This window comes from Scyliorhinus torazame, chromosome 14 (genome assembly GCF_047496885.1).
Source record: "Scyliorhinus torazame isolate Kashiwa2021f chromosome 14, sScyTor2.1, whole genome shotgun sequence".
Classification (NCBI taxonomy): domain Eukaryota; kingdom Metazoa; phylum Chordata; class Chondrichthyes; order Carcharhiniformes; family Scyliorhinidae; genus Scyliorhinus; species Scyliorhinus torazame.
The window spans coordinates 60,267,519-60,555,876 of record NC_092720.1 but is presented as its reverse complement, the minus strand read 5'-3'; the positions used below and the strand labels follow the sequence as shown (position 1 = coordinate 60,555,876).

At 47.7% G+C, this 288,358-nt stretch overlaps 1 protein-coding gene across 5 annotated transcripts; it reads left to right on the top strand.

Annotated features, from left to right (window-relative positions):
- The first annotated feature begins 64,651 nt into the window (after window positions 1–64,651).
- armc9 (armadillo repeat containing 9) lies at window positions 64,652–275,967 on the top strand. Of its 5 annotated transcripts, none has more exons than XM_072474271.1 (26): window positions 64,652–64,792; window positions 96,063–96,151; window positions 98,114–98,239; window positions 127,906–128,094; window positions 149,149–149,304; window positions 153,192–153,284; window positions 155,872–155,896; window positions 165,149–165,306; window positions 170,108–170,206; window positions 179,194–179,226; window positions 181,365–181,402; window positions 182,989–183,100; window positions 202,477–202,566; window positions 205,779–205,869; window positions 206,169–206,292; window positions 219,591–219,730; window positions 222,709–222,785; window positions 227,529–227,603; window positions 227,716–227,806; window positions 228,033–228,088; window positions 229,034–229,138; window positions 239,695–239,810; window positions 241,438–241,574; window positions 245,119–245,239; window positions 250,072–250,247; window positions 275,525–275,967. In XM_072474271.1, exons 2-26 carry the CDS (start codon window positions 96,101–96,103, stop codon window positions 275,545–275,547), a joined length of 2,502 nt encoding a protein of 833 aa, XP_072330372.1. In that variant the 5' UTR covers window positions 64,652–64,792; window positions 96,063–96,100; the 3' UTR covers window positions 275,548–275,967. The 5 variants fall into 5 exon arrangements, with proteins under 5 accessions (XP_072330372.1, XP_072330370.1, XP_072330374.1 ...); XM_072474269.1 differs by lacking the exon at window positions 275,525–275,967 and adding an exon at window positions 252,995–253,273; XM_072474273.1 differs by lacking the exon at window positions 250,072–250,247.
- Window positions 275,968–288,358: the final 12,391 nt, after the last annotated feature.

Sequence of the window (288,358 nt, the reverse complement as noted above, 5' to 3'; positions counted from 1 at the left end):
AGGGTATCTTGGGACGGCCGAAAACACACCCACCGGAGAGCAGAAACTACAAGTCCTGCACTCAAGGGTGAGCCCGGAGATTTACACCCTCATTGAGGAAGCAGAAGACTTTGATGCAGCAATAGAGCTGCTAAAAGGGCATTATATTCACCCGGTAAACCAGGTCTACGCCCGGCACCTGCTTGCAACAAGGTGACAAACCCCTTGGGAATCGCAGGAAGAATTCTACCGTGCACTCCTCGTGTTGGGGAGGAACTGCAGCTGCCCGCAAGTTTGGGTGAGCGAACACACTGAACTCTTAGTCCGGGACGCTTTCGTGGCAGGTATGCTATCCTCACAAATTCGCCAGCCACTGCTAGAGAAAGACACTCTGGGTCTCAAGGAGGCACGGGCCCTTTGCCGGCTCCCTGGACATGGCCTCCAGGAACGCCTGCGCTTACACTCCCGACCGTGCGGCAGCCCCCTGGGCAGCGTGGAACCCCTCCGCAGCCGACCCCGAGACATCCCCCATCCCCCCACAACCTGCGTTGCAAGGCGGCCTGGCAACCCCAGGGGGCCCCCGCTGCTACTTTTGCGGGCAGGCCAAGCACCCCCGCCAGCGCTGCCCAGCTCGCGCATCCACCTGCAGGGATGCGTCAAAAAGGGCCATTTTGTCGGGGTATGACAGGCCCGTGCGGTTGCCGCGGTCTGCAGCGGTGAATGCGGTCCGCCACCACAAACCTCTCCCCGGTCCCCGTGCAGCTAGCGGTCGCCGCCATCTTCTTATTCCAGGGCCACGTGCGAACCCCGGGCGCCGCCACCTTGTCCCGCGGACGCCACGTTAGAGGGATGGGTGCCGCCATTTTGTGCACCCCAGCCATGTGCAACCAATGGGAGCTGCCATCTTGGATGAACCCCCAGGACCCCAGCTCGGCTGACCACGCACTGCCCGAAGAGAACTCTCAACTGCTGCGATTAGCCTCGGTGACCCTGGATCAGTCCCGGCCTCGAACACTCTCAACTGCTACAACGACTATATTCATCAACGGGCACGAGACGTCCTGCATAATCGACTCTGGGAGCACGGAGAGCTTCATACACCCTGACACGGTAAGGCGCTGTTCTCTCTCCCATCCACCCCGTTAATCAAAAAATCTCCCTGGCCTCCTCACAGTTCAGGGAAGGGAGTTCAAAAATTTCCGTCTCTACGTCCTTCCCCACCTCTGTGCGGCTACACTCCTGGGTTTAGACTTCCAGTGTAACCTCCAAAGTCTAACCTTCAAATTCGCAGCCCTATACCCCCTTTACTGTCTGCGGCCTCGTGACCTTTAAGGTCGACCCACCTTCGCTGTTTGCGAACCTCACCCCGGATTGCATACCCATCGCCACCAGGAGCAGACAGTACAGTGCCCAGGATCGGATCTTTATCAGGTCAGAGGTCCAAAGGCTACTGAGGGAAGGGGTCATTGAAGCCAGTAACAGCCCCTGGAGAGCTTAAGTAGTGGTGGTAAAGACCGGGGAGAAGCATAGGATGGTAATCGACTACAGTCAGACCATCAACAGGTTTACGCAGCTGGACGCCTACCCTCTCCCCCGCATATCCGACCTGGAAAACAGGATCGCGCATTTTAAGGTCTTCTCCACGGTGGATCTCAAGTCCGCCTACCACCAGCTCCCCATCCGCACTAGTGATCGCAAATACACTGCCTTCGAGGCACTTCTTAAGGGTTCCCTTCGGTGTCACCAACAGGGTCTCGGTCTTCCAGCACGAGATGGACCGAATGGTTGACCGGTACGGTTTACGGGCAACATTCCCGTATCTCGATAATGTCACCATCTGCGACCACGACCAGCAGGACCATGACACCAACCTCCGAAAATTCCTCCAGACCGCAGAAATCCTTAACCTTACATCCAACAAGGATAAATGTGTGTTTAGCACCGACCGCCGAGCCATCCTCGGCTACGTAGTGCGAAATGGAGTTCTAGGCCCCGGCCCTGAACGCATGCGCCCCCTTATGGCGTTACCCCTCCCTCACAGCTCCAAGGCCCTGAAGCGCTGCCTAGGGTTTTTCAGTTACTGCGCCCAGTGGGTCCCCAACTATGCGGACAAGGCACATCCCCTGATCCAATACACAGCTTTTCCCCTGTCGCATGAGGCCCGCCAGGTCTTCAGCTGCATCAAAGCAGACATTCCAAAGGCCTCGATGCATGCCATCGAAGAGTCCCTCCCCTTCCAGGTCGAGAGCGATGCGTCTGACGTAGCTCTGGCGGCCACCCTCAACCAAGCGGGCAGACCAGTGGCCTTCTTCTCATGTACCCTCCATGCTCCCGAAAACCGCCACTCCTCAGTCGAAGAGGAGGCCCAGGCCATAGTAGAAGCTGTGCGACATTGGGGGCATTACCTGGCCGGCAGGAGATTCACTCTCCTCACTGACCAACGGTCAGTTGCTTTCATGTTTGATAATACACAATGGGGCAAGATAAAAAACGACAAGATCTTGCGGTGGAGGATCAAACTCTCCACCTACAACTACGAGATCTTGTACCGTCCCGGGAAGCTAAATGAGCCTCCTGACGCCCTGTCCCGCGGCACATGTGCCACCGCACAAGTGGACCGCCTCCGAACCCTCCACGAGGACCTCTGCCACCCGGGGGGCACTCGGTTTTTCCATTTCGTCAAGACCCGCAATCTGCCCTACTCCATCGAGGAGGTCAGGCCAGCCACTAGGGACTGCCAAATCTGCGCAGAGTGCAAACCGCACTTCTACCGGCCAGAGAAAGCGCACCTGATAAAGGCTTCCCGTCTCTTTGAACGCCTCAGCATGAACTTCAAAGGCCCCCTCCCCTCCACCGACCGCAACACGTACTTCCTGAACGTGATTGATGAGTACTCCCGGTTTCCATTCGCCATCCCCTGCCCCGACATGACCGCAACCACCGTCGTCAAGGCCCTCCATAGCATCTTTGCACTGTTCGGGTTCCCCGCTTACATACATAGTGATAGGGGGTCCTCCTTTATGAGCGACGAACTGCGTCAATTCCTGCTCAGCAAAGGCATCGCCTTGAGCAGGATGACCAGTTACAACCCCCGGGGTAATGGACATGTAGAGAGGGAGAACGGAACGGTCTGGAAGACCATCCTACTGGCCCTACGGTCCAGGAACCTCCCAGTCTCCCGCTGGCAGGAAGTACTCCCGGATGCCTTCCACTCCATCCGGTCACTGCTTTGTACCACCACCAACCAGACACCTCATGAACGTCTCCTTGTCTTCCCTAGGAAGTCCTCCTCAGGAACCCCGCTCCCGACCTGGCTGGCAGCACCCGGACCCATCCTGCTCCGAAAACACATGTGGGCGCACAAGTTGGACCCGTTGGTCAAGAGGGTCCATCTGCTCCATGCTAACCCCCAGTACGCCTCGTACCCTGACGGCCGACAAGATACCATCTCCCTATGAGACCTAACGCCCGCTGGAGCCCCACGTGGGGTATAAGAGCCCGTGCCGCCCCAGCAGCCTTCTTTCTGTACCTGAGCTGCTGGGGGAAACATCGAGCTTATTAAAGCCTTCAGTTGGACTACAACCTCGCTTTAGTGGTCATTGATCGTGCATCACAGCATAATCTAAGACCCCTCCCACCCGGCTTACTCACTCTTCCAACTTCTTCCATCGGGCAGGAGATACAGAAGTCTGAGAACACGCACAAAGAGATTCAGGGGATCCTGCACTGGGGGGGTACCTCAAATGTGGGATGGCCCGCGATCGGTGCCCACCTATCGTCGGGCCGTCCTCTCTGACGGAGGACCTCCTTCCTTCCGCGGCCCCGCAAGATCCGCCCGCAATCTTCTTGTGGGGCAGACTCGTTTTCGGCCTCTCACACGATCAAACGGCCTCATCACGCTCTCGTTTAAGCACACCGCAGCCATTAAATCACGGCCTAAGTGTGTTTAGATAGCGATGGGGAACTTGCCGAAAGAGCCAGCGGGAAACTCCCAGCAAAACCCGCCACAAACGATACTTACAAACATTTCCGCTGGATCGCACCCTAAACACTTGTTGAGTGTTGTTGAGCGGCACTCATCCAGATAAGTGGAGAGAATTTCATCACACTCATGACTTGTGCCCAGTAGTCTATGGATAGGGTTTGACTGGGGAGTCAGAAGGTGAGTTACTTGCTGCAGAATACCCAGTCTCTGATCTGCTCTTGTAGTTGTAGTATTTACATGGCTGGTCCATTTAATTTTTTAATCAGTTCTGACCGCTAGGATATCGATGGTGAGTTATTCAAAGGTGATAATACCAATGCATGTCAAGGGGAAGTGGTTAGACTGTCCCTTATCAAAGAAAGTGTAGAAATTTAGGGGGGAAAGGCCATTCACCCATTTAGATTGCGTGGCACAACAAAGAGCTGTTTTAACCGAGTCCCACTTTCCAGGCATTGCTCCAAATCCCCGAAGGTTAGGTCAACTCAATAGAATTTCCAAATAATTTTTAAGCACACTGAACATTTCTGCCTCTATCGCCTTTTTATGCCGTGAGTTCGAGCCCCCTCCTCACCTCTACAATAGTCCTTCCACCAGTTGCTTTAAATCTCTGCTGCATGGTATTTGAGCTGTTGGTTAAAGGAAAGGTTCTTCCTTACTATTCTAGGTCCATCACAGACATTGTTGTCAGCAAATGCTACAACTAATTTGTATCCCATGGCCTTAACTTCCAAGCTCTTCAGCATCGGACTGAGGGAGTAGTCCAAAGGTGTGCTGGGGAATCACAGGTAAGCATTTTGACGGCAATTTCCTGGAAGTCCTGCATTGTAAACCATCCACAAATATGATTTGAATCGTTAACTTCGGATGGTTCCATTAGGGTAACACCAACATCTACTGTGGACCCCACACGCCACAGTCGTGAAATGATCCCCCCACCCAGCCCGGTGCAGTCTCACTTCTCAGACTGAAAGAACGACACTCAAAGTCACAGATTTAACTGCAAAGACAACATAAAATAAGAATGTGTGACGATATTTCCTTTTAGTGTTGAGTGCTCTGAAAATAGAGTTTCACACCGCCAGCCATTCAGGAGATTTTTCTTTTAAACTTTTCTTTTAACCCAGTGTCTTTTCTGTAAAATTTTTGAACAGCAGCAATTTGTTTTCTTTACTGGAAATATTTACTTTTCCCAACTGAAAAGAAGTTTCTTTTCTCTTAATCTCTACAGTCCAGGCTTCTGCCAGCTTTTCTTCTGTGGGGTTTCCTCTTTCCCTGACATTTTTTAAAAAACTGTTGTTTTTTTAACTGAAGCTGTTTTTCAGCGATTGGGTGGCACAGTGGTTAGCACTGCTGCCTCACAGTGCCAGGGACCGGATTCAATTCGGACCTTGGGTCACTGTCAGTGTGGAGTTTGTATGTTCTCCCCGTGCGCGCGTGGGTTTCCTCCGGGTGCTCCGTTTTCTTTCCCAGTCCAATGATGTGTGGGTTCGGTGGATTGGTCATGATAAATTTCCCCTTAAATATCCAGGGATGTGCATATGGGGTTATGGGGATAGGGCAGAATGGGCATGGGCAAAGTGCCTTTTGAAGGGTCGGTGCAGACTCGATGGGCCGAATGGCCTCCTGCTGCACTGTAGGGATTCTACGATAATATAATCTACAATACTGGCTAACTTTCAGACCTTGAGCCCTCCCCCCCCCCCCCCCCCCCTCAGGTCTGGGACCCCTAATGTAGTACAGAGTGTACCTCACAGTATCATATCCGAGAACCCTATAGTATCTAATACTCAAATCCACACACACAATTGGCTATCATCATGACATCACTCTCTGATTAGACCATAAACATGTTCATGGTTTTTCTGCTTGGTTTAGGTATCTTAGATTCCATCCTTTACTAGACATACTGCAATATATGTTGCAAATAAACTTAACAAATCATTATTTCCTTAACTCACTGATTAAATTAATTTATTTAATTATGAATACCAATAAGTTCAGTGCATCACAGTCTACTTCAGTCATTTTCTCAGTATTTCATTTTCTGAATTGTTAATTCTCTTTCGCTATTTAACTGTTGCATCTCTTGTGATAATAGTGTGTATTTCAGTGCTCTTCAGTGATCCAATCCAATTGATTTCTCGCATACATAATAATAAATAATAATAATAATCTTTATTGTCACAAGTAGGCTTACACTGCAATGAAGTTACTGTGAAAATCCCCTAGTCGCCACACTCCGGCGCCTGTTCGGGTACACGGAGGGAGAATTCAGGATGTCCAAATTACTTAACAGCACGTCTTTTGGGATTTGTGGGAGGAAACCGGAGCACCCGGAGGAAACCCACGCAGACACTGGGAGAACCTGCAGACTCCGCACAGACAGTGACCCGAGCCGGGAATCGAACCTAGAACTCTGGCGCTGTGAAGCAACAGTGCTACCCACTGTGCTACCATGTTGCCCGACTTGCTATTGTGAAGGACACAAGGAATCGACAATAGACCTCCCTGTGGGCTTCGTGGAATGCGAATTCCCCTATTGAGCGGGCGGAATCTCGCCAGATAGGAGATGCATGTACAACCCAGACCGGCATCTCCATATGTCTCTGGGCTGGGACTCAAGTGTTGTACGCCGTGCTATTGGCCCTTTTCATTACTTTAATAAAGGGAGGTATTGATAAAAGACTGGCGTTGGCGGTCATTACACTTGCAGACATCACAATATAACTTGAGCAGTGTTCGGCATACAACCTCTTTGTTTTGAACAGAATCACAATATAGAAAACTACACATTTAGGTGAGTGCTTTGTGTCATGATTTGCCGTTTATAATGTAAAATCAAATTCTTTTCATCACAAATCATTGTTCCAAACTGATTTCTAATGTCAGGTTCTGTCGCTGAATCACACCAATCTTCATATTGCTCTGGTGGTCCCCTTTCGCACAGTGGTCTGCCTGCTGTGCCAGATACTCTGATCACGGGTGGGATTCTCCGTCCTGCTGGCACCAGGGGCGGGATTCTGTGATCCTGAGGCCAAGTGTTGACGCCGTCGAAAACGGCGTCGAGTTTCCCAACGGCGTCAACATGGCCTCAGGATCAGCAATTCTCGCCCCAACAGGGGGTCAGCATGGCACTGGAGCGACCCACGCCGCTCCAGCTGCTGATCCCGGCGTCAACTGGGTGCCGCGGGGTCCGCGCATGCGCAGTGGCTCCCTTCTCCACGCCGGCCCCGACGCCAAATGGTGAAGGGCTAAAGGAGCCGGCGCGGAAGAAAGGAGGCCCCCAGCCCGAGAGGCCGGCCCACTGATCAGTGGGCCTCGATCGCGGGCCACGCCACAACTGAAACCCCCCCCCCCACAGGCTGCCTCCGGACCCTTCCACGCCGAGGTCCCGCCGGCTGAGAGCAGGTTAGAACGGCGCCGGTGGGACTCGGGTTTTTTTCTACGGCCGCTCGGCCCATCCCGGGCTGAGAACCGGCTGGGGGCCGCTCTACTGGCGCTGCGCTGTGCACGCTGGCCGCCATTGGGGCGGCATGGCGCAATTCGCGCGGGTCACGCCGATTCTCCGGCCCGGCCCCGGGCTGAGAGAATCCCGCCCCAGTTTTCTGGTGCGATGCGCCCCCGCCGGCAGCAGGATTATCTGTCCCGCCAGCCGGCCAATGGGATTTCCCCTTGTGGGCAGCCCCACTCCGTCGGGAAATCCTCGGACGTGGGTGCGCTGCTGGCGTAACGGAGAATCCCGACAGCGGAGAATCCAGCCCCACATGTCAGGATTAGGAAGCATCTTTCCCCCTCCCCCCTCTGGAACTGATGTTTTTCCCTGGAGATAGCAAGATGTCTGTCTAGCGTGAACTGTCAAGAAACACAAAGATTCTTCTTCTTCTTTCACTAATGAGGTTATGTGTGGCTGATCCTCCCTCAGTAGTTATGCCAGTGGGTCAGCGATGTTCACCTTTCCGGCAATGTGAACCACCTTGTACTTGTTCTGCTGGGGCATCCAAATCCATCTTTCGATTCTGGCACATGATCTGGATCTTGGAGAATAAATAATCACTCGTGGCTTCTGATGTTTCTAATTCAAACTTAATGCTGAACAAGTATGCATGGAATCTTTCACATGCCCACAGCAATCCGTCTGAGGATATTTCGGCCCGTAACTTCCGTTCATTTTTTTAATTTGCAGAGATTCTCCACCACACATTTGTGTTGGGACAATGCGGAAGTACTGACGCACGGACATGTGAGCTGGAAGCACGCCATGTTTAACCTATCAGTCTGGTTTTTTTCATCTGCTTTCCTTCCGCGGCTGCACTGAGCCGCCTGCATTAAAAATCCAATGTCACGGGCCAGGGTTTAGAGAACCCCAAAGTGTATCATGGAGTTCACCTGACCCACAACTTTTAATAGATTGTGGTTATGGCGAGCACACGGGCCTACTTGACAGGTATGGTGCAACAGAGAGTTAAAGTACTTTTAAATTAAAACAATGTTTATTGATGAAACAAGTTAGCACTTTATAAACCCACAGTAAACATCTTAACTATCAACACCAATCATCCCACAGATACAATATTCTATAAGTAATCCTTAATCTTTCCTTGCAACATCCATAAGACAAAAGACCCTTTTTAAACACTGAGATCAGGTTTGAATTCTCTACTGAGAGCAGTTATCACTTTGAAATCACCCAAATGATCTGGAGACAGTCTTTAGATTGCAGAGAAATCCTTGTACAGCTGCTTGCTTTTCCTGCAGCTATCCAGCTCTCAAAACTAAACTAAAAACCCACAGACACACACCAGCTTTTGTTCAAAGCGAAAGTGAAAGACAGCCAGCCCAACTCCACCCACACTCTGACATCACTGCAGCTATTCGATAAATACCCATTTCTTAAAGGTACATCCACTACAGCAATTTAATAAACACCCAGTCCTTAAAGGTACACCCACTACAGCCATTTCACAAATACCCATTTCTTAAAAGGTACTCTCACATGACACCAGAGACAGCGCTGACTTGTCCGGCTTGCCTGATGTTATGTAAGTTTTTACACTTTTTTTATTTGCACTTTTTTAAAAATCGGTCCAGAATCATCAAGCAGAGGCAGGAGAGATCGGGGGCCATGTTTTTGGCGGGTTACTGTTTTATAATAATAGTGGTTAATGTTTATAAATATATATACTTTTTAATAAATTTAGAGTACCCAATTCATTTTTTCCAATTAAGGGACAATTTAGCGTGGCCAATCCACCTACCCTGCACATATTTGGGTTGTGGGGGTGAAACCTACGCAAACACAGGGAGAATGTGCAAACTCCACATGGACAGTGACCCAGAGCTGGGATTGAACCTGGGACCTTGGCGCCATGAGGCAGCAATGCTAACCACTGGGCAACCGTGCTGCCTTTTATAAATATATTTAAAATGCAAATTGTGATGATTGGAAGATGTTAGGAAAATTGGATTATAAATGTAGTGGGCAATTTAAGGCTTTTAAAGCGATTTAAGCCTGGAGTTCAAATGTGTTTGTTTAAAAAGAATTCTGTTCTGCAGTGGTCACGGGTTTAAGAAGGATTTTGCTTTACTTCTAGGAAACAGCAGGTGAAATTGACAAGGAATGTGTTTTTCAGTCTAGTCTAATGGACTGTAGTTTGACTGGGGAGGTCCCTGTGGAGTTAATGTGCTTTTACAGGGATCAATTGTTTTTTAGCTTGGGGAGTTTAGGTCATTGCTGGGTGGAGCTCCAAAAGGTAGAGAGGCAGCAAGTCTGGAGAAGCTTTGCGAGAGAGAGTTGAGTTCTGAACTGCCTGACTCTGCGTCCACAAGTCTTTCCAAGTAGGATAGATTCTTTAAAAAAGTAATAATATTTTAAAGCAGAGCAGTCTTGTCTAAAGTCAAGGAAGAGCAGGAAAAAACAAGGTTGAAGATATTCTGCCAGAGTCTGAAGGAGTTCCAACTGTAGCCAAATCTATTTTATAGAGCAAGTATTAGTCTATGCCCCGCTAATTTTAAACTAGATTAAGGGATGTATGTATCTTTTCTTGTTGTTTAATGGGAAATTGTACTAGATCTATTCATAGACGAGATTTTCCCAGTCTGAAGGCGCTGGAGGACAAGTTCAATTTGCTGCCGGGGAATAGTTTCAGATATCTGCAAGTACGGGACATTCTGAGGAAACAGGTGTTGGCTTTCCCGCTGTTGCCGCCACGGGGGATACAGGTCAGAGTAGTGTCCGGTACCTGGGTGGGGGAGGAGAGGTGTCAGATATCTATCAGGAGTTGTTGGAGGTGGAGGAAACCCCGGTGGAGGAACTGAAGGGCAAGTGGGAGGAGGTGCTAGGTGGGGAGTTAGAGGCGGGTCTGTGGGCGGACGCCCTAAGCAGGGCTAATTCCTCCTCATCATGTGCCAGGCTCAGTCTAATACAGTTTAAAGTGGTACACCGGGCACACATGGCGGCGAGGATGAGCAAGTTTTTCGGGGTAGAAGATAGATGTGCAAGATGTGCGGAAGCCCAGCAAACCATGTCCACATGTTTTGGGCATGCCCGAAGCTTGGAGGATTCTGGCAGGGGTTTGCCAAGGCAATGTCTAAGGTGCTAGGTACGTGGGTGTTTCCGAGTCCAGAGATGGCGATCTTTGGAGTGTCAGAAGACCCGGGAGTTCAGGGAGTGAAAGAGGCCGACGTTTTGACCTTTGCCTCCCTGGTAGCCCGGAGACGGATCCTGTTGATGTGGAGGGACTCGAAGCTCCCGAGCGTGGAGACTTGGGTCAGTGACATGGCTGGGTTTCTCAGTCTTGAGAAAATAAAGTTTGCCTTGAGGGGGTCAATGCTGGGATTCTCCCGGAGGTGGCAGCCGTTCGTCGACTTTCTCGGGGAAAATTAAAATGTCAGCAGAAGCAGTATTCTGAAGGGGGGGGGGGGGGGGGGGCGGGTAGGTGCAATATAGTTAAGGGATGTACAGAAGGGGTTGGGTGGGAAATGCCTAGCTTACCATGTTGATATTTATGTTATTATTATTTTGTTTGTTACTGTTATTGTTATAAAAATTTTGCAAATAATTCAATAAAAATATATATATCTTTTAAAAGGGTAGTTGTAAGCTGTTCTTTTTGGTGTGAAGTTAAAAGTTTAATATTGTATTCATAATAATGTTTTGTTTCAGAAATACCAAAGCCCTATTTTTTCATGCAATCACTTCTGGAGCGAATCATTCTTTCTGCACAGTTTTAAAATTAATTAAAATATTGGGGTTTCGGTCCAGCATCCTAGCCACTGTTGGATATGGTCTGGGATTGTAATAAAATAAAGTGAAAGAAAGATATATATATATTTTTTTTTAAACTTTGGTTTGTCATGAAGCTGTTAATTCCATTAAAAGGTATTTTACTGTATAAAGTGAGTTTGGAGTCACAAAGAGAAAAAGATTATTTTTAAATGTTGGTTTGTCATGAGGAAATTAATTCCATTAAAGAAAAGGCAGCATGGAAGTGCAGTGTTATTAGCACAATCAGGAGGTTCATCCAAGTAGGTCTCTCCTGAGCAAGGGGCTCTCAGGTGTTGATGTGCTTTTGCAGGGATCATTTGTTTTTTAGCTTGGGGAGATTAGGTCATTGCAGGATAGAGCTCCGAAAGTCAGAGGCAGCGAGGTTGCATTTCTTCAGGTAAACCTTCAGGGTGCCTTTGAAGAACTTCCTTTATCCTCCTCTTGTTCGGGAGACTTCCTTGAGCTTTAGTAGTCAGGACACTGACATCCTAAATATATGGCCGGCCCAGTGGAGTTGGTTTTGGATGATCATGGCCTCGATGCTGGCTCCTTCAAGGACACTAATGTTACAATGCCTGCAGAATCCAGTGTCGATTCAAAATCTGGAGTCATAAGAACATAAAAACATAATAATTAGGAGCAGGAGTAGGCCATCTGGCCCCTTGAGCCTGCTCCGCCATTCAATGAGATCATGATGTGGAGATGCCGGCGTTGGACTGGGGTGAGCACAGTACGAAGTCTTACAACACCAGGTTAAAGTCCAACAGGTTTGTTTCGATGTCACTAGCTTTCGGAGCGCTGCTCCTTCCTCAGGTGAATAACAATGAGATCATGGCTGATCTTTTATGGGCTCAGTTCCACCTTCCGGCCCGAACACCATAACCCTTAATCCCTTTATTCTTCAAAAAACTATCTATCGTTATCTTAAAAACATTTAATGAAGGAGCCTCAACTGCTTCACTGGGCAAGGAATTCCATAGATTCACAATCCTTTGGGTGAAGAAGTTCCTCCAAAAGTCAGTCCTAAATCTACTTCCCCTTATTTTGAGGCTATGCCGCCTAGTTCTGCTTTCACCTGCCAGTGGAAACAACCTGCCTGCATCTATCCTATCTATTCCCTTCATCATTTTATATGTTTCTATAAGATCCCCCCTCATCCTTCTAAATTCCAACGAGTACAGTCCCAGTCTACTCAACCTCTCCTCGTAATCCAACCCCTTCAGCTCTGGGATTAACCTAGTGAATCTCCTCTGCACACTCTCCAGTGCCAGTGCGTCCTTTCTCAGGTAAGGAGACCAAAACTGAACACAATACTCCAGGTATGGCCTCACTAACACCTTATACAATTGCAGCACAACCTCCCTAGTCTTAAACTTCATCCCTCTTGCAATGAAGGACAAAATTCCATTCGCCTTCTTAATCACCTGTTGCACCTGTAAACCAACTTTTTGCGACTCATCCACTAGCACACCCAGGTCTCTCTGCACAGCAGCATGTTTTAATATTTTATCATTTAAATAATAATCCCTTTTGCTGTTATTCCTACAAAAATGGATAACCTCACATTTGTCAACATTGCATTACATCCGGCAGACCCTAGCCCATTCACTTAGCCTATCCAAATCCCTCTGCAGACTTCCGGTATCCTCTGCACTTTTTGCTTGACCACTCATCATAGTGTGGGCTGCAAACGTGGACACATTGCACTTGGTTCCCAACTCCAAATCATCTATGTAAATTGTGAACAATTGTGGGCCCAACACTGATCCCTGAGGGACACCACTAGCTACTGATTGCTAACCAGAGAAACACCCATTAAACCCCACTCTTTGCTTTCTATTAATTAACCAATCCTCTATCCATGCTACTACTTTACCCTTAATGCCATGCATCTTTATCTCATGCAGCAACCTTTTGTGTGGCACCTTGTCAAAGGCTTTCTGGAAATCCAGATATACCACATCCATTGGCTCCCCATTATCTACCACACTGGTAATGCCCTCAAAAAGTTCCACTAAATTAGTTAGGCACGACCTGCCCTTTATGAACCCATGCTGCGTCTGCCCAATGGGACAATTTCCATCCAGATGCCTCGCTATTTCTTCCTTGATGATAGATTCCAGCATCTTCCCTACTTCCAAAGTTAAGCTAACTGGCCTATAATTACCCGTTTTCTGCCTACCTCCTTTTTTAAACAGTGGTGTCACGTTTGCTCATTTCCAATCCGCTGGGACCACCCCAGAGTCTAGTGAATTTGGGTAAATTATCACTAGTGCATTTGCAATTTCCCTCGCCATCTCTTTTAGCACTCTGGGAGACTTGTCTACCTATAGCCCCATTAGCTTGCCCATCACTACCTTCTTAGTGATAACAATCATCTCAAGGTCCTCACCTGTCATTGCCTCATTTCCATCAGTCACTGGCACGTTATTTGTGTCTTCCACTGTGAAGACCGACCCAAAAAACCTGTTCAGTTCCTCAGCCATTTCCTCATCTCCCATTATTAAATCTCCCTTCTCATCCTCTAAAGGACCAATATTTACCTTAGCCACTCTTTTTTGTTTTATATATTTGTAGAAACTTTTACTATATCTTTTTAGATTCTGAGCAATCTTACTCTCATAATCTATCTTACTCTTCTTTATAGCTTTTTTAGTAGCTTTCTGTTGCTCCCTAAAGATTTCCCAGTCCTCTAGTCTCCCACTAATCTTTGTCACTTTGTATGCTTTTTCCTTCAAATTGATACTCTCCCTTATTTCCTTAGATATCCACGGTAGATTTTCCCTCTTTCTACCGTCCTTCCTTTTTGTTGGTATAAACCTTTGCTGAGCACTGTGAAAAATCGCTTGGAAGGTTCTCCACTGTTCCTCAACTGTTTCACCATAAAGTCTTTGCTCCCAGTCTACCTTAGCTAGCTCTTCTCTCATCCTATTGTAATCCCCTTCAGAGTCAAGCTCTGTCTGCCTGGTGAGGACGAGAATCCACCCCTGAGAGTGTACTGGCAAAGGACATCATATGAAATGATGTCAGAGGCGATGTCTGCCAGAAGACTGTGCTTCAGCAAGGAATCAATGGGTCACCTTTGTGAAATGTTGAAGGAAGACCTGAAGGTGAACTCAAACTGCTGCACTGCCTTGAGAGTGAAGATGAAACTCGTGACAGTTGTAGTGTGTTGTGCAGGGCACAACTTTCTTTTAAACATGGACTAAACACTCACCCAGAAGGTGACTTGCCACTAGAAGTGGCGGACAGCAATATGGAGCCTGAGGCAGACAGCCCTCCTGGTCCAGGTGTACAAGCCCAGTTTCCAGGTGATGCAAGGGTGATGTGGGAGTTAGCAGTTTGACTAGTTATGATACAGAAGCATAGAATGTACATGCACTTTTGTATGAGATTTAAATTCTGTTAGTGGATCATTTTTGTTGGAACTATCCAATCCATTTGACATAAAATCACTGTGACTGTACCAACAATAACGGAATTTGTAAGATGTTTTACCCAGCCCCCCCTTTTAAATGTTCATGATTGTCATCCACTTACGTTACACACACTTTGTGTCGATTTTTAAGTGTTACCCACTGCGTAATCCTGTGTATTATGTTGATATTGGTTTGTTTAAAATTACAATTGGCTTTGCAATCTGTCCAAAAGTAAAATAGCTGCTCTAAACACGACAGCCTCAGTAAAATATATCACCCAGTTGGAGACCGTCCAAAAAGCAGACAGACATTTAAAAACTGATCTGAGCAACAACACTTGCAGACAATATAAGTGTCTGATTAAATTGGGAATTCACACTAAATATGCAAAGTCTGAGACAATGAGCTAATCATGCTTCCCCTTCTGGAAAAGTTGTCATCCGGAGATGACCATGCACTGTACATGCCTCACCTGAACAACCAGAAACTAATCGTGTACTACATGGACCAATCATAGTTCAGGGATACCACTGGTCAGGCTGTGGCTGTGATTTGGACCTGATGGTTTTACATCTGTATAGTACGTTACATGAATATGTAGTGACATCGCCAGAGGCCCTTGGGGGATTTCCTATCACGCCCTTGGGGGATTTCCTATCACTTCCATCTTAGATTGTGGGCAAGTAACATCTCTGCAATAAACTCCGACAACTGGTTAAGTAACATACGATGTGGCAACCTGGTTATCCTTCATTTATACCAAGATTATCATAGAATTTACAGTGCAGAAGGAGGCCATTCGGCCCATCGAGTCTGCACCGGCTCTTGGAAAGAGCACCCTACCCAAGGTCAACACCTCCACCCTATCCCCATAACTCAGTAACCCCACCCAACACTAAGGGCAATTTTGGACACTAAGGGCAATTTATCATGGCCAATCCATCTAACCTGCACATCTTTGGACTGTGGGAGGAAACCGGAGCACCCAGAGAAGAAAATTTTAAAGCAATAACAAAATAATTAATACAAATTAAATTGGAAGAGAAAGAAATTAGAGGGGAGGAAAAGTTAAAGCAAGTGCTACAACTTAAGAACTGGTGACTGCAAGGGGGGGGGAAAGGTGGTGCTGTGGAAACTTTTGATGAGAATGTGGAATCACGGAGTTCCTAAGAAGAGGGAATCCAGTATTAGCTTGCTGCAAACAGGATACCAGATGAAAACAAAGCAACTTTCTTGAGTATAATAGGATGAAAAACCTTCACACTATCTTGTCCACCCTGCAAAACCTGGTACAATAACTTACAATGAATTAATGAAGACCCTTGAAGGACACTTGTTGCCCACAGCAGAAGAGATTCAGATTTCATCGATGTAGTCAAGAAGAGGGTGAAAATATTCCACCATTTGTAGCAGTACGATGGAACACTACGACCATTTTAGAGTGACAACAACAAAACCAAGTTACTCGCCATGAACAGACATCTAAACCAAGAGGTTTTGAGCAAGAAGAAAGAGTTTTAACAATTGACGAGTGGTTATCTGCCGCAATTGTCTGGGAAATCTCAGATTTTTTTATTTCTGAGCCCACTGATTGTGCAAATTGGCTGGGACTGGGCCACGTCACTCAGGGACAGTGCAGGCCCCTCTGTGTCTGTCTCAGGTCAGCTAGTGCCAGGCCAATGCTCTTGATGCCCGCAGCCATGGCCCGTTGTGACTGGGCCACACTCTGGAGTGCCGCAGCAACATCCATGTGGCCCGGTTACATGGCTGCCTGTGACATGGCCGCCCTCTCCTGTGCCTCAGCAACCGCCTGCACAGAGTGCGCCAGGCCTTGGGCATCCTGACCCATGGCTGATACCTTTGCACCCATGGTCTCCACCGCGGACACCACCTGTGCGGTGTTGTCCTCCAACTGCACCTGCAGGCATTGGATGGTATCGGACACCCACTCATGTAGTCCTCGGCTCTGCGCCTGCATCTTCAACATTGGTGGAGCCGCCCTTTCCAGAAATGCGGGACCTGTCTAGACAGCAGCTAGCCCCTGGGATTGGGTCACGCTCTGACCGTCCGCCTTCTTGCCCCCCCCCCACCTCCCCCAACATACCACCGCATATGTGTGGTGCACACCATACAGTGACCCAGGAGCCTCCTCACGAAAGTGCCCAATCGGGCTGAGTGTCTCTGTAATGGTTGAGGGTGCCGGTGACAATAGTGACAAGAAGTCAGTTTCATCCCCGGACATGTGCTCCGGTGTGTTGCAGGGTTGCGGCTGTGGACATGCGAGCCTGGACGGGCCTGCCTCGCCGCCCGGTGAGTCGTGGGGCTGCGGCTGGGGGCAGGGGGACACCAGTCTGTTCACATTGTCTGTTGGTGACCCTGCAAGACAAAAGACCAGACGCATGGTGAGATGGCAGGTAGGCGTGGTGTGGGGGGGGGAGGGTGATTCCCGTGCCTTTGTGACACCACAACACATTGGGGGCTCACTTGTTTGTCCCATGCTGACCTCCACCTCTGTGGCTGCCCGCTCTTCCCACCCCGCTGACCTGCTGTAACACCCTCTGCTCCGCGACAATGAGGGACCGCAGGTCTGGCAGCCATCCTCCGGTCTTTTCTCTCTACCTGCAGTTATGTGCCACTTTCTCCTGGGGGGATAAATAATGTGAGACACTCGGACATGGGAAGCGCAGGGAGTCTGCAACTGGTGGCCTGTGTGTGCGGGGCACCAGCCCATGGCGGGCAGTACGTGGGCTGGCATGATGTGGCTGCCAGCAGAGGGTTTCAGTCGCCCTCTGTGGTGTGGCGGAGGTTGGGGGGGGGGGGGTTTAGGTTGCTGGCTATCTCCCTTCAATGCCTGCTAATGCCACTCACACCCCCCATTGACACCCCCCATGGGCGGCACGGTAGCATAGTGGGTAGCACTGTCGCTTCACAGCTCCAGGGTCCCAGGTTCAATTCTTGGCTTGGGTAACTGTCTGTGCAGAGTCTGTACGTTCTTGTCGTGTCAACGTGAGTTTCCTCTGGGTGCTCCGGTTTCCTCCCACAGTCAAAAGATGTGCAGGTTAGGTGGATTAGCAACATAAAATTGCCCTTAGTGTCCGAAGGGGTTGCTAGGTTATGGGATAGGGTGGAGGTGTGAGCTTAAGTGGAGTGCTCTTTCCAAGGGCCGGTGCAGACTCGATGGGCCGAATGGTATGTCTATCCCAGTAAGATGACACCATATTTAATTATTTAGTACAGAGTGTACCTTCCAATGCATTATCTAAATACAGTATAATATCTAATACTCAAGTTCACACACAACATCAGCTATCATAATGCCAAGCAGCTTTTCCATCCTTGCCCCTGCAGGTCCACTGAAAATTACAAATTGTCCTGGGGACTGTGGGATCCAATACAGCCCTCTGGCAACGCAATTTTAAAATTACATCCATACTCATTCCTGCCCTCATTGGCGTTTGAAATGCCAGCCCAATTTGTTGATTGGAGGAGAATGTTGGCCTAGGGCAAGAGAATTTTCCAAAGGCAGCAAAAAAGGACTTGTTACTTTAGTTGGCATATATTATAGGCATCTCAATGGTGGGAAGGGAATTAAAGAGAAAATCTTCGGGAAATTTGAGAGATGAGCAGAAACAACAAATATATTCTTCTGAAAGGTTTTAATTATGCATTTAATGATTCAGACTGAAAGGGAGTTAATGGAAAATAATATGAGATTTCTAGAATGTGTACGGGATTTCTTTCCTGGCAAGCGATAGGGAATTAGGAGAAGGCTAGCAAACTAGATTAAATATTGAGTTTAAGGGGGGAAAAAACACTAAGCGTAAGAATTAAGGATAATTCTTTAGAGTGGTTGTTAGCTATTCATGCTCTCCTACAGTGTTCAGTACTTATGTTCACAGTGTATATAAATGATTTGGAAGTTATCCTGGAGAGAGTGCATTTTGTTGAAATAAATAATAGTGATGTCTGTATTTTGCATAGAGGCAGACTCTGTGCTGTGAAAAAGAAGAGGGCTTTGGGATACATGTTCACAGAACATAAAAGGCAGCACCTCTGGTTGATACAGCTGTTAAAAAAAAGTTAATGGATTTCTAGGTTTTATCACAAGTGAAATAGAATGTAAAAACCACAAGGTAATAATAAGTCTGTATAAAACTTTAACAAGATTTCAGTTAGAGGACTGAGTGCAGTTTGGGAAGGATATTGCGTGCAATTTGGCTGCTGCGATTGCTTTCAAAAAGAGCAGTGACCATACTCCAAAAGTAATTCACAGTTATAAGGTTCCAAAGAACGTCCGAAGGATGTTAAAGGCACTATCTAAATGCAAATTCTTCCACACCTGCATCGAATGGAAATGGACATACCTAACTGCTGCTCCAATATCTACATATGTGAACATGATCTGAGATCCTGCAGATCAATTCAGAAACAGTAGCAACCTTAGAGATGCAGAGCACCCAGAGCTACACGTGGGGAAGTGGGCCGACGCCCGAGCTTTCACTTCTCTAATTGCACACCGGAGAATCCTGCTCGGCTGGGATCAGCAGCACCACCCACAGCTGCAGACTGTCTAGCCGACCTTTCGGAATTTCTCCACCTGGAGAAGATAAAATACGCCATCCGAGGATCGGAGGGAGGTTTCCTTACTGCTTGGGGGCAATTTGTCGGTCTGTTTCAAAACCTGCTTAAGGCCAGCAACAACCAATAGAGGGAGAACTGGAAGGAGTAGAGAGGGAAATAAAAAGACAAGGAACAATGCCAGGTATGCACAACCCAGGGGGGAGGGCGGGGGTGGTGGAGGGGGCCGAGAGTCTGAGACGGACAAAGAGGGACAACATGGGGGGAGGGGGGGAACCCAGCAAACCCCCCCCCCACTCATCCACCAAAAAAAAAGGGGGGAACCCCCCGTATCGACCAAGGAGGATAGCAAGAGGGTGGGAGGGGGAGACGGGAAGGGGGTAGGGAAAGTGGGGCTGGAGGGGGTGCAGTCGGGGGGGGGGGCGGGTGCAGAGGGGGGAGGACACACTGAACTAGATGTTTCCTCATGGCCAGGGGGAGTCTAGAACCAACGAACACAGTTTCAAAATAAGAGACTTTTTAGAACTGAAATGGGGAGGAATTTCTTCACTTAGAGGTTAGAGGATCTTTGGAATTCTCAACTCCAGGGGGCTGGGAGAGGACGGTCATTTTATGTTCAAGACTGTGGTCGATAGATTTCTCGATATTAAAGCTTGTAAGCTCGGGAGGCTAAATTGCCCACTCCTGCTCCTAGGTCATGTGTTCTGGGGAGGAGATGCTCTGGCTGATTTCGCAATCCAGCTCTTGGTCTGTAGCATTGTAGGTAACAGATGAGGAAAATATCAGCTATGGTAGAATGGCGGAGTAGACTCAATGGGCCGATTGGCCCAATTCTGCTCCTTTATCTTATGAACTTATATCAAGGGATACGGAAATAGTGTGGGAAAATGGCATTGAGGTCGATGATTAGCCATGGTCTGGTCAAATGGAGGAGCAGGCTCAAGAGGTCGAATGGCCTACTGCTCCTATATTGCTAAGCTTTTAAGAAAAGCCACACTGAGGCCTAACATCCTGATTCTGCATCCCGCACGCTGTGGGCAAGAAACAGCACCTCGAGCAGAACATTGTGGAATCAGTTTTAGAGTGACGTGAAGCACAAGTCAAAAGAGGCAGTTAGACATGCATATCAAGGTATCATCGAGGAGAAATTAGCAAAAAAATTGAAACAGATTACACTCAATCTCACTAAGCAATAATAATTTCCTTTATTTTAACAGTGGGAGAAGTTAATAGCATTTTGATATGGTGACATTTCAATGGAGGCACTGAAGTGCAGCTGCAGTAAATGTGGATAGAAAGCAAACATCAGCAAGTCAGAGCTTTCACAATTGAAAAAGACTGATGATTCATCCATTTGATTTGACAGTTAAACAATGACAGCAGCCTATCAAACATAGCCAAAACAAAACTTGCCTGTTAATTGCAAACTGAGCAATTACTTCAGTTAAGAGAAACGGTTTATTCTTATTGGGCTTGTTTAGGAAAAATAAAATGTATTTAAACTGTTGATGTTAATAACACTTGTTCAGTATGTTCAGTTTACCTGACCCGAGGCAGTGAAAAATGCGAGGAAACAATAACTTTTATTTATATGATGCTTTGAACATGCCAGAAATTTTCAAGGTGCTTCTAAACAAAAACAAATAAAAAGACAACAAAATAAAAATCATGGAATTTACAGCAGGCATTGTCAAACTTGGGGGCGCGACCCCGCGGGTGGGTCGCGGGCGGGTGTCGGACGAGTCGGGGAGCCATCTGTCGCGGCACTCCCGATCGTGCAAATCTGCGCACAACAGCCGGCTGTTAAGAACGCCGGCTGCAAACAGCCTTCAAAATGGGCGAGAACATGTAAAGAAAATGCGGCCGCACTGCGCATGCGTGCCAGATCATCCGAGCGCATGCACAAAACTATGCGCATGCGCACTGATGATCGGGCACGCATGTGCAGTGCGGCCACTTTTTTAAAAAACGGTCGCAGCTTTTTGCTTTACAAGTTTGGGGGGTTTCAATTTAATTTTTATTTTTTTCATTTATTTTATTCCTTTTATTTTTATTTTTTTTTAGAAGTTTTATTTGATCAAATTTTACAGGAAAAAAATGCAGAACTTTGGACAGATGGAGACACCATACTTTACAACTGATGTGACCATCAATTCACTCAAGGACTCATGTCGGAGTAAAACATTGGTTTTAATTAACTATCAACTTTGCCTGCCGGCGACTGGTACATACTGAGGACAGTCCCACAGGCCAGCTACTCTTATACTCCTTCAAAGGGGAGGAGCCATGGGCGGAACCCGTACATCCTCCAACATCTCCCCCCTGTGGGTGAAGCCATAAAATGGCCCACAGATAAAACCCACAGGGTTAATAATATAGGACATAACTGGTGAATTAACTGTATTTACATTCACCACATTTACCCCCTGTAAAAAACATAAAGTCTGACGGGGGTGATGGGTCACAAGTTCAGCCGGTCCGGTGCCCGGATCGTACGCTGCGACCGCCGAAGCACTGGTGTTGCAGCCGCTTCAGGTGGCTGGGGAAGTGGGTCCGGTGCAGCCCCAGGGGTGGACTCCGGGAGCGGCTCTTCCTGCTTCATTCCTGCAGACTGGTGTGCCAGGTGGAAGGGAGCACGGGAGCCAAATGGGTGCGGGGGTGCTGGGCATGGGTGAAAGAGGGGGGTACAGCGCGGGGGGTACTGCGGACGTAGTGGTGGCAGAGCCTGTGGGCGCAAGGTCTCGGAGGGAGACGGTATCCTGTCGACCATCGGGGTGCTCAACATATGCATAGTGCGGGTTTGAGTGCAGGAGCTGGACCCTCTCTACCAGGGGGATTGTCTTATGGGTCCGAAGCTGTTTCCGGAGGAGAACCGGACCCGGTGTCATCAGCCAGGGTGGGAACATGGCCCCTGAGGTAGTCCCCCTAGGGAAAATAAACAAGCGGTCATGAGGAGTCTGGTTTGTGGCCGTGCAAAGGAGGGACTTAATAGCATGGAGCGCATCGGGGAGGACTTTCTGCCAGTGGGAAACCGGGGGATTCCTGGACCGTAAGGTCAGTAGGACGGTCTTCCAGACCGTCGCGTTCTCCCTTTCCACCTGTCCGTTTCCCCGGGGGTTGTAACTGGTAGTCCTGCTCGAGGCGATCCCTTTACTGAGCAGGTACTGACGCAGTTCGTCGCTCATGAACGACGAGCCCCTGTCGCTGTGGACGTAGTTGGGGAAACCAAACAGGGTGAAGACACTGTGCAGGGCTCTGATAACAGTGGGGGTGGTCATATCGGGGCACGGGATGGCAAACAGGAGAACTCATCAATAATATTGAGAAAGTAGGTATTGCGATTATTCGAGGGGAGGGGCCCTTTGAAATCGATACTAAGGCGTTCAAAGGGCCGGGACGCCTTCACCATGTGGGCCTTATCTGGTCGATAGAAGTGCGGTTTACACTCCGCACAGATTTGGCAGTCCCTGGTTACAGCTTTGACCTCCTCGGTGGAGTAGGGCAGGTTGCGGGCCTTGATATAATGGGCGAGCCAGGTGACCCCCCAGGTGGCAGAGGTCGTCGTGGATAGCCCATAGTCGGTCCTCTTGCGCACTGGCGCATGTGCCGCGGGACAGGGCATCTGGGGACTCGTTGAGCTTCCCAGGACGATATACTATATCGTAATTATAGGTGGAGAGTTCGATTCTCCACCTCAAGATCTTATTGTTCTTGATTTTGCCCCGCTGCGTATTGTCGAACATGAAGGCTGCCGATCGTTGGTCGGTGACGAGGGTAAACCTCCTACCAGCGAGGTAGTGCCTCCAGTGCCGCACGACTTCCACGATGGCTTGAGCATCTTTTTCGACTGAGGAGTGTCGAAGTTCAGAGGCGGTGAGGGTGCGTGAAAAAAACGCAACCGGTCTGCCTGCTTGATGGAGAGTGGCGGCGAGAGCGACCTCTGATGCGTCGCTCTCCACCTGAAAGGGGACGGACTCGTCCACCGCGCGCATCGCGGCTTTGGCGATGTCCGCCTTGATGCAGTTGAAGGCCTGGCGGGCCTCGGCTGCCAGTGGGAAAACGGTGGCCTTAAATAGTGGGCGGGCTTTGTCCGCATACTGGGGACCCACTGGGCGTAGTAGGTAAAAAATCCAAGGCGCCTCTTGAGGGCCTTGGGACAGTGAGGGAGAGGGAGTTGCAGGAGGGGGCACAGACGGGCAGGGTCGGGCCCTAGGACCCCGTTTTCAACGACGTAGCCGAGGATGGCTAGCCTGGTTGTGCGGAAAACGCATTTCTCCTTATTATAGGTGAGATTAAGTTTTTGGGCGGTTTGGAGAAATCGGTGGAGGTTGGCGTCGTGGTCCTGCTGATCATGGCCGCAGATGGTGACGTTGTCCAAGTACGAAAACGTGTCCCACAGTCCGTACTGGTCCACCATTCGGTCCATTGCTTGTTGGAACACCGAAACCCCGTTCGTGACGCCAAAAGTGACCCGGAGGAAATGAAAAAGGCGGCCGTCTGCCTCAAACGCCGTGTAGTGGCGATCCTCCGGGCGGATTGGGAGCTGGTGGTATGCAGACTTCAGATCCACCTTGGAGAACACGCGGTAGTGAGCGATCTGATTGACCATGTCTGCAATCCGGGGAAGGGGATACGCATCAAGTTGCGTAAACCGGTTAATGGTCTGGCTGTAATCAACCACCATCCGGAGCTTCTCCCCGGTCTTGACGACCACCACCTGAGCTCGCCAGGGGCTATTGCTGGCCTCTATGACTCCTTCCCGCAAGAGACGCAGGACCTCAGACCTAATAAATATTCTGTCCTGCATGCTATATCGCCTGCTGCGAGTGGCTACTGGCTTTCAATCAGCGGTGAGATTAGCGAAGAGGGAAAGAGGGTCGACTTTCAGAGTGGCTAGGCTGCACACAGTGAGTGGGGGCAGGGGTCCGCCAAAGCTAAGCGTTCGGCTCTTGAGATTACATTGAAAATCGAGCCCGAAAAGGAGGGGGGCGCAGAGATCTGGGAGCACGTACAGCTGGAAATTTGTGTACTCAGTGCCCTGTACCGCTACGGTTACCATAGTGCACCCTCGGATTTGTACCGAGTGCGTCCCGGAGGCGAGGGAAATTGTTTGTTGCGCCGGGAATATCGGGAGCGAGCAGCGGCTTACCAGATCTGGGTGGATGAAACTCTCGGTGCTCCCGGAGTCGAACAGGTAAGGTGTCTCGTACCTGTTAAGCCGGACGGCCATCATTGGGCTCTTGAGGTGCTTGGGTGGCGACTGGTCCAAGGTGACTGCACTGAGTTGAGGGTAACCGGCGGTGTGGTCGGCTGTGCTGGGGCGGCCCCCTGGTGACTGTCCGAGCAGGACGTACGCGTCACGTGGCGCAACAGATGGCATTCAAGATGGCGGCCCCCGTTGATCAAGCGTGGCGGGCGTCGAGGAAGATGGTGTCCAAGATGCCCTTGGATCGCACGTGGCCGACCGCGTGGGGGAGGATGGTCAAAATGGCGGCCCCCGTGAGTCGCACGTGCTGTGCGGAGTCGGAGTAGGTAGGCACGCTGCCACATTGCGAGGTCTGCGGGCCTGGGAGTCGGTAGTCCGGGTCTGAGAGTTTGCGTGCTTAGGCCTGGCGAGGCAGACCTTGGCGAAGTGCACTTTTCGGCCGCAACTGTTGCAGTGCGCATAACGGGCAGGGCAGTGCTGTTGAGGGTGTTGAGGCTGGCCACAAAAATAACAAGGCAACCCCCCATGATGAGAGGGTGGGCGCGCAGCACAGGCCTGGGGTAGTCTCTGGTCGTGAGCCCACGAGGGGGTCGAATGTTCGGCCGGAAATGCAGTGAAGCTCTGGAAAGCGACCCCCAGTGAAGTTGCCAGTTTCACCGTCTCGTCCAGGTCCTGGGCCCCTTTCCCGAGCAGTCACTGCCGCACGTAATTTTATCTGACCCCCGCAACGTAGGCGTCTCGGACGGCGAGCATCATGTGCTGAGTGGCCGTAACGGCCTGATAGTTGCAGTTGCGCGCGAGGGTTTGAGGCCGCGCAGATAGTCGTCGAGTGACTCCCCGGGGCGCTGGCGTCGTGTAGTGAGAATATGTCACGCATAGACCTCATTCACAGGCTGCACGTAGATTCGCTGGAGGATTGCGAGAGAGGCGGTATATGAGGTGGCCTCTTCGAGTTGCACAGAAATGCGGTGACTCACCCGTGCGTGGAGGAGACTCAATTTTTGTTCGTCCGTGAAGGTTGGCGTCGACGACGCGGCAAGGTAGGCCTTGAAACACCGCAGCCAGTGTGAAAAAATTTCCTTCGCCTCCGGGGCCTGTGGATCGAGCTCCAGTCTGTCAGGTTTGAGGGCTGACTCCATAATCGTTTTTGTTCAGATAGTTAATTAAATTGATGTGACCATCAATTCACTCAAGGACTCGTGTCGGAGTAAAACAGTGGGTTTTAATTAACCATCAACTTTGCCTGCCTGCAACTGGAACATACTGAGGACAGTCCCACAGACCTGCTACTCTTACACTCCTTCAAAGGGGCGGAGCCATGGGCGGAGCCCGTACATGCTCCAACATCCTCCAACATCTCCCCCTGTGGGTGAAGCCATACAATGGCCCACAGATAAAACCCACAGGGTTAATAATATAGAACGTAACTGGTGAATTAACTGTATTTACATTCACCACAACGACAAGGAAGGGTTCACCTTCATCCAACAGCTCCATTGGAGGAGCGTGTACGAGGGCCAAAGGGACCCAAAACCATTTCCTCCATTTTTGTCTGCAGCAAACAAGGTAAGAGAAAATGGTGGGTCGCGCAGGTCGGCTGGCGTGGGTCGCGAAGGTCGGCCGTGTTGGGTCCCAAAGGTTGGCCGGTTGATAAAAATGGGTCCTTGGAAAAAAAGTTTGAAGAACACTGATCTACAGTGCAGAAGGAGGCCATCGGCCCATCGAGTCTGCACTGGCCCGTGGAACATAGAACATAGAACATTACAGCGCAGTACAGGCCCTTCGGCCCTCGATGTTGCGCCGACCTGTGAAACCACTCTAAAGCCCATCTACACTATTCCCTTATCGTCCATATGTCTATCCAATGACCATTTGAATGCCCTTAGTGTTGGCGAGTCCACTACTGTTGCAGGCAGGGCATTCCATGCCCATACTACTCTCTGAGTAAAGAACCTACCTCTGACATCTGTCTTATATTTATCTCCCCTCAATTTAAAGGTATGTCCCCTTGTGCTAGACATCACCATCCGAGGAAAAAGGCTCTCACTGTCCACCCTATCCAATCCTCTGATCATCTTGTCTGCCTCAATTAAGTCACCTCTTAACCTTCTTCCCTCTAACGAAAACAGCCTCAAGTCTCTCAGCCTTTCCTCTAAAGATCTTCCCTCCATACCAGGCAACATTCTGGTAAATCTCCTCTGCACCCTTTCCAATGCTTCCACATCCTTCCTATAATGCAGCGACCAGAATTGCACGCAATACTCCAAATGCGGCCGCACCAGAGTTCTGTACAGCTGCAACATGACCTCATGGCACCGAAACCCAATCTCTCTACCAATAAAAGCTAACACACCGTACGCCTTCTTAACAACCCTCTCAACCTGGGTGGCAACGTTCAGGGATCTATGTACATGGACACTGAGATCTCTCTGCTCATCCACACTGCCAAGAATCTTACCATTAGCCCAGTACTCTGTCTTCCTGTTATTCCTTCCAAAATGAATCACCTCACACTTTTCTGCATTTAACTCCATTTGCCACCTCCCAGCCCAGCGCTGCAGCTTATCTATGTCCCTCTGTAACTTGTAACATCCTTCCGCACTGTCCACAACTCCACCGACTTTAGTGTCATCTGCAAATTTACTCACCCATCCATCCTTCTACGCCCTCCTCCAGGTCATTTATAAAAATGACAAACAGCAGTGGCCCCAAAACAGATCCTTGTGGTACACCACTAGTAACTGGACTCCAGTCTGAACATTTCCCATCAACCACCACCCTTTGTCTTCTTCCAGCTAGCCAATTTCTGATCCAAACTGCTAAATGACCCTGAATCCCATTCCTCTGTATTTTCTGCAGAAGCCTACCATGGGGAACCCTGCAGTTTTCCTCTCCATCCGATGCATCCTAAGTCTTGCCTCATCGCATCATAATTGCCTTTCCCCCAGATATAACTCTAACACCTGTCCTGGTTCATTACCCAGTACCAAGTCCAATATGGCCTCGCCTCTCGTTGGCCTATCTACATACTGTGTCAGGAAACCCTCCTGCACAAATTGGACAAAAACAGACCCATCTAAAGTACTCGAACTATAGCGTTTATACCTCCCTAAGCCACTTCCCTAAGCCAACACCTCCACCCTATCCCCACTTAAACCTTTTGGTCACTAAGGGCAATTTAGCATGGTCAATCTGCCTAACATGCATATCTTTGGACTGTGGGAGGAAACCGGAGCACCCGGAGGAAACCCACGCAGACACGGGGAGAAAGTGCAAACTCTGCACAAATCAAGAACATAAGAAATAGGCGCATGAGTAAGCTATAAAGTTACTTGACACAGCTCAGCCATTCAACAACACCGTAGATCTTCGATTTCACCCCATCTTCATCCTGATCTATATATCACTTGATTCCCTTAGAATTCAAATATTCACTGATCTCATCCTTGCATCCTCCCAAACACTCAGCACCTGCAGCCATATTCGGGCAGAGAATTTGAAAGATCCACAACCTGCTGAATGAAGAGGTTTCTCCTCAACTTCGTTGAGTAAATGGCCGACCCCATATGTTGAAACTATGCTCCCTGGTTTTGGACTCTCCATGCTGGGAACAAGGCTCTCAGCATCCACTCTGTCTAGCCCTCTGGGAATGTTAAATTTCCTCTCATTTTTCTAAACTCCAGCAAGTATAGGCCCATTCTCCTCAAAGGACAGCTGTATAATTCCAGGAATCAATCAGGTGAACCTTCACTGCACCCGATCGAAGACATGGATGTCCTTCCTTAGATATGGAAACCAAAATAGTACAAAGTACTCCACGTGTGGTAATACTAAAGCCCTTTACAATTGTAGCAAAGTTTCCATACTGCTGAACTGTAACATCTTGTCGTGTTGAGTGCTCTGCTACACAGACGAACCAACACGGTTGCGGAAAGTACAACTCAGTTTTATTACTAATGGTATTAACATATGTAAACTGGATACTATGGTTCATTCATTACCCTCTAACCTGTGGACCCAGCCCTAACACTATCTTGGAGAGGCACTCAGCACATGGTGAATGTCTGAGTGGCTTGCTGTGAGCTCTGTGCCCTGAGCTGTCTCCTGCTGGAATGAATCGGACGTGTCGTGTTCCCCGTTTTATAGTGAGACTGCTCTTGCTTGTGATTGGCTGTGATGTTGCGTATGTATTGATTGGTCCGTTGATCTGTCCATCAGTGTGTATGTGTGTTTGCACCATGATTTTTATCTGAATATCATGACATCCCCCCTTTTTTTACAAGAATATTTGCCTATGTGGTAATAAATATGGATGTGTACTGAGTGCAGCTGAATGTGTGTGTGTGCAATATCTACAACATGTACATGAGGCTAAACTATATACATAGGAAGGTGTCAGGTGCAACATAGCAACGAGGTTGTACCATTAACAAAGCAAGTGTAAACATCAGGCATCAAAACGAACTCCTGTAACGACAAAAGAGAAACTTATTAACATAGTGGCATAAAACTTTTAGTGAGTCCAATGTTCAAACAGGCTCATAAGTCCAGCCTAGTAGGTGGGCGATGAATTCGGGTTGACCACCTCAATGGTGGGTCAGGAACCACCGGCTGAGGAATGGACCTGGCCACAGGCAGCAAAGGAATGGGCATGGTGACAGGAAGCTCCACAAATTCGACATCAGGGACAACAAGAGGGCGTGGCACCGGCGCATGATCACGTAGCGAGCGTGGAAGCAGGCGAAGAGCCCGGCGATTGCGCCGGCGAATGGAGCCATCAGGCATGCGAACCAGGAACGAACGGGGAGCCACGCGTCGGAGAACTTCGGCAGTTGGTGACCAGCTACCCTCCGGCAGGTGGATGCGGACGTTGTCTCCAGGCACCAAGGCAGGAAGATCAGTTGCCCGAGTGTTGTGTGCCACCTTCTGCTGAGCACGCTGCTGTCGCATCCTTTGCAGTACTGGAATGTGGTCGAGTGTAGGAGCCGCTTGACGAGATGAACGCCCTTTTCCGCCTTGTCATTTGACTGGGGATGCAGAGGGCTGGACGTCACGTGTGTGAAGCCATACGAAGCAGCAAAAGAAGACCATTCTTGGCATGCAAAACAGGGCCCATTGTCCGACATGACAGTAATCGGAATGCCATGTCGAGCGAAGGTGTCTTTGCAGGCCCTTATGACAGCGGACGATGTTAAATCGTGCAGGCATACGACCTCTGGATAATTTGAAAAATAATCAAGTATGATGACGTAGTCCCTGCCGAGCGCATGAAAGAAGTCCACACCCACCTTCGCCCAGGGGGACGTCACTAACTCATGGGGCTGAAGCGTTTCGAGGGGCTGCGCCGGCTGAAACCTTTGGTAGGTGGGGCAGTTGAGCACCATGTTGGCAATGTCATCGCTGTTGCCCGGCCAGTATACAGCAGATTGGCTGATGTGAAGGCCACATGCGCATCGACTTGACAGACGAAACCCTCCAAATCGGGCGGTGTGCTTACTACTCTGGATAGGGCATCCGCAATGATGAGGTCCTTACCTGGGGTGTAGACCAGTTGGAACTCGTACCTCCGGAGCTTGAGTAGGATGCGCTGGAGGCAAGGGGTCATCTCGTTCAGGTCTTTATGTATGATGCTGACCAGGGGGCGATGGTCAGTTTCCACGGTAAACTGGGGGAGACCATACACGTAATCGTGGAACTTGTCTATTCCGGTCAACAAGCCCAGGCACTCCTTCTCGATCTGCGCATAGTGCTGTTCTGTGGGGGTCATGGCCTGCGAGGCATAGGCGACCGGGGCCCATGATGCAGTGTTGTCCCGTTGCAGGAGTACCGCCCCAATGCCGGACTGGCTGACATCAGTCGAGATCTTCATATCCCGAGAGGTGTCGAAGAACGCCAATACCGGGGCTGTGGTGAGCTTAATTTTGAGCTCCTCCCATTCCTTCTGGTGTGCGGGCAGCCACTGGAACTCCGTGGACTTCTTAACTAGGTGGCGAAGAGCTGTTGTGTGAGAGGCAAGGTTGGGAATGAACTTCCCCAGGAAGTTGACCATGCCTAAAAAGCGTAGCACTGCTTTCTTGTCTGCCGGCTGTGGCATGGCTGTAATGGCGCTCACTTTGTCTGCATCCAGACGCACTCCCTACCGGGATATGTGGTCCCCCAGAAACTTTAGCTCAGTTTTGGCCAAAGGAGCACTTTGCTCGGTTGAGGCGCAGGCCGTGTTCCCGTATCCGCGCGAAGACACGCTGGAGACGACTGATGTGCTCCTGTGGTGTGGTGGACCAGATGATGACGTCGTCAACATAGACGCACACCCCTTCGATGCCCTCCATCATCTGCTCCATGATTCTATGGACGACCTCGGATGCTGAGATGATGCCAAACGGCATTCTGTTATAGCAGAACCTGCCGAAAGGAGTGTTGAAGGTGCACAGCTTTCGGCTGGACTGATCCAGTTGGATCTGCCAAAAAACCCTTTGAGGCATCAAGCTTTGTGAAAATTTTAGCCCGGGCCATTTCGTTTGGGTATGGGGTAGTGTTCCCTCATGATGTTATTGTTCAGGTCTTTCGGGTCGATGCAGATCCGAAGTTCGCCAGAGGGCTTTTTAACGCACACCATGGAGCTGACCCATGGCATTGGCTCCGTGACCCGGGATAGCACTCCTTGGTCCTGGAGATCCTGCAGCTGCTGCTTGAGGCGGTCTTTGAGTGGTGCTGGGACTCTACGAGGTGCGTGAATGACCGGGGTGGCATCCGGTTTGAGCTGTATTCTGTAGGTATAGGGCAGTGTGCCCATGCCTTCGAATGCCCCCTGGTTGTGGGCGAGGAACGAGTGGAGCTCTGCCCTAAATTCAGCATCCGGGAAGTCTGATGTGCCTTCTGGAGACAGAGCGTGTACCCGCTGAACGAGGCGGAGAACCTTGCATGCCTGTGCGCCTAGCAGGGAGTCCTTTGATGAACCAACAATCTCGAAGGACAGCGTGGCCTTATACGCATTGTGCGTTACCTGAAGCTGGCAGGATCCCATGGCCGGGATAACGTTTCCGTTATAGTCGACCATCTTATAACGGGATGGCCGAATTGGTGGTCTGACCTTCAAGGCGTAGAAGGCTGACCATGCTATCAGGTTGGCGGAGGCACCAGTGTCCAGACGGAATGTGATTGGTGATCGGTTGACCGTTAGGGTAGCACACCATTCATCACCCTGATTAACACTGTTCACTGGCATCGGCTGGTGGGTCCTGCTTGGAGACATCCGGTTCCTGTCGATGACCGCAACGCGGAAGGCTTCCCGGTCGTCTGTATCGCCGGCCTGTATATCATCCGGGTATGATTCGCAGTATGGAGGCTGAATGGTCCGAACGTCCCTGCGAGGCTGTCGGAATTGGGGAGCGTTGGCAGGTTGAGCTGCTCAGCAGCAGGCAGTGTAGTGACCCAACTTGCCACAGCGGAGGCATTGTCGGTTCTTTGCTGGACATTGCCGCTTTAAATGTGCGGATCCACAGTTGCCGCACGTCGTGACGTCATGGCGTTCGTTGCGCCATCGGCATGCGCAGTTCGGTCCTGCGTAGAGCACGCCTGTGTGTCACGTTCCTCTGCATCGACGTCTCTTTTGGCGCGTACAAGCACGGGAAGCCGCGTAAAGCGTACAAAATGGCCTCCCCCGTCTGGGCCGTGGGCCGGGAGGAACTCGATGGACTGGACCCGCTCGGCCTCGTAGGACCCCTGCCGTGCCGATTCGGCCACATAGGACCCCTGCCGTGCCGATTCGGCCGCTTGGAATTGGGAGTAGCGGTTGGTCCCGTTTTCATGGAGGACGCAGGCTTCGATGGCGGTGGCTAGGGTGAGACTTTTTATCTTGAGGAGCTGCTGGCATAGGGCGCCCGAGGTGACCCCAAAAACTATCTGGTCTCGAATCATTGAATCGGAGGTGGGCTCATAACTGCAGTACTCCGCAAGGATACGGAGGTGTGTAAGGAAAGATTGAAAAGGCTCATCCTTACCCTGCAGGCGCTGCTGGAAGAGGTACCTCTCGAAACTCTCGTTCACCTCGACGCTGAAGTGTTGCTCTAGTTTGAGAAGGACCGTCTTGTACTTCGTCTTGTCCTCACCTTCCGTGAACACCAGAGAGTTGTAGATGTGGATGGCGTGTTGCCCTGCCGTGGAGAGGAGGAGGGCGATTTTCTTGGTGTCCGAAGCATTCTCCCTTTCTGTGGCTTCTAGGAAGAACTGGAAGCGCTGTTTGAAGAACTTCCAGTTGACGCCGAGGTTTCCAGCGATTTGGAGCAGCTGCCGCGGGCTGATGGTGTCCATGGCACAGGATGGCGGATTCTTGAGGATGCGTAGATAGGTCTTACAGGTACTGGGTTCCAATCCTGGTACTATGTCGTTTTGGGTGCTCTGCTACACAGGCGAACCAACACGGTTGCGGAAGGTACAACTCAGTTTTATTATTAACAGTATTAACATTTGTAAACTGGTTACTGTGGTTCGTTCCTTACCCTCTAACCTGTGGACCCAGCCCTAAGACAATCTTGGAGAGGCACTCAGCACATGGTGAATGTCTGAGTGGCTTGCTGTGAGCTCGGTGCCCTGAGCTGTCTCCTGCTGGAATGAATCGGAAGTGTCGTGTTCCCCATTTTATAGTGTGTCTGCTCTTGCTTGTGATTGGCTGTGATGTTGCGTGTGTATTGATTGGTCCGTTGATCTGTCCATCAGTGTGTATGCGTGTTTGCACCATGATGTTTATCTGAATATCATGACACATCTTACAATAATGACCTTTCCAATCAGCCTCTTTAATTGGCCTTAATATACCCTTAATTTTTTACCCTCAAGTGGACGCAGTCCCATCCCACCTCCACAAAGATTTTCCCAAAGGTAGGTTGGAGAGGGGGAACCTGATTGTTGTTTTTTAATATATTTTTTTATTAGAGTTTTTCCATAGTAACAAATAATGCAAAAAATACTCAAAACTGGTACAGTACAGTGTAAATGTTTCAGCCTACATGAAGAAGACCATAAGACATAGGAGTAGAATTAGGCCATTCAGCCCATTGAGTCTGCTCCGCCATTCAATCATGGCTGATATGTTTCTCATCCCCATTCTCCCCATAACCCCTGATCCCCCTAGAGAATGAGGGAGATAAGGATAAAGCCATGAAAACATGGTAAAGTGACACACCTTCACGAGTAGCGATTGTTCATAAAGCCAATGGATAAGATTTTCGCTTGGGTGTACAGCGAAACATACCTTCCCCAACAGCAATTATACCAGAGGCACCGATGACACATTATAACATATTTATTTCGGAAATGAAGCCTGCCTGTACCTTTGCAGGAGCCAGTCAAGGATCCTTTAAACCCAAAATAAAGAAAAGAAGTACAGTAAACATCTGCAAAATAATTCTAAGGGGGCATTTTTATTTTTTTAAATTTTAGAATACCCAATTCATTTTTTCCAATTAAGGGGCAATTTAGCGTGGCCAACCATCCACCCTGCACATTTTGGGTTGTGGGGGCGAAATCCACGCAAGTACGGGGAGAATGTGCAAATTCCACACGGACAGTGACCCAGAGCCGGGATCGAACCTGGGACCTCGGTGCCGTGAAACATACAAAATTATAATCCATCTGTTAAGAATCATCAGTTAATATAAAATGTAAGGGTTCTTCCTGTTTATTCCCTGTTTATTCATTTATTTCCCCTTTCTTTTCTTTCTGCTGTTACATTTTTGATCCATGGATGTTTTATTGACCTGTGACTTTAAGGCAAAGCAGCCTGCACCTTTAATTTGAATAGAAAGATTCAGGGGGCTGTTTTAGACTGTCATCCGTGATGACCTGGATTGATTGATGTGGTTGGTGGCCAATGAATGGGCCTAAAAGGCAGTGCTCTGCCCAGTAACCAGTGGTTCTGTTCTCACTGACATGGTTCAGAGACCTAAAGAGGTTTCAGTTTTGCTTTTAGCAACTAAGGGAGAAAAGCTCTATTTTTCTCAGAGTGTTTTCTCCTGAGATAACCAGCAAATTCTCACCAAAATATCACTGTAGGAACCAACTCTCTATCTGCAGAAAAGGCTGATGCAAACAGAGACCTGGGGTGGGATTCTCCCGTACCCGGCGGGGTGGGGGTTTCCGGCATAATGGAGTGGCAGGAACCACTCTGGCGTCGGGCCGCCCCAAAGGTGTGGAGGTCTCCGCACCTTTAGGGGCCAAGCCCTCACCTTGAGGGGCTAGGCCCGCGCCGGAGCGGTTTCCGCTCCACTGGCTGGCGGGAAAGGCCTTTGGCAACACGCCAGCCAGGGCCGAAAGGTCTTCGCTGGGCGACGCGGGTCCGCGCATGCGCGGGAGCATCAGCGGCTGCTGATGTCATCCCCGCACATGCGCAGGGGAGGGGGTCTCTTCCGCCTCTGCCATGGCGAAGGCGAAAGTGATTTTAATGCATCCCTCGTAAGTAGTCCTGGAACTTGGAATATGCCAGTTTGTAACACTACAACTAGGGCAATTCTTCACACTGCAAGGCCAACAAATCTTGGGCAAACCAAAGAGTGTCTTTCACTGAGTTGATGATCCTCCAGCAGCAGTTCATCTTGTTGACTCTGGGACAGCCCAGACGGAGGGCACAGAGTCCTTACAGCTCCTCAATATGAATCTCAACAAGAACCACGGCATCTCTGTCCAGACTTTCTTTGCAAAGACACGTTCCAGAAGTATGTGGACAATGGTCTCTACCCAATCACAGTCACCTCGAGGGCAAAGTCCAGAGGGGGTGAGATGCCAGGCGTGTAGGAAGTATTTGATGTGAAGAGCCTTTCTCACCATCACACAACCTTCATCTTAACACCTGTTTGAAAGATCTGGTGGTGAGGTGTCCTGTCAAATGACGTCTGCTCAGGGAACCATCTGATATTATCCACCATCTCCTTTTCTAATGGCCTTGAGGACATTACATGTAGAACACCGCAAGATGGACTTGGGGTCATATATGCTTTTCTGCATAAAGCGTTCCATGAGGGATAGGCAGCACACATGATGCAATTCCCTATAACATTCTGCTGCAACTTAGCCCCATTTCACACTACCTCTGACAGAAAGAACCTCAGCACATGGTGACACTTGGTGTTTTTGCTTTGAGGATCCATGCACAATTTTATGCAGCCACATACAAAGGTTGCCATTGGGACGATGGTGATGCTGGGTGTGTTTTTCTTCCCCCTTTATGCAGAGGTTTTTGCATCGTGTCCCTGTTAACATGGTCTATTTATGATGTCCAGATAAAGCAGAAGGTGGCTAGAGTGATCGCCACAGCACAGGAGTGATGCATGGGCCAGGCCTGCACCACATACAGCAACATAGAGTGCACCTCACATCAGGTTCTTACCTGCAAAGGGGAGGGAATGTTGTTCCCGCATGCCCAGTTTTTGTTTTACCATAGCTACTTGCTCCTTACAGATTTTAGCGTTTGCCCTTGCCGCTTTGAACCATATCGCCAATACCTTCAGGTTGTCTGACCTGATGGGAACAGGGACAAAGGATTGGTTCGCCTAGTTCCCAAAGTTCCCTGGCAGTGCCAATGTGCCCAGCTGCCAGATTGCCTATGACAGGGATCGGGCCCGGAGGTGCCTGCCCTTATGAGGTGGGGTGAGTAGCTGCTTTGAGGACCCCCTAAAAAGTAGGTTAGGGTGGGTCCGGTGTGGATGCCAAGGAGGGTCAAGAGATTGGGGTGGTATTTAAAAATGGCCCAATCTCTTCCTGCACTGGCAAGCTCAGCTCGTCAGTGCCAGAAATTAGATAAGTGCATTCCCGACCGAGGCCGAAAAAAAGAGCCAGTCTCCCAAACGGAGAATCCTGCCCAGTATTCCAAAGTTCTAAACAAATTTTGTATAATTTCTCAATTTTTCATTTCCATCACTCTAAAACCCTTGTGCTTAGTAAACTTTTTTGTATGCCTTTGTTAACCTGTGTTACTAATAAATTTTGTATTTGTATTCCCAGATCCCTATTCTCCATTTACATAAGAACATAAGAACTAGGAGCAGGAGTAGGCCATCTGGCCCCTCGAGCCTGCTCCACCATTCAATGAGATCATGGCTGATCTTTTGTGAACTCAGCTCCACTTTGCGGCCCGAACACCATAACCCTTAATCCCTTTATTCTTCAAAAATCTATCTATCTTTATCTTAAAAACATTGAATGAAGGAGCCTCTACTGCTTCACTGGGCAAGGAATTCCATAGATTCACAACCCTTTGGGTGAAGAAGTTCCTCCTAAACCTAAATTTAAATTCTTATTTTCCAATATGTGTCCTCTTTATTTTCCTTATTGTTATAACCTGCCTGCTTATTCGTGATTCAACAGGCCCCCGCCCCGACTGACACTTCGCATCTTCGTTCTTTTCTCGGCCTCGAAAACTATTATGGGAAGTTCCTCCCCAATCTGGCAAATACGCTGGCCCCGTTGCAGCTTCTGCTAAAGAAAAATCACACCTGGGTTTGGGGTCAGCCGCAAGAAACCGATTTCCGGTGAGTAAAGCAACAATTGTCGTCGTCTGGATTACTAACCCACTATGATCCTGGAAAGCCTTTGCTCGTCACATGTGATGCATCCCCGTATGGTATTGGGGCAGTCCTGTCCCACAAGATGGAGAACGGGGCCGAGCGGCCGATAGCTTTCGCCTCCCGCACATTGACTGCAGCAGAGAAAAAGTACGCGCAGATCGAGAAGGAGGGCCTGGCAGTGGTTTTTGCGGTGAAACGCTTCCACCAGTACGTGTATGGCTGCCATTTCACTATTGTGACAGATCATAAACCTCTGCTGGGGCTGTTCAAAGAGGATAAGCCAGTACCGCCCATTGCTTCCGCACGGATCCAGTGCTGGGCTTTGTTGCTTGCTGCATACGAGTATTCTCTGGAGCACAAACCAGGAACGCTGATAGCGAATGCCGACGCACTGAGCCGATTGCCTTTATCGACCGGCCCCATGTCAACCCCCACAACCGGTGAGGTGGTTGCAACCCTAAATTTTATGGACACCTTGCCTGTCACGGCATCACAGATCCGTGAGTGGACCCAGACGGAGCCAGTCCTGTCAAAGGTTCGGCACATAGTCCTGTATGGTGGGCAGCATAGACAGCTCCCAGGCGAGTTGCGGGCATTTTCCTCCAAGCTTTCAGAATTCAGCGTGGAAGACGGCATCCTCTTGTGGGGGACGCGTGTGATTGTCCCGGAAAAAGGACAGGAGCTGATACTAAGAGACTTGCACAATGGGCATCCAGGTGTGACCAAAATGAAAATGTTGGCCCGGAGTTATGTCTGGTGGCCAGGCCTCGACACCGACATTGGGAAGGTGGCCCAAAACTGCTCCATTTGCCAGGAGCATCAGAAGCTTCCGCCGGCCGCGGCCCTACATCACTGGGAATGGCCAGGGCGGCCTTGGGCATGCTTGCATGCAGATTTCGCAGGCCCTTTTCAAGGATCCATGTTCCTTCTATTAATCGACGCCCAGTCTAAATGGCTAGAGGTGCATAAGATGCTGGGCACAACATCCTGCGCAACAATTGAGAAGATGCTTTTGCCATTTAGTACGCATGGCCTCCCCGAGGCGCTGGTCACGGATAACGGCACTCCATTCACGAGTGAGGAGTATGCGAGGTTCATGAAGATGAACGGCATACACAGTATCCGCACTGCCCCTTACCACCCGGCTTCAAATGGGTTGGCAGAGCGCGCAGTGCAGACATTCAAAGAGGCCTAAAGAAGCAGTCTTCCGGGTCCAGACATTCAAACGAGGCCTAAAGAAGCAGTCTTCCGGATCAATGGACACGAGACTGGCTCGCTTTTTGTTTTCGTATAGGACCACCCCCCATGTGGTGACTGGGGTAGCTCCCGCAGAACTCCTAATGGGCCGGAGACTTCGCACCCGCCTTAGTATGGTTTTCCCGGACATTGGCGCAAAAGTACACCACACACAAGAACGGCAGGACATGTTTTTTCTCGGCATCGGCCGATTTGGCAGTTTGTGCCCGGTGATCCAGTGTTCGTTCGCAATTTTGCTGGTGGTGCCCAGTGGGTTCCTGGCGTAATCTTTCGCCAAACGGGCCCTACATCTTACCCGGTGCAAGCCCAGGGTCGTCTCCAGCGCCACATTCAGTCCAGAAGACTATCCCTTCCAAAGATTCCCCGCCCCCGGAGCTCATTGCTACAGCCACAGAGACCAGAGACAATGGAAGGTAGTCCTCACAATCTTCCTCTGGTGCCTCACTCAAAGCCTGCACAGGTCGTTACAGAACCGCGCGGAGATAGAGACGCCGAGATGACAGAGGCAGCAGACTCTGACTCCGAGATGGAGACACAGGACGCATCAGAGGGGTAATCCTCGGGCCCACGGGCCGTGGATGTACAACCGTTACGCCGTTCATCACGGAAGTGCCGGTCTCCGTCTCTTTACACGCCGCCTGATCCAGCGCTGCGTGCAAATGGTGTCCGGCCTGCGGCAAAACGAGTCCGACGCCCTCCTTCGCCAGGGTCTTTGGTGGATTCCTTGGACTTTGGGGGGGGGGGAGGGATGTTATAACCTGCTTGCTTACCATTGGCTGGGGACTAATGACAATCCCACAATCCTGTGGGAGTATGAGCTTCCCCAATGAGGGGGGCGGAGAAACCATTAGTAAACTCCAAGTATAAATAAAGCTGGCCAGTTTGGAACCAGCAGGAAGGAGTGTGCAGCAAGGGAAGTTGCTGCTGCTGTTTTATATATATATGTTATTGTAAATCAATGTTATTACTTTGTATCCTTAAAACTCGTGCTGGATTCTTCGTGGCCCTCACAAAACTTATCAAATGTAATATCTCACACTTCGCTGCGTTTAAATCATTTATTAATTCTGCAAGTTTATTGATGTCTTATAACTTGTTACAGCCTTGTCAGTATTGAATGACCCACCAATTCACTGTTGCCTGAAAACTTAGAAATTGCGTTTTTTGATTCCAAAGTATAAAGCGTTAATATAAATTGTGGACAGAAATAGTCTGAGCACTGATCCGAGTAGAATTCCACTTCTCATTTCTGCCACTCTGAATAGCTGTGCTTTACCCATCTTCACTACTTTCTATATTACAGACAGCTTGCTGTACATTCTGCTATTTGCCCAATAACTCCACATGTTCTGAGCAAATTCCTGGTCAGTCAAACTGCACGTTCCTGCCATGGTGAAGTATGAGCTCTGCTAATGCAGGCTCTTGACGCTTAGAAAGCAAAAAGAAAAAACATTTGCTCAGCAACAAAATGGCACTTGTTCCAGGTCCGAGGCTCCTTCGGTTAAGGACCTGAAACCAGCATCTTTAATGATTACTGCAATCTTTGCTACTCTGCCTCTATTCTTTGAAGCTCTTAACAAGTCGGTGATGTTCAGGCAGCTCTACTAACCCGCCCTTCGGTTACAAAAATAGAACAAAACTTACTTGACCTAATTTCTAAACCACCTTTCTGTTGCAGCCACATGTGCTAGCTTCCTCCCCACCATGCCTTTATTTTGAGAATGCCATCTTTCTGCCAGTAATACTACCATCTTACATTCACAAATAATTTATCAAAAATCTCAGATCAGACTCTGGTCTTTTCACATGTACAGATACACATTTGAATGAGGGTAAACATTAACTCCGGTTTGGGTGCTGGTTTATCCCACCCGATTGTCACAGAATCACACAGTGCAGAAGAGGCCCTTCAACCCAGCAAGTCTGAAGAAAACACTTGACCTACCTACCTAATTCCATTTGCCAACACTTGGACCATGGCCTTGAATGTTGTGACATACCAAGTACTCATCCAGGTACTTTTTAAAGGATGTGAGTCAACTCACCTCTACCGCCCTCCCAGGCAATGCATTCCAGACCATTACCACCCACTGAGTGAAAAGGTTTTTCCTCACATCCCCCCAAACTTCCTGCCCCTCACTCTAACTTGTATCCCCATATGACTGATCCTTCAACTAAAGGGAACAGCTGTTCCTTATCCACCCTGTCCATGCCCCTCATAATCTTGTACTCCTCGATCAGGTCGCCCCTCAGTCTTGTCTGCTCCAATGAAAACAACCCAAGCCTATCCGAACTTAACTGTTCCATCCCAGGGAACAAAGACAGTTGGTCTTTTTCCGTAGATCTCATTTGCCTTTTCCACCACCGTATTAACCTGCCCTTCCGTCTTCAGAGATCTACGGAAAAACACCAACGTCTCTTTGTTCCTCAGAACTTCCTCGTGTCATACCGTTCATTCAATACTTCCTTGTCAAGTTACTCCTTCCAAAATGTATCACCTCACACTTTTCAGAGTTGAATATCATCTGCCCATTTGACCATCCCGTCAATATATTCCTGCAACCCAAGACACTCAAGCTTACAGCGTCATCTGCAAATTTACTGATTCTAACCCTCACATAGTCATCTGTGTTGTTTATCATAGAATTTACAGTGCAGAAGGAGGCCACCCGGCCCATCGAGTCTGCACCGGCTCCTGGAAAGAGCACCCTACCCAAGCCCACACCTCCACCCTATCCCCACAACCCAGCAACCCCACCCAACACTAAGGGCAATTTTGGACACTAAGGGCAATTTATCATGGCCAATCCACCTAACCTGCACATCTTTGGACTGTGGGAGGAAACCGGAGCACCCGGAGGAAACCCACGCAGACACGGGGAGAACGTGCAGACTCCTCACAGACAGTGACCCAAGCCGGAATCGAACCTGGGACCCTGGAGCTGTGAAGCAATTGTGCTATCCACAATGCTACCGTGCTGCCTAAATGTTTAGAAAGTGATAATTAATAGAGGACACAGCACGGATCCCTGAGGTACACCACTAGACACTGGCTTCCAGTCGCTAAAGCAGCCTTCTGACATCACCCTCTGTCTCTAACAACTAAGCCTATTTTAAATCCATCTTATCAAATGTATCAAATACATTTGGTATATTATCAAATACACCTGTATCCCATGTGTATTTGCCTTCTTTCTAAGTCTCCCATGTGGGACCTTGTCAAAGGCTTTGCTGAAATCCACTTAAACTACATCAATTGCACTACCCTTATCAACAAAGCCATTGGCAAAAACACAAAAGAAGAAATTGAGCAACAGAAACTTCATAAACAACTGTACAACAGGTTGTCACTTTTGCTGTGATTCAGGTTCCCGTGCTCGCAATATCTTGTTGACATTTGTATTTACAATCAATGCCAGAAACCTTTACTTTCTTTATATTTACACTCATTTTTATGGGGAGGGGGGAGTCCTGTTCCCCCATTGAGTTTTCGAGGGAGGTTAGGATGGTCTGCCTCCTCAGTTTTCCATGTGTGGGAGGGGTCTGTGTCTCCTCCAGCGAATGGCATTCCTCCTCATCTCACATCTACTCATCTTCTGTGCGCGAGCTCCATTTTATCCCAACAATACTCCCTGCCTCCCAGTACCCTTTCTCCCCCTCTTTCTACTCCCCACCTTACAACCCCCCGCCCTCCCCAGTTAGTTGCTGATTGCAAACAGGTCCTCAAAGTGGTTTATGAACTTCTTCCATGTGTCGCGGAATCTCTCCTCGGACCCTCTGATCAAGAATTTTATCTTTTCTAGTTTCAGGAACTCGGCCAGATCAGAGAACCACTCTGAGGCCCTGGGTGGCGCTGTCAACTTCCAACCGGGTAGATGTCTCCACCTGGCGATCAGTGAGGCCGCTGCCGAAGCGACCTGTAGGGCTTGTTGAAGCACTCCTTTCCTACCAGCTTCCCGAGTATCGCTGCAAAGTATCCTGTGGGGTTTCTCCCCTCCGTTCCCTTTGGCAGCCACACGATTCTCAAGTTTTGCTGACATGCTCGGTTTTCTTGGGCGTCGCCTTTATCTTTCAACCCTTTCTGGCTCTTGACCAGCCTCGCCACCTCGGCCTCGAGTGCCGCTTGGTCCGTGGAGGCTTTTCCGAGGTCCCATGTCATTGTCTCCTGGGCCTCTAGCCTCCGCTCCATCTTGTCCATTCCGTCTCTCATGGGGGCCGTCGCAGCCTCCACTGCTGCCTTGACAGCCGCCAAGAGATCTTTTTTCATCTCCCCCCTATGTTTCTGGAACTCATAGGTGATGAACCACATTATTCTCTCCATCAGCAACTGGCTCTGCACTGGGAACTCTGCGGGGTCGACCCTCACCGGTTCTGTGCATCACGCGTGTTTCCCTGTTGCAAGGTTGAAGAATCCCTCTCCTCGTGTCCATTGGCTTTTCAGCTGGCTGGCTGATTCTTTCCCACCTTGATGGGCAGTGTGGTCGATGGGGTGTTAGTTTGGGGGATGGGAGGTTTCCTGTACTTCTGGTGCCCGTTTGTTGAGGTTAAAGGGCCTTCGTCGATGTTCCTAGACAAGAGTCACTTTTGGTGCGACTGCTCAGCTCATGGCCACCACCGGAAATCCCTCATGTTGGGAAAGTTGAAATCACCTAATCTCATTACCCTATTGTTATTATATTTACACACCTCTGCAAATTGTGCACATATTTGCTGCTCAATTTCCCGCTGACTATCTGGGGGTCTATAATAAAGACTTGTCCTTTCATTTACTTTAATTAAAGTGGCAAGTCTTCATACCACTTGTTTCGTACTCTGCCAAAGTTGTACTTTTTTCCCATTAAGGACAAAACAGGTCGGGTGTCCCACAGGTAGTTCGTGCTTTATAGCTTGTAAGGACTATATTCTGTAGCAGCAAGTACAAAGGGAGAAGGGTCCTAGAAAGCTCAATTTGATCTGATATTAAGCATCTTCCCAAGGTTTAACTTAAATGGGTAAGTCATGGCAGGTGAGTGCCAAGCTGTGGTGTGATCCTTGTGCTCTATGTGGGAAGCCAGGAACATTTCTAGTGCCCGAAGCCAGCATGTGTGCAGGAAATGTCTGTAGCTGCAGCTCCTGGAATCCTGGGTTTTCGAAGCTGGAAAGGCGACTCGGGACACCGTGGAGCATTTTTAAGGTGGAGAGCATCGTGGATAGCACACATAGAAAGGTGGTCACATCGCAGTTTAAGAGTCCACAAGCAGGAAAGGAATGGATGACCACCAGGCAGAGTATGTGGGCTAGGCAGGTAGTGCAATAATCTCCTGTGGCTATTCCCCTGCAAAACAGATCTACCACTTTGGATACTGTTGAGGGGAATGGCCTTTCCAGGGAAAGAAGCATCAGCCAATTTCATTGCACCACAGTTGGCTCTGCTGCACAAGGGAGGAGTAAAAATGGGGGAATGCAATAGTTGTAGTAAATTCAATTGTAAGGTAATAGATAGGTATTTCTGTTGCCGCAAGCGAGACTCGAGGATGTGTTATGGGCCAGGGTTTAGAGAACCCCAAAGTGTATCATGGAATTCACGTGACCCACAACTTTTAATAGATTGTGGTCTGGGGAGCACACGACCCACTCTACAGGTGTGGTACAGCAGAAATGGAAAAGCATTTTTTAAAACAAAACAATATTTATTCTATGAACTCAAGGTAACCTTTTTAAAACATACAGTAAACATCTTAGCAGCCATTAATTCAAATACAACCCTCAAAGAATACAACACTAAGTAATGCTTAATAACTTCCCAAACAACATCCAGAAGACAGAAGAAATACCTTTTAACAGAAGCACATCAGGTTTAAATTCACTACTGAAAACATTTATAATTCTGAATTCACCAAATGATCAAGAAATAGTCTTTTCATGGCAGAGAGATCAACAGCACACCGGCTCTGTCTGGCTTCAGCTCCAACACTGAAAACGAAACCAAACATCACAGACACACCCAAGCTTTTCTGAAAGTGAAACTAAAAGCAGACAGACAGCCCAGCTCCACCCACTCTCTGACATCACTGCAGTAAAAAACACCCATTTCTTAAAGGTACTCTCACTATAGATACTTATATGCACACCCATTTATAAACACCCATTTCTTAAAGGTACTCTCACATGACAGATGGTATGTTGCCGCCCTGGTGCTCGGGTCAAGGATGTCTCAGAATGGCTACAGGACATTCTGGAGGGGGAGGGTGAACAGCCAGTGGTCGTTGGACACATCGATACCAATGACATAGGTAATAAAATGAGATGAGGTCCTAAAAGCCAGATATAGGGAGTTAGGAAGTAAGTTGAAAAGTAAGACCTCAAAGGTAGTGATCTCAGGATTTTTACCAGTGCCACTTACTAGTCAGAGTAGAGATAGTAGAATATATCAGATCAATACATGACTGGAAAGATGGTGCAAGGAGGAGGGTTTCAGATTTCTGGGACATTGAGACTGGTTCTGGGGAAGGTGGGATCGGTACAAACTGGACGGGTTACACCTGGGCAGGACTGGGACTGATGTCCTCATAAAATGTACAGCGCAGAAGGAGCCATTCGGCCCATTGAGTGTGCACCGGCCCTTGGAAAGAGCACCCAACTTAAGCCCAAGCTTCCACCTTATCCCTGTAATCCAGTAACCCGACCTATGTAAGGGGTAATTTAGCGTGGCCAATCCACTTAACCTGCAAGTTTTTGGACTGTGGGAGGAAACCAGAACACCTGGAAGAAACCCATGCAGACACAGGGAGAAAGTGCAAACTCCACACAGACATCACCGAAGGCCAGAATTGAACCTGGGACCCTGAAGCTGTGAGGCAGCAGTGCTAACCACTGTGCCACTGAAAAGCATCCCTCTCTACATTTTCAGTATCTCCGTGTCCGGTGTTTATTGAAACTTTTTTTTCCAACTAAGGGGCAATTTAGTGTGGCCAATCTACCTACCCTGCACATCTTTGGGTTGTGGGGTGAGACCCAAGCAAACACGGGGAGAATGTACAAACTCCACACAGACAGTGACCCGGGGCCGGGATCGAACCCGGATCCTTAGCGCCCTGAGGCAGCAGTGCTGACCACTGCGTCACCGTGCCGGGGGAGTCTTTACGAGTGTGATTGGGTAGGGTTTAATCTAGAATGGCAGGGGGGTGGGAACCTAATCTAGAATGGCAGGAGGGCGGGAATCTAAACAGGTTGACAAGGAAAAAAGAAACAAGGATAGTAAGAAATGAAATAAACAAACAGTAAAATGTAAAAATGGTAAACAGGGTGAGATGCAAATAAGGCCACAGTTCAAAGAAAGGTTAGGATGATTAGAAATGGCCACAAGCCAAGGCTAGAAGCTTTGAATCTTAATGCACGAAGCAATTGGAATAAAATGGACAAACTGACAGTGCAAATCACGGTAAATGGGTATGATCTCACAGCCATCACAGAGACATGGGGCGGGATTCTCCCATACCCGGCGGGGCGGGGGTCCCGGCGGGAGGGAGTGGCGTGAACCACTCCGGCGTCGGGCCACCCCAAAGGTGCGGAATCCTCTGTACCTTCAGGGGCTAGGCCCGCCCCGGAGTGGTTGGCGCCCCACCGGCCGGCAGGATAGGGGCCTGGCGCCACGCCAACCGACGCCGAAGGGCCTCCGCCAGCCGTGGCGAGTCGGCGGATGCGCGGGAGCGCCAGCGTGTGCTGGCGTCATCCCCACCACTTCCACACCGGGAATGGCAGATGACCACGGCCTCCGATGCGGAAGGAATAGGGTGCCCCCACGGCACAGGCCCGCCCGCGGATTGGTGGGCCCGACCACAGGCCACCGTGGGGGCACCTCCCGGGGCCTGATGTCCCCGCAACCCCCCAAGAAACCCGGAGCCCGCCCGTGCCGCCAAGTCCCGCTGGTAAGGGACCAACTCTAATTTACGCCGGCGGGACCAGCATAGAACGGGCGGGACTTCGGCCCATTGCGGGCCGGAGAATCTGGACAGCCCCGGGGCCCATTGAGTCGCCCGGACCCTGCCATTCTCCGAGGTGGGCGACGCGACTCACGCCACGTCGGTATTTGGGGGGCGGGAGAATTGGGAGGATGGCGGGGGTGGGATTCACGCCAATCCCCAGCGATTCTCCCGCCTGGCGGGGGGTCGGAGAATCCCGCCTATGGTTACAAGGAGATCAAAACTGGGAATTGAACATTCAGGGATATTTGACCTTTCAGAAGGCTAGAAGGGAAGGAAAAGGTGGTGGGGTAGCACTGTTAATTAGAGATTAAATGAGGACAGTTGTGATAGATGATCTAGACTCAGGGCAGCACAGTAGCACAGTGGGTAGCACTGTTGCTTCACAGCTCCAGGGCCCCAGGTTCGATTCCCGGCTTGGGTCACTGTTTGTGCGGAGTCTGCACGTTCTCCCCGTGTCTGCGTGGGTTTCCTCCGGGTGCTCCGGCTTCTATCCACAAGTCCCGAAAGACGTGCTGTTAGGTGAATTGGACATTCTGAATTCTCCCTCTGTGTACCCGAACAGATGCCGGAATGTAGCTACTGGGGGCTTTTCACAGTAACATAATTGCAGTGTTAATGTAAGCCTACTTGTGACACTAATTAAGATTATCATTATTATGATGATTTAGAGCTTTTTTGGGTGGAGATAAAGGCAGCAACGGAAAGAAGACATTGGTAGGGGTAGTGCATCGATCCTCAAACAGTTGCCACATGGTAGGAAAGGGTATAAATCAACAAACAACAGGAGGAGGGAAAAAAGAGCAATAATTATGGATGATTGTAATCTTCATGTTGATTGGGTTAATCAAGTAGGTAAGGGTTGCTACAAAAACGAATTCATAGAGTGCATTAGGGATAGTTTCCTCGAGCAATATGTCATGGAGCCAAACAGGGAACAGGCTGTCTTGGTCTGGTAATAGGTAATGAGGCAGGTTTAATCAATTACCTTAGAGTAAAAGATCCCCTAGGATGCAGTGATTATAACATAATAAAATTTAATGTTCAGTTTGAGAGTGAGAAACTTGGGTGAGAAACAATGTGTTTAACTTAAATAAAGGGAATTACAATGAAATAAGGACTGAATTAGCTAAAGTAGACTGGGCGGATAGATTAGCAGAAGACAGTAAACAAGCAGTGGCAGATATTTAAGGAGGTAATTTGTGACTCTCAGCAAAAATAACTCCCAGTAAGGAGGAGAGACTCTAAGAGAGGGATAAACAACTATGACTTACCTTGAATTGGATTGGATTGGATTTGTTTATTGTCACGTGTACCGAGGTACAGTGAAAATTATTTTTCTGCGAGCAGCTCAACAGATCATTAAGTACATGGGAAGAAAAGGGAAGAAAAGAAAATACATAATAGGGCAACACAACATATACAATGTGTTATAACCTGCCTGCTTACCATTGGCTGGGGACTAATGACAATCCCACAATCCTGTGGGAGTATGAGCTTCCCCAATGAGGGGGGCGGAGAAATCATTGGTAAACTCCAAGTATAAATAAAGCTGGCCAGTTTGGAACCAGAAGGAAGGAGTGTGCAGCAAGGGAAGTTGCTGCTGCTGTTATATATATATATATAATATATATATACGTTATTGTAAATAAATGTTATTACTTTGTATCCTTAAAACCCGTGCTGGATTCTTCGTGGCCCTCACAAAACTGGCGATGAGGGTTAAAGTGAATAGCTGTCTACACTGCTGAAGCCACCTCCCTGGATTTTTGTTGGATACAGGTTGGAATTTGTTTTCTATTCTACCATGCCTCTGTACGGACGTTTGGATGTTTTTGATGCTGCGCTGGAAAGCTGGAACCAGTACGCACAACGGATGCGTTACTATTTCCGGGCAAACAATATCACCGAAAACGAGCGCCAGGTGGTCATATTGCTCACCGCCTGCGGCCCGCATACGTTTGGGGTGATTAGGAGCCTTACGTAACCAGCTGCGCCGGACACCAAAATGTTTGATGAACTTGTGAATATAGTGGGGCAACATTTTAACCCAACCCCGTCCACGATAGTCCAGCGTTACCGGTTTAATACCACTGAGAGGACCCCTGGAGAATCCCTTGCCGATTTTCTATCCAGGCTACGCAGGATTGCAGAGTACTGTGACTATGGTGAGACCTTGTCAGAAATGTTACGCGACCGTTTGGTTTGCGGTATTAACAATGCGGCCACCCAGAGAAAGTTGTTAGCTGAGCCAACATTGACTTTTCAAACGGCCATTCAAATAGTATTGTCCTGAGAGAGCGCAGAACGAGGAGTGCAGGAGCTATAGGGAATGGAAGTGCATGCCTTGGGGCGCAACTCCTTCTGTCCGAAAACGTCCCCCCGCACTCCTGCGGTACCTTGGGCGAGGCGACATCCGGACCGACGCCAGTGGCCGTCGGACATTCCTCCCCGAAGGGAGCCTTCTCCAGAACCAATGGATGAGGAGCCATGTCCGTGTCAGACTTGTAGGCGCCGACCCCGTCGCGGACGCCGGTCCTGGGGGCACCAGAGGCGCCGTCGTTCCGACCAAAACTGGGACCAGCCCAGGGGCCATACCTTCCATGTGGATGAACCTGCGGCGACTACTCCTGAGAACGTGGAGACGGAGGACTGCCTGCAGCTGCATTGTGTGGCAGCTCCCCGTGTGGCCCCCATTAAGGTGACAGTACGGGTCAATGGTCACCCGCTTGAGATGGAGTTGGACACTGGCGCAGCGGTCTCTGTGGTCACCCTGAGGACATTCGATCGCATCAAGCAGGGTATACAGACCCTTATATTAACCGACTCACAGGCCAGGTTGGCCACCTACACGGGGGAACCACTGGACATTGCAGGAACTACAATGACCCCTGTTGTTTATGGATGCCAGGAGGGGTGTTTCCCACTTATCGTGGTGCGCGGCCATGGGCCCAGCCTGTTGGGTCGGGACTGGTTGCGCCATTTGCGGTTGCAATGGCAGCACATCCTCCAAACAGTTTCTGAAGGGTTGACTGAGGTGCTAGGACGATACCCAGATGTATTCCAGCCTGGTTTGGGGAAAATAAAAGGGGCCATAGCCCGTATCCAAGTCGAACCAGGAGCTACGCCGCGCTATTTCCGAGCGCGCCCGGTGCCTTACACCTTGCTCGAGAAGGTAGACGGGGAGCTCACTCGTTTGGAGAGTTTGGGTATTATCAGGCCCGTCCGTTTTGAAGACTGGGCAGCACCAATTGTACCTGTCATGAAGCCAGATGCCACAGTTCGCTTGTGTGGCGACTATAAACTTACAGTGAATACGGCTTCCCGACTCGACCGATATCCAATGCCTCGCATAGAGGATCTCTATGCGAAGCTTGCAGGTGGACTCTCGTTCACAAAATTAGATATGCTTCACGCCTACCTGTAGTTGGAGCTGGACCCTGCCTCCCGACCATATGTAACAATTAATTCACACCGGGGCCTGTATGAATATACACGGTTGCCCTTTGGAGTATCCTCTGCCTGCGCTATTTTTCAACGTGTTATGGAGGGCATTTTGAGAGGTTTACCACGTGTGCTGTCTACTTAGATGACGTTTTGATTACAGGGACGTCGGAGCAGGAACATTTGGAAAATCTGGAGGCTGTCCTTAGACGCTTTTCGGAGGCTGGAGTCCGTTTACGTCGCACAAAGTGCGTATTTCAGGCTAAGGAAGTAGTCTACCTAGGTTATCGGGTGGACCGTGAAGGTTTGCACCTCGTCGCAGAGAAGGTGCGTGCGATTCAACAGGCCCCCGCCCCGACTGACACTTTGCATCTTCGTTCTTTTATCGGTCTCGTAAACTATTATGAGAAGTTCCTCCCCAATCTGGCAACTACGCTGGCCCCGTTGCACCTTCTGCGAAAGAAAAATCACACCTGGGTTTGGGGTCAGCCGCAAGAAACCGCTTTCTGGCGGGTAAAGCAACAATTGTCGTCGTCTGGGTTACTAACCCACTATGATCCTGGAAAGCCTTTGCTCGTCACATGTGATGCATCCCCGTATTGTATTGGGGCCGTCCTGCCCCACAAGATGGAGAACGGGGCCGAGCGGCCGATAGCTTTCGCCTCCCGCACATTGACTGCAGCGGAGAAAAAGTACGCGCAGATCGAGAAGGAGGGCCTGGCAGTGGTTTTTGCGGTGAAACGCTTCCACCAGTACGTGTATGGCCGCCATTTCACTATCGTGACTGATCATAAGCCTCTGCTGGGACTTTTCAGAGAGGATAAGCCAATACCGCCCATTGCTTCCGCACGGATCCAACGCTGGGCTTTGTTGCTTGCTGCATACGAGTATTCTCTGGAGCACAAACCAGGAACACAGATAGCAAATGCCGACGCACTGAGCCGATTGCCTTTATCGACCGGCCCCATGTCGACCCCCACGACTGGTGAGGTGGTTGCAACCCTAAATTTTATGGACACCTTGCCTGTCACGGCATCACAGATCCGTGAGTGGACCCAGACGGAGCCAATCCTGTCAAAGGTTCGGCACATAGTCCTGTATGGTGGGCAGCATAGACAGCTCCCAGGCGAGTTGCGGGCATTTTCCTCCAAGCTGTCAGAATTCAGCGTGGAAGACGGCATCCTCTTGTGGGGGACGCGTGTGATTGTCCCGGAAAAAGGCCAGGAGCTGATACTAACAGCCTTGCACAATGGGCATCCAGCTGTGACCAAAATGAAAATGTTGGCCCGGAGTTATGTCTGGTGGCCAGGCCTCGACACCGACATTGAGAAGGTGGCCCAAAACTGCTCCATTTGCCAGGAGCATCAGAAGCTTCCGCCGGCCGCGCCCCTACATCACTGGGAATGGCCAGGGCGGCCTTGGGCACGTTTGCATGCAGATTTCGCAGGCCCTTTTCAAGGATCCATGTTCCTTCTATTAATCGACGCCCAGTCTAAATGGCTAGAGGTGCATAAGATGCAGGGGACAACGTCCTGCGCAACAATTGAAAAGATGCGTTTGTCTTTTAGTACGCATGGCCTCCCCAAGGTGCTGGTCACGGATAATGGCACTCCATTCACGAGTGAGGAGTTTGCTCGGTTTACAAAGATGAACGGCATACGCCATATCCGCACTGCCCCTTACCACCCGGCTTCAAATGGGTTGGCAGAGCGCGCAGTGCAGACATTCAAAAGAGGCCTAAAGAAGCAGTCTTCCGGATCAATGGACACGAGACTGGCTCGCTTTTTGTTTACGTATAGAACCACCCCCCATGCGGTGACTGGGGTAGCTCCCACAGAACTCCTAATGGGCCGGAGACTTCGCAGCCACCTAAGTATGGTTTTCCCGGACATTGGCGCAAAAGTACGCCGCACACAAGAACGGCAGGGACAGGGATCTTCTCGGCATCGGCCGATTCGTCAGTTTACGCCCGGTGACCCAGTGTTCGTTCGCAATTTTGCTGGTGGTGCCCAGTGGGTTCCTGGCGTAACCTTTCGCCAAACGAACCCTATAGCTCCTCCCCCGAGATCTCCTCCTCTTCCTGCATCTCCTGATAGACCGCCGAGACCTTGCCTTCTCCAACCCACACCCCCGAGAGCACTCTATCTTGAATCCTAGGTGCTGGAAGCAGCGGAAATTCCCTCACCTGCCATCTCACAAACGCCCTCACCTGCGTGTACCTGAAGGCGTTTCCGGGGGGCAGTCAAATTTCTTCTCCAGCGCCCCAAGGCTCGCAAGCGTCCCATCTATAAACAGGTCCCCCATTCTTTTCATTCCTGCCCGATGCCAGCTCAGAAACCCCCCCATTCATTCTCCCCGGGACAAACCGATGGTTCTCTCGGATCGGGGACCAAACCGAGGCCTCTACCTCACCCCTGTGGCGCCTCCACTGCCCCCAAATTTTCAGAGTTGCCGTCTGTGGTGGTATATATTAGGGGTAGTACGGTACCCATCACTGGGTACCGGACATGCTTTCGGAGCAAGATGGGTCCTGGGGCTGCCAGCCAGGTCAGAAGTGACGTTCCGGAGGAGGACTTCCGTATACGGTACCCAGTGATGCCGAGAGGCTATTGGTGGACAGACACTGGGTCCTGATTGGATCTGCTGGCAGCTGGCTCCACCCAGTAAGGCGGAGTATAAGAACCCGGGTTCTCCCAGCAGCCGCATTCTGTAACTGAGCTGCTGGGGAACAAGTCTGCGTAATAAAGCCATCGATTGACTTCATCTCTTCTCACCTCGGGAGTGATTGATTGTGCTACAATTTATTACGCAGACTTGTTCCCCAGCAGCTCGGTTACAGAATGCGGCTGCTGAGAGAACCCGGGTTCTTATACTCCGCCTTACTGGGTGGAGCCAGCAGGTGGCAGATCCAATCAGGACCCAGTGTCTGTCCACCAATAGCCTCTCGGCATCACTGGGTACCGTATACGGAAGTCCTCCTCCGGAACGTCACTTCCGACCTGGCTGGCAGCCCCAGGACCCATCTTGCTCCGAAAGCATGTGCGGGCGCACAAATCGGACCCGTTGGTCGAGAGGGTTCATCTCCTCCATGCGAACCCTCAGTACGCCTACGTGGCGTACCCCACGGCCGTCAGGACACAGTCTCCCTGCGGGACCTGGCGCCGGCCCGAGCTCCCCACAGCCCCCCCAACACCAATCACCCCGTCCCTCCCGCCGGCGCACCCCACAGCCACTCCCTTCCCGGGTGGATCGGTCCTCCTCCGGTGCCCGCCCAGGAGTAGTGAAACAGGAACAAACATCGCGACGCTCCCAGAGACGAGAGTGCCCGAGCCAGCGCCTGCACCACCACCGGAGCTGAGATGATCAGCAAGGACGACCAGGGCACCCTCTCGACTCATTGAATCTGCGTGACAAAGCAAGATCTGTAAATAATTCAGTAGCCCAGTAAAAGCGGCATTGTAAATAGTTAACCATTGATATCGATGCATAGCCACTGTGTTAATGGAATCCCAGTACCAACCTTGTAAACCCCTACCACCATGCGACCCACCACCCCGCCGGGTTCTTTTTTAACAAGTGGTGAATGTGGTGGTATGTATTAGGGGTAGTATGGTACCCAGTGATGCCGAGAGGCTATTGGTGGACAGACACTGGGTCCTGATTGGATCTGCCGCCTGCTGGCTCCACCCAGTAAGGCGGAGTATAAGTACCCGGGTTCTCCAAGCAGCCGCATTCTGTAACCGAGCTGCTGGGGAACAAGTCTGCGTAATAAAGCCATCGATTGACTTCATCTCTTCTCGCCTCGTGAGTGATTGATTGTGCTACACCGCCACCACCGGACTCGTGGCGTACCTTGTTGGCGGAAGTGGCAGCTGTGCCATCACCAGCACTCTCAGACTCGTGCCCACACAGGACGCCATCTCCAGCCTCTTCCACGCCCCCCCCCCCCTCCATTATCCACTTACGGATCATCGCCACATTGACAGCCCAGTATTACCCATATAGATTGGGCAGCACTAGCACTCCTCTGTCCCTGCTACACTCCAGAAACACCCTTTTTACCCTCGGAGCCTTATTCGCCCACACGAATCCCATGATGCTCCTGCTGACCCGTTTGCAAAAGGCCTTAGGGATCAGGATGGGAAGGCACTGGAACACAAAGAGGAATCTTGGAAGGACCGTCATTTTCACCGACTGCACCCTACCCGCCAACGACAGTGGCAACATATCCCACCTTTTAAACTCCTCCTCCATCTGCTCCACCAGCCGCGTCAAATTGAACTTGTGCAGGGCCCCCCAACTCTTAGCCACCTGGATTCCCAGGTACCGAAAGGTCCTTTCCGCCCCCTTCAGCGGAAGCTCGACTATCTCCCTTCCCTGGTTCCCTGGGTGTATCACAAAGAGGTCACTCTTCCCTACATTAAGCTTATATCCGGAAAAGTCCCCGAACTCCCTGAGGATCCGCATAACCTCCAGCATCCACTCCACTGGATCCGCCACATACAATAACAGGTCATCGGCACACAACGAAACCCGATGTTTCTCTCCCCCCCGAACCAGTCCCCTCCAGTTCCTGGACTCCCTCAGTGCCATGGCCAAAGGCTCAATTGCCAATGCGAACAACAAGGGGGATAGGGAACACCCCTGCCTCGTCCCCCGGTACAGCCAAAAGTATTCCGACCTCCACCGGTTTGTGGCCACACTCGCCACCGGGGCTTCATAACGTAGCCTAACCCAATTGATGAACCCCTCCCCGAACCCAAACCTCCTCAGCACTTCCCAAAGATACTCCCACTCCACCCTATCGAAGGCCTTCTCTGCGTCCATAGCCGCCACTACCTCTGCTTCCCCCTCCACTGAGGCATCATAATTACGTTGAGGAGCCTCCGCACATTGGTGTTCAACTGCCTACCCTTCACAAATCCCGTTTGGTCCTCGTGGATCACCCCCGGGACACAGTCCTCAATTCTGGTAGCCAGCACCTTTGCCAACAACTTTGCGTCGACATTGAGGAGCGAGATCGGCCTGTACGACCCACACTGTAATGGGTCCTTGTCCCGCTTCAGGATCAGCGAGATCAGCGCCCTGGACATTGTTGGGGGCAGGGCCCCCCTCCCTAGTAGTGGGCCCAACAGGTCCATGTATTTCAGGTAGAATTCCACCGAAAACCCATCCGGCCTCGGGACCTTCCCTGCCTGCATGCTCCCCAACCCCTTAACCAGCTCCTCCAGCCAAATCGGTGCCCCTAGCCCAACCATCTGCTCCTCCTCCACCCTCGGGAACCTCAGCCGATCCAAAAATCAGCGCATCCCCCCCCTCCCCGTCGGGGGCTCAGACCTACACAGCTCCTCATAAAAGTCCCTGAATACCCCATTTATTCCCACCGCACTCCGCACCGTGTTCCCCCCTCTATCCCTAACTCCCCCAATCTCCCTCACTGCCTCCCGCTTCCGAAGCTGATGTGCCAACATCCGGCTCGCCTTCTCCCCATATTCGTACACCGCCCCTTGCGCTTTCCTCCACTGCACCTCTGCCTTCCTGGTAGTCACCAGGTCGAATTCGGCCTGGAGGCTTTGTCGCTCCTTGAGTAATCCCTGCTCGGGGACTTCTGCATACATCCTATCCACCCTTAATATCTCCCCCACCAATCTCCCATTCTTTCCTCTCCTTCCTCTCCTTATGGGCCCTCGTGGAGATTAGCTCTCCCCTGACCACCGCCTTCAGCGCCACCCACACCACCCCCACCTGCACCTCCCCATTGTCGTTAGCCTCTAAATATCTTTCAATGCAGCCCCGGATCCGCCCGCTCACCTCCTCAGCCGCCAACAGTCCCACATCGAAGCGCCACAGCGGGCGCTGGTCCCTCTCCACCCAATGCGGGGCATGATCTGAGATAGCTATGGCCGAATATTCCGTGCCCTCCACTCTCGGGATTAGTGCCCTACTCATAATAAAGAAATCTATCCGGGAGTAGGCTTTATGGACGTGGGAAAAAAAGGAAAATTCCCTGGACCCCTGCCTGGCAAACCTCCATGGGTCCACTCCCCCCATCTGGTCCATAAACCCCCTAAGCACCGTGGCCGCCGCCGGCCTTTTACCTGTCCTGGACCTTGAGCAGCCCAATGCTGGGTCCAACACCATGTTGAAATCCCCCCACCCCCCCATTATCAAGCTCCCTGTCTCCAGGTCCGGAATCTGACCCAACATGTGCCTCATGAATCCGGCATCGTCCCAATTCGGGGCGTATACATTCACTAGTACCACCCGCACCCCTTGCAGCTTACCATTCACCATCACGTACCGACCTCCATTATCTGCCACGATGTTCAGCACCTCAAACTACAACCGCTTCCCCACCAAGATCGCCACCCCTCGATTCTTCGCGTCCAGCCCCGAATGGAAAACCTGCCCTACCCACCCCTTTCTCAGCCTAACCTGATCTGCCACCTTCAAATGCGTCTCCTGGAGCATAACCACATCTGCCTTCAGTCCCTTCAGGTGCGCAAACACCCGGGCCCTCTTGACCGGCCCGTTCAGGCCTCTCACATTCTAAGTTATCAGCCGGATCAGGGGGCTTCCCGCCCCCTCCCCTGCCGACTAGCCATCTCCCTTTCTAGGCCAGCCACATCCCCGCGCCTCCCGCACCCTCCATTCCCCCAAGCGGCAGACCCCCACCCTGACTCCCTCTCCGAACTCCAGCTCCCCTTTGGCCAATGCAGGAGCAACCCAGCTCCCCCCGCCCCCCAGCTAGGTCCCCCCCTAGCTGTTTTGCTCCCCCCATGGGCTCCATGTTTAATTTTTAAACAAATTATTTTAATTCAAATGTTCAACTTTTTAACATTTTTACAACAAATAAACACAACCCCAACGCCAACCCGGCCCCTGAACTACCCCTCTCCCCACCCATTTACGGCAACCAGATCCCCAGAGTGGTAGATAAACAAACCCCTTCTCTTGTGGAATCCCTCATCTGCCCCTCTTAGAGCAAATTTCACCTTTTCCAAATACAGGTTCTCCGTTAGATCCCCCAGACACACTGAGGCACAGGGGGAAGGAGCTGACGTCCACTCCAACAGGACCCACCTGCGAGTGATTAATGAGGCGAAGGCTAAGACATCTGCCCCGTCTGCAACTCCGGCAGGTCTGACACCCCGATATGGCCTCCAGGGGACCAGGCTCCAAATCCACGTGTAGAACCTCAGACATGGTGCCGATAAACCCCCCCCCAGAATTTCTCCAACTTCGGGCAGGACGAGAACATATGAACATGAGCCCTTTACAGCACCTCGCACCATAATCCCTTCTCCAACACCTCACCCAACTCTTCCTCCCCTTTGGCCTTAATCCCTTCCATGGACACCTTTTCTCCTCCATGATTCTACCATAAATCTCCGAAACGACCCCATCCCCCAACCCCACCATCGACAGCACCTCCTCCAGCATCGAGGAGGACGGTGCCACCGGAAAGTTCGGAAAGGCCTTTCATGCGAAGTTCCGCACCTGCATAGGCCTGAAGCCTTCCTCACGCTGGAACCCATACTTCACCAACTCCTCCAAGCTTGTGAACCTCCCCTCCAAAAACAGATCCTTCATCTCCTTCACCCCTCTCTCCTCCCATCCCGGAACCTCGCATCCACCCTCCCTGGTTCAAACCCATGGTTCCCTCTGATCACCCTCGCGCCTACCCACAATTTTTAAAGTGCTGTCGAAATTGCCTCCAAATCTTCAGCGTGGCCACCACCAAATGACTACCGAGTACATCTCTGGGGCAAAGGATAGCCGTGCCATCGCCTTTACAAGAACCCGCCTCCATCCCCACCCATAAAGCCTCCACACCTTCTCCACAATCGTCGCCTGGTAATAGTATTTTTTTAAATAAATTTAGAGTGCCCAATTTATATTTCAAATTAAGGGGCAATTTAGCATGGCCAATTCACCTACCCTGCACCTCTTTGGGTTGTGGGGGCGAAACCCATGCAAACATGGGGAGAATGTGCAACCTCCACTCGGACAATGACCCAGAGCTGGGATCGAACCTGGGACCTCGGCGCCGTGAGACAGCTGTGACCCAGTAATAGTATAACAAGTTTGAAGGGGCCAACCCCCCTGATTATCTCTCCCTCTGGAGTACCGCTTTCCTTATCCTAGTCACCTTTCCTGCCCATACAAACGAGGAGACAAGCCTGTCCACCCCTCTAAATAATTATTTTGGCAAAAAGAACGGAGACGCTGGAACAGAAACAAGAACAGTGGCAAAATGTTCATCTTTACTGCCTGCACCTGGCCTGCCATCGACAAGGGGAGACCATCCCTTCGCACCAAGTCCTCCTTCACCCTCCCCACCAAGCTCACAAAATTAAGCGTACAAAGTCGTGCCCAGTCCCGCACCGCCTGCTCCCCGAAATAACTAAAATGAGTTGCTGCTACTCAGAATGGCAACCCTCCCACTCGTCTGGAGAAGACACCACAAAATATTTGCTTTTCCCTAAATTTAACTTATATCCTGAAAATGCCCCAGATTTCCTTAGCAACCCCATTATATTCCGCAATAACTAGCTCGGGTCCGATATGTACAACAGTAGATTGTACAGAGACACCCTATGCTCCATTATCCCATTCCATAAGTACAAACCCCTCAGCACAATGGCCAAGGGCTCAATGCCAGAGCAAACAGAAGGGGGGACAGAGTGCATTCCTGCCTCGTTCCCCAAAATAATGGAAAGTATCCCAAATTCATATCGTTTGCCCGTACACATGCTGTCGGATCCTTGTATAACAATTTCCCCTGTGATGAACGGTTACTGTAACACTGTACCCTTGTCATCATGTAAGGTGATGTCACCTTTATGACCGGGCTTGGAACCTGGGGAACTCCACCTCCGGCTCCACCCATCTGGGAGCCGTATGTAAGGGGCTGCCTTGTGGGCAGTGCAGCAGTTAGCACACGTCTCGGCACTAGTCTAGTTCTTAGTTTATTAAAGCCTTCTTTACTGTTTACACTCTAAGCGTCGTTATTGAGGGTACCACAATTTAATAAACTAAACTACATCAGGATGGACGCAGGCCTAAAACCAGGGATGCTCAACCTGGAAGCACGGACACCGGAGGCAAAAGAAAGTTTTAAATACTGGCTCCGATGCTTACCTGGACTCCTCAGAGACTCCCATCCTGGGGCCACGCAAGCTGCGCCGACGCCCGGGTGAGTCACAGAAACTCCGCCACGCTCGAAAAGGCGACGACTTATGAAGAGGCGGTCGAGCTACTCCGCAAGCGGTTCGTTAAGCCTATCAATGAGGTTCACACCAGGCATCTGCTCTCTACCCGCCGGCAGCGCTCGGGGGGAATCGCTAGACGAATTTGTCGAGAAGCTCACCGCGCTTGACAGGGACTGTGACCACCAGGATGTGACAGGGGAAGTCCATATGAACCTGCACATCAGAGACGCTTTCGTGTCCGGCATCCGCTCGACCTACATCCGGCAGCGGCTGCTCGAAAACGGGGCAAAAGACCTCCAGGACACGCTAACGCTCACCTCCTTGCTGGAGGTGGCCCGACATAACTTGGGTACATACCCCGCGGACTCTGCGAGCCCCCCCCGGACTTGCTCAGACTCAGCCATATTACAGGCCTGCGCCACGCAGCGACCTGCTCATCATGGGGGCACACCGTGCTATTACAGGCCAGCAGCCACGCCCACGCTGCCCAGCCCGTTCCGCGATCTGCAGCGACTGCGGGAAGAAGGGGCATTTTGCAAGGGTCTGCCTGGCCAGACCCAGGGGCCAGAAGGACAAAGAACAGCCGGCCCGAAAATCAGGCTCTCAGGCCCGCCGACCTCGCAATGCGGCTGCACACCGACCCGACACGCACCTTCTGATGCATCATCAGCCTCGTGCGAATCATGGGGGTGGCCATCTTGCCGGCAGCCATCTTCTCGACCCGACACGCGCAGCCGGCGGCGGCCATTTTACGAGTCTGACTCGGCTGAGGACTCCGACTACCCCCTGCGAGTGGGAGCGATCAGCCTTGACCAAACTCAGCCAAAACACCTGCAGAACTCTATGATGCAGGTCCAGGTCAACGGGCGCGATACTGCATGCCTCGTCGACTCCGGGAGCATGGAGAGCTTTATCCATCCTGAAACGGTAAGGTGCTGCTCCCTGCGCACCCATCCCGCATCCAAAACCATAGCCCTCGCATCCGGGTCCCACTCGGTACAAATCACGGGGTACTGCATAGCGGATCTCTCGATCCAGGGCGCCAAGTACACCCGTTTCAAATTTTATTTCCTTCCCCACCTCTGTGCCCCCCTGCTGGTTGGACTGGATTTCCAGTGCAGCCACCGAAGCCTGACACTGAAGTTCGACGGACCCTTGCCCCCCCTCACGGTATGCTGCTTTGTGACACTGAAAGTCGCACCCCCCTCGCTATTTGTGAACCTCACTTCCGACTGTAAGCCAGTCGCCACCAGGAGCCGTAGGTACAGTGCCCGAGATATGACTTTTATCAGAGGTCCAGCGTTTACTGTGAGAGGGGGTCATCGAGGCTAGCAACAGCCCTTGGAGAGCACAAGTGGTGGTAATCCGGTCCGGGGATAAGAAACGGATGGTCGTGGATTATAGCCAGACTATAAACCGATTCACGCAGCTTGATGCGTACCCCCTTCCTCGCATCGCGGAAATGGTAAATCGGATCGCCCAATACCGAGTATTTTCCACGGTCGACCTCAAATCCGCCTACTACCAGCTCCCCATCCGACCAAAAGACCGCCCCTATACTGCCTTTGAAGCAGCCGGCCGGCTCTTCCACTTCCTCAGGGTCCCCTTCGGCATCACAAATGGAGTCTCTGTCTTTCAAAGGGCGATGGATCAAATGGTGGACCAGTACGGTTTGCGGGCTACATACCCGTACTTGGACAATGTCACCATCTGCGGCCATGACCAGCAGGACCATGACGCTAACTTCAAAAAGTTCCTCCAGACCGCCCAAGCCTTTAACCTGACCTATAATGAGGAAAAATGCGTTTTCCACACAACCCGGCTAGCCATCCTCGGCTATGTCGTGGAAGATGGGGTCCTAGGTCCCGACCCCGACCGCATGCGCCCCCTTAAGGAACTCCCCGTCCCCTGCAGCCTCAAGGCCCTCAAACGGTGCTTGGGGCTCTTCTCCTACTACGCCCAGTGGGTCCCCAAGTATGCGGACAAAGCCCGCCCTCTCATAAAGGCCACCACTTTTCCCCTCTCGGCTGAGGCTCAATTGGCCTTCAACCGCATCAAGGCCGATATCGTCAAGGCCACTATGCACGCAGTGGATTAAACTATCCCCTTCCAGGTAGAGAGCGATGCATCAGACATCGCCCTGGCTGCTACCCTCAATCAGGCAGGCAGACCAGTAGCGTTCTTCTCCCGGACCCTCACCGCCTCCGAGGTTCGACACTCTGCAGTCGAGAAGGAGGCACAAGCCATTGTGGAGGCTGTGCGGCGCTGGAGGCACTACCTAGCTGGTAGGAGGTTTACCCTCGTCACTGACCAACGGTCAGTCGCCTATATGTTCGATAACACGCAACGGGGCAAAATAAAAAATGATAAAATTTTGAGGTGGAGGTTCGAACTCTCCACCTACACATACGATATCAAGTATCGTCCAGGGGAGCTCAACGAGCCCCAAGATGCCCTGTCCCGCAGCACATACGCCAACGCGCAGGACGACCGCCTGCAAGCCATCCACAATGACCTCTGCCACCCGGGGGTTACCCGGCTAGTCCATTTTATCAAGTCCCGCAACCTACCTTACTCAACCAAGGAGGTCAAGGCCATGATCAGGGCCTGCTAGATCTGTGCGGAGTTCAAACCGCACTTCTACCCGCCGGACAAGGTTCGGCTCATGAAGGCCTCGGGACCCTTTGAGCGACTGAGCTTGGACTTCAAGGGGCCCCTCCTGTTCACCAATCGTAATGCCTATTTCCTCACCGTTATCGATGAGTTCTCCCGTTTCCCATTCGCCATTCCCTGCCCCGACATGACCTCAGCCACCCTGATTAAGGCACTGCACAGCATCTTCACTCTGTTCGGTTTCCCTGCTTATATACACAGCGAACATCGTTCATGAGCGATGAACTGCGTCAGTATCTGCTCAGCAAAGGCATCGCCTCGAGCAGAACGACCAGTTATAACCCGTGGGGAAACGGGCAAGTGGAGAGGGAGAACGCGACAGTGTGGAAGGCTGTCCTTCTGGCCCTATGGTCGAGAAGTCTCCCAACTACCCGCTGGCAGATGGTCCTGCCCGATGCCCTACACTCCATTAGGTTGCTCCTCTGCACGGCCACGAATGAGACCCTGCACAACCGATTGTTTGTCTTCCCCAGGAAGTCTACCTCCGGGGTCTTGCTTCCATCTTGGCTCACGGCTCTGGGACCTGCTCTTCTCTGGAAGCACGTGAGGAGCCATAAAACGGACCCCCTGGTCGAAAAGGTCCGATTACTCCACGCCAACCCCAGTTATGCCTACGCCGAGTACCCTGATGGCAGGCAAGATACGGTTTCCCTCCGGGATCTGGCACCCGCTGGATCCCCCACTACAGGCGCCCCCTCCCGCGCCGCTCCCCTGCAGGACCCGGCACCCCCTACAACACACCCCCTTCCGGCCCCGCCTATTCTCCCTGCTCCCCTGGAGCTCCGACCGCCGTGCTCCCAGACGTACCCTCAACCAGGATGTCCCTGTCCGCCACACCACCGGCAGCCGCATCACCGCCCGAACTGAGGAGGTCGATGAGGACGATCCGGCCACTGAGACGGATGGACTTATGATGGCACTTCACCCCCGCCGGACTCTTTTTTAAACAGGGGGTGAATGTGATGAACGGTTACTGTAACACTGTACCCTTGGCATCATGTAAGGTGATGTCCCGTTTAAGACCGGGCTTGGAACCATGGGGAACTCCGCCTCCGGCTCCGCCCATCTGGGAGCCGTTTATAAGGGGCCGCCTTGTGGGCAGTGCAGCAGTTAGCACACGTCTCGGCACTAGTCTAGTTCTTAGTTTATTGAAGCCTTCTTTACTGTTTACACTCTAAGCGTCGTTATTGAGGGTACCACATCCCCCATGCCACAAACTTAGGCCCAATCTCCAGCACCACAAACAAATAACTCCACCCCACTTTGTCAAATGCCTTCTCCGCATCTAATGCCACCACCACCTCCAGTTCCCTCCTCCTTCCAGAGAAAGCACCACGTTCAGCAGCCGTCACACATTTGGCGACAGCTGCCTGCCCTTAACGAACCCCATCTGATCCTCACCCACCGCCTTCGGAAGACACTCCTCCAACTTCACCGCCAGCACCATCGCCATATCTTAGCATACACGTTCATTAACGAAATGAGCCTGTACTACCCACACTCTACTAGATCCTTTTCCTTTTGAAATAATAGTGTGATGGATGTCTGCCACATCGTCTCCGGCAATACTCCCCTAACCATTGCGTCCTCAATCATTTCGACCATCAGCGGTGCCAACCTATCATTGAATTTTTAAAAAAAATTCACCGGGAACTCATCCAGTCCGGCGCCTTACCCGACTCCATTTTCCCTATCGCTGCCTGCACTTTTTCCACCCCATTGGTTCCTCCAATCCCGCGCTCTCCTCCACCTTCAGACATTCCAGTTGCTCCAGAAATTACCTCATCTCTGATTCATCCTCCAGTTGTGAATCAATTATTAAGGAAGTAACATCAGCACATTTGGAAAATCATAATCTAATCAAGCAGGGTCAGCAGGGTTTCGTGAAAGGGAAATTGTGTCTTGACTAATTTATTAGAACTTTTTGAGGATGTCTCAACCAGAGTGGAGGGGAACCAGTAGATACGTTGTATTTGGACTTCCAGAAGTGTTTGACAAGGTACCTCACAAAACTTCAAGTCATAAGAGCCCATGAGTAGTATATTGGCATGTATACAGAATTGCTAATTGGCAGGAAGCAGCGAGTGAGGATAAGGTTTTTTTCAAGTTGGCGACCTGTAACTTGTCAGGTTAAAACCACAGAAAGCACAAAGTAGCTTGCGGGTACTTGTGCACAAAACACAGAAAGCTAGCACACAGGTGCAGCAGGTAACCAGAGCGGCTAATGGAATCTTGGTCCTTATTTCAAGGGGGTTGGAGTGGAAGAGTGGGGAAGTTTTGCTGCAACTGTACGAGGTACTGGTGAGACCATATCTGGAGTATTATGCGCAGTTTTGGTCTCCTTATTTGAGGGAAGATATTATTTCATTGGAGGTGGTTCAGAGAAGATTTACTAAGATGATTTCTGGCGTGGAGGGATTGGCTTAGGAGCAAAGATTAAACAGGCTGGAACTCTTCTCACTGGAATTTAGAAGAATGAGAGGTGATCTCATTGTAACATACAGGATTCTCAAGGGGCCTGACAGAGTAAATGGTGAGGGATGTTTCCCCCTCATGGGAGTGTCTAGGATCAGAGGGCATAGTCTCAGAATAAAGGGCTGCCAATTTAAGACTGAGATGAGGTGGAATTTCTTCTGAGGGTTGTGAATCTTTCAAACTCCTTGCCTTGTGTATACTTAAGGCTGAAATTTATAAGATTCTTGATCAGTAAGTGAATCAAGGGTTACTTGGAAAGGGCAGGAAAGTGAAGGTGTGTAATGTCGCGCAACCATGATCCTATTGAATGGTGGAGCAGGCTCGAGGGTCCGAACGGCCTACTCCTGTTCCTATTTCTTCTGGTCTTATTCCCCTCCCTCTATTGTGCGACTGGCATTCGGAATTTAGCTGAAGGTGGACCTGGCGAATATTTCTCGACGCCCACCAGTCAAAACTGAGCTGAAGTCATAAAATTCATTCAAACATTATAAAAACCACGGGAGTGAGGAGGCTTGGCAGCATGTCGGTTTGTGCCGAGCTTATTGGATTGACAGCTTCCCTCCTCCCTGCTGCGTTGACGATCCGGCAGCTTTTGCCCAGGGAGGGCGGGGCCGAGGACCAGCCACTTTGCGACACCTTACGACCGGGCTTGGCGGAGGTTCGCTGTTGTTTGCCGTCGGGGGCCCAGGTTGTCAAGGAGCCACTTCCGGTCACTGGCTGGCCGTTGATTGCCATGAATGGGATTTAGTGGAGTGGCTGATCGGAGCGGAGAGTTCAAGGTATTAACAATACATTATTGTATATTCATAGCTGTGGAAAACTGAGGGCCAGCTCCATTGACAGGGCTCACGTTGCCATTTACTGTTCAGGCTCCAGTCACCAGCAGCTTTACCTTTAAACAGGCGCCTCATGATTCTAATAGGTTTGCCCTTTCTGATGACACCAGGTTCCACCTTAAGTGGTGCGGACCCAAGTAGCAGTGCCTCCTCTTTAAAAGGGCACAACTACAATAACAACAAACACAATGGGCTGGATTCTCCAAAAATGGGGCTATGTCGGGGGGACATAGGCAGGCAGAAAAAGGTTGGCGTTTCACGCTAGACTTTACTTAAAAAAATTAAGACCTACCTGCAGGGGGCTGGCAGAGCCCCGGAGTGCTTCTCGCAGAGGTCCCGTGCATGCGCACGGAGGTAGCCACCAGCAGCGGCGCCGAATGCGATGGCAGACTCAGCCGGCGGACCTGGACCAACAAAGAAGGTCCCAACCATCTGCCCTGGGCCGCTCCATCAAACCCACCCGATGAGTCGCCCCGGCTGCCCATAAGGCCCCCCCCCCCCGTACTTGATTCCCCCCGCCACCTCACCAGGGCGACTGCGGACTGAGTCCAGACCGGCCAGATGTGGTTAGAACCACGGCATTGGGAATTCGGCCTGTCGGGACCGGAGTATCGATGGGAGGGCGTCTGTCAATTCGCGCGCGAGCGATTCTCCGGGGATCGGAAAATCGCGGGAGTGGCGCCGGGGGCGATTCTCGCGTAAAGGTTGGTTCTCCACCCCCGCGCCAAATGTGATTTCAGCGTGGGCCTGCGGAGAATCTAGCCCAACATGCATTTGTATAGAGGCAGGTTAGCATAGTGGTTAGCACTGTTGCTTCACTATTGCTTCACAGCGCCAGGGTCCCGCATTTGTTTCCCGGCTTGGGTCACTGTGTAGAGTCTGCGTGAATTTCCTCCGGGCGCTCCGGTTTCCGCCCACAGTCCATAGATGTGGATTAACCATGATCAATTTCCCCTTAGTGTCCAAAAGGTTAGGTTAGGTGTGGTTGGGCAGCATGGTGACACAGTGGGTTATCCCTGCTGCCTCACAGCGCTGATGTTCCAGGTTCGATCCTGGCTCTGGGTCGCTGTCCGTGTGGAGTTTGCATATTCTCCCCGTGTTTGCGTGGGTTTCGCCCCCACAACCCAAAAGATGTGCAGATTAGGTGGATTGGTCACGCTAAATTGCCCCTTAATTGGAAAAAAAAAGGTTAGGTGTGGTTACTGGGTTAAGACGATATGGTGGTGGCTTGACCTTAGGTAGCATACCCTTTCGGAGGGTCTGTTTAGACTCGATGGACCAAACGGCCTCATTCTGCACTGTAGTGATTTTAACGAGCCACATAAGGCGATTTTAGACCAGATGACTAAAAGCTTGCTCAAAGAGTTTTCTATGAACAAGTGTCTTAAAGGAGGATCAGGTTAAAGTCCAAAAGCTTTGTTTTGAATCATTAGCTTTCAGAGCGTAGGTGGTTGAAGATGCATGAACAGGTGGGTTCCACAAACACATGTATAGACAAAATCAATGATCCAAGATGATACTTTGAATATGAGTTTTTGCAGGTAATTAAGTCTTTACAGGTCCAGACGGTTCGACTGGAGACGGGTAAACACAGGTTTAAGACAAGTGAATTGTCTCAAGCCAGGACAGTTGGTAGGATTTCGCAAGTCCAGGCCAGATGGTTGGGGGGGGGGGGGGGGGGGGGTGAATGTAATGAGACATGAATCCGAGGTCCTGGTTCCTGCATGCGGAACTTGGCTATCAGTTTCTGCTTGGCGATTCTGACGCGTGTCCTGAGGCCGCCTTGGAGAACGCTTATCCGAAGGTCAGAGGTTGAATGTCCTTGACTGCTGAAGTGTTCCCCGACTAGAAGGGAACGTTCTTGCCTGTCAATTGTCGTGCGATGTCTGTTCATCTGTTGTCGCAGCGCCTGCATGGTTTCGCCAGTATACCACGCCTTGGGACATCCTTTCCTGCAGCGTATGAGGTAGACAACGTTGGTCGAGTCGCACAAGTATGTACCACCTACCTGGTGGGTGGTGTTCTCACGGGTATTGGTGGTACCCATATCAATGAGTTGGAAGGTCTTGCAGAAGTTGCCATGGCAGGGTTGTGTGATGTCGTGGTCGCTGTTCTCCTGAAGGCTGGGTAGTTTGCTGCAAACAATGGTCTGTTTGAGGTTGTGCGGTTGTTTGAAGGCAAGTAGTGGGGCTGTGGAGATGGCCTTGGCAAGATATTTGTCTTCATCAATAACGTGTTGAAGGCTGCAAAGAAGATGTCGTTGTTTCTCCGCTCCGGGAAAAACTGGACGACGAAGGGTACTCTGTCGGTTGATCCCGTGTTTGTCTTCTGAGGAGGTCGGTGTGGTTTTTTCCTGTGGCGCGTTGGAACTGTCGATCAATGAATTGCGCGCCATATTCCATTCTTACGAGGGCGTCTTTCAGCATCTGTAGATGTCTATTACGTTCCTCCTCGTCTGAGCAGATCCTGTGTATACGGAGGGCTTGTCCATGGGGGAATGGCTTCTTTCATGTGTTTAGGGTGGAAGCTTGAGAAGTGGAGCATCGTGAGGTTATCCGTGGGCTTGCGGTAAAGCAAAGTGCTGAGATGACCGTCCTTGATAGAGATGCGTGTGTCCAAGAATGCAACCGATTCTGGAGAATCCAGATGGCTACACTCCCTCCTTGTGATCCTCCACGCGAAGCGTGAAGGACCACATTACCGCGTCGTCTTTGTTCTCCTCCCAAGTCGGGCACCCATAAGCACTGACAGGCTCTACACTGCTCTGTCCTATGAATTTTACCTAAATTATTTTATGTACATACATCATTATAAAATTCTACGGGGCGCTATGACATTCAGGCATGCATTACAAAATAAAAAACTGGAACCTCTAACTAAACTATCCTTAATCAAAATAATTTACAACATTTTAAACTGTACAATAGCAGCAACACAGGTCTCTCTGGCTTGGCAGTCAAGCACAGAGTTTTACATGTCTTTATTAGAACAAAACGAACACACACAAAAACGGATGTACTTTAATTCACTTAAAGGGGTTGGGGGGGTCTGTTGAAGTCTGAAAATAGGGGATCTGAAGGTGTATACCGGGGTGCGGGAGGCTTTCCTTCGCCGTTTCCTGAGTCTAAGGGTCTGAACGACACTGCAGAGTATCGCCAGTACTAACAGTGCTTCTACAACGTAGGACAGGGAATACCAGGTGATGAACTTGTCACAACAAGTCGGTGTATCGGTCACTACCTCGGGTACATTGTATGGCAGGAGTGGGAAACATTCACGGCCTTGTGTGGTAGCGGTCGGGGGGGGGGGGGGGGTAGCGTCTGCGTGCAACTGGAGGGATCCCGCTATGATCCAACTGTAGAGCATGATGGTTGGCTTCATCTTTCCTTCTTTCTTTCTTCTTTTCTTCTTTTCTTCTTCTTGAGGCTTCTGGAGTTCTATAGACATAAGCATAATTTCTGTTATTATCTTGTTCAAGATCTTGTGTGTCTATCTGGCTGCCTTTTATTGCCAATTACCCATTATAATTGGTCACTATCTGTGACTCCCTCATTTAAAAAAAAACAAATATTTGGGACAAGACAGTGCCGTATGTGCTCTACTCGAGTGTAGCTGACCAGAGGGGGGTCCTCAGGCAGGACGGGGACCAGTGCCATTTCTCCACTGCCCTGAGCAGTGGAGAACAGTAAGAATATGTGGTCGTCGTGGGCGTTGCATTTGTTGCTAACTTCTACCTTCAAAGCAGAAGAGCAGTTATGATTGGTTGTCTGCCGACAAACTTGTTCCATTAACTGCCAGTGGGCGTTAAAAGAGTGGTGGCGTGGGGCCATGAAAACTTCAAATTGACAAACAACATTTAACCTTCACAGTAACAAACAAACATACATTACAAACATGGTGCAGGTTCCATCAGAAAGGACACTGTAAATCTCACATCGGTTCCTTTTTACCATCATCTGGACACCTCATTGCTCTAAAGCGAACAGAGTCGCAAAGGGATTCGTTTGGTGGGTGTCAGACTCTATGTCATCATCTTCTCCCGGCTGCCATACTCTTTTTTTTAAGAATATTTTATTGAAAATTTTTGGTCAACCATCACAGTACATTGTGTATCCTTTACACAATAATATAACAGTATAAATAACAATGACCTGTTTTATAAACAAAGAATAAATAATATATAACAAAAACAAAAACTAAAACTAAATGGCAACTGCCTTGTCTCAGATAAACACTCTCCAAAAATATGGTTTAACAATCCAATATACAATTATTTATAGCAACGACCTATACATATTATACATATATATTAATAACCCTGAGACTCCTTCTGGTTCCTCCCCCCCCCCCCCTCCCCCCTGGGCTGCTGCTGCTGCCTTCTTCTTTTCCATTCCCTCTATCTTTCTGTGAGGTATTCGACGAACGGTTGCCACCGCCTGGTGAACCCTTGAGCCGATCCCCTTAGGACGAACTTAATCCGTTCCAGCTTTATAAACCCTGCCATGTCATTTATCCAGGTCTCCACCCCCGGGGGCTTGGCTTCCTTCCACATCAACAGTATCCTGCGCCGGGCTACTAGGGACGCAAAGGCCAAAACATCGGCCTCTCTCGCCTCCTGCACTCCCGGCTCTTGTGCAACCCCAAATATAGCCAACCCCCAGCTTGGTTCGACCTGGACCCCCACTACTTTCGAAAGCACCTTTGTCACCCCACCCAGAACCCCTGTAGTGCCGGACATGACCAGAACATGTGGGTGTGATTCGCTGGGCTTCTCGAGCATCTCGCACACCTATCCTCTACCCCAAAAAATTTACTGAGCCGTGCTCCAGTCATATGCGCCCTGTGTAACACCTTAAATTGAATCAGGCTTAGCCTGGCACACGAGGACGATGAGTTTACCCTACTTAGGGCATCCGCCCACAGCCCCTCCTCAATCTCCTCCCCCAGCTCTTCTTCCCATTTTCGGCTGCCATACTCTTGACTGGAGTAGGTGCGCTAAAGCTGCTCGGGGCGAATTGGGGTCCATCTCATCATTCCGGATGAGCCTGAATGAATTGTCTCGGTGCCAAAATTTTGTATCGAGGTTGGAGCTGCTAGGGTTTAATCCGTAATCATCAGGCGGTGGGTCTGGATCAGGGGCTTTAATGTACGTTATCTCGAAGGGGTCGCTGGAATCATGTTCGGAATCGCTGGGAGTGGGGCCTGGTGCAGGGGTATAATCGTAGCGTGGTGTGCTGGGGCTATCGCTATCGCTGTCGCTGCTGGTTGAAGGAAGAGAGAGGCGGAGTGGTGCCTCTGGGGGTGGAGTCAAAGTTGTGCCTGAGGATGGGCTGGACAGGTTGGGGGAGGATAGGAATACGTCGTTCATAGGCGGGGCGTGCTCATCGGCTGCTGCAAGCGAGATGTGGTGTGCATGGTTATTCTGCAAGCCATAAGCCTTAAGCTGGTTTATGTGGAACCACGCAGACTTGCCATTCGGATAGGTGATCTTATACAGAGGGGCTGACTTTGTCAGAGATGGAGTGCGGTCCGGAAAATTTGGGGGAACGGAATGAACTGGGGTTGTATAGGGATAGCATCACTTGCCCTACTGCAAACTCGGTGGCGTATACCGTTTTATCAAAGCAAGCTTTGCTTTGTTTCTTCCGTGTGCCAAGCCTGACGGCTGCTGCAAGCTGGGCGGCCTTCACATTTTCAATAACCTGTTGTACTGCTTTCTCATGTGTGAGGGCGGTGACTGTGGGGCTGGCCAAATCCAGTCCTAATACATATTCTGTACCTTTCATGGGGCGTCCGGTCATGAGGGTGTGGGGGGTGTATCCTGTGGACATGGATACTGTGTTTCGAATTAACATTAATGCAAATGGGCGAGCTGTGTCCCAGGTGCTGTTGTGTTGTTGCACCATTTTTCTGAGGGTCGCTTTTAAAGTTCTGTTCATCCTTTCTACTATGCCGCTCGATTGGGGGTGGTATGCAATATGGAACTTTTGCTTTATTCTGAAAATTGTGAGGACGTTTTTCATCACTCGTCCTGTAAAATGGGAGCCTTGATCGGACTTGTAAAGATGTGCTGTGTTCGGATTTTAGCTGTCGTTTTGGCAGTGTTTGTTCTGGATGGAAAGGCTTCCACCCATTTTGTGAAGGTGTCGATGACCACCAACACATACTTAAAACCAAAGATGTGCAGGGGAGGTGGATTGGCCATGATAAATTAACCTTAGTGTCCAAAATTGCCCTTCGTGTTGGGCATGATATTTTCTATGATATTTCTGCAGGGGGTTAGGGGTTCTATATAGTCGATTTGCAAATTCGTCCAGAGGCCATTAACTGGGCGGGTGTGACTTAGCTGAGCTTTTCTTGCATTTCTGTCCGGATTGTTCTGGGCACAGATTAAGCAATTCTCGATGTAATGTGTAACATTGGCTTTTAAATCAGGCCACCAGCAGAGAGGTCTGAGGTGGGCTAGGGTGGGTTCAATGCCCTGGTGTCCATGATTTTCATGGAATTGACAAATAATTTGATTCCTGTCCTGGCTGGGGACTACATAAATGCCGTATTTTACAATCACACCGTCATGTGTGGTTATCACGTTTTTAAACTTATCATAAGGGGCTGGGAAGTTGCCTTTTAAAACTTCCCTGAGCTGCTCATCTTCCTTTTGAGCCTTTGCCAAATCTTGAATGTTGGTCTGTGAGACCTGAACCGCGTGGACTGGGGCGCTTTTGGGGGGGTTCCAAAAGTGACCATGTCTGGAACCTGCTTTCCCTAGGGTGTCTGCTTTAACGTTACCAGGGGGCGAAGAACGATGATGACTTCGAACTTTGATGATTCCATATTTACGGTCTTTGGCCGTTTTTAGGATATGCTGGAGTAATGGGGCTGAGGGTAGGGGCTTTCCGTCTGCGGAAACGAATCCTCTAGTTTCCCACAGGGGTAGGAATTCGGTTAAACTGTTGCAGACATATAAACTGCCCGAATATATGTCGGCTGGGGTCGGAAACGAGTCGGGGTGATCTACAATGTACGCTATGGCTGCCAGTTCTGCTGCCTGCAAGCCTAAGTGCCAATTTTAACGAAATCTCTTCGAGGGCGCGTCCCTGCGTGTCCTCTACATAAATACCGCAACCGGTAATTCTTTTCCCATATAGAACTGTGGAGGAACCATCCACATAGATTCTCAGGGGTGCGCACGTGTCTGTGGGCTGGGGTCTCTGGGGTGAAGTACCTGGTTTCGGGGGAGCTGACTTTGGTACAAATGGTCCTGTATTATGCTTAGTGGAGATGATCTCATACTCATGTGGGGTACCAGCATATTGTAAATTGTCGGCTAGGAAAGTGTGGGTCTTGGTTCTCTTAACTGTTATGTCCTGTCCCTATAAGAGAAGGGTCCAACGGGCTGCGGGGATCTGGCTGACTGTGCCATACTTAAGTCGACCATCTAGTAGTCGTTGTGTTGGGGTGTGTTCAGTGAGAATGGTGATGGGGTTGAGTCCTGTAATGTAGGCGAAGTATTGTACTGCCCAAAAGACTGCGAGCAGGTGCCTTTCGCAGGCAGAAAATCCTTGCTTGACTGGATCTAATATGTGTGAGGCGTATGCCACGGAGCCTAATCGATCATGTCGTTCTTGGAGGAGCACGGCCGAAAGGGTTTGGTCGGTAGTTGCAACCTCAATTGCGTACGGGGAAAGTGGATCTGGGACCTGTAATGCGGGGGCTGTGCTGAGGGCTCTTTTTAAAGCATCCACGGCATCCATGTGCTGTGGAAGCCATTTCCAAGGTGCTTGTTTCTTGAGAAGTTTGGATAGGGGCGCTGCTTTTGTGGCGAAATCATCGATATGGTTTCGGCAGTAGCCAACCAGTCCTACAAATGACCGGAGGGCTGAGACATTATGGGGCAGGGGTAATTTGACGATCGAGTCGATTCTTTTCTGCTCAATCTTGCATTTGCCATGTGTGATTACTGTACCTAAGTAAATCACTTTTTCCTGTAAATTCTGGGCCTTCTTGGGGTTCACATTACAGCCAATTTGTTGTAGGAGTCCTAAAAGTTCGGCGAGAAGCGAAATGTGGTCTCCCTTTGTGTCCGTCTGTAGTAGCAGATCATCTACATATTGGACCAGACAATATGTAGATATTGTCGGGTCGGGAAAATTTTGCTAATCCATTTGCCAACATGTCGGTGTAAAATGGAGGGGGAGTTGTGGAAGCCTTGTGGAAGGCACGTCCACGTATATTGCTGTCCCTGGAATGCAAATTTGTATTGGCACGCTTTGTCCAATGGAATCGACCAAAAGCCGTTGCTAATGTCTAAAACTCAATTTTGTTTGACTGTGGTCCCTGTTTGAGCATGGTCCTTGGACTCGTGGCTACGGTGGGGGCTGCTACTGGGGTTACTTTGTTCAGTTCCCGGTAATCAATGGTCAGTCGTCATGATCCATCGGGTTTCCTGACGGGCCACATTGGTGCGTTATTTTGTGGAGGCTACTGATCGGAGTACGCCTTGATCAAGCAGACTCTGTATCACTTTTGAGATTTCTCCCTCTGCTTCTTGGGGAAAACCGTACTGCTTTTGGGGTCTGAGGTCAGGACCTGTAATATTCACTGAGCCAGTGATCTTGCCACAGTCGTGCTTGTGCTGTGCAAATGCTGCTTTGTGTTGCTACAGGACTTCCCTAACTTGTTTGTTCTGACTAATGGCTCGAGGGTCGAACCAGAAGTCTCCTACTGCGGTGATCCGATTTTCATACTCTCCAACTGTGAGCGTGGCGGGGGCTCGTGCTGCCCTTGCCATTCTCCACACACATTTATTTACCGGGTCAAGTGAGAGGTTATGGGAGCTCATGAAGTCAATTCCTAAGATGTGTTCGGCTGTCTGGGTAGATCGACCAGAACTACGGGGTGTTTAGTTTTAATGTTCCCTATCTGGATTGCTACAGGGGCTGGGATGTGTCTCTGCTGTAAATGCCCTGTAAAACCGCTGAGTGTAATGGTGTCTGTTGTGGGCCACGTGTCTCGCTGAAACATCGTGGAGGAATTGAGCGTGGTGCGGAACCCTCCTGTGTCCCAAAGGAATTCTACGGGGTGTCCCCGGACTGTGCCTGCCACGACCGATCTACCGGACTTGTCCCAAAGGGTGTCGCAGACCCAAGTTGGGGAGCCCCAACACCGTCAGTTGTTGCCGTTCATATCTGTGTTCTCAGAATGGGCGCTAACACTGTGAATTGGCTTTGCCCTATTCTTATTTAGGGTGCCTGTCTGTTGGTTTCTCTGCTGCTTCTGGGGCGCATTGCACTCTCGTGCATAGTGTCCTAATTGTCCACAATTCTAACACTCCTGGGATTTGGGTTGCTGTGGGCTGTTCCTGCCCTCATTTACCCATGTGGGGTTCTGGTGCGTCCTAACTGGATGCATGTCTGCCTGTTCTTCCTCTGTTTTAACAAATGCGGTTTTGCCTTGGTTGGACTGTTCCCAAGTGCGGGACAATCTTTTCAAAAGCCATTTCTCGTTGTTGTCTTAGGTGTCGTAATTTGCGCAAGCTCTCTGTCCTGCATCTGTCGCATGAGAGACTAGGATGCAAGTCCATTTGGCCATATTACCTGGCGACAAATGGGCGCAGGCTAACTCTCCAAACACCGCTATAAAATGTATCCACAAGTGTCCAGCAAACGCTGTGGGGTGCTATGTCTTCTTTTGCCTACACTTGTTTAGGCCTTCTACGGGGTCTCCTTTGTTATAGCCGATCGCATCTAGGATCGCTGTGTGCATTTCTTGTAGGGTGCTTCCTCCTACATTCTGTGGGTCGGGAAGGGATGCCACGACTGAAGGGTCGAGGCTTAAAACTGAGCTACACTTGCTCCTTTTCATCCAGGCCATACATGTCGCCTGCTGTTTTACTCTAGCAAAGAACTGGTGGGGGTCCGATGTGGGTAGGAACGGTGTTATTTTATCACACGCGTCTCTTAATTGAGTGACGGTTAACGGGGTAGTGTATAGGAAATCTGAGTTTCCTGCTGCTGCGGCCCTGCGATGTGTGGTTATAGGGTTCATAGGGATGTGTTCTGCTTATGCAGTCGGGGGTTGGGGTGCTTTTCGTTTCTGGGGGTTTTCCTGTGTACATGTCTATCTGTGGGCAGTCTCATTTAACTCCTGCCAATCGGGGCCATTTTCCTGATCTAACTGGGGTCCAAACGTGCTCTGAAACCCATTCTGAGCAGAAAGCAGAGATTGCAATTCTGCAATTTGCTTCCGGCACTTTGCGTGATCTACCGAGTTCTGCCTTCGTTCCGTCGTAGAAGTGTGGAGTGCTCGGAAGGCTGCTTTTAAGTCGTTGCACTGTTTCTACAACTGCTCAACTTGTTGTTCGGTTTCCTGTCTTACCAACACCGCGCATTGCGTGTCCTGGTAGGCTTTGTCATATTGGGACTGAAAGATGCTCAAATGGGCGATACAAGATTGGTGTGCCCGCTTGGCATCCTCCACCTCCTTGTCCTTCACCGCTAACTGCTCTCTCAGTTCCTTGTTCTCTCTCTCATATCCACTCACATCTCCTTCACTACTCTTGTCTCTCTCCTCAATCTCTCTACGGAGCGTCCTCACAACCTCCTCTGGGCCTCGCAATTGTGCCAAGCAGGACATGATTGCCATCGGCTTGCAAGCTTTCCCTAAGCTCTTCTTCTGGATCTCTGTCAGGTTCTCCCACCAAGTATGCCCAATACTTCCGGGACCTGTTTCATTATTCGCACAAAAGGGCCATCCTTTCTCTTTGAGGTACTTTCTAATCTCCTCTTCCCATACGGGACACTATCCTACTCTACTGGTCGCGGCGACCTCTAATTCCTGGGGGTTCATAAGCCTTCATTGCCATTTTTCTCTATTCCTGTGGTCACTACCGAATTTGGAACAGGGGGTGATAAAGTGGTGATGTAAACATGGGTACGGCTTACGCTAATTTCCGGCCTACAAAACTCCCGACAGTTTTACGCAACAAAATCTCCTCAGGTTTACCTTATATCCCTGTTAAACAAACAAAGAACAAAGAAATGTACAGCACAGGAACAGGCCCTTCGGCCCTCCAAGCCCGTACCGACCATACTGCCCGACTAAACTACAATCTTCTACACTTCCTGGGTCCGTATCCTTCTATTCCCATCCTATTCATATATTTGTCAAGATGCCCCTTAAATGTCCCTATCGTCCCTGCTTCCACTACCTCCTCCGGTAGTGAGTTCCAGACACCCACTACCCTCTGCGTAAAAAACTTGCCTCGTACATCTACTCTAAACCTTGCCCCTCTCTCCTTAAACCTATGCCCCCTAGTAATTGACCCCTCTACCCTGGGGAAAAGCCTCTGACTATCCACTCTGTCTATGCCCCTCATAATTTTGTATACCTCTATCAGGTCGCCCCTCAACCTCCTTCGTTCCAGTGAGAACAAACCGAGTTTATTCAATCGCTCCTCATAGCTTATGCCCTCCATACCAGGCAACATTCTGGTAAATCTCTTCTGCACCCTCTCTAAAGCCTCCACATCCTTCTGGTAGTGTGGCGACCAGAATTGAACACTATACTCCAAGTGTGGCCTAACTAAGGTTCTATACAGCTGCAACATGACTTGCCAATTCTTATACTCAATGCCCCGGCCAATGAAGGCAAGCATGCCGTATGCCTTCTTGACTACCTTCTCCACCTGTGTTGCCCCTTTCAATGACCTGTGGACCTGTACTCCTAGATCTCTTTGACTTTCAATACTCTTGAGGGTTCTACCATTCACTGTATATTCCCTACCTGCATTAGCCCTTCCAAAATGCATTACCTCACATTTGTCCGGATTAAACTCCATCTGCCATCTCTCCGCCCAAGTCTCCAGACAATCTAAATCCTGCTGTATCCTCAGACAGTCCTCATCGCTATCCGCAATTCCACCAACCTTTGTGTCGTCTGCAAACTGACTAATCAGACCAGTTACATTTTCCTCCAAATCATTTATATATACTACAAAGAGCAAAGGTCCCAGCACTGATCCCTGTGGAACACCACTGGTCACAGCCCTCCAATTAGAAAAGCATCCCTCCATTGCTACCCTCTGCCTTCTCTGGCCTAGCCAGTTCTGTATCCACCTTGCCAGTTCACCCCTGATCCCGTGTGACTTCACCTTTTGTACTAGTCTACCATGAGGGACCTTGTCAAAGGCCTTACTGAAGTCCATAGAGACAACATCTACTGCCCTACCTGCATCAATCATCTTAGTGACCTCCTCGAAAAACTCTATCAAGTTAGTGAGACACGACCTCCCCTTCACAAAACCGTGCTGCCTCTCACTAATACGTCCATTTGCTTCCAAATGGGAGTAGATCCTGTCTCGAAGAATTCTCTCCAGTAATTTCCCTACCACTGAAGTAAGGCTCACCGGCCTGTAGTTCCCGGGATTATCCTTGCTACCCTTCTTAAACAGAGGAACAACATTGGCTATTCTCCAGTCCTCCGGGACATCCCCTGAAGACAGCGAGGATCCAAAGATTTCTGTCAAGGCCTCAGCAATTTCCTCTCCAGCCTCCTTCAGTATTCTGGGGTAGATCCCATCAGGCCCTGGGGACTTATCTACCTTAATATTTTTTAAGACACCCAACACCTCGTCTTTTTGGATCACAATGTGACCCAGGCTATCTACACCCCCTTCTCCAGACTCAACATCTACCAATTCCTTCTCTTTGGTAAATACTGATGCAAAGTATTCATTTAGTACCTCGCCCAATTCCTCTGGCTCCACACATAGATTCCCTTGCCTATCCTTCAGTGGGCCAACCCTTTCCCTGGCTACCCTCTTGCTTTTTATGTACGTGTAAAAAGCCTTGGGATTTTCCTTAACCCTATTTGCCAATGACTTTTCATGACCCCTTCTAGCCCTCCTGACTCCTTGTTTAAGTTCCTTCCTACTTTCCTTATATGCCACACAGGCTTCGTCTGTTCCCAGCCTTTTAGCCCTGACAAATGCCTCCTTTTTCTTTTTGACGAGGCCTACAATATCACTCGTCATCCAAGATTCCCGAAAATTGCCGTATTTATCTTTCTTCCTCACAGGAACATGCCTGTCCTGTATTCCTTTCAACTGACACTTGAAAGCCTCCCACATGTCAGATGTTGATTTGCCCTCAAACATCCGCCCCCAATCTATGTTCTTCAGTTCCCGCCTAATATTGTTATAATTAGCCTTCCCCCAATTTAGCACATTCATCCTCGGACCACTCTTATCCTTGTCCACCAGTACTTTAAAACTTACTGAATTGTGGTCACTGTTACCGAAATGCTCCCCTACTGAAACATCTACCACCTGGCCGGGCTCATTCCCCAATACCAGGTCCAGTACCGCCCCTTCCCTAGTTGGACTGTTTACATATTGTTTTAAGAAGCCCTCCTGGATGCTCCTTACAAACTCCGCCCCGTCTAAGCCCCTGGCACTAAGTGAGTCCCAGTCAATTTTGGGGAAGTTGAAGTCTCCCATCACCACAACCCTGTTGTTTTTACTCTTTTCCAAAATCTGTCTACCTATCTGCTCCTCTATCTCCCGCTGGCTGTTGGGAGGCCTGTAGTATACCCCCAACATTGTGACTGCACCCTTCTTATTCCTGATCTCTACCCATATAGCCTCACTGCCCTCTGAGGTGTCCTCTCGCAGTATAGCTGTGATATTCTCCCGAACAAGTAGCGCAACTCCGCCTCCCCTTTTACATCCCCCTCTATCCCGCCTGAAACATCTAAATCCTGGAACGTTTAGCTGCCAATCCTGCCCTGCCCTCAACCAGGTCTCTGTAATGGCAACAACATCATAGTTCCAAGTAGTAATCCAAGCTCTAAGTTCATCTGCCTTACCCGTAATGCTCCTTGCATTAAAACATATGCACTTCAGGCCACCAGACCCGCTGTGTTCAGCAACTTCTCCCCGTCTGCTCTGCCTCAGAGCCACACTGTCCCTATTCCCTAGTTCTCCCTCAATGCTCTCACCTTCTGACCTATTGATCCCGTGCCCACCCCCCTGCCATACTAGTTTAAACCCTCCCGTGTGACACTAGCAAACCTCGCGGCCAGGATATTTATGCCTCTCCGGTTTAGATGCAACCCGTCCATCTTATACAGGTCACACCTGCCCCGGAAGAGCTCCTAGTGGTCCAGATAACGGAAACCCTCCCTCCTACACCAGCTGTTTAGCCACGTGTTTGTCTGCTCTATCTTCCTATTTCTAGCCTCACTGGCACGTGGCACAGGGAGTAATCCCGAGATTACAACCCTCGAGGTCCTGTCTTTTAACTTTCTGCCTAGCTCCCTGAACTCCTGCTGCAGGACCTCATGCCCCTTCCTGCCTATGTCGTTAGTACCAATATGTACAACGACCTCTGCCTGTTTGCCCTCCCCCTTCAGGATTCCCTCTACCCGTTCGGAGACATCCTGGACCCTGGCACCAGGGAGGCAACATACCATCCTGGAGTCTCTTTCACGTCCACAGAAGCGCCTATCTGTGCCCCTGACTATAGAGTCCCCTATTACTATTACTCTTCTGCGCTTTGACCCTCCCTTCTGAACATCAGAGCCAGCCGTGGTGCCACTGCTCTGGCTGCTGCTGTTTTCCCCTGATAGGCTATCCCTCCCGACAGTATCCAAAGGGGTATATCTGTTCGAGAGGGGGACAACCACAGGGGATTCCTGCACTGACTGCCTGCCCTTTCTGGTGGTCACCCATTTCTCTGCCTGCACCTTGGGTGTGACCACATTTACATAACTGCGATCTATGACGCTTTCCGCCACCTGCATGCTCCTAAGTGCATCCAATTGCTGCTCCAACCGAACCATGCGGTCTGTGGGGAGCTGCAGTTGGGTGCACTTTCTGCAGATGAAGCCATCCGGGACGCTGGAAGCCTCCCGGACCTGCCACATCTCACAGTCAGAGCACAGCACCCCTCTAACTGACATTGCGTCAATTAATTAAAATTAAAATTTGTCTTTTTTTTTAATACTTTTTTTTAAAATTGCAAAGTTACTGTCAACTATCTGTTTCCTAGCACTAGATTTCTAATAGAAATGGGATAGCCAACTATAATACTCTCCGATCTCTGGCTTAGATATCCTCTAAATTATAATTAAGTTATTATGTTTAATTAGTTCCCAAATACTCAAATTTTTTTTTTTTAATTTAGGTTAGAATCCCAACCAGCCACTCAGGTCACAGCTTTTCTGTGATGTCACTTCAGTTTCCCCCCGACACACAATTTGAAAAAAGATATAAAAGTAAAAATCACTTACTTACCCTCTTACCTTCTGAGTGTCTGAGATGTTCTCAGGTTCTCTCGCTGACAGAGACTGCTCCTCCACCTCCGATCCTTGACCTGCACAATGCTAATAATATAATAATATAATATGGCACTTACCTTACACCAATGGGTCTTATTATTAGGTTAGAGGAGGAGGGCGGGTGGGAGACACTACACGTGTAGTGTCTCGGGTTTCCTCTCCACCAGAATTTATTGGTTGGGGGGGGGACTTGCCAGAGGTCGAACTTCCGGTTCCCGCCTTATATAAAATCAAATAAAACAGAAAAGAAGAACAGACACGGGACCAGGCAAGGCTTTTTAAACTCACTACTCACCTCCCAGAAGAGGTTAGTACGCATGCATTAACACACTTCCGAACCTTGGAGGTTTGATCAGTATCGTTCTTTCACTTGTGGTTTTTCTGTTTCCAATTGGATTCCAATTCAAATTTGGGTTCTCTCGGAGTGACTAGGCCACTTCTAGGTCGAGTCCCATCTGGGTCGCCAGTAAATGTTGCTCTCTTTATTTGGTTCTAAATATGGCGGTCAGTATGGTCGCCTTCCTTAATCCTAATCCTGTGAAAATGAGGGATAGAAATGGCAAGATTAGAGAACAATGGATGACGGGTGGAATTGTGAGACTAGCTAAGATGAAAAAGGAAGCATACATAAGATCTAGGCGACTTAAAACTGATGAAGCTTTGGAGGAATATCGGGAAAGTAGGACAAATCTCAACGCGCAATGAAGAGGGCTAAAAGGGGTCATGAAATATCTTTGGCTAACAGGGTTAAGGAAAATCCCAAAGCCTTTTATTCGTATATAAAGAGCAAGAGGGTAACTAGAGAAAGGATTGTCCCACTCAAAGACAAAAGAGGGAATTTATGCGTGGAGTCAGAGGAAATGGGAGAGATTCTTAATGAGTACTTTGCATCGGTATTCACCAAGGAGAGGGACATGACGGATGTTGAGGCTAGGGATGGATGTTTAAATACTCTAGGTCAAGTCGGCATAAGGAAGGGGGAAGTTTTGGGTATTATAAAAGTCATTAAGGTGGACAGGTCCCCAGGTCCGGATGGGATCTATCCTAGGTTACTGAGGGAAGCGAGGGACGAAATAGCTGAGGCCTTAACAGATACCTTTGCAGCATCCTTGAGCACGTGTGAGGCCCCGGAGGACTGGAGAATTGCTAATGTTGTCCCTTTGTTTAAGAAGGGTAGCAGGGATAATCCAGGGAATTATAGATCTGTGAGCTTGACGTCAGTGGTAGGCAAACGGTTGGAGAAGATACTGAGGGATAGGATCTATTCACATTTGGAAGAAAATAGACTTATCAATGATAGGCAGCATGGTTTTGTGCAGGAAGGTCATGTCTTACAAACCTAATAGAATTCTTTGAGGAAGTGATAAAGCTAATTGATGAGGGAAGGGCTGGAGATGTCATATACATGGACTTCAGTAAGGCGTTTGATAAAGTTTCCAATGGCAGGTTGATGGAAAAAGTGAAGTTGTATGGGATTCAGGGTGTACTAGCTAGATGGATAAAGAACTGGCTGGGCAACAGGAGACAGAGAATAGTGGTGGAAGGGAGTGTCTCAAAATGGAGAAAGGTGACTAGTGGTTTTCCACAGGGATCCCTGCTCGGACCACTGTTGTTTGTGATATACATAAATGATCTGGAGGAAGATATAGGTGGTCTGATTAGCAAGTTTGCAGATGATACTAAGGTTGGTGGAGTTGCAGATAGCGAGGAGGACTGTCAGAGAATACAGCAAAATATAGATAGATTGGAGAGTTGGGCAGAGAAATGGCAGATGGAGTTCAATCCAGGCAAACACAAGGTGATGCATTTTGGAAGATCTAATTCAAGAGCGGACTATACGGTCAATGGAAGAGTCCTGGGGAAAATTGATGTACAGAGAGATCTGGGAGTTCAGGTCCATTGTACCCTGAAGGTGGCAACGCAGGTCAATAGAGTGGTCAAGAAGGCATACAACATGCTTGCCTTCATCGGACGGGGCATTGAGTACAAGAGTCGGCAGGTCATGTTACAGTTGTATAGGACTTTGGTTAGGCCACATTTGGAATACTGCATGCAGTTCTGGTCGCCACATTACCAGAAGGATGTGGATGCTTTAGAGAGGGTGCAGAGGAGGTTCACCAGGATGTTGCCTGGTATGGAGGGTGCTAGCTATGAAGAAAGGTTGTGTAGATTAGGATTGTTTTCGTTGGAAAGACGGAGGTTGAGGGGGGACCTGATTGAGTTCTATAAAATTATGAGAGGTATGGACAGGGTGGATAGCAACAAGCTTTTTCCAAGAGTGGGGGTGTCAATTACAAGGGGTCACGATTTCAAGGTGAGAGGGGGAAAGTTTAAGGGAGATGTGCGTGGAAAGTTTTTTACGCAGAGGGCGGTGGGTGCCTGGAACGCTTTGCCAGCGGAGGTGGTAGAGGCGGGCACAAAAGCATCATTTCAGATGCATCTAGACAGATATATGAATGGGCGGGAAACAGAGGGAAGTAGATCCTTGGAAAATAGGCGACGGGTTTAAAGGATCTGGATCGGCGCAGGCTGGGAGGGCCGAAGGGCCTGTTCCTGTGCTGTAATTTTTCTTTGTTCTTTGTTCTAATTACATTTGCTTTAGAGTCGCCAGGTATCTTTCGATACCACCACAAGGTTCAAACCCAAATACTGATCAAAGAGCCGATACACCAGTTAGTTCGTTCAAAGTCAACTATTTATTTACATACACAGCAATATCTACTCATGCACGAAATACTACAGACTAAACTATCACTAATGCTAGAGCCGAAACGTAGCTTCGGGTGCCCACTCAGTCAGAGGAACAATGGCCGTTGTTCGGATCTGAGGCTGCTGGGATCGAAGTGGTACAAGGGAACAGCTAAGGACGTCCGTCTGGTAGCGACGTTGACCTTGGACTTACTTGTTTCTGGCGTAGCAGGTGAAAGGGTCTCTCCGCTTTGAGAGCCGATTCCAAGAGAGCGATTCTCTCTCGGGGACTTCTACTTATACCCGAAGGGGTCTCGCGTGCTTTTGGGCGGGCCTTGAACTTGGCCCCAATCAATTGGGCCATATCTTGATCACTTGTATTGATCTTGACCAATAAAGGGGTGGGTGCCCTGATGGCTGGGCGTGTCCTAGGTGGCCGTTGGCCTGGCTTTGTTTGTGCTTTCGGTTTGGGGAACTGGCGCTGTGAGGTCTGGAGCCAGATCGGTTACTTGAGTATATCCCTTTGTTCCCGGAGATTGGCCATCGATATGCTAATGGACCTTCAGTTTCAGTCTCATCTGGGAGCTGCGGCTCCAATACACGTACAGGTTCTGTGCCTGCCTGCTTTCTTAGCATTGTCCATAGTTCCCTGCAATCTTTGCAAACATCCATTTTGTATTCTGGAGGTGGCCATCCCAGATGGCTACAAGTCCATGGTGAGTCTATTGGTGGGATGGATCTTATTGATGTCATTATATAGTTGTTTCAGTGATTCTTCGCTGTGGGACCAAAGGAAAGAATTATTATCTATGTATCTGGTGTGTAGCATCTGTTGAAGGTCCTGTGTGGTGAGGACATCGTGTTCGAACTTGTGCATGAAGATGTTGGCGTATTGAGTTGTGAATTTGGTCCACATGGCTGTTCCGTGTGTTTGGATAAAGAACTTGTTGTTGAAGGTGAAGACGTTGTGATCCAGGATGAAGCGGATGAGTTGTAGAATTGTGTCTGGAGATTGGCAGTTGTCGGTATTGAGTACTGAGGCTGTTGCAGCAATGCTATCATCATGGGGGATGCTGGTGTAGAGTGCTGAGACGTCCATTGTGACAAGGAATGATTTTGGTTCAACTGGTCCATGAGTGCTCAGTTTATGTAAGAAGTCCGTCATATCGCAACAGAAGCTGGGGGTTCCTTGTACGATGGGTTTAAAGATGCCCTCAATGTAGCCAGAAATGTTCTCACACAGGGTCCCATTGCCTGATACGTTAGGACGGCCTGGTGTGTTGGCCTTGTGTATTTTCAGGAGGCAGTAAAGACTTAATTACCTGCAAAAACTTGCATTCAAAGTATCATCTTGCATCATTGATTTTGTCTGTATATGTGTTTGTGAAACCCACCTCTTCACTCACCTGAAGGAACTGCGCTCCAAAAGCTAGTGATTCGAAACAACCCTGTTGGACTTTAACCTGGTGTTGTAAGACGTCTTACTGTGCCCACCCCAGTCCAACGCCAGCATCTCCACATTAAAGGAGGACAGCAAGGAAGAGGTGTAGGTCGGGAATTCCAGAACTTGAGGGCTAGTTCACTGAAGGCACGCACACTATTGGTGGAGCAATTATAATTGGGATTGCAAAAAAAGGCCAGAATAAGAGGAGCGCAGATATGTCAAAGTTGTGGAGCTGCAGGAGATTACACAAATAAAGAGGGACAAGACTATTGAGCGATTTGAAAACTAGGATGAGAATTTTAAAATCAAGAGATTGTTTGATTGGGAGTCAATGTAAGCCCGCAAACACAGGAGTGGTAGGGGAATTGAACTAGTCTGAGTTAAGACAAGGACAGCAGTGTTTTGGATGACCTCAAGTTAACAGAGAGTAGAATGTGGGTGACCAGCCAGGAGTGTGTTGGACTATTTGAGTCTATTTCATAGCAGATGAGTTGTGACTGGGGTAAAATCAAGTGATGTTATAGATGTGGAAATAAGCAGTCTTAGTGATGGTTCAAATATGAGGTTGGAAGCTCATCTCAGGATAAAAAAAACGAATAAAGAACTGAAGCAAAACAAACAGAGCAAACTTTAAGAATTTAAATAGTTCCTTCACCCACTCACCCTCCAGTCTTCAAAGTTCCCACCAGTCACAGAAATCCTCAAGCACATTGGCTGGCAGACAGCACGTGCTCCGTCTCCAGGTCTACCCAGGTGCAGACAGGACTGTGGGAGAGAGGCAAGCGACCATCCTTATAAGTTGGGTCCATCCTGAATCTGTGGATGGTCACCGTGGCCAGATGCAGGAGCAGACCCACAAGAAATTGCCTGCCTCCTTCCACACCAGGTAGCCAAAGATCAGGAGAAAGTGGATCAGGGAGAATTTTGTATAAGGTCAGATCTAGGTTTTAAAAAAAAATGTTTATTCAAAATTGTCAACAATTTTCAACCAAACAGTCCACAAAGAAAGAAAGAAAAACAAAATTGTACATAGGAAATCAAACAAGGATACATTAACCCCACTTAACCAATAACTACAAAAGTGGGGAAAACGCCCACAAAACAAAAACATAACCCAAACCCGCCCTCCCCCCCCCCCCCACCCCCCCCCCTGCCCCGGTTGCCGCTGTTTCGACCTCCACATGTCAGATCTAGGTTAAAACATACATAGAAAATAGATGCAGGAGAAGGCCATTCGGCCCTTTGAGTCTGCTCCACCATTCATTATGATCATGTCTGATCATATTCAATACGCTGATCCTGCCTTCCCCCATATACCTTGATCCCTTTAGTCCCAAGAGCTATAGATATAGGGGTTAGGCAGAAGGAGGTGCTGCTTCTTTTCCCAGTGAAAGGCCAACCTGTGAAACAAACTGCCGATTCACTGAACTCCTTCAAATCAGAATCTGTTTCTGTCAAAACAAATGTGTCCCTTAGCGAATTGGTGTCAGGGCGAGTTTCTTGACGCGTTTTCACTTGCCTGAATGGGCATTTCACTTTTTCCCATCCCGCAATTTGGCCTGGGGCTTTATCTAAGTTTTCAACAACCGTTTTTTTTTCCCGCATATATTTACCTCCTCCCCCCCCCCCCCCCCCCCCCCCACACACACACTTTTTTTTAAACCATTTTCAGAAGCAGTGGGGGAAGTGGGGAAGGATTCCCCAGCTGATTATCAGCTCGTTGGAACGCATCATGAACTTTCCTTCTGTAGCCAACAGTCCTGGCGTTAGACACAAATCCAGAGCTTCTGGTCCAGCAGTAGGGGCACTAACGCTGTGCCACAAGGACTCCTACACCTCTCCCAGTAGATTACGTGTATATGGCTGGGGTGGGAAATGTATATATTGTGATATACAAATTATCGCAGTTGGGTTTTTAAAATTAATTTACGAGTTGTAGGTGTGGCTGGCTGGGCCAGCATCTAGTGTCCTTGAGAAGGTGGTGGTGAGCTGCTTTCCTGAACTGCTGCAGTCCATGTGGTGTAGGTGCACCCACAGTGCTCATGGGGAACAAGTTCCAGGATTTTGATCCAGCAACAATGAAGGAACGGCCATACATTTCCAAGTCAGGATGGTGAGTGGCTTGGAGAGGAACTGTCAGTTGGTGGTGTTCCCATGTTTCTGCCATTCTTGTCCTTCTAGATGATAGCAGTTGTGAGTTTGGAAGGTGTTGCCTAAGAAGCCTTGGTAAGTTCCTGAAGTGCGTCTTGTCAATGTCTTCACCTGTCTCCCGTACACACTGCCACTGTTCGTTGGTGGTTGAGGGAATGAGTGTGGATGCGGTGTCTATCAAATGGACTGCTTTGCTCTGGATGGTGTCAAGCTTCTTGAGTGTTGTTGGAGCTGCACTCACCCAGGCAAGTGACGAGTATTCCATCACATTCCTGACTTGTGCCTTGCAGATGGTGGACAGGCTTTGGGGAGTCAGGAGATGAATTACTTGCTGCAGAAATCCTAGCCTCTGACCTGCTTTTGTAACCACAGTATTTATATGTCTAGTCCAATTCAGTTTCTGGTCAATGGTAACTCCCAGGGTGTTGATAGTGGCGGCCATTGGGTCTTCACCTGTCTGTCACTTTTATGTCCATATGATAATTTTGATATTTGATAAAAAAGTTATGTCGCATTCATATTGTTCAGCGAGTCTTGTCTTGGCAACTGAGCACTGAAATAGTGACTCAAGCAACGGGCTGTGCTAGAAAGTGACAAGGAGAGGACAAGTTGAAGCAGAGCCAAAAAATATAAACTAAGAGGTCAAAGATTGAGAGGGCCAGGATAGAACAAGAATAATACCCTGTAGGTGGAATGAGATATAGGAAGAGGCTGGAATCGTTGTTGGTGAGTTGAAAAGAGAAAACCCAAAAGGAGTCGTGTGTTCATGCAAGCAATCTAAGAAAGGAAGTAGCAGGTTGACGGATAAGGTAGTGAGGTGGAAAGGGGTAGGACTGAAGTCAATGTGAGGATAGATGGAGAGAGGTTGAAAGGTGGGAGGATATGTAATGTACAGGTAAGGACAGGTTGATAGGAAGAGGCACATTAGAGGGACGCAAACTGATCAGTAAAATGTCAAGATAATAAGGAAGGACAAGGCAGAAAATGTGTATTGTGTAAATGCATAAACTGGGAAGGAAAGCAGTGAGCCCAAAGATGCTGATATTGGCTGCAGATCCATTTCTGACATACTACATTTGTAAGGGGTGTTATGGGTCAGAGTTTAGAGAACCCCAAAGTGTAGCATGGAGTTCAACTGACCCACAACTTTTAATAGATTGTGGTGTGGGGAGCACACGGCGCACTCTACAGGCGCGATACAGCATAAATGGACAAGTGTTTTTTAAAACAAAACAATGTTTATTCTATCAACTCAAGTTAACCTCTTTAAAACAACCATTGAATATCTTAACATCCATTAATTCAATGAAAACCCCCAAAGACTAAGTAATCATTTCAGCTGTCCTTTCAAGATCCAAAAGACTTAACCAACCTTCAAACAGGAGCACATTAGGTTTAATTCAATATATATAGTGAGAAAGGGTTCAACCGTGCTGCTGCTTTTGGTTACCTCAGCTGCAGCCCCTTTGTTTTCTTCATGCAGCTCACTGCAAACACACAGACACACCCAAGTTGCTCTCTCAAACTGAAACTCAAAAAGCAGAAGTATAGCTCAGCTCCCCCCCCCCCCCACACTCTGACATCACTTCAGTAACATGAGCAGTTCCATTTCTTAAAGGCACATTTCTTAAACACCCATTTCTTAAAGGTACTCTCACATGACAGGGGGCCAGCATGTGTATCCCAGGAGTGCCCTGGAAGCGTGCAGTATGGGCAGATCCTCACATCACACAATGTTTGACACTGATTTGACATCGCATGTGCCATTTTGGAGCTCGCAGGTCCTGTTAACGCTATTTCAAATGTTCTCAGTTGGACATGAATTTGCCTGCAAAAGGGATGACTGTCCCTCAACCAGTGCTATTTGAACGAATCTGCCCTTTCAAGTGAGGTGCATTTGAATTTCTTTCTCTGGTGCAGAGTTAGTGAAAGTACTGTATACTTTGTTGTTGGAGGAGCATTCAAAAGTTACTGGAGGCAGAATAGAGTGGTGCTGAACGTTTCAAGACGTTCACTCCAGTTTGACCCTGTGAGCAGAAAGTTTACTCTCATTAATGGGGACAATAGTTGCAGCCCCTCTTGAGCTGCATCATGACAGGGAGGTGAAGCAGAGGCGGCAGAAAGGGAAACTGTGCGCAGAGGGAGGAGGTGGGCTCTCAATAAGGAGCTGGACTCACCTAGGGTGCTCAGAGGACTCTTCATCTGCCTCCACCTAAGCCTGTCTCAGTGTATGAGGTGGCTGCACTTTACCAAGGTGGTAGTCACAGGATTATGCTAGATTCTCCATCGGATCAGCAGCTGCAGAGCAGGGCAAGAATGGCACTTCCACTGGACTTCAAGAGGAATGCCGAATATTTGGCTAATGGTAAAGTTCTTGGAAGTGTGGATGAGCAGAGGGATCTAGGTGTCCATGTACATAGATCCCTGAAAGTTGCCACCCAGGTTGATAGGGTTGTGAAGAAGGCCTATGGAGTGTTGGCCTTTATTGGTAGAGGGATTGAGTTCCGGAGTCAGGAGGTCATGTTGCAGCTGTACAAAACTCTGGTACGGCCGCATTTGGAGTATTGCGTACAGTTCTGGTCACCGCATTATAGGAAGGACGTGGAGGCTTTGGAGCGGAGGAGATTTACCAGGATGTTGCCTGGTATGGAGGGAAAATCTTATGAGGAAAGGCTGATGGACTTGAGGTTGTTTTCGTTGGAGAGAAGAAGGTTAAGAGGAGACTTAATAGAGGCATACAAAATGATCAGGGGGTTAGATACGGTGGACAGTGAGAGCCTTCTCCCGCGGATGGAAATGGCTGGCACGAGGGGACATAGCTTTAAACTGAGGGGTAATAGATATAGGACAGAGGTCAGAGGTAGGTTCTTTACGCAAAGAGTGGTGAGGCCGTGGAATGCCCTACCTGCAACAGTAGTGAACTCGCCAACATTGAGGGAATTTAAAAGTTTATTGGATAAGCATATGGATGATAATGGCATAGTGTAGGTTAGATGGCTTTTGTTTCGGTGCAACATCATGGGCCGAAGGGCCTGTACTGCGCTGTATCGTTCTATGTACCTCAAACTCGAGTCAGTCTTGAAGTCGCAACATCGTCAACATGTCAGTTTACTGTGTGTCTCTATAAAGTGGGGGCCGGGGGGGGGAGGTGGGTTACAGAGACCTAGTAGGGGATGTCATAAACTTCCCCAAGCAGAAAGCAGCAGCAGGAGTGAGCGTGTGGTTTTACCAGGGTTGTGTGCTTCCCAATGGTGCAGGGAACCATCGACTGTACACACTTAGCTCAGCAAGTGATGTCTCGCAAGGGGGAGATGTACCATGATCCTTTTGTGATCGATGTGCTCGGTAGCGCAGTGGTTAGCACAGTTGCTTTACAGCTCCCGGGTCCCAGGTTCGATTCCCAGCTTGGGTGACTGTGCGGAGTCTGCACGTTCTCCCCGTGTCTGCGTGGGTTTCCTCTGGGTGCTCCGGTTTCCTCCCACAGTCCAAAGATGTGCAGGTGAATTGGCTATGCTAAGTTGCCCTTAGTGTCCAAAAAAAAAGGTGAGGTGGAGGTACAGGGATAGGGTGGAGGTACGGGGGTAGGGGGATAGGGTGGAGGTTTGGGGATAGGGTGGAGGTGTGGGCTTGGGTAGGGTGCTCTTTCCAAGGGCCGGTGCAGACACGATGGGCCGATTGGCCTCCTTCTGCACTGTAATTTCTATGATTCTATGATGTGACTCTGTGCCTGAACTTGATATGATACTGGTGGCACAGTGGATAGCACTGCTGCTTCATAGCACCAGGGACCGGTGTTCAATTCTAGCCTTGGGTGACTGTGGAGTTTGCACGTTCTACCTGTGTCTGCGTGGGTCTCCTCCCAGTCCAAAAATGTGCAGGTTAGGCGGATTGGCCATGATAAATTGCCCTTTAGTGTCCCAGGATGTGCGGATTAAGTGGGGTTACGGGGGTTGCAGAGATAGAGTGGGAGCTTGGGTAGGGTGCTCTTTCAGAGGGTCGGTGCAGACATGATGGGCCTAATGGCCTCCTTTTGCACAGTAAGAATTCTCTGATTCTATAATTGCAAACAGCTCAAATCATACAGTAGGTATGCAACCAGGCACAGGACATCATATTGACTTTTTATTTTGGTAGTGGTCATGATGCGTTTACCCTGAACCATTTGGGTATTCCCACCATATTCAAGTCACCTCAACCAACCAGAGAGTGGCTGCATGGCGACAAGGACTATCTATCTTACAGTTGGCTGATAACCCCCTCCACCACTTGACAACACGCGAACAGCAATCATAAAAGGAAAGCTATGCTAGCATTATGAATATCATGTAGAATACTATTAGAGTTCTCGATCAGTTCCGCTCAAGGAGAGCTCTACAGCACTCGCTGGAATGTGTCTCCAAACGCCTGGTGATCTGCTGCTTTCTAGCCAATCTGGCTCTCTTGAGCACGAGGTCCTTCTCACCAGGCATTCAGCGAACACCTCCGGAGGAGGATGAAGAGGACACCATTGCTCCAAAAGGACAGTCCATGGGGGACTAATCATATTGCAGTTCCCCAGAAAACATCCCCACATCACTGTTCATAGATTATCCATAGAGCCCCGACAGCGCTATTCTGCCCATCGTGTCTGCACCAGTCCTCCAAAACAGCACCCTACCTAGGCTCACTGCCCGACCCTATCCCCTTAACCCCACATAATCTGGACACTAAGGGACAATTTAACATGGCCAATCCATCTGACCTGCACATCTTTGGACTGTGGATGGAAACCTGAGCACCCGAAGGAAATCCATGCACAAACAGGATGAACATGTAAATTCCACACAGTCGCCGAAGGCTGGAATCGAACAGTGCTACCCAGTGACTGACGGAAAGCTGCTGAATTTTAGTGGGAACTACAGACGGTCTTGAAGGATGCCCCCAAGCAAGCCCTGGGCTTTGAGGATCTGACTTGGGACAACACAGCCTTATATGGGCAGCAGCAATCTGGGCTGGCTGGTTTACAACCATCAGTGGTGGGAGCACAAATGCTACTCTTCTGAGTGAGGACAGTGTTATGGGCCAGGGTTTAGAAAACACCAAAGTATATTGTGGAGTTCACCTGACATACAACTGTTTATTGATTTTGGTTACGATGATCACAAGAGCCTGCCTTTCAGGTGATATTCAGCAGAGTTCTAAGGAGCTTTTGATCAAAAAACAAGCTTTATTCTTCGAATTTAGTTAACATTTGTATAAACACACACAGTAAGAATTTTTATCAACTACAACAATAAAGACCCCACACAGCTACAGTAATCTATGTATGACCCTTAATGAATTCCCCCTTAACTGTTCCAATTCAAAAACAAAATCCAAGTAAAACCAGAAACCACTTTTCAAAGGTGTGGCCCAGCACACGGCTTTCTTACTGATAAAAGACTTATTGATACTGTTGTTCCCCTTTCCAAACAGCAGGTTTGAATTCCTTCCAGAAAGCAATTATCTCTTTTTCTAATTTATCAAACAGCCTGGAAACAGCTTTTAAAATGAAGATAGAGAGACACTTCTTTCAACCTGTGCAGTTCAAAACCAGTCCAAAACTCAAAACGACAGTAAAAACTCACAGAGCCACAGCCCAGCTCCACCTACACAATGACATCACTGAAGCCATGTGATAAGACAAAAACATTTCTTAGAGGGACACTCCCATGACAACAGCAAGTTCTTACACTACTGAGTTACTGCCACTTCCTTGTGGTGGTGCCTCAGCAATCAGAGTAATTTGCTGAAGCATAGATTACACAGAACCTGCATTACTCTTTGAACCCTGGTATTCGCAGCACGGTGGCAGCTATCTGACCCAGCATGCAACAAGTTGGGCTTGCACAGTAACAAGCATGGCACTCATTATCTCAGTCGGAGCTTCCACTGCTCCATTGGCGCATTGGGTGACTTCGGCCGCTGATGCAAAGTAATCTGAGGAAGCATCATCCACCAAGCATTGCTATGTCTGCAAGTACTGGTTTAGAGTTGATCACTGCTAACTTGCTGGAAATGTTAGGTCCCAGGGCTCTGGGTGAAGCCCTGTGTCAGGTTGTCCTCACTTCTTCTAGACTGCGACAACAGTTTCTGTGGCAGACCTGCCAATGCACCAAGCATCTCTTGTGCCGATGATTGTCAGCCTTCACTTGTACGCCATTCTATTGAATTCCTCCTCTGAGTGCGCTTCAGCAAAACCCGTCTACGATTCCCCCCTCTGAGGAGCTGGCACAAACACCATCCTTTCTCTTTCCCTCTGACTTGCTTCAGTCCATAAGTACCTGGTGACTCACCACATGTTGTTCTTGCCTCTTTACCTTCTAAAGTACATGCAGTGCTTGTATCTGAAATGGTGACTGAGTATTAGATCAAATGAAGGTGCTTTGTCATCATATATCTGTTCATGCTTGCAGCTTTCATTATGGTTGCACTCGCAGGTCAACCCCAGGTGCTGCGTATCTAAAATGAAAGAATAAAGGGTTTGGATCAATGTAGGAGGAATGGGTGGAAAGCAAGAGGTCCATGTCACATGATTTGCTGTTAGTACTTCATAGCAAATAATAGAATGAGAGAGAAGTGCGATTTGAAACTGTGCATAAGGCAGGAATGTGCCATCAGGTGTGTTAATGGCTACATTGGTTGCAACAGTCTTAACCCCAGCCAGCCCGGTAATTCTCAGCACAGTCTCTTCTAAGCCTGTCTCTCTGTGGTTCTCTACTGCTGCTCCTGTTATGTGCAACCTTGACCTGCAAAAGAGATTTGAGGAGTTTCAGTGAATATGTTGCAATATGTCTTAGTTGAATAGCTGGTAGTATGTGGAAGCTGTGAGATGTGATTGTGAGAACTGCAGCAATGGTAAATGGGTGAGGGCAAGATGGAGCATCTAAATGTTAAAATTGAATCCTGATTGCTAGAGATTGCTACTGGGTAAGTGATGTGTATGTTTGGTGGTGCGGTGGTTAGGAGATGGCATTTGAAGATGCATTTGCCAACAGTTGGAGGGCATTGAATCTCTTGTGACATGCAACCAGGTCCCCCAGGGCTACACTCCTTGAATTGACATGCGTGGCTAACTGATCTCATCTGTTTCTAAGGAAACATGGCCTCTTTCCTCTTTCCTCCTTTCCAAATCCTCGATTAAGATCTCTATTACTATGGTTACATTTACTGGGAAAGACAAATTATCAAGACTACATCAGAAGAGCCCTCGCTCTGTTTTGCCCCATTGGTACACTTATTCCTCTGAGAAACACTTTTGGAAACAATTCTGCCATCTGCTGCAGCCAGAATGTACCTCTTCTTGAAGAGGTGCAAGCTGCCTTTAAGTAGTATAGGCCAGCTGTAATCTGTGTTCACTGTACACTCCTGGACACCATACTAGTCAGCAGTACATTTAGCATTGGACTGCACACCAATCATGAGTCAGCATTATGAAGTTTGCATCACCTCGATCCAGGATAGGATAATTGTAAACCCTGCAGTTGAAAACCAGTTTTTAGCCCCTTATTTTGTGTGCTTGAAACTCATTAGCACTTTGAGTGAGCAGCTTCATCAACTGGAATTTTCACTCCCAGGTTTCTACAACAAAATGAAGTATACCATTGTGTGTAGTGTATACCACCACTGCCAGAATTATATCTGCATTCCCCACTGAGTTGAGTTTCTGTAGTTTAGTTCTGTCATATTTATAAAAATGCACACTTCAACAAAAATTAAAAGAGGAAGTCAATCATTTGCAATAGTTTGAATTAAGTGACATGGGTCCCGGGTTCGGTTCCGGCTTGGGTCGCTGTCTGTGCGGAGTCTGCACATTCTCCCCGTTTCTTCCGGGTGCTCCGGTTTCCTCCCGCGGTCCGGGGGTGTGCGGTTTGGGTGGATTGGCCATGGTGGATTGCCCTTAGTGTCCAAGATTGCCATTAGTGTTGGGTGGAGGTGTTGACTTTGGGTGGGGTGCTCTTTCCGGGGGCCGGTGCGGGCTCGGTGGGCCGGGTGGCCTCCTTCTGCACTGTAGGTTCAATGATAATCTATGATTAATCTAGGACAAAGGTTCGGCACAACATCGTGGGCCGAAGGGCCTGTTCTGTGCTGTCTTTTTCTATGTTCTATGTTCTAAATAACATGGCAAAGTGGGCATTCAGTTTTAGAATTATAGAGAGCAGTCTGCCTGCTATTATTTTTTTTTAATGATGAAGTATATAGAAAGTTGCTGCTTTGCTTCTATTTTTGTGTTACTACAGAATACATTTGAAATAGGGAAGAGGAATCAAAGACTCATAAGTTACAGTGGTGTCATGTTTATCAGTTTTCACAGGTTGGGAATGAGTAATGTTTAAGGAGGGCAGTGAGCCAACATGATGCTGTTTGTTACCTCTGATCTCTCCCATGTCCACTGTACCATCAGCTAGAAATATTAACAGGAAACAAACACTTATTTTTAGCCTTTCTTAAATTACAAGGTTGCTTACAGTTGCAAGGAACACACAAATTACCAGGGTTGCAAATATTCTTTATTGGTGCACAGTTTTTAATTTGTACATAGCAACCAATCCTGCGCAATGTAGACTAAAATGGTATCAATCTCAACACACATGTTGTGCTGGAGAGATGAGATTTTACCTCTCAAGTTTTGACCAATGACAGCAAAGATACTAACATCACTATCGTCCAGATTTTTAATTCTGTATTTACCAATTATTTTGGAGTTAACCCTTGTACCATCTGCTCTTGTACCAAATTCCTCTTCCCTATCTCCTTCACCTCCAACGGTAAGGACAAGGAGCTCATGGACGTTGTTCTCATTAAGATTGAGACCATCCAATTATCTGCCTCTGCCAGTGCCTTTCCTTTCCTCTAGGATGCCGGATCCCAAACTTTGTCGAAAGCCATCCCCGTTCACTCCAGCCCTGAACTGGTATTATTACTGCCTCTCCTGCCTAATCCCAGCTCATATTTTCCATGAGGCTAGCTTCCTGCTCCCTCAACGTTATTCCCATTAAACTGCTCACCATCTATCTTCCCTTACTAGTTCACATGTTAGCTGATATTGTTATAGATCTCTGCAATGCTCCTCTCTCCTTCAAATTTTATGTCATCACCACTCTCCTCAAAAATACAACCCTTTGCCCCAATAACCATGCAAACTACTAGAAGGCCTGAGCGCCATTGACTCAAATACCCAGAAACCCATGTACAACAATCTACTGTGACATATGCCACTTTGTACTGCATGTGTGTTTATACGTAAGTGCTGTAATTAAAAAAGTATATATATTTTTAAAATTGTTGTGTTCCTTGAAATATTCCCAATAATTTGGTATCCACACTTTAAAAAAAAAAAAATGTTGAAAGTCTCTCCCAAGTAAAATGGCCAGACACAGTGACTGATTTGTTAGCAGTTTAGCAGAGCAGAATTTTGCTAATTTTCATGCAATGTTATAAATTATTTTATACTTGAAGTTTACAGTATTTAACTCATTCATTTTCTGATCAGCCTTTACCCAAAGTCATTTGAACTTCACAAACCTTTGGATTATGTCTTACCATTACATTTTGATGTTCTTCTTTTTATAGACTATTCAGCTACAAGACAGTAATTTATTCCATGAATCATGGGGGACAGTTTAGCACATGAAGCTGAGCTAAATGGTTTGGTAAAAGAGGTAGGTTGACCAATACTACATTGGAAAGAATTTTGCGATCTGTATACATTAAAAATTGGTTAAATTAAATGTTGATGATGAGTTCAAATTTACTGTCAAAATAATGGTGGGGACAGTGGTGTTTGCAATTATTTATGTGCTAATACTAGAGAAATTTCAGGGCAGTACATTGACAGATCTGTAGTTACATGTGGATATCCAAAAGTTGTTGCCTGAGTTGCCTTCGCCACCATTAGTTTTCCAAAAATGGCATCTCGTTTTCTGGTTCACAGTTGAAATGCAATGCATTGAACTTTGTGATGTTTCTATATTTTTGTGGTAGGTACGAACTAGTTTTGCCGGAGAAAATTAGGTCTTGTCCATTTCAATCTAGGTACCTATTTGCCAAGGTAGCTCAGTATTCATTACTGCCAAAAAACCTCTCGAACTACAATGTTGTGAAGTCTCATTCCTTTAGGTTTAGTTGTTGAAGATTTTTAAAACATAAAATCTTAAATAAAAAGCATTTTTCCATTCTGACTTTTTTTACTCCCTCTCGCTTAATCCAATCTTTCCTTCCCTTTCTTTCTTTATTTTTCTGTATGTAACACTGGTGTTGAATTCACCCATTCTAATTTACACGTCCTTCTCAGTGCTTACATTGTTAAATGCACATTCCTTCAATCTGTTTGGTTAAACAGATAGACAGTTGTTAGTTCTGCTTGCTCGGACCCTAGATGTCTGGATTTTCCTTGTTGCATATCACCTTGTGCTTTCAGCAACTCGCCATGCAAAAAATTAAAACATCAAAACACGCAAAGAGATGTAACAGCAGATGCCCTGCCACAGTATACTATGGCCATGATGGTTGAAGGAATTGAGAGAGGGTTTCCTTTTGGTACTTAGCCCAATAAAATAGGAAACTGAACTGAGATGATGTGAAATGATCAAACTGCTTAGGTAAATGCAGAATTACTATAGTCTTGCAACATTGATTAAGCAGTTTAAAATCAAGAACAAAACCATTTATTTTGTAATTTATTTGCTTTTTAGAAGCTGGGATAGCCTTGTTTTCTCTTGCCAGGGAATAAAAGCGTGCAACCACATTTCTAACTTTGATGGCATCCACATCCCACTGTTCGACACATATTAAATGGACCCCAACAGTACATGCAGTAGCATGTCTGCCTGGGCCAAAGGTGACATGCTGTAAATGGCTTCTAGCCAGATTAAAACTTCAGAGCACAAACTACTTACATTTTGATTTCATTTCAGAACCTACTCATCTTGTCCCTCAGGTTTGCACATGTATGAGCATTGTGGAATTGCTATATAGAGGGATTATAACATGTTGAATACTGTAGTTTATTTTGCAGTATGCAAATCTGTTTCAAGGAAAACATAGAACATACAGTGCAGAAGGAGGCCATTTGGCCCATCGAGTCTGCACCAACCCACTTAAAACCACACTTCCACCCCATTTCGGTAACCCAATAACCCCTCCTAACCTTTGTAAAACTTTGAAATTGTCTACTTCTGGCTTAATTTTACCACTTGCTTGGCTAAACCAATTCAATGTAATCACAAAACTGAGTAATTGAAAATAGTCTACACAAGAATATGGGATTATTTTTATCTTTCCTACTCGATCCTTCTCCTCCTCAATTTTAAATTTTCTCTCTTTGGTTCCTGTACATTCTCAGCCATGAGCCATGGCTATTGAACTGCTGTGCTCTGCCAGTGTTACCACTAAACTGGCTGCTATTACACTCAGATTATTATTATTATTACACTACGTAAAATAAGGGAGAGTAATATTCAGCGGCTGTCCATGCAATATGCAAATAATTTATTTATCAAAGGTATTAGCGGTAACATTTTCTATCCATTAACACTGCAAAAATTTAATTAGACTGGAATATTAAAATTGTACGGAAATGTTTTATATGATTATCACACTAACTATTTTCTTTTCTCAATCAGTATTTAAAGTTTGCTGCTTTTGAGGAAACTGTGAATGTGTTTGTTAAAGAATGTAAAAGCAAGGGAAAGGCTATCCCGAAACCACCAATGATTGCTGACCACGATATTAAGACTTCTTACATTCAGGTAAACTGTGTTCTTTGAATCATCACTTGAGAGTCTTAAAGTAACCTGTGCTGCAATAATTAATTCCTGTCTGATGCTAAAGCTATGGTAATTATTACTTTCTGAAACATACTTTTGGACATTAATCATGATATGGTCTGTCTGTTGCAAAGAATCACCTGTGACATCCCCTTGTTCTATCAGTAACGAGTAGTTTCAGTTTATATGAGATTACAGAGAAATCATTTTTTTCAAATTTATTTTTCTGTTCAATAACATTCAGAATGAATGTAATCATCTCAGTTCCTCAAAGCCTGTCCACCATCTACAAGGCACAAGTCAGGAGGGTGATGGAATACTCCCCACTTGCTTGGATGAGTACAGCTCCAACAACACTTAAGAAGCTTGACACCATCCAGGATAAAGCAACCCGCTTGATTGGCAATGGATCCACAAACATTCACTCCTCCACCACCAACGCACAGTAGCAGCAGTGTGTGCCATCTGCAAGATGCACTGCAGGAACTCACAAAGGCTCTTTAGATAGCACCCTCCAAACCCACGGCCGCTACCATCTAGAAGGACAAAGGTAGCAGATACATGGGAACACAAGAACCTGAAACTTCTTGAATCCACTTACTATTCTGATTTAGAAATGTTTCACTATATCCCTGTTTCTTCACTGTCACTGGGTCAAAATCCTAGAACTCCCTCCCTAATAGCACAGTGGGTGTACCTACACCACATGGAAATGTAGCCATCTGGGATGGCAACTTTCAGTATACAAAATGGACACTCGCAGAGCCTTTAGGGAAAAATGGACAATACAAAGCAACAAGCAGGCACAGAGCCTGAATGTATATTTGGAAGGCAGTCTGCAGACGGAACCGAAACTCTGGGTCGATTTGCATATTGATGGCCCATCTCCGGGAAACAAAGAACGAGTGCTCAGGTAGCTGATATTGTCCCAGACAGTCCGGCGCCACTACCCCAACCAGGAGACCCAAACAAAGCAAGGCCAACGGCCACCTAGGAGACGCCCAGCTATCAAGGCACCCGCCCCTTTATTGGCTTAGATCGATGGCAGTGATCAAGAAGCTGCCCAATTAATTGGGACCAAGTTTAAGGCCCGCCTAAAAGCGCGCGAAGCCCCTCCAAGTATAAGAAGGAACCCCCGCGAAAGGTTCAGCTCTCTTGGATTCGGCTCTCAGCTGGAGAGACCCTTCCACCTGCACCACCAGAAGCAAGTAAGTTCAAGTTCAACGCTCGCTACCAGACGGACGACTTTAGCTGTACTCCTGCTACCTCTTCGAACCCAACAGCCTCAGATCCGAACAACGGCCATTGTTCCTCTGACCTACGTGGGCACCCGAAGTTAAGTATAAGTGTCAGTGATAGACATAGTTTAGCCTGTAGTGTTATTGTGCATGAGTAAATCATACTGTGTGTAAATAAAGTAGCATTGACTTTGAACTAACTAACTGGTGTATTGGTTCTTTGATCGGTATTCGGTTGAACCTTGTGCCGGAATCAAGAGATACCTCGCGACTCTGAAAGCATATTCATAATTAAGATTAAGAGAGGTGACCTTATTAACTGCTACATTTATAGCAAGTAAACAGAGCAACATTACTGGCGACATCTGACGGGACTCGACATAGAAGTGGCTTTGTCATTCGGAGAGAACCCAACTTTGAATTAGAAACCCAATTGGAAAAAGTAAAAAAAAACACAAGCATAAGATCAATATCAATCAAACCTCCAAGATTCGGAAGTGTGTTATTTGCATGCGTACTAACAAGGGATATAAGCTAATCTTGATAGATTTGTTGCGTCAAACTGTCGGGAGTTTTGTAGACCGGAAAATAGCTTCAGCCGTCCCCGTGTTTGCATCACCAATCTTGTTTCGCTCACATAAGCAGCTTTCAGTCACAATATGATAAGGCCTACCAAGACACGCAACGCGCGGTGTTGATACGAGAAGAAACAGAACTCCAAGTTGACCAATTAGGGATACAATGCCAGGATTTAAAAGCAGCCCTACGAGCACTCCACAGTTCCACGATGGAACAAAGGCAGAGTTCGGTAAACCACGCCAAAATGCCAAAAGCAAATTGAGACCTTCAATCCCTGCTCTCTGTACAAAATGGTTTCCAGAATACATTTGGACCCCAGTTAGATCAGGAAAATGGCCCCGATTGGCAAGAGTTAAATGAAACTGCCCATCGCTATGTACATGGAACATGTACTCAGGATAAAACTCAGCAAAGAAAAGCACCCCCACCCCCGACTGCACAAGTAGAGCACAATCCCATGAACCCTGTCACCACACAGTGCAGAGCCACCACAAATGGAGACCCCGATTTTCTGTACACCACCCCATTAACCGTCACCCAATTAAAGGACACGTGCGACAAAATAGCACCGTTCCAACCCACATCAGACCCGTACCATTATTTTGCAAAGGTTAAACAACAGGCGACCATGTACGGCCTGGACGAAAAAGGGCAAGTTAAGCTCACAGTTTTGAGCCTCGACTCCTCAGTCGTGGCAGCCCTTCCCGACCCACAAAATGTAGGAGGAGGCACCCTCCAAGAAATGCATGCAAGAGATGCGATCGGCAACAATAAGGGAGATCCCGTGGAAGGCCTCAATAAATGTAGGCAGAAAAGGCCCGAGCACCCAACAGCGTTTGCTGGATGCCTTTGGATTAATTTCACAGCAGTATTTGGAGAGTTAGCCCGCCCCCATTTGACACCAGAGAATATGGTCAAATGGACTCAAATCCTAGTCACCCATGCGACTGAAGCAGGACAGAGAGCTTGTGCCAATTATGATCCCTCAGACGATACACAGAATGAGAAATGGGTTTTTAAAAGATTATCCAGCGCTTGGGAACAGTCCCTTCAGGGAAAGACAGAATACGGAAAAGCAGATGAAGAGCAGGCAGATGCTAACATGCATCCAGTCAGGACACATCAGAACCCCGCATGGGTAAACAAGGGAAGAAACAGCCCACAGCAGCCTAAATGCCATGAATGCTACAATTGTGGACAGTTAGGACATTACGCCCGAGAGTGCAATGTCCCCCAGAAACAGCAGCGAAACCAGCAGGCAAATACCCTTAATAAGAACAGAACCAAGCCCATTCACAGTGTTAGCGCCCCTTCCGAGAACGCAGACATGAACGGCACCGATAGAAGGTGTTCGGACTCCCCAACTTGGGTCTGCGACACCCTTTGGGACAAGTCCGGAAGACCGGTAGTAGCAGGCACAGTCCGGGGATCAGCATGGATTTAGTAAGGGGAGGTCGTGCCTGACAAACCTGTTAGAGTTCTTTGAAGAGATAACACATAGGTTAGACCAAGGAGAGCCAATGGATGTTATCTATCTTGACTTCCAAAAGGCCTTTGATAAGGTGCCTCACGGGAGACTGCTGAGTAAAATAAGGGCCCATGGTATTCGAGGCAAGGTACTAACATGGATTGACGATTGGCTGTCAGGCAGAAGGCAGAGAGTTGGGATAAAAGGTTCTTTTTCGGAATGGCAACCGGTGACGAGTGGTGTCCCGCAGGGTTCAGTGTTGGGGCCACAGCTGTTCTCTTTATATATTAACGATCTAGATGACGGGACTGGGGGCATTCTGGCTAAGTTTGCCGATGATACAAAGATAGGTGGAAGGGCAGGTAGTATTGAGGAGGTGGGGAGGCTGCAGAAAGATTTAGACAGTTTAGGAGAGTGGTCCAAGAAATGGCTGATGAAATTCAACGTGGGCAAGTGCGAGGTCTTGCACTTTGGAAAAAAGAATAGAGGCATGGACTAATTTCTAAACGGTGACAAAATTCATAATGCTGAAGTGCAAAGGGACTTGGGAGTCCTAGTCCAGGATTCTCTGAAGGTAAACTTGCAGGTTGAGTCCGTAATTAAGAAAGCAAATGCATTGTTGTCATTCATCTCAAGAGGCTTGGAATATAAAAGCAGGGATGTACTTCTGAAGCTTTATAAAGCATTAGTTAGGCCCCATTTAGAATACTGTGAGCAATTTTGGGCCCCACACCTCAGGAAGGACATACTGGCACTGGAGCGAGTCCAGCGGAGATTCACACGGATGATCCCAGGAATGGTAGGCCTAACATACGATGAACGTCTGAGGATCCTGGGATTATATTCATTGGAGTTTAGGAGGTTGAGGGGAGATCTAATAGAAACTTACAAGATAATGAATGGCTTAGATAGGGTGGATGTAGGGAAGTTGTTTCCATTAGCAGGGGAGACTAGGACCCGGGGGCACAGCCTTAGAATAAAAGGGAGTCACTTTACAACAGCGATGAGGAGAAATTTCTTCAGCCAGAGAGTGGTGGGTCTGTGGAATTCATTGCCACAGAGGGCGGTGGAGGCCGGGACGTTGAGTGTCTTTAAGACAGAAGTTGATAAATTCTTGATTTCTCGAGGAATTAAGGGCTATGGAGAGAGAGTGGGTAAATGGAGTTGAAATCAGCCATGATTGAATGGCGGAGTGGACTCGATGGGCCGAATGGCCTTACTTCCGCTCCTATGTCTTATGGTCTTATGGACACCCCGTAGAATTTCTTTGGGACTCAGGAGGGTCCCGTACCACGCTAAATTCCTCCACAATGTTCCAACGGGATACATGGCCCACCACAGACACCATTACCCTTAGCGGCTGTACAGGACACTTGCAGCAGGGACACGTTACAGCCCCTGTGGCGATTTAGATAGGCAACATTAAAACCAAACACCCCGTCGATCTACCCCAGACAGCCGAACACATTTTGGGTATAGACTTTATGAGCTCCCACAATCTTTCGTTCGACCCCTTAAATAAATGTGTGTGGAGAATGGCAAAGGCAGTACGAGCCCCCGCCACGCTCACAGTTGGAGACTACGCACACAGGATTAGCGCAGTAGGAGACTTCTGGTTTGATCCACGAGCCATTAGTCAGGACAAAGACGTTAGAGACGTTTTGCAGAGACACAAAGCTTCTTTTGCCCAGCACAAGCACGACTGCGGCAAGATAGCAGGTTTAGTAAACATCACAGGACCCGACCCCAAACCCCCAAAACAGTACGGTTTTACCAACAAGCAGAGGGAGAAATTGCAAAGGTCATCCAGAGGTTGCTTGACCAAGGCGTACTTCGTTCAGTAGCCTCAACGAACAATGCCCCAATTTGGCCCGTCAGGAATCCCAATGGCTCATGGCGACTGACCATCGATTATAGGGAACTAAACAAAGTGACCCCATTAGCAGCCCCTACCGTAGCCACGAGTCCCATGACAGTGTTAAAACAGGGACTCCAGTCAAAATGTTTTACGGTTTTGGACATCTGCAATGGCTTTTGGTCCATTCCATTGGATAAAGCATGCCAGTACAAATTTGCTTTCACCTACCAGGGACAGCAATACACGTGGACGTGCCTACTACAAGGCTTCCACAGCTCCTCCTCCATTTTCCACCGACTGCTGGCGAAGGGATTAGCTAAATTTTCCCGACCCGATTGCCTTGTCCGGTATGTAGACTACTTACTTCTGCAGACAGACACTAAGGGAGAGCACATTTCGCTTCTCACCGAATTATTAGGACTCCTTCACGAAATCGGATGTGAGGTAAACCCCAAAAAGGCCCAGATTCTACAAAAAAAAGTCATTTATTTAGGCATCGTAAACACCCATGGCAAACGCGAGATCGAGCAGAAACGCATTGTCAAATTACCCTTGCCCCATAATGTCACATGTCTATTTCTAGGACTGGTTGGCTACTGCAGGAACCACATAGACAGTTTTGCCACAAAGGCAGCCCCTCTTTCCGAACTCTTAAAAAAGCAAGCCCCATGGAATGGCTTCCATAGCACACGGATGCCGTGGATGCATTAAAAGGAGCCCTCAGCACAGCTCCCGCTTCACAGGTCCCAGATCCACTCTCCCCATACGCAATTGAGGTTGCAACCATCGACCGAACCCTTCCGGCCGTACTCCTTCAGGAAAGACACGATCGTTTAGGCCCCATAGCATATGCCTCACGAGTTCTCAATTCAGTAGAACAAGGATTTTCTGCCTGCGAAAGGCACTTACTCGCAGTTTTTTGGGCTGTTCAGTACTTTGCGTACATAACAGGATTCAACCCCGTCACCATTTTAACAGAGCACACCCCAACCCGACTTTTACTAGACGGTAGACTAAAGGACGGCACAGTCCGCCAAATTCGCGCAGCACGATGGACCCTACTCTTACAAGGACGGGACATTACGGTTAAAAGAACTAAGACACACACGTTTCTAGCAGACAATTTGCAGTACGCCGGCACCCCACATGAGTGTGAGATCATTACCACCAAACACAATACAGGTCCCTTTGTACCGAAATCAGTTCCCCTGAAACCAGGTACTACACCCCAGAGACCCCAGCCCACAGACACAGGCGCAGCTCTTAAGATTTATGTGGATGGCTCCTCCAGTTTTAAACGGTAAGCAAATCACTGGTTGTGGCATTTATGTGGAGGACGCGCAGGGATGCGCATTAGAGGAGATATCATTGAAATTGCCTGGATATCTAGGTTCGCAGGCAGCAGAATTAGCAGCTGTAGCATACATTGTAGTGCACCCCGACTCGTTCCCATCCCCAGCCGACATATACTCCGACAGCCTATATGTTTGCAATAGTTTAACTGAGTTCCTACCCCTGTGGGAATTTAGAGGTTTTGTTTCCGCGGATGGAAAGCCCTACCCTCAGCCCCATTACTCCAGCATATTCTCAGGACAGTTAAAGGCTGTAAATACGGTATCGTTAAAGTTTGTAGCCGCCATCGTTCTTCCCCCCCCGGTAACGTTAAGGCAGATGCCCTAGCAAAGGCAGGTTCCAGTCATGGTCACTTTTGGAATTCCCCCGAGAGTGCCCCAGTACACGCGGTCCAGGTCTCACAGACCAATATTCAAGATTTAGCTCAAGCCCAAAAGGAAGACGAAAAGCTCAGGGAAGTTTTAAAAGGTAACTTCCCAGCCCTTACAATAAGTACAGAAACGCTTTAACAGCACACGTTGGCATAATTATAAAAGATGGTAATTATGTGGTCCCGACCCAAGATAGAAACCAAATTATCTGCCAATTCCATGACAACCATGGATACCAAGGGATAGATGCAACCCTTGCCCATCTCAGACCTCTCTGCTGGTGGCCCGATTTAAAATCCAATGTAACGCATTACATTGAAAATTGTTTAATTTGCGGCCAGAACAATCCAGACAGGTACGCGAGGAAAGGTCAGCACCGTCACACCCGCCCTGTTAATGGCCCTTGGACAAATTTACAGATTGATTACATAGGACCCCTACCCCGCTGCAAGAATGGTTTTAAGTATGTGTTGGTAGTAATCGACACCTTCACAAAATGGGTGGAAGCTTTTCAATCTAGAACTAACACGGCTAAAACGACAGCCAAGATCCTAACGCAGCACATCTCCACAAGATGGGGCCTTCCCCATAGTATAGAGTCAGACCAAGGCTCACATTTCACAGGACGCGTCATGAAAAATGTCCTCACAATTTTCGGCATCCGACAAAAATTCCATATTGCCTATCAGCCCCAATGAAGTGGAATCTTAGAACGTATGAATAGAACCATCAAGACCTCAGGAAAATGGTGCAACAGCACAATAACACATGGGACACACTTCTCCCTTTTGCACTCATGTTCATAAGGAACACGGTATCCACTTTGACAGGATACACCCCCCACACCCTCATGACCGTACTGTTAGACGTTTTAGTTGCTGTGATATGAAGAGTCTAAAGTTCTGTCCCTTTTTCACACACACACATTTATTTCATTCCAACAGCCTTTGCACAAAACTCTAACTATACATCACCTGACAGAGGCCACCTGAACCCCTTTACATATCAGTGTCAATTAATGGATACTTAACATAAATGAGACAACTAATTGCAATGTCTCTTAACCCATTACTTCACAGTCTCCCCTTCCTTGGAGAAAAAAAAATAATAGGTGAAAACAAAATTTCAAGAAACTCAAAAACACACCTGATTTCCCCTTTTTTTTTGTTTGGACGAGAAAAAAAACAGTCACAGAAACAAGCGCCCTTCATTAACAATATCCAAAAGTTTCTGTGAACTCGCCCCTCTTTTCGTAAAACAGTCTGACAGTTGATAGCTTCTGTCGACCCATTTAATTTTTGTTATTTCCCCTCTGTCCAACATCTGCTTCAAACTTGCGATGACGAGCCGTAACCTCTTTTCATTGTCACTTTTTGTAGAGTGCACATTTTCCCACAGGGATTTATTGTCAATGTGACAGTCAATGGGTATGTTACCCAAATCCCCTAATCCCAAAATTTCTGTCAATATCATACTTGTATAAAAGGTCACATCCACCGCCTCTACAAGGGTTAATGTCTCAGCAGCCAAAGTGCTTTTTACCACTCTCCTTATTTTCTTTGTTTCCCACACAAGCGGGCAACATTTACCATTGTTCCCCAAAAGGAAAATTATAAAACCTCCTGCGCTTGAAACCCCATCACATAAATTTGCGTAGGACGCATCACTATAAACTATGAGTTTCAAGTGCCTAAGGTCACCTAAAACCGGGAACTTCAAAACACACTCCTGCATTTTTAGTTTGGCCAACGCTTTATTTGCTCTTATTATGTCTTCCACTTTGGGATCATTCATTTTTGTACTCAACTCTAAGACATCAAAACTCACGTCCGGTCTAGTCTGTCTACCTAACCAGTTCAGTTGCCCAATTAAACTTCGCAGTTGCTCTTTTTCTATCTTTGAAACCATTGCATCTTTTTGTGAAACTCGGCCACGACTAATTGCTATTGGGCTGATGCTTTCCAAATAAGATTGCTGACGTAAAGTTGCCCCTAACATAGTCTGTCCAATTTCCAGTCCAATATATTTAAATGCATCGGAAGCCTGACTTCCAACCCTGAATTCTTTCCTCAAACCAGAGATTACAATAGCTTCAAAATCACTAGTCCCACCTCACAAAAATCATCGACATGCATCATAAATATGCCAGAAAGATTTCCTTTATAGTGCCAGTAAAACATTGCAGGGTCTGCTTTCAACTGGCAACAGCCTAACTTTAACAAAATTGACCTTACCGAAAAATACCAGACTCTAGATGCATCATTTAATCCATATACGCATTTGTTCAACTTCCAGAGTACCCCTTCTGTGTTAGCTGCTTCTTTAGGAGGACGGAGAAAAATGTCTCTCTGGAGCTGATGCCCCTGCAAAAAGGCAGCTTTTATATCTATAGATTTGCATTCCCATGCCTTTTGTGGCTAATAGAGCCAAGAAGATCTTTAAAATAACCTTTCCTGCTGTAGGTGAATCTACCTTTAAATCCTGATCTTCTAAGTTTTCTCCAAATCCCTTTGCCACGAGCCTGGCCTTTGCCTTATAAGTTCCATCCGGAAGAACCTTTTCCGTGCAAATCCATCTGTGGGATAGAGCTCTTTGTCCCCTATCCGGTACTTCCGTGTATACCCCAAATTCACTCCAACTATGCAATTCTTGCTGTTTAGCTTCTTTGATAACTTTTTCATCTAATTTATTTGAAGCCACCAAAATCTCAAGTGCATGTGGGCTTCTACTCCTATTAGTATTCGTAGTCTTACTCATGTTCCGAGATCTTGTTAAACTACGTCCCCTCTCCCGCCTGGTATCTCGTTCTGTACTGCTACTGCTTGATCTTTCTCTTCTGCTGTGGGATGTCCTTTCAATAGTTCTCGACCTTTTCCTGCGGACCAGTTCACTGTCCGATGTACTATCTGAACTGGCACTGCGTTTCTGTGCCCTCCATTTTTGAACTTTGTTTTCCCAATCCATTGTCTTGACTCCTTCCCCTGAATGCTGTACATTCAACCAATGTTTATACTTTCCAGTGGCCTTCCCTGCTCTACTAATAACAGTTGCATCCTTCCATTGACTAGACCCTTCAGGCAAGTATGTCACATTTGTACCAACTTTTGGCAGTTGCCCTTTTGGAAAAATGGCCTGTTCTAATTCATCAGAAGTGTTATGTTCCTCCACAGAAACCCTGTCTATATCAGTTAATTGGTCCTCATAGTTCTGTAACACATGCCAAACACAGATGACTCTGGTTCCTTGTCATGTCTGTCTGCTCTGTCTAAATTTGAAAATTTGTAATCTGTACCCATTATCCTTGATGATACCCTAACAGTTTGATTACCATGTTACAAAATAATTGTTTTGCCATCTATGCCTATGATCTTCCCTGGACCTTTCCATTCATTAGAATTGTCTCTCTTATAGTATACCATGCCCCCTTGCTGAAAAACAGCATCTGATGGCCGTACGTTATGTCTTAAAGCTCTGCGAATTCTTTCAGAGACTTCTGCTTCCAAAAAAGCTGTTCTACTGCTATGTAATGCATTTAGATGTTCAGCAAAACCAGAGCTAATTGTAGTCCCCTCCCAAGCTGGAGGCTGGTCATCCAAAATGGACGGAATTTTAGGATTTCTACCAAACACTAATTGATAAGGACTATAGCCCCCAGCCATCTGCAATGAATTCTTTGCATGTACTGCCCATGCTAAAGCTGAATTTAGCCTGCAATTTGGTCGATCTGTCAAAATTTTCCGAAGCATGTCATCGATGACAGCATGATTTCTTTCACAGACACCATTATTAAATGTGCTTTCTGCAGCCGTATTCATAACTCTGATATTCATGTTTTCACACATATCCCTAAACTCATCATTAGCAAATTCTCCCCCATTGTCCGGAAGGAATTTTGCCTGTGGACCCATTCCTGTCCCTATCCATTTTTCCACGATTTGATCCAGAATTACTCTCTTTTCTTTACTTCGTACAATCGTTGATTGACTAAATCTGGTTGCTAAATCTACAAAATGCAAAATAAATATATTATTTGCTTTATCCCAGATCTTAAGGTCCATGGCCACAATGTCGTTAAAATCCCTGGCCAAAGGTAGGGTTACTATCGGTCGTGCTGATGTCCTTCTGTACTTCCTAGCAACTCCACAGCGGTCACTAACCTGTTCTATCAGTTTAGTATAGTCGTCATCCCTTACCCCAGCATCCTTTAATACATTTTTCAGCCTCCGAGGAGACGGATGTGCAAATTGCCTATGCAGTTTTAATGCCACAAGCTTTTTATCAGCTAAAGTCCCATTTTCAACTGCCATTAACACATCCTTAACCACTCTACTTGAAATATTATTTGTCAGTAATGGAATACAATAGTGTCTCGACTGTCTAAATTGTAAGTCCACCGTCTTTCCAAAAACTGTTGCCTTATCCTGTTCCATATCCTGTTTCATGTGTGCTTTCTTCATCAACGGTCTGCTCAGAAGCAAAGGTATCTCACTTGATACAACATCCGTGCTAATGAAATGATTCACTCCGGCAGTATTGCAAGGGATCACCACACTTTTCAGCGACTTCAGAGTATTATCATCCCCAAACCTGAAACTTGTGGAACTTTCAAATTCCTTAACCTTGTTACGATTTTCAGCATTCAAAGAGTCCAGGTAACATTTTAACCAGTCAATTCCACACACAGTAGATGTGCAGCCACTGTCCAATACAGCACAGTTGAAGGATTCTGCAACCAACACCCTCATTACCGGCGTAAAACTGCTTGTCAATAGGACAATGCCTTCTTTTTGGTCACTATCTTTTTCCTCTTCTGACTCTTCCGTGTCATGTGTCGCTTCAAACACTCTATCATAACGAGTTGGACAGTTGAAAGCATAATGGTATTGAGAGTCACATCGAAAACATTGATTTATCATGCCCCGTGCATTTCTGGGGTTCATCTTCCTATTGTAGGTTCTAACTGGGTTTCTGTCTTCATAATTTCCTTGTCTCGGTCTCCTTCTATAGGAGCCCTGTTCGTAGGCATACGATTTTGCCATCCTGTTAGTAGTGTATCTTCCATATTCTGCCTTATTGCAGGCTGACCTATTTGGGTCATCAGAGCCATCGGAATCGAATGCTTCCCCAGAAACCTTTGTAAAGCTTTTGTCATCTGTTCGAATAAGGTATCCTTATCAATAAACTGAACTGTCAAAACCAGGAGCCGATCCATGTTGCTCACTCGAGCACAGTCAAGTAATTTAAAGGCCAACACAGACTGTTGAAATTCCAGGTTGTGTTTCTGCAGCCTTTTATATAGTCTGCCAAATTCCATTATATAGTCTTCCATGGAGATACCCTCCATTTTCCGGAACTTATCAAAATCCGACCATGCTTCATATGCACTTAACAAGTCATCTTTCTTATAAATCTTATCCATATAATGTAATAAAGTCTCCAGACCTTCTCTTCCAATTCCAGCTCAGAAAGCACTTTGTTTCGGATTTTACTGCCATATGGTAGAAAAAGAGCCAATGCCATACCTTGTTTTCTCTTTCCCAAAGCAGTTACCTTAGTCCACATAACCACTGCACTTCTCCATTGGTCGTACAATTCCCTTTCTGAAAATAAGGGAGGATAGTCATATCCAGCCATCTTTATCCTCGGTTCAGCCATATATCCCTTTTTTTTTTTTCTTTTCTCACTCACTCCTTGGTTTGCTCTGGAAAAGTTGTATCTTTCAACCCTTCACATTTACACAGCAACCATCCTCTGCTACCAATTGTTAGACGTTTTAGTTGCTGTGATATGAAGAGTCTAAAGTTCTGTCCCTTTTTCACAAACACACATTTATCTCATTCCAACAGCCTTTGCACAAAACTCTAACTATACATCACCTGACAGAGGCCACCTGAAGCCCCTTTACATATCAGTGTCAATTAATGGATTCTTAACATAAAATGAGGCAACTAATTGCAATGTCTCTTAACCCATTACTTAACACTGACGACCCATGAAGGACACAGAATACTTGTTAGGGCTTGATTTGGCCAGCCCCACAGTCAACGCCCTCACCCATGAGAAAGCGGTACAGCAGATTCTTGATGATGTTAAAGCAGCCCAGCTCGCCGCACCTGTTAGGCTTGGTACACGAAAAAAACAAAGTAAGGTATGTTTCGACAAGACAGTACACGCCACAAAATTTTCAGTCGGGCAGCAAGTCCTGCTCTCCCTGTACAACCCCGGTCCGTTTCTTTCCCCCAAATTCGCAGGACCCTACTCCATTTCAGATAAAGTCAGCCCCTCTGTTTATAAGATCACTTATCCCAATGGCAAGTCAGGATGGTTTCGCATGAACCAGCTTAAGGTTTATGGCACACAGAGCAGCCACTCATATCCACATCTCATTTGCAGTAGCAGACGAACACGCCCTGCCTATGGACAACCTATTCCTACCCTCCCCCAACCAGTCCAGCCCATCCTCGGACACCACTTCGACTCCACCCCTGGAGGCACACTCCGCCTCTCCCTTCATTCGACCAGCACCGACAGCGACAGCACTGATACATTAGACCCCATGGAACCACCACACAATCTCAATTCTGCACCAGGCCCCACTCCTAGCGACTCCGAACAGGATACGTTTGACCCCTTTGAGACCACTTATATAAAAGCCCCTGAACTGGACCAACCGCCCGACGGCTATGGATTTCCCCCTACCGCCTCCAACCTATACACTAAGCATTGGCACCACGACAATTCCTACCGACTCATCCGCAATGGACCCCACATCGTCCTAAGCAGCCTTGGCACAACTACTCCAGTCACGAGTTTGGCAACCGGGAGAAGATGATGACTGAGAGTCTGACTCCCACCTGACGAGCTCCTTTGCGACTCTTTTCGCTATAAAGCAATGAGGTGTCCAGATGATGGTAAAACGGAACCGATTGAGATTTACGGTGTCCTTCTTTCTGATGGAGCCTGCCCGATTTTGTTATTTTAGTTTGCTGTTTTTAAATGTTGAATGTTTGTATTGTGTATGACCCTTTGATAAGGTTTATTCATGGCCCCATGCCACATTTTGATGCAGTCACAATTACTCTTTTAATGCAAAATGGCAGTTAAAGGAACAAGTTTGTCGGCAGACCATTCCTAACTACTCTTCTGATTCGAAGGCAATCATAAGAGACAATATCCACGATGAACATAAATTATTTTTGTTCTTGTCCGGTCGCTCAGGCAGTGAAGTAACGGTACTGATCCCCGCCCTGCCTGAGGACCCCCATCTGGTCAGCTACGCTCGGGTAGTGCACCTACGGCACTAGCTACAGTCCTACCCGGGGATTCCACCCATTCTTGCCCCTCCGCGGCCCATACCCACTCCATTCGGAGCTTTTCTAAACTCTTTTACTGTTCTTTTAGTCTGTGGTTTAAAGAATGCTCTTTGCCACATGTTTTGTTTGTATTCCGGCAACCCTTAGGTCGCTATCCCACATGCTATTTACATCCTCAAACACTTGGATGGAACGCTTTGCTGCTGGACGGAGAAATTGTCCGCCCACTCAGCGCATCGATCACACAGGCTGCGAGGCTGCTCGCACTGTGACAGTACTTTCTTCTTGGATGTCTTGTCCCCAAAAATATTTGGTTTAAAAAAAGAATGAGGGAGTCACATATGGTGACAATTCTAATGGGCAATTGATAATAAAAGGACAGACAGACATACGAGATCTTAAACAAGGTAATAACAGATATTATGCTTGTGTCCACAGGAAATCCAGAACAGATGACAGAGGAAGACCAAGAAGGAAAAAGAGAACATGAAGACAGACATCATGATCTACATTTGGATCTTCGTGGGATCACTACAGTTGGCGCACGGACACGACCCCCCCTGACCCACATCACACAGGCCGTGAATGTTTCCCATCCCTGCAATACACCACACCCAGAGACAGACACTGATACACCATCCTGGTGCAACAACCTTATAAAATAGTATTCCCTTTTATACATCGTAGAAGCACTGTTAGTCATAGCAATACTCTGCAGTGTCATCCAGACACTGAGACTTCGGAAATGGCGAAGGACAGCCTCCCGCACTCCGGTATATACACTCAGACCCCCTATTTTCGGACTCCAGCAAACCCCCCACTCTCTCTAAGTAAATAAAGTGCATTGACTAATTTTTTGTTTGTTCTAATAAAAGAAAGATGTGAAATTCTGTACTTGACCGCCAAGATACAGAGAAATGTAATGCTGTTATTATATAGTTTATACTGTTTGTAAATTCTTTTGATTGACTAAAGATAGTTTAGAGAAGGATAGTTAGACGTTCCCATGTTTTAAATGAAAAAGAAATGTAATGCATGCTTGAATGTTATAGCGCCCCTTAGAATTTTATAAAGATGTGATGTAAATAAAATAAATTTAGGTAAAGGCTCAAATCAATAGGACAGAGTAGAATAGAACCTGTCCTTGATTGCGGCTGCTCGACTTAGGCAGAGAACAAAGAAGATTCAGGAATATGATCCTTCACGCTTCGCGTTGAGGATCACAAGGAGGGAGTGTAGCCATCTGGGATGGACACTTTCAGTATACAAAATGGACACTCGCAGAGCCTATAGGGAAAAATGGACAATACAAAGCAACAAGCAGGCACAGAGCCTGAATGTATATTTGGAAGGCAGTCTGCAGACGGAACTGAAACTCTGGGTCGATTTACATATTGATGGCCCATCTCCAGGAAATCAAAAACGAGTGCTCAGGTAGCCGATACTGTCCCAGACAGTCCGGCGCCACTACCCCAACCAGGAGACACAGACCAAGCAAGGCCAACGGCCACCTAGGAGACGCCCAGCCATCAAGGCACCCGCCCCTTTATTGGCTTAGATCGATGGCAGTGATCAAGAAGCTGCCCAATTAATTGGGACCAAGTTTAAGGCCCGCCTAAAAGCGCGCGAAGCCCCTCCAAGTATAAGAAGGAACCCCCGCGAAAGGTTCAGCTCTCTTGGATTCGGCTCTCAGCTGGAGAGACCCTTCCGCCTGCACCACCAGAAGCAAGTAAGTTCAAGTTCAACGCTCGCTACCAGACGGACGACCTTAGCTGTACTCCTGCTACCTCTTCGAACCCAACAGCCTCAGATCCGAACAACGGCCATTGTTCCTCTGACCTAAGTGGGCACCTGAAGTTAAGTATAAGTGTTAGTGATAGACATGGTTTAGCCTGTAGTGTTATTGTGCATGAGTACATCATACAGTATGTAAATAAAGTAGCATTGTCTTTGAACTAACTAACTGGTGTATTGGTTCTTTGATCGGTATTCGGTTGAACCTTGTGGCGGTATCAAGAGATACCTCGCAACTCTGACAGCATATTCATAATTAAGATTAAGAGAGGCGACATTATTAACTGCTACATTTATAGCAAGTAAACAGAGCAACAGAAAGCAGTGGATCAAAAAGGCAGCTCACCACCACCTTCACAAAGGCAATTAGGGTTAGCCAATAAATGTTGGTCCAGCCAACGATGCCCACAATGATATATTTCCCCCGAGATAGGAAGATCTTTTTCCTTTGGAATAATTGTTATGAAGGTCAATTATACCGATTTCTGACTGAATAGGAATGTCTAAAGATCACATAACTTAAACCTGAGACATTCTTAATCTGTTTAGCAAAATGTAGCATTATGAGATACGTTTGCCCAGTGTCTTGTAATAAGTTCTGAGACGAGACAATAAATTCTGGACAGACATTTGATGCAATGGTATCAGGACAATTTATTAAGCAACAAAATATGTACTTAACAAACTATCAGTATCCTGGTTCAGGTAGTTCTTGCTTCACACTGACTCTGCCGGCACAAATGGCTCGTGATTCATTTTCTCTTGCCTCTCCCTATGTCACCTTCAAAACGTTCCAAATCCATTTTTATTATCCCCTGAAGCTGGGATTCTTCTTCTGTTGTTGTGTTCTGATCTTGTTATCAGTCTGTCAGTACTTACATTAACTTATTAATGTAATTATGACCCATGATCATGTTCCGCAGTCACAACCCAAACAGCATATCCTTAACACATATACAAACCATCCATACACGTGGTTCTGATTAACTCAAGCTGTTGTGGTAAAAGATGTAACGTTTCGAGTCTGTAAGTTCCGGTAACCAAGTCTTTCATTCACAAGCATGCTTGAGAGACACAGCCTGCTTCTATATCGTGTCTCTCCAAATCAAAGGCTGTGGTTATCATACTTGCACTATAAAATCCTGATAGGTGGAATGATACAGGCTGCAACTGTTCCCTTTATCTTATTGATAGCCAAGTCTGTGCTTCATATCACACTTTTGATTACCCATCCTGTGAGAGTCATTAAGTTTGTGATTGTCACTTTCCCACACCATCATGTTGTGAAAGGGCTCTAATAACTGCTGTTTTAAAGCTGTTAATGCTTATAACTACATTTGCCTACTTTGAAACTATCAATCTTCATATCAATTTTAATGTTGAATTATTTCATTTACCCCGTTCAGTCCCTCCTTTTGGACCCATGGTCAGGCACTACCTGGCCCTGGCGGGCCATTCCTAAGATCCTCTTCCCACCAGAAACTGCTAGAGTCCGGGGGGCTATGGATCTGCTGCCCTGCTGCCCTATCATTCATTCTCTTACAACTTTGCCTAAGTCTTATTGACCAAAGCTAAGCCCAGAACCATCATTGCATTAAATTGTAAAATCCTTATAGATGTTCCTGATTTTTGTGTTTCCTGGGGGTGAGATGTTGGTAGCAGTGGATGGCGAGGTTTACACTTTATTGGCTAGCATTACCATCTGTACTGCTTGGTATATCATCAGTCTTTGATAACAACAAATACAGAAACTAACTATTAAAACTGCAACAGATGCAACAGGTATTGTTTTTTTTAATAAACATTTTATTGAGGTATTTTCTTTGGCATTTTAACAGGAACAAAATCAACAATATAAATAACAAGAGAAATATATACAGAGTGCAAATTCCGCCACCCTCTCCCGCAGGTCTTGCCATTACTTACCCCCCTATCCTACACTAGCCTAGCCCCCCCATCCCCTTTCTGCTGACGATTAGTTCTCTGCGAGGAAGTCGATGAATGGTTGCCACCTCCGGGTGAACCCCAGCTAAGACCCTCTCAAGGCGAACTTAATTTTCTCCCGGCAGAGGAAGCCTGCCATATCCGAAAGCCAGGTCTCCGATTTCGGGGGCTTTGTGTCCCTCCACGCCAGCAATATACGCCTCCGGGCTACCAGGGAAGCAAATGCCAGAACATCTGCCTCTTTCTCCTTCTGGATTCCCAGGTCCTGCGATACCCCAAAAATCGCTGCCTCCGGACTCATTGCCACCCTCGTATTTAATACCCTGGACATGGTGTCGGCAAACCTCTGCCAAAACCCCCTCAGTTTTCGACATGCCCAGAACATATGGACATGGTCGCTGGCCCCCCCGTACACTTCACACACCTATCCTCCATCCCAAAGAATCTGCTTAGCTGGGCCACCGTCATGTGAGCCCGGTGAACAACCTTAAACTGGATCAGGCTGAGCCTGGCACATGTTGCGGTAGCATTGACCCTTCCTAGCGCGTCCGCCCAAAGACCCTCCTCCATCTCTCCCCCCAGTGCCTCCTCCCACTTACGTTTCAGCCCTTCGGTCTGCGTCTCCTCCGAACCCATAAGCTCTTTATATATGTCCGAGACGCTCCCCTCTCCTATCCATCCTCTAGAGACCACCCTATCCTGAATCCCCCTTAACGACAGGAGTGGGAAGGGCGGTACCTGCCTCCGCAAAAGTCCCGTACCTGTAAGTATTAGAGATCATTCCCTCCAGCCAGTGTAAACGTCTCCTCCAGCGCCCTCATACTCGGGAGGCTTCCTTCCAAGAACAAGTCCCCCATCCTCTCTATCCCCGCTCTCCGCCAAATACGGAAACCCCATCCATCCTCCCCGGGGCAAACCTATGATTGTCGCAGATTGGGGACCACACCGATGCCCCCTCTGCCCCCACATGCCTCCTCCACTGCCCCCAGTCTCTCAGGGCCGCCACCACCACTGGACTGGTGGAGTACCGCGCCGGCGGGAACGGCAGGGGCGCCGTCACCAGTGCCCCTAAACTTGTGCCCTTTCACGAGGCTGCCTCCATGCGCGCACCCCCCCCCCCCCCCAACCCACACCAGCCACCTCCTCACCATGGCTATGTTAGCCGCCAAGTAATAATTACTGATATTCGGCAGCGCCAGTCCGCCATCTCCCCGATTCTGCTCAAGCATTGCCCTCTTCACCCGCGGGGGCTTACCCCCCCCCCCCCCCCCCACCCCCCCCCCCCCCACACACACACACAAAGCCCGCAATAATCTTATTAATCCACTTAAAAAAGGACCACGGGATGAAGATGGGGAGGCACTGGAAAATGAAGGGAAACCTCGGGAGGACCGTCATTTTTACCGACTGCACGCTACCCGCCAGAGACAACGGGAGCGCGTCCCATCTCCGGAAATCCTCCTTCATCTAGTCCACCAACCAGGCCAGGTTCAATTTGTGTAGCCTGTCCCAATCCCTCGCCACCTGGATACCCAAGTACCTAAAACTGTCCCCTACCACTCTAAACGGCAGTTCCCCCAGTCGCCTCTCCTGACCTCTCGCCTGAACCACAAACAACTCGCTCTTCCCCATATTAAGCTGGTAATCCGAAAACCGGCTGGATTCGCCTAGGAGTCCCATAATTTCCCTCATCCCCTCCATTGGGTCTGAAACATAGCAGCAAGTCATCCGCATACAACAAGTCTCTGTGCCCTATCTACACCCCCCCCCCCCCCGAACCAACCCCTTCCATACCCTTGAGACCCTCAGAGCAATTGCCAGCGGCTCTATCGCCAGCACAAACAGCGGTGGGGAGAGGGGACATCCCTGTCTCGTCCCCTGGTGTAGTCTGAAATATTCCGACGGCGTCCTATTTGTCCGTACACTCGCTACAGGCACCCGGTACAGCAGCCTAACCCAGTCAACAAAGCCCCTCCAAACCTGAACCGTTCCAGCACCTCCTATAAGTAATCCCACTCGACCCGGTCGAACGCTTTTTCCAGAGAACTTTCTGTAGAACTCGACTGGGTACCCGTCCGGCCCCGGGGCCTTCCTCGACTGCATGGCCTTCAAGCCTCCACTGTCTCCCCCAGCCCGACCGGGGCTCCCAGCCCTTCTACCAGCTCCCCATCCACCTTCGGGAAAGTCAGCCCATCCAATAAGTGCCTCATCCCCTCCGGCCCCCCAGGGGGTTCCGATCTATACAACCTACTATAAAAGTCCCGAAAGGTTTGCTCACCCCCTCCAAGTCCCCAACTAAGTTCCCATCCCCATCAACCACTTTCCCTATTTCCCTAGCTGCTTCCCTCTTTCTGAGCTGCTGTGCAAGCATCCTACTGGCCTTTTCCCCGTGCTCGTAGATCGCTCCCTTCACCTTCCTGAGCTGCTCCACTGCCCTACCTGTAGTTAACAAACCAAATTCCACCTGCAGCCTGCAGTGTTCCCTCAAGAGCCCTGCCTCTGGAGCCGCCGCATATCTCCTATCCACTCGTAGGATCTCTCTAACGAGTCGGTCCGTTTCTGCCCTTTCCGTCCTGTCCCAGGTCCGGAATCTTCCCCAGTACCCTCTTTATAAAATCCCCATCGTCTCAATTTGGCGCGTATACGTTGACCAGCACTACCTTCATCCACTGCAGCCTGCCACTAACCATGATAAATCTACCTCCCACATCCGAGACTATCCTCCCTGCCTCAAACGCCACCCGCTTGTTGATCAAAATCGCAGCCCCCCTTGTCTTTGAGTCCAGCCCCAAGTGGAAAACCTGACTAACCCAGCCTTTTCTCAACCTGACCTGATCCACTACTTTAAGAAGTGTCTCCTGCAGCATCACCACGTCCGCCTTCAGTCTCCTCTGGCTTGCAAATACACAAGCCCTCTTCATCGGCCCATTTAGCCCCCGGACATTCCAGGTGACCAGCATAGTTGGGTGGCAAAGTGCCCCACCCCCTCCCCTGCCGGTCAGCCTTCACCCTTGGGCCCGCTTCTAGCCCATGAGCCACACCTCATCCGGCCTACCCCGGGGCGGCCCCCACCCCCGAACCCCTCAGTGACCTTCCATCTAAGTCCCTCCCACGTCAGCAGAACCCATACCCCCCCTCCCGCCCCTAGAAACACTACTCTAAATCCCAACCCAGCTAATAAACTAAGCATATACACACCCCCCACTGTGCTTCCGTGAGCTAGCTCACCCAGCTAGCTTGGTGACCCCTGCCTCTGGCGCCAAGAAGTCTCCCACCCATTGTTCCCTTGCTCCCCTCCTCCCGCTCCTGTAAACAAGTTCCCTCATCCAACAATCCCCAAACAAACACACAGCAGCAAGAAAACACAAAGAACAAAAGCACCACCCACCAAAACCCAGACAGGCACGTCTCCATCCCACCAAAGTGCACAACAGTATAATCACCCAAAATAAAACACAAAAGGAACATTACCAACATCTATCCCAAAAAGAAAGAACCCAAAACACAACGGAAAATTGATTCTCTCCCCCCCCCCCCCTTCCCTCTCCCCTAAACAGAGCTCCCGAAAGAAGACTGATACAAAGCAATACGAAAAACCATAGCCAATTTTAACAACAGAAAGAAAAAATAATAACCGAAGCCCCACCAGCATTCCAAGGGGGAGAGAAGATAAACAAAAAAAAAATCCCAGAAAAAAACAGACAAAGAAAAAGGGCCCAATATCGGCCAACATATTGTCACTGAGTCCAAAAGTTCTCAAGCTCCCACCAGTCCTTTTCTTTTTGCATAGTCCAACACCTCATCGGACGACTCAAAATAATGATGTCGGTCTTCACGTGTAACCCACAGGCGCCCAGGTACAGCAGGCCAAACTTCACCTGCTTCTTAAAGAAAATCGCCTTGACCTGATTGAAGCCTGCCCTCTTCCTCGCCACCTCCACGCTCAGGTCCTGGTACACCCGCAGGATGCTATTCTCCCACTTGCAACACCGCGTGCGCTTGGCCCACTGCAGAATACATTCCTTGTCCAGGGACCTGTGGAATCTCACCACCATTGCCCTCGGAGGGTCCCCGCTTCCTGGCAAGCACCCGATACGCCCTGTCCACCTCCAGCGATCGGGGGAATTCCCCCTCCCCCAGCAACTTTTCGAACATACCCACCACGTAGGCTCCAGCATCCGCTCCCTCAGCCCCCTCCGGAAGCCCGACAATTCTTAGATTCTGTCGGCGGGTCCGGTTCTCAACGTCTTCCACCTTCTCCAAGAGCCTTTTCTTCTGTTCTCGAAGCATCCCACCTCCAGCTCCACAGCTGTTTAGTGCTCCTCTTGTTCCAGCAACGCCTTCTCCACCTTCGGAATCGCCCGGTCCTGGGCGCCAGTCTGCTTTCCAGGCGATCAATTGGCTCCTTGATCCGGTCCAGGCATTCTCGCTTCTGTTAGGCGAAACCATCCGGAATGGCCTGCATCACTGGGCCCGCTGCGCTGCCACCTCAGGGGTGCGTCCCTCGGCCATACTGTCTCCCGTTACAACTTCCACACCGCTCGCTACTGGCTTCTTGTTTCTGCCCTTTTTTCCATAAACCAATGTGAGGAAACAGAGCCCAATTGCCTCAGCCAACGAATCTTCCGATTAAAACCGAAGAAAAGTCCGGGGGAAAGGTCCAAAAGTCCAAATGTGCGAGATACTCCTCCATAGCCGCCACCGGAAGTGCAACAGGTATTGTTACTCTTCCTACTTCCCAGTATTTATATTGCATTCTTGACACCCTGGCCCAATTACTGCTTGAGCCCTCCAACCTCCTAGCCTTTGCTGTGGCCACATTCACTTGCACCCTTCCCCCTCATGATTGCTGACGGCTTTGTTTCATGACCCTCCCTGTAGTGGTCAGGGAGCTTTTTCAGCTACTGCGACCTGAGCTATTTGACCCAGGATGTCGCTGATGTTTAACATACTGAATAAATAGCCAGTGAGACCTCTGCCTGCAAGATGAAAATCCTCTACCGTAGAGGAGTCGGTGATATGTAAGCAGGAGGTGTTGTTATTCTCACACATTGATCCTCCATATTATCCATCAAAAGCACCACTGTACGGGGGAGATCTGCACTGCTTTGAAGGCCTTTCAAGGATTCCAGAGTTTTAAAGGGGCAGGTGATGTAATGCTGTGATTCAGTACAACTCCCAACATCCTACCTCCCACATCCACCAATTCTTTTCCACTCCCAGGAACTTGAATTTATATCCACCCTTATATGTTCTGTTAATACGTTTGTGTGCTATACTCATCAGAAATGTTAATGTGTCTCCCTTGCCTCCGGTCACCGGCCGATTAACTACTAATTCCTGTTATTCCTCCTGTAAGTGTATGAGGTCTAATTTCTCTGTAACCTGGTATGTGTTGAAGTGCAATACCAAATCTTATATCTTTAATATCTGGTTTTACATTATTTATCAGTCCCAAACCTAAATGTAACATGTGCCGCTCCTAGATTGTGGGCCAGTCATATTAATGACTTTTAACCCCTGTAGTATACCTTTCCCCGACCTTGTAAAGCTGCAATTTTATTTGGTTTACTGCGCTGTGAATCACAGTCCTCATGTGATCTCTTTTGCTTCCTCGTAGGCATAAACACTATTTTGTACAATCAACCAATAAGATCGGGATAATGTTAGTTAAATTGTTGGTCACCTTCCACATACCCATTGTAACATCATGTAATATCACTTTGGGTTTCCCACTTCTAATTATCTGATCTGGGGGCGGTGATATGGTGGCTGGGCATTTAGTGGGTTTCTGATATCTGCAAGTTGACAAATTAAAACACCATGCATTGCTCCAACCAAGTTGATTAATAACATCTATACAATGCTCTTGACGGTATTGGCTCCCTAATCTCGGTTCCCAGACAAATGGGGGCAAATCAGTTCATCCCACCTTTGTGTTCACTCCTGTGTGGGACACAGATAACAGAATTTTCCCCACACCCAAGTTGGTATGGTACACTCCTTTTATGTCCACATTTCCAGCCATGCCTTTTTAGTGTAAAAGGTCGGGGCCATGTTACCTGAATCAGTCTGTCCCCTTTTTGATAATATAACCTGGATAACCTGTTGAATACTGGTAGTATACTTCTGTTAGAAATCCCAATGCATGGTTTCTCCATTCTCTGCTTCCTCCTTTAGGTAGCTGCACGTACTGTCCTGGATGCAGGTAGGTAATTTTATTGATGTTCACAGTGGGCTGCTCTTGCTGTCCTCCAGATCGCCATTGCTCTGTGGATTTGTTTGCTGCCAGAAACAGACTATGAGATATAAGGCTTCACCTGTGGCTAACAGCGAGATTGAGTCAAGCACAACTTAAAGGATCATTTTTTTCGAGATGGCAGAGGAGATGGAGGCTTTTATTTAAAAACAAGGCCTTGGACTGAATTGAGTGTGTTTGAATAGGACTTTAATGGGTGCTCATGGGACGGAATTGTTTGGGGACATTTTAATATTATATATTTGTTTGGTTAACTGAGGTTTATTGTTCTGTATTGGAGTGTAAATGTTGTTGGGCGAGTAATGAGGGGGGGGGGCTTTCTCACTAGCAGTTAGAGCTTAGCTAGTGATCGGGAATGAGGTGGGGGAGGAGCTGTGGCATGTTGGAACTGTTCAGACATGTTTCGATGAGCCTAGAAGGTCTGTTTCGTTAGGGGAGGGAGATGATAAGGAGTTTGACTGGAGCTAGCTGGCAGGTTTCTGGGTTAGAGGAAAGGGGAGGTGGTGGTGGTGGTGGAGGGTAGATTGTGGACGGTGACCAGGGTATTTCATTGTCTCACCTTATCGATGGGGCTGGCAGCCGTCTTGGGTGGGTCTCGGTCCTAGGAACTTGGAAGAGGGAGGGATCCCCCGCGGTGGAAATGGCTGACTTGAGAGGGAGGAGGTGTGAGAGACCCACAGTCAGACCAGTCATGTGGAGCGTTAGGGGTTTGGGATGCCCAGTGAAACAATTCAGAGTTTTCTCTCATCTGAAGAATTTAAGGGCAGATACAATACCAGACTAAGCTAGAGTCACAGACAAATGACACAGACTCTCATCAGTTGTGGCAAGGCTTAGACAACATAATGGGCTACAAAGCAAAGAATGAAAGTCGCTTATTGTCACAAGTAGGCTTCAAATGAAGTTACTGTGAAAAGCCACATTCCGGCGCCTGTTCGGGGAGGCTGTTACGGGAATTGAACCGTGCTGCTGACCTGCCTTGGTCTGCTTTCAAAGCCAGCGATTTAGCCCTGTGCTAAACAGCCCCGTGGAGAAAGCCGAGTAGAATCTCCGGCAACAGCACACCCCTCCCTGATGAACTCAATGCATTCTATGCTCGTTATCGAGCAGGAAACCAATAAACCGTTGTCAACTGCCCCAGCAGCCTCGGACACACCCATACCTACCGTCACAGCCTCCAAAGTCAGATCGGTCTTCTTGAAAGTGAACCCTTGGAAAGCAATGGGTTCCGACCGAAGATCCTGCGCAGACCAACTGGCAGGTGTGTTCACGGAAATCTTCAACCTCTCTCTACACCGTTCTGGGGTTCCCACCTGCTTCAAGAAGACCACCAAAACAGAAAAAACAGGTAACGTGCCTCAACGATTACTGTCCGGTGGCCTTGACATCGATCGTAATGAATTACTTCGAGAGGTTAGTCATGAGACACATCAACTCCATATTCCCAGAACGCCTGGATCCACTGCAATTCACATACCGCCACAACTGGTCCACAGCAGGCACTATCTCCTTGGCCCTACACTTATTCCTGGAGCATCTCAACAACAATGACACCTACGTCAGACTCCTGTTGTTTGACTACAGCTCCGCCTTAAACACCATAACCCCAGCCAAGCTTATATCAAAACTCAAATACTTGGACTTGGCTCCTCCCTCTGCAACTGAAACCTTGACTTCCTGACCCAAAGACCATAATCAGTAAGGATAAACAACAGCACCTTCTCCACGATAGTCCTCAACACCGGGATCCCGCAAGGCTGCGTACTTAGCCCCTTACTATACTCCCTAAACACACACAACACACACGTGGCAAAATGTGGCTCCAACTCCATCTACAGCTTTGCTGATGACACTACCGTAGTGGGTCGGATCACGAACAACGATGAGACAGAGTACAGGAGGGAGATAGGGAACCTAGTGGTATGGTATAACGACAACAATCTCTCCCTCAATGTCAGCAAAACTAAGGAACTGGTCATTGACTTCAGGAAGCGAAGTATGGTACACTATCTTGTCTGCATCAGTGGTGCCGAGGTGGAGGTGGTTGACAGCTTCAAATTCCTAGGTGTACACATCACCAACAATCTGTCCTGGTTCACCCACATCGACTCCACGACCAAGAAAGCACAACAGCCCCTATACTTCCTCAGGAAATTAAGGAAATTCTGCATGTCCACATTGACCCTGTAGACCAAGCTCGTATAGTTCGGTTTACTGAGACAGGCCCAATCCCGGGCTATGCGAACCCCCAGATACATAAAGCTGGAACCAGCCAGCCCAACTCCCCTCCCCAGAGGATTAACTGGAAAGCACTCACTTTTTTCCCAAGTTTAGCTTGTACCCTGAAAAAGAGCCAAAGCCCCTCACTAGCTCCATTATATCGCTCATGGTGGGGATTGGGTCCGTCACAGAAAGTAAGAGATCAGCAGCATACAGGGACACCCTGTGCTCCACCCCTCCCCTCGCTATCCCCCTCCACTTAACTGAAGCCGATGCAAACAAAAGTGGCAACATAGGGCACCCCTGCCTCGTTCTCATATTTAAATGGAAATATCCCAAGCTCATGTTATTTGTGCGGACACCAGCTTTTGGGGCCTTGTGCAACAGTCATTTCCAAGCTTGTGGGTTTTTGGGTCTCCTTCTTTAGCACCGATTCTTTAGTCGGCGATTCTGAAAATGGAACTGGAGCCCTGTCCTTTAGTAGCCATATTTGGGGTGTCAGACTTGCCAGAGCTGCAGATGGGCTGCGGGGACCGATGTCCTGGCCTTCGCCTTGCTGATTGCCTAGAGGTGAGTAGTGCTGGGGTGGAGCTCTGCTTCTCCATCCAGTGCCTCAGTGTGGCTGGGAGATCTGATGGAAGTCCCCTACATCGAGAAAGCCAAATACACCATGAAGAGAGCAATTGAGGGGTTCTACTGGCGATAGCAGCCATTTATTGTGTATTTAGTTGCTAAGGGGGGGAAGGGTTAGGTTATGTTTTGGCTATTGTATGTGTATATTGGTGTTTTATTCTGTTTCGTTTTGTATTATTTTGTGTACTGTATAAAATGGTAACGTTTGAATAAAAAATATTTTTAAAATATCAAATCTGAATGGCTTACGAGGAGAAACAGCTTATAGATGTTTGGGATGATCAGCGAGGTACATATATGTCAATGTACAGTCAAGCAAGTTGATATGGGCAGATAGCCGAATATACAGAAGGCATAATCAAAGAGGAACAAAGATATAAATAGCCAGATGATCAGAAGCAAGGCACACCAGTTAACACCTAGCAGCCTCGGGAAGCAGACAAGCCAGTTTTCCAGCTAACCGCCTAAACGTCTTAGAGCCAAGGCAGTGCAAAAAACCTTAGTAAAGGTTCTGAACCAGTAAAATTTGTTTCCCAGACTTGATATATCATCCCTGCATTGTGATTTTTAAAAACTTCTTAAGTTATTTATTTTGGATGTTTTCTGGGGAATTCTTACTGAGTTCAGGTATTGTAGTTATATTTTGGAATAAGGAGTACGTTCTACGTAAACTGTGTATTTAGTAATTCATATACCTTAATTGCCATAAGGAAGTCCTGATCCTGTGTATTGTCTTTTCTTCACCTGAATAAAAATCTTTAATAATTGTTACACAACAACTGAGCGACTATTCTTACTGGGTTTCACTTGTCTCTTCACACCAAAACAAAATAAAACTGTACATCCCCACAAACCGGTGTTCCAAGTTGGGATACCCACGCAGATAACATCAGCATGCTTTGTGACACTGCACTATGTGACGCGGGGATTAATCATTGTAGTCAACCTCCCATGACATTTCATCTGAGGAAAATGTACCATGTGCAATATTCAGATGAAGCAGGAATGTGGAAATAGTTGGAGCTGGATGGGAAAGGAGAAGTGCAGAGGAAACACAGGAGGAAGGATGACAGATTGAGGACAAAGAGAGAGAAAACACTGGAGGGGAGAGACTGAATGACTGGAAAAGGGCAGATGGAAGCAAGGCAGGGAAGAAGGTACAGGATTGGGGGTAAGAGAATAAAGTGCCCCCCCCCCATCCCAACTAAAACCAGTTTACGATCTGGGGCGGAGGGGTTGTGAATCAGGATTCTGCATCATGGGTACATGCTGTGTTGAGCTATCTTCCCTTCTGCTGGGATTTACTTTCTATCACCGTGCATTGTGAGGCTTTTGATGAATTTCCCTTCCCTGCAAAAAACAAGTTAATCTGCTGCCAAGTGGCCACACCAAGTGGAAAATACATTAGTAAGCAATGAAGTGGGGAGATTTTCCCTGATGCTCAATGGTTGCCTCCAAGTGGATAAGTCATATGCATCAGGAATGACCTTGTTTCAATCCTGGATCCTGAGCTAGCAGTGTATTTTGGGGGATGGTATAATTGTTTGAATACCGAAGAAACTGTCAAAATCATTTGGCAGAATACCTCAAGGCCAGAACTTTCAAACAAGCACGCAGGTATTGCTGAGCTGGTGATGAGACGGGCCCTCCCCTTCATATCGTTCATGAACAACTGGCTTCTCACTTCCACTGTACATTGCCCTCAAAGTGGCTGTGATGAGGAAGAGACAGAACTCATTTCTTTCTGGTATGTGCATTTGAAAGAGTATCTGGAAAGAGATGCAATGATTTTTGTGAAATTCTGTGAGTACACTGTGCTTTACAGTCTATTCCCTTGGGACGCACAGAGACATACATCAGCTGCCATTCCAAGGTCCATGACGACATGCTGTGGGATCCAGTGAAGCTTGCTGCAGCTGCTACAAAGGCTCAATGGGGGTACAGTCACCGCATATGGCTCGCCCACTGGAGCATTCTGAAGAGCTCTAGAACCCATTGCGTTGGTATGCATCAGAAAATATTTAAATAAGTTGTTTAGCAGTGAGTTCAGAAGAAGCTCTGGAGTATAAAAGCATTTCTCAACTGAATGTACTTAAATTACAAAGATGCAAAATTCTCGAAAATCTTTGTCCCCAGATCGAATTGACTATTTATCTGTGGTTCTGTCTGTGAGCTGAATTTTATGGGATGGGAAGGGGCGGTCAGGTTGGAATGCTTATCTGTCCAGGAGTAAAATTGGTTGGATGCCAACTCGCTCAATGCCTGTCTGCCCTGCAGTCATAATACACAATGGGCAGACTAAATTGCTGGAACAGTGGGACTTAGAATCCCTACAGTGCAGAAGATGCAACCTGCAATGTATGTGGCCTGAGGCACCCTCAACTGTACTGTATTGAATCAAATTGATCTGTAATGCACTTTATGTACTGCCACGTTTTATAATGTGTTACAATATAAATAAATTATATCTGGATAAATAAACCTTTGCAGCCAATGTTCACAGTTCTAATTAATACAAGACCATGGGCCGCAGAGTGTAGGCATAAAAGATTTGTTTCAGTACACCACAAAACTTTTATGTATTGTGGATGAAAAAGCCTTTTTTTCTTTTCTAACAGGAAGACTTGCTTCAAGCATTTGAAGATGGAAACAGAAAAGTATTTTTCAAACTTTGGGAACAGCATATTTCACCTCAGGTTAGAGATGATGAGCAACTACCTCAGAAATTGGAGTTTTACCTTCATGTTCATTTTGCCATCTTTCCTCTGAAGAATTCTGGAAAGTCTGTAATTTACAAAAAAAACAAGGTAAATCAATTTTTAAATGTGCCTAAATAGGTTCTATGAAAATTCCCTGTATCTTTGGTTCATGCATATGACAAGAACATTCATTTTTAGAATATCCTTGTCACGAAAGTGTAATGGAGTACTTTTTAAAACAACACCGCATTTTATTAGCAGAAAGTAAAATAATATTCTTAGCAGCATTTATCAAGATACTGATCCTATTTTGTAAAAGTATAACTTTCAAAAGTTATTAAAGTCTTGGAGATCGTGATTATGGCCTCCCTCTCTAGTAGCACGGTAGCATTGTGGATAGCACAATTGCTTCACAGCTCCAGGATCCCAGGTTCGATTCCGGCTTGGGTCACTGTCTGTGCGGAGTCTGCACATCCTCCCCGTGTGTGCGTGGGTTTCCTCCGGGTGCTCCGGTTTCCTCCCACAGTCCAAAGATGTGCAGGTTAGGTGGATTGGCCATGATAAATTGCCCTTAGTGTTGGGTGGGGTTATGGGGATAGGGTGGAGGTGTTGACCTTTGGTAAGGTGCTCTTTCCAAGAAGTGGTGCAGACTCGATGGGCCGAATGGCCTCCTTCTGCACTGTAAATTCTATGATAATCTATGACACAGATTCCGAAGAATGTCCCTGTGTATTCTGGAATGGTTCCATCACAGGCAGCTGAAGTTATGATGTCAGACTAATCAGAGAGCTGTCCTAAAACTGACCCACTGCAATGCTAATTTATATTACCTACGTGTCATGTGCGAAATGTACTCTTTGATTTGAAGGATATTAAAAGGTGTAAAAGGAACATCCAATCTGTGCAATACTTGAAGTGTTGGTAGTGGCAGTGAGTTCAGAAGAAGCACTGGAGTATAAAAACATTTATCAACACTGACTGAATGTACTTAAATTACAAATACAAAATTCTCTAAAATCTTTGTCCCCCGACCCAATTGATTATTTATCTGTGGCTCTGTCTGTGAGCTGCATTTTATAGGGTGGGGAGGGACGGTCAGGTTGTACTGCTCATCTGCCCAGGAGTAAAATTGGTCGGAAGCCAACTTGCTCAATACCGGTCTGCCCTGCAGCCATAACACACTATGGGCAGACTAAATTGCTGAACAGTGGGACTAGAATCCCTACAGTGCAGAAGGAGGCCATTTGGCCCATCGGGTGTGCACCGACCCTCTGAAAGAGTACTCCACCAAGCTCACTTCCCCACCCTATTCTTTTAACCTAACCTACACATGCCAGGACACTAAGGAACAATTTAGCATGGCCAATCCACCTAACCTGCACAAGTTTGGACTGTGGGAGGAAACTGGAGCACTCGGAGGAAACCCATGCAGACAAAGGGAGAAAGAGCAAAGCTCGCACAGACAGTCACCCGAGGCCGGAATTGATCACAGATCCCTGGCTCTGTGAGGCAGCAGTGCTATTCACTGTGCCACTGTGCCGTGCACTTAAGCTCCTCACTCTGGAGGAAGTCCGAATGGCTGGCAGCTCATTCATCCCTAGCAGGGCCAGAATTGAGTAATGGGCACAGCTGGAACTGCAGGAAGAAGCCCAAAGAGGCAAGTTCTGGGCATGCAATTTAGGGGAGGTGCCCTGATGCATGCATGGTACCCTTGAATGATGTGCTCCTCCCCTTCCTTACCGCCTTTAAAAATGGTGTGGGCAGGGTACTATCTATGGGGCTTAAATAACCCGCAATTATTTATTTATACATGGTGGGCAAGTTTTTGATTTCCAATTTCACCTCTGCTCACCTCTGCGTATTATGGGGGTGAGGTCAGGGGTGGGTGGAAAGGTGGTAGGCTAGCCACCTGACCTATCCTTCATCTCTCTCTCTCTCTCTCTTTATCTCTCTCTCTCTCCCCCCCCCACCGTAAACATGCTCTGCGGAGATACGTAACATCAAGCCGCAACGTTCATCATTCTCTTTAGGATTAACAGTTTCTGTTACAAAAAAGCACTGGCAAGATCCTTTGAAATATTTATAGGAGCATTTGTTTCTTAATATTGAGGCAAACAGTAGTTGTGAGCAGTGAACTATGCTGAGCTAATACAATTCAACTTTCCTTCAGAACAGCAGGTTTTAAGTATGAAGTGTGCTCTTCTGGCCACTCCACCGCTGCATTAAGACCATAAGACCATGAGACATAGGAGCGGAAATAAGGCTATTCGGCCCATCGAGTCCACTCCACCATTCAATCATGGCTGATTTCAACTCCATTTACCCGCTCTCTCTTCATAGCCCTTAATTCCTCGAGAAATCAAGAATTTATCAACTTCTGTCTTAAAGACACTCAACGTCCCGGCCTCCACCGCCCTCTGTGGCAATGAATTCCACAGACCCACCACTCTCTGGCTGAAGAAATTTCTCCTCATCTCGGTTCTAAAGTGACTCCCTTTTATTCTAAGGCTGTGCCCCTGGGTCCTAGTCTCCCCTGCTAATGGAAACAACTTCCCTACATCCACCCTATCTAAGCCATTCATTATCTTGTAAGTTTCTATTAGATCTCCCCTCAACCTCCTAAACTCCAATGTAATTAAGAATGTAACCATTAGATGGTGCTGTTTGACCTCCAATGAATATATTTTAAGTGCTATATTATCACTGATAAATTGTTTATCAAGGTTCCCCACCTGTGTTTTCAAGCATGTAGCTTGGCAAGATGTAATGTGCAAAGTAAGAGCCTTAGCGGTTCAAGAAAAATCATATAAACCATAAATTAATTTCTTAGATTTTGATTTATTGTCACGTGGACCGAGGTACAGTGAAAAGTATCGTTCTGCGTACCGACCAGGCAGATCGCCCCATACATGAAAACATAGAACATACGATAAATGCATGAGGCTAAATAATGAAAATGCATAAACATAGACAGCGGGTGAAGAATACGGTTTGTGCTACAACTGTAGAGAAGATGCGTAGAAAGATCAGTTCAGAACCTAAGAGGGTCATTCAAGAGTCGGGTAACAGTGGGGAAGAAGCTGTTTTTGAATCTATTCGTTCGTGTTCTCAAACTTTTGTGACTTCTGCCTGATCGAAAAGGTTAGAAGAGAGAGCAGCCTGGGTGGGAGGGGTCTTTAATTATGCTGCCCGCTTTCCCAAGGCAACAGGAGGTGTAGACAGAGCCAACGGATGGGAGGCGGGCTTGCGTGATGGACTGGGCTGTGTTCACGACTCTCGCTAGTTTCTTACGGTCTTGGGACGAGCAGTTGCCATACCAAGCTGTGATGCAGCCAGGTGGGATGGGTCTGTGGTACATCTATAGAGGTTTGGAAGTGTTGTTGTGGACACGCCGACTTTCCGTAATTTCCTGAGGAAGTATCGGTGCTGTTGAGCTTTCTTGCTCGTAGCATTGAGGTGGGTGGACCAGGACAGATTGTTGGTGATATTTACACCTAGGATTTTGAATCTGTTAACCATCTCCGCCTCGTTACCATTGATACAGACAGGGGCACTTTGCTCCCTGAAGTCAATGACCAGTTCCAAGGTTAGGTTCAATGCATGGTTTTTGTTGCATTTAGTTGACCAGTGTACTAGTGTAGCAATCAAAGAAAATGACTTTGATGGTTCTCGTTGCTCATCTAATCACACTTGAGCAAGAGTTAGAACTGTGTGAAAGGGAGGGGAGAAGATTGGAAAACGGCTTAAAAGAAAATAGTGCCCAAAACATAAAACAGTTGAAGGATTTGCAAATATCTTCAGCCCGAGTGGATAAGCTAATATGACTTAATCCTGAGGTGCCCACCATTGCAGATGCCAGTTTTCAGCCAATTTGCTTTGCTCCACATGATGTAAAGAAAGTGGTACTGCACTGGATATACCAAGGTGATGGGTTCTGACAACATCCCAGGTGTAGGGTGAAGACCTGTGCTCCAGGACTACCTTGCCTCCAACAAACTGCTGCAGTATAGCAACAGCACTGATAGCTTGCCAACAGTAGAAAATTGTCTAGTTATGTCCTGCCCACAAAAATCAGGGTAAATCCAATTGAGTATATTCTCACCCATCATTCCACTCCAAATCATCAGCAAAGTGATGGAGGATATCATCAACAATGTTTTCAAGGGATACTCAGCAATAACCTACTATTCAGTGTCAAAGCTTTGACAAAGACTCATCCAGACTCGAAACATTAGCTCCCTTCTGTCTCCACAGATGCTGTGAGACCTGCTGAGATTGTCCAGTATTTTCTGTTTTTGTCTCAGATTCCAGCATCTGCAGTAATTTGATTTTACCTGCTATTCAATGCTCATTTTGAGTTCCACTTGGCTCCAGACTTCATTATGGCCTTGGTCCAAACATGGAAGAGAGAGCTGAATTCCAGAGATGAGGAGAGAATGATTGCTCTTGAAATCAAGGCAACATTTGATGTGTCTGGCATCAAGGTTTCCGAGATTTCCGGGTTGCGGCGATGCGGAGCTAAGCCGCGCGATTCGGCAGCTCCCGCGAAAACTGACTTTTGGGCCCGCTAACGGAGCCCCAACGGCACTTTAAAAAAAAAACCCGTGGGGAAGGAAGAAGAAAGTCCCCTACAGACCTGCATGGATCGGACCTGCAGCGAAACGGCAAAAAAAGCGGCCCTGGAGCAGCGGGAGAAGAAAGAAGAAAAAGAAGAAAAAATCAAAATGGCGGCGCCCACGGACAGAGAGGAGATGAAAGAGTTCATCAAGTGCTGCTTCGAGGAGCTGCGTAAGGATATGGCGGCGCCTATACTGGCAATGGTTGAAAGACTTGGAGCAACCCAGAAAGCCCAAGAGGTGAAGATCCAGGAGATCCAGGAAAAAGTGAGTGAGAATGACGACGAGCTCGTGGGCCTGGCGGAGAGAGTGGAGCGGCACGAGGCGCTGCACAAGACGTGGGCGGGAAGACTTGAAGACCTGGAGAACAGATCAAGGAGAAACAACTTGAGGATCCTGGGTCTCCCAGAAGGAGTGGTGGGGGCCGATGCTGCGGCATATGCGGGCACAATGATCGGGACGCTGATGGGTGCGGAGGCCCCCCGGGATTGCTGGAGCTGGATGGGGCGCACCGAGTGCTAGCGAGGAAGCCCAAGGCAAAAGAGCCGCCAAGGGCGATGGTGGTGAGAGTTCACCGGTTTACGGACAGAGAGAGGGTCCTGAAATGGGCCAAGAAGGAACGGAGCAGCAAGTGGAACAATGCGGAGATCAGAATATACCTGGACTGGAGCGCGGAGGTCGCTAAGCGGAGAGCGGGTTTCAACCGGGCCAAAGCGGTGCTGCATCGGAAAGGAGTGAAATTTGGAATGTTGCAGCCAGCGTGACTGTGGGTTACACATAATGGCCAACACCACTACTTCAAAACGCCCGAAGAGGCGTGGACCTTTATACTAGCTGAAACATTGGACTCTAATTGAGGGTTTGTGGGGTAGGGGGGTGTTTGAGGGTTGAAGTATGATGGTTGTTGTACACAGGGGGTCAACCACGTGCAGGAAATGCTATATGGGCTGGGGGAGAGGGACAAGGCCACGACAGCAGCTGCGCCATGGGGGGCGGGGCAGGCTTTGGAAAGCGCGGGGTTGTCTTTCCCGCGCGCGGCAAAAAAGGCGGGAAGGGGAACAAAGGAATGTACATTGATTGGGAGATTCCCACACGGGGGGGGGTTAAAGGGATGGCGGGGGAAGCTGGGGTCAGCAGGTGTCAGCTGACTTACGGGAGGGACATGGGGGGAGCAAAAAAGCTAGACGAGGATCTAGCGGGGGGGTGGGGGGAGAGAGGAGGGAGGGGAGGAAGGGGGGGGGCGAAAGGGTTGCTGCTGCACTGGCCGAAAGAGAACGGGACACAGAAGAGGTGGCTGGGACGGGGGTCCCTCGGCTGGGGAACTGGAGAGTGCGGCGGGGGGGGGGGGTGAGAGCCCCTCCAATCCGGCTGATAACGTGGAACGTGAGGGGCCTGAATGGGCCAGTGAAGTGGGCTCGAGTGTCCGTGCACTTGAAGGGACTAAAGGCAGACGTGGCAATGCTTCAAGAGACACACCTGAAGGTGGCGGACCAGGTCAGGTTAAGAAAGAGATGGGTAGGACAGGTATTTCACTCGGGATTGGACGCAGAAAATAGAGGGGTGGCAATTCTGGTGGGAAAGCATGTGTCATTTGAGACCAAGACTATTGTAGCGGATAATGGAGGGAGATATGTGATGGAGTGGTAGGTTGCAAGGGACGTGGGTGGTGTTGGTAAATGTATACGCCCCGAACTGGGATGATGCGGGATTTATGAAGCGCATGTTGAGGCGCATTCCGGACCTGGAGGTAGGAGGACTGATAATGGGAGGGGACTTCAATACGGTGCTGGACCCAGCACTGGACCGCTCCAGATCAAGGACGGGAAGGCGGCCGGCGGCGGCCAAGGTACTTAGGGGGTTTATGGATCAGATGGGGGGAGTGGACCCCTGGAGGTTTGCAAGACCGCAGGCCAGGGAATTTTCTTTTTTCTCCCACGTGCATAAGGCTTACTCCCGGATAGATTTCTTTGTTCTGGACAGGGCGCTCATCCCGAGAGTGGAGGGGACGGAGTATTCGGCCATAGCCGTTTCGGACCATGCCCCGCACTGGGTGGAACTGGAGCTGGGAGAGGAGAGGGACCAACGCCCGCTGTGGCGACTGGATGTGGGACTGCTGGCCGATGAGGTGGTGTGTGGGAAGGTGAGGGGGTGTATTGAAAGGTACTTGGAGGCCAACGACAACGGGGAGGTGCGAGTGGGGGTGGTATGGGAGACGTTGAAGGCAGTGATCAGGGGAGAGCTGATCTCCATCAGGGCTCATAGGGATAAGATAGAGGGAATAGAAAGGGAGAGGTTAGTGGGGGAGATCTTGCGGGTGGACAGGAGATACGCAGAGGCCCCGGAGGAAAGATTACTTGGGGAAAGGCGACGGCTCCAGGCGGAGTTTGACCTGCTGACCACGGGCAAGGTGGAGGCACAGTGGAGGAAGGCGCAAGGGGCGACTTACGAGTACGGGGATAAGGCTAGTCGGATGCTGGCGCACCAGCTCCGTAAGAGGGCGGCAGCGAGGGAAATAGGGTGAATCAAAGATGGAAGGGGAGCCACGGTTCGAAGTGCAACGAAAATAAATAAGGTATTCAAGGACTTCTATGAAGAGCTGTACAGATCCCAGCCCCCAGGGGGGAAGGGGGGATGAGGCGATTCCTGGACCAGCTGGGGTTCCCGAGGGTGGAGGAGCAGGAGGCGGTTGGTTTGGGGGCACCAATTGGGTTGGAGGAGTTGAGTAAGGGTTGGGGAGCATGCAGGCGGGGAAGGCCCCGGCGCCGGGCGGGTTCCTGGTGGAATTCTATAGAAAATATGTGGACCTGCTGGTCCCGCTACTAGTGAGGACCTTCAACGAGGCAAGAGAGGAGGGAACCCTGCCCCAGACAATGTCGGAGGCGACAATCTCCTTGATTCTAAAGTGAGACAAGGATCCACTGCAATGTGGATCGTACAGGCCGATTTCGCTCCTCATTGTGGATGCTAAGCTATTGGCGATGGCACTGGCCACTAGGATTGAGGACTGTGTCCCAGGGGTGATTCACGAGGACCAAATGGGATTCGTAAAGGGCAGGCAGTTAAATACCAATGTGCGGCGGCTCTCAAACGTGATAACGATGACATCGGAGGAGGGAGAGGCGGAGATAGTGGCAGCTATGGACGCAGAAAAAGCCTTTGACCGAGTAGAGTGGGAGTACCTCTGGGAGGTATTGCGCAGGTTTGGGTTCGGGGGAGGGTTTATTAGATGGGTTAAGCTCCTTTACAGCGCCCCGGTGGCAAGCGTAGTGACGAACCAGCGGAACCAATTGGAGCAAATGGAGGAGGATTTTAAAAGATGGGACATGCTCCCGCTCTCGTTGGCGGGCAAGGTGCAGTCGGTCAAAATGGTGGTCCTTCCGAGGTTTTTGTTCGTGTTTCAGTGCCTCCCCATCGTGATTACCAAGGGCTTTTTCAAGAGAGTAGGTAGGAGTATCATGGGGTATGTGTGGGCAAATAAGACCCCGAGGGTTAGGAGAGGGTTCTTGGAACGCAACAGGGACCGAGGAGGGTTGGCTTTGCCAAACCTAGGGAATTACTACTGGGCAACAAACATGGCGATGATCCGCAAGTGGGTCATGGAGGGAGAGGGGGCGGCATGGAAGAGGATGGAGATGGCGTCCTGTAAAAGAACGAGCCTGGGGGCGTTGGTAACGGCACCGCTGCCGCTCTCGCCGACAAAATACACCACAAGCCCGGTGGTGGCGGCAACACTAAGGATCTGGGGCCAGTGGAGAAGACACAGGGGTGCAATGGGAGCATCGGTGTGGTCCCCGATCAGGGGTAACCACCGGTTTGTCCCGGGGAAGATGGACGGGGGGTTCCAAGGCTGGCATCGGGCGGGGATAAGACAAATGGGGGACCTGTTCATTGACGGGACATTTGCGAGCCTAGGGGCACTGGAGGAGAAATTTGAGTTACCCCCGGGAAATGCATTTAGATATATGCAGGTGAGGGCTTTTGTGAGGCGACAGGTGAGGGAATTTCCGTTGCTCCCGGCACAAGAAGTTCAAGATAGGGTGATCTCGGGGGCATGGGTCGGGGAGGGCAAGGTGTCGGAAATATACCAAGAGATGAAAGAAGAGGGGGAAGGGCTAGTAGAAGAATTGAAAGGTAAATGGGAGGAGGAGCTGGGGGAGGACATTGAGGAAGGGCTATGGGCGGATGCCCTGGGTAGGGTTAATACCTCCTCCTCGTGTGCCAGGCTCAGTCTGATACAATTTAAGGTGGTTCACAGAGCGCATTTGACGAGGGTGAGGCTGAGTAGGTTCTTTGGGGTAGAGGATAGATGTGAAAGATGTTCAGGGAGCCCGGCGAACCATGTCCATATGTTTTGGTCATGCCCGGCATTGGAGGGGTTCTGGAGAGGTGTGGCGGGAGTAATATCCCAGGTGGTGAAAGTCCGGGTCAAGCCAAGCTGGGGACTAGCAATATTTGGAGTAGTGGATGAGCCGGGAGTGCAGGAGGCGAAAGAGGCCGGAATTCTGGCCTTTGCGTCCCTAGTAGCCCGGCGAAGGGTCTTGCTATTGTGGAAGGAGGCGAAACCCCCTAGCCTGGAGGCCTGGATTAACGACATGGCGGGGTTCATAAAATTGGAGAAAATTAAATTTGCTTAGAGAGGGTCTGCACAGGGGTTTTACAGGCGGTGGCAACCGTTCCTAGAATATCTCGCGGAGCGTTAGAAGAAGGTCGATCAGCAGCAGCAACCCTGGGGGGGGGGGGGAACGTGAGATTGTTTGAGGGGATGGACGAGCGGGAGATAGCATGGAGGGTGGGGGGAAACGGTACGTGCGGCCAAGAGCCAGTGTATAAAGCTATGTAAATATACCATCTTGCCATGTATATATCTTGCTCAGGGAGATTTTGCGTTATTTTGTTACGGGGGTGGGGGTACTGTTTGTAAGGGGAAAAATTGTGTTGTTAAAAAACCTTAATAAAAAATTTATTTTTTTAAAATCAAGGTTTCCGAGCAAAATTGATGTCAATGGGAATTAGCGGGTAAATTCTCCACTGGTTGGAGTAATATCTAGCACAAATGAAAATTAAATGTGATTGTTGGAGGCCATTAATCTTAGCCCTGGGATATCAATGCAGGAGTTTCTCAAGGCAGTGTCCAAAGTCCAGCCAACTAGAGCTACTTTATCTTTCCTCCATCATTTGTTGATTCACAATGTTCAGTTCCACTCATACCGCATCTGATAATGAAACAGTCCATACTCGCGTGCAGCAAGAGCTGAGTAGCATCCAGGCATGGACAGATAAATGATAAGTAACATTTATACCACACAAGTGCCAGATATGATCATCTCCAACAAAGTAGTCTAACCATTTCCCCTAGACATTCACAAGTTTTACCACTATTGAATCTCTCACCATCAACATCCTGGAGGACACCATTCACCAGAAACTGAACTAACCACATAGGTCTGTGTCTCCAAGAGCAGGTCAGGGACTGTGAATGATCCTCTTGACTTTCTAAAGTCTGTCTGCTGTCTTACAAGGCACAAGTCTTGAGTATGATGGAATACTTCCACTTGCCTGAATTAACGCAGCTCCATAAACATTCACAAGAATCTCCTCTTCATCCAGGAAAAAGCAGCCTGCTTGATCGGCACCCCATAAACATTTGAGTATTCCATCACTAGTGCAGTATTTTTCATCTACAAGATGAACTGCAGTCTCCAAGGCTTCTTTGACAGCACATTTCAAACCAGTAATTTCCATCACTTAGAATGACTCGGGCAGCAGTTGTTTGCTATTGCCACCTCCTGAATTTTCCACTTGTTATGGGCCAGGGTTTAGAGAACCCCAAAGTGTATCATGGAGTTCACCTGACCCACAACTTTTAATAGATTGTGGTATGGGGAGCACACGGCCCACTCTACAGGTGTGGTACAGCAGAAATGGAAAAGTATTTTTAAAAGCAAAACAATGTTTATTCTATGAACTCAAGTTAAACTTTTTAAAACATACAGTGAACAGCTTAGCAACCATCAATTCAAATACAACCCCCAAAGATTACAACACTAAGTAATCCTTTAAACTTTCCTTTTAACATCCATAAGACTTAAAACACCTTTTACCACAAACACATCAGGTTAAAGTCACTACTGTTATTTGTTTTAATTCACCAGGATCGATTTACAGTCTTTTGATTACAGAGAGAGATTCATACACCTTCTGGCTGTGACTGCAGCTATCCAGCTCTGAAAACGAAACTAAAACACACCCTGCAGCCTGCTCAAAAACTTCAAGATGGTTTTATTTTTCACCTTTTCACTATCCTGAAAGAAATGCACACAGGAAATATACTTTTTTGTTTCAATTAAAAGAACACACACAAACAGGTACAATAATATAGTCCATTTTTGTTCTTCTTCCTCCAACTGAAATCCTTCTCGATTGACAGTCTCTTTGAGCAAGAAGGTCTCTGCACGATCCATCCATTTCTCTCCGCCTCGGCATTTCTCTTTAAAGTCAGATACTTTCAATCTGATCACAGAGTCCCTTGTAATCATTCAACACAGTAGCATTGGTTATCACAGCTTTCAGGCAGTCAAATGCCTGTTGAAAGTCCGCTGTACACTGAAATTTTCGACATTTCTTCAGCAAGTCCCATCAGTGGAGCAATCACGCTACAAAACTTTTGCACAAATGTTCGATCAAATCCACTCATGCCAAGAAATCGCATTATTTCCCTTTGTCTTGAGGGTATTGGAAACTCCTCAAGGAAAGTGACTTGGGCCTTTCCAAATTCACTTTTGGCTAGGTTTATCACCAAACCTGCCTCCTGAAGTCGATCGAACAACTCCATCAGATGTTTCAAATGTTCTGTCCATGTCTGGCTGAAAATTATCAGATCGTCGATGTCTGCTGCACAATTGGATAATCCTGAAACAAATTTGTTAGTTAACCGTTGAAATGTGGCTGGTGAGTTTTTCATGCCATATGGCATAACTTTGAATTGGTATATACCATCTGGAGTCACAAAAGCTGAAATCTCCTTCGCCCTTTCGGATAAAGGTACCTGCCAGTAACCTTTAAGTAAATCCAGTTTGGAAATAAAAGCTGATTGTCCCACTTTCTCAATGCAATCCTCCAAACGTGGGATAGGATAAGAGTCCGTTCTTGTAACTGCATTAACCTTTCTATAGTCCACACACAACCGTTGGGTACCGTCTAGTTTTGGTACCATCACTGTGGGTGAGCTCCCGTGGCTGCAACCCACTTCAATTATGCCATTTTTAAGTATACTCTCAATCTCTTTCTTAACCTGTGCCAATTTTAAAGGGTTCAGTCGATATGGATGTTGTTTGATTGGAACAGCATTTCCCACAACTCCATCATGTAAAGCCATTTTAGTACTTCCGAATTTATCTCCACAAACTTGCCCATGTGATATCAATAACAATTCAGGTCAGTCCGTTTTTCCTCTGGTAGGGAAGTCAACAATAATCCCAATTTTTAAGAACATCCTCGTTTTCCAGTTTAATTTGAGGCATGTCAAATTCACAGTCATCTAGATTTGGTTCGTCACTTTGAGTTAGAATCATTAAAACCTCCTTTTTCTCTCCTTCCCTTTCAAAGTACCTTTTAAGCATATTCACATGATAAACTCGGTGAGCTTTCCTTCTATCCGGCATTTTTACCACATAATTCACCTCACTTAATTTCCTTTCAATCTGATAAGGCCCTCAAAACCTTGCTTTTAAACGTTCACCTATCACTGGTAACAATACTAAAACTTTTTCTCTACTGGCAAAACTACGAACTTTGGATTTCTTGTCAGCGACCCGTTTCATCACATTTTGTGCAACTTTCAAATGTTGTCTAGCCAATTCACCTGCTCTATTTAATCGTTCCCTAAAATTTGACACGTAATCCAATAATGGAATTTCTGATTTCTCACTCACCACTTTTTCCTTAATCTATTTAAGTGGTCCTCATACCTCATGACCAAATATTAGGTCAAAAGGACTACATTTCGTGACTCATTAGGTGCATTCCTAATTGCAAACAGTACGAATGGAATTCCTTTATCCCAATCCTCTGGATAATCGTGACAATAAGCCCTCAACATTGTCTTTAATGTCTGATGCTACCTTTCTAACGCTCCCTGCGATTCTGGATGGTACGCAGTTGATTTAAATTGTTTTATTCCTAAGCTATCCATAACTTCTTTGAATTACCTTGAGTTAAAATTTGATCCTTGATCCGATTGTATTTCTGTGGGTAGTCCATATCTAGTAAAGAATTTAAGTAACTCCTCCACAATCTTTTTAGCTGTAATATTACGCACTGGAATGGCCTCTGGAAACCTTGTAGACAAGTCCATTATCATCCAAAGATATTGATTCCCTCTTTTTGTTTTAGGAAGCGGTCCTATGCAATCAATTAGCACCCTTGTAAAAGGTTCCTCAAATGCTGGAATGGGTATTAAGGGCGCTGGTTTTATCACTGCTTGAGGTTTCCCTATCACTTGATATGTGTGACATGATTGACAAAATTTAACTACATCTTTATGTGTCCAGGCCAATAAAAATGTTTTTGTATTTTAGCTCGAGTTTTCCTTATTCCCAAATGACCTTCCCACTGGTACCTCATGTGCAACTCGCAACACCTCCTTTCTATACCCTACCAGCAATACTACTTGATGACCTTCTGCCCACTTTTCATCCGCCTGCATATGTAAAGATCTCCATTTTCTCATCAAGACATTACTTTTACGGTAATAACACTCTGGTACACACTCAGATTCCTCTTCCGTGTATGCTTTCCGATACATCCGTTTTATTTCTACATCTTTCTGTTGTAACTCCGCCAATTTTCCTGACGTAAAAATATCCGCCCCATCCTCCACCTGTTCTTGTTCTTTTTCAACCATCTGATCAAAAATCGTTTCTGATAATTGCACTTCAACTTCATCTTCACTCTTTGATTTCTCCTCTTGTCTTAACCTGTGACTTTGCGACCTTGTTACCACACAGTCCAGAAAAATCCCAGGATATTCGTCCTTTAGCACTTCAGTTGTCTGATTTTCCACAGGCTTATCAGCCACAGTAGGCATCATTCCCACCTGCGATCCAGGTTATCGTTACCCAAGATAAACTGTATTCCTGGACAAGATAGTTTCTCTATTACTCCTACTACCACTTCACCACTCTTCATTGGACTTTCCAACCTTACCTTATATAATGGAACACTATTCCTCTCACCCTGAATTCCACATATTACCACCTTTTCTGGCAACATTCTTCCCAAACTACATAACTCCTCATCTCTTACCATTAAAGATTGACTAGCTCCCATATCTCTTAAATTTGTGACTTCTTTACCTGATCCTCCTGATACACATGAGTAAACTTTACTCACACAAGTAAATTCTTTAAGGAGATCTGGCACCTTCTTATCAATCACCTCTTTATCAGGCTGTACAATCTTTTGCACCTCCTTCGCTTCACTTGGGCTTTCCTTTACCACTTTAACAAACCCCACTGTCTTATCCTGTTTTACCACATCAGCCTTCCCAGTGCTTTTCTTCAACCACCAACACTGTGACTTTACATGGCCTGGTTTATTACAGTGAAAACATTTGAAACTTTTCATTTCTTTTCCAACCTCCTGGATTTCTTTTTTAAACTGAGGTACACTCTCCTTATTATCTCCCATCAGATCACCTTTACCTTTACCACTTGAGTATTTCTTATGTCCCCAGTTTCTATCCCTCACTGGCTGAAACTGATGTCGGAAACCAAGCTTTGATTTATGAACTAATTCATAATCATCTGCCATTTCTGCTGCTAATCTCGCAGTTTTAACCCTCTGCTCTTCCACATGAATTCTCACTACATTGAATTTTTAAACTCCTCCAAAAGCATAATTTCTCTGAGAGCTTCATACGTTTGGTCTATTTTCAAAGCCCCTATCCACCTATCAAAATTACTCTGTTTGAGCCTGTCAAACTCCATGTATGTTTGACCAAATCCTATCCTTAAATTTCAAAACACTTATCTGTAAGCTTCAGGCACTAGTTCATATGCACCTCAAATGGATTTTTTCACCTCCTCATACGTTCCAGATACCTCCTCCGGTAGTGATGCAAACACTTCACTTGCTCTACCTACCAGCTTTGTTTGAATCAGTAATACCCACATGTCCTGTGGCCATTCCATTTGTTTAGCCACCTTCTCAAATTAAATGAAAAAGGCTTCCACTTCCTTCTCGTCATACCTTGTCAATTTAAATAGATCCCCACCAAGCCTTTGACTATGAAACTCTTTCTCACTATCCTCACCACTATCCTCCAACTGTACGTTTCTCTTTATGTCTGCCATCTTTAACTGACTGTTATGTTTCATAGCCATTTTCTGCAGTTCAAACTCTCTTTTTCCCTTTCCTCTCTATCTCTTTCTTTTTGTTCTGCTAGGGCTATTCTTTCTTTGCTTCTTTCTTCTCTCACCTTTTCTTTTTCCCTGATCTGTATCTCCCTCTCTCTTTTGCTCTCATTGCCTATTCAAGCTGCTTTAATTCTTTTTCATGTTCAAGTTGTTAAACTGCAACTGGATCTTTGCCATTTCTAATGAGTCAGACTGTATCTCAGGCAACTTTAAATGCTTAGCCACTGCCATAATTACCTCATCTTTTCGCATTTTGTCAGGTAATGTTAACTGCAATATTTCTGCCAAATCTAACAGTCTGCTTTTAGCCTCTGTCCGTAAGGTACTGCGTGTGACCGTCTCCACCCCCAAAAACCTCTGAGCCTCTGAAAGAGCCATTGTCCACAACACACTCCCTACTTAAACTAAAATACCACACCTGAAAAGCAACCACAATATGCTCACCCCTCACAGTCTTTAAGTTCACTAAGCCAATCCAATAGATTTTATCCCCCTCAAGCCCCCAATTTGTTATGGGCCCGGGTTTAGAGACCCTCGAAGTGTATCATGGAGTTCACCTGACCCACAACTTTTTATAGATTGTGGTATGGGGGCACACTGCCCACTCTACAAGTGTGGTACAGCAGAAATGGAAAAGTAATTTTTAAAACAAAACAATGTTTATTCTATGAACTCAGTTAATCTTTTAAAACATACAGTGAACACCTTAGCAACCATTAATTCAAATACAACCCCCAAAGAATACAACACAAAGTAATCCTTTAAGCTTTCCTTTTAACATCCATAAGACTTAAAACACATTTTACCAGAAGCACATCGGGTTAAAGTTACTGCTGTTATTAGTTTTAAATCACCAGGATCGATTTACAATCTTTAGATTACAGAGAGATTCATACACATTGGGCTGTGACTGCAGCTATCCAGCTCTGAAAACGAAACTAAAGCACACCCTGCAGCCTGCTCAAAAACTAAAGTAAAAAGCTGACAGCCCAGCTCCACCCACTCTTTGACATCACTGCAGTAGTAAACACCCATTTCTTAAAGGTACTCTCACATGACACACTTCAAAAGCACATATCATTCTGACTTGGAAATGTATCACTGTTCCTTCATTATCACTGAGTCAAAATCCTGGAATTCCCTTAACCTAAGAGGATTGTGGAAAGATTTATTCAAATTTTATAAAATTCCCATGCTTCTTATTATAAATTCTTAGCCATGTGCTCTATCTCAAAAGGTTCTTAGTAGATCCGTTCTGCTGATTTTTTGTTTCTGCTTGCATGCATGTGGCGAGTAATACAATGGGTATGATTCTCCGGCCTCGTTATGCACACACTCAAGCCAAACGAGGCGGTGAATAACGGGAGGGGCCAAAAACGAGAACCGCTCCAGGTGCCAAACAGTTTGCGATGTTATGGGCCCACTTTCGGAGGCGAAATCGAGATCTCGCCGTAGCGTGGCGAGAAACCAATTATCACCACATAAAACCCAATTTCCATATAATTAACAAGAGCCACTCCATATCCAACGGCCTCCTGTCATTCAGCAGCCTCCTCAGGTAGTAGTCATGCTGGCGCCGATTAGTATTCCTTTTGAAAAACATGAACCTGGCGGAGGGGTTTCTGTGGGGAGCTGAGGAGATGAGTAGCCATCTTTGCTGACAGGCAAAAAGCCTGGGGACGCTGGGATTGCCACCCCAGTGTTTGTCGAGTAGGTGGGGGACCCTCCGCAGGAGTGGGCCACCATAGGAGGGTGAGGGGAGAGGCACTGGGGGGGAGCAACCGCTCGCGGAAACACCATGCCAACCCCATGCCAACCCATGGATCATGTTAACACGTTCCGGGGGCAACCCTTGTCCCTGCCTGTCTGCCCCAACGACCACCCATAAACCCCATCTACCGCCGAGGCCTCTGGCAATGCAGCAGAAGGGTATGGCTAATAGGGAATTGGCAATCATGGTTAATTGGGCACTTCACATATCCCAAGTGGATTCCCGTGAGGAGGCAGACAATCTAGCATGCGGGACTCATTGCCCAGCATCCCAATCACACCTTGTTGCATAGACACTGTGCTTGAACACTGCGGAAGGCAACACAACACACGCAACAGCCAACTTCCGAACATCCAGGGGATGGTACACAGCTCCGGGGACAGCTGTGGATGGGTGCCACAGGGAAGGGGAGATGCCTGGAGAAATGGGCCAAGGGTCCAGAGGTCAGTTCGCATTGCGGAAGAAAGTGACAGAGGCATCATACTGGTTGTGCACAAGAGTGTTTAATGTGTAATACAAGTCCCCACTCACCTGATGGTCCGCCCCCCCCCCCCCCCACCCCCCGGTGTCCTCCGTGATCTTCAATGTGCTTGGCCCTCCTAGCTCAACCGCTATGTCTCCCCAGGATGCACATCTGAGGTGGTGGCAACCAGCCAGTTACCTCGTCCTGTGGCCTTCAATGCCCCTGGCAGGCGTCCTCTGTGCCTCTGAGGCCGGAGACCCCTGGCTCACTTGTAGGTGGCCATGCTGCCCTGTCCCGTGTGCTGACTTCGAGACTCATCAGAGGGGTAGGAATCAGGGAAGCTGAGGGCCACCGTCGCAAACTCAATGGGACGGGTTCGGGTTGGCACTCAACGCCCCCTCCTTCCACTCTGTGGCTATAGGGCCCTGGGGTTCACCTTGGGATGGAGGAGCAACTGGTTCAAGCCCCAGTTGCCCCTGCATTATCTGGCTCTGCCAGCTGTGCTGGTTCCCCATGGTCCACACCATCTTATTGACATCCTCGGCAATGCTGCTCAGTGACTGGGACAAGCTCTGCAGCTCCTCTGCCAATCCCATCTGGGAGTGAGACATATCCCGCAGAACCTCATCAAGATCAGCCTGGTACTGGGTGACATCCCCCAGTGAGGCAGACATTCTGCCGAGACCTCGGCCATGGCCGTCACCGATTGCGCAACGCCTTGGACACCTTCACTAATGGTCACTGTGGTCGCCACTCTAGCAGTGTTGGCTTCAGTGCCACGCATTGTCGGTGACATCTCCTGCACCCATAGCCTCTGGGACTTCTCCAATTGGCTATGGACCTGCTGGAGTGACACTGGCATCTTCCTCTGAATGTCCCGGCTGCTCCCTGTTGTCTCCAACAGCTCTGGTTAACTCTGTTGCAGGCTCAGCATCAGGCTGGCTGTGAGGGAGTGTTGAGGGAGTTGAAGGGGGAGGGGATGGAGAGAGGGTTGGGGGGTCGCTTGGGGAGTTCAGGGGTGGATGCTCCCATGGGGGGCATTGATGTCTACTCACTCTTGCTGCCGGATGCAGGTCATTGACCTTTTTTCGGCACTGGAGGCCAGTCCTCCTGGTCACGCTCCCCGAGCTCCCAGCTGCCGCCACCTCATCCCAGGCAGCACTGGCTGCTCTATGGCTGACTCTCCGGGACCCTCGGGGTAACAGGACGTCCTTCCTGGCCTCCACTGCGTCAAGGAGTCTTCCCAGGTCAGAATCCCCGAACCTTGAGGCTGGCCTCCTTGGCGTCATTGTTGCGAGCTGGCTGGGGTTGGATGAGTAAGTGCAGCGTACGAGCTGTTCAATCTTGTTAGAGCAGGGGCTGGCGAATGTGGTCCCGGCAAATCAACTGGCGAGCCTTCATTCGCATCGAGAAGCCCTTGAGGCCTCGTTAAGTGGACCAATTAACATTGAATAGCGTTGCCGGCCTTGCTGGGCCGAGCGCCTGGAAGCTCGCCGCAATTCTCGCTCGCGACCAGACTTAGAAAGTTTTTCAGAGAATCGCGCCCAATGCATTAACCTCCCCTTCATAATGTAAATGGCAAATTATTTTTTTTCTGAACAGGAACTATTTCCAGCACGGGTGTCCTCTTTTAACCTTATTTCATGTTTTCATAAAAATAAAGGTACAGCTGGTATTTAATTAGTTGTGTTGTATATTTGCCAACTGAGTGTTTGTCACTATTTCTCAATCTCTTGACATATCTTGACTTTTAAACACCACCTTTTGTAAATTAAATTATATTGAATTGGTAATAGAACACAGTTGTATTTTTGAATGGTTATGGGAGGGGAAGTGGATCTGATTATGCAACAGTAGAGAGATTATTTGCTTTGACCAGTTTAACAGCTTTAATATTCTATTGGAGTGTGGTATAATTGAGTTTAAATTTCATCTGATGCATCTAATTTATTTGCTGAGGGCAGTTTCTGTTCCAGTTTTATTACATTTTTTAGTGAAGGACATTCAAACTGTTAGTTGATTTTAAAAAGTTACTGCCGCAGAATACAAACAAGACAAAAGAAAGCATGAATGAAGGAATGTTTTGTTGATTTATATTCATAAATCCACAGTTTGTACAGTATTGATGGTGATGTTGTTATGGGCCAGGGTTTAGAGAACCCCAAAGTGCATCATGGAGTTCACCTGACCCACAACTTTTAATAGATTGTGGTATGGGAGCACACGGCCCACTCTACAGGTGTGATACAGCAGAAATGGAAGAGTATTTTTTAAAGCAAAACAATGTTTATTCTATGAACTCAAGTTAACAAAGAACAAAGAAAAGTACAGCACAGGAACAGGCCCTTCTGTCCTCCAAGCCTGTGCCGACAATGCTGCCCATCTAAACTAAAATCTTCTACACTTCCTGGGTCCGTATCCCTCTATTCCCATCCTATTCATGTATTTGTCAAGATGCCCCTTAAATGTCACTATCGTCCCTGCTTCCACCACCTCCTCCGGCAGCGAGTTCCAGGCACCCACTACCCTCTGTGTAAAAAAACTTGGCTCGTACATCTCCTCTAAACCTTGCCCCTCTCACCTTAAACCTATGATCCCGAGTAATTGACCCCTCTACCCTGGGAAAAAGCCTCTGACTATCCACTCTGTCTATGCCCCTCATAATTTTGTAGACCTCTATCAGGTCACCCCTCAACCTCCGTCGTTCCAGTGAGAACAAACCGAGTTTATTCAACCGCTCCTCATAGCTAATGCTAAAGCATACAGTGAACATCTTAGCAACCATCAACTCAAATACAACCCCAAAAGAATACAACACTAAGTAATTCTTGCTTTTCTTTTAACATCCATAAGACTTAAAAACACCTTTTACAGAAAGACATTAGGCTTAACTTCACTACTGAGAACAGTTAACACGTTGAAATCAGCAAATGGACACTCATAAGCTTGCAGAGATTCACACACATCCTGCTGTGATTGCAGCTTCTCCAAAACGAAAATGAAACCAAACCCACCCTGCAGTAAAAAGCTGACAGACCAGCTCCACCCACTCTCTGACATCACTGCAGTAGTAAACACCCATTTCTTAAAGGTTCTCTCACTACAGATATTTATATACATACCCATTTATAAACACCCATTTATTAAAGGTACTCACATGACAATGTATAGAATCATAGAATTTACGGTGCAGAAGGAGGCCATTCGGCCATCGAGTCTGCAGCGGCCCTTGGAAAGAGCACCCCACTTAAACCCACACCTCCACCCTATCCCAGTAACCTCACTTAATCACTTTGGACATTAAGGGCAATTTATCATGGCCAATCCACCTAACCTGCACATCTTTGGACTGTGGGCGGAAACCGGATCCGTAGGAAACCTACGCAGACACGGGGAGAACGTGCAGACTCTGCAGAGACAGTGACAGGAATTGAACCTGGGACCCTGGAGCTACATTGCTTTGTTGGTGAATCTTACTGTTCAGGATTTCTCTCAACAGTCTTATATTCAGCGTATAAGGTCATTTAAAAAAAAAAATTCTGAGTACCCAATTTTTTTTTAAGGGGCAATTTAGCATGGCCAATTCATTTACCATACACAACTTTTTGGGTTGTGGGGGTGAGACCCACGCAGGTACAGAGAGAATGTACAAACACCACACAGACAGTGACCTGAGGCTGGGATCGAACCCGGGTCCTCAGCGCCGTGAGGCAGCAGGCTAACCACTGTGCCACCGTGCTTAATTTTGGTATAGTTGATGTCCTGAAAGATTTCAGACAATATATTGAAAGCAAAATGAGACTTGATAAATATAGAACATACCAGATTGTAGAAACTAAATCTGTAATTTAATTAACTGAAGTTCATCATTCAAATGTTGATTTTTTTTTTGAACAGGACAAAGAAGGCATGGATGAAAGAATATCGCATTTCAAAAACTACCTCGAAACTAGAGGTGCTGCATTAAGTCAGACAACAGAGTTTTTGCCCTTTTATGCACTGCCATTTGTCCCCAATCCCACAGTGCACCCCTCTTTTAAGGAGCTTTTTCAGGTAGGAATTGCACTCTGTGTGCTATAATTATTAGATAATGATGCCTTGCGGACAGGCAACTAGTCTAGATATATGACAATTTTGCTGAATTTCGATGGCAATTTTCTGTCATGGACAGGAAAAATCTCTTGACGTGACAAATTGCATGATTTGCCTCAGGCCATATTTCGACAAGAACCTGTGAAAGATGGGTATTTCTATACAGATGAAAGCACTGGTGACAGATATAACAAACATTCTTTTCCCAAGTACACTGTTCAAAGAAAGTTTATCTGGTGTCAAAGACTTGTCTATTTTTCAACACCTCCAATACACCCACCCTCAAGGTGCTTTCGAACCAAAGAGTTTTGAAGGCAAAGGTGGGGACCAATTTACATATCTCAAAATCAGCAGTGAGATGTATGACAGGTTAATTTATTTCTTCTGGTCTTTGCCAAGAGATAAACATTGACCAGGCACAGTGAGAATTTCTGTTTTCTTCTTCAGATAGTGCCCTGGGATCTTTTATGTCCACCTGAGAAGGAAAACGGTTTAACATGTGATCCAAACGTTTGTACTTGCAATTGTGCAGCACTCTCAGTACTAGTAACACCTTTGTAAATTAAGTACCTGTATCCTGGAGTGAGATTGGACTTGCAACCTTCAGACTCAGAAATAAGACTACTCCAACTGAGCCAAGGCTGACACTTGACTCTTCCTTTGAATCTTAGGCTTCTTCCAAGCTCAGAATGTGTGCAAGAATAGATTTCCTGTTCAATTTTGTTGTCATCTCCTTTGGGCAGCCAGTTTGGTGTACTGAAGGGAAGGGATCCATGTTCTACCATATTGTGGCAAAGACGGGTCATAACCTGGGGTTAAGCAGGCCATGGGACACTTATGACACTGGGGGATTGATATTCCCAAAGGACTATGGGGAATACATACTCTCCCACTGAGGGGTGGGCTACCCCCTTCTGCATACTGTATAAAACTGGAGAGCCATGAACTGTGAGTGGCCCCCTTTAGTAGAGTAACTGCTCTGTACTCTTGTTCTTTTGTATTAAACCTTTTTCCTTTTGATTCAAACTGTTCGGCTCCTTTTGCACTGTGTCTCGGTGCCTGGAGTAGCCCCCATCACTGTTCCAAGCAGGGTAAATGGCCATCTGTTGCAAATTGAACTTGACACTGGAGCTGCGTTGTCAGTGGTAGGTTTTAAAATGTTTAAAGATATTTGAAGAAGGACCCGGGTGCTGGACCTATTTAAGACTACGGGGGGGGGGGGGGGGGGGGGGGGGGTGGCAGGCAGTCTCATCACCTATACTGGAGAACAACTATGCATCGCTGGAACAATGAGGGCCATCATAGTGTGCGGTCACCAGGAGGCCCAATTGCTTTTAATAGTGGTTAATAGGGACGGGCCTAGTTTGTTGGGTCACGATTGGCTCCGCCATCTACACTTAGATTAGAGCTGAATTCTACAGGTTGGCTCAGGCGGTTTATGTGCTGTTTTGGGCAAGTTTCCTGAAGTATTCTGCCCAGGGCTCGGCACCATCAGAGCGACGGTAGCAAGGGTTCACGTCGACCCTCTGACCCAGGTTTGATTTATCCAGGCCCACTGTGTTCCGTACACCTTAGTTGACAAAGTTAATGCAGACTTGGATCGTCTGGAAGCTTTGGACATAATCCAGCCTGTTTGTTTTGCCGATTGGGCCACTCCTGTTGGTCCCGTCCTCAAACCAGACAGATCCGTCTGCATTTGCGGGGATTATAAATTAACTGTGACTACCGCTTCACTTATGAGCAAGTATCCTCTACATTCTCTTACATAAGCTTACATAAGAACCAGGAGCAGGAATAGGCCATCTGGTCCTTCTGCACATTGTTTCTTTTAAAATAGTCATCTAATGCCCACTTTAATGCCTTGATTGAACCTGCCTCCACCACACTTCTAGACAGCGCAATCCAGACACGAACCGAACCATTCGCTGTGTGAAAAGGTTTTTTCTCAAATCACATTTGATTCTATTGCAAATCACTTTAAATCTCTTTCCTCTCATTCTTGATCCTTTTGTGATTGCAAACGGTTTCTCCCTGTCTACTCTGTCTCGCCCGCTCATGATTTTGAAGATCTCTATCAAATCTTCTCTTAGCCACCTTCTCTCCAATCTCTAATCTATCCTCATAACTGAAGTTTCTCAACCCTGGAACCATTCGTGTAAACCTTTTCTGACCTCTCTCCAATGCATTCACATCCTACCTTTGGTGTGGTGCCCAGAACTGTACACAATATTTCAGATGAAGTCTAACTCGTGTCTTGTCTCAATGTTCTTCCTACCAAAATGCATCCTCTCAGACTTCTCCATGTTGAATTTCATCTGTGATCTATCTGCCCACTCCACCAACTTGTCCATGACCTTTTGAAGTTCTACATTGTCCTCTTCACAGTTTACAATACTTCCAAATTTTATGTCGTCAACAAACTTTGACTGTTTGCTGATGGCACAAACCGGCCCATTTCTGTTTTGAAGGTGTAGCCCATTGTTCAGCTACAGTTTTTCCCGCCAGTCTTTCGTTCAAGTCTAACCGACCCAGCTCCAATCTTGCCCCATTGAAGTCGGCACTCTCCCAGTGATCCCAAGAAATTTCTCTTCCATTGGTCTTTTCATCACTACTAAGCTCAGAATTGAATCATCATTTCCACTGTAACCGGCAGGACCTTCAGTTAATTATGCATTTTTTCACAGGACAGATTAGGAAGTTATTTGATTTCTGTAATGCAAAGATGATGCAAAGATACAGTTAAAACTGGTGATAATTCAGCAGATATTCAATTAGAGAACATTATGTTTTGTACTGCTGTTGTCTTAGCAGAGAACTGAAGAAGTTGGGTAAAGGGATATTAGATCCATTCCACATTTGTTTTCTGGACATGTATCCATCAGAATTCAATCATTAGATCTTTCAAAGTTAGCACATGGAGCAAACCTCACACAGTTGCTCAATATTACTGTGTATGCTTCACTACAGAACACAATTAAAACTGGCCCTGGAGTTATAGCTTCTCAGTAAGCCACTCCAACTAAATATGTACTTTGTTGGCTTCTGGGGCATGTAGAATACAAAAAATATGATGCTCTTTGATTTTGAAAGGACTCCATCCCATTCACCCTGTATGTAGCCTCTATGAGTGCAAATTTTTGGGGTTAGGTTAGTGGCAAATCATTTCAGTTTAATCTCAGGTCAAAATAAATTGACGAAAAGGTACATGTCCTTGATTTAGTAACAATTTTGGAGGTTGAAAGCCCTTAGCTCACCATTTGTCTGCTATGTATTGAGTCATTTAAATTAGCCTGCTCAACACATGGTTTCCCAGAATCCATTAAATAGGCTATAATCCTGCTGTGTTGGAGGATGCATGTCATTCAAAGAATGAAAGATAATCTCACCAGCTAGGTAATATATCTTGCTGCACAGGAACCTGGTATTATGGTTTTTAAACTTTGATTTTAGAACTGGATTTATTCCTTTCCAACTTTCTGTTGAGTGAAAATACCTGAATATGCATAAATAACCGAGATTAGTAGTTTAAAATGGCAGACAACAATGGATATATTATTGTTGAAAGCAAGTATGTGATAAGATATCAGGTATCTGAGCTTCCACTTTCCACTCGCTCTGAACAGAGCCTATTCAGCAAATGTTGGAAAGTGAGAGGGCGATATTACATCTCTAACAACCCCCATCAATTTCATTCATTAAGTGCAAGAGTATCTTGCAAAAATTGCCATTTTGTTGCCAAGTTTATATATTTTTTTGATTGTACCCTGAAAGCTTGATAAATAATGGCTCTTTTTGTCTTGCTCTTTCGTTCTTAGAATTGTTTCTGTTAATCTGATTTTGCTCTTTAGGATTCGTGGTCTCCTGAATTGAAGATGAGACTGCAAAAATTTCTGTCTGCAAGTTTGAAAGTGACCAAAGCCCCAAAGCTGCTGTCTTTATTTGTATCCTTTCTTTCATATCTTACTCTTCAGAAAAACTTATCATTCTTGTGGCAGGTATCTAGTTCTGAAAATGTATGGAGAGGAAGCAGAAGGAAATGGAAACTGACTGTATTAATGGCTAGAAAATCAGCAGGCCAGAAGAATGGCAAATGTGGAAGTAAAGTATTTCAGTTGTACTGCTGTTTCGATTTCCCATTATTCCTATTTATTGATCAGTTTCAGCAATATATGTGCAAAAATATATTATACACTGAATAGATATGATGCACTGTCTTACATTGTGAAAATTACTTATTGGATATAGCTTCCGGAAATGTTACCTAGTGGGAAACAGTTGTCAATAAGGCAATCAGGACTATCATGCATCTGGAATGCAATGGACTAGAAGTCAACTAAAGTTCTAAAGAAATGTAGCTTACTGATGAAGCCAGTTCTAGTGAATTCAATTTTAGTCACCCTATCTGAAGATTACAATTGATGCATTGGATAACTGTTCAGAGATGAGTGGCATGGCCTTAGGTTACTTAACTTATTATAAAGGATTTACTTAATTTTGTTTGGTAAAGAAAGCTGAGAGGAAACAAAATGCAGGTCTTTAAAATAATATACCAGGTATAGATAAATTAACGAAACAGGTTATTTAGGCTGGACAGATTTTAGGTACAATTCCAAAGTTCGTGAGCCTGAGACCAGAGATTAGACAATTTTTTGCAAAATGATACTGACTACTGAAAAAATTTACAGCGTTTGCTACGTATAAAAAGAAACAGGCTCAATACCTGTTGAGAAAGGATATGGTAGAGAGGGCCAGTTTATTTCACGGTAGAGGTTCAAGAAGAGAGTGTAACAGTATTGTTAGGATAGGGAAAGTTCATTTTTAGTAATCATAAATAAACTGGGAAAAGTGACCTTGATGCCCTGAATGTCCCAGATTCACTACAGTGCAGAAGGAGGCCATTCAGCCCATTGAATCTGCACCAACCTTCCAAAAGAGCACCCTACCTAGGCCCATGCTCCACCCTATCCCTGTAACCCCTGACCCCACCTTACCTTTTGGACACTAAGAGGTAATTTATCATGGCCAATCCACCTAACCTGCACATCTTTGAACTGTGGGAGCAAACTGGAGCACCCGGAGGAAACACACGCAGACATGATGAGAAAGTGCAAACTCCATACAGACAATCATCCAAGATTGGAATCGACCCTGGCGCTGTGAGGCAGCAGTGCTAACCACTGTCCCTTTCCTGTGTCTCCCTTTCCTGGTCAGATGTTTATGTTTTAATGTCGGACAATGTTTTAATAGTCCTTTATATCTTAAAATTGCTGCTGTATACCATATTCTGAAACAAACAATTAATTGATACCTGCGCATATTGAGGACTTTGTGAAATCATTCTCAATTATAACCTGATTGCCCTGTTCAATATAAAAAAGCAAGAAAAACTTGTATTTATACAGCACTTTCCATGATCACTGGATAACTCTCTGTACAGCCAATAAAATACTTTTTGAATTGTAGACACTTGTAATGTAGGAAACAGGGAAGCCAATATGCTTACAGCAAACTTCCACAAACAGCAATGTGATAATCAGATAATCTGTTTAGCAGGTGATGTTGGTTAAGGGATAAACATTGGCCAGTGGTGCTGTCCCAAGTTGTACTGTAGGTCAATTTGGCAACAATGGATAACTGTCCATGTACTATATTTTCACAAACAGTTAAGTTATCATTTTTAAAAACTGATATGTCTCTGATCGCACTGGTTTTATCATAGAATTTACAGTGCAGAAAGAGGCCATTCGGCCCATAAAGTCTGCACCGGCTCTTGGAAAGAGCACCCTACCCAAAGTCAACACCTCCACCCTATCCCCATAACCCAGTAACCCCACCCAACACTAAGGGCAATTTTGGACACTAAGGGCAATTTATCATGGCCAATCCACCTAACCTGCACATCTTTGGACTGTGGGAGGAAACCGGAGCACCCGGAGGAAACCCACACACACACACGGGGAGGACGTGCAGACTCCGCACAGACAGTGACCCAAGCCGGAATCGAACCTGGGACCCTGGAGCTGTGATGCAATTGTGCTATCCACAAGGCTACCGTGCTGCCCCTAACTGCAGGTACTGCAGGTAAACCTCTAAAGTAAATAAGGTAGCACATGGATATAGAAGATGAACAACACAAATCTTTGTTATCTGGCTTGCTTGGAGAATGGGTTAATCAAAAGTGCCGGTTAATGGGGAGTCACATTGTTGTGGACACAGTTCAAGGTCCAGTATATCTTTGATCAGGCACAATAACCAAAACTGACCCAATAATTTAATAAAGTTAATGTAAAGCCGAAGAACAACTTCTGCAGATTTACAATCTCTTCTTGTTAGTTTCTTTAAAATAATGCTTTATCTGAACGCTGAAAGTAATTGGTCAGAAATTCCAGAGAATTCCAGCTGGTTGAGAGCTGAATAACTCAAAGTTCACTATTTGGGGTAGCAGCAGCAAATAGTTCAGCTGTTAATTGGTTTTTAATCCGTATAAAATTGTAACATAAACGCAGTGGTCCTTAACTTGTCTTTCAGAAAGAAAATGGACAGAGTTCCAAAGGTAACGGCTTATAATCTAACATGATTTTGAATGTTGTTGTTCCATTATTTCCAGAGACAGTAGTAGTTTTATAAAAATCTTTTTTTAACTGTTTATAAACTGATTTACAAATGTATTACTGTTTTCAAAAGATTGTATTGTTAATGCCTGCAACTGCTTGTTCACGAAAATATTTACATTGCTTCGGAATGGTAAAGATAAATGCTACTAACATTGAAACTGCAGCTGTAAATTATAAACAAGAAAGAACGTTCACTAACAGTGCCCATGGTCAGGAAAGTATGTTCCTGCAGTTATGAAGCATTGACAACTGGAGTTTGATAATCTGAACCTGTTACAGTCGCTATGAGACAGATGTTCTTGGGTCACTGTTCCTGTTTTGAGCTTCTGTGGGCTAATTTAGTACAAGAATCAAAAATCAGATTATGACATATTATGGGTGGGATTCTCTCAGCCCTGGGCCGGGCCGGAGAATCCCCGCAACCGGGCCCCGACGCCAGCACGTGATTCTCCGCGGAGATGGCGCCGGCGCTCTACGCGGCCGGCCCGCCGATTCTCGGACCGGGGTGGACCAAGCGGCCGTCGTGGAAACACTGAGTCTCGCCGGCGCCGTCCACACCTGCTCTCAGCCGGCGGGAACTCAGCGTGGAAGGGTCGAGTGGCGGCCTGTGGGGGGAGAGGGGGGCTCCGATCCCAGGGGGCCCTCCGATGCGGCCTGGGCGCGATCGAGGCCCACCAATTGGCAGGCCGACCTCTCTGGCTGGGGGACTCATTTCCTACGCGCCAGCCCCATAGACCTGTGCATGTTGTGTCAGGGCTGGTGCGTTGAAGGAAGCCATTGCGCATGCGCGCGTTGGCGCCAGCGCCACTGCGTATGCGCAGATCCCACGCGCCCAGTTCGCGCTGTGATCGGCAGCTGGAGCGGCGTGAACCGCTCCAGTGCCATGCTGGCCCCCTGTAGGGGCCAGAATTAGTCCTGGGAGCGGCCCGTTCACGCCGTTGTAAAACGCGACGGTGTTTACAACGGCGTGGACACTCTGTCGCGGGATGAGAGAATCCTGCCCCATGTGTCCAGAGGCCTGGACTAATAATCTAGAGCAGGCTTTTCCAACCTTTTCGCATGGCGGTGAGGATAGGGATTAAACATGATTTTTGTTTTTAAAAGCTGAGGGATGAAAAGAAACAACTTGCTGAGGTTTTTTTTAAATGCCAAAGTAATAAATTGATAATTTTAAAAATGAGTAAGAATTAAAGGTGACCATTTGAGTGTGAGAGGGAGTGTGTGTCCAGCAGAGTCTCAGGCTTCTCACTTAATCACCCTCAACCATTGTGAGAGTGCGTGTTAGTGGGTGAGGGTGAATTACAAGCCTGAGACTGGGAGTGAACTAAACATCTGCACAGACTCTTCTCTCTCTCTCTCTCTCCCTCCCTCTCTCTCTCTTTCACTTTCTCTCTCTCTCTCTCTCTCACGCACACACACACACGCACACACACACACGCACACTCCCCTCTCTCACATCCACACTCTCCCCTCACTCTCACAACCTCCGCTCACTCTCACACTCTCCCCTCATTCACATTCTCACGTACTGTCCTCACTCACTCTCAACATTCACTCTCTCTCATACTCTTCCGTCACTTACCTTCTCATTCTCTCCGTGACTCAGCTTCCCAAACTCTCCCCTCACTCACTTTCGTACACCCGGCCCTCACTCACTTTCTCACACTCTCCCTTCAATCACTTTCTCTCCCTCTCCCATCGCTCACTCTCTCTCACACTCCCCCAGGACCCTGCCCTCATTCCAACTCATCTGAGGCCCCGCCCATGCTCTGGCTCCCCATGGCCCTGCTCACCCCCTGGGCCATGCTCGCCTCCCTGGGCCTTGCTCCCTCCTGCCTCCTTGTCCCTGCTTCCTCCTCCCTCCATAGGCCCCACTCTCTCCTCCCTCCATGGGCTTCACTCCTTCCCTAGGCCCCGCTCTCTCCTCCCTCCCTGGGTCCCGCTCCCTCCTCCCTCCCTGGGTCCCGCTCCCTCCTCCCTCCCTGCTCTGGGTCTGTACTTGATGGAATTTAGAAGGATGAGGGGGGGATCTTATTTAAACTTCCAGGATACTGAGAGGCCTCGATAGAGTGGACGTGGAAAGGATGCTTCCACTGGTAGGAGAAAATAGAACCCGAGGGGACAATTTTTAAAAACAGTGTGAAGGAGGACTTTCTTCAGCCAGAGAGTGGTTAATCTGTGGAACTCATTGCTGTAGAAGGCTGTGGAGGGCAAGTCACTGAGTGTCTTTAAGACAGAGAAAGATAGGTTCTTGGTTAATAAGGGGATTAGGGGTTCTGAGAAGAAGGCAGTAGAAAGGGGATGAGAAAAATATCAGCCATGATTGAATGACGGCGCCGACTCAATGGGACGAATGGCTTTATTCTGCTCCTATATCTTATGGTCTTATAGTATATTCCCCAATGCTAATAAATATTTGTGAAAACTAAAATGAACTTAAGTTGTATTTGTTGTATTATGTAAATTTCTTTTAGAAAAATTATTATACGCAAAACTAATTTTAAAGTTCAACCTTTCTATATTTTTTATCCTTTAGCTTGTCTTTTCACCATACACTGTATAAATATCATGGAGTATCTGACTTTTAAAAAATGTTTTATCATCTTTGCTAATTCAACAAAATATTTAAACTGGAAGCATTCTGATATTGTGTTGTAACTATTTGCTTCAAAGCTTTTGCTGCCTGACACTTGAATCTTTCAGTCTGCCTGTAATAAGCGCTACCAGTCTTGACTCCTCTTGTTAGTAAATTATCTTACAATAGAAGGGATGATTTATCTCAACACAAAAGCACTCCTGTTCATTCATTATAAAGGCTAGTGCAGTCACTGAGAAATCTACTTCATTAACTGTCGCTCTGAACAGAAGTCAGCTATGTTAAAGTGAGCACCTGCATGACAGAAGAATGTAAAATCCAATTTTTTAAATCACACAAATTTGTTGCAGTCTCTTCACATTGGGGCCCATGAAGATAATTTATTAATAAATTGGTTATCAAAATTATACTTGTGTTCGGGGCAGCACGGCGGTGCAGTGGTTAGCACTGTTGCTCACGGCGCCGAGGTCCCAGGTTCGATCCCGTCCCTAGGTCACTGTCCGTGTGAAGTTTGCACATTCTCCCCGTGTTTGCGTGGGCTTCACCCCCACAACCCAAGATGTGCAGGGTAGGTGGATTGGTCCTGGTAAATTGCCCCTTAATTGGAAAAAATGAATTGGGTACTCTAAATGTATTTTTAAAAATTATACTTGTGTTTAAATTTGTTACTTAAATTTTATTACAAAGTGTGGAAAAAAGTAATTCACAAAGTTGGAATACTTTCTGTCAAACTTGTTTGATTTGATCGCATCGAGAAGAATAAAAGTTTCCTCCTTGAACTGAGCAAATGTTGGTAATACGTAGACCATGAGAGACTGTACATAGTTTTACTGGAAGGTGCATTTTCATTCAGAAATTCGAAGGGTTGATAGGGGAAAAATGGAATTCCTAGATGGCAACTAACACAGTGGAAGGTGATCTTCTGAGATTGATGGTAAAGTCGGAGAATCTTTATTCTGGATTTAACATTTATTTTCCGTAGTCAGTAATATGTGATTAATGAAACTAAGTAGCATCATAGAAAAACAGTCATTTCCAAACACCTGCACTTCTATTTGTTTTAAATGCATTCATGGGATGTGAGCTGGCTAGGCTAGCATTTATCATCTTCCCTAGAAGGTAGTGGTGAGCAGTCTTCTTGAATTGCTGCAGATCATGTGCAAAAGGTAGACCCGTATCCCAGTTAGGGTGGGAATTCCAAGATTTTGAACCAATAACAGTGAAAGAATGGTGATATATTTCCAAGTCAGGATTGTGAGTGGTTTGGAGGTGAACTTCCAGGTGGTGGTCTTCCCATGTGTCTGCTGCCCTTGTCCTAGATGGTAGCAGTTGTGATTTGGAAATGCAGTCTAAGGAGCCTTGGTGAGTTCTTGCAGTGCATCTTGTTGCCATTGTTCGCCTGTAGTGAAGGGAGTAATGTTTTGTGGATGTGGTGCCAATCAAGCGGACTGCTCAATCCTGCATAGTATCAAGATTTTTGCGTGTAGTTGAAGCTGCATTCGTCAAAGCAAATGGAGAGTATTCAATCACACTCCTGACTCCCCACAGAATTTTCAGCCTCTGACCACAGTATTTATATCGCTAGCCCAGTTCAGTTTCTGGTCAGTGGTAACCCCAAGATGTTTATAGTGGAGGATTCAACAATGGTACTGCCATTGAATGTCAAGGGGGCATGGTTAGGTCCTCTCTTGTTGGAGATGGTTATTGCCTGTCACTTTTGTGGCACGAATGTAACTTGCCATTTGTCAGCCCAAGCCTGGACATTGTCCTGGTCTTACTGCATTTGAACAGGGCCTGGTGTGGTTAGTTCTCCCAGCAAAGACTATACTGGGATCAATATGCTGCTTTGAGCATTGAGCTCCGAATATTTAATAAATTGATGTTCACTGACCACCCATGTCCTCCAGTTACTAAAGCAACCTTGCATCTTTGGACAGATGATTAATCCTAAACAGCTGGCTTGCAATGCAGAACAATGCCAGCAGCGCGGGTTCAATTCCTGTACCGGCCTCCCCGAAAAGCCGCCGGAATGTGGCGACTGGGGGCTTTTCACAGTAACTTCATTGAACCCTACTTGTGACAATAAGCGATTATTATTATTAATGAGCATTCGCTTTGAATACAATAGTGCGAACGTGAATTAAGATCACAGGATAATTACAGATGAACAAAACTGGGTTCACCTGAGTTAAATTTGGAAGGAGAGCCCTGCAGTCCACCTTGAAAATATGGTTAGCATCAAACAAACTAATGACAAGTAGAAAAATATCTTACTTGAACAGCATGCACATATTATAGGATGTACACGTGTAGATTTTGCTTTGAATTCATCACACACGTCTACAAGTCAGTGGTTACAGAACTGGTGTTATTATCCTTAAGCCCCTGAAAGAACAGAATGTTGGACATCTCCAGATATCATTGCTCAAATTATTTGGAATGTTTACAGATGCCAAGATATTTACAAATTGCAAATGTAAGCTTTACTGTCAAACAAGGATGTTAATTTTAGGAGAATAGGGTGTGTACTGTGTGTGCACTGCCCGTCTAAAGTTACCATCTTTGTGACGTCCCTTTTTTGAGATTTTTAAAAAAGACAAACAACCCCCTTAGAACATAGAATTCCTACAGTTCAAGATGTGTGTGAGCGTTGCGGGGGGGTGGGGTGGGGGCGCAAACCACATTCATATGTTTTGGTCCTGTCCAAAGCTGGAGGATTACTGGAAGGAGGTTTTTAAGGTAATCTCTAAGGTCTTGCATGTGAAACTTGGCCCGGGCCCTCTGGAGGCCATATTCGGGGTGTCGGATCAGCCGGGGTTGGAAGCGGGTGCGGAGGCAGATGTTGTAGCCTTCGCCTCATTGATTGCCCGAATGCAGATCCTGTTGGGGTGGAGGTCAAACTCTCCACCCTGTGCCCTGGCATGGCGGGGGACCTGCTGGAAATCCTAACTCTTGAGAAGGTGAAATTTGAACTGAGGCAAAGGATGGAGGGGTTCTACAATTTGTGGGAGTTCTTCATTATGCACTTTCAAGAATTGGATGACATTGAACATTAGTAAGAAGTCTTACAACACCAGGTTAAAGTCCAACAGGTTTGTATCAAACACTAGATTTCGGAGCACTGCCCCTTCCTCAGGTGAATGAAGAGGTATGTTCCGGAAACATATAGATAGACGAATTCAAAGATGCAAGACAATGCTTGGAATGCGAGCATTTGCAGTTAATTAAGTGTTTACAGATCCAGAGATAGGGGTAACCCCAGGTTAAAGAGGTGTTGTAAGACTTCTTATTGTGCTCACCCCAGTCCAACGCCGGCATCTCTACATCATTGAACATTAGGGGGAGGGTTGGGGGGTGACTGTGTGTCTTGATGGTGATTATGGGTGATTCCTGATTCCTTTTTTATTTGATGTTTGTTTTGACATGTGGGTTGTTTGGGGGTTGGTGGGAGGGGATTGTTGTTGATAAGGAGATTGACATGGTATTTGTTACCGTTGATTGTTGGTGGGTGTAAATTTTGAAGAAAATGTGAAAAAGGAGGAGAATAAAAAAATATTTAAAATAAAGAATTCCTACAGTTCAGAAAGAGGCCATTTGACCCATCAAGTCTGCACCGACTTTCTGAAAGAGCACCCTACCTAGGCCCAATGCCCTGCCCTATCCCTGTAATCCCACCTGATCTGAACACCTTTGGGCACTAAGGGGCAATTTAGCGTGGCCAATCCACCTAACCTACACATCTTTGGACTGTGGGTGGAAACCAGAGCACCCGGAAGAAACCCACGCAGACATGTGGAGAAAGAGCAAATTCTGCAGTCACCCAAGGAATTGAACCTGGGTCCCTGGCACTGTGAGGTGGCAGAGCTAACCACTGTGCCACCGTGCCGTCCTCTCTGTATCGTTTTATTGAAAGATTTTTTGGGGCAAAACTTATTCACCAAGTTATTACAGCACAGAAGGAGGCCATTTGATTCATCAAGTCAGCAATCCAGCCAGTATTTACATGAATACAACGGTGATACTTTACATGGAGAAGCATGCCAAATCAAACATCAGCCTAATTTCTGCTGCCCTATTGCCTCTGGTTCCCTGTAAGAATTTGCCAGAGTTATTTTTGTATGCAGCTAAAAGGAACTTAGGTGGGATTCTCCGAGCCTCCGCGCCGCAATCGTGCTCGGCGCGGGGGCAGAGAATGGGGCGTTATACCCACGATCGGGTCCGACGCCTTCCCGGGGACCGGAGAATCGCTGCCAGTTGTGCACGTGCGGTCGCCAAGGCGCCGGTTGGGGGCCATTAAAAGAGGCCCCTGTGGCGATTTTCCGCTGGCAACTGGCCAAGTTCCCGCCGGTGTGATTCACTCTTGATTCCACTCGGCGGGCACTTGGAGTCCGCGGCTACCCTGGTGGGGACCGGGGGGATCAGTCACCGGGTGGGGGGGGGGGGGGCTCCAGGCTGGCCAGGCTCGCGATCAGGGTCCACCGATCGGCGGGCGCGTGCGATATAGGGAGGGGCCTATATTGTGGAGGCTGGCCCGCTATGTGGGTCCGCCATGTTGCGCGGGCCCGCGGCCTGAAGTGCAGAGCCCCGTATCGGCAGCCGGAGCTGCATGGACAACTCCGGGGCCCTGCTGGTCCCCTTCAAAACGGAGAATCGCTCTGCACTTTCTAGAAAACAGTGCAGAGTGATTCGCGCCCGTTTTCTCATGGGCGTGGGGTCATAGCCCCATTATCAGAGAATTCTGGCCCTTGTCTTTCATAAACAACCCCCTTAGAACATAGAATTCCTACAGTTCAGAAAGAGGCCATTTGATCCATTGAGTCTGCACCAACTCTCTGAAAGAGCATCCTACCTGGGCTCAAATATTATTTGCGGACATATTGGGCGTGATTCAACGACCTTATTGTGCCTGGTGCAGATTCAGGCGCAACAGGTGAATCGTGCGAGAGTCCCAAATCGGGCTTCACGTCGGACTCGCTCTACCCAGCGCGATCTGGTTCTTAGGGCAAGGGCCGTCAGCATATTCAAATGAGCCTAATGGCACGTTTAAATACCTGGATTCCGGATTCGCATGGCGTCAGGGAATCAACGGCCATGCCTGCAAGACCTCACCAGGTAACAGCATCTGATGTGGGGAGGGGCTCTCGCAGGCCAGTGAAGACCCCCGGGTTGGGGACAGTGCAGGGTCTGGCACCTGAGGCCGGCCCCCGCCAGTGCCAACCTGGCACGGGCACTTGGCACTGCCAGCCTGGAAGTTCCAGGGTATCCGGGTGCTAGGTTGGCACTGCCAGGGGCCGGGCCTGTGGGAGAGTGGAGTCCTTTATCAGTTGGTGGGGATTCCCAGGGGCCTCGACAAGTTTGGGGGTGTTGAAGGAGTGGGGGAGGTTGATTAAATATGGGTGGGGGCCTAAAAATGGGGAGGGTGGAAAGACCAAGGCTGCCGATCAAAATGGTGCCTTGATCTGGGAATAGCAATTCCTGCTGGCAAGATCAGCTTGCCAGCAGGAAATCTCTTGAGTGTAGCTTCAGCACGGAGAAACTTCCTGAAGCCAAAGAAAAACGGCAACGTGCCATTGAACAGGAGGGTGCTTTTTGGCGCTGCACCCTGCTAAAAATGCCCAAAAGTTTTTAACATTTGTCTGCTGAATTGTGCCCGTTGTTATTCTTTGTTCTTTCATGGGATATAGTCATCGCTGGCAAGCACTTGTTGCCCTTCCCTAATTGCTTTTGCACAGATTGAGAGGCTTAATCAGCCATTTCAGATGGCAGTAAAGTGTCAACCACATTGCTGTGGGTAGGGAGACACATACAGGCTAGTAGGAGTAAGGATGGCAGATTTCTTTTTTAGTGAACCAGATGTTTTTTTACAACAATCAATGATGCTTTCGTGGTCAGCATTACTGAGGCTAGCTTTTAATTCCAGATTTATTTATTAGATTTAAATTCCACCAGCTGGCATAGTGGGATTTGAACCCATGTCCTCCAGAGAATTAGCCTGGGTCTCTGGACAGTGACACTATGCCATCAAACTCCCATAAACAGCAGTGCATAATGGCCAGATAATCTGTTTTTGTGATGTTGATTGAGGGATAAATATTGGCCAGGACGCTGGAGATAACTCCTCTGCCTTCTTTGAAATAGTGCTATGTGTTTTTTCACATTCACCCAAGCAGTTAGATGGGGCCTCATTTTAAAGTCTCACCCAAACGATAACACCTCTGATGGTGCAGCATTCCCTCACACTGCTCTGGAGTGTCAGCCATGATTTTAGTGCTGGAGTGGAATTTGAACTCAGAAACATATGATTCAAACGTGAGAGGGCTACCTACTGGACTACAGCTGACACTTGAGCATGTGGATGCCCCTGAAATATCTTGCGAATGAAAGAGGGAGCTCAAGAGGGATTGTGTGATTAAATTAATGTTTAACGTTTGACACCTCCAAGGGTGTCTCAATTATAATATGCTGATAGGATTAGAAATTGTTAAATACTTGAACTCAGGAGTTATTTTTATAGGAAAAGTGATGTAGTGAAGGATCTAAAAAATATACAAGGATATTCTCATGTATGATCATGATGTTGACATTCAATTGGCAGAATTATTGCAACAACTTCAGCAACAGTTAGTAGAGACTGAGAGAAAAGCAGCAACATACATGAAGAGATACAGCAAGATGCAAGAGGATTACCAAAGCCTGATTGGAGTCACTGCAGAGCTGGTAGATTCCTTGGAAGCTACAGTAAATGGGAAAATGGTAAGATTGCTCCAGATTCCTCTATCATTATCCCTGTGCTATTAAGATCATAGAATTTACTCTCGTTGAATGTTACTTCAATGTCCATCACCAAGAGGAGCTTGGTAGCATCACTACCAACTGAGCTTGCCAAGACCTCAAGCGCATAGCTGGCGGACTGGTCCAAAACGGTTGGTGAGAAAACCAACACAAGGGAAAAATGTACTTTATCTCACCCTCTCCAATCTACCTGTCTAAGACCGTATTGGTAGGAGTCCACCGCACAGTTATTGTGGAGATAAGCTCCCATCTTAATGCTGAGGTCCCCCGGTTACCCTCCATCATACTATGTAGCATTTGTCACCATGCTAAAGCAGCTTGCAATAGACAGAGCTAAGCGATCCATCACCAGTGGATCGGATCAAAACTTGCAGTCCTGCTCTACCCAGTTATGAATAGTGAATGGACAAACAGTTAGGAGGACGAGGCTCCATTAACGTCCACATCCTCAATCTTGGCAAAACTCAGCAAGAGAGTGCACAAGACAAGCTGGAGCTAGATCTGGCGCACAATGATCCATCTCAACCTCCTGACCATTTACATCTGCTGAGTGTTGAGGGGATGTCTTGGCATGCTATACAGCAGCAGCAGCAAGCTGCTAATGAGCCAATCACATTGAAGTAATCACATATGGCAAACTAAGAAGTTAAAAGCACTTGATAATAGCTCTTAATTTTCTGATAGCAAAATAAATGATTAAATTGGATTTTGAAGCTAAAATAACAATAAACAAACTAGTTTTAAAATTATTTGTCGACGCCGCTAGAAGGGATCAAGGCAAAGTGGGAGGAAGAGTTGGGAGAGGATATGGAGGAGGGGTTCTGGTGTGAGGTGGTCCGGAGGGTAAACGCCTCCACCTCGTGTGCGAGGTTGGGGCTGATACAACGGAAGGTGGTGTATAGAGCACACCTTACAAGGGCGAGGATGAGCCAGCCCATTGAGGGGGTAGAAGATATGTGTGAACGTTACGGGGGGGGGGTGCGGCGCAAACCACGTTCATATGTTTTGTTCCTGTCCAAAGCCAGAGGATTACTGGAAGGAGGTGTTTAGGGTAATCTCTAAAGTGGTGCACGTGGAACTGGACCCGAGCCCTCGGAGGCCATATTCGGGGTGTCGGACCAGCCGGGGTTGGAAACGGGCGCGGAGGCAGGTGTGGTAGCCTTTGCCTCGTTAATCGCCCGAAGGCGGATCCTGTTAGGGTGGAGATCAAACTCTCCACCCCGTGCCCTTGCGTGGTGGGGGGACCTGCTGGAATTCTTAACGCTTTAAAAGGTCAAATTTGAACTGAGGGGAAGGATGGAGGGGTTCTACAATTCATGGGCGTTATTCATTATGCACTTTCGAGAATTGGATCACATCGAACATTAGGGGGGTTGGGGGCTGGGAGGGTTGGGGGAGGGGGACTGTATGTGTTAATGGTGACTATGGGTGATTCCTGATTCCTTTTTGTCATTTGTTTATGTTAACATGCGGGCCAATGTCTGGGGTTTGGTGGGAGGATGGGATCGTTGTTATTGATATGGGGATTGACATTACATTCGTTACTGATTATTGTTTATTGCCGGGTGTAAATTTGGGAGAAAATGAGAAAAAGGAGGAGAATAAGAAATATTTTTTAAAAATAAAAAATTCTTTGTCGATGTGAAGAAATTTGACATTCCACAAATATAAAATTAGCTTCTCAGAGTCATTAAGGTGATAAACAGTAATTCTGAGGATTGTAAATAATTGAAAACCAGATTATATCTCATTCAACAATGTATAACGTTTTCAAAGGTTTTTAATAACAAAACCAATCGTATTAAAGTGAAAGTTCTAAGCAGTTCATAAGATTTCCCATTGATTACAGTGGGGAGATGCTCCAGATGCTGCCTCTGGGAGCTCATATGGAACTGATGGAAAATCAGTCATTTTGAGCAATGCGGCAGTCATATAAAAGTCTGAAATGCAGCTTGTCAAGAAACAGATTATAAAGGAAAGCTAATTAATGCCTATATTACTGTAGGAAAATGGGTAGAAGGTATCATTGATACAGCAGTGGAGATTGCTGGATGAAGTTGGTGAAAGAAAAGACTACCTCATGAGCACTAACTCCAGAAGGAACACTTCAGAATACTTGATAGAAGGTTGCCGACACATAGTGCTGTCAGCAACTCCCATTGGCTTGAATACAAACGTGAAAGGAACTGGCAGCCCCATAGAAAATTGACATAATGGGCAGAATTTTCAACCCGAGGCCAAAGCATGGATTTACAGGCATTAATTTAGAATTTAGTTTGGCCTTAGCTTGCCCTTGGACTGATCTCTTGTGGCTTTGTCCCTCATGCTTGTCCCTTACATTCCTTTTGCTGCCTTTGTTTCCCTCCCCTCCTTTCCTTTTGCTCTCTGTCCCATGGCTTTCCTGTGATTCTCCCTCCCTCCTCCCCCATCCCCCCTTTACTAGTTTCTGGCCACAAACAGGTCTTGAAACAAGTTGGTGAACAACTTCCACGTCCTGTGGAAGTCTTCGTCCGACCCACAGATGGCGAATTTTATTTTCTCCGGCCTGAGAAATTCCGCCAGATCGGGCAATCAGTCTGCAGCCTTGGATGGTGCTGCCGATCGGCAGGCAAGCAGGATTATCCGGTGGGCGATTAGGGAGGCAAAGGCTAGTGCGTTGGCTCTCCTCCCCATGAAGTATTCTGGTTGATCTGATACCCCGAAGACCGCTACTTTGGGCATGGCTCGACCCTCACTCCCACAACCCTGGACATGGCCTCAAAGAAGGTTGTCCAGTACTTGACAAGCCTTGGGGCATGCCCAGAACATGTGGGTGTGGTTGATCAGACCTTTTTGGCACCATTTGCATTTTTAATATTGTTTAATTATAACCTCAAATCTTGAAGCATGTGGTCAGATTACGACTGCATTATACATTAACATGGGCGGGATTCTCCGACCCCCCCGCCGGGGGTTCTCTGACCCCCAGCTGGTGGGGCTGGCGTAAATCCCGCCCCCGCCGGTTGCCGAATTCCCCGGCACCGGATATTTGGCGGGGGCGGGAATCGTGCCGCGCCGGTTGGCGCGCGCCCCCCCCACCCGGGGGTTCTCCGGCCCGGATGGGCCGAAGTCCCGCTGCTGGAATGCCTGTCCCGCCGGCGTGGATTAAACCATCTCTCTTACTGGCGGGACATGGCGGCGGGCTCCGGGGTCCTGGGGGGGGCGCCGGGCGATCTGGCCCCGGGGGGTGCCCCCACGGTGGACTGGCCCGCGATCGGGGCCCACCGATCCGCGGGCGGGACTGTGCCGTGGGGGCACTCTTTTCCTTCCGCCTTCGCCACGATCTCCACCATGGCGGAGGCGGAAGAGACCCCCTCCACTGCGCATGCGCGGGGATGCCGTGAGCGGCCGCTGACGCTCCCGCGCATGCGCCGCCCGGCAAAGTCAGTTTCGCGCCAGCTGGCGGGGCACCAAAGGCCTTTCCCGCCAGCTGGCGGGGCGGAAATCAGTCCGGCGCGTGCCTAGCCCCTCTAAGTTAGGGCTCGGCCGCTCAAGATGCGGATGATTCCGCACCTTTGGGGCGGCGCGATGCCGGACTGATTCGCGCCGTTTTGGGCGCCGGTCGGCGGACATCGCGCCGATTGCGGAGAATTCCGCCCCATATGTAGCATCACCTCTAAAATTAGGTCTGGAGTGTCTCAGAAGTTTAGATTCTTTTGCCAGAGATTTGCCACTATTAAGATATGCTAACCAGAGAATGTATGAATCGCATTACAGTAATGGGCAAAACATTTTCTTCAATTTGCTATGTACGCTGGACGGCACGGTGACGCAATGGTTAGCACTGCTGCCTCACAGTGCCAAGGTCCAAGGTTCGATCCCGGCCCTGGGTCACTGTCCATGGGGAGTTTGCACATCCTCCCCGTGTCTGCGTGGGCGTCACCCCCACAAAACAAAAGATGTGCAGTGGAAGTAGATTGGCCATGCTAAATTGCCCCTTAATTGGAAAAAAAAATGGACACTCTAAAAAAAATTTTAGTAGTTGTTTTATATGCTAAGATTGTTAAATAATACACAAATGTTGACTGAAAATGAGATCTCAGTTGACTACTTTAATGACCTAACAGGTTGCTAACAAGTATCAATAAGCTTCCTTTGAGGATACTGAAATTCTGATTTCATGCAGATCAGTAAAGGAGAAATTAGTCTCTGCAACAAAAAGCAATATTAGTGGTGAATTAACCTTAGCTGATGTTTCATAGAATTTACAGTGCAGAAGGAGGCCATTCGGCCCATCGAGTCTGCAACGGCTCTTGGAAAGAGCACCCTACCCAAGGTCAACACCTCCACCCTATCCCCATAACCCAGTAACCCCACCCAACACGAAGGGCAATTTTGGACACTAAGGTCAATTTATCATGGCCAATCCACCTACCCTGCGCATCTTTGGACTGTGGGAGGAAACCGGAGCACCCAGAGGAAACCCACGCACAGACGGGGAGGATGTGCAGACTCCGCACAGACAGTGACCCAAGCCGGAATCGAACCTGGGACCCTGGAGCTGTGAAGCAATTGTGCTATTCACAATGCTACCGTGCTGCCCTGTTGTATAGCTTCCAGCAATTGACTAATGAGATCTAAGGGCAGGCCATACCAGCTCCCATAGCTTGGACATTGTGTGATCTGCAGAAAGACACAGAAAGAAGGTAAAAAAAACGCTCTTAAGACAATAATAAAAATCTATCATTTAAATTTCACTTAATGATCTATTTGCTTTTACTAGATCACACCAGAATATCTGCAGAGTGTCTGTGTGCGACTGTTTAGCAACCAAATGAGACAAAACGTGGCCCAAAGCATTGACTTCACAAGACCAGGAACTGTAAGTATTGGATTTGTTTATGAATCCGGTGAACTAAATCTGAGAGTTTCATCAATTTATTATACTTTTTAAAAAATAACTAGATTACTTCAATTTCCCACGAAGGTACTGTCTGTGAGCAGCATGTACTCTCAAATCGCCAGATTTTTAAAATTAAATCTCTCCATTTGCCATGGTGGAATTTGAACAAGATCTCTGGGTTGCGGATCCAAAATAGAAAGAAAAGGTTGCATTTACATCATGTTTCAGAACATTTCAGCAGTTCACGGTCAATGAAGAACTTTTAAAGTTGTCACTGTTGCAGTGCAGGAAAATTTGGCAGCCTGGTTACACACAGTAAAGTTCCACAAAGATCACTTTGTATAAATTACTAGATAATCTGTTTTTGTTTGATGGATGAACAATGGCCACTGGGAGGATGCTGGGAGAAATTCCCTGTTACTATTCATACAGTGGAATGAAATCTTCCATCTGAGAAAGCAGATGGCATGAGGTGCCTTCAGTTTGTAGCATTCTCTCAGTACTGCACTGAAGTGTAAACCCAAATTTTGTGCTCAAGTCTTTGGTGTTATTACAGTTTACTACAATCTACTTGTTATTATAAATAAACATATAACACCTTTGGAACACTGGAGTATACTGGATTAGTAATCCAGTGGCCTGGACTAACAAACCATACAATATGGTCATGTTCCACCATGAAAAGTTGATTCAATTTAAAAGAAAATATTGAAATAAAAAGCTGATACCAGTCAAAATGATCAAGAATCTGTCGGATTGTTGTAAAAATACAACTGGTTTACTGATTTCCTTATTTGATCATGTCGTTATGTGGTTGACTCTTAACTGCCGTCCGAAATTGTCTAGCAAGCCACTAGTCTCTGCAATGCAACTGTTAAAACGGACCCATCACCACTTGTGAGCAATGCCTATACTCCCAAGAATGAATAAAAAGCAAAATAAGTTACTTAATATCTTATTTTTTGCGGTAGGAACATGTCCGATCAGATGATCTGCTACTTCTGAAAGAGATACGAGGCAGTCTGCTGTATAGTTAGATGAAGTGAAGTTGATTTCATTGAGGCAATTTTTTCATTTTACCCGTGATTTCTGCATTGTTTCATGAACATGGAAATACAGCCCCAAAATTCCTGGAGTTTGCAACACATACCTTAATTATATAGACTAAGGAAATCTTTGGTTTGGTTCGACAGGCTCCCTGCATTACCAAATATTGAACATGTAAGGCTACATTCCAACTCATTCAGTTATGTGAGTGATCTAGACAAGGCGCAAAGTAAATATGAATTAAACGGTTAAGAATGTAATGGGCCATAACATCCGAGCACCGGGCATCGTACTTAAGGGTACCCAAAAGGTTTTCTGCCCCCACCCTGGAAGTCCTCATGTGAGGATTGCACAGCCATTACCCGGGAAGATCAATCTTCCATTGAACAATTGGCTTCTAATGGGAACCACCCAAAACTCTGATTTAAATTGCAAATTTTGGATTGTTCTGATCATCTTACAATAATAGATCCCGAGCAAATGTTAAAAGAACTAAAATCACTTCTACCCTTCAGGGTAGCTATGGTCCAGCCCTTCCAACTCCCCCCCCCCCCCCGCCCCCCACCCCCGACTATACTGCAACCCTTCCCAACCCCCACCCCTCAATCCTTTTACTTTGTACATCTGCCTTGTAACTGGCTTCTCATAGTAGCTGGACCTTTAAAGCTACTTGCTTTATTACTGCTAATGCAGTGAGAAAGGTGGCATGTTACCATACCCTTGACTCAGTTGCCCTCGACACAATGCATCGGGAACCCTCTGCTCTGTACCTTTCTCACCCAACCTGCCTTGGAAGATCGGGTGAGAAAGTTGCAGCTGCAATTCAGGGTAAAAAACTAGGAGCAGACTGGCAATCGGACTCTGACTGCCACTCCATGGATGTGAAGGCCCAATATCCCATTTTCTTACAAATACATAAAGAACCCTCTCAGGAAAGCAGTAACAGTTGGAACCTGCTTTTCTTTGATAATATTTCTCATTCTGGGTGAATGAAATATTTATATACATGGATAGGGGTTCTTAACATCTACTTACATAGTGTGATTTCAGGAATTTCTCAAGGTGCAAAGTTAATTGGATGGTTCTATATCACAAAAGAGTAGAAAAACAAATTTATGAAGAAAATTGTCCCAGTCCCAATGTCCCTGTTTTAACAGTTGAAAATTAACGGAATATCAGCAAAAACAGAACAGCAATAAATCAGCATTGTAACATTCAATATATAATTGTTAAATTTCTCTTATTATGGATCAAATGGAAACAGGGAAAATTGGAACCAATAGTTACTTCAGTTAACAAACCTTTCTTACTCTTAAAAACTAGGGAGAACCAGCCAGTCTTTAATCCAACAGAACAGAAGATCCTTTTGTTCATCCCACCCTCTGTATGTGTATGTGGCTGGTTGATCAAGCATTTATTGCCCAGCCCTAGTTGCCCTTCAGAAAGTGGTGGTGAGGGTGAGTTGCCTTCTTGAAGCGCTGCAGTGCCTGAGGTGTAGGTACTCCCACAATGGTATTGGGGAGGGAGTTCTAGGCTTTTGACCCAACGACAGTGAAGGAACAGCAATATATTTCCAAGTTGGAGTGGTGAGTGACTTGAAGGGGACCTTCCAGGTGGCGGGGCTTCCAGGTATCTGCTGCTTTTGTCCTTCTAGATGGTAGTTGTCATCGGTTTGGAAGGTGCTGCCTAAGGAACCTTGGCGAGTTCCTACAGTACCTCTTGTAGATGATAGACATGGCTCTTCATCGGTGATGGAAGGATTGAATGTTTGTGGAAGGGGGAGTAATCAAGCGGGCTGCTTTGTCCTGCATAGTGTTGAGCTCCTTGAGTGTTGTTGGAGCTGCACTCATTCACGCAAATGGAGAGTGTTCCATTACACTCCTGACTTGTGCCTTGTAGATGGTGGACAGGCTTTGGCGGGGTCAAGAGGTGAGTTTCTCGCAGTGGGATTCCTAGCCTTTGACTTGCTCTGATAGCCACAGTATTAGCAGTCCAGCTCAGTTTCTGATCAATGGTAACCTCAAGGTTGTTGATTGTAATGTCCTTGAATGTCATGGGGCGATGGTTGGATCCTCTCTTGTAGGAGGCTGGTTTAGCACAGTGGGCTAAACAGCTGGCTTGTAATGCAGAACAATGCCAGCAGCGCGGGTTTAATTCCCGTACCGGCTCCCAGAACAGGTGCCGGAATGTGGCGACTAGTGCCTTTTCACAGTAACTTCATTGAAGCGTACTTGTGACAATAAATGATTATTATTATTATTATTATTATTATTATTATTATTAGATGATCATTGCTTGGCCCTTATGTGGTGTAAATGTAACTTGCCACTTGTCAGCTCAAGCCTGGATATTGTCCAGGTCTTTCCGCATTTGGACATGGACTGCTTCATTATCTGATGAGTCGCGAATGGTGCTGAACATTTTGCAATCATCTGAGATCATTCCCACTTCCAACCTTATGATGGAAGGTACGTCATTGATGAAGCAGCTCAAGATGTTCGGACCTGGGACACTACCTTCAGGAACTCCAGCAGTAATGTCCTGGAGCTGAGGTGATTGACCTCCAACCACCACAACCATCTTCCTTTGTGCCAAGTATGACTCCAACCAGCAGGTGGTTTTCCCCCTGATACCCATTGATTCCGGTTTTGCTTGGGCTCCTTGATGCCATACTCGGTCAAATATTGCCTTGATGTCAAGGACAGTCACTCTCACCTCACCTCTGCATTCAGCTCTTTTGTCCAATTTTGTCCCTCCACCATCATTTTTATAAGTTGTGTGCTGTTTTTGATGATTCAGATGCCACAGGCAGAAAATTTTAAAGAACTTAACTCTGCAGCTGCTGTCACCAGAAGAACTGATAAATTACCCATCTACATCTTTAAACTACCTCTGTGTCAAAACGGGAAGGACCACTGAGCTCAGCCTGGATCCACCCAAGCCACCAATCATTGAGAACCGTATAATTTAATGTTTATTGGACTTTAAATAATAAATTACAAAGTGGGAAGATGGGTTAAGTGACATTTTTAATGTGTGAACCTGTGTGTGTATGTGCATGAATGTTGCACCAGTTTATTTAGACTGGGAAATACAATAAAAAATATTCTCTTTTCCTTTTTAAAGAAACTCAAAGAAACATATCTGTGTCTTTTAAAGTGACAGCACGTAAAGAATTAAATGCTCACTGAATTTGACAACACATTATTTGAAAAAACCTGTTGCGGTCAAACATAGGGCTGTATTTTATGTGCCTCCTCCGGGTATGATTTGGGCAGGTGGCACAAAATATGGCAGGTGGGAGGGCTCACGTGATGTTAGTGTATGAGCGGCCGCGTTTTTGCGAAGAATTGCTCTATTCAACTTTTAATCCTTTATTGTATCCTCATGCACATCCCATAATTACTTACATTTGCGATATATGTCTTGTACTACATCCCTGGTAGATTCCGGCTCGATTTTAGCAATGAGGAGTGGAGTTAAATCAAAGTCTTTGTTTGATTGAGGTGATGGGAGGCGGCTGGGATGGGGCCTTGCTTGCAGTGAGGGGTTTGCTGATGAGCAGGTCTAGGATTTGGCAATGTTGTTGACATCAGGATGCCATTGTGAATGGTGTTCTGGATTATGGGCTCGGCTCCGTGGTGCAGGTTTTAACGCTCACTTTGATGAACTGCGAATTGTCTTTGAGAGAATCGTGGAGGTGGAGAAGAGAATCCTGTTATTTGATAGAGCAATTTCCCTGGTGAAGGCTCGCCTTTGGTCCTTGGAAACCCTGTTACATGGTATACCGTTTAGACTCGGGGCCAGACAAGGAGTGTTCATGTGCCTGGTCTCTTGCAAGGAGTGGGAGGCGAATTCACAACCAATTTTGTGTGTAAGCTGCCATGTTGTCACAATCTTGTTTTAAAGGCTGGGCATTTGAGGTTTGACGAAGCTCATTGTATCCAATCTTCAAGACCTGGGGTAGTTCAGAGACCCCAACCACTGGTCTTATGGTGTCCTGTCCTCAATGTCGAGGGGGTTGGTGGCGGCTAGATGTGTTGAATCATCCCCTCCTGCTGCGGCCTAGGTTCCTTGCTGCCATGGTGTTGAGGTGACGGCATGGCGGAGGTAAAGGCACTGTTTCAGTGGAACTTTGGAAGAATTCTGAGGGTTGCTCTATGACCCTTTCATGGCTTTGGCCTTTCCTTTGGTGTTATTATCCTGCAGTTAATCAATAATCCTGGATTTTTTTCCCCTTATGATTATGCTATTAAATTATTGTTGTTGTCTTTTTTCCTGACAAGGGTGTGCATGAAGGCAAGGGTCGCCTGTTATCCTGTTTTGGCAAAAACCACATTGAGTTTGTAATTCGACATGTGGTTTGTGTACAGTCTTGCCCCTTTTTTAATGTGTTGTAATCCTTGCATTTATGAAGAGCAAGTGGATTTTAGACATCCCTCACCTCGTTTATAGAGATGAGTAGGCCACAGCAGGGTGGTGAGTGGTAGGTTTAGATAAATCCCAGTGGGCTCCTACAAAAGCCTGTACAGATCATGTATCCTTGAGAGGGCTGGTTTCCTTGTGATTCTTCTTTGTAGTTGGCGTCTCTGAATTGTTGGAGGAGGGGCATGCACATGGTGTGGTCAGTTAATCCTTGCTCAATTTGTTGGACTGAGAATCTGTATGCTGTGGAAATGCATTCTTGGAGCCCTTCTTAGATTTGAGCGAAGACTAGAGGGGGGAGATAGGCACCCTCCTCCAAGTGATCTTATATGGTCGCTTCCTGAGTGCCCTCGTTGTGCCCTCATTGTTGTAGTTGGCACTTCCATTGGGTTGCAGCACTTCTGTCCTCCTCTGTATCTATATATGTTGAGCCATTTTTGCTGTGCTGTACCATTCCTGTGATTTTGTTGGATTATTTGTTAAAATGGAAAAACTTCAAGAAAATATGTTTTTTAAACATGGCAGATGCCCACCTCTCCACCTTCCCATCCACCCCCTGAGCTCACCCCTAGAATGTGGTGTCAGAATCGGCAGCCTGTCCACCATATTCAAATAATGATGTGGAGATGCCGGCGTTGGACTGGGGTGAGCACAGTACGAAGTCTTCCAACACCAGGTTAAAGTCCAACAGGTTTGTTTCGATGTCACTAGCTTTCAGAGCGCTGCTCCTTCCTCAGGTGGATCATTCAAACATTTTAAGGTGTGGGCAAAGTACAATGAGGGTTAATTGGTTTGATACCAAGCCTAATTAACCCTCAATTACTTATTTGAATATAGTACGAAGTCTTCCAACACCAGGTTAAAGTCCAACAGGTTTGTTTCGATGTCACTAGCTTTCAGAGCGCTGCTCCTTCCTCAGGTGAATCATTCACCTGAGGAAGGAGCAGCGCTCTGAAAGCTAGTGACATCGAAACAAACCTGTTGGACTTTAACCTGGTATTGTAAGACTTCGTACTATATTCAAATAAGTAATTGAGGGTTAATTAGGCTTGGTATCAAACCAATTAACCCTCATTGTACTTTGCCCACACCATAAAATGTTTGGGTGTGAGCAATCAGTCAGGAGCAGGCAAGCCGATTGTGTTTCAAAGGTCCTTCTAAGGGAGTGAAGGAATTGGGGGCTTTTTCTGTTCAGAGGCTGCCCTTTGCCAATCCTGGGGTTTCCCCCCTTAAATTGAACACCACTTCCTTCCTATCTTCCCACAGCCTTAAACCCACATCCTTCAACCCCCCCTCCCCCACTTCCTGTCCAAAACCCGGACTTAACGGCTCCAGAGACCCATAGGCCTTCCCCTACAGTCCTGGCAGCTGCCACTGACATATCCTTGGTGCTGGCAGGACTGATAGAGCTTCCGGCCAATAGGATTGTGAGGGGCGGAACTCCCACTTGGCCTCATTTAGCCGTCCACAGCATGATAGAGCTGTGGGGTGGATCGGCATGGAGTGCATCAACTTTACTACCAGAGGTGGGGGTGGGCGAAGGCTCACCTCATCCCCGTCACGTATTATTCAGCCAGGAATGGGAATAGAGGGGAGCCATTCCACCTCGCTTCTTCTGATTGTAACAATTTGCTTATATAAATATTTGTATTTTATATAAATTATTTATGTAGTGATCAACTTAAATCTAAACTTATATTTTAATTTCAAAGCTCAGTTCTCAGTTGAACGGAACACAGTTGACAATTTTTTCATAGTGCAGTTATCTAGTAACACTTGAAAATGCTTGTATTTGATAGTCTTTTGACAGTTTATAATGTTGATTTGGGGGCAATTTTCTGATGTAATATTTTTATCTTTAAGCTTAATATCTTAACAGTTTACAGTAATGGCTAACTATGGTAGTCCATTATCTGAACTCATCTTTTCTTCCTTCATTGATCTGAGCAATAGAAAATCATAATGAAGGATATATTTTCAGTTTTATGGCAAAATTCTTGAATTATTTCATGCATAAAATAACACGGTTTAGAGTCATGCTGAACATTCATGGCTTCATTCAATAGGACTATGTTCAATCATGCATGCCTATATTTTGATCTACTTGTTCAAATAAAGCAACAAAAGTACCCCTAATTTTTCGGATAGTGTTACCACTATTTACTGTTTTTGAAATTGCGCTTTCTACCTCACGGATGTTAATATTAAACTTTCTAACATGAAGGGTAGAATCTTCCCAAAATTTGTCAGGGTGTCAGTTTCAGACTGAAAACCGGCATGTAACTATCCAGCTGCACTGCCGAGATTTCAATCCAGATTTTCTGGCACTCAGTGCACAAAGAATCTGGGGATGTGGTTTGCGGCAACACTCTGGCACAATGGGCCTGATAGAGCCGGCTTCACAGAGATTGAGGCACCTTCTTTAAATGGTGCTCTGATCAGCGGTAAAATTAAACTCCCCACGGACATGGAGGATCCTCCCCACAAACATCGGGAAACCCTTCCCCCATAGGCATCAGGCGTGCCACCCCCCATTGGCATCCCCCCTCACGGGCAACCTGCCCCTACTTCACAGGCAATGCCCTGCCCCCCCCCCTATAGGCATTGGAATGCACCTCCCCTCATAGGCATTGCCACACACCCCTCCCCATGCAGGCATCACTCCCACCCCACCATAGACTAAGGGGCATGCCCCCCCTCACATATTAGGGGAACCCCATCAATGGGGCTCCCCAGAGAGCCAGGTTGGCAGTGCCAGGGGACATGTCCCTCAGCACTATACTTACCTTTGCTCCACATTCAGTTTTGAAAACCCGCAGTGATTTACGCCGGTGTGACATCACGCAGGCTGGGTGAGAAGATGTGGTGGGGATGGAGTTACGGCATTATGCGTGCTCAATATGTTAAAATCTATTCTAATGTATGCTAATCAGGCTTGTGCCTTTTCTGGGCGTGAACCTGATTGTGTCATTGAAGGGGAGCGGGGAAGACCTTGAACTGAAATCTCACGTGCGTAAATCCTGTTTTGGGCCTCTTGCGAGATTTAGCGGCCTTTACTGGATTTGCGCTCACGGCTAGTGCTGCCACTAAATTGTGGCTGAAGTTTAAGAATTATAGTTATATAATAATTATTTGTTTTCTATTACTGACAGCTTTCTATCAATTCTCTTTTCTTGCTATAATTATCCTGATGATATATAACATATAAATGGCTTATTTTTTTAGAGACCGTATAACTTGTTAATTTAAGACCATTTTTACAGAAAATCTATTTTTGTGTTTACTTTTAGACTTCAACCTTTTGTCTGCAACAGGACATGTTCACCTCATTGCTTTTCGTTTTAATAAGACATTTTGTATAGTGGAGGGAAAAAGGCAAAAATCTACATGTTTTAATTGCTTTATATTAATAGAATTTTGCATTAATTTTTGGAAATTTTCTAACTTCTGTGAATGTTTTCTATTTTATTGTCTGGTTACCTGTCCAAAAAAAGGATGTTTACTTTAAGAGTAACAGTGAAGGATCTGTGAGTTTCTAATATTCTTTCTAGACTTCAGAATGCCTGTTACTGTCCTATCCTTTCCTTTAATTCCATCAGTGATACATTTTTCTTGTCATTTAAAGAACATATTGATTTCTAATATGGAAATAGTTACATAACATCTTTTTAAAAGATGTATTGATATATTTATCCAAAATACAGTAGAATCTGGTCTTAATGATCATTAGCGCTCACTAACTCAAATGGTGATATGGCCAACTGAACAATGTAGCTGAAGGGCACTATCCCATGAAGCCAATATACTATGTATTTCATTGTATTACTGAACAATATTGCTCAACATTCACACTCTTCAAACAGATGTCCATTGAACTGCAAATCATTGTCTTATCCCTGCTGCCTTACTTAAATGTCACTAAAATAAAAAGAATTTGAAGGTTATTATATTGTTCCATTCTTTTTTTATTCCATAAAAGCAGCATGCATAATTGGAACTGTATTCAAAGCTCATTGGCACTTTAAACAGCTGAGCAGTTTTCACAGTTCTGGTTTTGGGTTGAGATTTTGAACAGAATAACTTTTTATTGTATTAACATCTAATATTGCATCATGCAGAGGCACTATAACAGTGAATATGAAACAATGGTCCTCACCTATTCAGCAAAGCTGTTCATTGGCACTCCAAAACCAGAAATTTGCAGTGGAGTAGGAAGCAACTTAAAAAATTCAAATCAACATAGATTCTAACACAAAACTGTTTACAGAATTGTTACAACACAGAAGGAAGCCATTCGGCCCATCATGCCCACATCGGCTCTCTAAATAAACATTATGACCAAGTGCCATTCTCCTGTCTTTTTCCCGTACCACTGAACTTTGTTTCTAATCAAATAAACATCATGAATGTCTCAATTGCTCCACTACGCTTCCAGGCAGTCCGCTCCAGACACTAACAACTTGCTGTGTAAAAAAGTATTTTTCCACATTGCATTTGCTTCTTTCACAAATAACTTTAATTCTGAGCCCTCTTGTTCTCGATCCTTTTGCGAGCGGGAATAATTTCTCCCTCTCTACTCTGTCCAGCCCCCTCATGATATTGGACACCTCTCCGAAAATCTCCTCTTAGCTTTCTCCTCTCCAAGGAGAATAGACCCAACCACTTCAATCTATCTTCATAACTGAGGCCTCTCATCCCTGGAACTAGTCTTGTAAACCTCTTCTGCACTTTCTCCAGTGCATTCGCATACTTCCCGAACTATACACACTACTCCAGCTGAGATCTAACTAATGTCTTATATAAGTTCAACATATCCTCCTTGCACTTATGCTCTCTGCCACGTTCACTATAACCAATCAAGCCAACATGGGTTTAACACAAAAGATTTTTGTAAAACACAATTTAAACATGATATCCTCAAACTTATTTCACACACTGATCACTAAAGCAGCTTCTACTGTATACTTGTTGTATAGATTTTGTTACAATAAATTATATTGAAAATTAATTATTAGAATTGATTCTGTTGTTAAAAAAACTTATAAAAAGTTAGAATATCAAATCATACTGTGGCCTGAATTTTGCAGTAGAAATAATAATGAGCCTGTCAGGACATCTGTGGGCCAGTGCAAATGCTGGTGCCTTTTTTTCGCTGCATTATAGCCAAAATCCTGGCTATAATGTTTAGGGGCTAAATTTCATTCCCCGCCTATGTAAAGAAGGAAACATTAGTTAATTGAAAACCCATTCTGGTGCAGTTATATATCTGTTGCATCTCCTGAGCAAGCTTATAAATTCAAGGACATTTCCTGTTAATCTTCTGTTGCAATTGCTCAACATGAATTTGTCATACGTTTTATAACAAGTGGTTTCAAATTGAACCTTTAAGTCCCTGGGCTACTTACAGTGTATGGGGTGATGTTAGCATGAAGCTCTGGTTATGCCTTACCTTGCTTATCATATTTTGCAGTGCATGTAATATTTACAAGCAACATTGAGCTCCGACTAACCAAAAGCAGAAAATACCATAATCTGCAATGGTGTTACCATTGTGAATCTGCTGTTTTTTGTCTTGCAAATGCTTAGATGCTGCATGTATTGCTTGACCAAATTATAATTAAAACAGTCAATTTAAAAATTGTTCTCTATATTTATTTTAAAACAGGCATCATCTATGCTGAGGGCATCCATAGTTCCTACCACGTAAGTGATTTAAATGCTTTGAAAGCTTCAAGTTTGAATATTTGCTTATACTAATCCATCTCCAGTGGTGTTCTTTCCCTGTAGACCAGATATGGAATGCAGTTTTTGACATTTATAGCCTTGCCATCTGCAGCATAGATGTGTCCAAGGCTTGTCCATAGGTGTGACACAGCAATAAAAACAGAAAATGCTGGAAAAGCTCAGCTGTGGAGAGAGAAACCGAGTTTAAGTTCCAAGTCCATATGACTCCTCTTAGAGCCTTGATGTAATACAGCATATTTACTGAAGCAGGAAATTGTTGGCTCAATTAAAGCACTTTCCTACCTCCTGAAAATAAAGTTGTAAATGTGCAAGTGTAATATCTATTATGTAATTTAGCTACCTTATAACCTTATAAAGGCTACTTAACACAAAAGTTTATTCTTCTCACCCAAAACCTCATTGTCAGTTACTTGTCATGTTTGTTTTCTGTGCTCCATTGTGGTTTGCAATATTTGCTCAATGTACAAGTATTTTCTTTACCTTTAACTTCTCTTTTCCAAATTACCTTTTCATTTTTGTGATTATAAAATGTATTTTTCTACCTATCGCTTCCCATTGTCCTTGCTGCAGTTGTTGGTGAAATTATTTTCAAGGAATATTCTCTTCCACGGTCAATAACCAGAATCTGACGGCATGGTTATTGTGATGAATGGGGGGGGGGGAGTTGTTGTATTTCAAATTAGGAAATTTACTTTTTAAACGAAGAAGAACTTGAAATTATATGAGGAAAGGTTGGACAAGTTGGGCCTGTACCCACTGGCGTTTAGAAAAATGAGAGGTTATCTTATTGAAAGATGTAAGATTCTGAGGGGTCTTGACAGGGTGGATGCTAAATAGATGTTTCCCCTTGCGGGAAACATTACGACGAGAGGTTACAGATGAGAGGTCTCTCATTTAGTATGGAGGTAAGGAGAAATATTTTCTCTGAGGGTTGTGAGACTGGAATTTTCTTCCTCGGAGAGTGGTGGAGACACTTTAAGACAGAGTTAGATAGATTATTGACTAACAAGGGAGTCAAGGGATACGGAGTAGGAGGAAAGTGGAATTGAGGCCACAGTCACATCAGCCGTTTTCTTATCCATTAGCATAGCAGCTTGAGGGGCCAAATTGCCTCCTAATTCATATGTTCAGATCTTATTAATGTTAAACCTGGTTGTATATTCTCACTTGAATGATGAAAAAGGATGCTAAATGAAAAATGTTTAATGAAATTATTTTAGCAACTAGATTGATCAATGTTGTGATTAATAGTTATTGAACGGTAGCTTTAAAAAAAATGACTGATGCGATTACTTAATTTTATGCAGCTTACTGATTGCTGGTTGTTCGTTACTGGCAGGATTGAGCTGTATTGATTTATTTGTGCTTAGACAATTGGAAATTTGATTGGTTGAAATTAAATTGGTTAAATTATCAATTACTATTTTTTGTTCTCCAATGGGCAAAATGCTAAAATATTCCACTTGTGAGGTTTAAATTGGCTGTTGTATATTAAACACAAAACTTTTAATAATGTTGCTGCGAATAAATGTTTCAATCTTTAGGAAATCTAAAGATGTACCTTTATTACCATCTCTTGATTATGAAAAGTTGAAGAATGATTTGATCTATGGAAATGATCGACTTAAGGCACTTCTTTTGCAAGCACTGCGTTGGGTATGTATAAAACTGTTAGTTTAACGTTGGTAAATCTTATTACAACCTCAATTATTTTTAATGCCATTGCTATTTGGCTTGAAACCAGTGTGATAATGCATTGTTTCTATATATTCTGAATGTCGATAATAAAATCCACTATGCATAGTATTTGTGCAGATTTTTGAGATTGCTCAGATTTAACTTTGTGCTTATCATCTTCTGAAGCGTAAATTTAATAATTTTCTATCCATCCTTATATAACCAATGTCAGAAAGAAACTGTTCCCTATCCTGCACCCATTTTCTTCTTTTCTTAAAGGTAGTGACGTCTGCTGGAGAATAGCTTGACAAATGCCCATAGCCCCTTAAGAGCTGACCCAAAATATCTATTCCTCACATGTGAGCCTGTACAATAAGTACTGCCTGGCTGTTTCACTGTAAAGGGTGTACACCATGCCAGTGTACTCAGTGAGCTATTGAGGGACATCTGGGGCGGGATTCTCCGACCCCCCCTGCCAGATCGGAGAATCGCCAGGGGGCGGCGTGAATCCCTCCCCCACCGGCTGCCGAATTCTCCAGCGCCGGAGATTTGGCAGGGGCGGGAATCGCGCCGGTCGGCGCCCCCCCCCCCCCCGGCGAGTCTCCAGCCCGCAATGGGCCGAAGTCCCGCCCGTTCTATGCAGGTCCCACCGGCGTAAATTGGAGTAGGTCCCTTACCAGCGGGACCTGGCGGCGCAGGAGGGCTCCGGGGTCCTCGGGGGGGCCTGTGCCGTGGGGGCACTCGATTCCTCCGCGCCGGCCGTGTAAGCCTCCGTGATGGTCTTCGCGAAGGTGAACCCCCCCCTGCGCATGCGCGGGGATGATGTCAGCAGCCACTGACGCTCCAGCGCATGCACGGACCCGCACCGGCCAGTGGAGTCCCTTCGGCTCCAGCTGGCGCGGCGCCAAAGGCCTTCCACACCGGCCGGCGGGGCGCAAACCACTCCGGCGCCGACCTAACCCCTGAAGGTGGGGAGGATTCCACACCTTTGGGGTGGCCCGACGCCGGAGCGGTTCCCGCCCCCCGGGTACAGGAGAATCCCGACCCATGTTTGTTCTTAAATTTCTGTTTGAGCCTCTTCTGAAAGAAATAATGACTTGTTTGATGTACAGTTTTGCCCAAGTAACCATTACTTATGACCACTACTTATGTGTGAACTGTAACCGTTAATGTCAAACTTTATTCAGCTCCCTCCCTAATAGCATGGTGGATGTACCTACATCTCAAGGACTGCAGCAGTTCAAGAAGGCATTTCACCGCCACTTTCTGAAGGGCAACTAGGGTTGGGCAATAAATGCTGACCTAACCAGTAAATGATTTTTTTACAAATTCAGCTGCACACGTATCATAGAAACATAGACTTTACAGTGCAGAAGGAGGCCATTCGGCCCATCGAGTCTGCACCGGCTGTTTGAAAGAGCACCCTACCCAAGACCTCACCTCCACCCTATCCCCATAACCCAGTAACCCCACCCAACACTAAAGGCAATTTTGGACACTAAGGGTCATGGCCAATCCACCTAACCTGCACATCTTTGGATTGTGGGAGGAAACCGGAGCACCCGGAGGAAACCCACGCACACACGGGGAGAACGTGCAGACTCCGCACAGAGACCCAAGCCGGGAATCGAACCTGGGACCCTGGAGCTGTGAAGCAATTGTGCTAACCACAATGCTACCGTGCTGCCCTACGTGATGCAGTTATGCCTGATCCTGTCCACTGCTTGCATTAATTTAAGTGTTCTTGGCATTTTAAAGAATAGCAATCCAGAGCTGAAGCCTTGGCTAACAGTGCTCTCCTTAAAAGCTGAGGTAAATTTTATTATGCCCCATTGAAGTTTTGCACCATCTGAATTACCTGGAATGAGTATCAAGCAATCAGAGAACTAATATTGGGAAAATGGCAGGTTCTGACTGAAAACGGGCATGTTTTTACCCAGAGAAGCGGCAGGTTTACTGTCCAAATCTTCCCACACTTTGCTGTTTTTTAGAAGCGTTTTGCGCCATCATCATTTTTCCCGAAACTTCATGTTTGATCCATTCAATAAAGTTTCTGTCCATAGCACAGTCCCAATGTCCCTGTTTTAACGCTTGAAAATTAATGGCACTTCGGCAAAAACAGAACAGCAATAAATCAGCATAGTAATATTCAGTCTATAATTGTTAAATTTCACATATTATAGATCAACATATAATAAATATTACATCATATCACAATCTTTACAGTGCAGAAGGTGGGCATTCAGCCCACCAAGTCTCCACTGGCTCTCTGAAAGAGCATTCTATCTCGTCTCATTCCCCTGCTAAATCCTCCTAACCTGTCACATTCTTTTCTGACAGCAATCCAATTCCCTTTGGAATACCTCGATCAAACCTGCCTCCACCACCCTCTCAGGTAGTTCATTTCAGACTCCAACCACCCTCTGGTTGAAAAAGAATCCTCACATCACTTTTACTTCTTTGGCAAATTATTTGGCTCTGTGCTCTCTAATTCTTGATGCTCTCTTGAGTGGCAACAGCTTCTCACTATTTATCCATATTCCTGAATACCTCTATCAAATCTGCTCTCAGCCTTCATTTCTCCAAGGAAAACAGTCCAACCTCTCCAAGCTATCCTCATAGCCACAGTTCCTTATCCCTGGAATCATTCTTGTAAACCTCCTCTGCACTCTCTCCATTGCCTCCACATTTTTCCTCAAGTATGGTGGCCAGAAGAACTGGACTTGTTCTCCAGAAGAGAATTCAGAATGTCCAAATTACCTAACAGTGGCCTAACTAATGTTTTATATAAGATCAATATGACCTTACTCTGGTATTATTAATAAAGCCTAAGATGTAGTTTATTCTCTGCTCTCTCAACATGCCCTGCTATCTTCAATAACTTGGCCGGGGTTCTCCGACTCCCCGCTGGGTCAGAGAATCCCCGGGGGGGAGGCTCGAATCCCGCCTCGGCGCCGGCTGCCCTATTCTCCCCAAGTGAGGACATCCCGCTATGGAGTCCCTGGGGCACCTCCCTTCAGCGCCCCCCCCCCCCCCCACCCCCCAAGCTCCCTTACAGCACCCGCTCCCTTCTAGGACTCCCATCCATCACCCACCCAACCTCCCAGAGGCCCCTACTTACCTGCCCTGCACTCCCCCACCCCACCCTCATTTCATGGGCATGGCCCCTGGCCCTTGGCAATGTCACCCTGGCACTCAAGCAGCCTTGCACTGCCACCCTGACACCCAGGCAATGCTCCTGCTGGCTTGTCAGTGTCATCCATGCACCTTAGCAGTGCCACGGTGGCAGTGCCAAGGTGCCAGCTGGGCAGTGCCAATGTGCCCGCGTTCCAGGGGGTAGAGCCGGGAGCCACCCTTCACTTACCCTGACCACCGTGGGGTGTCAGGTGGCGTGGGAGACCCTCCACCTGTTCTACATTTATGTGGACCAGCACTGATCGATGCCCAGCTGCAGCCTCCCTGGGGAAGCCACAAAATCGAGGGAGGCCATGGATCCCACACAGGTAGCTCATAACCGTGTTTACGACCTACTTCTGCTTGCGTCATTCGGACCCGCCCATTTGGGGTGGGGTTCTGAATCTGACATCTCCCAGGACTTCAGAGAATCCCGGGAAGCGCAGAGCCTGTTGGGGGGCTCGCTGCAAGCCTCTCATGGCATTCTCTGGCCTTGTTCTGCTCAAGCGAGAGCACAACACAACCGTTGAATCGCGCCCAATGTTTCCAATCTTCGTGTCATCTGCAGATTTTGAAATAATGCCCTGAACACCACAGTCTAGGTCATTAATGTATATCAGGAAGAGCAAGGTTCCAACACTGACCCCTGGGGAATTCCACTACAAACCTTCAATCTGAGAGCCAACTATTTATCACTACTTTGTTTCCTGTCACTTAGCCAAGTTCTTACCAAATGCCTTCTTCCCCTTTTATTCCATGAGTTAAACTTTTGCTCAGAAGTCTGTGTGTGGCACAGATGCCTTTTGAAAATCTATATACACCATGTCAACAGTGATGCCCTTATCAACCTTCTCTGTTGCCTCCTCAAAAAACTCTTCAGTTAATTAGATGTGATTTCCCCTGAATGAGTCTTTGCTGGCTTTCCTTAATTATCCTGCACTGGCTGAAGTGACTATTGGTCTTGTCCCGAATAAAAATATGTTTTTAAAGGTCATTTTTAAAAAATGTTAATGCTATGTGGATTAATGGAGATTTCAGTCAAGTTCTCCATATTTCCCAGTGACTGAAGACTTAGTGACGCCGCTCATTCTGTGAGCGGCGCTGTTGCTAGCGCTTTCAGTCCCGACCCCCTGCACAAACTCTCCTCCATTCTGACCCACTGGGAATCAACCACTCTGACCCAGCTCCGCACCTTCTCCACATTCGCCGCCCAGTTGTAGTACATCAGGTTCAGAAGACCCAAACCCCCAGCCTGCCTTCCCCTCTGTAGCAGCACCTTTCTCACCCTGGCCACCTTCCCTCCCCATATGAACGAGGTAATCCTTCCCTCAATCTCCCTGAAAAAAGCCTTTGGCAGGAAAATCGGTAAGCATTGAAAAATAAACAGAAATCGCGGCAACATATTCATTTTAACCGCCTGTACCCGACCCGCCAGTGACAGAGGGAGACCATCCCACCTTGCCAGATCGGCTTTCACTCTCACCACCAAACTAGAGATGTTGTACCTGCGAAGCCTCCCCCACTCCCGGGCAACCTGCACCCCCAGATACCTAAAGTGAGTCCCTGACCTACGGAATGGCAGCCCTCCCACTCTGCTCCCACCCCCGGCCGAGACACCACAAAATACTCATTCTTGTCTAGGTTCAGCTTGTACCCTGAGAAAGACCCAAATACCCGCAGTAGCTCCAATATTCCCCCTATCGACACACTCTGTTCCGACACATATAACAGCAAGTCGTCGGTCTATAAGGACACCCTATGCTCTATCCCCTCCCCTCCCCACCCCCCCCCACCCCCCCCACCTCCCCCCGCACTATTCCTTTCCATGCTCCCGAACTTCTTAATGCGATGGCCAACGGCTCAATCGCAAGTGCAAACAGCAGGAGATCCATAGGACATCTCTGCCTCGTCCCAAGGTGGAGAGAAAAATACCTCGAGCTGATGTTGTTTGTGCGGACACTCTCCCTCGGCTCCTTATATAGTAGCTTTACCCAGTTCACAAATCTTGGTCCAATCCCAAACCGCTCCTGAACTGCCATCAAGTACCCACATTCTACCCGGTCAAACGCCTTCTTGGCGTCCAATGTCACAACCACCTCTGTTTCGTTCCCCTCTGCCGGTGCCATAACGACATTCAAAACCCTCCTAATGTTCGAAGAAAGCTGCCTCCCTCTCACGAATCCCGTCTGATCCTCGCCTATCACCCTTGGGAGGCACTCCTCCAGCCTACCCGCCAGTACCTTTGCCAATACTTTTGCATCCACATTCAGAAGTGATATGGGCCTATACGACCACGCTCCGTCGGATCCTTATCTTTTTTTAGCAACAGTGAAATCGATGCCTGCCCCAAGGTTTGTGGCAACTGTGGTGTATGTATTAGGGGTATTACGGTACCCAGTGATGCCGAGAGGCTATTGGTGGACAGACACTGGGTTCTCATTGGATCTGCCGCCTACTGGCTCCACTCAGTAAGGCGGAGTATAAGAACCTGGGTTTCCCAGCAGCCGCATTCTGTAACCGAGCTGCTGGGGAACAAGTCTGCGTAATAAAGCCATCGATTGACTTCATCTTATCTCGCCTCGTGAGTGATTGATTGTGCTACAATTGATTTTGCACTCTTTAAAAGAGTATGGAGCTCCTGATCGTCCCGGAGTGTCTGCGAATCAGCCCCCACGCGGTAAACTCAGCGGCCACTTTTAAACACTGGCTAGCGTGTTTTGAGGGATACCTCCGAACGCCCCCCGGCAGACCTACAGAAGACCAGAAAATGCAGGTCCTGCATTCCAGGGTGAGCCCGGAAATCTACACCTTAATAGAAGACGCGGAGGATTTCCCGACTGCGCTCACCATGCTGAGATTCGGCCCGTCAATCAGGTCTACGTACGCCACCAACTCGCGATGAGATGCGAGTCCCCGGGGAATCGCTGGACGGGTTCTACAGCGCGCTGCTAATACTGGGAAGGAACTGCAACTGCCCACCGGTGACGGCTAACGAACATACGGAACTCCTCATCCGGGATGCTTTCGTAGCAGGTATGACCTCATCCCAAATTCGGCAGCGACTGCTGGAAAGAGACTCACTGGGGCTCACGGAGGCACGGGCCCTTGCGGCCTCCCTCGATGTAGCATTGCAGAATGCCCGCGCTTACACCCCCGACCGCACGGCAACCCCTTGGGCTCCGTGGACCCCCGCCGCTACTGACCGCCCGGTACCCCCCATCCCCCCGCAAGCCTGCGCGGCCTGAGCACCAGACCACCCGGGTGGGCCCCGCTGCTACCTATGCGGGCAGTCGAAACACCCCCGGCAGCGCTGCCCGGCCCACTTGGCCATCTGTAAAAGTTGCGGCAAGAAAGGGCACTATTCAGCGGTGTGCCAGTCCCGGGGGGGTCGCCGCAATCTCCAGGGGAGAACTGGGACCACAGACTCAACCCCCCCCCCAACGATCCATGTGCGGCCAACGGGCGCCGCCATTTTGGGTCCCGGACTCCATGCGCGGGGGGGGCGCCGCCATCTTGTGCCCTGGTTGAAGCTGGTTAACGGGTACGAAACGCCATGCCTGATCGACTCTGGGAGCATGGAAAGTTTTATCCATCCGGATACGGTAAGACGCTGTTTTCTTTCAATCCATCCGAGTACCCAAAAGATTTTTCTGGCAGCAGGATCCCATTCCGTAGAAATCAAAGGGTTCTGCATCGCGAACCTTACGGTGCAGGGGAGGGAGTTTAAGAATTACCGACTTATGTCCTCCCCCGCCTCTGCGCTCCCACACTCCTGGGGTTAGATTTTCAGTGTAACCTCCAGAATTTAACATTCCAATTCGGCGGCCCTATACCCCCCCTTACTATCTGTGGCCTCGCGACCCTCAAGGTTGATCCGCCTTCCCTGTTTGCGAACCTCACCCCGGATTGCAAACACGTCGCCACTAGGAGCAGACGGTACAGCGCCCAGGACCAAACATTTATCCGGTCAGAAGTCCAGCGGCTGCTGAGGGAAGGCATAATCCAGGCCAGCAATAGTCCCTGGAGAGCTCAGGTGGTAGTTGTAAAGACCGGGGAGAAGCAGAGGATGGTCAGAGACTACAGTCAAACCATCAATAGGTACACGCAGCTGGATGCGTACCCTCTCCCCCGCATATCCGACATGGTCAATCGGATTGCACAGTACAAGGTCTTTTCCACCGTGGACCTTAAGTCCGCATATCACCAGCTCCCCATCCGCCCGAGCGATCGCAAGTACACGGCTTTCGAAGCAGACGGGCTTTTTAAGGGTTCCATTCGGCGTCACTAACGGAGTCTCTGTCTTCCAACGGGAGATTGACCAAATGGTTGACCAGCACGGTTTACGGGCCACGTTCCCGTACCTTAACAACGTCACCATCTGCAGCCGTGACCAGCAGGACCATGACGCCAACCTCTGCAAATTCCTCCAGACCGCTAACGCCCTGAACCTCACCTACAACAGGGAAAAATGCGTGTTTAGCACCGACCATCTAGCCATCCTTGGCTACGTAGTGCGTCATGGAGTCATAGGCCCCGATCCTGAACGCATGTGCCCCCTTATGGAGTTCCCCCTCCCTCACTGTTCCAAAGCCCTGAAACGCTGCCTGGGCTTTTTCTCTTATTACGCCCAGTGGGTCCCCAACTACGCGGACAAGGCCCGCCCGCTAATTCAGTCCACTACCTTCACCCTGTCGACAGAGGCCCGCCAGGACTTCAGCCGCATCAAAGCGGATATCGCAAAGGCCACGATGCACGCAATCGACGAGTCCCTCCCCTTCCAAGTTGAGAGCGACGCATCCGACGTAGCTCTGGCGGCCACTCTCAACCAAGCGGGCAGACCCGTGGCTTTTTCTCCCGTACCCTTTACGCTTCAGAAATCCGCCACTCCTCAGTGGAAAAGGAAGCCCAGGCCATAGTAGAAGCTGTGCGGCATTGGAGGCATTACCTGGCTGGTAGGAGATTCACTCTCCTCACTGACCAGCGGTCGGTAGCCTTCATGTTCGATAATGCGCAGCGGGGCAAGATCAAGAACGACAAGATCTTGCGGTGGAGGATCGAACTCTCCACATGTAACTCTGAGATCTTGTATCGTCCCGGAAAGCTGAACGAGCCATCCGATGCCCTATCCCACGGCACATGTGCCAACGCACAAGTGGACCGTCTCCAAACCCTCCACGAGGACCTCTGCCACCCGAGGGTCACTCGGTTCTACCACTTCGTGAAGACCCCCAACCTCCCCTACTCCGTCGAGGTGGTCCGAACAGCCACCAGGAACTGCCAAATCTGCGCAGAGTGCAAGCCACACTTTTTCAGGCCAGATAGAGCGCACCTGATAAAGGTTTCCCGTCCCTTTGAGCGCCTCAGTCTGGACTTCAAAGGCCCCCTCCCCTCCACCAATTGCAACACGTACTTCCTGAACATGGTTGACGAATACTCCCGTTTCCCTTTCTCCATCCCCTGCCCTGACTTGACCACGGCCACAGTCATTAAAGCCCTCTGCACCATCTTTACACTGTTCGGTTTCCCCGCGTACATCCATAGCGATAGGGGGTCCTCCTTCATGAGCGACGAACTGCGTCAATTCCTGCTCAGCAAGGGCATCGCCTCGAGCAGGACGACCAGTTACAACCCCCGCGGGAACGGTCAGGTACAGAGGGAGAACGGAACGGTCTGGAAGACCGTCTTCCTGGCCCGATGGTCGAGAAGTCTCCCAGTTTCCCATTGGCAGGAAGTCCTCCCGGATGCCCTTCACTCCATCCGATCTCTGCTGTGTACCAAAACTAATCAAATGCCTCACGAGCGCCTCCTTGTCGTCCCTAGGAAGTCCTCCTATGGAACGTCACTTCCGACCTGGCTGGCAGCCCCGGGGTCCATCCTGCTCCGAAAGCATGTGCGGACGCACAAATCGGACCCGTTGGTCGAGAGGGTTCATCTCCTCCATGCGAACCCTCAATACGCCTACGTGGCATACCCCGACGGCCGACAGGACACGGTCTCCCTGCGAGACCTGGCGCCCGCACCCCTCCCACCACCCTCCCGCCGGCGCACCCCACAGCCACTCCCTTCCCGTGTGGTTCGGTCCTCCTCCCGTGCCCGCCCAGGAGTAGTGAAACAGGAACAAACATCACGACGCTCCCAGAGACGACAGTGCCCGAGCCAGCGCCTGCACCACCACCACCGGGGCTGAGATGATCGGCATGGACGACCAGGGCACCCATTCGACTCACCGAATCTGCGTGACAAAGCAAGATCTGTGAATAATTCAGTGGCCCAGTAAAAGCGGCATTGTAAATAGTTAATAGTCGATATCAACAAGGCAGGGGTGCCCTCTGTCCCCATTACTGTTCGCGCTGGCAATTGAACCACTGGCCATAGCGTTGAGAGACTCTAGGAAATGGAGGGGGAGAGGAACACCGAGTGTCACTCTACGCAGATGACCTACGGTATGTGGTGGATCCTGTGGAGGGGATGACAGAGGTTATGCAGATATTGAGGTAGTCTGGAGTTTTTTCGGGATATAGGCTTAATATGTGGAAGAGTGAGCTTTTCGTAGTACACCCCGGGGATCAGGGAAGAGGGATAGACGGCCTGCCGTTAAGGAGGAGCGGAAAGGACCTTCCGATATTTGGGGATTCAGGTAGCTAGGAACTGGGGAACTTTACACAAACTCAATCTGACGCGGCTGGTGGAGCAGATGGAGGAGGATTTCAAGAGGAGGGATATGCTGCCGTTCTCACTGGCGGGCAGAGTGCAGGCGGTAAAGATGATGGTCCTCCCAAGGTTTCTTTTTGTGTCTCAATGTCTCCCCATTTTGATCACTAAGGCCTTTTTTAAGAAAATAGATAGGAGTGTTATGAGTTTCGTGTGGGCAGGGAAGACCCCGAGGGTAAGGACGGGGTTCCTGCAGCGCAGCAGGGACAGAGGGGGGCTGGCGTTGCCGAATCTGGACGATTATTACTGGGCCGCCAATGTGGCGATGGTTCGCAAGTGGATGAGGGAGGGAGAGGGGGTGGCGTGGAAGAGGCTGGAGATGGCGTCCTGTAAAGGAACGAGCCTAAAGGCGCTGGTGACGGCGCCGCTACCACTCTCCCCGAAACGGTACACCACAAACCCAGTGGTGGCGGCAACCTTAAAGATCTGGGGGCAATGGAGGCGACATAGGGGTGTGACGGGTGCCTCGGTGTGGTCCCCGATCAGGAACAACCATAGGTTTGTCCCAGGAAGGATGGACGGAGGGTTCCAGAGCTGGCATCGGGCAGGAATTAGGAGATTGAGAGACTTGTTTATTGACGGGACGTTTGCGAGCCTGGGAGCGCTGGAGGAAAAGTATGAGTTGCCCCCGGGGACTATCTTTAGATACATGCAAGTGAGGCCGTTTACGAGGCAACAGGTGAGGGAATTTCCGCTGCTCCCGACACAGGGGATCCAGGATAGAGTGATTTCGGGGGTATGGGTCGGGGAGGGCAAAGTGTCCGAAATATATCAGGAGATGAGAGACGAGGGGGAGGCGCTGGTAGAGGAGCTGAAAGGAAAATGGGAAGAAGAGCTGGGGGAGGAGATTGAGGAGAGTCTGTGGGCTGATGCCCTAAGTAGGGTAAATTCCTCTTACTCGTGTGCCAGGCTTAGCCTGATACAATTCAAGGTTAATCACAGAGCACACATGATGGGAACGAGGCTCAGCAGGTTCTTCGGGGTGGAGGACAGGTGCGGGAGGTGCTTGGGAAGCCCGGCGAACCACACACATATGTTTTGGTCGTGTCCGGCACTGGATGAGTACTGGAGGGGAGTGGCAAGAGTGATTTCAAAGGTGGTGAAGGTCCGGGTCAAGCCAGGTTGGGGGTTAGCTATATTTGGGGTAGCGGAGGAGCCGGGAGTGCAGGAGGCGAAAGAGGCCGATATTCTGGCCTTTGCGTCCCTGGTAGCCCGGCGAAGGATCTTACTCATATGGAAGGAAGCGAAACCCCCCGGCGTGGAGGCCTGGATAAACGATATGGCGTTGGGAGGATCGGCTCAGGGGTTCTCCAGGCGGTGGCAACCGTTCCTTGACTATCTCGCGGAACGTTAAGGGAAAATAGATCGTCAGCAGCAGCTGCCCGGGGGGGGGCGGGGAGCAACCTGTTTTGTTCTGGTTGGGGGGGAGGGGAGCACTATTTTTTTGTTACTTTGTTAGCTCACTATTTTATTTAAATGTTACTTATTAGTTATTGTGTTATCTTTCATGTTGATTTGTAAGGTGGAAAACTTGTGTTTGAAAACTTTAATAAAATATATATATTTTTTTAAATAGTTGATATCGATGCATAGCCACTGTGTTAATGGAATCCCAGTACCGACCTTGTAAACCCCTACCACCATGCGACCCACCACCCCGCCGGGTTCTTTTTTAACAAGGGTTGAATGTGGTGGTATGTATTAGGGGTATTACGGTACCCACTGATGCCGAGAGGCTATTGGTGGACAGACACTGGGTCCTGATTGGATCTGCCGCCTACTGGCTCCACCCAGTAAGGCGGAGTATAAGAACCCGGGTTCTCCCAGCAGCCGCATTCTGTAACCAAACTGCTGGGGAACAAGTCTGCGTAATAAAGCCATCGATCGACTTCATCTCATCTCGCCTCGTGAGTGATTGATTGTGCTGCAGCAACACCCCCTTCCCAATCACCTCTTCAAACATCCCCACCATCAGGGGTGCCAGCTTATCCTTGAATTTTTTATAATATTCCACCGGAAACCCATCCGGCCCTGCCACCTACCACGACTGCATCCTCACAATCGCATCCTTTATCTCCTGCTCCACTATTGCTCCTTCTAATGTAGCCCTGTCCCCCTCCCCTAGCCTCGGGTACTCCAACCCATCTAGAAATTCCTGCATCTCACGGTCTCCCCTGGGTGGCTCTGACCTTAACAACCTCTCTTAAAACTCCTCAAAAACCTTGTTAATCAGCTCCGGAGCCACCATCAACTTCCCTGCCCTATCCCTCACCTGAAGAATTTCCCTTGCCGCTGCTTCACTCCGGAGCTGACCTGCCTTATCTCCATGTTCATAAACTGCACCCCTTGCTCATCTCAGTTGGCGCACCACCTTCCTGGTAGACAGTCGGTCGAAGCTCGCCTGTAGTTTCCAGCTTTGCTTGGTCCCCATCTTCTATCCTAACTGGGGGTCTCTCATCCCCCCCACCCTTCTTATCCGCCATCATCATATCACCGGGCCCTGCCCCATAAGCCTGACCCGCCCCTGTCCATTATTAACATCGAACCCCTTCCCCCCTCCTAAGAACCCCCCTACATTTCCCCTTGAAAAAACATCTCCCAGCATCAATCCCTTTAACCCCTCTCGCTTGCCTCGTAGGCCCATTGAAGCCTGCTATCCAGGCTCCAACGTCCGCAGTCCTCCTCTCACCTCACCTCCATTCACTAGCTGACTTTAGTTAGCTAGCGCGGGTGGCTCCCCCCGCCCAAGATATATCGTCCCCTTCCACCAAGTCCCAGGGAAAGAAAAAACAAAACCAACAATCCAACCCGGACAATTCACTAACATAAGATTTAACCGTCACAACACAGAACGCCAGTCAACCCAACCATTGACTTGAACTCTTACAGTGCAAAGAGAAGTAAATTACAATACACGTCAGTAAAAAGAAAGTTGTAGCATTTATACATTTCCAGCTGCCTAAACACAGTCCACAGTCTCTCTTCCAGTTCCGCTCCTCACATCTGTCCCAAGCTATCTGCCCTCACGAACGCCTCAGCCGCCTCCGCTGTCTCAAAATAAAAGTCTTTGGCGTTATACGTTACCCTTAACTTCGCCGGGTACACCATATCAAATCGCACCCCGTTTTTGTACAGTACCGCCTTCACCCACCCACTCGTCTCTTTGCCAATTCAACCGTCAAGTCCTGATAGATCTGAACTCCAGCACCGTCCCACTGCACCTCGCGCTTCTGCTTCGCCCAGCTTAACACCTTCTCCTTCATGCAGTACTTATGGAAGCAGCTAATTACTGCTCTTGGCGGCTCATTCACATTGGCCTTCGACCTTAATGACCGATGAGCTCAGTCCAGCTCGCACTGGGAGAAGTTCTCACCCTCCCCCATCAGCTCCGCCAACTTCTTAGCAAAGTACTCTGTTGGCCTTGGGCCCTCTGTCCCTTCATGCAAGCCCACAATTCTCAGATTGTGCTGTCTCGAGCGGTTCTCCTAGTCCTCGAGCTTTGCTCGGAGTCCTCTGTTGACCTCCACCACTCTCCGCAGCTCGTCCCCCATCGAGGTGAGCTGATCGCTGTGCTGCAACACGTCTTCCTCCACTTCCTTCATCTTCTCGCCCTGCTCTCTCACCTCGGCCAATGTCGTTGCCACAGCTACCCTCACCGGGGCGATTACCTCCTCCACCAATGATTTCAATGCGACCACCGTCTCCTTCCTCAAAGCCTCCATATGCCTCACAAACTGCTTTTCCAGCTCCACCGCCATCACCTCGGTCATCTTTTCCACCGTAAGTAGTGCGGCCCCACCATGCGGTCCGGCATCCGCCATCTTGTCAGCGCTTTTGCTGGCCTTCTCATTCAACGGCGAACCCAGGTTTTCTTCCTTCTTCCTGGCTGCTTTTCACATCCTCTCATGACTTATTATTTCTTCTTTCTTTCTTCAATCCGAAAATAACTAAATAATTATTTTCACAAATTTTTTCCCCAAAAATTCAAGTCAAGAAATCTCTTCCCCCGGGGACGGGACTTCAAACTCCTCAAAGATCCATTTTCAGTGGGAGCCACCCAGTGTGCTCTAGTCCCCCTCTACATCGCGTTCTGGACTCAGGTCTGCCACCTCGATTGCCTTGCCTCGTGTCAAGCTCCGCCCACGGATCCGACCGCTGGATCAATGCCTCCCGCTCCGGCCGCTGAACACTCCCGCGGGGCTCCTCACCGGCTCCAAACTGGACCAACCCGGCGCCCAACCCACAGGCCCCAAAGGCCGAAGAAACCCGGGAAGAGAGAACCACGGGGAAACCCCCGAAAAAGTCCAAAAAATTGTGGACCGGCGGGTGCCTCTTCTCGACGCAGCCACTCCGCTCGCGAGCGCCACCAGAAGTCCCTCGGTGTCATTTTTGACCCCGCGCTCCCAATCACATAATTGCACCATCCATTTTCACCTCTGTTAACATCGTTTGACTCCATCCCTATCTCATTCATCTCCTGCTGAAACCCTCATGCATGCCTTTGTTAGCTCTAGACTTACGAATTACAAATTCGATCCTCCACAAACTTAAACTCATCCAAACCTCTGCAGCCCATGTCCTGACTTGCATCAGATTCCATTAATTCGTCAACCCCTATGCTCATTGCCCTAGATTCCCCTCAGTTTCCTACCTAAACCTCTGGGCTGCTTAAAATCCACCTCTCTTTTGGGTGTCTACCTTAATAGCTCCTTAGTGACTCAGTGTCAAATTTTGATAATGCTCCTGTGAAGTGCTTTGGGATGTTTTGCAACATTCAAGCCAGCATGTAACTGCAAGTTGTTGGTGGTGAAGGCATAGATCGAGGTGTCTTTGGTGTCTGCATGAAAGCTAACCCCAAGGTTATAGATGTTCTTGCTGTGGGTGACATGTAAATAAGGTGGAGGAGGCCTGATGGTCTGCAGGCTCCTCTGGGTAAATTAAGAGTGGAACCAGATGAAGATAGTCCAACCATGGCTCACCATGAAGAAAGGACAGTGGGAGGAGACTAGGGAAGTGTAATTGCTTTAAATGCCATGGAGATAACAAGGCAACATATTGCATTGCAGACAGAGCACATCATTAATGAGCAGTTAAATTGAAGGAAATTAAATGCAGATTTGTGGGAGAAGTGACTGAAGAGCTGCATGCCGATAAAGCTTTCAAAGACCCTAAGGTGGTGGTTAGAGGTGGTATTGTAAAAGAAGATAAAGAATGGAATTTTAAATAAGCAGATGATAATTGCAGTTTGTAATCTAAGAGAATCAGTGCCTTTGTAAAGGGTACAAAGAAGTATACCGACAACTGAACAACCAAGAACACTACAGACAGTTACCCGCAGATCCGACCAAGGAACACATCCGCCAACTTAACAGACTGATCAAGACCTTGGATCCAGATCTTCAGAGCACCCTACGTGCTCTCATCCCACGTACTCCCCGCATTGGAGATCTCTACTGCCTCCCGAAAATACATAAGGCCAACACACCAGGCCGCCCTATCGTTTCAGGCAATGGGACCCTGTGTGAGAACCTCTCTGGCTACATCGAGGGCATCTTGAAACCCATCGTACAAGGTACACCCAGCTTCTGTCGCGACACGACGGACTTCCTACAGAAACTCAGCACCCATGGACCAGTTGAACCAGGAACATTCCTCGTCACAATGGACGTCTCGGCACTCTACACCAGTATCCCCCATGACGACGGCATTGCTGCAACAGCCTCAGTACTCAACACCGACAACTGCCAATCTCCAGACGCAATTCTGCAACTCATCCGCTTCATTCTGGATCACAACGTCTTCACCTTCGACAACAAGTTCTTCATCCAGACGCACGGAACAGCCATGGGGACCAAATTCGCACCCCAATACGCCAACATCTTCATGCACAAGTTTGAACAGGACCTACTCACCGCACAGGACCTTCAACCGATGTTATACACCAGATACATCGATGACATTTTTTTCCTTTGGACCCACGGCGAAGAATCACTGAAACGACTACACGATGACATTAATAAGTTCCATCCAACCATCAGACTCACCATGGACTACTCTCCAAAATCAGTTGCATTCTTGGACACACTCGTCTCCATCAAGGACGGTCACCTCAGCACTTCGCTTTACCGCAAACCCACGGATAACCTCATGATGCTCCACTTCTCCAGCTTCCACCCTAAACACATTAAAGAAGCCATCCCCTATGGACAAGCGCTCTGTATACACAGGATCTGCTCAGACGAGGAGGAGCGTAACAAACATCTACAGACGTTGAAAGATGCCCTCGTACGAACGGGATATGGCACTCGACTCATCGATCGACAGTTCCAACCCGCCACAGCGAAAAACCGCACCAACCTCCTCAGAAGACAAACATGGGACACAACCGACAGAATACCCTTCGTCGTCCAGTACTTCCCCGGAGCGGAGAAACTACGTCATCTTCTTCACAGCCTTCAACACGTCATTGATGACGATGAACATCTTGCCAAGGTCATCCCCACACCCCCACTACTTGCCTTCAAACAACCGCGCAACCTCAAACGAACCATTGTGTGCAGCAAATTACCCAGTCTTCAGAACAGTGACCACGACACCACACAACCCTGTCATGGCAATCTCTGCAAGACGTCCCAGATCATCGACATGGATACCACTATTACACGTGAGAACACCACCCACCAGGTACGCGGTACGTACTCGTGCGACTCGGTCAACGTTGTCTACCTCATACGCTGCAGGAAAGAATGTCCTAGTAACATTGGGAGGTTGCTAACTGTAATTATGACCTCATCGTGGGGTGGGAGGGGATGAATGCTAGAGGTGATTGTGTCAATGGACGGCGAAAAGGCTTTTGACGGTGTAGAGTGGAGGTATTTGTTCAAAACCCTGGGTAGGTCTGCATTTGGGCCAAGTTTTGTGGTGTGGGTTCAGTTGCTGTACGTGTATCCCAAGGCAAGTGTGCAAATGAATGAGACAAATGTGTGGTATGTTGGGCTGCACATGGGAATGAGGCAGAGGTGTCCGCTGTGCCTGCTGCTGTTCGTGCTGGCGATTGATCTCTTGGCGATGGCACTTCGGGTCTCCGCTGAGTGGCAGGGGATTGAGAGGTGCGGCAGAGAGCACCGGATGTCGTTGTACACTGATGACCTGTTGCTGTTTGTGATGGACCTGTTAGAAAGCCTGGGCAGAATCATGGGCTTACTGGAGAGATTTTGGGCCTCCTAGGCTATAAATTGACTGTTGGGAAAAGCAAGGTGTACCCGGTGAACACTTCGGGGCAAGGGGCGAACCTGGGGCTCTGCCCTTATGATGGAGCCGCTGTCATTCGCCCCGAGGAAGTACATGAGCAATCCGGTGATGAAGTCGTCCATAAAAATTTGGAACCAGCTAAGGAGGCACTTTAAACTGGGTACATGTCTATGATGACTCCACTGTGTAGGTTTGGGGGGGTGTACAGGAGATGGAGGGAAGACGGGTTAGTGTGGGTCAGAGACATGTTTGTGGAGGGCATGTTTGCTGCGCTAGAGGAACTGCGGAGAAGTTGGAACTATCACGGGAAAGTGAGTTCAGATACTGGCAGGTGCGGGGACTTGCATGCAAGGAGCTGCCTTCATTCCCTCAGGTACCTGAATATGTGCTTTAGGAGAAAATGTTGTTCCCATATGGAGCGGGTGATGGTAGGATTGGGACACTTATGGGTGGTTGGGAGAGCAGGGCACGACCATAGTGAAAAGGATCAAGCGGAAGTGGGAGGAGAAGTTGAGGAGGGAGATAGGATGGGTGCTTTGGTGCGAAGTAATGCGCCGAGTGAACTCAACCTCCTCCTGTGCAAGGATGAGTCTTATACAATTTAAGGTGGTGCATAGGGTCCACATGATTCGGGTCGAATGAGTGGGTTTTTCCTGGAGTTAGTGCAAGAGGTGTGGGAAGGGGCTGGCGAACCATGCCCATATGTTTTGGGGGTGTGAGGGATTGGAGAATTTTTGGGAGGCGGTGTTTAGGAACCTATCAAAAATTGAGATGAAGCCGGACCCTATGGTGGCGATCTTTGGGGTGTTGGAGGTGCTGGAGCTGCTGGAAGGGAAGGGGGTTGATGTCGTGGCCTGAGCCTCTCTGATAGCGACGGATACTTTTGAATTGGAAGTCGGTCATGCCGCCAGGGGCCGCAGCATAGTTGGGAGACTTGTACGGGTTTCTCATAGAACATAGAACATTACAGCGCAGTACAGGCCCTTCGGCCCTCGATGTTGCGCCGACCTGTGAAACCACTCTAAAGCCCATCTACACTAGTCCCTTATTGTCCATATGTCTATCCACTGACCATTTGAATATCCTTAGTGTTGGTGAGTCCACTACTGTTGCAGGCAGGGCGTTCCACGCCCTTACTAATCTCTGAGTAAAGAACCTACCTCTGACATCTGTCTTATATCTATCTCCCCTCAATTTAAAGGTATGTCCCCTCGTGCATCACCATCCGAGGAAAAAGGCTCTCACTGTCCACCCTATCCAATCCTCTGATCATCTTGTCTGCCTCAATTAAGTCACCTCTTAACCTTCTTCTCTCTAACGAAAACAGCCTCAAGTCCCTCAGCCTTTTCTCATAAGATCTTCCCTCCATACCAGGCAACATTCTGGTAAACCTCCTCTGCACCCTTTCCAATGCTTCCACATCCTTCCTATAATGCGGCGACCAGAATTGTACGCAATACTCCAAATGCGGCCACACCAGAGTGTTGTATAGCTGCAACATGACCTCATGGCTCCTAAACTCAATCCCTCTACCAATAAAAGCTAACACACCGTACGCCTTCTTAACAACCCTCTCAACCTGGGTGGCAACTTTCAGGGATCTATGTACATGGACACCGAGATCTCTCTGCTCATCCACACTGCCAAGAATCTTACCATTAGCCCAGTACTCAGTCATCCTGTTATTCCTTCCAAAATGAATCACCTCACACTTTTCTGCATTAAACTCCATTTGCCACCTCCCAGCCCAGCGCTGCAGCTTGTCTATGTCCCTCTGTAACTTGTAACATCCTTCCGCACTGTCCACAACTCCACCGACTTTAGTGTCATCTGCAAATTTACTCACCCATCCTTCGATGCCCTCCTCCAGGTCATTTATAAAAATGACAAACAGCAGTGGCCCCAAAACAGGTTGGAGAAAGTGAAATTTGCCCTAAAGTGGTCGGAGGAGGAGTTTGATGTATAGTGGAGGTCGCTCATGACTTTATTTGAGGAGCTATTTGTTTAGGGGGAGGGGGGGCTAAATGGGAAAAAAATGTGCAAACTGTATACTCTGTTGGATGTTAGGGTTGTGTTACTTGTTTGGAATAAAACTTGTTTAACAAAAAAAAGAATGCTAATCGTATCAAAATTGCAATTCTGGCAGATTAAAGAATATAAAGATTTGTTAAAAAGTACGATGCAAAATTGGATTAATGTGCATTTTTTGACTCCCATAGCGGCTGACACAGTCTCATCCTGGAGAGCAAAGGGATACAGTTCTTCAGGCATACATTAGCAATGATCTGCTGGAATGTCACAAGAGCCAGGTTTGCTGTTTGTATTCCTGTCTCCAACAACATTCCTTCTGAATCAAAAGTTTTGTTGTTTGAGTTGTATTGACTTAAAACATTGTTGCCATTTCATCATAGTACAATTGCTTTATTTTGACCTACCACATTTTTCTGCAGTGTGTCTTGAGGCAAGAATAGTATTGACATTGCAGATCAGATTGCAAATGTATTTAACAATAGTGCACCTGTTGCAGTGACGTTGGGCATACTGAGAAGAACATTTGTTTTATACACATAACATGCTTTTGGGGAACGGGAGGAATAAACACCCAATTGGGAGATTAGGATAAATCAGGACACTGGCCAAGCGCCGGGCAGGATTCAACAAGGCGAAGATGGCCATGTACAAAAGCCAAGCCAAAGTTGGGATGCTATACCCGGCAAAACTCTGGGTCACATTTCAGAGCAGGGAGCACTTCTACACGACACCTGTGGACGCGGACAAATTTGGAAAAGCAGCAACAGAGACGATGGTGAAAAGATCACCCGAAGGGACTCTAATCAGCTGGAGAGACACTTTGCGCAGGATTAAAGTGCCTCACTTTGAAAACGGGAACTAAAGCTTAGGAAGGAAGGAGTGAGGGCAGCTGAGTGCAGGAGAGTGTGAGGAGAAGGGAAGGAGAGGAAACCAGATGATAGGCAAAGGGTAGATACATAGCTGACCCCGGGAGCGGGGCCACCACTCGAGCGGCAAATCAAGGTCCACATGCGTCCGACTGGGACATGCTGTCGAGGTGCTCAGCCGTGACCGTCCCTAACTGAGCCACGCCTTGGACACCACCACTCATGATGCCGACCTCATGCTGCAGGCTCTCCACTGTGTTCACCACTCTAGCATTCGGCGCAATGCATTGCGGCGCCATCTCCTGCACCCTCCAATCAGCTATACACTCGCTGGAGTGTCCCCTCCTGAATCTCACAGCTGCACCCTAGCTTCAGCATCAGCTCCGGGATAACCTGGTCCAGAGGGTTGACGCCTGACCTAGACCCATCTGGGTCCTGGGATCAAACAGTTGTCTCGCCTGGATGTTCCTGTTACTACCTGATGTGCACCGGCATAATGCCCCTGTCCATTACTGTCACCCACCGAGATATGTGTCTCTGTGCTGGTGGAGTGTGGAAGTGATAGCTGTGACTCATTGATGGTGGTCTCCTCGGAACTCTCCTCCGACGTGTTCTCGGGGAAGGCGGGAGAGTGGGGACCACCTCAGATTGGCAGCACCATCCGATGGAAATCCTGCGGGAGAATGGTCATGTTGTCAGTGAGAGGGAAGGATCATTGTATCTGACATGCACAACTCACTTGCAACAAGTCACCTGGTGAAGGGGCAGTGGATCCTCACCTTTGTGGTGCAGGCCAACCTCGGTGTCGGTGACCGCCCTTCCTCGGCCTCCCTCATCTCTAGGGTCTGTTCCTCCTAGGAGGTGAGTACTATGATGTCTGGCACACTGCCGCCCATCTGGGCCCTTTCCCGCTTATTATAGGCTAAGGTCATCTGCGGGGACAAAGAGAGGGCATTGTGAGCTGCAGGCTTCATGCATTGGGAGGGGTCTATGGCAGGTGATAGGCATGGGCACCGCTACTGGACACGGCTATGTTGTGCTGGTGGGTGCCAGGGTGTGCTGGGGCACAGCCACAGTATTGTGAAGGGGTTTGGGAGTGGGGAGTGCACAGTGCCAGCCACCAACCCGTTGGCCGGGGAGAGGGGGGCGCAGGTGGAGGTCTGGGGGGTGGGAGATGGGACCGATGCCAGGGGGCTGACGTCAACTCACCAGTGTGGCCCAACAGAGGTCATTTAGATTCTTACGGCACGGGATGGTGGTTCCCATCCCCCGTCCCCCCCGAGCTGATGGCCACTGCCTGCCAGGTAGCACTAGCTGACCTGCAGTTGACCCTCTGACTCCTTCTGGAGAACAGGATGTCCCATCTGGACTCCACTGCATCCAACATCCTGGTCAAGTCGACATCAGCAAAACGTGGGCTGGTCTGCGAGGTGGGATAGTTGTGTGCTGTCTGACGTTTGCATGAAGGGAGCGATTTATGTGCTGCTCCCCCTCATTAGCGGGGAGTTGCTGAATGTGGTCCAGGCCAATCAGCTGGTGGGACAGCCATTTCCGCAGTGAAACCCATGGGGGATCATTACCGGCTCTAATTGATGTTAGATACCAGTCGCGATCTCACCAGGTCAGCTGTCGGGAAACACCTGCCAAATCGCGCTCGCTACCACACATGGTGCTTCTCCCGTTAGATTACGCCCAAGCAGTTGTTAGCACACAGTTCAAATTAATTCTATCTATATTAGCTGTTACCTTTCTTCTGCACTGGAATAATGTACAAATAATGCAGCTAGTATATAATTTATGTTGAAATTATTGATGGTGCAGGTTGGTACTTATTGTCTCCCTTGTACATACTTGGAGGAACTAATTGTTCAGAATATTGATTTTCCATGTGCAAATGAGGTACAAAATAATTCATTAATCCAGTTCTTCAAATAAAAGCTGTTCCATGTGGGTATTTTCCTCCCTGCACTTGTCTTTCCAATAGCTGATTCAGTACAAGCTCAAACTGAATTTGGAATGTTCATATCTTTATGACAGAGAACCACATAATAATCTTTATTAGTGCCATAAGTATGCTTACATTAACACTGCAATGAAGTTACTGTGAAAAGCCCCTAGTCGCCACATACCAGCGCCTGTTAGGGTACACTGAGAGAGAATTCAGAATGTCCAATTCACCTAACAAGCATGTCTTTCGGGACTTGTGGGAGGAAACCGGAGCACCCGGAGGAAACCCACGCAGACATGGGGATAATGTGCAGTCTCCTCACATGCAGTGACCCAAGCTGGGAATCGAACCCGGGTCCCTGGCGCTGTGAAGCAACACTGCTAACCACTGCTATTGAGCCATGCATTGATCTACTGACCTGTGGCATTATGGAGTTTGTACTCTAAATTATAATGATTAAGCTTGATATAAGAATGAAGTCTGGACAATAGTAAGTGCATATCTTACTATTATCAGAAATTAAAAATATGACTGAGCATTTAATGAAAGACCCTACTGATGACAGAGTAAAATTTTCAGTTTTAAAATTAATTTAGTAAACCAAAGTACGTGTTATTTCAAGCTAACTCTAAGAATACTAAGTAAAAGATTGAAAACCATATTTTCCTTGTTGCAGAGGAGCTTGATTAACTTGTTAAATTCAAAGAGTGAGATTGTCCGACAGTATACAGCACGACTAATCAATGGCTTTGCATCGCTGTCACTTGGTGAGTTTTTATTTTTATGCCGAAAATGATTTTTATCTGTATTTTTAAAAATCTTTTTTTTTCTCCACATCTATAATAAAAGTAATTTCTTAACAATCTGATGAAGGTTCTGCTGAAAAGTCACTGGCCTGAAACGTTAACTGTTTCTCACTCCATAGATGCTACCAGACTTAATGAGTGTTTTCAGCATTTTCTGTTTTTATTCCGATTTCTAATACCCGCAGTATTTTGCTTTTGTGTTATTTATAATCTCTTTTGACATGGTTCAACAGTTCTGTTTTGTCTCTTGTGTGTAACAGGCCGAACATATCTGACACAGAGCACAGTGTTATTGAAGATACTTGAAGAAGCATTGGAGACTGAGGAGGAGGATTCCATAACTCGAGAAAATGTGTTAGGAGCGCTACAGAAACTTAGTCTCAGGTGATAACTATTTTCATTAATCTAGTACCATTAAGGTAAAAAATTCTACAGAGGCAAAAAATTAATCCTGAGATATGAGGTGGAGTTATCAGAGGTTTGGTCCAAGAGGTATGATTTCAGGAAGATCTTAAAAGTGGAAAAGAAGGTGAAAGTGAGATGCTAATGAATGGAAATGAGGTTCCCAACGTTGCATGGCAGGAAACACGGCCCGCCACTGACAGAGGGAGGGGCCGATTGCAGCGAGCTTTCGCGCTGGCGTCAAACGTGATTTGGGCCACTCGTGTGATCTCCTGCTCCCATCACCAAACCCGCCCAAATAATCACTGATTTGGTCTATGATCGGTACACGTTGCCACAGAATAGAAAGCTGATCAGAACATTATCCTCGTTGGATTGGTTGGGGAGGTCTCTGACAAAAGCCATATTTAATATGAAAGCGTTATTTAGAATAATGAGGTGTAGTGGCCGATAGCCACAACTTTTTATGGTAATAATCTGCCACAGAGGTATTGATATTGTACAAGCAAGATGGAACATGATATAAGGAAGCCAATGGGGCTTGCTTTTTAGGCCCTAGCGAGGCTAGGATTGGAGGTGTGTGGTTGCAAAAATAACATTGACACCCAAGATGCTGATTATCCGGCTGTATCCCATCATCCCCCTCCCACAGGGCCATTTTTGTGGAGGTAGGATGGGAGGGTGTGTGGCAAGGCTGTTCGCCCATACTCAGCAGGTAGGTAGATACAGCTCATTAAGAGCTACTTATAGCCAATTAAAGGAGCCCAAATGGTATTTTCCAGTCAGCTTCCAAGTTCCTGGAAGTGGTGAAGATCAGTTTGACTGACTCCTGGTGTCAGACTGGGCCATCAGTGCCAAGCAGTCCTGGAGGCTTTCCCTGCAACAGCTGCGGCCACTGTGAAGTGGGGTTCACCCCAACCAACATACTAGTGGTCCAGCGCCAAACTCCATTTATTAATTTACTTTTAAAGAAGTTGGAAAGAGAATGTGTCCATATTGAAGCACCCACTCCATACTTATCTTACATTGTTGCCTGTTGCCTCTTCCATTTTAAAAAATAAATTGAGAGTACCCTATTGTTTTTTTCCAATTAAGGGTCAATTCAGCGTGGCCAATCCACCTAACCTGCACATCTTTGGGTTGTGGAGGCGAGACCCATGCACTACGACCTCACCCAGGAGAGCACGTTTTGAGTGATTAGCACTTCAATGCTGGGTAAATTGGCTTGGGAGAGGATCTAGCTGATAGACCACTTGCCACCAGATTTGGAGGATCTGGCAAAGACACTTCTGGTGGTGCTTCAATGCTTTGAGATGTCTTCTATAGTCTTCTATAGGTTGTCCAAATCTCTGAAGCATATAGGAGCACGGAGATCACTGATGCCCAGTGAACAATGATCTTAGTCACAGGTTTGAACTCCTAGTCCTCAAATATTCTTTTCCCCTTTCAGCTGAAGGCTGAGCTGGCACTTTGGAGGCAATGATGAATTTTATTGTCCATGTCTGCCTTTGTCGACAGGAAGTTCTCAAGATCCAGAAAATAGCCCATGTTTTCTAGCATCCTGCCGTAGAGATTAATCAGAAAACAGTTTGAACTGAATACAGGCTCTTCAGTGACATCTGACAGTGTTATTTTGAACAGCTGAAAATTGTATCACAACTTCCTGCTGAATCTAGAATCAAATAGGGACAGGGTAACAGCAAGTCATGAGAACGATTGTGAATTCAATTCTGATATTTCGACCAAGACAAAGTCACCAACCGAATAGCTGTGTGCTGAGTGTAGCTCCGTCCACCCCGAACATCAATCCACCTCAACAGCGTTTAGCTGCTGTTGTATAAAGAGTCAAAGGTTCTTCTCCTTTTCACAAACACCTTTATTTCACTTTGCACAAAACTCTATCTTCACATCACCTGACACAAAGGCCATCTGAAGCCTCTTTACATATCAGTGTCAATTATTGGATACTTAACATAAATGAGACAACTAATTGGATACTTAACATAAATGAGACAAGTAATGTCTAACCATTACTTAACAGATGGCAGCCCTCACAAAGGCTCACAGAGCCTTAGACGGTTTACTTTCAGAAAAAATTGCAAAAACGGAGATATTATGAACATGACAATAAGGCAAGCCTTAAAATATTGACATTTCAATTAAGAAGGCAGCAATCATGCAATATCATTCCAAAATTTAAGTCACAGACACTCCATCACTTCTTATACAAACCAGAGCGAATCACTTCTGCCTTTGCTGATTTCTATAGAAAATTGTAAAAGGATTCTGATACCTGTAGGAATGTGAGGAAAATTAATGATTTTCTACAAAGCATCAATGAGGTAAGGTTGTCAGAAAGTAGCGCTAGGGAATTAGATAAACCAATCACTGATTTGGAAACTGATAAGGCAATCGATGCACTTTAAAAAACCAGTCTCGGCCCTGATGGTTATATAAATAAATTTTACGAAATACTTAAAGATATACTTATATCATTACTTCACCAGGCCTATCATCACTCACTAGAAAATGGATCATTGGCTCCTTCATGGAGAGATGCAGTCATAACTGCCATTCATAATGGGTATGGATCCAATGGAGTGTGGGTTATATTGTCCTGTATCATTACTTAATTGTGATTTGTAAGTTCTAACATTAGTACTATAGCCCATAGAGTAAAGAATAATAACTGAGGTTGTACACCCTGATCAAATTGGATTCATAGCAGGGTGTTACTCTGGCGACAATCCCCGCAGCTTCCTTAATATCATGACACATGCCCATACTAGTAGAGTAGAGGCAATGAGTGTAGCTATTTCATGGGTGTAGCTATTTCAGATTTTAGCCCTGGCGTTTGGTGCCAAATTTGTGAAATAGATCCAGATTCTTTATTCCAGCCCCTGGCCCTCTGTTAGATCGAATGGTCATACATCTGAAGCCTTTGAACTAGAGAGGGGGCCAAGGCAGGGTTGTCGTCTGTCCCCCAATTCCGTTTGCAATATGTATAGAGCCTTTAGCACAAATGATGAGAGACAATCAGAACATAAAAGGTGTTATGCCTGGGGAAGAAGAGCACAATTGTCGTCCTTTGCCAACTATGTACTGCTATACTTATCAGATCCTTCAGCATCAATATTTTATCTGAAATAGAGTATTAAAAAGGTTGGCTAATATTCAGGGTACAAAGTTGTTTTTTTAAAAATAATTTTTATTAAGGTTTTCATAAAATATCAGTAACAAAATGAAAAAGGAACCCAACAGGGCTAAGTACAAAACAGTCCAAAAAAAGCAACCCTCCATACCCCCCTCTCCCCTGTACATAAATAATAAATTAACACCCCGACTTAACACAAAGCAAACATAGCAAATATATACACCCCCTCAGACACCCCAGTGTAAATAAACAGAAACAAAAATAAAGTAACCCCCCCCCCGAGTTGCTGCTGCCATTGACCAATGTCTACCGTTCTGCCAGGAAGTCTAAGAACGGTTGCCACCACCTAAAGAACCCTTGTACCGACCCTCTCAAGGCAAATTTCACCCTCTCCAACTTAATAAACCCCGCCATATCGTTGATCCAGGATTCCACGCTTGGGGGCCTCGCACCCTTCCACTGAAGAAGAATCCTCCGCCGGGCTACCAGGGACGCAAAGGCCAGAATACCGGCCTCTTTCGCCTCCTGCACGCCCAGCTCCTCTGCCACCCAAATATTGCGAGCCCCCAGCCCGGCTTGACCCTGGAACCTACCACCCTTGACACCGTCCTCGCTACACCCCTCCAAAATTCCTCCAGCGCTGGGCATGCCCAGAACATATGGGTGTGATTCGCTGGGCTCCCCAAGCACCTAACACACCTGTCCTCGCCCCCAAAGAACCGACTCATCCTTGTCCCAGTCATGTGTGCCCTGTGCAGCACCTTAAACTGTATGAGGCTGAGCCTCACGCACGATGAGGAAGAGTTCACCCTCCCTAGGTCATCTGCCCACTTCCCTTCCTCGATCTCCTCTCACAACTTCTCCTCCCACTTACCTTTCACCTCCAACACCGAGGCCTCCTCGTCCTCCTGCATCACCTGGTAAGTTTCCAAGATCTTACCCACTCCCACCCACCTCCCCGAGAGCACCTGTCCTGTACTGTGCGTGGCAGCAGCCGCGGGAATTCCATCACCTGCCACCTGGTAAACGCCCTTACCTGTAAGTACCTGAAGGTGTTCCCCGGGGGGAGCCCATACTTCTCCAGCTCACCCAGGCTCGCGAACTTCCCGTGCACAAACATGTCTCCCAACCTTCGTATCCCTGGGTGAACCACGAACAGCTCGCTCTTCCCCATGTTGAGCTTGTTCCCCGAGAAATCCCCGAATTCCCTGAGGATCCTCATTACCTCCGGCAATCCCCCCACTGGGTCCACCACATATAGCAGCAAGTCGTCCGCATAGAGAGACACCCTATGCTGCTCCCCACCCCGCACCAACCCCCTCCAGTTCCTCGACTCCCTCAGTGCCATAGCCAGGGGTTCAATCGCCAGTGCGAAGAGATGGGGGACAGGGGACACCCCTGTCTCGTCCCTCGGTGCAACCGAAAGTACTCGGACCTCCTCCTGTTCGTGGCCACACTTGCCATCGGGACCTCATACAACAGCCTAACCCACCTGACAAACCCCTCCCCAAACCCAAACCTCTTCAGCACCTCCCACAGGTACCCCCACTCTACCCTATCGAAGGCTTTCTCAGTGTCCATCCACTAACTCCGCCTCCCCCTCCCTCGCCGGCATCATGATAACGTTCAGAAGCCTCCGCACATTCGCGTTCAACTGCCTCCCCTTCACGAACCCCATCTGGTCTTCGTGGATGACCTGCGGCACACAATCCTCAAACCTCGTGGCTAAGACCTTCGCCAGCACCTTGGCATCTACGTTTAGCAACGAAATCGGCCTGTAAGACCCACACTGCAGGGGATCCTTGTCCCGCTTCAGAATCAAAGAGATCAGTGCCCAGGACATCGTCGGGGGAAAAGCCCCCCCCCCCCCCCCCCCTTGCCTCATTGAAGGTCCTAACTAGCAACGGGCCCAACAGGTCCATATATTTTTTATAGAATTCGACAGGGAAACCGTCCGGCCCCGGTGCCTTCCCCGCCTGCATGCACCCTATCCCTTTGGTCAGCTCCTCCAGCCCAATCGGGGCCCCCAATCCCGCCACCAGGCCCTCCTCCACCTTCGGAAACCTCAATTGGTCCAGAAAGCGGCGCATCCGTCCCTCCTCCCGTGGGGGCTCAGACCGATACAGTTCGTCATAAAAGTCCCTGAAGACCCCATTGATGCCAAACCCACTCCGCACCACACTCCCTCCCCTGTCCTTAACTCCCCCCATCTCCCTAGCTGCGTCCCGCTTCCGAAGCTGATGCACCAGTATCCGGTTTGCCTTTTCCCCATACTCATAAATCGCCCTCTGGGCCTTCCTCCACTGCACCTCCGCCTTCCTGGTGGTCACCAGGTCGAATTTGGCCTGGAGGCTGCGCCTCTTCCTCACCAGTCCTTCCTCAGGCACCTCCGCATACCTCCTGTCTATCCTCACCATCTCCCCCACCAGCCTCTCCCTCTCCCTCTGCTCCCTCCTCTCCTTGTGGGCCCTAATGGAGATCAGCTCTCCCCTAACCATCGCCTTCAGCGCCTCCCATACCATCCCCACTCGGACCTCCCCTTTGTTGTTGGCCTCCAGGTACCTCTCTATGCTTCCTCGGACCCGCTCACTCACCTCCTCATCCGCCAACAGCCCCACCTCCAAGCACCACAACGGGCACTGGTCCCTCTCCTCCCCCAGCTCTAAGTCCACCCAATGCAGGGCGTGATCCGAAATGGCTATCGCCAAGTACTCGGTATCCTCTGCTCTCGCTATCAGCGCCCTGCTCAAAATAAAAAAGTCGATCCGGGAATAAGCCTTATGGACATGTGAGAAGAATGAAAATTCCCTAGCCCCCGACCTTGCAAATCTCCAAGGGTCCACCCCAGCCATCTGGTCCATAAACCCCCTCAGCACCTTAGCCGCCGCCGGCTTCCTACCTGTCCTAGACCTGGAGCGATCCAGTGCCAGATCCAACACCGTGTTAAAGTCTTACCCCATTATCAGGCCCCCCCACTTCCAATTCTGGGATCCGACCCAACATGCGCCGCATAAAACCTGCATCGTCCCAGTTCGGGGCATACACGTTGACCAGTACCACCCTCTCTCCCTGCAGCTTACCACTTACCATTACGTACCTACCGCCATTATCTGCCACAATGCTCGACGCCTCGAACGACACCTTCTGTCCTACCAAGGTCGCCACCCCTCGATTTTTGGCATCCAGCCCGAATGAAACCCCTGACCTACCCACCATTTCCTCAATCTTACCTGGTCTGCCACCTTCAGGTGTGTCTCCTGGAGCATGACCACATCCGCCTTCAGCCCCTTCAGGTGCGCGAACACGCGGGCCCGCTTGACCGGCCCGTTCAGTCCCCTTACATTCCAGGTTATCAGCCGGATCAGGGGGCTACCCACCCCCCTGTCCCGCCGACTAGCCATAACCCCTCCTCGGCCAGCCACGCACCCGCACCCCACGCCCGGCCCGTTTCCCACGGCGGCAGACCCCTGTCTCGACCCCCCCCCACTCGCTCCAGCTCCCCCTTGACCATAGCAGCAGCAACTCGATTTCCCTCCCCCCCCGGCTAGGACCCATCCTAGCTGCTTTACTCCCCCCCCATTGCACTTCCGCAAGTCAGCTGACTCCTGCTGACCCCGGCCACTCCCGCCTCTCCTTCGACACCTCCCATTGTGTGACACACCCTCCTCTTCAATTCCCCATCCGCAGGCTCTCCATCTCCCCCTTCCATCCCAAGCGCGGGAAACAACCCTCGCTTCCCCGCCCCGGCCCCGCCCCCTCCAGTCGACAGCATGGGAAAAAAGCCTGCTCTTTCCACCTACCCGGCCCCGCCACCTCTGACGCAGCTCCTTTTACAGGCCCAGTCCCCTCGCCCCCGACTCGGGCTTCCCCCTCCCCCGCGGGGCCCCACCTCACTGCCGGCCATCCACCCCTGTTCCATTTGCTTACCCCCCTCCAAGAGCCCCCCCAACCAACGCAACCAAAACAGTGCCCAACCCGCCCTAACCACCCTCACCGAACCAGAAAGAAAAAAAAACAAGAGCAAAGGACCCCCCCTCAAAAAGTAACGTATCAACCCCAATCCCCAAACGCCCATCCTGACCCTCAATCTGTGTCCAACTTCTCGGCCTGAACAAAGGCCCACGCCTCCTCCGGAGACTCAAAATAATGGTGCACGGTCCTTGTGGGTGACACACAGTCGCGCCGGCTGCAACATGCCAAACTTCACCCCCTTCTTGTGCAGCACCGCCTTCACTCGATTGTACCCGGCCCTCCTCTTCGCCACCTCTGCACTCCAGTCCTGGTATATTCGAACCTCCGCGTTCACCCAGCTGCTGCTCCTCTCCTTCTTGGCCCACCTGAGCACACACTCCCGATCAGCGAACCGATGAAACCGCACCAGCACCGCCCGCGGAGGCTCGTTCGCCTTGGGCCTCCACGCCAGCACTCTATGGGCCACTTCGAGCTCCAGGGCCCCTGGAAGGACCTCGCTCCCATCAGCGAGTTCAACATGGTGACCACATAGGCCCCCACGTCCGGCCCCTCCAGCCCCTCCGGGAGGCCCAGAATCCGCAAATTCTTCCGCCTCGACCGATTCTCCATCTCCTCGAACCGCTCCTGCCATTTCTTGTGGAGCTCCTCGTGCGCCTCCACCTTTACCGCCAGGCCTAAGATCTCGTCCTCGTTGTCGGAGATCTTTTGTCGGGCCTCACGGATCTCCACCCCCTGGGCCGTCTGTGTCTCCAGCAGCTTATCAATAGAAGCCTTCATCGGCTCAAGCAGGTCCGCTTTAATCTCCCTGAAGCAGCGCTGGATAACCTCCTGTTGCTCCTGCGCCCACTGCACCCACGCTGCCTGGTCCCCGCCCGCCGCCATTTTGTTCTTTTTCCCTCGCACCTTCTTCGGATCCACCACAACATTTCTAGTCGTCCCGCTCCTGGTAAAAGCCAAATACTGTCGGGGAACTATTGTACTCTCCTTCCCACAGCGGGTAACGTCGGAAAAATGCCGTTGGGGGACCTGAAAAGAGCCCAAAAGTCTGTTTTTTGCGGGAGCTGCCGAATGTGCGATTTAGCTACGCATAGCTACAACCGGAATTCAGGGTACAAAGTTAACGTTGATAAAACTGAAGCAATGGAATGAAGTGGACGGATCTCCAACTATATTAAGACACAAAGTGCCTTTAAATGGCCTAGTTGGGGTGTTAAATACCTTAGTATTCGTATCTCATCATCAATTGATAAAATATATGGAGCTAATGACTTCCGGTGACGGCGGGCAGGAGGCGGCCGCACAATGGAGGGCTCCCGTTCGGCAACGGCATTTTCGGGGCTTTAAGCCCGGTCCCAGGGTCCACGGAGGCGGCAGAAGCAGGGAGAAGGCACGGAGGAGGCACAGTGAAGACACAGGAGGAAAAAAAGAACAAAGAAAAATGTCGAGGGTGAGCAAGAAAACGGACGGAATAAAAACAGCTGAAGGTCCGTCAGGGAGTGGAAAGATCACCGCGGGGTCACCAAGGAAAATGGAGGCTGGAGCACCAGGGAAGGCAGCACTGCTTACGGCTGAAGAAATAACTAAGGTGATGGCTGCGGAATTTGAAAAGCAGTTTGCGCAGATTGCGAAATGCATAGAGACGGTGAGGAAGGAGATGAGGGAGGTTTTGAGTGTGCTGGTGGAGGAGGCGGTTTCCCCGGTGAGGACGGAGGTGGTGAGCGCAGTGGCGGAGGTGCGAGAGCAAGGGGAGGCGCTGAAGGAAGTGGAGGAGACGTTATTGCAGCACGGTGATCAACTTGCCTCGATGGGGAAAGAGATGCGGAAGGTGATGGATACTAACATGGATCTGCGAGGAAAAATGGAAGACCTGGAAAACAGATCCAGGCGACAGAATTTGAGGATTGTGGGGCTGCCCGAAGGAGTTGAAGGACCAAAGCCGACTGAGTATTTTTTCGCGATGTTGGCAAAACTATTGAGGGTGGAGGAGGATCCCTCCCGATATGAACTGGATCGGGCTCATCGGTCGTGGAGGCCTGTACCAAAGGCGAGTGAGCCGCCAAGGGCAGTGACTCTGTGCTTCCGTAGGTACAGTGTGAAGGAGAAGGTCCTGAGCTGGGCCAAGCAGGAGCGGGTGGTGCAGTGGGCTGGAGCTGGTATAGGTGTATACTAGGACTTTACGGTGGAGCTGGCAAGGAGGCTGGCTGCCTTCAACCGGGTGAAGAGGGCACTGTACATTAGCAAGGTGCGGTGCGGCATTGTATATCCAGCGAAGCTGAGGGTGACTTACAAGCTCAGGGACTTTTACTTTGGAACGGCGGAAGCAGCGGAGGAGTTTGCGAAAGCAGAAGGACTGTGGCAGAACTGACAAATTGAGGAATGGCCATGTGCCGATGTAACCTCATGACTGTATTTCCTTTTTTGTATCACTGCGCGCGGGTGTAGAGACTAAAGGAGCCAATGTGGTATATATTTGGACAAGGGAAGGGACGGGACTTTCACTCGAAATGAGGGCTCTTTGGGGTGTAGGTGGATATGCGGGGTTTGTGTGCTAAAAGGGGATCTTTGGGCTTTCCTAGGGCCGGGCAAGTGGGAAAGGGACCCGGGCGGGGGCCTCCATGCTGGCCGGTTTAAGCCGGGCAGTGAACGGGAGTGAGGTGGGGGAGGGGCTGCGTCCATCGGAGCCTGGCAGAACAGGGTCCGAGTGGTCTAGCCGGGGTGGAAAGTTGGGGGGAAGGAACCGAGGATGGGAGGGGGAGTTTTACAAGAGGCAGTGGACGGGAGGAGCTGGAGACCGGGGTGTGGGGGGGGGGGGGGGGGGTGCTGTGTAAGATTAAGGGTGACTATGGGTAATCCCTGATTCCGTTTTGTCATTTGTTTATGTAAACATGCGGGTTGAGGTTTGGGGATTGGTGGGCGGATGGGATCGGTGTTATTATGGGGACTGACATATCTTGCTGATTATTGTTTATTGTTGATGGATGTAAATGTGGGAGAAAATGTGAAAAAGGAGGAGAATTTAAAAAAATTTAAAAAATAAAATATATGGAGCAAGTTACACCAATATCATTCACCAGATTAAGAGTGATCTAGATCACTGGCTAACCTTGGTCCTCTCTTTATTATGGTGGATTGAAACTATTAGGATGAATGTCCTTCCCAGGTTGTTGTATTTGTTCTAAATGCTACCTATTAAGATCCCAAAATCTGCATTTAACATGTGGATTGTCTGATCTCCCGTTCATGTGGCAAGGAAAATGACCCAGAGTACAATTTGAAACATTGCAGCTTACAAAGTCAGAAGGAGGTTTAGCATTACCAAATTTTTAATTCTATTTTTGGGCCACTCAGCTAAAATCCATGACAGCTTGGTTACCGGGCAGAGTAGGAATGCGATGGCTGAATTTGGAGAAACTTTAATGGACAAGCTGGATTATCAATATTTGGAAAGAAATTCAGAAATGATTTGATTTACTCAGCTCAATCTCGGCTCGGGCCACGATTGGGCATATAAAAAAACTTCACACCCACTTCACACCCTCTATGCGTGACATGGGCTTTAAGAATGGGTCTGAATATGGGCTCACCTTCCTTCACCAATTCTTTCAGCAAGATACTTTAAAATCATTTGAGCAGATCAGACGGGAATTTGGCCTTCCTAATACTGATTTTCTTTTTTAGATACCGACAAGTAAGACACTTTCTTTTGAAACACGAAGACCTAAACAATGTTAGAAGTTCTTCTTCAATAGAGCCATACTTTGCAAGCATTCAACGAGATGCCTGAAGGGGAAAAGTAATATCCTGTACACATCAGACTTTGCTCTCCATGGTGACTAGTAATTCCTTAGCCACTAAAAGGAAATGGGAGGTGGAATATAACAGGAAATACCAATGGAAAACTGGAACAAAATCTGTTCTGAAGCGCGTTGTGTTACTTTCTCATATATTTGGAGAGAAGAGAAGTAGAATCTCATTACTCGGTACTTCAGAACACCACATGTTAGTGTAAAAGTTGGCACCTCCCGTACAAGCCGTTGCTGGAGAGACTGTGACGAACTAATTGGTCATTACTTACGGACATTCTGGTCGTGCTTAAAGTTAAAGGAATATTGGGATAGGATATTCAAAACACTGACCGAGGGATTCCACATGGACATCCCATAGTCTTCTCTGGCAGCATTTGTAGGGAGAGATTGGCCGCCTGACACGTGGTGAGCCGGATGCGCACGTGCATATGGCTCATTGCCCTCCAGCCGGCCGATCTCTCCCTACAGATGCTGCCAGACTTGCTGAGATTTTCCAGCATTTTCTCTTTAGTTTCAGATTCCAGCATCCGCAGTAATTTGCTTTTATCCATAGACTTCCCTATCTGCTCTATTGGGGACAATTACAGAAGGGATGGGAGGGAGACAATATAATTATCTTTAGCAAATTTTGCTTATAGCTGCCATTAGAGACATTACCCTCAATTGGCTGAAACCCACATGCCCAACCTACGAATCTTGGTTATCTAAGGTCAGGAAGCTATTTGAGATGGAAAGAATCACGCATGCATTTTGCCTTTACGAGGTGGATCCAGTAATGGGAATATTGTTTGCGTGAACTAATCCACAGAGAGCACCCCCCACCCCATCCCCACCCCAGTCCCATCCTCACCCCTGCCCCAACCTAATAATAGATGGCTGTACATGCAACATGAATCTTTACACTAAATGTGCCTTGTAACATTATTTCTTTTATATTTCTGTCAATAGTATTGTTGATTAATGGCTTGTATAATTGTAATCCTTTTGACTATGTTAACCTTTTATATCTGTTTGATGGGAGATATAAAAAAGACAATTCGTTCAGACAGAATACATGCATAAAAAGAATAATACTGTTACAAAGAGTCGGAGTGTCAAGGGGGGCCAGGAACCCAAAGCCAGATAAATTCCATCTTGTGACCTCGCACCTTGACACTGTTTTGAAATGTTGATGCCCTAATTGGCCAGGGGTGAGCTCATTGCCTAGTGAGTGGTGGCAAGTGTCTCCAGGAGGTGGGAGCTGCCAGCATAACAGAAGCAGCAAATTCAAATGGCAACCATAAATGGGCATTGCCACTGCCTTGCTGAAGAGGTTTGACAGCTCCTCAGAGGGCCAGAAATGTAAAGGCATAAGTGGTTCCGAAAGAGCCAAAATGTAGGTAATGCGCATGATCTGGTGCAAGAGAATTTTAAACATAAAATAACCTTTTCCTTCACTCACTGTGAAACGATAGCTGTACGATTCATAGAATTCACAGTGCAGAAGGAGGCCATTCAGCCCATCGAGTCCACACCGGCCCCTGAAAGAGCACCATACCTAAGGCCACACCTCCACCCTATCCTTGTTACAGCAACCCCACTTATATTTTGGACACAACGGGGCAATTTAGCATGACCAATCCACTTAACCCGCACATATTTGGACTGTGGGAGGAAACTGGAGTACCCGGAGGAAACCCACGCAGACACAGGGAGGAAGTGCAGACTCCGCACAGAGAGTGACCCAAGCGGGAATCGAACCCGGGACCCTGGCGCTGTGGAACATCAGAGCTAACGACTGTGTAATGATGTACGATGACTGTTCCCTGAAATCTCCTTTGAAGATTGCAGTGCCAGCTTCCCAGGCCCCTTAAGAAGATTCGATAGGAACTTAATGAGCCATTAATAGGATGTGAGCGATTCCCTTTTCCCTAACATCAGCCAAACTTTGAAAACCATAGACTGTCCAGAGGCGTTGGGTATCGACACGCATCCCACTGGCAGTTCCAGCCCACAGAAATCCGTCAATTCAAATGGTTTGTTTTCTAATATCAGTAATAAAAATATAGTATTCTGCAACTGGGATGTTCCTGTAAACTCTTGGGATATTCCTACAAAAAGCACTCTTTAGTGTTAAATGATTCCCAAGCCAGGGGATGAAGTATGAAACAAGACACAAATCCTTTTCTTGATAATTGGTTTATTTACAGAATGCAGCATTACATATGTCTGACTCTTAACTATTGATACTGTTAATGGCCCATCAGTCCCCTTTTAATGTGATCAAAACACTTAATTAATATGTTCCACACGTTCTCCTTCAACTTAACAATACAATTCACATGCATTAACATTTACATCCTTTTCAGGCGAGCACTGCAGTCAGCTATGGTCAGAGATAACATTATTTTCTGGCTGTTGAGCGTACTGGAGGATTCTGATTCATTGTCGGATTACACTTTGGAATACTCTATTGCACTGTTTATGAACCTCTGCCTTCGTACCCAAGGTACAGTATACATTACTGGCCAGGTTGAGAACTTTCTCTGTGATTGCACATTGAAGAGTTAAAGAATGTAAAGGACATATTTTCACTATGCACCAGGTATAGCAAAATCATAAACACCTTTATAAAGAACATGCTCATGATTTTGCCACACCTGATACACAGTGGAAATCCTCTTCTGCAGGTTGTGAAAATGCATATTTTCTGAAAAAAGCAGAATTCAATCACAGCACTGGAAATTCATGTTTGTACCTTTCAAAATGCTTTACAGGATCCAGGTTTTATCCAAATGTCCAAAATATGTTTTGTTGTTTCAAAATGTTGATTTTAAAACTTAGGAGGACTTGTGTATTAAGAAACAGCTATTTAAGCTAAAATGAGTTGAACAGAGGTTAAATCCACAACATGCAGCATCTGTGGATGCAGATTAGGATTCAGCACATGAGAAATTAGACTCAGTCAAAGCATGTGCCCAAGCTGGTATTTTCCATAGCTACCATAGGAAGGTGAAGAAGTAAGGTGTGGCATGCTTTGTTTCTTCCTTATTTTCCTGCATGTGGGGTGAGACGACATAGGGTAAAATTCACAATAAATGTTTCTTGTTGGACATTTGTTTGTAAAGAAAAAAGCAACCCATTGGTTTAGAATTTGGCGTATGTCATTGAAAAGTTAATCCGTCCACTTTTTGGAAGTGAGTAGAAACATGCATAGGGTTATATGTACGTTCAAAGCAGCTAGTTCACATAACAACATAGCAACATTGCAATGACCCGCAACCAACCACCTTTTTCATATTACTAGATATTAGGCAGCAACGATCATAGTGCAGATAGCCTCTTAGAGACTAATGTGATGACCCTTAGTGAACATAAGGTACAAATCTGAAATTTGTCACAGCATCTCTTCATCAAACCTTGAGTGTATTTTCAAAATCAGAATAGCTGCCATCAGTGCATTTAGTTTTTGTTTTGTAAAGGTGAAGTTGCTTTTTCACCTCAGTTTAAAAAAAAATATTTTCTAACTCCTGAGGCACGAGGACCTTCAATCTTTTGATACCTTGTCCAGAAACCCTTATGCATGAGCCAAGACTTTGAAAGTTAAGCTTAGGATCCATCACAGTCTGATTGACCCATGCTGTCTGGCACTTCAGTGAAAGATGCATTTATTTTTCTTCCAACTAAAGAATAATTTAGCTTGGCCAATCCACCTACCCTGCACATCGTTGGGTTGTGGGGGTGAGACACACGCAGACACGGGGAGAACGTGCAAACTCCCACACGGACAGTGACCCAGGGCCGGGATTGAACCAGGGTCCTTGGCACCGTAGGCGTCAGTGCTAACGACTGCACCACCGTGCCACCCTGAAATATGCATTTGACAATGTGCCAAAACCAGTAGTGTGACTATTATTGTTTTATTTTCCTATCTGACTAAAGGATATTGAGAGGACTTCTGAACTTCCAATCTAGCCTGACATATTAGCTCCCATAATCCAACGTAAATCTGGGATTGAGAGTATCTCACTTCTGGTTTCTTATGCTACAAGCTGTTTATTCTTGAAAAGTTGTCCAAGCCCTAGCTTTCAATTTATTCTTATCTGAAAGCAACTGCTAAAAGAAATACAGGTCTGATGCATTTATTTATTTTCCCAATAAAGGGATAATTTAGCGCATCTTTGGGTTGTGGGGCTGAGACCCATGCAGACACGGGGAGAATGTGCAAACTCCAACATTCCTCAGTTTAGCTCTATTGCATATGTAGGTGTGTGTAGCAATTTCAACAGAGGCATGCCTGAGATGAGGAATGCAGTAGAAGGGAAGATTGTAAGTACCAGCTTTGAACATAGCTCCCACTGGAGTTCAGAAGAATGACCTTACTGAAACAAATAACATTTGAGGGGACTTGACAGATGGATGCTGAGAGGATGTTTCCCCTCTTGGGCGAATCTAGAATGAGTGTGATCAGTTTAAAAATAAGGGGACTCCCATTTAAGACTGAGAAGAGGAGGAATTTCTTCTCTCAGGAGGGCATTAATCTCTGGAATTCTCTTCTCTAGAGATCTTTGGAGACTGAATCATTGAATAGATTCAAGGCTGAGTTAGACAGATTTCTGAATGACAAGGGAGCCAAGGGTTATGAAGAACGACAGGAAAGTGGAGTTAAGGCCGCAATCAGATCAGCTAGAATCTTATTAAATGGTGGAGCAGATTCAAAGGCTGAAAGACCTACTCCTCCTATTTCTTATCATCTTTTTTGCAGTTGAGATGCAATTTCAGCACAAATGGTACAGCGGAGATATGCTGACTTTTTGAATGTGTTTAGCGTACTCTCCCCAGAAAAAAATGGTGCAAAACACCCAACAAGTGAATTCTGTTAGTAGCATACAGAATACTGTACAAACTCCCAGGTCTAAAGATTTGGCAAGCAATTATGTTATAACTAGTTTATTCACAGCTGATTTTCAATGAGGGCAGGAAGTCCTATTCAAAAGAGGACACTGTGTTCATTTGGGACCCATTATGTAATTTTGTCAGTGTATTCTATTAGACAGTTGTTAAAATAAATTTGGGCAGTCAGACTGACCTGTATTGAAGGTAAAGTTCAGCTCTTTGTTTCTAGGCATCCAATTTTTTTACATGACCAGCTTCTATTTGAACCAAATCCCAAGAAATGAACAATTACACAGATAATTCTAGCAATTCAGATACATTTGGGATTCCTGTGTTATTAGAATGGTACCAATTTGAATAGAAACCTCCACTACTTTTAAAGTTAAAATAAATATTTTTAATCCATTTGATTAGTTAATATTGTTCCTTCTTCTCATTGATATAAATGAGAAGGCAACACATTAGAAGCATGATTCAGATGAACTATTTAATAATCAAACTGACCTGCTCATTCTATAATCATGTTTCATAAATAAGCTGTGTACTTCAACCAGCTAAAGTCTAAAGAAAACACGTGTTATCGCCTTTCAGGTAAACGGAAATGTGCTGAAGATGCAAGACGGGTATTGAAAGTATTGTCTGATCTTTTGGGTCATGAAAATCATGAGGTACAATCTCTTAAGTGTATGTTACAACTCTCAGTCTTTACTTTGTTTCTGGAAATAATTTAGTTGATTTTAAAATTTTTTACTAATGCTCTCTATGCTTGTCCGCGGGCATGGTTTGGGGTTAGTCTGGAATTGGGACTTTCTGTCTGCATACTTCCTGTGGAAAAATGAGTTAAACGGGCTAATTGTAGGAAGCTTACATGTTTTTCTCGATTGGCACCTACTTGCAAATTCTGTAGTTGTTGCTCTTGGGGAGTGAGCAGATTATCAAGATCAGAATAACCTGTGGAAAATGACTTTCTATATACATTGATTATAGTTGAAGTGTGATGAACATATCTAGGCATAAGGCTTTTTAAAATTCTGCAATATGTTGCTTCTTCATTAAAAACACAGTAGTTATGTCATCATTATTAATCTAATGTTTGAATTCCTTCATCAAAGGCATAGAGACCACTGAATAATTTAGTAGTTAAATGAAGCCACCTTTAACTGTTTTGAAGATTTATTGCACAAGATGTTGGTCTGGAGGATCATGTGGTGGGATGAAAATATCTTGTAATCTTCTGATGGAATCTTCACTTCACATATTTTTGTGAATGGACAGGGCGGCACGGTAGCAGAGTGGTTAACACTGCTGCCTCATGGCGCTGAGGACCTGTGTTTGATTACGGCTCTGGGGCACTGTCCGTGTGTAGTTTACACATTCTCCCTGCGCCTGCGTGGGTCTCACCCCCATAACCCAAAGATGTGTTGGGTAGGTGGATTGGTCACACTAAATTGCCCCTTAATTGGGAAAAAAATAATTGGTTATTCTTAATTAACTTATTTTTTTAAATTTCTGTGAAGAGGCGCAGGATGCAGAGAGCCCAAGTATAAGAGTGAAATGGGTGAACTGTTTTTGCGTAAGTGTGCGATCACCTATCATACAGATTGAAGCACATAAGATAGCCTTTTAGCCAATCACATTTGTGCTGATAACAGTCCTGTGCATACTAACCAATTTAGTTGTTCTTCCTTTGTATCTGTGACAACTCCCACAAGGACCACAAGGGATCACTTATTGATCTCATTGTAGAGCTCGTGGTCTACGGGTTCCCATGGTAACGGGCAGAGGCCTGTCCAGCTGGGACTTGCTATCAAACCTTTTAATTATAATCCCAGACCCGGACTCGAAGTTCCTGGTAGCCCTGGACTGGGACACGAGTGTTGTATGCTAAGGGTGTGTAGAGAGAGAGAGAGAGAGAGAGAAAGATGGAGAGAGAGAGAGGGGAGGGGAGGAGAGTGAGAAGGAGGGACAGAGAGAGAAAGAGAGAGAAAGATGCGGCTTTATTATGAAGTTCAAATAAATTTAGTTTAACCTTTATCTTTGTGAATCCTGGATTACTACAGTATCCTTTTATAGTCTTCCTTTTTAAAATATTTGTCAAATTCAATTTCAATATTGTATCATGGCAACTTATGTTAAACCGGTTTATATTTTAATAACGCTCTATTGAGGAGAAAGAAAGCATAGAAACGACCACTGCTTTTGTAGGTATCCAAATCCTTTTAATCCTTTTGAGCATTGCTGAAGAAAAACATGGGGGTGGATTCTCTGTTCCCACCGCCGGTAGCAGGTTTCCCAATCTGGCGGGGAATCAAACGTTGGTCGAGAAACAGAATCGGTACTGGCCGGCAGTCTCGTTCTGAAGCTCCCGTTCCTTGGTGGCGGGCAGCGAACTACATGCCCTGTGCTGGTGGCACCATGCAAAACCGCAATTTACATGGATTTTAATCTTATTAGCCCAATGCTGCACCGCTCCACGATGCTCCACTCCTCTCAGCCGGGAGTCAGACGGGTGTGAATTGGTGCAAGTATTTACAACTGGGACCCAACGTGTGATCCAGGGTCGCCACACACGGGATAACCTCATCACCTCCTAATGTACCAACTAGGAGAACAGGCCACCAGCAGCTCTGCCGCCCTGTCCCACCTCTCTCTCTGCCCCCGTCCCACCTCAGCCCCACTTCGACCCCCAACCACACAGATTCCACCTTCTTCCCTCTCCCTTAGTCCTTCCGACCCTTCCCTCTCCCTTAGTCCTTCCAACCTTGTAGCACAGTGGTTAGCGCTGTTGCTTCACAGCGCCAGGGTCCCAAGTTTGATTCCCGGCTTGGGTCATTGTATGTGTGGAGTCTGCACGTTCTCCCTGTGTCTGCGTGGGTTTCCTCCGGTTTCCTCCCACAAGTCCCGGGCGACTGGGGGATTTTCACAGTAACTTCATTGCAGTCTTAATGTACATCTACTTGTGACAATAATAAAGATTATTATAATTGTTATTTTTTTTCCCTCTCCTTTAATCCTTCTACCCCTTCCCTCTGCCTTAGTCCTTCAACCCCTTCCCTCTGGTACTTCGCTACACTTTCCCCCTCACCTTGAATTCCTTGCCACTACCACCAGAGCTTCCCCTCCCCCAGCAAAGGTCATACCAGCATCACCGCAGAGTGTTGGCCTGTGTTGGCAGTACTAGCGGGCCTTGTCCACTGGACGGAGAAGGATGATGATGATTCGCTGTGAAATATTGCTGAGTGGACAAAGTATGACTCCTGTCTTCAAGATAACATTCAATTGCCCGGCTGGATGATCCCTGGATGTGTGCTGGCGAGTCCTTCTCACGGGCTCAAAAATGTAGGGGGAGGGATCACGGGAGATGGTGAACGGTTAGGGCTCATTCACTGGGGATTTTGTTGCACAAGGCGCGCTCACACTGCTGCCCCGATGCCCTGCCACTTCTCAGTGAAGGTGTAACAATATGGATCATTCATGTCTCATGCCTCCCCCCCCCCCCCCCCCCCCCCCCCCCCGCCCCCGGCCCATCCTTCACAAATGCGAGACAAATGTTAGAGGCAGATCGGATGGGTGGTGCAAAAGTGTTGAATGTGAGTATTTACAATAAGTGTGCCCTTACCATCTACCCCACCCACTCCAACTTAAGTGTCACCTATCTTTCTACGTGTCCTACCGCTTCTTCTAGACGTCATCCCAGACAGCACAGCACATCAGAAGTGCAGGCAGCCAGCTGCTTGTGAACCAAGTTTGAACCAAGGCTGCAATGAGGTCAAGAGCTGAGTGACCCTAGCAGAACCCAAACTGAGCGTCCGTGGGCAGGTTATTGCTGAGGAAGTGCCGCTTGATAGCATTGTTGATGACTCCTTCCATTACATGATTGATGATGGAGAGTAGACTGATAGGATGGTAATTGGCTGAGTGGCATTTGTCATGTTTCTTGTGTACAGGTCACACTGGGCAATTTTTCACATTGCCGGGTAGATGCCAGTGTTGTAGCTGTACTGGAACAGCTTGGCTAGGAGTGTGGCAAGTTCTGGAGCACGAGTCTTGAATACTATTGTTGGAATATTGTCAGGGCCCACAGCCTTTGCAATATCCAGTGCCTTCAGCCGTTTCTTGATATCACGTGGAGTAAATTGGCTGAAAACTGACATCTGTGATGCTGTGGACCTCCGGAGGAGACTGAGATGGATCATCCACTTGGCACTTCTGGCTGAAGTTTGTTGCGAATGCCTCCGCCTTGTCTTTTGCACATATGTGCTGGGCTCCTCCATCATTGAGGATGGGATATTTGTGGAGCCTCGTCCTCCAGTGAGTTGTTTAATTGCCCACCACCATTCACGGCAGGACTGCAGAGCTTGGATCTGATGCATTCTTTGTGGAATGCGTCCAGCATTCGGTTGACCTCCGACTGCTGGAACCTTAGAGCTGGTCTTCTGGCAGCCATCTTCTTGGCTAGAATGACAGTCTGTGGTAGGCAGAGCGCTTAGAAATTGCTCCAGCTTGTCAGGCTATTAACGTGATTTCCTACCCCAGCGAATCAGATTCCAACAGGGCTGGGAATCAGGCAGGCTGCAAGTAGATAATGTGGTGATCCATTTGTATGACCTGAATTTCTCCTGGCCGACACTCCTGGAGGGAGCAGTTCCTACCCTGGCAGCAGCACTTAGCCTCCAGAACGGTGAATCCAGCCCGTGATCCTCAGGGCAATACTTTAACCAACCAGAGATGAGCTGCCTGGTTTAAATTTTCGAACACTGCTTAGCAGTTTACTATCAGTCACCATTAACTGATGCGTCTTCCATGGCAGTGTTTCTGCTAGAATCCACTTATAATAATCTTTATTATTGGCACAAGTAGGCTTACATTAGCGCTGCAATGAAGTTACTGTGAAAATCCCAACCACTCAGCCCTCTCTTCTCATACATTATGAAGTTGTTGTTTCCTCTAACTTTAGTATTCTTGTGATTCTCCTGATAAGTCCAAGACAAAATGTTTTGACAAAATGTCTTTTTTCAGCAATACTCAAGTTCTGTATTACTATTAATTCTTTTGATTAGTTAGTATTCCTTCTTCTTCTTATGGGTATAAATGAGATGGCATGTTTTGAAATCCAGTTATGAATTCAGAATCCAGTTCTGGTTATGATATTTATTGGAAGCATGATTTAGATAATCTACCATTTAATAATCAAACAGACCTGTTTATGCTTTAATCACATGTAGAAAAAGAACGGCAGCATGTTCCAATTAAAGTCTTATCCCTTTTCTAGCTTTTAACATAAATCTGTCTTTGATTTTAAAACATAATATTTCCAACAGATCCATTAAATTATCAATTACTTATGTGACAATAAAAATCTCTTCTTTGTTACCAATACAAATTAACTGAATGCCAGCTGCTTCTTTCAGATAAGGCCATATGTTAATGGAGCTTTATACAGCATCCTTGCCATCCCTTCAATACGCGAAGAGGCAAAAGCAATGGTAGGTATGAGTGTGGAGGAGGGGCGGGGGCAGAAAGCAGAAAAAAACATTTTATTTTTCGATTATTTCCTTGATTTGGTTTCATTGTGCCACTTTACCGACATACATCTAGGGCATGGAAGAAATTCTTTGGTGTTTTATTAAAGAAGGGAATACTGAGATGAACAGACAGCTCGAGTTTATTATAAAGCAACTCAATTCAGGTTAGTGTACAAGAGAAGTAATTCAGATGAAAATATTTTCTCAGTGCTGTTAGGAATCTAAAGATCGCTTAAAAAAATGCATAGCACATATTTTATGACTTAGCTGTATTAAACACCAAATGTAAAATGTTCCTAATTAACTTTCAAAGTTTCTGTGAATTGGCAGTCTATTCATTTCAGTGTTTCAAAATGACATGGCTATAATTTTTGATTGCACATCTGACAGAGGAGGTGTTTGAAGAATCAGATTCTGATGATGAAGAGGAAGAAGATGATGATGAAGTAAGTATCATTTCTTCTAGAAGTTGGTAAAAGTAAAAGGTTTGTTCACATTATTTTTTCTCAAGTATTCATATACAACATATTTCTACAGCCCTGGATGTCCTTTTTGATAATGTGTGTGTGACCTTTGAAAAGCTTCTGTTGGAGTGTTATCCTTCTTAGACCAAGGAAGATGTTCACGGCTAGAAGAGACATCTAGAATTATTTTTCCCTGCCAATTACATCGAAGTTGGCTTATATCTATGATACTAGCAGCTGTAACCAGTACAGACCTAGCGAATTCAATAATCACCAACGTGCACTGAATTTTGTAGTTAATATTATCAGTCAACTCAGGATTCTGTCATTTGGACCATTTCTCTCGTCTGAGGAGTGATAGTTCCAGAGGATCATAGGCTGCTGTTTCCTTTGAGAGCACACTGGCGGTGATTTAACCTAAGGCTCACCACACCTCGGACGAGGTTGAGAAGGTGGGCCTTCATGAATAACCTCAGCCGGTACGGGAATTGAATCCCGCTGTTGGCATCGCTCAACCTCATGAACCAGCCATCCAGCCAACTAAGCTAACTTTCCCCCTGAAGAGTACAATGTTTTTAACTGTCTTTTTACAATGATGTAATTGCAAGTTTGACTGGTCCGTCTAAACTTGTCCTCATAATTAATGTTAATCTTGAAAGACATTTTCAAAAGATTTCCTATTTTTGAGTGGACAAATCCTCCAAGTGCTGCGTCTATTTTTGTTTTTGTCTGTTTGCAATCATTCGTTCTGGATAATGGGATAGATATACATTGGCACTTACAATATTAAACGCCATTTAACCTTTTAAAAGCTGCACAGCTTCCGACTGGTATAAAAGTACAGAAGTAAGAAAATATAAGTAACCTGGTTTATTTAGGTATAATATGTTTATTTGCTTTAGTAATTTATTAAAATCTCAATAACAGGATGATCAGGATGCAATGGAAGCTGACCTGGACAAGGCTGAAATATTAAAACCTCAGCCTGGAGAGATATCAGGAGAAAAACTACTGACAGCTGAATATCTAGGGGTAGGTGTTCATTAACAAACATTTGGAGGCAATGTTAGTTGAATATTGAAGATGATTGTGAAATATCAACGGTACAGGTTGTCAAGTTAGTAAAAGCAAATATAGTTTTGCTCCTCGCTATTTAACAAAGGTGGGATTCAGGACATAATGACTGGGGCACGATTTCCATAAAATAGCTGCCTTGGTTGAAGGTCATGTCAGTAATTGGGCAATCTCGCCAAGTTTCTACTTCCTCCACTTTTATTCACTGCATCATCAATTGCGAAACATGTAATAAACTTGCACTGAAATTCAAAGAGTCACCTTTACATGCTTTTGGGAGTAGATGGATTTGGAATGGTTTTTGTTTAACCAGTATAGATTTTGTATTACCTAAAAGCGATATGGAGTCAGGGTCCACATGATTAGATTTTCTGGTGGATGTTATGGCCAAATGTAATCTGGTGTGCAATGGGGAGGTGCTATGGAGTGTCGAAGACAGCATCCTCTTGTGGGGGACGCGGATGGTCGTGCCCGAGCACGTTTCCGTGTCTTATTGGACGACCTGCACAACGCATTTCCAGGGGTGGTCAAAATGAAAATGCTGGCCCGCAGTTATATTCGGTGGCCCTGATTAGACTCTTGTGAACGAGGAAGTGGCACACAACTGTGCTGCATGCCAAGAGAATCCAAAAAACCTCGGCGGCAGCCCCGGTGCACCCCTGGGAGTGGTCCTGGAAACCGTGGTCACTGGTCCACATAGCTTTTGCCAGTCCGCTTCAGGGGGCCACGTTCGTCCTGCTTGTGGGCGCCCACTCTAAGTGGCTGGAAGTACACCAGGTTCCCACTGCAATCACATGAGCCACTGTGGACAGACTACGGGGCATCTTCAACGCACACATGTTGCCCGGAGTTCTGATATCTGACAACGGAATGGTATTCATCAGCCAGGAGTTTGCATCGTTTCTGGCTGCAAATGGCATCTGGAAGATACCTACTGCCCCTTACCACCTGCTGTCAAGCGGGTTGGCCAAAAGGGCGGTCCAATCCTTTAACTGGGCAATGTAAACGACGCCCACAGGGTCCTGGGAGACGCAATTGGTGCGTTTCCTTTTTAGGTAGCGCACAACGCCGCTTGCCACGATGGGGATCGCACCAGCTCATGGGGCGACAACTCAGGACCCGCCTCAGTCTAGTCCAAGCGATCTTAGCCAGGGTGCCCAAGTGGCACGGCAAGGGTGCTGCTATGCTGTAAGGCTGGCAGTGTCAAGGTTCCCAGGTCGCATCTTGCACATGGCGGAGATCAGGCCCAGGGGTGCCCTGCCCTTATGAGGTGGGGTGAGGGGAACTCGAGGACTCCCTAATCGGTAAATTGGGACGTTGAGGAGATCGGGGCGACTTTTTAAAATGAAGGTAAGTGTGGTCTCGGCGGGGCCGTTGGACTGAAAAAAGAGAAGAATCCCATTTAATAACAGGGTTGCCCCCGGCACTGGGAAACACCCAGATAAACACACTGGGAGCAGTAACTCAACTTCCAGTTCAATTGGTAATTCCATTCAGTCTCTCAATACTTTTGCCTGAAGGGCAGCACGGTGGCGCAGTGGGTTAGCCCTGCAGCCTCACGGCTGGAGATTAGATGTAGGACTGTTGGCAGATGAGGAGGTATGTGCGGATGAGGGAGGCCATCTAGAACTACGTAGAGATAAATGACGCAGGGGAGGTTTCGGCAGCAACGATATGGGAGGCGTTGACGGCAGTAGTTAGGGGAGAGTTTATTTTGCTACGGGCTCACAGAGAGAAGGTGGAACGGGCGGAAATAGACAGGCTGGTTAGGGAGATTCTCCAGGTGGACAGGAGCTACCCGGAGGCCCCGGAGCGGGTTTGTTGAAGGGGCAGCAGAAGTTACAGATGGAGTTTGGTCTGCTATCTATAGGGAACGCCTATAGGGCAGTTGAGGAAGGCGACAGGGGCGGTGTATGAGTATGGGGAGAAGGCCAGCAGGATGTTAACACACCCGCTCAGCAAATGGGAGGCAGCTAGGGAGCTAGGAAGAGTGAAGGTTAGAGAGGGTTACATGATCTTCGACCCAGCGGGGGTGAACGGGGGTTCAGGGAATTTTATAGTAGGTTGTACGCGTCGGATCCCCCAGCCGGGGCGGAGGGGATGAGGCAGTTTTTGGAAGGTCTGCAGTTTCCGAGGGTGGCGGAAGGGTTGGTGGAGGGTCTGGGAGCCCCAATCGCACTCTTTGAAGTAGTGGAGAGATTGGAGGCTATGCAGTCGGACAAGGCCCCGGGCCAGACAGTTACCCAGTGGAATTCTATAAGATGTTTTCTGGGGTACTTGGGCCTTTGCTGGTTAGGTCGTTTAATGAGGCTAGGGAGCGAGGTGTCCTTCCCCCAACAATGTCATAGGCTTCGATCTCCCTGATTCTGAAACGAGAGAAGGATCTAGAACAATGTGGGTCATACAGGCCAGTCTCCCTACTGAATGTAGATGCCAAATTACTGGCCAAGGTTTTGACCTCGAGAATAGAGGATTGTGTTCCAGGGGTGATAGGGGAGGACCAAATGGGATTTGTCAAAGTAAGGCAGTTAATGCCAACGTTAGAAGGCTCCTGAATGTTATCATGATGCCCGCCGAGGGCAGGTAAGTGGAAGTAGTGGTCGCTATGGATGAGGAAAAGGCCTTCGACCGGGTGGAGAGGGATTATTAGTGGGAGGACCTGGGCAGTTTGGGTTTGGGCAGGGCTTTGTAGACTGGGTCCGGTTGCTGTACCAGGCACCGGCGGCCAGTGTGCGGACGAACCAAGTGTGCTCGGATTATTTTAGACTGTACTGTGGGACGCGGCAGGGATGTCCACTCTCTCCATTGCTGTTTGCCTTGGCTATAGAGCCGTTGGCATTAGCGCTGAGAGCATCAAAGGACTGGAAGGGGTTAGTCCAGGGTGGGGTGAAGCACAGGATCTCATTATAGGCGGACAACCTACTCCTGTATATTTCTGACCCATTAGGGGGGATGGGAAAGATTATGCGGATCCTTTGAGAATTAGGCCGGTTCTTGGGGTATAAATTGAATATGGGTAAAAGTGAGGTCTTTGTGGCCCAGGCGAGGGGGCAAGAGAATAGATTGGGGGAGATACTGTTTAAAGTGGTGGGAGGGAGTTTTCGATACTTGGGAATTCAGGTGACACGGGGATGGGAGGAGTTACGTAAATTAAATCTGGCCCAGTTGGTTGAGCAAATGAAGGAGGGCACTGGCGGGAAGGGTACAGACCATAAAGGTGACGGTTCTCCCGAGATCTTTGTTTATTTTCCAGTGTCTCCATATTTTTATCCCAAAAGCTTTTTGATAAGTGGGTCAATGCAGTGATCTCTCGGTTTGTATGGGCAGGTAAAACCTCACGAGTAAGGAAGGTACTGTTGGGGAGGGTCCAGGAGGGGAGGACTGGCCTTACCGAACTTTAGGAATTACTACTGGGCGGCAAATATAGCCATGATCAGAAAGTGGGTAGTGGGGAAGGGGTCAGTATGGGGGCGGGTGGAGGCGGCATCATGTAGGGGCACAAGCTTAGGGGCACTGGTAACGGCACCTCTGCCGTTCTCGCCGACTCGGTACTCCACAGGCCCCATGTGGTGGTGGCAGCTCTGAGGGTTTGGGGGCAGTGGCGGAAGCATATGGGAGTGGAGGGAGCGTTGGTATGGGCTCCAATTTGTGGGAACCATCGGTTATTGCCGGGGAGGTTGGATGGGGGTTTCAGAAGTGGCAGAGAGCAGGGATTGAGAGGCTGGGGGACCTGTTTATTGATGGGAGCTTTTCTTGTTTGGAGGATTTGGAGGAGGAGTTTGATCTGCCGGGAGAGAATGGATTTCGTTATTTGCAGGTACGGAGTCAGGGGATACAGGATAAGGTAGTTTCAACAACGGAGTGGGGGTGGGGAAGGTCTCGGAAATTTTTAAAGAGCTTATGGAGTGGGAGGGAACCCAGATAGGGGAGGTAAAGCGTAAATGCGAGGATGATTTGGGCAAGGAACTTGAGGTGGGTATGTGAGAGGATGCCCTGAGTAGAGTCAACGCATCCTCATCATGTGCCAGACTCAGCCTGATACAATTCAAGGTGGCTCACCGGGCACATTTGACGGTGGTCCGAATGGGCAGGTTTTGTGAAGGGGTGGAGGACAGGTGTGGGTGGTGTGCGGGCAGGTCCACAAACCATGTCCACATGTTTTGGACATGTCCGAAGCTTAGGGGATTCTGGCAGGGTTTTGCCAATGTCATGTCCATGGTTTTAAAGACAAGGGTGGCATTGAGTCCAGAGGTGGCGATTTTTGGAGTGTCGGAAGACCCGGGAGTCCAGGGGGCGAGAGAGGCTGACGTTTTGGCCTTTGTCTCCTTGGTAGCCCGGAGACGGATCTTATTGGCATGGAGGGACTCAGAACCCCCAAAATCAGGGATATGGGTTTGCGACATGGCCGGGTTCTCAGGCTTGAGTAAATCAAGTTTGCCCTAAGAGGACTAACGTTGGGGTTCGTCCGGAGATGGCAGCCGTTTATCGTCTTCTTTGGGGGAAATTAAACTGTTAGCAGATACAATAAGGGGGGGGGTTATGGAATGAAGGGAGTAGGGGGAGATAGTTTAGTTTAGTTTAGATTAGACAATATCAGAGAGTGGAGGAGAAGGGACTGGGAAACTGTGTGCGTAAGCCATGCAGGCTGGGTATGGTTGTTGGCTTGGGTGGGATGGTTGGGGAGGGGGGGGGGGGGGGGGGGGGGGGAATTATTTATTGAGTTATGTTTACATTTGTAATTGCTGTTATAAAATCATAAATGCTTTAATAAAATGTTGTTTTTTAAAAAAAACATGTATATCCATAAGTAAAAGCATTTAAAAATGTGTAAAGATTGGTTCCAGTTATGCTCTTCACCACCTGGGTAGAACATTAATTGCTGAATATGTATACAGACAGACCACACCTCAAGCATCATTTAGTAAATACTCGAGGAAGATTGGTCAGCAGCTCTGACTGACTGTGGATCCTTGTCCAACTTAAGTACACTTCGATAGTCTTAGCTTGGTACCAACCACGCTGCTGAAATTCAGCCATCAAGGATAACAAGAGTGAATAAAAGTGAGAGCCAATTACAAATCTGTGAACCAAGCTTCTTCAAATTTTCAGCGTGTATGCTGACAAAGGGCCTGTCATACCTGGTTTCATATCACTCGGCACACAGTTGAAGACTGATGGATTGAAGGTTGCTGTGGCCTCCCATTTTGGTCATTTCAACACATCACGTACAGTCTGTCCAAAGACCGAGTCACCAGAATAGTGCGACAGCTTCAATGTTGCAGTGCAGGCTTTGTTCAAGCGCAGAGTAGGTGAGGCAATTGCCATTAGGAAATGTGGATTTTGCAGTTTTATAGATAATGTCGCAACACTAACCCTCCTTATCCTTTTGGATTGTAATAGTTATTCATTGAGCAGCCTGTCTGAGCAAAGAAAATTAGCTTTTGAGAATTTCCAGCATGTGGTTGCACTTTCGAGGAAGTTAGGGTGGACGTTAGGCTGTACATGGGAGGTTGGCGGGAACAGTGCATGGCTCTGGTGGGTGGCTATCGATGGATATGACCCAGCAGAGTCCAGAAGAGTAATCTTGACTCCATTTATTGAATAAAAGGGGTGCACTGTTCAGGGTTGTAAATCAGGGCAAAGTCATTACTAGGTACCAACTTTGGAATCAATCACCCTCTGTTGGATTGTGAGTAACCCCAGTCTATATTGTGGCTATCATGAAGAATGTAGAGTTGCACAGAGGTCTGTAACCACTTGCCATGGGCCAACTCCCATCATCACTCATCTGTTAAGAAAAACTTTGAAAAACTAGTGATCAGTATTGAGAGCCTTGCTTGGTTCTGCCCCTCCCTCCCACATCTTCCATCCAGGGCATGGTAACAACAAGTGGACACATCTGTTTTCCCCTACCCCACAACCACAGCAAGAATTGAATGACTCCGCAGAAACCAAAGATTGTATCCCGGAGCTTCTGGTCTGTATGGCTCAACGTCAAGATACTTGCTCACTGTGCTATGTAAAGAGGTTAATAATTGCGGCTCACGATGCCCTCGCAGCAGAAGTTGTCTCAGAACAGAGGGAAAAGGGCCCAGATGGGCAGCGGAATGCCAGACATCAGAGTCCTCACCCACTATGAGGAAAGGGCCCTGGAGGTCACTGGGGTGACTGAGGACAGAAAGAGCGGGCACTGACATCGAACTTGGCCTGCGCCGCAGAGGTGTGTATCTGTGTATCCATCGGCCCCCACCCAGATGATCTACCACAGGGGAGTTGTTCATGCTAGACATAGTGGTCCTTCCCTCCCACTGACTACATGTCCATTCTCCCGCAGGTGCCAGGCCATCCGCCCCCCTCCAGCCATCTAAGTGAACACCCCAGAGGATGCCACCATCGAGGGGTCACAGCTATCTTCCCCACCCTCCTCCAGCGCAGCACCACATGGTTGCTGATGCACTCAGGTGGAGGCAGGAACATCCAGGGGGTCTGCAGTCGGTTGTCTGCTGGATCCCAGGACCCAGCTGGGTCCCAGTCTGATCCCGGATCATCCAGTGCCCCCAAGACAACTTGTGTGCCATCTATTACCCCCTGGACCTAGGGCAACGCAACAATGGCAGGGAATCCTGCTGCCTGGGCATCTTGATGGGCTTGGTCCAGGTCAAAGTTAATACAGTCAGCTGTACAGATAAACAGGTATTCCGTGACTTCACAGATGCACTTGTGGGCTGTTTGTCGGGATATGCCACACAGGTCCCCGTTGAGCCCTGGAATTAACCGGATGGGTGGCCGGGTCTTCAGGGTGTGGGATGGGCCCATGCACATGGGCTGCTGTCCCAAGCCTCTGTCGACGCTGCTGCTGCCACCTTCTCCAGTGTCTGGCTGCTGCTGCCACCTTCTCCAGTACCCTCTAAGCCTCCCCCACTCATACATTCCTTGCCATCTTTCAAGGTGCTAATCCATGAGCAGCTTGTGCTGTGGGACCCCACCCTGGAACGCGCATCAGGCCGCAGCTGGGTCCCCTGGACATCCGACCCCAGACCCCCACCGGGAACGGTACTGGGACCGGGCTCGGGTTCACCAGCTCCCGATCCACACATCCATCCTCTGGTCGCGGGGGTATCCTCAGTGCACCGGCCAGTTCTTGGGTTTTCAATTATTGGCTGCGGTTCCTGCGGTAGTGCAGCCGCCAGTGTCCAGGTCTCACAGTGCGATCGGGATGCTAGGCAGTAGCACTCACTTGCAAAACGGCACATCTACCCATGGGAATCCACTTGAGAGCTGTGAAGTGCTCAAATTACCAACATTGCGGGCAGCATGGTGGCACAGTGGTCAGCATTGCTGCCTACGGCGCTGAGGACCCGGGTTCGAATCCCGGCCCTGGGTCACTGTCCGTGTCGAGTTTGCACATTCTCCCCGTGTCTGCGTGGGTTTCACTCCCACAACCCAAAGATGTGCAGGCTAGGTGGATTGGCCACGCTAAATTGCCCCTTAATTGGAAAAAATAATTGGGTACTCTAAATGTTTTTATTTTTTTTAAATTACCAACATTGCCAATTACCTGTTAGCGATAACCTTCACCTGCGCAGACCAAGGCCGCCACGGTCGGAGGAGGTTAAGATGACTTTCACCACATTACCACAGATAGGGGTCTGTCCCGGGGGTGTTTGGTGGGACAGAGAGGCAGAAACTGAAGTTGCCCCTGCGGGGTGTGGGGAGAGGGGGCGGGTGGGGGGGTGGCATATCATGTCGGGGCCGTCGGTGCTGAGTCCCTCGCACTACCTCCAGCTAGGGGTGAACCCCCCCCCCCCACGCCCAATGGTGATCAACCCCCCTGACCAGGCCTGTTCCCCCCCCCCCTCCCGCAAACACTGGGCCCCGAGCTCACTGCCCGCTTTCCAAGATGGCTACCCACCTCTCCTCCAATCCCCACAGCAGCTATTTCACTAGCTTCAGATTTTAAAAAAATATATTTTTTTATTCAAAATTTTTACATACTTTCAACAAATAAGAAAAAACAAAGAACACATAAATAAACATCTTATAGCTATGTCACGTATTCCCCCAATATACAAGCCCCACATTAGACAATAATAAACACAGTAGTCAACTCAAAGTACCCCCCCTGGGTTGCTGCTGCAGCTGACCACCTAATGCTCCGCTAGAAAGTCTAGGAACGGTTGCCACCGCCTAAAGAACCCTTGCACAGATCCTCTTAAGGCAAATTTTACCCTCTCCAATTTAATGAACCCTGCCATGTCGCTGATCCAGGCTTCCACGCTTGGGGACCTCACATCCTTCCACTGTAGCAGAATCCTCCACCAGGCTACCAGGGACGCAAAGGCCAGAATACCGGCCTCTTTCGCCTCCTGCACTCCCGGCTCGTCCGATGCCCCAAATAGTGCGAGCCCCTCAACTCGGCTTAACCCGGGTGTTTACCACCTTAGACGCCGTCCTCGCAACACCCAGCCAGAACCCATCCAGCGCTGGGCACGCCCAGAACTTGTGGGCATGATTTGCTGGGCTCCCCGAACACCTCACACACCTGTCCTCCACTCCAAATAACAGACTCAGCCTTGCCCCCGTCATGTGCGCTCTGTGCAGAACCTTAAATTGTATCAGGCTAAGCCTGGCGCAAGAGGAGGAAGAATTTACCCTACCCTTGGCGTCCGCCCACGTACCCTCGTCTATCTCCTCCCCCAGCTCCTCCTCCCATTTACCTTTCGGCTCCTCCACCGAGGCCTCCTCCTCCTCCTGCATCTCCTGGTAGATCGCCGAGACCTTCCCTTCTCCAACCCACACCCCCGAGAGCACCCTATCCTGGATCCTGCGTGCTGGCAGCAGCGGAACTTCCCTCACCTGCCGTCTTACAAACGCCCTTACCTGCATGTACCTGAAGGCATTTCCAGGGGGGAGCCCAAATTTTTCCTCCAACGCCCCAAGGCTCGCAAACGTCCCATCTATAAACAGGTTCCCCATCCTTCTAATACCTGCCCTGTGCCAGCTCAGGAACCCCCCATCCATTCTCCCCGGGACAAACCGATGGTTCTCTCGGATTGGGGACCACACCGAAGCCTCTGCCTCCCCCCTGTGACGTCTCCACTGCCCCCAAATTTTGAGGGTCGCCGCCACCACTGGACTCGTGGTGTACCCAGTCGGCGGGAGCGGCAGCGATGCCGTCACCAGCGCTCTCAGGCTCGTGCCCACAAAGGACGCCATCTCCAGCCTCCTCCACGCCGCCCCCTCCCCCTCCATTACCCACTTGCGTATCATCGCCACATTGGCAGCCCAGTAGTACCCACACAGATTAGGCAACGCCAGCCCTTATCTGTCCCTGCTCCATTCCAGAAACACCCTTCTCACCCTCGGGGTCTTTTTCGCCCATACAAACCCTATGATGCTCCTGCTGACCCACTTAAAAAAGACCTTAGGGATCAGGATGGGGAGGCATTGGAATATAAAAAGGAACCTCGGGAGCACCATCATCCTCACCGACTGTACCCTACCCGCCAGGGAGAGTGGCAGCATATCCCACCTTTTAAACTCCTCCTCCATCTGCTCCACCAGCCTCGTCAAGTTGAGCTTGTGTAGGGCCCCCCAGCTCCTGGCCACCTGGATCCCTAGGTCCCGAAAACTCCTTTCCGCCCTCTTCAGTGGAAGCGCGTCTATCACATTTTTAAATAGCTGTACTAAAGGGTGTTTGCTGAGGAACCAGTTAGATCACGGGAAGCCATTAGATAGGGGGTCCTTCCCGTTAATGGGCTGGAGATTAGCCTTAATTGGTGATTATTAATTTCTCGCCACGACGGGATTCGAATTTTGCCAACTGTAGCGGGTTGGTTAGATCTGAAACCGATCGCCGCCTGGCATATTCCCGATTTCGGACTCTCCCGCGATCTAACCGGCTCATTCGGATTCGCGCCCGGCGCAGCCGTGAGATCGAGCCCAGAAGCACTGAAATTGTAATAGTCGTTTTTTTGGCCCACATTGATGAGAAAAATGTAAATTCCAATGCATAAATATATTAAGTTATAAGAGATTATATAAAAGTGTGGCAAAGGAATAGAAAGCTCTTCTGTGCCTTTTGGTCAAGATTTTCCTTCGCAACTTTAATTATTTTGGCAAGCTACCCTGTGTTGTAAAAGTAACTAGCTGATTAACTCCAACAACTGGTATTCATATTAATTTACAGATGCACCCCATTGGGAACCTTTTTTGAATTTATATCTGAAATATTCAATCAGAAATAATTCAAGGGCATTGTTGAGAAAATTTAACGCTGATGATTAAAATATTTTGGTGCAATGCATCCCATGTTTTAAATGTGCAAATCATTGAACAAGCTTTCAATAACCAGGTAAATATGGATGTCCTCTTGGCTGTTTTTGGAACTGAGCAACGTTGTGTATATTTCCTTCCAAACACATGTCATGAGCCTTGCTAGTTATCATAATGAAATAATGTGAAAAATGTGCACTTTCAGACAATTTTACAACAAGCTTTCTATTGCTTGACAGATAATGACAAACACAATAAAGGGCAGGAGGAAGCCAGTGCCACTTTTGAATGAAAGTGTTGATGAACCTCTCCGACGACCAGTTACACCTAGCATACACAGAGTGGGTCATACATCGTAAGTATTCTGAATTTCCAAAGCAAGTGTTAAAAGAACTCATATTTTGTTTTCTTTAATGATCAGGTTATTTGGTGGAAATCTTTCGATCCAGAGCATTATAATTTGTAATGCAAAACACAAATTATTCTTGTGACAGTTTTAATTTTACTCTTAGTACCTAGCAATTTGGGTTTGCATGGCCATGGGATGCCGGTGAAGTGAAACATCGCAGTGTAGATTATTATTTATTGTTTATGTGAATTGAAGAGTCACATCAGGTACCGAACAAATAATTTCAGCCTTTTCAGTGATGCATTTTATTTACCGAGTATTGAGAAAATAATATCATTTCAAACAATGACTGAAACAATAAATGGTGAAGTACCCAATTTAAAGCTACCTGTTTGTGAAGGAAAAAAAAAGAAAAGCAAACCAAAGAAAGAGAAGACAGAAAATCTTAAGAAAGAAAATAATTACCTGAATGAACAGGTTCTTCCTGTAGGTGGAGGAGAAATGTGAACGGTGCCAGGGAGGCCCTGCCAACCACGCCCACATGTTCTGGACCTGCCCCAGACTTGTCGGGTTCTGGACAGCGAGTCGATGTGGGGGTAAGAGTGGAGCCGTGCCCACGAGTGGCAGTCTTCGGGGTATCAGACCAGCCAGAACTACATATGAGCAAAAGGGCCGATGCCCTTGCTTTTGCTTCCTTAATCGCATGCCGGAGAATTCTGCTCGGCTGGCGATCAGCAGCACCACCAACAGCTGTGGACTGGCTGGCAGACCTGTCGGAATTTCTTCATCTGGAGAAGATCAAATACATCATCCCCGGCGAGGGCTTCCACAAAGCGTAGGGGCTATTCATCAGCCTGTTCCAAGACCTGTTTGAGACCAATAGTGGTTTGGAAGGGAGGAGGAGTGGGCCGTGAGGGTAGAAAGAACCACACAGAGCAGATAGGAACAAGGGGGAAGGGGGGCAGCAAGGGAGGAACCCAGGGAAACATCAGGACAGGGCCTCCCAGCAAAGCCTGAGGGGCAACAGTGACAATTCCAAAACAAAAGAGGGCCTACAGCCTCCACGATGGAAGAAAGGGCTCAAGATGGAGCCTGGATAACAAAAAAGGGTGAGGGGGGCAAGGTTGGGGGGGGGGGGGGGGTGAAGGCCATTGAAAAGGGAACATTGAATTATAAATACGAACTGTCTTGCTCACCTATTGTATAATGTACAGATGTAAAAATTCAAGAAAAATATTTTTAAATAAGATCTTTTAAAAAAGGGACGGGGGTCAGGGTGGGAGTGGTTAAGGGGTTGGGACTTGGGGGTCATTTCCAAAATTAGGCTTTTGTAAACTACCAGGGCTACAAATCATTTATGTTGTATTGTATAAAATGAAAAACCTGAATAAAAACATTTTTTTTAAATAATTAAGTAAAACTCGTTACAAAATGTGTAGCATCTTAACTATTTATGAATGGAAGAACTATGTAATTTGCATTACTCTTGAGTTTCTAAAAATGTTCTTATTGAGTAGTCTTTTACTCAGTCTTTTACACAGACACAGTCTCACAGTCTTTTACTCGTTTTGTTACTAAAATGTATTTGGCCTCACAGAATGTATCAAGATTTCATTTTCTATGTGATTTATAGGTTAGGAACTGCTCTAAGTAAAAACGAAAGTAGAAGCCCCAGCACAGAGAGCAACCTGTATTCACAGCCGAGCACTCGGCCACCTACTCGAAGTGGGAGCAGAACAAGTTTTTCCGAGTTTGGTGCTTCTCCTGCTGGTAAGTTAAAATCTATATGGATAGTTGAAAAATTCCAAGAAACTAAGGGAATGTTTATTACTTCATACCAAATGATATATTGATTTCTATTAACTGGAACTTGTCCATACATATTTTACAACACTTTTCAGCAATGTCTTTCAGCAATGTGCTGGTTGAAGCATTTATTAAAGTATAAAACATAATAAGTACATTGTACAATATTGGCCGAGGTCTTACAGTTTCCAGATCATTGGAAATTGCCCGGGATTACAATGGGAATATTCCCTGCTCTCCACAAAAGACAGGACAAAGTCTTACAACACCAGGTTAAAGTCCAACAGGTTTGTTTCGATGTCACTAGCTTTCGGAGCGCTGCTCCTTCCTCAGGTGAATCAGGTGATTCACCTAAGGAAGGAGCAGCGCTCCGAAAGCTAGTGACATCGAAACAAACCTGTTGGACTTTAACCTGGTGTTGTAAGACTTCGTACTGTGCTCACCCCAGTCCAACGCCGGCATCTCCACATCATGGCTCCACAAAAGAGTCAGAGACGTTGAACAGCTCTGATGTACTTACCTGGATAGTTGCCCAGGAAATATTAGACAGAACAAACCTAGTCTTTCTCCTTGGTAACTACAGAATTGACCTCACCCCAGTCACTCACCCAGACCCGCCTGCCGACCACACCAACCCCACAACCTGATCTGACTACCCATCCTCACCCAATCCCACTACCTCCGGACCCACAGTGCCAATTCAACCACTACCTCAGCTGCTGCACCACCTGCCACCTACATACCTGCTGCTCTACCCACCGGCCACCCTAGCCACCTGCCACCATAATATAACGACCGGCCACCCTACCCACTTGTTGCCCTACCTACTTGTTGTCCTATGCAGGTGCCGCCTTTCCCATCTGCTGCCGTATGCACCAACCACCTACCCACCTTCCACCATAACCAAATGACTGACCATCCTAGTCACTTGTTGCCCTACCCACCTGCCACTTCATCCACCTGCCACCTTGCCCACCAACCATCCTACCAGTTATATACTATTTCCTGTTTAGCTTGCTGTACTTTGCAAACCAGTGCATTATGGAATTGCAGAATCCGCGCTATTACTTAGTTTGGTCGCTGAATTCAAATAAATTAAAGCTGTGACGATAAATCACCTCTATGCCTACATGTGCATTGATTCATCTTTGAAAAGTTATTGACAATTCTAGCATTAAAATGTAACACATTCCACCTGCCAACCAGACACACTGCCCAGCTGCCTCACCTGACATCTCATCTACCGACTTACCACCTCACTCACCCTAAACACCTACCTACCACCCTACCCATTCACCCAATTACTAACCTTCATCCATTCACCAATTCACTAACACTCACACTAGTCCTTTAAACATACTACATGGCATCTAGTGCCATAAAAAGAGGGCATGGTGTGGCTTTTCACAGACTATACAGCTGCTGCAATGGAGATCTTTGAGGGTCACTGTGCTGTACATTTCTAGGAAAGCCAAGTTTGGAAGCCTCAGCGGGAAATGTGGCGCAGTGTTAAGGTAGACAAAAGTTTGAATAAAACATCCCCCAACAAGGATAGCCGCTCCTCAGAATATCCGAGCCAATATTTTAACAAACATAGTGTGGGCTAAAGTTCTCAACTGCATCTCCCCACAAGCTGATGGAGCATCAATCTATTCATGGGCTTGTTCTATCACATCCCTATTCCTCCTCTCACCCCACCATTTCCTAGTTTGTGTGGATGGGTAGCTGCATGCGGGCAGATGTATGGAAATTAAATTTAACTGAGGGAAACATGGATTTTGCTGTATTTAACGACACTTCCCTTCATTGAACACTGATCCGAAGCCAACCATCTTAGATTGTCGAACATTCACCTGTCTGTAGAGGGAGTCCTACTTGGAATCATCCAAAGACGTTTAGTGATGTTGGAGTTGTATGCGCTCCATAAAAACAATTCTCAAAGATGTCATTCTCTTCAGATTGTGCAGTGGTTCCTTCTTCCTCCTTTCTCCCCCGCCCTCGCCCACAGTAGCAAGCCTGCTGCCACGGTGCAACACGTCTGTTTCCAGTCTTGTGCAATTACCTGGCACACACAAGACCTCAGCCCAAATCTTCTGGTCATTGCTGCTGCCAACAAAGATTTTCCCAACCCAGCGCTACTTCTAGCATCTGTCATTTAACTCCAGCTGCCAGAATAGAGTCCCAAATCTCCGTCTCTAGCTCCGAGTTAGACACACGCAGGGTCCTGAGCAGCAGGGAATTGACCATCGGAAGTTTGAACTTCCCAGGCAATTCTCATGTATGCCCATGTGTCATGACTTGTGCACGTCTGTCACAAGTAGGCTTACGTTAACACTGCAATGAAATTTTTTAAAAATAAATTTTGAGTACCCACTTTCTTTCTTGTTTCCAATTGAGGGACAATTTAGAGTGGCCAATCCATCTACTCAGCACATCTTTGGGTTGTGGGGATAAGACCCAGGCAGACACAGGGAGAATGTGCAAACTCCACATGGACAGTGACCCAGGGCTGGGATTGAACCCAGATCCTCAGTGCTGTGAGGCTGCAGTGCTAACCACTGCGCCACCATGCCGCCCAATACTGCAATGAAGTTACTGTGAAAATCCCCTAGTCACCACACTCCGGCGCCTGTTCGGGTACATTGAGGGAGAATTCAGAATGCCCAATTCACCTAACAAGCATCTCTTTCGGGACTTGTGGGAAGAAACCGGAGCGTCCGGAGGAAATCATCGCAGACACAGGGAGAACGTGCAGACTCTGCACAGACAGTGACCCAAGCCAGGAATCGAACCCGGGTCCCTGGTGCTGTGAAGCAACAGTGCTAACCACTGTGCTACCGTGCCGCCCATATGGAGAGCGGAAGATTTTGGCCCTCATCTCTCACAACCAAATTATCCAGAAATTCAGTAAAATTCTTGACCATGTCCCCAAATAAGAAAATTCAGGCCAGCATTGTGAAGATGATCGACACAATTGGACTCATTGCTGAGTCCTGAGAACAGGAATCAGGGAGTATTGGATGAGATGCTAAACCAGTGTCTCTTTCTCAGTCTCAGTAAACAATGAGTGATTGAAAGCTAAACTCCGAAACAATAAGATTCTGTGAAATTTCTCACCATCACTGCAAGACAGCCAATCAGAATTCCAGACTTTCAATCCAACATTGTGACCACCCTCATTCAGTCTTCATGAGCTGCATTACACCCATGATATTTATGTCTTCTCAAAAGCACGGGAAACAATACGTTCACTAGACTGTTAAATCATTCATTTTGCTTTTCTCTGAATTTCCCTTCATACATAAATGGAATTTCACAATTAAGATTCCCAAAATTTTACAAAGACTAAACTATTCAAATGAATAATTTTTTGCCATTTGGTATTGAGTATTGCTGAAAATAATATTTTGTCGAACAAAGGCAAGATTAAAACCTTCAAAGTTTTTTTCAGTAATTCTCGAGTTTAATCATTTTCGATGAAACTGTTCTTGTGTTTTTTTCTCCACAGATTCTGACCGCAATACATCACGGTTGGGTTCTCCAGTTGGTGATTTTGAGCGGTATCTTACAGCAGCTACAAGTTCATTAGGTACCAGATCTTTTGACAGATTGAATAAACAATCTATCAGGTGAGGAAACTGCTAATACTAAAATCCACAAATTGTACTCTACAAGAAAAATCGTGATGAACATTTTCTCAAGACGTGCTTAAAATAATTACAAATCATTGCTAATTTCACCGGATTCCTCTGGAAGACATTAATCATTTCACTTGATTGTATTTTAACAATATGTGCTGAACACCATTGGGTGGATCTCCAGCTCAGCCCGCTGAAAGCAGAATATTTACACCTTGCCAGCTTTGGTAGCAGAAGTGGGAAGGCAGATTATCAGTAGCACAAATAGGAAGGCAGATTATTATTTGAATGGGTGTAAATTGAGAGAGGTGGAAACTCAGCAAGACCTTGGTGCCCTCGGGCATCAGTCACTGAAAGTAAGCACATAGGTACAGCAGGCAGTAAAGAAGGCAAATGGTGTGTTGGCCTTCATAGCGGGAGGATTTGAGTATAGGAATAGAGATGTTTTACTGCAATTGTACAGGGCATTGGTGAGGCCACACATGGGGTGGAATTCTCCCCCCCCCCCACGCCGGGTGGGAGAATGGCCGTGACGCCGCGCAAGTCCCGCCATGCTGCCCCGACACCCGCAAGCGATTCTCCAACCCCCCCCCAAACCAGCGCGTCGAGAATCACGCCTGGCCGCTCGGAGGATCGCCGTTTGCAAACGGCGAGCGGCGATTCTCCGGCCCGAATGGGCCGAGCGGCCGCCCCAACACGACAGGTTCCCGCTGGCGCCGTCCACACCTGGTCACGGCTGGCGGGAACTGCGCGGGAATGCTGGGGGGGCGGCCTGTGGGGGGGGGGGAAGGGGGTTCCTGGGGGTTCCTGCACCGGGGGGGGGGCCTCCGATGGGGTCTGGCCCGCGATCGGTACCCACTGATCGGCTTGCCAGCCTCTCTAAAGGAGGACCTCCTTCCCTCTGCCGCCCCGCAAGATCCATCCGCCATCTTCTTGCGGGGCCGCCTCGGGGAGGACGGCAACCGCGCATGCGCGGGTTGGCGCCGGCCAACCCACGCATATGCGGGTGACGTCCTTTACGCGGCGCCGGCTGCGTCATTTACGCGGCGCCGCTTTTTACACGGCGTCAAGGCCCAGCGCGCGTAAATTACGCTCCTAGCCCCCCCGGGGGCGGGAGAATAGGGGGCAGGGAGCGAGCTCCGACGCCGGAGTGAAACACTCCGGTTTTCACTCCGCGTCGGCACTTAGACTCCATTTCAGAGAATCGCGCCCCTGGAATATTGTGTGCTGTTTTGGTGTCCTGATATGAGTGTTGCTAACTTTTGGTTGGTTCAATTGGCTCTGTTTTATAACCTTTGCTCTCAAGTCGCCAGGTATCTTTATGATACCGCCACGAGGTTCAAGTTCAAGTAATGATCAATAACTCAGTTAGTAAGATTCAAATCAAAGCACATTTATTATACACAGTAATCGCTACTCATGCACAAATTCTACGTCTAAGCTACTTCTACAACTAATAGGCCTATACTTAGCTTCGGACTGGCCCAGCAGGTCAGGGGAACAAATGGCCTTTCGTTTGGGTTCTGAAACTGCGGGATTCGAAGTTGGTACGGATTGGTAGCTAGGAGCGCCTATCTCGTCGCGAGCGTCGACATGAGACTTACTTCAGTGATACGGCAGCTTGGACAGTTCACTCTCAAGGGTTGGTTCGCGTTGCTGAGTGACCCTGTCAAGAAGAACGATTTGAACTTGGGGGCTTTACTTTATAGTCCCCAGGGGCTTCCCGCCTTTCGGGGCGGACCCTGTACCTGGTTCCAGATGATTTGGACTTTGTTCCAATTGCTTGGTTTGATTTCTCCAATACTGGAGCGGTTCCCTGATCGATGGGCGGTCTTGAGGTGTCCATTAACCTCTTTTGTGTTGGCTCCTGCTGGCACCGGGGAGTCTGGCTTAGCTTTGTTTGTCCCAAATGTTGCGATTGTTCCCGGGGATTGCTTATTAGTATGTAGATGGCTGCTACATTATTATGCAGATGGCTGCTTGTATCGATGCTGTCTGGGCTTTTGCAGAGTTTAATACACAGTAAACTAGCACCTGCTGGTTTCTGCCTGTGTTGGCTGAATTTCCCTTCGGCCTTTGCTGTTCTCCATTTTAAATCGGGACTTGGCCAACTCAGGTGGCTACATGAGGAAGGATGTTCTTGCTATGGAGGGAGTACAGAGGAGGTTTACCAGACTGATTCCTGGGATGGCGAGACATTCATATGAGGTGAGACAAATGGGGGGATTCTCCGATTGCCTACGTCGGAATTGCACGGCCACGAACCCAGCCATTCTGCGTCCGTATCTGCAGGTAAAGACGGGGGCTTTACGTGGCGCGACTTCTATCCCCCACCGGACGGAGCATCGGTGTGGGGGCCCCGCCAACATTTTGGTCGTAACACCAGACGCTTCCTCCGGACATAGCTGCAAAATCGGAAATTCCAGCCAAAAGTCTTTTAGGATTATATTCATTGGAGTCTAGCAGAGTGAGACAGGATCTCATAGAAACTTACAAAATGCTAACAGGATTAGACAGGGTAGATTCAGAAAAAATGTTCCCGATGGTGCTACGGGTCATAGTTTGAGGATAAGGGATAAACCTTTTAGGACTGAGGTGAGGAGAAATGTCTTCACCTAGAGAGCGGTGAATCTGTGCAATTCGCTACCACAGAAAGTAGTTGAGGCCAAAAAGTTGTGCAATTTCAAGAAGGAATTAGATATAGCTCTTGGGGCTAAAGGGATCAAGGGATATGGGGGTAGGCGTAATCAGGGAATTGAACTTGATGATCAGCCATGATTATAATGAAGTGGAGCAGGCTCAAAGGGCTGAATGGCCTCCGCCTGCGTCTATTTTCTATGTTTCTATGAATCCCGTGTCGAGGCAAAATCGAGATTCGTGACCGGATTCTCCATGCCCGCCCCATCGGCCATCGCGATGTCCCAGCAGAGCTTCCTGCCCCGACCCGGCGGGACCATGCACGTAGCTCATTAGAGCAATTTTGCATGTTATTGGCAGGTAGGGCACATCATTCACAAGTTAGGTGGGATACTTTTTACATACTCAGTGACTGTTTCATGCCTGCAGATGGGGAGAGCAGCCAAAGGAGCCCCATTCCAAGGAAGACCCCTGATCTCAACCCCTCCAGCTCAGCACAAGCCAACCTGATCCCCACCTCATATGAAGGGCCCTGGCAGCAATTGTCATGAGGGTATTTACCACCTTGCCACCCCTCAGATTGCAAGGTGCCAATTTGGCACTGCCTAGAGGCGGGGCATGAAGGGGGATTGACGGTGTGATTCTGAAGGGGAGGAATGGTGGAAGGGAAGTCTGAAGGGGGCTTCTGAGGAGCAGGGGTTGGGCCTTGCCTGCAAATAGGGTGGGGAGGGATGTGCCCTGCCAGCAATCCGAGGGGGGGGGGGGGGGGGGTTGCAGGTGCTGCAGCAGTTATTTCAGAGTTGTGGGACCTGTCAGAGACATTAGGTCCAGCCCCTCGCAATTACAGTGCGCAGCCCAGTGAACCATTGAATGGCACGGTAAAGGCGATGTGGGCAAAATGTTTTTCCAAGTGTCAATGAATGGCATGTTAGCACCAGCAGAATCACTCTGATTTTCCCACTGGTGGGAGCACTTGGTCGCAGTTCAGGAGAATCATGCGTCCATGTTACTTTCAGGCATCCTTTTACAGCAAAGTATATCTTATTGAATTTCTGAACAGCTTAAAGGTTAATGATCTACAGCCCACTACTGTGAACTAGGCAGGGCAGCTTTTCATTTTTACCAGGTGGAATTGAGCATTGCTTGGGCAGACAAGAAAGAAACATATCTGGAGGGTAGATGAAACAATTTCATGGCCAAACATGACCCATTACATTTTCCTTCCATTTAAATTAACAGGAAGTAAACCAGGTGAGCCTTCCCCTTTCTCATTTCTATCTTTGCATGGATGTGGTATAGATGATGAAAGTGTTCAGCAGAAGTGGTAATCAGGGACGAAATTCTCCGGAAACGGTGCGATATCCGCCGACTGGCGCCCAAAATGGCGCAAATCAGATGGGCATCGCGCCGCCCCAAAGGTGTGGAATGCTCCGCATCTTTGGGGGCCGAGCCCCAACATTGAGGGGCTAGGCCGGCGCCGGAGGAATTTCCACCCTGCCAGCTGGCGGAAAAGGCCTTTGGTGCCCCGCCAGCTGGCGCGGAAATGACATCTCCGGGCGGCGCATGCGCGGGAGCATCAGCGGCCGCTGACAGCATTCCCGCGCATGCGCAGTGGAGGGACTCTCTTCCGCCTCCGCCATGGCGGAGGCGGAAGGGAAAGAGTGCCCCCACGACACAGGCCCGCCCGCGGGCCCCGATCGCGGGGCAGGCCACCGTGGGGGCACCCCCTGGGGCCAGATCGCCCCGCGCCCTCCCCAGGACCCCGGAGCCTACCCGCGCCGCCTTGTCCCGCCGATAAGGTAGGTGGTCTAATTTACGCCGGCGGGACAGGCATTTTAGCGGCGGGACTTCGGCCCATCCGCCAGAGAATCGAGCGGGGGGGCCCGCCAACCGGCAGGGGGTCGGAGAATTTCGCCCCAGATTTATAGATGCATTCTCTTCCTTCCATTTTATCTTCTTCCCCTTTACTCTGATAATTTTTTTGTCCACTTAATGCAAAGAGGAAGCAAGGTCTGCAGACCATTCAGTTGAGATCCAGTTGTTTAATGGTCCACTTACAGTGGTGGAAAATTAGCTATGAGTCGTGAAAATTACAATGTGGTTTAATGCTTAGGTGCTACTTAACCTTGAACTTTAATGAGATGTGCTATCAATTATCTTTCATTCTATTCTTTCTGCTCCTGTAGGCAAAATGATTTTGAAATTGCATTTGACAGTAGACCCAAGATTCCTAGGACTCCAGATGTTTCTACTAGCCCACGAAAGATCAAAACTCCACCAATTGCCCCTCAGTTTTCCCAATCTGGTCCTCAACAGACAAGCCGCCCAAGTTCTGGAGGATCCTCTAACAGAAGCAAACAGAGTGAGTAATAAAGACATCCAGTGAGTTGGCAATGAGTTCCACAGATTAACCACTCTCTGCCTGAAGAAATTCCTCTTCATCTCCGTTTTAAAGGATCTTCCCTTCAGTCTGTGGCTGTGCCCTCGGGTTCTAGTTTCTCCTACTAGTGGAAACATCCTCTCCACGTCTGCTCTATCTAGGCTTCTCAGTATTCTGTAAGTTTCAACAAGATCCCCCCTCATCCTTCTAAACTCCATCGAGTACAGTCCCAGAACCCTCAACCGCTCCTCATACGGCAAGTCCTTCATTCCAGGGATCATGCTTGTGAAGCTCCTCTGGGCCCTCTCCAAGACCAGCACATCCTTCCTTAGAAATGGGACCCAGAACTGCTCACAATATTCCAAATGAGATTTGACCAGAGCCTTATACAGTGTCAGCAGTATATCTCTGCTCTTGTTTTCTAACCCTCTCAACATGAATGCTAACATACGACATTTGAACAGCCGTGTCACTCTGCCTAAATTCAGATAGGCTGATAAAACATAATGCTGCTTACCTTGTCACCTGTTTCTTACTTTGCATTGTTATATGGAAAATAGAAGCAGGAGGAGGCAATTCAAGCCTTCAAGCCTGTTCCACCATTCATTATGATCGTGGCTGATCATCAAATTCAATACCCTGATCCCACCTTCTCCCCATATCCCTTGATCCCTTTAGCTCCAAGAGCTACATCTAATTCCTTCTTGAAATTACACAATGTTTTAGCCTCAACTACTTTCTTTGGTGTGAATTCCACAGATTCACCACCCAGGTGAAGAAATTTGTCTACACCTCAGTCCTGAAAACTATGACCCCTAGTTCTGGACTCCCCCACCATCAGGAACGTTCTTTCAGAATCTACGCTGTCTAATCCTGTTAGACTTTTATACGTTTCTGTGCGATCCCCTCATCCTTCTAAACTCCAATGAATATAATCCTAAACAACTTTGTCACTCCTCTTGTGGCAGTCCTGCTATCCCAGGAATCAGCCTGGTAATCCTTTGCTGCACTCCTTCCACAGCAAGAATATCCTTCCTCAGATAAGGAGACCAAAATGGCACACAATACTCCAGGTGTGACCTCACCAACCAATGGCCTTTACAATTGTAGGAAAACATCCCTATTCTTATATTCAAATCGTCCCGTTATGAAGGCCAACAAACCATTTGCCTATTTACTGCCTGCTGTACCTGCGCGCTTACTTTTAGCGACTGATGCACGAAGACACCAAGGTCTCGCTGTGTATCCACCTCTCTCAATTTGCACCATTCATATAATAAATTGCTTTCCTATAGTTTGCTATCAAAGCGGATAACCTCACATTTATCCACATTTTACCGTATCTGACAACCAAATGCCCACTCAGCTTGCCAAAACCCTGCTGAAGCATCTCTGCATCCTCCTCACAGTTCACCCGCCCACCCAACTTTGTATCATCTGCAAATTTGAAGATAATACATTTAGTTCCCTTGACAAATAATGAATACATAATGTGAACATTTGGACTCCTCGCACATTTCCCTGGGGCACCCCACTAGTCACTTCCTGCCAATTGGAAAAAGACCCATTTATTCCAGCGTTTTGCTTCCTGGCTGCTGAACAGCTTTCTACCCATCTCAAGAAATTACCCGCAATCCTATGCACTTTAACTTTACATTGTAATCTGCTATGTGAGACCTTGTCAAAAGCCTTCTGAAAGTCTAAAAACAAAACACATCCACCATACAAATGTGAGGTAATGCATTTTGGAAGGTCTAATACAGGTAGGGAATATACAGTGAATGGTAGAACCCTCAAGAGTATTGACAGTCAGAGAGATCTAGGTGTACAGGTCCACAGGTCACTGAAAGGGGCAATGCAGGTGGAGAAGGTAGTCAAGAAGGCATACGGCCCGCTTGCCTTCATTGGCCAGGGCATTGAGTATAAAAATTGGCAAGTCATGTTGCAGCTGTATAGAACCTTAGTTAGGCCACACTTGGAGTATAGTGTTCACTTCTGGTCGCCATACTACCAGAAGGATGTGGAGGCTTTAGAGAGGGTGCAGAAGAGATTTACCAGGATGTTGCCTGGTATGGAGGGCATTAGCTCTGAGGAAAGGTTGAATAATCTTGGTTTGTTCTCACTGGTACGACGGAGGTTGAGGGGCGACCTGATAGAGGTCTAAAAAATAATGAGGGGCATAGACAGAGTGGATAGTCAGAGACTTTTTCCCAGGGTAGAGGGATCAGTTATTGGGGGCATAGGTTTAGAGGAGATGTACGAGGCAAGATTTTTACACAGAGGGTAGTGGGTGCCTGGAACTCGCTGCCGGAGGAGGTGGTGGAAGCAGGGATGATAGTGACGTTTAAGGGGCATCTTGACAAATACATGAATAGGATGGGAATAGAGGGATACGGACCCCGGAAGTGTAGACGGGTAGCATGGTCGGCGCAGGCTTGGAGGGCCTAAGGGCCTGTTACTGTGCTGTACTTTTCTTTGTTCTCCCTGGTCAACTCTACTAAATACATCTGCAAAGAATTCCAGTAGATTTGTCAAGCATGACTTTTCCTTTCGTAAATCCATGTTGACTTTGTATGATTATACCAGATGCTGTGCTATGAAACCCTTGATAATGAACTCTAGAAACTTCCCTACTATCGATGTCAGGCTCACTGGTCTATTGTTCCCTGTTTTCTCTCTACCTCCTTTTTTGAATAACGGGGTTATATTAGCTACTTTTCAATTTTCAGGAACCATTCCAGAGTCCAAAGAATTTTGGGAAATTACCACCGATGGATCTACTATTTCTAGGGCCACTTCCTTACGTACGCTGGGATGAAGATTATGAGGCCCTGAAGATTTATCCACCTTCAATTTTCCTCAAACCCATTTCTTTACTTTAAAAAAAAACAATTTAGAGTACTCAATTATTTTTTTTCCAATTAAGGGACAATTTAGCGTAGCCAATCCACCTACCCTGCACATCACGGTAGCCAGTGGGTAGCACTGTTGCTTCACAGCTCCAGGGTTCCAGGTTCGATTCCCGGCTTGAGTCACTGTCTATGTGGAGTCCGCACGTTCTCCCCGTGTCTTAGTGAGTTTCCTCTGGGTGCTCCAGTTTCCTCCCACAAGTCCCGAAAGACATGGGGCGAGATTCTCCGACCCCCCGCCGGGTCGGAGAATCGCCGGGGGCTGGCGTGAATCCCGCCCCCGCCGGTTGCCGAAGTCTCCGGCACCGGATATTCGGGGGGGCGGGAATTGCTCGTGCCGGTTGGCGGGCCCCCCCGCTCGATTCTCCGGCCCGGATGGGCCGAAGTCCCGCCGCTAAAATGCCTGTCCCGCCGGCGTAAATTAAACCACCTACCTTACCGGCAGGACAAGGCGGCGCGGGCGGGCTCCAGGGTCCTGGGGGGGGCACGGGGCGATCTGGCCCCGGGGGGGTGCCCCCACGGTGGCCTGGTCCGCGATCGGGGCCCACCGATCCGCGGGCGGGCCTGTGCCGTGGGGGCACTCTTTCCCTTCCGCCTCCGCCACGGTCTCCACCATGGCGGAGGCAGAAGAGACTCCCTCCACTGCGCATGCGCGGGAATGCTGTCAGCGGCCGCTGACGCTCCCGCGCATGCACCGCCCGGAGATGTAATTTCCGCGCCAGCTGACGGGGCACCAAAGGCCTTTTCCGCCAGCTGGCGGGGCGGAAATTCGTCCGCCGCCGACCTAGCCCCTCAAGGTTGGGGCTTGGCCCCCAAAGATGCAGAGCATTCCGCACCTTTGGGGCGGCGCGATGCCCGTCTGATTTGCGCCGTTTTGGGCGCCAGTCGGTGGACATCGCGTCGTTTCCGGAGAATTTCGCCCGTGCTGTTAGGTAATTTGGACATCCTGAATTCTCCCTCAGTGTTTCCAAACAGGCGCAGGAATGTGGCGACTAGGGGCTTTTCACAGTAACTTCATTGCAGTGTTAATGTAGGCAATAAAGATTATTATTATCTTTGGGTTGTGGGGGTAGACACGGAGAATGTCCAAACTCCATATGGACAGTGACCCAGGGCCGGGATCGAACACGGGTCCTCAGCGCCGTAGGCAGCAGTGCTAACCACTGCACCACCGTGATGCCCAAACCATTTCTTTACTAATACTAATTTCCTTACCTCCTCACTGAAATTTGTGTCTCTCAGAATTTTCGGTACATTATTTATGTCTTCCTGCGTGAAGACAGAAACAAAGTATGAAATTAGTTCCTCAGTCATTTCTTTGTTCCCCTATATGAATCCTCCATTTCTGACATTAGTTTTTAGCAATCTTTTTCTCTTTACATACCTATAAAAACTTTTGCAGTCACTTTTTATGTTCCCTGCTAGCTTACTTTCATATTGTATTTTCCCCTTCTTAATCAATCCCTTTGTCCGTCTTTGCTGAATTTTAAACTGTTCCCAATACTCAGGTCTATTGCTTTTTCTTGCTTCTTGCTAATTTGTATGCCACTTCTTTGAATCTAATATCATCTCTAATTTCCCTTGTAAGCCATGGTTTAGCCACAGTTTCCTTTCTACTCTTGCACCAAATAGGAATAAACAACTTTTAATAATCTTTATTGTCACAAGTAGGTTTACATTAACACTGCAATGAAGTTACTGTAAAAAGCTCCTAGTCGCCACATTCAGGCGCCTGTGCGGGTACACAGAGGGAGAATTCAGAATATCCAAATTACCTAACAGCACGTCTTTCGGGACTTGTGGGTGCAATCGGAGGAAACTCACGCAGACACGGGGAGAACGTGCAGACTCCACAAGACAGTGACCCAAGCCGGGAATCAAACCTGGGACCCTGGAGCTGTGAAGCAACAATGCTACCCACTGTGCTATTGTGCTGCCCACTTTTGGAGTTCATCTATTCGTTCCTTGAATGCCTGCCATTTCCTGTCCTCTGTCCTTCCTTTCAGTAATGTTTCCCAGTCCATCATAGCCAGCTCATGCCTCATACCATCAAAGTTGCCTTTATTGAGGTTTAGGACCTTGGTCTCAGAATAAACTACCTCACTATCCACCTTGATGAAGAGTTCTATCATATTATGGTCATTCATCCCCTAGGGGTCTCTCACAACGGGGTTACCAAATAATCCTTTTTCATGGCACAACACCCAGTCCAAGATGCCCTGTTCCCTTGTTGGTTCCTCCATGCATTGGTCCAGAAAACCATCCCGTATACACTCCAGAAATTCCTCCTCGATTATACTGTGACTAATTTGACTCACCCAATCTATATGCAGATTAAAGTCACCCGTAATCACAGATGTTCCTTTATCACATGCATTTCTGATTTCCTGTCTAATGCTATTCCCAACATTACCACTGTAGTTTGGTGGTCTGTATATCACTCCTACTAATGTTTTTTGCCCATTGGTGTTTCTCAACTCGACCAATACAGATTCCACAACAGGAGCATAACGGGGTTTGTGTGGGCGCGAGGGACTCCGAGGGTGAGAAGGGTGTTCCTGGAGCGGAGTAGGGATGGGGGTGGGGGCTGGCATTGCCCAACCTCTGTGGGTACTACTGGGCCGCCAATGTGGCAATGGTGCGCAAGTGGGTGATGGAGGGGGCTGCATGGAAGAGAATGGAGGCGGCGTCTTGTGAGGGTACGAGTCTGGAGGCGCTGGCAACGGCGCCGCTGCCGCTCCCTCCAATGAGGTATACCACGAGCCCGGTGGTGGCGGCTACCCTCAAAATCTGGGGGCAATGGAGGCAGCACAGGGGGAAAGTGGAGGCATCGGTGTGGACTCCAATACGGGGGAACCACCGGTTTGTCCCAGGGAGAATAGATGGAGGGTTTTCGGGGTGGCACAGGGCAGGGATAAGAAGGTTGGGGGACCTGTTTGTGGATCGGAAGTTCGTGAGCCTGGGTGAGCTGGAGGAGAAGAATGGGCTCCCCCCCGGGGAACACCTTTAGTTATCTACAGGTAAGGGCGTTTGCCAGGCGGCAAGTGGTGGAATTCCCACTGCTGCTGCCACGCACGGTACAGGACAGGGTGCTCTCGGGAGTGTGGGTTGGAGAGGGGAAGATCTCGGCAACATACCAGGTGATGCAGGATGAGGAGGTGGCCATGGTGGAGGAGCTGAAAGGTAAGTGGGAGGAGGAGTTGGGGGAGGAGATCGAGGAGGGGATGTGGGCAGATGCCCTTGGGAGGGTGAACTCTTCCTCTTTGTGTGCGAGGCTCAACCTCATACAGTTTAAGGTACTGCACAGGGCACACATGACCGGGACAAGGATGAGACGGTTTTTTGTGGGTGAGGACAGGTGTGTTAGGTGCTCAGGGAGCCCAGCAAACCACACCCATATGTTCTGGGCATGCCCAGCGCTGGAGGAGTTTTGGAAGGGCGTAGCAAGGACGGTGTCGAGGGTGGTAGGATCCAGGGTCAAACCGGGCTGGGGGCTCGCAATATTTGGGGTTGCAGGGGAGCTGGGAGTGCAGGAGGCGAAAGAGGCCGGTATTCTAGCCTTTGCGTCCCTGGTAGCCCGGCGAAGGATTCTTCTTCAGTGGAAGGATGCGAGGCCCCCAAGCGTGGAATCCTGGATCAACGATATGGCGGGGTTTATTAAATTGGAGAGGGTGAAATTTGCCTTAAGGGGATCGGTGCAAGGGTTTTTCAGGCGGTGGCAACCATTCTTGGACTTCCTGGCAGAACGGTAGACATTGGTCAGCAGCAGCAGCAACCGGTGGGGGGGGGGGGGGGGGGGGGGGGTCTATTTTATTTATTTTTGTTTGTCTATACTGGGGGATCTGAGGGGGTGTATATATTTGCCATGTTTGCTATGTGTTAATTCGGGGTGTTAATTTATTATTTATGTATAGGGGGAGGGGGGCACTGGGTTGTTTTGTTTTGTTTTGTATTTCATTCTATTGGGTTCCTTTTACATTTTGTTGATATTTTGTGAAAAACTTCAATAAAAATTATTTATAATAAAAAAATACAGATTCCACATCACCTGTGGTAATATCTTTCCCCAATATTGTATCAATATCTTCTTTACTTAACAGTGCAACTCCACCACTTTTTCCTTTCTGTCTGACCTCCCTAAAGACTGAATAGGCTTCAATGTTTAATTCCCATCCTTGGTCATATCTCTGTAATCCCAACTGTATCCTATCCCTTTACATCTATCTGTGCAACTAATTCATCCATTTTATTTCGAATGATCTGTGCGGTCAGGTAGAAAACCTTATGGCTAGTATTTTTAACATTCCTTGTCACATTCTTATTTTTTACATTATCTGATACAGACCCTTAATTTCTCTGCCTAGCACTTTTCTTTTTCCCCTCACTGTGTTTTTCTCTTGTTCTTGAATCCCCTACTCTCCATCATTTCATAGGTTCCCATCCCCTTGTCACACAGTTTGAATCCTCCCCAACTGCTCCAGCAAGTACCCCTCCCAGAACATCAGTCCCGATCCAGGTGTAACCCGTCTAGCTTGTACAGGTCCCACCTCCCCTAGAACCGGTCCCAATGCCCCAGGAATCTGAAATCCTCCCCCCATCTCTTCAGCCACGTATTCATCCAATATATCCTGCTATTTCTACTCTGACTCGCATGTGGCACCGGTAATAATCCTGAGATCAGTATCTTTGAGGTCCAACTTCTCAACTTTCTTCCTAACTCCCTATATCCTGCTTTTAGGATCGCATCCCTTTTTTTTTAACCAATGTCATTGGTACTGATGTGTACCACTATCACTGACCGTTCACCTCCCCCTCCAGAATGTACTGTAACCTCTCCCAGACAACCTTGACCCGAGCACCAGGGAGGCAAAATACCATCCTGGAGTCTCATTTGTGGCCACAGAAATGCCTGTCTATTCCCCTTACAATTGAATCCCCTATAAATATTGCATTCCCACACTTCTTACTCCTCCGCTCAGCAGCAGAACCAATCGTGGTGCAACAAATTTGGCTGTTGCTGCTCTCCCCTGAGGTCATTCCCCTCAACAGTGTCCAAAACGGTATATCTATTTTGCAGGGGAAATGGCCACAGGAGATTCCTGCACTGCCTGTCTTGTTCTCTCGTTCTGCCTGGTGGTCACCCATTTCCTTCCTGCTTGTGGAGTCTGAGCCTGCGATGTGGCCACCTCTTTTATACGTGCTGTCCACAACACTCTCCACCTCTTTTCTGCTTTGTATTTTTCTTCATTTAGTTTTTCCCGTTCTCTTTCAGTTTCTTTCTTTCCCCTCTATACAGTCTACTTGCAGTGGGTGGGTGTTGGTATTTGGGTGCATGTAGTGATTTCCTGTTGTTTTTTCCGATCTCTGTCAAGCAAAAAAAAAACCTTGTGGTGGGGTACTCTATGATGCAAGTGAAATGACTGTTAACACCTCAGCTTTTGGGCTGATTCAGTCTGTTAGAAAATGCATTTGTACGTATACGCTATCAAATTTATTTGATAGTGCTGTGTTTTGAGAAATAAGAAATATCTGTCTTTTCAACTTGACATTTTCCTGTCTTACATTTAAAATATACAGAATTGCTGTGCGATAATTTGAGACATCCTGTCACCTTGAAAAACAACTTTATGAGTGCAAGAATTGTTTTTGCAGTTCATTTCAGATCAATTGGTGTAATCTCGAGTCCTTTTGTCATGCTTCTGGGAAAGGATTTTTAAAATTTCTTTCATGGGATGTGAACGTCTCTGGCAAGGCCAACCAATTGTTGCCCATCCATAGAACATACAGTGCAGAAGAAGGCCATTCGGCCCATCGAGTCTGCACCAACCCACTTAAGCCCTCACTTCCACCCTATCCCCGTAACCCAATAATCCCTCAAATAACCTTTTTTGGGCACTAAGGGCAATTTAGCATGTCCAATCCACCTAACCCGCACGTCTTTGGACTGTGGGAGGAAACTGGAGAACCCGGAGGAAACCCACGCAGACACAGGCAGAACGTGCAGACTCCGCACAGACAGTGACCCAGCGGGGAATCAAACCTGGGACCCTGGTGCTGTGAAGCCACAGTGCTAGCCACGTGCTACCATGCTGCCCTAATAGTCCTCGAAAAGGTCCTCTATTTTTGCTGGCATCGATTTTATTGCAATCTTCTCACTTTGTTGTATGGTCTCCCATACAAGTAATTTTGTTGTGCATTCTTGGGGCTGAATTTTATTCTGGGGCTGGTGGTGGACCTTTAGTTGTCTTAAGGTGGGCCTTCTACCCCCATCAGCGAGAAAGTCCTGCTTTTAATAGCTGCTGCTCAAACAGATGGGAGCAGTGGCCACTGCTGGAATGTTAGCCAGTCCCTGAAGACAAGCAGCATGGTACTGGATTTACAGGATCTCCCTGGCGCCAGTTTGGCAGGCCCTGTGAGGAAAAATACAGGGGATGAAGTACTTTGTGGGGGTTGGCCTCTGATGGGCACAGGGTGATTGACCAGATGGCAACCTCACCCCTGCCCAGCCACACGACTTGCCAGGTTTTATTGGGCAGGAAGAAGCTCTGAGTCGTCTTTATTGGCCCAAGGACAAGGGAGCTGCACAACACCTCCCCTCCCATGGGAAAAATACCCACCAGGACAGATGGATAGGCAGTGGGCATGATGCCACTGCCATGACATCCAGTTTTACACTTCTGCATCTGCCAACCTTCCTCTGGGGGAGTTCAAGACCCAGCCTTGATAATATATACATAGATGTTGCTTATTGCCAAACTTTGGTCTGAACTTTTGCACTAAGAACAATTGACTTTGAAAGTGTGTCCTCGTCGTATGTTTTGTAGGACGTTGCTGTTTGCTGTGTAATGCTTTCATTGGCAAATTGAAGTGTGGAGGAGGAAACGTAGCATGACAGAAAATCTGCAGTAGAATTAGAATGCATATATCCAAAAAAAGTTTCAGCATATTTTTGTTACTTTTTTTACAATTGGTACCCTTTGTATTCTCAATTGGAAAATTTAGGGAAACATTTTGAACTGAAAAGAGGCTGCTTTAACTAGTTAGAAATCAATTTGTATTCCACAGTATCAGTAAAGCATATTCGTGACATTTGACAGCCTAATCATGTTATTCAGTAATTGGGGAAAGCCATTGGGCGCGATTCTCCACTCCCGCGTCGGTTGGGAGAATCGCCTGGGCCGCCAAAATTTCTGGAGACGCCGATCCGACGCCCTCCCGCGATTCTCCCAAGCGGCGGGAACGGCCTGGTCGAGTTTCGCAGGCCGGAGAATCGCCGGAGACACCCAAAATGGCGATTCTCCGGCACCCCCGCTATTCTGAGGCCCGGATGGGCCGAGCGGCCAGGCCAAAACGGCGGGTTCCCCCCGGCGCCGTCCACACCTGGTCGCTGCAGTCGTGGGCGGTGCGTGAACGCTGGGGGGGCGGCCTGTGAGGGGGGCGAGGGGGGATCCTGTACCGGGCTTCACCTGGAATGTGGGGTGGCCCGCGATCGGTGCCCACCGATCGTCGGGCCGTCCTCTCTGAAGGAGGACCTCCTTCCTTCCATGGCCCCATCTTCTTGCGGGGCGGATTTAGAGAGGACGACAACCACGCATGCGCGGATGACGTCTGTTATGCGGCGCCGGCCGCGTCATCTATGCGGCGCCGCTTTTACGCGGGCGACAAGGCCTGGGGCGTGTAGATGACGCGGCCCCGATCCTGGCCCATTGTCAGGGCCTGAATCGGTCGGGACCGGAGCCGTTCCGCGCCGTTGTAAACCTCGACGGCGTTCACAACGGCGCGGCCACTTCGGCGTGGGAGTGGAGAATCCCGCCCATTGTTCTTCTTGCAAAAACGCATTCTTCATGGGCAGCAGTCGTTAGCACTGCTGCCTACGGCTCTGAGGACCCAGGTTCGATCCCGTCCATGGGTCACTGTCCGTGTGGAGTATGCACATTCTCCCGGTGTCTGTGTGGGTCTCACTCCAACAACCCAAAAGATGTGCAGGGTAGGTGAATTTGCCACGCTAAATTCCCCCTTAAATAGAAAAAAAGAATTGTTTACCCTAAATTTTTTTCTTTTAAACACATTCTTCATTAAATTGATGCACTTAAAAATTGTGAGCCAGGTTTGTTTTGTGAATGCTATTTCTATCAATATTTATTACTTGTGCAACTTTTGGATTGAGCTTCAGCTTGGTTCAGTTGATAGCACTCATAGAATCATAGAATTTACAGTGCAGAAGGAGGCAATTCAGCCCATTGAGTCTGCACCAGCCCTTCGAAAGAGCACCTTACCCAAGCCCACACTACCCAAGCCCACACTACCCAAGCCCACACTACTCAAACCCACATCTCCACCCTATCCCCGTGACCCAGTAACTCCACCTAACCTCGTTTTTCTGGACACTAAGGGCAATTTACATGGCCAATCCACCTAACCTGCACATCTTTGGACTGTGGGAGGAAACTGGAGCACCCGGAGGAAACCCACGTAGACAAGGGTAGAACGTGTAGACTCCGCACACAGTGACCCAAGCTGGGAATCGAACCTGGGACCCTGGAGCAGTGAAGCAACGGTGCTAACCACTGTGCTACCGTGCCTCCCCTCGTGACTCTGAATCAAAATATTGTAGATTTTGGGCAGCGTGCTGGCGCAGTACTGTTGCCTCATGGCGCTGAGGTTCCAGGGTCGATCCCAGCCCTGGGTCACTGTCCATGTGGAGTTTGCACATTCTCCACATGTCTGCGTGGGTCTCTCCCCACAACCCAAAAATGTATGGAGTGGACAAGCTAAATTGCCCCTTAATTGGAAAAAAAGAATTGGGTACTTTGAATTTATAAAAGAAAAATTGTAGATTTTGTAGAAAATGTTTTTGTAGATTTTGTAGAAAAATTGTAGAATTCTAGAGTGGCATGGTGCTACTGTACTTCTGGACGCCCCAGCCACTCCAGAAAATTGCTGTACAGCAGCATGTTAAACTAGCTTTCAAAAATGCTGCTTTTTGGAAAACCTGGAGGCATTTGATGCAGGCATGGAAGATTGGGCTCAGAGCGAATGAGGTACTTTTTCCAGGCCAGTGGCATCTTGGGAGAGGACCGACAAAAGGTAATTTTCCTGACAGCTTGTGGGGTCCCGACCTTTGGTATTTTGAAAAGCCTGGGGTACCCTACAGGAGGAGGCATTTGCAGGAGTGAAGAGGCGGTTGTCATCCTCCCAGCTACACACCCACTATGATCCATCTCGGAACCTCGTCCTCACTAGCGATGCCTCTCCTTATGACATCAGGGCGTTGCTGTCCCATAGATTGGGTGATGGCACAGAATGCCCCATCGCATTTCACATCCAGAACTTTGGCAGTTGCGGAGACCAGAGATAAAGAAGGTTTGGCGGTGATATTAGCCATAAGAAATTTCATCAGTGTGTTTGCAGGCGACACTTTTTTCTAATCACCAAACAAAAGCCACTGCTCGGTCTCTTTAAGGAGGAGAATACGATTCCATGGCCTCTGCCCGAATCCAGAGCTGGGCACTCTTGCTGGCGGCGTACAAATACACTTGACTAGGGTCCGAACGAGTGGGTTCTTCTCCGGGGTGGAGGATAGATGTGAGCAGTGCTCTAGGGGGCCGGCAAATCACATGCACATGTTTGGTCTTGCCCCAAGCTTGTTAGTTTCTGGGTCTCCTTTTTTGATACAATGTCAAGGATTTTGGGCGTTCAGCTGGAGCCGTGCCCGTTGGTGGCCATTTTTCAACTGTCGGACTCACTGGTGCTGCAGACGGGGCGAAGGCAGATGTTCTAGCCTTCGCCTTGCTAATAGCCTGGAGGCGAGTTCTGCTTGCCTGAAGGTCCCTGGTACTGCCTAAGGCCTCGGTTTGGTTGGGGGACCTGATGGAATTTTTGCATCAAGTATACCATTAGGGGGTTGGTGGAAGGGTTCCACTCAAGGTGGTAGCCTTTCATCCAGGGAACTGATTACTGTTAGTGGGTGAGTAGGGGGGGAGGTTGTCTTTTTAGTTGGGTTAAGGGTTTGTTTTCTTTATGGGGGGCTGAGAGGGATTGGGGGAGCTGGGTGGGTGCATATTGGGAATAAGATGTGGTTGGGGTTGGCTGTATTGCTGTTGTGCTTGTAATCATGAATACTTTGAATAAAAACATTTTTTTAAATAAGTGTTGGAGAAAACAGGGGGCCCTTATCTTACAGGGTTAAAGTCCAAGGGTGAAGACCCTGCGCACACATGTGGACCACCTGAAGAAGTGAGAGCCTGTATTAGAAGATTCCCGACCGGGGCAGCAGTACCTCCATCTACCTGAGAACCACTCCTTTGCCAAGACATGCAACCCACCTTGGCCCAACGCCCAGACCATCAAGATGAAGACGACCCTGGCTGAGTGGTGGAAACAGCAGTGTCCACACAGACGGACACCGTCCACCTGATCCAGACCCACCGTTGGTGGAAGCACAATGACCTGCGAAACGACGCAGAATGCCTCCTCAGATGCAGAGGGGGGACATTCAGACTTGGGAGGGGAGGGTGTAATAAACCACACAGGGAAACCGTAATTGATCTACCCATGAGGCGCATAGAATACGAGCTTCCCTGCAAGTGGGCAGAGGCCCATCCAGCTTGGGCTCTTAAGAATCAAGCTTAAAGGCCCTAACAGGGATCTGGCCTGTTGGTTGTCCCATTAGGACTGTGTAGTGTAAATAGTTTGCTGCTGTTGGCAGACCTTATGTTACATGGATTAAAACCTATGTCCTTCCTGCCACTGGCTTCCTGGACCATAAAAACTATTGTCTGTAAATTATCAAGACACTTCAACCAGTTTATGAGTAAAATGTTTTACCCAGGTACCCTTATTTGCGAGATGAACAAAGGACAAATAGAGGTTCACGATTTTGCCCAAATTTATTCACAAGTACAATATAATCCTAAAATATTCTCACTATATCTGCCCAAGATTCGAACACTACCCATGTCATTAACTTGATCGAGCTGCGGGTCCAATCATCTGATTTCTGTCGTCTCATGGCCCTCGTCTGCGAAGGTGGTTCTCGCGCGCCTCTTCAGTCCGTCTCTGGCTTGCCGCTGAATCTTTCTTTTTAATGTTTTTATTGAGTTTTCATATTTTATATCCAACAATTTATAAATTACAAATCCCTGCCAAATCAACACATATATTCACAAGTGAGTATCTTCACAATGACTGTGGTTGGGACCTCCCTTTAATCGGCATGCATATTTTACATTCCCCAGTATGGCCAAAACACGTATTTACAGACATTTATTTAAGATTTGGTTTGGGCCTTAGCTTTTGCCGTTTCCTTTTCTTCTCTGTCCTGTGGCTCGCTCGTGTCTCTACCCCCCCCTTACTTTACTAGTTGCTGGTTACGAACAGGGTTTGTCTCTAAGCCTTGTCCGTAGTCTCCGTGTGTCGGGTCTCCGCTCGGGAGGGTCTCTGGGTTCCCTTCTTATCCCCCTCTTCACATCCTTCCAGAGGTTTCTCTGGCCTTCGGCCAACGAGATCACAGAGTGGAGGTCGCAACACCCAATCGAGTTGCTGATTCCACCTCTGCAGGACACCAAGAACTCCCCACAGGGGTCCATCCTCAGGTGCATTGTCCGCACATAACCTTATCCCAGATAAAGATCCACTTTCTTTCTATCCCGTGCTTCCCCTGTGTCACTACTGTCCCCAAGTATGAGACCTGCGATCTCATAATCTGGGCTTCTTTTTATGCCGAGCATGGTGAGGAGGATCAGCAATTCCTTCAACAGTTTAAAATGCTCCTCCCAGATCTCATTCTGGAGGAAGAGAACGTCCACATACTGCACTAAAGATTTGGGTTTTGAAAACCCTTCCAGGCTCTTTGTGGGTCTCTGGTGAAATATGGAGGGTGAGTTATGGAAGCCCCGCGACAGCAGGCAGTTTCAAGTGCATTGCTGCCCCTGAAAGGTGAATGCAAACTTATTTTGACATTGCCGGTCTTGGGGAATCAACCAGAAGCCATTGCTTATGTCCAGTACAGTGAAATACTTGGCTTGTGGGGCCTACCTCATAATGGCTTTGGGGTAGTCGCTACCGTGGGGACTGTGATCGGGTAGTTCTATTCAGCCTCCATGACCCATCCGGTTTTCTTACCGACCAAATCGGGGAATTATCGGTGGCGGCAACGGGGCGGAGGACTCCCTGCTGTAACAAACTGTTGATGACCTTGGCCACCTCCCCCTCGGGTTGCTTGGGGAAGCCAAACTGCTTTTGGGATTTTGGAGCAAGGCCTTCTAAAATGACTTACTCATCATCCGGCCACAGTCATGTTTATGTTTGCAAATGCTTGTGTCTGCTTTGCAATGATTCCCTGTGCCCCCGGGTCATCAGTCATGCCTGTGGGTTTTATCTGTAACTCCCCGATGGGCAAAATCCTACCTATATAGCTCCCCATGGCTATTTCTGTTGGCACCTCACTTGTCTGCGCCATCAGCCATACACAACAATTCACCGAGTCGAAAGAGAGATTACATTTTCACATGAAATCAGGACCCAGGATATGTTCTGCTTCGGGGTGGAGATCGACTAATATGGTTGGGTGTTAGCATACCACGTCTCCCAACCTGAACTTTAATGGGTCTGTCTTGGACCCCTCCTGCAAGCACCTTGTAAAGTCATTTACGGATACACTATGTGTTATCTAAGTCACGGAATGTGTTAAGGGTAGTGCGGAATTCCCCTGTGTCCCATAGGAACTTGATAGGGAGGTGTCCCACCTCGCCTTCTACCAGGGATTTCCCTACACTATCCCACTTGGTGCTACACACCCAAGTCGGTGAGGCCTGACACCATCATGCCCGAGGTTCTGTGTCCAGCTGGGGGCACAGATTGTATGGATTGTCGGTCTCCTCCACTGGGGTTACCATGGCCTGTTGGGCCGGTCCCTCCAGTGGTATGGGCCGGGATCTTTGTTTGGGAAACCGCTGGTGTGTCAGCGTTTGTTGGCAGGTGCCCTATACACTCTAATATAAGCATGGCCGCAATTCTCCATCGTCCATGCAGAGGTGAATATCTGGGTCCCTCCGGGGATGATCTCTGCTTCTAGGGGTGGGAGGAGTGTATGTGGTGGGAACCCTCTGTAGTGACCTCCCCTATTCCTGTGATTCCCCCCCCCCCCTTGTTCCACCACACCGGGCTGGGGTTCAATGGAATGTGGAAACTAGGGGCTTTTCACAGTAACTTCATTGCTGTGTTAATGTAAGCCTACTTGTGACAATAAAGATTATTATTTATTTATTATTATTTTTCCTACCCTTGTGTTTCTGGGCTTATCGAGCTCCTGTCCCTCTTCTCCTAGTCATGGATCATTCTTCGGATCGCCCATGCCTCAGTGTGTGTGTCATCGACAGGGTCGAAATTGTCACGTGCCTTCCGACTCCCTTTAATATAAGCTTTACTTCCACATTAATATTAGCTTTACCACTTCTCTCATCTAATCTGTGCAAAACCCTCTGTTGGTTTGTATTCCCGAAGAATATGTTTGGATCTGCTGTTGCCTCAAAGACCTCAATTGTCTTGGCGATACTGGTTAGTTGTGCTACAGTGTACAGAGTGACATATGTAATATTCTGGCCGTCTCACCAGCTAGTGGTGAACAGATTCATAGGGGTGAGGAATTTTTCTGGGCGTGCCAACGGTTCTAATGTCTGGAACGGAGGTGGGGGTCCCCACCAATTGTCAAAGTCATTTATCCAGAGGCTTTCTCTATCTCTTGACACTCTGCCCCAGGTCACTATCCCCTGTCTCTGTTGTGAAGATGTGGAGATGCCGGTGTTGGACTGGGGTGAGCACAGTAAGAAGTCTTACAACACCAGGTTAAAGTCCAACAGGTTTGTTTCGATGTCACTAGCTTTCGGAGCGCTGCTCCTTCCTCAGGTGAATGAAGAGGTATGTTCCAGAAACATATATATAGACAGATTCAAAGATGCCAGACAATGCTTGGAATGCGAGCATTAGCAGGTGATTAAATCTTTACAGATCCAGAGATGGGGTAACCCCAGGTTAAAGAGGTGTGAATTGTGTCAAGCCAGGACAGTTGGTAGGATTTCGCAGGCCAGATGGTGGGGGATGAATGTAGTGCGACATGAATCCCAGGTCCCGTTTGAGGCCGCACCCGTGTGTGGAACTTGGCTATAAGCTTCTGCTCGGCGATTCTGCGTTGTCGCACGTCCTGAAGGCCGCCTTGGAGAATGCTTACCCGGAGATCAGAGGCTGAATGCCCTTGACTGCTGAATTGTTCCCCGACTGGAAGGGAACATTCCTGCCTGGTGATTGTCGCGCGATGTCAGTTCATTCGTTGTCGCAGCGTCTGCATGGTCTCGCCAACGTACCACGTTTCAGGACATCCTTTCCTGCAGCGTATGAGGTAGACAACGTTGGCCGAGTCGCACGAGTATGTACCGCGTACCTGATGGATGGTGTTCTCACGTATAATGGTGGTATGCATGTCGATGATCTGGCACGTCTTGCAGAGATTGCCATGGCAGGGTTGTGTGGTGGCGTGGTCACTGTTCTGAAGGCTGGGTAGTTTGCTGCAAACAATGGTTTGTTTGAGGTTGCGTGGCTGTTTGAAGGCAAGTAGTGGGGGTGTGGGGATGAAGGCACACTTTATCCCCTTTTGTATTGACAACTGCGATTTAATTTTCCAATCTCACGTAGGCACTATGAATGATATGCCGTGCGGGTTCTATTCTTTTTCTCTGCCTCGTGCAGAATCTTTACTGCGCCTGAAGGTTTCTGCATTTCTCTTTTAATTCTTCTGCTGTCTGTTATGCTGCATTGTGATCCCGGATCGCGCACTGTTCTTTCTGATACGGCTTCTTGCATTGAGCCTGAAACTGGCTCATATGTAGAAGGCTGACTTGGTTCCATCGCTCTCGTACCTCTAACTCGCTCTTCGGCTTCTCTATTTGTTCCCTAGTGCCACCTAATTCTCTTTTAAATTTTAAACTCTCCAGCTCTTTTCTGAGGTGCTGCTCCATACAACTAATAATCGCAATCACTTTACTTAACTTAGAAGTTCATCTGCCTAACTATATGGACGTGGACCCAACAATTTTGCAAATTATACCTATTTGGGCCATTTTTTGTTCAGGTAGCTCGAAGTGTTTCTTCCCATTCGGCACGACTGATTCTAATTCTCACTCTCTCCAGGGTTAATAATCTCTCATAATTTTTTATCAGTCTCACAAGTAGGCTTACATTAACACTGCAATGAAGTTACTGTGAAAATCCTCCAGTCGCCACACTCCGATGCCTGTTCGGGTACACAGAGGGAGGATTCAGAATGTCCAATTCACCTAACAAGCACGTCTTTCGGGACTTGTTGGAGGAAACCAGAGCACCCGGAGGAAATCTATGCAGACACAAGGAGAACGTGCAGATTCCGCACAGACAGTGACCCAAGCAGGAATCAAACGTAGGACCCTGGAGCTGTGAAGCAACAGTGCTACCTACTGTGCTACCATGCTGCCCTTAGGGTCTCGAGGAGAGTGTGGAGATTATGGCCATAGTCAGCATCGTCTCCACATCACCTTCAAAGTGCATTGGGATGATGGATGTGCCCTTGCCATTTATTTCCTTCACCCCCACCTACTTAGTGGTCACCTCATACCTCTTCCTCCCACTCCATCTCTGTCTCAGTACCCAATACAGACCTTGTTTCCTCTGCTTAGTGTGGAGCTGTAGGAAGAAAGAATAAAAGATTACAATAGTGCAGCTTGTTCCTTTGTCATATCCCTTCATTGTTTGCATTACATTCAATGAAAGAAGGCAGTTAGACCCAAGTAGTCATAATCATAATCTTTATTATTGTCACAATAGGCTTACATTAACACTGCAAAGAAGGTGACTGTGAAAATCCCCTAGTCGCCACACACCAGCGCCTGTCAGGCACTTCCTCTCAGATTTCCTCTTCTGACCCTGCTACTATAAGTGGAGACAGTTTTTCAACACGCAGCCAATCAAATCTTTAATGTCCCTCCTTTCTTTGTCTCGTCTTTTGGTAGCATCCTTGAATACACATGATCCCTTCACCCAAGTCATTAATATAGATCGTAAGCAGATCAGAACAAAGAAAAGTAAGCACAGGAACAGGCCCTTCGGCCCTCCAAGTCTGTGCAGATCATGATGCCCTAAGTTTAAAAAAAACTTCTGCCCTTACTCGGTCCATATCCCTCTATTTCCTCCCTATTCATCAATCTATCCAGATGCCTCCTAAATGAACTGAAAATCACTTATTGTCACAAGTAGACTTCAAATGAAGTTACTGTGAAAAGCCCCTAGTCGCCACATTCCGGCGCCTGTTCGGGAAGGCTGTTACGGGAATTGAACCGTGCTGCTGGCCTGCCTTGGTCTGCTTTCAAAGCCAGCAATTTAGCCCTGTGCTAAACAGCCTTGTTGCTAATGTGCTTGCTTGCACCATATCCTCTGGCAGCACATACCAGGCACCCACCACTCTGCGTGAAACACATTGCCCTTCACATCTCCCTTAAACTTTGCCCCTCTCACCTTGAGCTTGTGCCCCCTTGTAATTGACACTTCCACCCTTCGAAAAAGCCTCTGTCTATCCACCTTGTCCATGCCTCTCATAATTTTTTAGACCTCTATCAGGTCCCCCTCAGCTTCCGTCTTTCCAATGAAAACGATCCTAGTTTATTCAACCTCTCCTCATAGCCAACACCCTCGAGACCAGGCAACATCCTGGTGAACCTTCTTTGCACTCAAAAGGTTCCACGTCCTTCTGATAATGTGGCGACCAGAACTGCACGCAATACTCCAAATGCAGCCTAACCAAGTTTTTATGTAGCTGCAACATGATTTCCCAACTCTTGTACTCAATACCACAGCAGATGAAGGCAAGCATGCCAAATGCCTTCTTAATCACCTTGACCACCTGTGTTGCCACTTTTATGGAACTGTGGACCTGCACTACCAGATCCCTCTGTATGTTAATGTTCCTAAGGGTTCTGCCAGTTACTGTATAATTCATACCTATATTTGATCCTCCAAAATGCATCATCTCACTGGATTAAGCTCCATCTGCTAGTTCTATGCCCAAGTCTATCTATAGCCTGTTGTATCCTCGGCACTATCAGCAGCTCCACCAATCTTTGTGACATCCGCAAACTTACTAATCAGACCATCAACATTTTCCTCCAGATCATTTATATATACTACAAACAACAGAGGTCCCAGCACTGATCCCTGCAGAACACCACAAGCTACAAATCTCCATTCAGAAAAATACCATTCCACCTCTCTCTCTGTCTTCTATGACCAGGCCAGTTCTGTATCCATCCAGCCGGCCCATTACGAATCCCATGTGATTTTAGTTTTTGTACCAGTCTGCCATGTGGGACCTTGTCAAACGCCTTGCTAAAGTCCATATAAACTACATCCACAGCCCCTCCCTCATCAATTTTCTTTGTCACATCTTCAAAAAACGAAATCAAGTTGGTGAGACATGACCTTCCCCGTACAAAACCAGGCTGCCTGTCACTAACTAGTCCACTTTCCTCCAAATGTGCATATATCCTGTCCCTCAGTATCTTTTCCAAAAGCTTCCCACCACTGATATCAGGCTCACCAGTCTATAATTTGCTGGATTGTCCCTGCTTCCTTTCTTAAGCAAGGGAATAACATTGGCTATTCTCCAGTTCTCTGGAGCCTCGCCTGTGGTCAAAGAGGATGTGAAGATATCTGTTAAGGCCCCAGCTATTTCTCCCCTTGCCTCCCGCAGTAACCTGGAATAGATTGCATCCGGCCCCGGGACTTGTCTACCCCAATGCAATTTAGGATACTCAACACTTCCTCCATTGATATATTGACGTACTCAAGAGAGTTCCACACCTATCCCTGACCTCAACATCGATCAGGTCCTTCTCCCTGGTGAATACCGATACAAAATATTCATTAAGGATTTCATCCACTTCCTGTGGTTCCAGGCATAACTTCCCTCCATTGTCCTTCAGTGGACCTATTCTTTCTCTTGCTACCCTCTTGCTCCTAATATATGCATAAAAAGCCTTGGGATTTTCCTTGACCATGTTTGCTAAAGACATTTCTTGGCCCCTTTTCGAACTCCTATTTCCATGGTTAAGTTCCTTCCTACTTTCACTGTAATCCTTAAGGACTTTGTCAGTTTTTAGATGCCTAGCCCTATCTTATGCTTCCTTTTTCCTTTTGACTAAGCTTATAATTTCCCTTGTCATCCATGGTTCCCGAATCCTGCCATTTCTATCCTTCATTTTTGCGGAGACATGCCTGTCCTGCACTTCAATCATCTGTCCTTTCCAGCCCCCCACATGTCAGATGTGGTTTTGCCTTCAAATAGCCGCTCCCAATCCACATTCCCCAGTTCCTGTCTAATTTGGATGTAATTTGCGCTCGCCCAATTAAGCACCCTCACCCACGAGCCACTCTTGTCCATATCCATGACTACTCAAAATCTTATGGAATTATGGTCTCTAAGCCCAAAATGTTCCCCCACTGAAACATCAATAACCTGGCCTGGCTCATTCCCCAATATCAAGTCTAGTATGGCCCCCTCCCTGGTTGGATTGTCAACATACTGTGTCAAAAAGCCCTCCTGGACTCATCTAACAAATTGCTCTCCATCCCAGCCCCTGGCTGTAAGGGATTCCCAGTCAATATGGGGGAAGTTGAAATCGCCCATCACAACTACCCTGCTTTTTTCACACCTTTTCAGTATCTGACTATCCTTTTTTTTTTTAAAACATTTTTATTCCCCCCCCCCCCCCCCCCCCGTCTGATCCATAAACCCCCTGAGCACCTTGGCCGCCACCAGCCTCTTTCCCGTCCTTGATCTGGAGCGGTCCAGTGCTGGGTCCAGCACTGTATTGAAGTCCCCTCCCATTATCAGTCCTCCTACCTCCAGGTCCGGGATGCGCCCCAACATGCGCTTCATGAATCCAGCATCATCCCAGTTCGGGACGTATACATTTACCAACACCACACACGTCCCTTGCAACCTACCACTCACCATCACATATCTCCCTCCATTATCCACTACGATAGTCTTGGCCTCAAATGACACATGCCTTCCCACCAAAATTGCCACCCCTCTATTTTTCGCGTCCAGTCCCGAATGAAATACCTGTCCTACCCATCCCCTTCTTAACCTGACCTGGTCCGCCACCTTCAGGTGTGTCTCTTGGAGCATAGCCATGTCTGCCTTCAGTCCCTTCAAGTGCGCGAACACTCGAGCCCTCTTCACCGGCCCATTCAGGCCCCTCACGTTCCACGTTATCAGCCGGATTGGAGGGGCTCTCACCCCGCCGACTAGCCATCTCCTTTTCTGGGCCAGTCCCGTGTCCGCGTCTCCCTCGCCCTCCAGTCCCCCAGCCGGGGGACCTCCGTCGCAACCACCTCTTCTGTGTCCCATTCCCTTTTGGCCAGTGCAGCAGCATCCCTTTTTCTTATATGTAACCCACAGTCGCGCTGGCTGCAGCATTCCAAATTTCACTCCTTTCCGATGCAGCACCGCTTTGGCCCGGTTGAAACCCGCTCTCCGCTTAGCGACCTCCGTGCTCCAGTCCGGGTATATTCTGATCTCTGCATTGTCCCACTTGCTGCTCCGCTCCTTCTTGCCCCATTTCAGGACCCTCTGTCCGTAAACCGGTGAAATCTCACCACCATCGCCCTTGGCGGCTCGTTTGCCTTGGGCTTCCTCGCCAGCACCCGGTGCGCCCCGTCCAGCTCCAGCAACCTCGAAGGGGCCTCTGCGCCCATCAGCGCCCCGATCATCGTGCCTGCGTATGCCGCGGCATCGGCCCCCTCGACTCCTTCTGGGAGACCCAGGATCCTCAGATTATTTCTCCTCGACCTGTTCTCCAGGTCTTCGAGCCTTCCTGCCCTCTTCTTGTGCAGCGCCTCGTGCCGCTCCACTCTCACCGCCAGGCCCAAGAGCTCGTCCTCATTCTCACTCACTTTTTTCTGGATCTCCTGGATCTTCACCTCGTGGGCCTTCTGGGTTATCCCTAGTCCTTCAATTACCGCCAACATAGGCGCCAGCATCTCCTTACGCAGCTCCTCGAAGCAGCGCTTGGTGAATTCCTGCATCTCCTCTTTGTCCCCGGCCGCCGCCATTTTGCTTTTTTCCCCTCGTTTTCCCCGCTGCTCCAATGCCGCTTTTTTGGCCGTTTCACTTCGGGTCCGGTCCATAAAAGTTGGTAGGGGACCTCTCTCTTCTCTTCCCCACGGGTTGTCTGTGTAAAAAATTCCGTTGGGTCTCCTCTAGCGAGCCCGAAAGTCCGTGATCGCGGGAGCTGCCGAATCGAGCGGCTTAGCTCCGCATCGCCGCAACTGGAAGTCAGTATCTGACTATCCTGCGGGCTGTTGGGAGGTCTATAGTACACTCTAGAACCTTCTAGCAGCATTCTAAAAAAAATAGCATATATTCTAGGCTGGGATTTCAGTGCAGTACTGAAGGAATGCTATCTTGTTCAATGTGTCAACTTGCAGATGAAATGTTAGTTCATAATCCCATCCACTTGACCAGATGCATGTATGGTGTGTAAAGCCTATAATGTACCATGCATTGTCTGCATATCTAGTTTTCTGAATTTCCTGGACTCAGTAAACCTATGGTACCTTGGCCATCTAGATGAGGTTCTAATTTTTTTCCCCCAGAATTTTCTTAAGAGTATCAAATATGGCTCCAGCAACACTTCTATTGAAGCAACTATAAACTTTGGGACAAAGTGTCAAGATCAAAATCATGAGAGGTTTGGACAGATGACATTGATGACTATATTGGTACCACTTCATGCATGCTCTCATCTGGACCTGGATGCTCCCCATTGTCTGCACCATGCTGTTGACGCCCTCAGTGATGGTCCTCAGTGACTGGGCCATGCTCTGGAGTGTGTCAGCAATGTCCACCTGCATCTGGGACAGGTCTCTCAGCGGCGGGGACATGATGTGGAGACCTTGAGCCATGGTCGTCTCAGACTGAGTTGTGTTTGGACACCATCACTCAAGACATGGATGCCGTACTCCAGGTTTTCAACTTAGCAGGGTTGACCTCGGTGCCAAACATTGTCGACCCCATCTCCTGCGCTGCAGCTTTTGGGCCTCCTCCAATCGGCCTTGCAGTCGCTGACACCCCCTCTTGAATCTCACGGTTATGTCTTATCATCTCTGGGAGAAATTGTCTAGAGGTTTAGCATTTGGCTGGGACCCAACTATGCCCTGGGCACACCTCCGACTCCTGTCTCCCTTGGATGTTCCTGCGTCCAATTGATGTGCATCAGCAACTGTGTGGTGCTCACCAGATTATGCCCCAGATGCCTGTCCACTGTTGTCGCCCACCAAGGTGTGTGTTTGCGCTGGTGGAAGCTGGGGGTGACTGTTGTGATGGAGGTCTCCTCAGAGCTCTGAGATGTTCTCTTGGGTGGCGGGGGGCTCGCGATGACCTGGCCTCATCAGATGGAGATCCTGCGAGACAATTACGTGGTCAGTGAAATGGAAGGATCATTTTGTCTGACATGAACTACTCACTTGAGACAGCTCGTCTGGATGATTGGGCAGTGGATTCTCACCTCGCTGGTGCAGGTCAACCTCACTGTTGGTGACTGCTGTCTCTTCGGACAACCCCGCAATCTCCAGGACCCATTCCTCTTAGGGGGTGTGGACTCAGATCTCAGGCATCCCAGCACCTATCTTCACCCTTTCCCACTTATTATGTGCTATCTTCTCCTGCGGGGACAAAGAGAGGGCCTTGTGAGCTGCACGCTTGATGGGCACACGGGGGGGGGGGTCATGGCAGGTGGCATGTGTGGGCACAGCACCGGAACATGAAGCGATGGTGCTGGTGGTGCCAGAGTGTTCTGAGGGGGGCGAGGAAGATCTCAAACCGTGATCTCCCCATTGCAAATCTCGTTGTGGCCCTCTCATGAGATTTTGCGGCCATAACGGGATTTGCACTCGAGGTGAACGAACCTGAAAAATCATACCTAATGTCTATGGCTACTGCACACTTTTTGGGGGCCTTTTCTGTTACGGTGGGTAAGAAGCATGCATTTCTAACCCACTCTATTGGAGGTGCAGGAGACTTTAACACCCAAACAATGGCTGTTGTGTGGACGAATTGCTTGGCTTTTAACTCTGCACATTTTTCACTGTTTCTCCCTCACATTTCTCAATCCTTCAAAAGTGCATTTCTCGCTCTGTCAGTTTGAAAGATTCACATACTTGTTCTCACAATTAATGCATTTAGTATATTGAGAAAAGCCAGATTTTTGGACAACGGGGTTTAACTGTTTGCCTCTAAATTCAACTTGTTTGTTCCTTTTGTAGGCAGCCAGTCATACAGGAAATGACAATAGATCTTTCCTCAGGAATCACCTGCTGAATTCTTCAATCTGCGGCCAACTTCCTGAAATGATCCTCCTCATTACATACTATCTACAGAACTGGAGTTACAAAACCTAGTGGAATAATAGTGCATGAAAGAGGGATTATGTTGTCCATACACAGCATGCACTTTTTGGATTACACAACTAATTTCAATTAGTTCAATAAGTTCAGAAATGTAAATAATGTAGAATAATTTATCTTTTTATTCTTTATTACGCTTTGGTACGTGGTATTTTTATTTTGGGAAGATCTTAAATTCTGTTTTTGAGTTTAGTTTATTTGTTTTATAATGCTTTTGTGAGGAATTGTTTTAATTTTCATCATATTGCTGTGGTAATGAAATTAATAAATGATCATTGCTCTGAAAATGCAGCATAATAAAATATTGTGATGTATTTGTCTGAAATTGCCGCTATTTTAGCAGAGGCATTCACTTAGTTTATTGACGATATCAATGGAACACTTTCCATTTATTGCAGCTCCTACATATACTCATGTAGTATTTCTTAATTGCATCAGTATGAAAGCCCTAGAATAGTTGCACCAGCCATCCTTGTGCTTTATCTTAAAATACAACAAATAATGGAGTATTGTTACTCAATGATAATTTGACTGAGATTACCAAAACTAATTTTACTTAGTACCCTGACACCTATTAGAGAAGTGAATTTGCTTTGATCAGTGTGACCTTCACCAAGGTGAACATCACCTAGCTTTGCTCTGAAGCAGGGTGTTTTTTATAGAAAGTAATCATTTTTAGCCCTCCACTTTAGATGTTTCGATATTTTTCTCAAGGTGAACTCCAAAATAATCATTCTGCTTCAAATTATGTGGACAGCCTTCAACAATGATTGAATGCAGATTTTGTTTTAATCCTCCTGCATCCCCACTCTCCTGAAGAAACTGAGTTGGATCTTGCAGTTAGTGGAAAAACAACAAGTATTTTGCTACTGACCTTGAAGAAAGCTGCCACAGAAAATCTAGCAATGTCAGTGGCACAGGTGTCCCTCTTCCCATTGCCATTTTACACCTGGCAATAAGGGATGTCCAGGCAACCAGCAGCAAAAATGTCAGCAACAAGGTAAGCAGCCAATAATATTAAAATATTCTCACAGACAGCAAACCATGAAATTAAATGCACTGATTATCATCATTTTTTTTACGTTAGAGAGTGACATAAATGGTTAAGATTTGATTGTAATGAAAATGAAGGTATCATAAACAGACTTTTAAAATGTAATTTTAAAATGTGGAATTTTATATTATAATGGAAACATTTGTTTTCCAAAAGCATCAAATTGCCTTTTCAGGATGAGTGAGGGTGTTTTGCAGTAATTATGAACTTAGTAAACAATTGAAACCCAGTTACACCTCATTCAACAAGTTGTAACTTTTCAAGGATTTTTACAGTGAAGATAATGTCAAAAAAGGTGTTTTCTTCAATTCACTGATTGTTTAGGGATTGCACTATGGGGGACTTCAATGGTGCAAGAATCACCAACAGCTACTTCTAGATTTCCCCACTCTTTGCTGAAAAGTGAGAAAATATGGACATTACTTGAGGTGGAAATTGGGTGTAGCCTGTATCATAGAATTTACAGTTTAGAAGGAGGCCATTCGGCCCATCTAGTCTGCACCAGCCCTTGGAAAGAGCACCCTACCCAAACCCACACCTCCACCCTATCCCCGTAACCCAGGAACTCCACCTCACCTTTTTGGACATTAAGGGCAATTTAGCATGGCCAATCCACCTAACCTGCACATCTTTGGACTGTGGGAGGAAACCGGAGCACCTGGAGGAAACCCACGCAGGCAGGGAGAACGTGCAGACTCCACACAGACAGTGACCCAAGCCGGGAATCAAGCTGGGACCCTGGATCTGTGAAGCAACTGTGCTAACCATTGTGCTACCATGCTGCCCCGATGCTCAGCAGACAGATTTTGCAATGGTAATGACGACATAACTTTCAGCATAAACCATCCTTACTTCTCTGAAAATGACTGCAACTTCTGGAGTCTTCACGTGCACTGAAATCCAGTCATTGTTGTCATGACTTTATGGCCCTCCAAAGGGTGAGCTGATGAGGTCTCCCTCAGAATGCAATCAATAAGAAATAATTGAACTGATGAGAACTTGCACTTTTTTGCTGTTAGTCGTCTGTGTAAATACGGTATAACGTTTTGTTGAAAGAGGCGTAACTGGGTTTTTTAACAATGGACTAAGTCCATAATCGCTGCTAATCAGCCTCATTGGTCCTCAAAGAGTAATTTTCTATTTGTTGAATGTCCAATGTTTCTATATCAAGAAACTCCACATTTGTTTAAGTTTGTTAATAATATTTTAACCCCATGCATATGTCCCAATCATTTATTTCTCTAACTGTAAAATTTAATATTAAAAGTGAAAGGATTCAGTGGTTCTAACTTTCTGGGTTGCTGCCTTTGAGAACACTTTAATGTGATGCACTGCTTCCCTTGCCTAATGACATAATTGCTGCTGGACACTTGGAGATCTACTTGACTTTCTACTTTCAAACTGGAATTGGGAAAAGGGGGATCACTAGTCCTTTGTGGTAAACTTTCAAGGTCAGTGACAAGTTCCTTTGTTGCTGCCCACAAAATCCAGCCCAATATTATTTCAGTTGAAATTACTCTACTAAAGCTTGTCAATAGCATCCATATTAAGGCACTGACCTTGATATGATGTTCATTTAAAAAATAACGATAAATGCCATTTTATAGGGATTTGGACTTCCAGGGTAAACCCAGGGTAAGCGAATTCTTGTTGAGAAAGAATCCAATAGGTAAAAAGAATAGTCGCTATTTTAGAATACAAACTAACAACATTTAGACAATAAAGATTGTTACTTCACATTCCACTAGTCAGAACATGGCATGATACACAACTGCCGCAACATTCTCCGTTACATCGATGTCTGAACCTGGGAAAATGTATTCATTTTGCTTCCAATCTTCACCCCTCTCTCACCTTCACATGGTCTATCTCCAACACTTCCCTTCCTTCACGTCTCTGTCTCCATTTCTGACAGCAGACTGACCACCAGTATTCATTACAAATTCATGACTCCCACAGCTACCTCGACGACAGCGCCTAACACCTTGCTCCCTGTAAGGTCTCGATCCCATCCCCCCCCCCCCCCCCCCCCCCCCCCCCCCAGTTTCTTCACCTCCGCTGCATCTGTTCCGATGATGCCACCTTCAAAAACAGTTTCTGACACATCTGCCTTTTTCCTTAAACAAGGTCCTTCCCCTCCCCCCTGTGGTTGACAGGGCACTCAACCATGTCCAGTGCCAGTGTGCCACCCTGCCCAGAGGGCAAATACACCGATCCCCTCGGAGACCCCCACAGTGCAGTGTCGTTCCATCTGCTCTCCATTTGTGGGGACCAGCACTGATTGGCACTCATCCAAGAATTCCAAGGCGAGGGAGTTAGATCCCACTCTTTGGGTAGATCGTGGAAAGGCATATTAGAGTGAGACTTAGGGTCTAGATTCTCCACTTGGGAGACTATGTTCTCTTGCACCAGTTGAAGATCCGCTTGCAGTCGTAAAGCGGGATGAAATTCAATGTTCAATTCAGTGAAACCCCAATGTTTGTAAACATTGACCACATCAGAGAGGCAAGTGCAATGAAATCACATGCTTGAGTGATTGAATGCACTCAGTGCAACTTGCATTTCTTTGATCTGGTCAATGTTTACAAAGTAAGAAATCTTACAACACCAGGTTAAAGTCCAACAGGTTTGTTTCAAGTCACTAGCTTTCAGAGCACTGCTCCTTCCTCAGGTGAATGAAGAGGTAGGTCCCAGAAACATATATATAGGAACCTACCTCTTCATTCACCTGAGGAAGGAGCAGCGCTCCGAAAGCTAGTGTCTGAAACAAACCTGTTGGACTTTAACCTGGTGTTGTAAGACTTCTTACTGTGCTCACCCCAGTCCAATGCCAGCATCTCGACATCAATGTTTACAAGCATTGGGGTTTCATCATTTAAGCTACTGAAGTGTGAAAGGATATGAATGGATGAAAGTTGCAGATGATTTTATGAGCAGTCAATTATGGAGCACTACTGGAAAGCTATGAATTGCCTGCTGATAGTGGATCTGTGGAAACCAGGCGCAGGCACAGCTGCTCTCCTTTAAGGAATGGACACGTGGAGCTGCAAGGTAATAAACCTTCCCATTCCCCTGTCTGGGCTGCTCTCTAACCTCCAGACAGGGGTCCCTTTTCTGGGCTGGGGGGTGGTCTGTGTGGGGGCAGAGTTGTGGAGGGGGTTCCTTTAGGCAGGGAGTCCTTGTGGGTTTGGGGGTCTCCATATCACAGTGTCACTGTGGGGTCTCCCTATCACCAGGGACCCTGTGGGAGGTTCCCTGTGCCTAACGAGGAGGGAGGCTTCGGGGCCGATTTGTAGTACGGGGGGGGGGGGGGGGGGGGGCTTTGATGGTCTCTACCATTCGTGGCCCTGGCATGGTAACAACGCAGAGTCATGATGGTAATGACCACAAGTGACTGCACTTACATGATTCCCGGCCGCAGGGAGTAGAAATCACGGGAAGGCAGAGCATAGGGCGCTAGGTTCGCTAAATAGATGCAAATAGGTCATTATGACTCATTTGCATTTATTTATATGCTTCTGCTGGTGTGCGGTGCGGAACGCATTGATGCTGCCAGTGGGGGTTCGGAGCATGGCTTTGGAGATCGGCACCGCTGCCAATCCCGAATTTGCCCCAATGTATGATCCCCCGTCCCATTGGGGAGCGCATTCCAGGTGTCCCAGGACGGAGAATCCAACCGTAGCTTCTCACTCTATAATATGCAGATTTGCCAAAATGTGATCCCGCCCACAATGGGTGGGAATCACATTGCGACATCTCACGAGATCGAGTTAGAGGGGAGAATCACCTGGCATCTACCGGCCGTGTTGCACTGCGCCGCACTGCCTTTCCCGCGTAGCGTGGCCAGTAGACCTCACCCTTGCTTCTCTCTCCACAGGTGCTGCCAGACCTGCTGAGTTTATCCAGTATTTTCTGTTTATATTTCAAATTTCCAGCATCTGCAGTATTTTGATATTATTATTCAGAATTGCTTGCTGCGCTCTCTTTTTCTTTCCCCCCTCTGCTTACTCCCCTCTCCCCTATCTTTCTCCTCTCCCCCCTCATGATGGCTCAGTGGTTAGCACTGATGCCCCATAGTGCCGGGGACCAAGATTCAATTCCGCCCTTGTCCACACTGTGGAGTTTGCACATTCTCCCCGTATTTGCGTGGGTTTCCTCCAGGTGCTTCGGTTTCCTCCCACAGTCCAAAACATGTGCAGGTTAGGTGGATTGGCCTTACAAATTTTTCCCTTAGTGCCCAAAGGTTAGATGGGGTTATAGGCGGGGGGGAGTGGCGCTCTTTCAGAGGGTTGTGCAGACTCGATGGGCCGTATGGCCTTCTGCACTCTAGGGATTCTATGACTCTCCCCTCCCTCAACTTTCTCCCATCTATCTCCAGCCCCACTCTGTCTTCCTCTCTCTTTCTCTCTTCCACCCACCTTTCTCTTGCTCTCTCTTTCTCCTACCGCCGCCTCTCTAAGAGTGTACTCCAACTACCCCAAGCTAGACTTTAACCAGCTGAATGTATGGGTTTTACCTAAGCCCTATCACAATTATTTGCTCTGTTCTTATGACTACGCACATGGCAATTACTTTCATCACTAACGAAACATAATGCTGGATTCTTATGGCTTCACACAGCACCATGGCAATTATCCATTGACTATCAATGTCGTATGCAAATTCTTTAAAAATATATATTTAGAGTACCCAATTCTTTTTTTTCTAATTAAGGGGCAATTTAGCGTGGCCAATCCACCGACCCTGTACATCTTTGGATTGAGACCCACACAGACACGGGGAGAATGTGCAAACTCCATTTGGACAGTGACCCGGCGCCGGTGTTGAACCCAGGTCCTTGGTGCCGTGAGGCAGCAGTGCTAACCACTGTGCCACCCTAGTAAATACTAACCTGCTAGCAAGTGCCCACTCCTAACTTACTGTCCCATTTGTCTTGTGACAAATGCCAACCCCTGACAAGTGCAAAGACCCCTGGGCAAGTGTCCTATTTTTAGATCCATTTTGCAGCTGGTCTTTACAGCATTCAGCCCCAGTTTGTGCACCTGTATTAATAAAACTAATAACTTCTAACTAAATACAGTATTTGTAATTCTTGACCAATGGGACTAGGGCTTCCGGCTTCCCAACAATAAGCTAATCTTAACTTGTACCCATTACTTACAATTCCAGCCCTGAGGCCATCCTTCTAGCCAATCAGTGTTGCAGTTTTGGCTTCTATTTACTGCTCATATGAGACTCACTGGAGCCAAAATGAGTCCCAGCTGTAAGTCCACAAGTTCTTTCTTAAAGCTACACTACAATATTTTGGCATTAAAGAAATCCAACTGAAAAACCTCTTAACATTCCAATAATACGTACACATTTTTCATAATTTAAGCTTGCAATTTGATAATTCAAGCCTTATTAATTACACAGATGTGTCAATGAGGTGAACTCTAACAACATTCACTTTGGATTGTACTGTTTCCGCCTGTTCCGGAAAAAGTCCTGCTAATTTTGTTTTGTGTTTTCAGTACATAAACCTTCATCCTCCTCAACATGGTCCACAAATTAAATTTGCAGACGTTTATTTTTCCTGCAAGCACCACTGCTTTTCCTTATCCATGAATCATGAGGAAAGCCTTTGAATTTTAAGAACAAATTCTTCTCAGCATGAGTCTGAGACAATAAAAGGAAACCACTTGCACATGACCCATTCTGACAAAGACATTTGCAATGAAAGATAGAGCCATCCGGCAGCTGTATCTGAGCAGAGCTACTAGCATACTGCTTTCCGAGTGGTAGAACTGATTTTTAACATCAGAATGCTTGCTGACCTGTTTCATAGTTGTCCAGTTGTACTACTGATCATGTCTAATGTTTGGCTATTGATTTTTAGTAGCTACACCTATAAAACATTGCTGACTCTACTCATACATCTTGTGTTTATATACAAGCTTAATAGTTTCAACTGGTGACTTAAGCAATATTATTCTCTAGCTTAACATCTGTGTGAAACTGATAAACTTACAAAAGTTTATATACCCTCTGAAATCTATGCTGTCTGAGTGCTTTTCAATTTTAAATATAATAGATGCTGTCATAAGTGATCATTTATGGGGTGGTACGGTGGCGCAGAGGTTAGCACTGCTGTCTCCCAGCGCCGAGGACCCAGGTTCGATCTCGGGTCACTGTCCGTGTGGAGTTTGCACATTGTTCCCGTGTGTGTGGATCTCACCCCGCAACCCAAAGATGTGCAAGGATAGGTAGATTGGTCACGCTAAATTGCCCCTTAATTGGAAAAAAAAATGATTGGGTCCTTTAAATTTATTTTTAAAAAATAAGTGACCATTTAGAACAAACAAAGAACAAAGAAATGTACAGCACAGGAACAGGCACTTCGGCCCTCCAAGCCCGTGCCGACCATGCTGCCCGACTAAACTACAATCTTCTACACTTCCTGGGTCCGTATCCCTCTATTCCCATCCTATTCATGTATTTGTCAAGATGCCCCTTAAATGTCACTATCGTCCCTGCTTCCACCACCTCCTCTGGTAGCGAGTTCCAGGCACCCACTACCCTCTGTGTGAAAAACTTACCTCGTACATCTACTCTAAACCTTGCCCCTCTCACCTTAAACCTATGCCCCCTAGTAATTGACCCCTGTACCCTGGGGAAAAGCCTCTGACTATCCACTCTGTCTATGCCCCTCATAATTTTGTATACCTCTATCAGGTTGCCCCTCAACCTCCGTTGTTCCAGTGAGAACAAACCGAGTTTATTCAACCGCTCCTCATAGCTAATGCCCTCCATACCAGGCAACATTCTGGTAAATCTCCTCTGCACCCTCTCTAAAGCCTCCACATCCTTCTGGTAGTGTGGTGACCAGAATTGAACACTATAGTCCAAGTGTAGCCTAACTAAGGTTCTATACAGCTGCAACATGACTTGCCAATTCTTATACTCAATGCATGTTTTTTTACTATCATCTCTGCATGTCCTGTGATAACCCCAAATAATTGTGTATATTAATTGATTTATATTCATTTGTTCACTGACAGGGCGCGAGTACATTTCCATGGAACTTGTACCTGGCAAATAAATTGCATTCCTTTTACTAATCTTACAGATGGGCCAGCTAATCCAATTGCATTTCATTGCTTTGCCACAATTTCTGGAAATTTTGTCTCCGTTTGCACTTTGCCTCCATTCTGTTAGGAGCTTTTACTGCATTTGTATGATAATTGTGCTTCAATTTCATTGTATAAGTCTCGCATTATAATTCCAACATGTCTGAGCAATTTTAACAGGTCTGCTGCAGTTCTTGTACTTTAAAAGAGGCTATTAATGCAGTGGAATTTTTTTTCAACTATTTAAATTTATTGATCAATAAAATGTAGCAAGCAATGTTTTAGAAATGAAAGTAGCTTATTAAATCTCTATAGCATATGTGCCATTTAGTATACAATACAGTACAAAGTCATTTGGTCCATTGTGTCTGCATCGTGGGTTCAGGGAATAGTCGAGGGGAGGGGAGAGTTGGTCAGAGATAGACTGGGGGTCCAGGTCGTTGGAGGTTAATAATAACAATAATCTTTATTGTCACAAGTAGGCTTACATTAACACTGCAATGAAGTTACTGTAAAAAGCCCCTAGTCGCCACACTGGGGCGCCTGTTCGGGTACACAGAGGAAGAATTCAGAATGTCCATTTCACCTAACAAGCACGTCTTTCAGGACTTTTGGGAGGAAACCGGAGCACCCAGAGGAAACACACGCAGACAAAGGGAGAACATGCAGACGCCGCACAGACGGTGACCCAAGCCGGGAATCGAACCTGGGACTCTGGCATTGTGAAGCAACAGTGCTACCCAATGTGATACTGGGGATTAATCAATGGAGTTTGGGTGGTCGGCAATGTAATTGGGAGGTGGGAATTAGTTGGAGGGAGGATCAGATTATATGGGTGGTGGGTGGATGGTAGTCATGGGTGGGGACTACGGGATTGCTGGGGCTCAGATGGTCGAGGGTTGTTGTAAATCCTGGGGCGGGTGTTCAGATAGAGGGTGTATCGGGGAGGGGGTTAGTCAGAGGATGGGGGTTAGTCGGAAGATGTTGGGGATGGGGTGTTAGTCAAGGGGGGTTGGTTAGATGGGCAGGGTTAGTCACGGCTGGAGGTTGGGTGATTAGTGGGTTGGGATAGTCGGGAGGTGGGGTGTTAGCTGGGGTTGGAGATGTGATCTGGATTGGTCAGGTAGTTTGGTGTAGGGGTTGGGGTGTCAGGAGGGTTGGTGTAGTGTGGCCCCTTTAAGGAAATGAGCCCCACTGACCACTGTTGCTCTTTTTAGCCTTAGTTTATTAGCTCTGATTATGTCACCTTTGCTCACGAGTCGCCAGGTATCTTTCTGATACCGCCACGTGGTTCAAGCTCGAGTTATGATTAATAAGTCAACACACCGCTTAGTAAGATTGAAATCAACGGTCATTTATTATGTACAGCAATCAATACTTACACAATAATCCTACTATCTATATCAAAACCTACCACTACTGGACAATACTTAACTTTAGGAGATGGCCCACCAGGTCAGGGAAACGAATGGTTTATCGAATTGGATCTGGCCTGCGGGATTCAAAAGGCTGATACAGGTCGATGGCTAGGAATCTCTATCGGGTAGCGATCGCTGGAGTCAGACTTACTGTTTCTGGTCGATGTTCTTGCGAAGGTTACGAGCAGGTGAAGAAGGGAGAGAGAGAGAGATCTGAACTTGGCCCCTCACTTTATAGGGCCCAGGGGCTTCCCACCTCTCGGGGCGGCCCTTGACCCTGAGTCCCAAGTGATTGGACTTGTTCCCAATCACTGGGTTCGATATGCTGCAATAATGGGGCGATTCCTCGATAGGGGGGAGGCGCGGGGGGGGGGGGGGGGGGGGGGGTGCGATTCCTCGATCGGGGGGGTGGTCGTTCACCTGTCTTTGTTTCGGCCACTGCAGGCGCTGACAGTGGGTCGGGGAGGGCTGCTGCGACCGATGGGTCTAAGCGATATGCTCCAATAATGGGGCGATTCCTCGATCGGGGGGGTGGTCGTTCACCTGTCTTTGTTTCGGCCACTGCAGGCGCCGACAGGTCTGGCCCGGCATTCAATTGCTAATATGTTGCAATTGTTCCCGGGGATAGCCGATTAAACTGCAGATGTCTGGGTTGATGTTCTGCTAATAGTCTTGAGTATCGATCTGGGCCGACTTCCCCAGAGCCGAATACGCTATTCTGTCTGCAGCTGTCCGTTTGTGTCCTGTTGGCTGCTTTTCCCATCAGCCTTTTCGGTTAGCCGTTTTTAATCGGGTTTTGGCCAAATTAATAGGGAATCAGCCATTTTAGGTGGCTACAGTTCCTCCTTGTGATCCTAACGCGAAGCGTGAAGGATCACATAAATTTTGTCCTTTCCGTTTCCTGACCGGGGGGGACACCTCCTACATGGCCACTATTCTGACCTTAGCTATGCACAAAAATTTACCTAAACAATTCTTGAGGGTGCTATGTCAGGCAGGGGCATGTATCTAAAAAATAAAAACTTGGAACCTCTAATTTTACCTAAATACACTCATCAAGCATTGCATCATCCTATCTCTCTAAAACATACAACAACAATCATAACATTCCATATAGTCTTTCCTGGCTTGGCAGTCAAGCTCAGGATCATACATTTTTTTTATTTCTTGTTACAGGTAGTTTTGTACATCTTTTATTTACAGGAAAACGCAAGTGCTTGTTCTTTATTTTTGTATTATAGGTCGCGGGGGTCTGTGGTCTGGTCATACCCGAACATAGGGGATTGGATCCGATATACCGGGGTTCGAGCGCGGTACGCTCTCCTCCATTTGCGGAGGCGCATAGTCTGCACTGCACAGCAGAGTATTGCCAACGCTAATAGTGCTTCAATAACGTACGACAGGGAGTACCAAGTTATGAACTTGGCACACCAGGATAATGCAGCGTGGCTGGTGACTGGGCCCTCGGTACTGTGGGGCAGTGAAACATTAACGGTAGGGGGGTTTGGAGTAATGGGGTCCGCGTTCCCGCGCAACCAAATGTCCAAATAAAAGATGTTGAGCACGATGAAGGAAGTCCTCATGGCTGTCGTCCTCCTTTTTCTTTCTTTGTGTTCTGTTTTCCTCTGGTCCTGGAGCTTCTGGAGTTCTGTAAAACAAGCATAGAATCTGTAACTACCTTGGTACAATATCCGGTATGTTAGTGTGTCTGTCCTTCGGGGCCAATTATTCCCTTATAATTGGTCACTCTATGTGACTCCCTCCTTTTTTTTTTCGAAACAAATGTTAGGACACGGCACACTTCCCAATGGTGGACCAGTGCTAAGTTTATCATCCAAATGTTCTAGGATGTAAATAGCATTTGGCAGCAACCCAAAGGTTGCCTAAATAAATAAACTGTTTTTGAAAGGAAAAGGTCGAATGAGGTGCGTATGGGCCGCGACGGGTAAGATTTGGATGGAGTCCCCGGGTAGGACGGCTACCAATACCATATCTCCCCTACCCGAGCATTTTTGACCAACGGGGGGGTCCCCAGGCAGGGCGGGTCTCACGCTGTTTCTCCACTGCGTGGGCAACCGACAAGAACGGACAAAAATGTAGTCATCATGGTGGGGTTGCTGCTGTGATTCTCCCGTCAAATCAGAACGGGCGTCTGGCACTTGAACCAGTACCAGCTGAGAAGCTAGTGCTGTGCTTCTACCATCGAATCAGAACGGGCGTCCAGTCTGCTGACCAGGTATCTGCAGATAAGTTAGTTCCGCTGAACAAGCGTGTGGCAGCGGTGGGTCGCTGAGGCAAGACCTCAGAGGTTTCGGCAGAATGGGCGTGAGAAAAATTCTCCTGTCGGACAAACAACATTAAACAAACTTACTAACAACATAAAACATTCTGCAGGTTCCATCAGGAAGGACAACACTTTTCCCCAAGTGTCACCTTTAAATCATCATGTGGACACCTCAGTTCTCTGTTGCGAACAGGATCGCAAAGGGGTTGGCGGATTGGGGGTCTGACTGGAGGTCGTCCCCTTCTCCCGGGTGCCAGACTCTGGAGTGAAGTAGAGTGGAAAGGGCGGCTTGGTGTGAGTTGGGGTCGCTCTCGTCGTTGCGGACGAGTCTATAGGAGTTGTCGCGGTACCGATGCGTATTGTCGAGTTGGGTGGGGACAAATTCGGGGTCGTCCATGTGGTTTGGTGGTCGGTGGTGTGGTTTATTTAGAAAGGTGATCATGAAGGGATCACTGGAGTCGAAATCGGAGTCGCTGGGTGTGGGTCCGGTTGTATGGGGATAGTAGGGGGGGCGTGCTGTGGCTATCGTTGGAGTCACAGTTGCTGTCTCTGCTGCTGCAGTCTGTGGGCGTTCCGGGGCGGAGTGTAGGATTTGGGGGTGGAGTCGAGGGCGAGTCCGTGTCTGGGCAGGACGTGGTGGGGGTTGGTCTGGCTACGTGGGCTGTGGGTGGGGTGTGGTCTGCTGCGTCAAGCATGACGTGGTGGGCGTGGTTTGACTGAGCTCCATAAACCTTCAACTGGTTAATATGAAACCAGGCAGTCTTACCATTTGGGTATTTGATTTTATATACCAATGGGCTTACTTTATCCGTAATGGAGTACGGACCC

What these genes read in the sequence shown, in the direction of transcription:
- armc9 (XM_072474269.1), top strand. Translation starts at nt 96,101, where the DNA reads ATGGGGGACAGTTTAGCACATGAAGCTGAGCTAAATGGTTTGGTAAAA. An exon ending in CAAAGCTGCTGTCTTTATTT is followed by an intron (nt 153,285 to 155,871) that starts GTATCCTTTCTT and finishes CTTGTCTTTCAG; the next exon opens with AAAGAAAATGGACAGAGTTC. An exon ending in AAATGGACAGAGTTCCAAAG is followed by an intron (nt 155,897 to 165,148) that starts GTAACGGCTTAT and finishes TTCAATTGGCAG; the next exon opens with AATTATTGCAACAACTTCAG.